Below are 268,656 nucleotides of genomic sequence, written 5' to 3'. Positions count from 1 at the left end.
TAGCTTTCCAGGATATAAACCAATGGCTCTGGGATGACAGGTGGAAATCGTCCACTGAAGAGAGAGTCCCTGTTGTTTGGTTCTAGCATGCCTAAGAAACAACGTGTGTGGCCACCAGCTCATTCCATTGCATTTCCAGCGGAGGCCGAAGGCAGCAAAGGTGCAAGAGGCTGCTGGGGCTGGCGTTAGCTGAAGCAGGCGTGTAGATGCGAAGTGGCAAAGCACTTGTAGAATGCCACAGGTACAGAGCAGGACATTTGCCAACCAGTGAATTTACTTTCTGCAAAGTGCTTCATGGGAAATGCTAATGAGGAAGCTCCCTGGTACACCATATCCTGTGTGTCAGAGAAATATGGTCAAGATGGTGATGGAGGGGGAACAGAGATCAATGCTTGGTTAGTATTTGAACTGTGTATTCTCCAAGCATCTCTCTCTCTCTCTCTCTCTCTCACACACACACACCACACACACACACACACACACACACACACACACACTGAAAGCACATAACTGAAGCCACATTCCACCTCTTTTGCCCACGCCTCCATCCGGTGGTTGCTTTTGAGTCAAGTATTGCCAGGAGCTTTTCCGAGTTAATGGGCTCTATTGCTGAAAGCCAGAAGCAGCAGCACAGAGTCAGGGCCTCAAATCATTCGGGATATCCAAGTGCTCGCAGCAGACCTCGGTCTCAAATTGATCAGTCGGGATGCTGTTCCTGGCGAGCGTTTTCACATTATCTTTGTAAAAACCACAACGCTAGGCCATTTGCTTAAATCATCGGTAGGAAGAATGTCGAGTGCCCAGATGGGATTTCTAGTTTCTGTGCAAATGAAATCGCATTAGTCCAGATTTTATTCATTCAAAACTACTAGGGAAGCACTAGGATTTGGTTTAAAGACTGCCAACAAAAGCAGGGATTCACTTCAGTTTTAATTCGGAAGCAATCCTATTGTTAATGTTGTAGCTGGGCTCGGGCAGCATGGGGGGCGGGGGCCCTGCTGTGCTGGCTGAGGGACCCCGGACTTCTCCCAGTTCCGGCTCACTCTCACTGGAGGTAGACCCGTTGTTGATGGCGTAGATGCTCTCTGCAACGCCTCGAGCTGCCGCACAGCCATCTGGCTCGCTCTTCTCCCTGGGACTGGACAGGCCTGGGAGGACGGCCATCTTCCCAGTCTGCATGTTTGGCAGCAAGGACACAGCATAGTCTGCAATGATCGCACCCACGTCTAAGTTGCAAGCCTGGTCGAAGGCGAGGAAACCGACGTTGGCGTTTGCCTCACACACCACAAAGGAGCCATCGTCCATGATGAGGAGATCAATGCCACAGAAGTCCATGCCCAGGATATTGGACACCTGAATAGCCAATTGCTTGCCTTGCTCTGTCAGTGGGCACATGACACCCACACCACCTGTAGGGAAAACACAGCGCATGTAACGTTGACATCAGACACTGACTAGCAATTCAAATGACCCTTCGAGGAGGAGGAGGGGGAGTGCTGAGGAAGGGCAGTGAGCAGGGCATTTTCATAACTCACAAAAGGTCTAGAAGGAAACCAGGAAAACAATGTGGTCATTTCTTATCTAAAGTCTTAAAAATGCATATACCCTCGGACTCAGTCATTCCACTACTTAGAAAATAGTCTTACGTAACAGAGAAAAGGCTTGATGCAGACAGAAGTTGATGTCAGAGTTATTTAAAAATATTGAAAAATCATTGTGCGTGGAACATTGTGGGTACTCAATAATTAATGTTTGTTGATGAATAAATGAAAAATTATAATCTAAGTAGCTCACAATAGAGGAAAACAACATATTTTATAATCATTAATAATAAGCTCATAAAAAATAATAAGCTGATAGACAGTTTGTGATCCCATTGAAAAATATGTAGGATTAAAGACTGAGCAGTATAACCATGCAAAATGATATTATTAAGAAAAATAGAAATTATACCCAAACTAGGTAGCAGTGAGGTCATTAGGCCTCTGGCCTGGCCCCAGACTGGAGGCTAACAACCTCACACACACGCCGCCCCCCCCCTTATCCCCCCCCTCCCGCCACCCACCCACCCACCGGCTGCCAGCCTTGCTGTGATAGGAACCTATGGGCTGCGGGTCCCCATGCACTTCCTGGTGACCGGTTGTTTAAGTCGTGTAGATGTTAACATTGGTTGTCTCTCTAGGGGTGTCGAACTCAATCAGAGAAGGGGCCAAAATCTAAAATCCAGCCTAAATCGCGGGCCGAATGGTTTACTGAACAGTCATAAACTGTCATTGTGATGGAAACGCAGCGGAGTGCAGTGATGACAGCGCAGTGCGGGCCACATTGCAAGGCCTGGCGGGACGGATTTGGCCCGCGGGCCTTGTGTTTGACACATGTGCTCTAGACGGTGAGACTAATGATAAATATCTTTTCATTTGATTTTGCTATATTTTCCAGGTTTTCTATATTGAGAATGTACTCCTTGTATAATTAGAATTAATTTATTATTTTTTTTAAGTAGAGAGAGATGAAGAGGCTTGTGAGACAAAATCCTATACCAAGGAAAGAAAGACTCTGATTGCTCTTATTTGTTAAAAAGCTAAAACTTCGAATTTAATTGTCTCCCTTAGTTTCCTTAGAAAGACTTATGACTTGAATTCTCAGGTCCAATAACTAATATCTTTACCTTACCACTGTCCTTTCCCCACTGTATAAGAAAAGGCTGTAAACACAGCTCAGCAGGAAAAGTAATGTGGGTAAATTAAAAAGCCATACAATTCCTTGTTAGAAACTAAAAAAGACAAAACAGCCCTGGCCAGTGTGGCTCAGTTGGTTGAGCATCATACCATGCACCAAGAGGTGGCTGATATGATTCCCAGTCATGGCACACGCCCATGCAGTGGAAGTGCAAGAGGCAGCTGATCGATCTTCCTCTCCCTCTCTCTACCTTTCTCTCTAAAACCAATAAAAAACATATTTTAAAAAAAGAAAATAACACATAAGTTTCAATACTGTTGCACTGCACTTATTAGCATGAAAATTAAATGAGATAATATGTTAGGTACTTAGTACTTTGTTCTCAACCTGAGCCTAGATTTCGCTGCTATTACATCGCTTTATCACATTATCTTACAATGATCTCTTTATGTGTCTTCTCTTTTACTGGACCATAAGCCTTGGGGAAGGAAAGGATTCTTCTCATTAATCGATACATTCTCAATATCTACCAAAGTCCGCTCATGGAAACTGCTCCGCCAGTATCAATGAAGGAAAGACAAAATCAATGTCTCAGTCTCTTTCTTAGTCATTAGACTTGGGACACTCATCTGGTGATTTAGGAAACAATAACTATAATACTTTTTCATATTACCAACATGAAAATTCATTTAATGAGATGGACAATAGCTTTCTGTGTTGGGGACAAGAATTGACAGCCTTCTGGGTCATCTTCATTCACCACTCCAGAGAACAAGCTTTATCAAACAGGTTCATGGGCTGGGGTTCTGCATTTGACCCAAATATAAACTCTAGCTTTTTAATAACATCATACATATAAGAAAAACACAACTTCCAATTGTAACATAAAAGCAGAAATTTGCTATCACGTCATTGCCTTCGTTTAGACCTCACTATTTATTGCCTGAGCTGTTACAGTAGCTTCCACATTCCTCCTTGCCTCCTGTCTTATGCCTTCAATCCATCCTCTACCCAGATGTCAGTTTCTCAAACACGGAGCCTCGTGTCACTCCTTTGTGTAGACCTGACCGCTAAGTCCCAAGACCTATAGGATAGGGTTCAAACCTCAGTGTCCTGACACCCCTGGCCTGACCTCTGTCATCGCACTTACACCATCTGTCCCCCTGCTGGGCTGCTGGCTGCTAAAGGCAAGGGCTTGTTTCTAATTCTTAGCTGTTGACCCTGGCACCAAGCCAGGATCTGACTAGCGAGGAGGGACAGGTACGCATTTACTGAATGGGTCTGTGCCTCTTAATGGAAACTCCTGGGGGCCTCCTATAACCAACACACAGACTCCGAGTCCTTGCCCCTTACCGAGGGAGCAGTTGCTCTGCATCCGTCCGTCTGTGGAGCAGCGAAGCATAGAGCCTATCACCTGGCCCCCGACCACCACCACCCGGATGTCTTTTCCATGGGACTCCTTCACGTACTTCTGGAACAGGTAGGGCACGTCATGGCGGATGAGGTGGCAGATGTCTGAGAGGTGATGTTTATCTCTTGCAAGGAAAACAGCCTTCCCTTTAAGAAGAAAGACAACAAGAGGAGTCAGAGCAGCCTCTGCACCCTGTCCTGGCCATTCTGTCGCCCGCCCGTCTGATACAGTCACCAGTGCTTCCTGAACTTGCCTCACTTTGGTCTCTTCTACTTCTGAATAGACTTTTGCTTCTTATCAAATGGCTATTGAACTTTATTTTCTCTTGATTTTGCTCAGATCTTAACAATGCTGACTGTCTCTCTATACCACCACTCCTATAAAAATGAAATAATAATGTATTTCGGAAATATAGAGGAGTCAAAATGAAATTCTAAGGATCAAGTCAACTCGGTTCCAAAACAGTTATTACCTTCTCTTATCACCCTGAGGATGTGGATTAGGCAGGGTCCATGTCTAATTCATTGTTTAAAAATCGCCCTAACTTCATACTGAACTTGATGCACAAAGCAGAACGTAATTGATTGAACATACTTTAGAAGAGTTCTAAAATGATGGAGAGAGATCCAAAAAAGGTAAGTATAGCACTGCATGATTTCACACTGAGGTCTATGAAAAACACTAAAATGTTCAAAAAGTGAGTCGCTGACAGACATTCTACTTCTTTTTAAATATAATAAACTTATTATTTGGCAACACCTATTAATTCTAAAAGGAATGATCGATACTGCTGTTTCTCTTGGGAAAGCATTTCTTTTTGACTCCAAATTCTTTATTTTCTGCTTGACTGACCAATGCTTTTACAGTTATCTGGCATCTGCTTTTCATTTGCATATCAGCTAATACATCTGATAGGTTTGCTCTGCAGATCTGACATGAGCACACCCAATCTGAGCATTCTTGTTAGCAAATACGGGATGGTTTGCCTAAGATTTGTGTCTTAAAAGAAAGGAGATCTTTCTGAAGTCTTCAGAAAAAGAGTGCTGGGCATCAGCCTCTCGCCGTGTAAAAGGTTGGAAATATGTCTCCAAAACACTGGACATTTGGCACCAGGAGATCTGAGGACTTGGACTGAGCTGTGGGCACTGGGGGTTCTCTGGACCTTAGCTAGGATTTTTAGCAGAGATGGAGCTAGAGACAGAGACTTGTTCCTTGGCTTCTGGTGCTAAGTTTCTAACATGGGTTTAGTCTTCGGTTAATAAAACAGTTACAGATTTAAGGCAAGGAGGAAAAACGAGAGGCGAGGGAAGGGCACAAAGATGAGTTAATAACCTATGATGTGCCAAATTCTTTTTTTATTGTTTCATTTATCCTTCATACTAGCCTTGTGAAGCCATGAGGACAAAGATAGCTATTTTTGCTTTATACATGAAGAAAATGAGGATCCATAAGATTAGTCACCTTCTCAAAGGCACAGGATACACTGGTCCACTGCCTTCTTTAAATTTATTTCCATATTCTAATCTAGAGTCTAAAAATTGCTGTGACTTTGTTTATTCCCTATTCATTTTCCATAAGATAATATGTGTTACACTAGCATTGAGCAATCTGAAAATCAAATTAAGAACACAATTCTATTTACAATAGTATTGAAAGGGATAACACATTCAGGAATATATTTCACAAAATAAGTATAATACTTATACCCTGGAAACTATAAAACATTCCCAAAGACATCCCACTTTTTCAGTGATTTAAATACTTAAAAAAAAATACATTTTTATTGGTTTCAGAGAGGAAGGGAAAGGGTGAGAAACAGAAACACCAATGACGAGAGAGAATCATTGATCAGTTGCCTCCTGCACATCCCCTACTGGGGATCGAGCCTGAAACTCAGGCATGTGCCCTTGTCCGGAATCGAACCTGGGACCTTTCGGTCTGCAGGTTGACGCTCTATCCACTGAGCAAACCAGCCAGAGCTGAAAGACTTAATATTGAGACAGCAACACACTTCAGGTTGATTGACAGATTCAATGCATTTCCTACCAAAATGACAATTTCCTTTTCTGTAGAAATTGACAAGTGATCCTTAAATTCATACGCAAGGGACCCCAATTGCTAACACAATATTGAAAAAGAAGGACAAAGTTGGAGGATTCACATTTCCCAATTTCAAATCTTATTATAAGGTTACAGTAACCAAGAGGCGTGGCCTGTTATAAACATAGACATATAGGTCAATGTAAAAGAATTGAGAGCTCAGAATAAACCCTCACACAGATGGTCAACTGACTTTTGACAAGAGTTTCATGAACATGCAATGGGAAAAGAATGGTTCATTCAACAAATGATACTGGAAAAAATGGCCATCCACACACAACAGAATGAAGTTGAACTTCTACATTACACCATATACAAAACTGATCTCAAAATGGGTTAAAAAAAAAAAATACCAAAAAACAACTAAGTGTAAGGGTTAAAACATTTAAAAGGACACATAGGTATACATTTGTGTGACTTTAGATTAAGCAAGTACAAAATGATATCAAAAGCACAAGTAACCAAAGGAAAAAAATAGACTGAATTTCATCAAAATCAAAAATTTTTGTGGATCAATGCCGGGACCGGTTTGGCTCAATGGATAGAGCGTCGGCTTGGGGACTGAAAGGTCCCGGGTTCGATTCCGGTCAAGGGCATGTACCTTGGTTGCGGGCATATCCCCAGTAGGGGGTGTGCAAGAGGCAGCTGATCGATGACTCTCTATCATCGATGTTTCTAGCTCTCTATCTCTCTCCCTTCCTCTCTGTACAAAATCAATAAAATATATTTAAAAAAAAAAAAGAAACTCATTAAAAAATTTTTGTGGATCAAAGGGCATTATCAAGAAAATGAAAAGACAACATAAAAAGTAGAAAAAATGTTTAAATTATATGTCTGATAAGGGTATAATAACCAGAGTACATAAATAAATCCTAAAAATTCAACAATAAAAAGGCAAATAATACAATTGAAAAATGGGCAAAGGATGTGAACAGACATTTCTCCAAAGAAGGTATACAGTCTGGCCAGTGTGGTTCAGTGGTTGAGTGTTGACCTATGAACCAAGAGGTCACTGGTTCGATTCCCCATCAGGGTACATGCCAGGATTGTAGGCTGGATCCCCAGTAGGGGTTGTGCAGGAGGTAAATGATCAACGATTCTCATCATTGATGTTTCTATCTCTCCCTCTCCCTTCCAGTCTCTGAAAAAAAAAAAAAAATACACACACACACACACACACACACACACACACATATATAAAGAAGACATACAAATGGCCAATAAGCACATAAAAAGATGTTCAATATCATTAGGGAAACATAAATAAAAACCACAATATGGTTCAATTGATTGGGCATTGTCCTATGCTCCGAAAGGTTGCCGATTCAATTTCCAGTCAGGGCACATGCCCAGGTTGCAAGGCTCAATCCCTGTTCACTCTCACATCACACTCTCACCAACTAAGCTACCTGGCCAGGATTCTTCTATTGATATTTAACTTGTCACTGTCTGTCATACCTTTCTACAATGTGAGCTCGCTGAGGGCAGGAATTTTTGTTTTGTTCCTTTCTGTATCTAGAATGAAATGCCTGGCACTTTGTAAGCACTCAATAAACAGTTGAATTTTAATATATATATATCTACAATTAAAAACAACAACTAGTTGATGTTATTCTTATTATGTTCATGCAAACAATTAGTCCAAATCATAACTATACAAAATACAGTAAATAAATTGGTCTTAAGTTGGCTCTTTAATAAAAATGAGGGTGATTTTAGGGAGAGGGGGAAAAAAATTGTGTTCAATAGGGAATTATCAAAACTGAAATGTTTTTCCTTCTACTAGTGTATTCTTGCTGTTCTAACTTTTGCCCAATACTAAATTTTATGACACAGTTTGTCTCCACCAGGTTACAAGCCCTACTCGGACTCAGGGAATACCACCTCTAGACACCATTGCCACCTCCTTCTGTGACCTGTGACCAGGCTGCATCAGCCCTCTGACAGAGAGCAAGGATCTCTTGGCTCTGAAGGAAAAACTTCATCCCTCCTCAGCATGAAGCAGTTACAGAAGACACCCTGCGCCCCCTTTCCTGTGACAGAATTCAGAGCCAAGACGCCAAGACCCTTGGGGGATGTGATAGGTACTAGGGGTGTCGAACTCAATCAGAGAAGGGGCCAAAATCTAAAATCCAGCCTAAATCGCGGGCCGAATGGTTTACTGAACAGTCATAAACTGTCATTGTGATGGAAACGCAGCGGAGTGCAGTGATGACAGCGCGGTGCGGGCCACATTGCAAGGCCTGGTGGGACGGATTTGGCCCGAGGGCCTTGTGTTTGACACATGTGTATTAGACAAACGTGAGCAGAGCAAGGACGATGGGCCAATTGGAGGAGAAATGGACGGGACCATGAGATGCACTTCCCACCACTCCGACTGCCCTGAAGCTGGCAATGGAGGAACCGGTGTAGAGCTGACCTTTTACATTTGCTGAGGAGTTGGGACACCTATTTCTAATTTATGGAATTACTCCATCCATTTTGGGAAGTCACATACAGGGATCTTTGTATGTTGGGACCCACTGTCAGGGAAAAGGATGCAGTGATGTTTCCTGTAAAGATGACTGCAGTAGTTCCCTGTGGAAAATGTCTGACCGTTACTGAGTGTTCTAGTTATTATCTTTCAGTAGCTAATAACTATACGAGTTATTTTGATAATTTTGCTATAGTAATGGACATACTAGGCTGCTGGCTGGTTGGTTTCTGATATGTGGGGCAACTATTTATCCCTGCTAACAGCACCGGGAACCCTGTTCCTTAGGATGGCAGGCTGTCTTTATGCCTCAGATCCATCACAGGGTCTGAACCAGAGACTTTCTCAAGGCCGTGGCCCCAGACGGCAATGACGCTCTCCACCTGCGGAGTCCTGTTGACTGTATTGCTTTGACCACTTTTGTTCTGCTGGTAATGGCAGGCTCCCTTAATGTAGATGTGACCCTGTTGGCTTGTAGCACCTCCAGGGCTATGCAGGGGATAAATCAAGAGCTGAGCCAGGTCAGGGAGGCAGTTCTAGAAAATCGGGCAGTAATAGGTTATTTGCTGCTGCAGCATCACCACGGTTGTAAAGAATTTAAAGGAATGTGCTGTTTTAATCTTTCTGACAATTCTCAGTTGATAGAAAACATATCCCAGATCCTGCATTTGGTGTACTCCATCTCTGGGAACTGCTTTCAAGGCAGAAGCAGATGCAGTCCAGCAGGATGAGACTTTTCACCAAAAAAGAATCTCATAGATATGAGATGATAGAAACAGCAGTGGGGAACTGTTAGGGCAAGAATAGAATACTGGGGACTAGCTATGATTATGGGAAATATTAATCATGCTCTGTTAACCATGATTGCCTTGTGTTGGTTAAATTTAGACCTGGCTGGGAGTCAATCTCGGACTTGGGAGTCAACCCTGGACCTGGGAGTCAACCTTGGAATGCAGTCCATTCACTTGGAAAGATTAACCACCTTGTCGCCCAAACAATGGTGTTCCACCCCAGCCTACTTCCTTATGCCTGTAATCCCTACTTCCCCACACCTATAATCCATACTTCCCATAATCTTTGTCTTGCCCTATATAAGCAGCTGCTTTATGGGGGCTGCAGAGCAGCTTTTTTTGTGGATGACCTGATGCTTTCCCATACTGTTGGCAGTGTTAGAATAAATAATTCAAATATGACTCATATTTGAATCATATATGATTCAAAAGCAACAACTAGCTGAGAGACATTGCATGTTAGCCGTGTACCATATCTGAATAGTGGTAGGAGCCCCACCTTGCCACCCACACTCACTGTTCCTGCTCCTCAACAGGCCCCCTCTAGACTCACAGGTTGCTTTGCTCACACCTGCTGCTCTTTGTTTGCTCAACTCACTTCCTCCCGTTCACATTCCACTTGTCACCTTAAGTCTCCTTTTATTTAAATGACGCTTTCACTGCCTCACCGCAGAGCTGGCCCTCCCTCTGTTCGGCACAAGCTCCTCAACAGGCGCCTGGTTATGCATGCTGCAGCAGCATACCCTGCATCATAACTGTCTCTCCTCTCTTCACACCGAGATCCTTGAAAGGTGACTGTCTACTGCAGGGTCCCTGCATCACAGGAATTGCTCAATGCATATCTGTTGAGAATACCTCCTCTCACTCCAGATGCCCTGGGCATTTATGTATGCCATCTGGGTACCCACTCACATCCTGCAGGGCGATTGGTTTCTGCTGCATCCACCCTCTTCAACATTTGCTGACTCCTACTGTGTACTGAGCACATAGTAGGTCTTACAGAGACAGAGAATCACAGGACCTGAGCAACTCACAATGGAAAAGGGGGAAAAGGCATATACCCTGTAACTGTCATCCAGTGTAGATCAGAGCTAGAATCATGGACAAAGTGCTATGGAAACACAAAGGGAAGGGCAATTAATTTTTGGAAGGGCGGGAGAGAGGCCAGCGATGTGGAGGGAAAGACAAGGACAGGTGGAGCTGTCCTTAAAGGATGAGCGGAAGTTCACCAGATTTCGGAGGAAGAAGCATTCCCAGCAGAGGTTTCCGAGAGGAAACCACATGGCGTGGGTGAAAGAGGAGTAGTCGGAATGGATGTGGGAGGGTCCCGTGGCCAGAGAAGCTGCAAAGGAAGGTGAGGGTCTTTGTCCAGGGCCTTCCGTGCCATGAGCAGGAATACGGACTTTGTCTAACAGGCAGCACAGGCTGTTGAGAGGGTTTTTCAACAGAGAATGATAAGAATAACCTGTCTCTTGCCGAAACCGGTTTGGCTCAGTGGATAGAGCGTCGGCCTGTGGACTGAAAGGTCCCAGGTTCGATTCCGGTCAAGGGCACGTACCTTGGTGGCAGGCACATCCCCAGTAGGGGGTGTGCAAGAGGCAGCTGGTCGATGATTCTCATCGATGTTTCTAACTCTCTATCCCTCTCTCTTCCCCTCTGTAAAAAAATCAATAAAATATATTTTTTTAAAAAGAAGAAAAAAAAAAGAATAACCTGTCTCAGAGAGTGACTCTCCAAAAAGAATGGAGGATGAACTTCAGTGGAGTTAGGGAAACCAGAGTCAACTCAAGGGCCTGTCACCATCATCGGGGAAGGGTTGGGGCAGAGAGGAGGAGACAGAGGTAAGGACTACACGGCAAACTCCTCCAGGGGGAGCTCAGTGCTCCCGGCGGTGCTCCCACTCCACCAAAGGAGGGTCTTGCGTGGCAGCGCTTTGGCCCAAAGGAAGTGCGGAGCAGCACTGACCCTGGTGTCCTCGTGTGCTCTTCACCACCACCGGGTAGCCCAGGGGCTCGGCTTCATCGATCATTTTTGAAAAGTCTTCATGCCCACCTGCCGAGAAAAGGTGAGAGTCAGTGAAGGGAAGGCTGATGGCCGGGGAGCGGTCAGCACAGCACAGCACCCTCTGAGGAATGCTTCCAAGGCCTCCTGCCTCTCCACCACGCAGGCACGGCGCACCTGTAGTGTAAGAGGAGGGCGCAGGGGTATTTATCGAAGACTTCCATGCGGCAAAGGCTTCCCAGGCTCTTGTGTGTGTAACCCCCATGGGATGGGCCCTCCCTCTGTTCGGCACAAGCTCCTCAACAGGCGCCTGGATATGCATGCTGCAGCAGCATACCCTGCAACACAACTGTCTCTCCTCTCTTCACACCAAGATCCTTGAAAGGTGACTGTCTACTGCAGGTTTGGCTCAGTGGATAGAGCGTCGGCCTGCAGACTGAAAGGTCCCAGGTTCGATTTTTCCCTTAAGAACGGCTGCCTGAGGTAGACTCTAAGATGGCTCTGAAGATTCCTACCTGCTGGTGGACGCGCCTTGTCAATCCCCTCCCTGGAGTGTGGGAGGGGCCAGCAAATATGATGGGGTATCATTCCTGTGATTAGGTCTACTACTTTGAGTTAACCAAGATGGGACGATTCGTGGTGGGCCTGGCCTAATCAGGCGAACCCTTCAGAAGAATGTGAGGTGTCGGAGAGACTTTCCTGCTGGCCTCGAAGGAGCAAACTGCCATGTGGTAGAGCAGAAGGCCATGCAGTGGTGACAGTGGGCAATTCTGGGAGCTGAAGATGGCCCCCAGTTGGTAGCCAGCAAGAAAGTGGAGTCCGCCAAAACGGGTTTGGCTCAGTGGATAGAGCGTCGGCCTGCAGACTGAAAGGTCCCAGGTTCGATTCCGTCAAGGGCATGTACCTTGGTTGTGGGCTCATCCCCAGTGGGAAGTGTGCAAGAGGCAGCTGATTGATGATTCTCTCTCATTGATGTTTCTAACTCTATCCCTTTCTCTTCCTCTCTATAAAAAATCAATAAAATATATTTAAAAAAAAAAAAAAAAGTGGGGACATCAGTCCCTACAACTACAAGGAAATAAATGCCAACAAACCAGTGAGATTGGAAGACTCCAGGCCTCGGGTGAAATCACAACCAGCTACCCCTTGATTTCAGCCTGGTAAGACCAGAGCAAAGACCCCAGCTATGCTGTGGCTGGACTTCTGACTTTCAGAAACTGTGAGGAAATAAATGGGTGTTATTTTAAGCTGCTAAGTTTTTAGTAGCTTGTTATATAGCAATAGAAAATCAATAACCAAAGAAACTAAGCCTGGGGATTTGTCTCATCCAAGGTTAAGGCATGACTTGGAAGCCTAAATTGGCTCTACTATATTCCTTTAATTCTTAATTTAAAAAACATGAATAATATGTGTATTAAAATCTTTCTAAGATGTGTTTACAAACTTGATTGATTTCCTACATATTTACATTTTTTTTAAAAAAGTATGTTTTTATTGATTTTAGAGAGATAGGAAGGGAGAGGGAGAGCGAGAAACATTGATCTGAGAGAGAGAGACATTGATTGGCTGCCTCCTGCATGCACCCTACTGGGGATCAAGCCCACACCTGGGCATGGGTTGGGGCTCAATTCCACATTTGCATTTTTGTGGGATCTCTATTCTGCCTATTGCAGGTGGTATTGCAGTTCAGCAATTTTTGCAAATTGGAGAACTACTACCTGTTTTGTTCACAAAAGTGCTAATAATTTTTTTACATGAAGAGGCACTGCAGATAATTTGGGATGTCTTCAGAAGAGGATGTTTTTTAAGAAGGTAACTCACAACTTCCTGAGATCTGCTGATAAATTCAACTCCTCTCTAGCTATCCTCTTTTCTCCCTTCTAATACAGTGAAAGAGGAATCCTTCTCTCAGGCCATCCCTGCACCTGTGCTTTTTGAAAAAAAATAATTTTATTGATTTCAGAGAGGAAGAGAGATAGAAACATCAATGAGAGAGAATCATCGACCAGCTGCCTCCTGCATGCCTCCTACTGGGGATTGAGCCTGCAACCCAGGCATGTGCCCTAACTGGGAATTGAACCATGACCTCCTGTTACATAGGTTGATGCTCAACCACTGAGCCACGCCAGCCAGGCTGCACCTGTGCTTTGGACCCCTTTCCTTCTCACCTTCTCAGGGACCTTGCACAACGAAGTGTCTCCTCTCTACTGTATCTTCAACTTCCCAGTTCTTAATCCCATCACCATTTTATTTTATTTATTTATTTATTTATTTATTTGTTTGTTTATTTATTTATTTTAAAATATATTTTATTGATTTTTTACAGAGAGGAGGAGAGAGGGATAGAGAGCTAGAAACGTCGATGTGAGAGAAACATCGACTAGCTGCCTCTTGCACACCCCCTACTGGGGATGTGCCCGCAACCAAGGTACATGCCCTTGACCGGAATCGAACCTGGGACCTTTCAGTCCGCAGACCAATGCTCTACCACTGAGCCAAACTGGTTTTGGCTCCCATTACCATTTTGAACATACTCAGTTCTCTCCCATCTTAAACAAATAACCCCCATGTCCTTTGACCCTGCCTCATTCCTTACCTGTGACTTCATATCCTTACAATTAAGTATTTGAGAGGGTTTCCATTGCCTCACTTCCCATTCATATCCTCGTCCTTGACAATTTGGCTTCTCTCTCCATCATTGAACTGAAGCTGTATTCATTAAACTCCCTGTTGCTAAATCCAACACATACCTCAGTGCTTACGTTACCTGTCCTTTCAGACTGATCAATCAACACTTTTCATTATGCCAGCCTTCCTGGACTGCTCTTCCCACTGGCTTCTGTCATCTTTCTTTCTCGTCTCACCTTTCCAGCTGCTCCTGCTTAGTCTCTTGTACAGGTTCCTTTTCCTTTACCCATTCCCTAAAGGAGTTCCCCTTGAGCCCTCTCTTTTATTACATTTTATGTTTTTATTGTGGTAAAATATACATAACATAAAAGTTATCTTTTTAACCATTTTATTATATTATTTTTTAAAAATATAGTTTTATTGATTTCAGAGAGGAAGGAAGGGAGAGAAACATTAATGATGAGAGAGAATCATTGATTGGCTGCCTCCTGCATACCCCATACTGGGGACCGAGCTTGCAACCTGGCCATGTGCCCTAACTGGGAATTGAACCGTGACATCCTGGTTCATAGGTCAATGCTCAACCACTGAGCTATGCTGGCAGGGCTTTTTTTTTTTTTTTTTTTTTTTTTTTTTTTTTTTTTAGCCATTTTAGGTGTACAGTTCAGCTCTCTTAGTTCTACAAATTCCCCTGAGTAAGCCCATCCAATCTTGTAACTTCACTTAATATAGTAAAGCTTCCAATTCCACTTCCCCAATCTATACCTCTCTTAGAAGCTCCAGATCCATTTTCTCTGCTTATTGAATATTTTTACTTGCATATACTAGACAGCTCAAACAGAACATGTTTCAAACTGAAATCATCTCTCCCTCCAACCGCTCTCCTCCTACCTACCAATCTGCGTCTTCTCTTCTATGTTTCTAGTCTCAGTGTTTGCTATCACATCTGGTTGCCCAAACCAGAAACCAGTCACTCTTGACTCCTCTCCATACCCCTCTTACCCAACCAATCACTATGTCCCATTATTTCTTTCTCCTTCATAATTCCCGAATCTGTTGACTTATCTTCCTTCTTACTATGGCCACTTTTGTTTAGACCATCATTGCTCTTTTGAATGGTTTAAAAAAGTCTGCTACTACATATCTTGTCTCCACTTTTCTTTGCCTAATTCCTTCTTCCTAGAGTAGCCAAAGCGATATTCTGAACTCTGATCAGGCTACTTTCTTGCTTAAAGCCCATTAACTTTTGGTTAGTCTTAAGATTAGATCTAATCTCCTTCACATACTGTATATGGCTACTTATCTTTCTAGCCTTATATCTCAACTGAGTCTCCCTTACATCCTACAAGCTACTCAAAATACCACCAATTGGTCATGCTCTCTCTTGCCTCTAGGTCTTTCTATATTCTTATCTCAGCTTAGAGTACTTCCCTGCCCCCACTGCACCTTGGTTTACCTGGAAACTTCAGTTTAGTTTAAATCCTATTTCTTTTGGGAAACCTTCCTCCGTATCTTCTAAACTCATTAGGAGTTCTCCTATGTATTCCCTCACCACCTTGCACTAACTCTTATCATGGCACTTACTACTCTGCGCGACACTTGCTTGTTTACTTGCCGTCTCTGCCTCTGAAGACCTGGCAATGCCTTGAGGGTAGGATTTTTCCTTGCTGCTACAGTCCAGCGCTAGTATGGTGGTTGGCACATAGTGTATGCCAGATACATATTTAAAGTGTGAATTACAGACAGAAAGAAGCAAAGGCATTTCAGCCAGGGGGGATGACCATGATAGACTCAAGCTGTGGAATCCTCTAAGATGAACAGCTCCATATTGAAAACCAGTAAGCCACTCGAGGGCTACTGGGGAGAGGAAACACACAGATGTGACTGGAAAAGATAAACTTCAACCCTATTTCAAGGACACTCACCATAGGAGAAGGTGTCTGGCATGGGGACCCCGTGTCCAGCCAGCTCCTGGAAGGTCCAGAACTTGTTGATGCAGTTTAGAATGCTCTGGGGGCGGTTGACGAGGCGGCAGCCCAGCTTCTCCAGGTGCCGCAGGACGGTGATGTCGCTGTCCGACTGCAGCGAGGGGGTGTTCACCCGGACAAGCACCACATCCGGGAAGGTGGTGAGTGCCTTCCGGTTCAGCTGTAGGCCTGCAATTGGAGGAGAAGAGTGAGCCGTGTGCTTACCGCCGTCTAGAACTGGCTCCAACAGGCTCCTCAAGACTGAACCCAGCAGGAAGACAGCCTTGGAAATGGCACTTGAGTATCCTGTTGTAACAAGAAAGCTACAGTCAAGTCAATACTCCAGACACATGGGCAGAGCATGATGAGGAGGAAACACAAAGGAACGAACGGAAAAAAAAGGCAGCATATGAAGAATAATTCGCATTTGAAGAACCCACAAGGAGACAAGATAGCCCAGCACCTTCCTTCCATATAGTACTGGCAGTCCTCAAAGATAGTGGCTTAGGAGACTGGGGACTTGAGGAAAAGGAAGCATGCTAGCTCACATAAGGGATCCCTACTACTGCTTTATGACTTAACCATTGAACATCTATCTGAAATAGGCAAGCATTTAAATAATTATTATGAATATAGTAATGAATGCAAAAATGTCAATGGTAAGTAAAGAAAACAGAACAAAATTATAAACACTAGTTAGTAAAAAGCTAAAAGAAAATATATGTGATTTCCTATTTAAACTTATCTATTTTCTAAAATGTCTCCAAGTGCATATTACCTTTATAACAACAACAAAAAAAAAAAAACCTTAAAAAAAATCAATCTATTAAAAATCAATTCAATATTCAGCCCTGGCCAGTTTGGCTCAGTGGATAGAGGATCGGTCTGTGGACCAATCAAGGGCACATACCCTGGTTGCAGGCTCCTCCCCGGTCCGGGCCCTGGTCACAGCTCATGTAGGAGGCAACCAATCGATGTGTTTCTCTCACATTGATGTTTCTCTCTGTCTTTCCCTCTCTTTTCCACTCTCTCTAAAAATCAATGAAAAAATATCCTCAGCTGAGGATTAACAAAACAAACAAACAAAAATATTCAAACTAGCTCCAACCAGTTTGGCTCAATGGATAGATAGAGCATCGGCCTGCAGACTGAAAGGTCCCAGGTTCGATTCCGGTCGAGGGCATGTATCTTGGTTGCGGGCACATCCCCAGTGGGGTGTGTGCAGGAGATAGCTGATTGATGTTTCTCTCTCATCGATGTTTCTAACTCTCTATTCCTCTCCCTTTCTCTCTGTAAAAAATCAATAAAATATATATTTTTAAATATTCAAACTAGAAGCCATCCAAGGACAATTGATCCACATGACAAAAGAATTTGAACTGTATTACACTGGATAGACTGGGAATATTAGCTTCAAGTGAGGACTCGGAGGAACAGGAGTGTAGTCTTCAAGTATCTGTAGGGTGTCCATGGATAAGAACTATTTGGCTTGTCTTCTATGACCTCAAGCGATAGAGCTATCTGTGAGTTATCCACGTCTCTTCTGTATCTGCAGCCCCTAGAACAGTGCCAGGTACATGATAGGCACTGTATGTCTTTTGAATTGTACAAAAGGGAGGTAGATTTGGGATCAACAAAAGGGACACTTTTCCAGTGTCTTAGGATGGAATGGGCTGAGGCTCACTGGTCACTTGAGGATGACATGGAGGGAATGCAAAGATCAGATAAGCTTATAGCAACCTGCTCAGTCTCTTTCAACCTCGCTGTCCCATGGTTTGTATTACTGCAAGTAGTAATCTATGCATCTGTGGTGCACCCAGCATCTGGGGATGGAATGATGGAGCCAGGAAATGGGATGTGAGAGTAATGAGAACTGAGTTCAGGGAACAACTTGGTCTGCCTTAGTGAACCTTAAAGGAGCCTCCAGAATGCTCTAAGAAAGCCTTAGAGACACAGTTCCAGAACCATCTAACAAGCTTTAACCTAAAGCACCTTCTATTTCAAAAGTGATATTCTGTACAACCATATAAGTCCAAGAAAATAAAAGATGCTAATAAAATTCCTATTTCTCCACTGGGGCATGAATAATATTAGCACAAAAACAATAAGCAAAACAAAATAAAAACAAAGCAAGCAAACAAAAAACACAGTATGGATCTAACTTGCACAGTTTCCCCCATTTCTCGGAGATATTTTGCCAATTTAGAAAAAGGGAGTAGGTATAATCATGAAGAGAAACTGTCTTTAGTACTTCTACTCATAGTATATTCCCAAGGGACATAATTCTCACGATGACTTAAAGAGCATTTAGGTTATCCTCACTTTACCATCAGAAAATAGTACCATTTAGATATGCTTTTTTCTTTACCAGTTATAGGCCCCATAGGAAATAAATTGAAAGGGGCGGAGGGAGCAAGCCCTGTATAGCGGAGTCAAAATTGACAGGAGAAAAAAGAAAAGCGCTCAAGTTGGCACAAATGGTGAGGAAATACACTCAGGGGAAAAGCAACAGCCCAGGACAACATTACATAATGAGATATTTAACAATGCTTTGAAACTATGCAATGCTATACATAGTCTGCAAGGCGCTGGCATTAGCATTGCACAGACTTTCTGCTAAGCAAGGTAAGACAATGGACGGAGATGGGCGCCACCTGATGAGAAAAACAGCTTTGCAACAGAAAAGCGACCTGGAGAAATGAGAAGCAGCAGAAACGTTTGGCTTTTCAATCCCAACACGAGACCACAGATGGACAGTTACACTTCCAAATGCGAAGAAAGGAATTCGGTCGTTTCTGGAAATATCAACCACAAGTGGACAGAGACAGCTCAGCCTTGACAAGCAGGTTCACACAGACCTAGGAAGTCTTACCAGGACTTCATCTCTCTTCTCCAAAGGTAAATCTTTGGGCCTGGCTCATTCCAACTGAAGCCTTTAATAAATGAAGAATGGAATGGGTTAAAGTGAAGCTGAAAAGGCTCTACCAAACAGTTAGACAGGTCAGGGCTCTCACGGTGCTGGCCGTGCAGCTCCATGCAGAGGGACACGGCAGGTTGAGGGATACAGCGCTCACACAACCAGCTACTTCTCTGCCCGCCGGCTCAGCTCCAGCGTTGTTGCTATGGGCCACACCACTTGCCTCCTGTTCATTCCTGCCCTCTGCTGTCTACCCTAGTTTATATAATATCACCATGTCTGAAAGTAGTAGACAAGAGGCTGCCACTCACGGTGGCTTCAATGGGGACAGCAGCTCCACCCAGACATGGCCAAGAACAATATGGGTTAAGTCTGGCCTTGGCAAATCTGTCAGTGAATTCTGAGACGGTCAACCACTTACGTAATCACTCTGCCTCTCTTCATTCACCTCTCTCCTCAGGAAAGGTACACTTAATACAGGATGGACCTTAACGTGTCACCCTTCCCAAGATCCACTGTAATCTACAGGCTTCAAGCCAAGGGAATGAAGAGCTGATGCAAGATGTTGGGGAGGGCAGGGCTCTGCTTGGCTGCAGTGAAGGGAAGGGAAGCCCCCAACAGGGAGAGGCTCATGCCCCCACATCACAGGGATCTCAGGAGCTGCAGTGCCCTCGTGCTCTGGGGCTTCACCCTGACCTCGGCAGCAGGGCAGGGAAAAGGGAGCTGAGTTGCTTCTGGGATATTTGGGGTCTCCCAGACTCAGGTTGGGCTTGAGATGTATTATTTAACATTTTCTCCATATGAATTCTAAAAAGAATAATCTACTTTCAAGGGTAATTACATTCTGATTTCCTTTTGAACTCTCCATCGTTTATCTTTGGAAATATTTTAATTATTAAACACAAGATAGGCTTAGAAACCAGTTTGGTTCAGTGGACAGAGCGTCAGCCTTCAGACTCAGAGGTCCCAGATTCAATTCCTGTCAAGGGCATGTACCTTGACGGTGGGCACATCCCCAGTAGGGGGCGTGCAGGAGGCAGCTGATCAATGTTTCTCCCTCATCAATATTTCTGACTATCTCTCTCCCTTCCTCTCTGTAAAAAAAAATAAAATAAAATATATTTTTAAAAAGAAACAAGATAGAAAAAATGTGTAACTTTCCCCAAACAATTGAGTCCATTTCCTAATTTACATATTGAGTTAAATTAAGTTCACCCTACAAAACTAGACTTCTGCATCTGTATGTACTACAGCAAAGAAATACACTTTATAATACAGAGAAATAGCTTTAGAAATAAGCAAATCATTATTGGAACGAAGAGCTCTAAAAATTAAAAACCACTCTCATCATTCCTACCAACAGAGGGAAGCAGCAGCAGGGATGAATAAAAGGTGCAGTCATTCAGATCTGAATTTGGCTCGCATTGTTATTGAGCATCTGTTGTGCTTTATGTACTTTGCTAAGAACTTCCACGTATATTATCTCATTTAAATTAGAGATGTCTTGTAGCCTGGACCCCTGCAATAGATCTGATTGTAAAAGGCTTTGCCTTTACATGGAACTGATACATAATGGGTCCAACCTGTGCACATACAGCACTAATTTGTCCTAAACACACACACACACACACACACACACACACACATCCTTAGCTTCAAAAACGAAACTGGTTTCTAGTATGCCAGAAAAAAACCCCTCATCTACAAAACCACACAGCAAAAATCAGAAACTAGGACACTGCATGAGAGCAAGCAGGGACCTCAGTTATGGCGGCTTTTAGAAGCACTCTATGTCAGCAGGATCAGGTAACAACAGTGGCTGGTAGCGAAGCTCTGAAAGTTGTCAGAAAGGAATCAATAATATAAATAAAGTAAGTGGATAACCCACTAAGGGCTTCACATTATGTTGTGTTATGAGGAGATGTGTCACCTGAAACGTAACCTGGCTCATCGCACACTCCGGGTTCTCCCTCGGTTCTTTCTACTCTGCCCTCGGCATTTTCTCATAAGGAAAAGTTATTTTTATTATTAACAAGTACTAGTAGATGCCATTGTCCCAGCGCTTGGAAACCTCCCCTTTCGGGTCCCTCCCTCCTGCCCATTTAAAGTTCTTTGTTACAATGCCCAAAGAAATCTCACCTCCACCTCATTAAAACCTGGTGATTATGGGGCCACTTTCTCCCTCTACCAACTGATGTTTGATGAGGTCATTTAATTCAAAGCAACCTTTACTGAACTGTTGGAATGAGTCAGCACCTATGAAGCAAGCAAAGATGAACCAGGTGGTCTCTGCCTACCAGGAGCATATAGACTCCTTATGGAGAAAGAATTGGACACAAACTAGAGGCCCAGTGCACAAAATTTGTGCATGGAGAAGGGCGACTCTTAGCCCGGCCTGCACCCTCTCCAATCCAGGACCCTTCAGGGGATGTCTGACTGCCTCTCGCAATCTGGGACTGTTGGCTCCTAACCACTTGCTTGCCTGCCTGTCTGATTGCCCCTAACCACCTCTGCCTGCCTTGATTGCCCCTAACTGCTCCCTGCTGGCCCCTAAGGAACATCCCTAACTGCCTGGGACCCAGGATTCCCTCCTCAAGCCAGTCACAGGCATCTGAGACTCGGGCTTCCTTCCCTCTGGCTGGCCACAAGCACCCAGAACCTCGAGTCAGGTGGCTTGTCCCTCTCCTGAGCCACAGCCTGGCTGGTCCCCAGTCCTCTCTCACAAGCTCTTTTGTGCCTGGCTGGTCCCCATTCCTCTCTCACAAGCTCTTTTGTGCCTGGCTGGTCCCCATTCCTCTCTCCCCACTGCTGAGTGTCTGAGCCCTTAGGCGTGAAGGTATGAGGTCATGAAGACCATTTGCATATTAGCTCTTTATTATGTAGAATATTCATCCACCCATTCACTCAATACACATTTATTGCTTCATGCATTCATTTAGCCAATATTTACTTAGCACCTACTTTGGGCCAAGCCCAGTGTTAGTTTGGGTTTCCCCAGAGAGGAAGAGTTAAGTGGATGAGGTTTATTATGACGGTGATTAATGTCAGGAAACACTTCGTGAGTAGAGAAGAGAATGAGGCAATAAGGGTGTGTTATCAACTGAGTGACCACCTTGGCCACTGGGGCTTAATCCTGCTGTGCAAAAATAAGAAACGGTTCAATGCACCCACCTCAGTTATCCCACTCAAGAGGCAAGGGAGCTGGCGAGATAAAATTTTTAATACACCAACTCAGTCTTTGGTGGAGAGCTGCTCCAGGGGCATGGTATTAAATCCCTGGCCCTTCTGGCTTGCCATGCCTGTGTGGGCTAAATGGCCACACTCCTGTGACAGGAGAAAGCTCTCAGACAGACCCCCCAGCTGCTGATGGTGAGAAGTGGGGCCCTATCAAATGGGGAGGGGGCACTGACAGCTAAGGAACAGGCACCATCTTAAGGGCTGGGAGTGGGGGGTGAGATGTGTGAATGAAACAAGCACTACTCCCCGGAAATTAAGAAAGACAGCACACAGCTGTAATTAATGCCATGGATGCCCTCCTCAGAGCACCGGGGTGTTAAGAAAAATGACCAGTCTGGTTTGGACAGGGGTGGGGCGAGGGGGCAACCTTCTATAGCACAGTGTGAGAAGTGCTGGAGGGAGCAGGTAGGTGGCCGCCTCTGAGGGAGCATCAAGGAGGCTTTCAGAAGGGAGATGTTGACTCATGGTGCCTCTGGGCTCAGAAGAAACGTGCAAAACTAATAAATGTATAATGCCTACCTCTCCGAAACAGATCGATAGGAACAGCACGGCTTCTCACAAGCACTGAGTTCGGGATATCTGATATCTCAGGGCTAACCTATTTTTAAAGCACTTCAAGAAGTGGAGCAACACGAGATGAAAGACAATTATGGCAGAGTGGCCTCCACGTCAGAGGCTTGATGTAACTCCGTGCTCTCATTTAATGGTTTGGCAAGACATAAACATCTCTGGGTCTGTTTTCTCTTCTGCAAAATGGAAGGGTCCCAGAGCTTGGAAACCTCCCCCTTTAGGGTCCCTCCCTCATCCCTTCCCCACCTTGCCATTTGGATCTTTCTTGCAGCCATGAGACAAATTTCATCCCTTCCATGTCAGGCACCCAAGACTCCTGTCTCCAAGGCTATGTCATTTTCCTGAACTCTAAGCTCCACCTGCTCTGATTTGCCTTTTCTACCCCCACCTCCCACTCCGTCCTATCTCCACTGTGCCCCTCAAAGGGCAGCGAATCCCTTACCTTCAAACTTTTCAGTGTGTGTTCCCTTCACCTTCTTTTTCTGGGTCTCACTGAACCCCGGCTCTCCCTAGTAACACTGCTTACCCAGCAGTTCCACCAAGTTGTGGCTGTTTTCTCTCTCGCACACCTGGGATTACTGGGGCAAGAGGCAGGACAGGTGTGCTCCTTGCTCCTCATTGTGGCTTCCAGTGCATTCTCTTCTCTCTCCTCAAACACCCAGCCTGACTCTCATAGACTGCACAGTATCCAACTTGTGCAAGTTCGCTAAGGACCCCGGTTACTCCTCTGTCCTGGAAGCTTTAGCTTCTGACTCACTGGTTCTCCCATACGTTCATAAATATTGGCAATTTCAGTGTCCATATGGAGAATTCTTCCAATGCCCAGGCCTGGACTCAACATGACCTCCTTTTCTCCAAGAGTCTTGTCCACTACCTCACCTCAGCCACCCCTGCCAGCTACAGCCTAAACTTTATGCATTCGTCATAATTCCGATTTCCAACCACTGTCTCCTATCTTTCCAGCTTCTCCCAACTCCAGCCACACTTAGATCCCATCAGGAACTATTATGCCTGGATCCCTCATCTTTTCACTGTCCCTCACCCCCTTCCTACCCTCTTTCTTTTTTACTCTATATTTAAATTCAATAGACAAGAATTATAACTTAAACCCTCAAGTCCTTGTACTTGTTTCTTGTTTGGCTAAATCGCAACCCTGGTTAGACTGCTCCAACTCTCTGCCTACTCTGTTCCGTCCTGTGCAATGAAACCAATCTCGTTTAGAAACGCCCAAACCTGCTGACTGGTCTCAAGGGCATCCTTATGGCTGTGCAATAAGTATTATAGTCCTGAGTCCATTCACTCTCCAACAACCCTACACAACTATCTCACCATTTCTTTTCCTGCCTCAAACCTTCACCACTTCCTCCCTCCTTCTCCTTCTCACTCTTTCTATTTTGATGAGAAAACCCAAGGCAATCAGAAAAGAACTTCTCTAAAATCTCCCATAATCACATCTACTTGCACACCTGTACCTATGTCTCAGAGGTTCCCTTCTCTCTTATTTTGATGGCTGAAGTATCCTTGCTCCTAGCTTAGACCAATTCCTTGAAACATACAATGTCCCAGCCTCCCTTGCCCAGTTAAGGCACTTTTCTGGCAATTCACCTCTCTCCTATTTGCCGGTTTCTCCCTCTATTGGATTACTCACACCAGCATATAGCATGCTGTTATCGTCTCTTACCTAAATACTTCCCAAGTGATGTCTCTACTTCCGCCCTTGTTGCCATCAGTCTATTCTCAACACCATGCCTGGAATGACCCTGTGCACATCCGTTAGGTCATGTCACTTCTCTGCTCAAAACCCTTGAGTGATTCCCAACTCATCCAGAGTAAAAGTTGAAGTCCTTCCGTGACCCACAGGCCTACGTATCTGCTCTCTCTACATTCCCACCCCTCCAACTTCCTCTCCTTAATGCCTGCCCCTGGCCTGCTTGGCTCCAGCTATTCCCTCTGAATTACTCCCAGGTACCAAAATGGCTCGCTTCCTCACCTCCTTCAGTTCTGTACGTGAACAGCATCTTCTGGGTGAGAACCACCCAGCCAACCTGTCTAAAATTGCAACCCCCGCCAAAACCAGTTTGGGTCAGTGGATAGAGCCTCGGCCTGCGGACTGAAGGGTCCCGGGTTCGATTCCGGTCAAGGGCATGTACCTTGGTTGCGGGCACATCCCCAGTAGGGGGTGTCCAAGAGGCAGCTGGTCGATGTTTCTCTCTCATTAATGTTTCTAACTCTCTATCCCTCTCTCTTTCTCTCTGTAAAAAATCAATAAAATATATTTAATAAATAAGTAAATAAAATAAAATTGTAACCCCCTTCCCCACGTTTTTCCTCCTTAGCTCTTTTAACCAACAGACTATGTATTTTACTTAACTTGATTGTATTCTATCTCCCCCATCTAGAATGTAATCTCCTTGAAAGGGAAGGATTTCTGCCTTATTCTGGTGCCCAGAACAATATCCTACATATAGTAGGCAGCCAACAGATATTTGTTGACCAAATGAATGACTGAAATCATAATGAGGGTGGAGACTGTGTCCATAACTCTCCACCATACCTCCAGTTCCTAGCACAGTGCCTGGCATACAGTAAGCACTCAGTTAATATTTGTTTAATAAAATAAATAAATGAATAGTTTTATTGTGAAGATTAAGGCACAAAAAAGATATTAAAGTATTAATAGAGTTACAGGAAGAAAGAACCATTATTCCTGTTAGATCCTCAATGCAACGTAACTTAAATTTAACACTTTTTTTCATAGTGGAGTCCTTGAATTACTTTTTAGTAGTGAAGGATCACATAGAAAGAGATTCAGAATTTCAGATGTGTGATAGACTCTTGTTGAAACAATATAAAACGCTCCTAAGGTGACACATCTGAGGGAAGTGAGTCAGGTGGCCGGGGAGAGTCTGAAGTGGATGGCCCTGGATGTCAGTGGACTCTCTGCTGGAAAGGGGAGGGACAAGGGCATGTGGACAGGTGGGGATGACATGGACCTCGCTGATGATGGCTATCACCCCGACCACCAGGAAATCCTAAAAAAATTTGGTGGAAGTGTTATGGTAGCAACAACAGGTGGTCCAAAAATCTATAAGCAGGGCTTTGAGATCCACTAAGGATCCCAATCGGTGTTCATGAAGTTCATAAAGTGTCTGTAAGAACTGTTAGAAACATAAACATAAAATACACATCCAACCCCCCTTCAGTCCTCGAGGTCAGCCCACAGACATAAACGTGGACCCATGGGGTAAAGCATATCCATTCAGTGCTCACGTCAGTTTGGAAACATATGGTAGGTGCTTCCACCCACTGCCTGCCCTTCCCACTAGAGCTGTTCTGAAGTTTATTCCCATTACGGGGGTCAGGCACAAGCCTTCGGCAAGGACCGAGGTCACGCTCACCTCTGTGCACAAAGGTGAGCATGGTACCCTTTACTGCTAGTGCCTTCCTGTGCAATGATGGGAGGCCATCATTTCTCTGTGAGGCCTCTGTTGTCTTTTGGAAGGCTGCAATAAGACCATTTCCTCATCTACATTTAGTTAGGATTCCCCCTGACCCAAACCTTTTAAATCTTATTTACCTGATTAAAACAAAGAACCAAGTACAAGTATCTCAGAGCACCGTAACTTAAAGAACCTGACCTAGAAACTGCCAGATGGCCTTTTTTTTGGCTCTCAAAGTAAGGGAAGGAATGCTGAATCATTCTGCTCCTAAGAGACAAATTATAACACACCCTGATTTCAGGTCAAGCTTATTTTTTTCTGTCTTGGTATCTGTCTCTGAGTTTGTGGCTATACTTGTTTTTTCGGGACAGTTAATCGTAAAAAAACCTGTGGGTGGTCAAAGACCTTAATTTGCACTAATGACCCTGACCTCATATAATGGGTCATCATAAAAACACTTACAAAAATTTACACATCCACTCATGATCTCCCCAACACAAAAACTAATTACAGTAAAAGTCTCTTATTTTAGATTAGCCTTTAAAAGGCACCTCACTCATGCCCTAACCCAGTGGTCGGCAAACTGCAGCTCTGTTGACCGATGAGTTTGCTGACCACTGGGGGCAATCCCAAGGGACAACAGCCTGAAATTATTGGAATCGAGCGTCTAGGTCAGTGGTTGGCAAACTCATTTATGTTGGCATAGTCAACAGAGCGGCAAACCGAGGCCTGTGAGCCACATGTGGCTCGCAAGCCGCAGTTTGCCGACCACTGCCCTAACCGGTTTGGCTCTGTGGATAGATCGTCAGCCTGTGGACTGAAGGGTCCCAGGTTCAATTCCAGTCAAGGGTATGTACCTTGGTTGCCAACACATTCCCCGTAGAGGGTGTGCAGGAGGCAGCTGATCAATGTTTCTAACTCTCTAGCCCTCTCCCTTCCTCTGTAAAAATCAATAAAATGTATTTTAAAATAAAAATAAAAATAAAAAATAAAAGGCACCTCACCCAGTCATCCAACAAACAAGGCCTACTGTGGACCATTATAGAGCATACATATGAGGAATCCCCATTCATTTAGTGGGAAAAGGAACATAAACTTTATAAATAGATGTTATAATAAAATATGACGAATGCTATTTTAAAAGGTATGTACAATGTGATTTGGCAGCAGATGGAAGAGAAAAACTGCTTGGGCCAGGGTAGGAAGTTCCAGAAAGACTTTATAGAGATGAGTGGCTTGAGCTGGATATGAAGGAAGAATAAAAGTTTACCATGTGGGAGGGACCTGGCCTAGATGGGCATTGCAGGCACAGCAAATTTCAGTGCAAGGGGTGAGATGAAGTCAGTGCGGGCTGATGGGGGCAAGTGGGGGGGGGGTCAACTGTGGAATGGATGAGAGGAAACAGAAATTCTGGTTCTGCTGAGATCAGAATTACTGAGTATCAGTTCTTACTGCCAACCTGGATGCCCTTATTGATGTTTATAAAAGTTAATATGTAAAAAGAACTTACAGCTGTGCCTGGCACACAATTAAACACGATGTATATTATGCTTTGGCTATTGCTATGCGCATTTTGGTGCCACATTCACCACCATCTCATTCCCAGGGGTGAGGATAATTAATAAATATTAGTTGAATGAATGAAGAACTTGAGGTTTCTAGGAAGGAAATGAAGGTGGATGTGATTCTCATAATGCTTTAGCCAGCAGAAAGGTGAAGGGCAGGTGTTTTCTATGGGACTGTTTCAGTCACCTGAAGGTCATTCCACTTTTTCCAGTCATCTCCCCACCCAAATCTGTGCTGGGGCGTGTAGATGACTGGGTTAAAAATAAATATTCATAAAATCTTGCATTGGCATAGCATTTTCAGTTTACTTGTGTTAGCTTAAAAATAACTATAGTCTTTAAACCCAAAACTTTTCATCTCTTGTCTGAATCCTATTTGCAGATACAACCTGAAATTCTTTATTAAAAAAATATATCTATATCTATATCTATATATAGATATAGATATAGATATAGATATATATTAAATATATATTTTATTGATTTTTCACAGAGGAAGAGGGAGAGTTAGAAACATCGATGAGAGAGAATCATCAGTCAGCTGCCTCTTGCACACCCCCTACTGGGAATGTGCTCGCAACCAAGGTACATGCCCTTGACTGGAATCGAACCCAGGACCTTTCAGTCTGCAGGCCAACTCTATCCACTGAGCCAAACCAGTTTCGGCACAACCTGAAATTCTTTCTCTCAATTTGAGCCTCCACCTACGGAAGCTCAGGAGAGGATTTGAGCAACTGCCGGAGGCACTGACTCCATCCACTCCTTGATCTTGGGGAAATGTTCTCAAGAAGAAATAGAGAAGATGAAGGTATGAAGACTTTGTAAAGGTGGCACCTTCACTTCCTCAACTATGAAAGTGCTTTGCAAAGTCACTATCCGGCCTCCATTTAATTCAATTTGGTTCATGGCCACATCTACCAAGAAAAGTACTCTAGGCTGCAGATGTCACTAAGCATTGTTACCCCACATCACAGGGCTTGGAATGAGAACATCAAGTTTTTAACTGTGGGTTTGCTGCTAACTAGCGAGATGACACTGAGCAACTCACGTCGTCTCTTTGAGCATCCGGTTCTCGATTTGTAAACTGAAGGGGTGGAACCGAAGGGAGGATCGCCAAGTCCTTACGAGCTCTCACATTCTGTAATTCTCAATCATTATGAACATCTGTTTCTATGTTTCAGAGACAGTATATTCTGGAGTATTTTTTCAGAAGGATATTTTGGCTTAGCAAATTGCCAAGAGTTTTCTATAGTTTAAATACAGAAGAAACTGGGAAATAGAGCCGATAATCTTTAGTTATTCAAAATGTTTGAGTGCCTATTGTGTATAAGGCACTATTCTAGTCACTTATTACAGCACTGAACAAAACAAATGAGATCTCTCTTCTCAGGGAACTCACTTTCTTATGCTTTAATTAACCCACCCCACAAATAAATCTTTTGATGTTTTAGATGGCAGAAACAGTGATCTAGTAAGTTTGCTTTATGTGTTGTGATATGTGTGTGGCTATCTGAACTAGCAAAAAAAATTTTTAAATGCATCAAAAATACCTGTTTTCGATTTCTCCATTGACCAGGCAAATAACCATATAGATTTTGTTGTACTTTAAAAAGTAATAACTCCTGGTTCATTAATTGATTGAGAGACACAGGACTTCAGTGAAATTTTGTTTAGTAAACAAAAGGGTTGAAATGCCTTCTGCAGCTCTAGAATTTAATTTTCTCTTTTGTTAGGGCTGCTTCTTTAAAATGGGGGTTTAGATATAAAACAGAGAACATTCCCCCACTCTTTCACAGCATGTTTGATGGGGTCTATCACAGGAACATGTGGGATTCTGGCTACCGTATCTAAAAAGGCATCATTACAAGTTGTAAATAAATAAACTGAAGAGCAAACGAAGCAACCCTGGGTCTAGGTGAGTGAAAATAACAGATTATCCCACCTAAGTATGGCACTGACACAGAATCTCAGAGCTGGGGGAATCTTAGGCCTTCATTTTATAACTAGAAGCCTGAGATTCAAACCCATAACGTGTCTTGGTCAAGGCAAAGCCAGGATACTTGTTAGCAGCAAAACTGTAATAAGAATCCAGGTCTGCAGATTCCCTGTAATTTAGTTCTACATTAACTGGGAGCTTTATTTAGCAAGCCAAGGAGAGAGAGAGAGATGGTACTCTTTATGGTTGACAGACACTGTTTTAGACTGAATGTGAGACATCTTACGTTTGTAGTATATTTCTCCAATAGGCTATATAGTCTGATACTACTTATCAAGGATTTAGACATGGTTTTGGATGAAACATCTAGAACAGATACCTTCCACTAAGAAACGGGTCATATTCAAAATATCACTTGTAAGCAGCCAGTTCAGAATTTGGAATCCCTTTCCCCCACCAAAGAGAAGTAACAAATTATGAGCTTATTAAAGCAAGTGTGGTTGAAATAATATGCAAGGTATCCCAGGAAGCACCCTCAAGTAGGGTCCAAATCCGTTTGAGTCCTACACCCCCCTGAAGTGGCTGTAACCCAGGGCGCAAGTTCCTAATCCATAGATTCCTACGTCAGACTGCTTGCATTAAGAATAATTAAAAATACCTAAAAACATGATTGACCTTTTGTGGTCAGGGTTACAGATGATAACCATGTCTCTCCAGAGAAATCTCTTGGACACAGCCGTGGAGAAACCAGTGAGACCAGAATGGTCTGTACCTGGAATCTTGGCTTTTCTGGAATCAGAATTCGACATTTTCCTTTTTTTTAGGAGAGTTGATGAATTTAAAGACAACCCATCAAAGACCTACTCTCCCACTTTACATTCAAGAGGTGTTTCTCCCCTATGTAGGTTCCTGCTTTGGGAATGATATTCCCATGTAGTGCGTGATGCTTACGCGCTCTCGGAAAACTTTTAAAACACTCGTGTTAATGGCAATTTTGTACATTTCACGTGGGTTTCCATAAATCTCCCCCGGCAGAAAATCGATGCGAGCAGAATTTGGGACTGGCAGCTTGCTTTCCTTCCAAAAGGCTTCAGGTAAATTCGAGTTTCTCCTACAACAAAGTACCCTGAGTCAATTCATGCCCGCTCCCAAATCCTGGCCTGGGGCCGATGGTGGTGGTCCAAAGAAGCTTTCAAGGTTAGGAGCTGGAAGATCCAACCCCAAGAGGTCTGGCTGGGGACGGTGGCCGGTTCCGGGGACCCGGAGGAGACTTGCCTGGGGGAGGCCCAGGGTGCGCGCCCTCTGGCCGGCTCTCCGGACCCCCTGCGCGCCTGCCTGCCTCCCCGCTCCCCCGGGGCCGCCGCACTCACCGAGGTGGCCGCCAACGACGGTGACCGCGATCTGGTCCATGAACACCGCGCGGAAGCGCACGCCCTGCTCCGCGCAGCGCTGCTGGAGGGCGCGCAGGATCTGCACCTGCGGGTAGTCCTCGCAGATGCGCCGGTCCGTCAGGAACCAGAGCTGCGGGCACATGGCGGCCGGCACGGCAGCCCCGGCGCGGCACGGACCCCGGGCTCCCCGCGCGCTCGCTCGGGCTGGCGGGCGATCGCGCGCGCCCGGCCCCGCACCCGCCGGTGCGCCAGGCGCCTCTGCAGCCCTGACCCAGCGAATCTGCCGGCCGCGGGGCGCCGCGCCGGCCCCTGGAAGCCAATCAGCGCGCGGCGGCGGGCCCTGACAGCCAATCAGCGCGCGGCGGCGGGCTCGAGCAGCCAATCAGCGCGGGGCGGCGGGCGCGGGCCGGCCGCGCGGCCAGCTGCAGAGGCGGCCTGCGGCTGCCGGGGAGGGGGAGCGGGGCCGGCGGCCTGCGGCCTGCGGCGGCCGGAGGATGGGATGCTGGCGGGGTTCGGGGCCCCGGGAGCCGGGGAGCCGTGGGCGGGAGACCGTGAAGCTGAGAGAGGGCATCCTGCCCTGGACCCCAGTGGGCGTGGCGCTGCCGGTCGGGGTGGGGCGGTTGGAGCGGGAGGGGCCGGGGCGGCGGCCGGGTGGCTGGGAGGGGGCGGCCCAGCTGATGGACTGTTGTAAGGATGCGCAGAGGGGATGTGTCCCAAAGGCGATCGATGGCGAGCTTGGTGGTGATGGTGAGGGGAATGGGAGAAAGAGGGGGGAAGAAAGGGTTGCGGTGACCGGTGGCCTCTTACAGAGCCAGGGCAGGGCCTCAGGAGCCTGGCGAAGGTCACCTGGCTAGGCCCCCAGTTGGACCCTGGCCTTGGAATTCTCTGCCCAAATACTGGCCTGGAGCTGGAGGTAGGGGGTTGATGGGGAGTTGGGTTTTAGCCGTCTCCCGTTTAGGTAGTTTGAAGGCACATTTCTCAAGGTCTCAGATGTTCTTACACTGGACACCCCCCACCCCCCACCCCCCACCCCCGTCCTAGTTTGCAGTTCTGGGGCTGTAGAACCTCAACGTGATGAAAAAGGATCTGTGACTCCTTTTTTAGTGAGATAGACTTCTGGATGGTCTTTCTTGCCCCTCAGTTCATGCAACTGAGTCATCCTTAAACACCATCCTTGGTCCCAGCCAATTGCAAACAGCGATGGTGGAAGCCAGATTTTCCTTTCTAAATAACGGCTAGACTGAAGCTAGCCATTTTTGGAGACTGCATTGGCTCTTCCAGCTTATTAAAATATATGTTGTTGTTTTGTTTTGGCTTATGGAAGCAAGAGTAATTTCAAGGCAGGCCCAGCAATGACAGCTTAGAAATGGGGAAATATGTCTCAAGTAAGATACAGGCTTCACTATAAAGTAAATATTATGGAGGTGCATTCATTTAACCTCTATATGTGCCTTTGGAAAAGTTCTGTCTAAACAAATTTAATTATTTTTCAAGCAAGTTTAAGTAAACTCTTTTATGTTACAAAATTCACCCCCACACCTATGTATGGTTTTTTTGTTTGTTTGTTTTGTTTTGTTTTTAAGTAACAGTAACCTAGTGCCCTATAGATTAGCAACTTTCAAAACTCTCTTCTAACCCACAGATAATCTTGGACACTAGATGTCCCATTGATACAGGTGCTTCCCACTGAGCTTCTGCAGGGTCATACATATGAGAACCATCTCATGATGACTCTAACCATTGCCACACCCAAGCAACCCGTGTTCACATTTACTCACACCGTTGGATTCTGATGGCTCTCAGATGTGTCAAAACAGTTCTTTTAGTGTTACAGGCAGCCTTCACCTGCCCCCCTCCCTCCTCGCTAGAACGTGTGCAAGGCACCAATGGGGAGTAACTAGATTTGGACCAGTTTAGGTAGTAGCCACCATGCTGGTCCCAGAACTGCCATGCCAATCAGCACTCCATCCCTGAGGCTGGGCGTGGCTGGCCATACTACGCACTTTCCTTTCTGATGAGTGTTCCCATAGGAATCTAGAATCCTGCCTGCAATTTGCCTCGGCTGACCCTCCCTTTGCCTACGCTCCCTCAGCTCCTCAAACATACCAGTATATAAATAGTGGATATGATTTGAGTTTTGTTTTTTTCTAGAAGGTTCCTCAACAGTCAGGCAAAGCAGAGAGTGCAGGAGAAGACTGGAAGCGTGTCATCTCACTGTACCCCAGTAACATCCAAATCCCGGTTTCATCCCATGAGGACTCCCTTCAATAGGAATAGCAGAGAACGTGGCCCCTGTTGCCACCAGGTATGACCTCTAGTGGGGTGACTCAGTGAAATCAAAGGTGGTCAAACACATATGCACATTTCTCAATCTGTGTCTCTTATACTGCTGCCCTCTAACTACTTTTTATTTATTTAGCAGAAGGGTATGACATTGAAGAATAGGATGCTAGGGGGGGAAAAGAATAGGATGCTATATAATCTGGCACACGGCAACATTTTCTTGTTCTCCTTTTGTGTTATCTTCAATAAAAGTATATTGGGCCAAAACCGGTTTGGCTCAGTGGATAGAGTGTCTGTCTGTGGATTGAAAGGTCCCCTGTTCAATTCTGGTCAAGGGCATGTATATTGGTTGCGGGCACATCCCCTGTGGGGGTATGCAAGAGGCAGCTGGTCGATGTTTCTCTCTCATCGATGTTTCTAGCTCTCTATCCTTCTCCCTTCTTCTCTGTAAAAAATCAATAAAATTATATATATATATATATATATATATATATATATATATATTTTTTTTTTTTTTTTTTAAGCATATTGGATAGGGTTCTAGGCAAGGATAAGAGGGAGGGACATGTCCCAAAGTGGTTACTAAATACATGAAAGAGGATTAGTAGAATCTAATCTAGAGATAGTGAGAATAGTGAAGTAGATGACCTTAACCATTTGAGCTTAGATCTGTCTGCTCAGATTAAAGGACATAGAAAATTGTAAAGAAAAGATAACTTCAACCATAGGAGTGAAACAACTTTGAGTAACTGACTTTCAAAGTGATCTGCCAACAGTCTTTCATCTACCAAAACTAAATCCTGGTGAAAAGCAAAAGTTACATGAGTCACACCTGTTACTTGGAAAAATTAGTAATTGGCTTTGTCCCTTCTTGCCTGGGAAGCTGACAACATACTGTCAGTATTTGGTATTTAGTTGGTCATGTCTTGCTGAAGCCTTCAGATGTTATTTATTTTTTCAATCCTGAAGCCAGCTAAAGGTTCCTAGGAACCGTTGTTATTTGACAACATCAGATAATGTAGTCATGTTCAGTAGAAGAGAGTGCATTGAATACAGCAGGCACTAGGTAGAATATATAAGAAGTAGTATAGGTAGTAAAACACACACACAAATAAACACTGAACTAGAAGATTCAAGTTCTTGTCCTGCTAACTAGACAGAAAGGTGACATTAAGAAACTCATTTAAACCTCACTAGCCTTATTCATAACTTGAGATTCATAATTTGGTAACCTATTAAATACTAAATAAATAAAATAGCCTCTAAGGAATCTCTGAAATACTTTAATCCTATAGTCTCATTGTAAGTGTCACTAGATATTCAAGAAACTCATAGACAAACACCTGGAGCCAAGAGCAAATTAGCTGAACTGAGCCAACTACCAAGAGGAAGCAAGCCCGAACTGGTCAGACCAGAGGTGCGGCTGCAAAGCCTGCGCTTATTTCCCAGGAAGGTGTGTGGAGGCCACGCACATGGGCAATGACAGGTAGTACTGGGGAAAGAATGTCGTCATGGGTTCACTGAATGTTCCTTTCAATCTATTATAGGTGTGAGATTTGAAATACATCTAAATGTTCTCCATGATTTACTTTGGAGGGGGTATTCTATCACTATATCTCTAGGGAAATATATCCAAAAAGAGCTACTTACACAATATTGTTCTTCAAGAACCTTAAAGAGCAGTGGATCTCAACCTTTCTAATGCCGAGACCCTTTAATACAGTTCCTCATGTTGTGGTGACCCCCAACTATAAAAGTATTTTCGTTGCTACTTCATAACTATAATTTTGCTACTGTTATGAATTGCAATGTAAATATCTGTGTTTTCCGCAGAAACCGGTTTGGCTCAGTGGCTAGAGCATCGGCCTGCAGAATGAAGGGTCCCAGGATTCTGGTCCAGGGCATGTACCTTGGTTGCGGGCACATCCCCAGTAGGGGGTGTGCAAGAGACAGCTGATCAATGTTTCTCTCTCACTGATGTTTCTAACTCTCTATCCCTCTCTCTTCCTCTCTGTAAAAAAATCAATAAAATATATTTTAAAAAAATAAATAAATAAATAAATAAATAAATATCTGTGTTTTCTGATGGTCTTAGGCAACCCTGCTAGCGGTTCTCAACCTGTTGTAGAGCCTAAGATAATTGGAAAACACAGATATTTACATTACCATTCATAATTCAGTAGTAAAATTACAGTTATGAAATAGCAACAAAAATAATTTTATGGTTGGGGTCATCACAACATGAGCAACTGTATTAAAGGGTAGCGGCATTAGAAAGGTTGAGAACCACTGCTACAGATGCTGTGAGCAACATAATAAACCAATGGTAATACTAACATAAAGAATTATGTTGTTGTAATCATTCTGGATATACTAAATATGGGCCCAACAATTACTGGCTATCTCTTGATCTATGATATTGTTTATGTTCATAAGATATTTGACAGACAACTCTTCGGTTATCTACAAGAATAGGAGAGAGGATCCTGGCTTATAGGAGATAAGGCTTAGTCTAGGTCTAGGCAATACCTCCCAACCCCGGAGATTGCAGACAAGACATATGAGACACTTAGAAAGTTTTCTGAACACCACCATTTCCAAGAGATAGTCCCAGCCTATGTACCAAGTCTTATTCCCAATACACAATTCCTGGAGTCAAGGCATCATTTGCAATTATTTGCTTTTAGTTGAGCTCAGTACACCAGGGTGCTGGCTTCCCTGGGGAGTATTACACCAAAGCTTAGGCCTTTTGGGGATGATGGAGGCCACTTTCTCTTTTCTATCAAAGTTCTGAATCACATAATAAGACAAGAACTGGTAGAGGGAGGCCAAAATACAGTAACCTGCTTATTTCCTTGGAGAATGTGGCTTAGATGTGAGAATCAAGCTGTTTTCTTAAAAAAAAATTATATATATACAATAATTGATTTTTTTACAGAGAGGAAGAGAGAGGGATAAAGTGTTAGAAACATCTATGAGAGAGAATCATCGATCAGCTGCCTCCTGCACACTCCCTACTGGGGATGTACCCGCAACCAAGGTACATGCCCTTGACCGGAATTGAACCTGGGACCTTTGATTCCAATGCTCCATCCACTGAGCCAAACTGGTTTCGGCATCAAGCTGTTTTTTTAATGCTGAACCTGGGAGTTAAATGAATTTGCTACCTAGTCAGAGAAATCACTGACTTTCTGGAAGGCTCTTCTATAAGGAAGGACATTTATAAAACACAAAACATGAAGGAACAGGGCAGAGACCCTGCTACCTGTCCAGATCTATGACATCCCAAAGGAAGGAGATGGGAAGGTGGGTCTGCTGTACATGCTCAGCTTCTCCTTCCGAACTAATTAATCAGATAAATTACTCTCCCCCCCCCCCCCCCCCCCCCCCGGCATTATGCTAATAACACTGTTCCTGCCAAATAGAAGGGACTTTGGAAATTGAGAGGAAGCGTTGTTCCACCCAGCCATTCTTTCCCATTAACAAAGACCTTTCCCTAGGCTCACAGGGAGGCCTAAGCTTCTGCATTGAAATAGTACATTTCCCCTCTTTCTAACCCACCCCTCGGGACAAAACAAATCCATAACGCCAGACAGAAAACGGTTCTTTAGGGGTGTTGAGGACAAAGATGGGAAATAGTGTGTTCACTTGCTTTCTTACAACACTGCATTCCTCCTTTGGGATAACCATGGGCATGGTGACGGTAACTCTTAATGAATTCTTTCTTGGAAGCTGCTGAATTCTTGTCCAGGGTCTCTGCGGGGTTTGGAGAAACCAAAGAATAGAGTGGCTTGTTAGGACACCCTTCAAGGCCAACTGATACAAAATTAAGGACTTGCTTATCACTAGTCCATTCTCCCCATGGCTACTACATTAGACACCAGGATTTATTCTTTTGTAAATAAGCTTCATAATTTAGAACAGTGTTAGACTTTACAGAAAATTTTATATTTTGCAGGGAGTTTCCATATACCCCACACTCAACTTTACTATTGTAGTAACTTCACACATATGTATGGTACTTTCATTGTAATTAAAGAAATATTGTAATATTCATACATTATTATGGTTATTAACTGAAGCCTACACCTTATTCAAACTTGTTTAGTTTTTGACAAATGCTCTTTTTCTGTTCCAGGATTCCACATTACATATACTTGTCACGTTTCCTTACGCTCCTGTTGGCTGTGACAGTTGCTCAGACTTACCTTGTTTTGGTGACTTAAGGAGTTTTGAGGAAATTGGTCAGGTATTTGTGGTACAGCCCTCAACTGGACTTGTCTGGTGTTTCCTCATGGTTGGATAGGGGTTATGAGTTATGGACTTTTGGGAGGAAGACCAGAGAGGTAACACACCACTTTTTCATCATGTCATATCAAAGGTCCATACTATGAATATGACTTATTCCTGCTGGTGTTGACATTGATCACCTGGCTGAAGTAGTGTTTCAGGATTCTCCACATAGCGCCTCCCTCCCTGCTTTCTATACTGAACTCTCTGGCGAGAAGTCACTCACTACGTGCAGCTCACAGTCAAAGGGTGAGGAGTTACACTTCACCTCCTGCGGGCAGAGCATCTACAGAAACGATTTGGAATTTTTTTGCACAGATTTGTTTCTTCACCCTGCTTACTTACTTATCTAATCTTTCATTTATCTCACCCGCTGACTTCTGCTTGCATGTGGCTCTTCATTAGAAGGCGAGGATCACACTGCGTTCTCATGGGATTTATTTTATGCCATGGTTTATAGCCCAATGCTGATTATTTTCTTGCTTAAAATGATTCCACTTTTGGCCATTAGGAGCCTTTCCGTTGGTTCCGGTGTTCCTTCGACATATCCCCATCCTTGTCTTACTGTGTTTGTTTCATTTGTTTTAGGTTGTTTTTTCCCCCTCTTTCTGGCACAACAGATGCTTCGGGCTTATTGTGTATGTTTCCCATCTCAATCCTAGAATCACCTATTTCAACAAAAAGCCATATTTGCCTCTAAAACAAACTCTAAAAACTGGTGAGGAAGGTTGGGAGTAGAATGGGTGGAACTCCACTTGCTACTGAATCAACTATTTTACCTTGCTTAATCCCCCAAAAGTTTGAAACCTATATTTGTTTCTTGTTGTTGTGGGTAACATTCACAATTTCTTATTGCTGCTCTAGCAAATAGCCATAAACTTGGTGGTTTAAAAAATTTTTTATCTTGTAGCTCTCAAGGTCTGACATGGCTCTTTGGGGCTAAAATCAAGTGTTGGCAGGGCTGTGTTTCTTCTGGAGGCTCCAGGGAGAATCAGATCCTTGCCTGCTTCAACTTCTAATGGCTACCCACATTTTTTTGGCTCATGGCCGGCCCCTTTCAGCAATGGCTTCACACCAACCTCGGATTTCACAGTCCTCTCTCTCACTCTCTTTTTCTCTCCACCCTCTTCCATCTTTTTTTATTTTATTTAATATATAAACATTCTCTTTTTTTAAAGTAATTTACATATATATATATATTTTTTTTTAATTGAGTTTTTACAGAGAGGAAGAGAGAGGGATAGAGAGTTAGAAACATCTATGAGAGAGAATTATCCATCAGCTGTCTCTTGCACACCTCCTACTGGGGATGTGCCCACAACCAAGGTACATGCCCTTGACAGGAATCAAACCTGGAACCTTTCAGTCCATTGGCCGATGCTCTATCCACTGAGCCAAAGCGGTCTCAGCCCTCTTCCATCTTTTAAGGCCTCTTGTTATTATTTTGGGCTCCCCTGGATTATCCAGAATAATAGCACTGTTTCAAAGCCTTTCACTTAACCTCATCTGCAAAGTCTGTCTTGCCATGAAAGATAACATAGTCACACTTTCTGGGGATTAGACAATGGACATCTTTGGGGGGTTATTATTCTCTCTACCACAAATGCCTAAAACCAAAAACTGCCATTTGCTGGTAAATTGCAGATTTAGCCATTTCCTTTATACCATAGAGGATGTTCTAAATCTAAACATTTTCAACAGCTTCAGATAATTGTTTCTCCTTTGCTTTAAAAAAACACACACTTTTTATTGATTTCAGAGAGGAAGGGAGAGGGAGTGAGAGACAGAAACTGTCTCTCTCATCAATGGTGAGAGAGAATCATTGATTGGCTGCCTCCTGCACTCACCCCACTGGGGACTAAGCCTGCAATCCAGGCATGTGCCCTTGACCAGAATTGAACCTGAGACTCTTCAGTCCATAGGCTGATGCTCTATCCACCGAGCCAAATCTGCAAGAGCTGTTTCTCCTTTTCTAAAAAGGAGATCATAATAAGAATATTATGTAATAGACCTTCTAAGCAACTATGCCATTTTTTGGTGTTTTGCCCAAAAATAGTAGCACAATTTTCCTCACTTGTTCTAGTGATATTTTCTCCAGTAACAATTTAGAATAGGTGGATTAATAGTCCATGTGGTTGATTTACTTCTCCAGCCAAATGATCTCTAAACATGAAAGGCTAAGTCTTTACCCAGGTTCAGAGGCCATGATGGCTCAAAGCCTATTCCTTGTCTCCTATGTCTTTTCCATCCTGATAGTATAAGGCCCCATTAGTCAATCATGTAGGTCAAAGAATCTTCAACTATGTGTCTCATAGGGTGGAGCTAATGTATTAGACTTAAAATGAAGTAATAGTGAGTTTTTTCCCAAATGGGAAAGAATTTACAGTAATGAATAGAATGTTATAATTTTCAAAAATATTCTCCATTAATTTTCCTTAGCACTGGTACATTCTACTGCTTGTCTCTCAGCACATGCTAGCTGACAACAAAAGAAATAAACAAGACACCAATTAATATTAATAGAAAAAAGTTAGAGATAAGAATAAAAAAGTCATGCCTACTTCAATAGCTCATGGTGCTTTAAAAAATAATATATATATATATATATATATATATATTATTGATTTTAGAAAGGAAGGGAGAGGGAGAGAGAGATAGAAACATCAATGATGAGAGAAAGTCACTGATTGGCCACCTCCTGCACGCCCCCTACTGGGGATGGAGCCTACACCCAGGCATGTGCCCTTGACTGGAATTGAACCCAGGACTCTTCAGTCCACAGGCCAACACTATCCACTGAGCTAAACCAGCTAGGGCTCATGGTGCTTTTCTATAAAAATTTTATGTTGCCTCCATCTATTAGATAAATATTTTGCTAGCAAACATGCTTTATCACATAAAGAACTCTGGATGTAAAGGATAAATACCTTCCCTTAAATATGGTGGAGCCAATTACAATTTCTTGATTGTTTTAGAGTTTTCACAAAATGATAACATTTCTACCTTGGAAAAGACAAATTTAATCCTGGAGGGGCAAGAAAATGTATGGGCTTTGGAGCTAGGTAGATCTGAGTACGAACACCTTACTAGCTGCATGATTTCAAATACATCGCTTCATTGAATAATTTTAATTACTTAGGAATTACATTTGGTTGTTTATACAAGGTCATGATTAATTATGAAAGCGGCTTATTTCTCCCTCAAAGTAATGACGTGTGGAGTTAGGAAGGTCAGGGTTGGTGTGGTGGCACATCGGTCATTACATTTCTGGGTTCTTCCTTTCCACATGCCCCACCATCTTTAGCACAAGGCTTCCATATTCTAGGTCACTCATGTCTGAGATGGCTTTTGAAGTTCTAGCCATCTAATCTGTTTTCCAAGCAGCAAGAAAGATGAAGAGAACAGGGCAGGTAAAGCTTTGCAGGAAGCCCCACCCAGAGACTATGCTCATATCTGAGTGGCTTTTATCTGCAAGGGAAACAGGAAGTATAGTTTGGGACACACTATTCAAAAATCTGGAAGGAGAGAATCACACGGGATTCTGTGGCTGAGATGCCTAAATGGTCTCCATCTGATCTATAATTTCCTTCTTCTTTTAGCAATAGATTCACCATCATACCTGTCCACCACTAGTTTTGACCTTATCAGCTGGCTACTAAGTAGAGGTTACTTTATCCTCCTGCAGGAAGCTGCAGAAATGTGACTATGATCTTTCTGGACAATGGGGTGTGAGTTAAAGTGTTTGTGTATGATTTTCTTTCCTTCACCCTCTCTCTTCCTCCTTCCCCACAGGCTGGGACATGCATGTGAAGTGGCGAGTCAGCTTTTACCCAACAGATGATAACAAGACCTTGATGGTGGACTAACAAGATAGAAGGAGCTGGGTCCCTCCATGGCTGATGAAGTAGAGCCATCTGTCACCCTGGGCTTTCCAGCTGCCTCTGTTTTGTTTTGTGAGAGAAAAAATAAACCTCTACCTTGTTCAAGCTACTGTATTTTGGTATCTTTTTGTTACTGAAACCTAGCTTGTATCCTAATTAGTCTGTGCTTCCATTTACGTTTCTGTGACATGGCAGCAGAATTATGTACTCCACTAGGTTGTTGCAAGAATTAGAAACAGCCCTAAACAACTTAGTGGATATAGCGTTGGCCTGCTGACTGAAGGGTCCTAGGTTCTATTCTGGTCAAGGGCACATGCCCAGGTTTCCAGTTCAATTCCCAGTGGGGGGCGTACAGGAGCAGCTGATCAATGATTCTCTCTCATCATTGATGTTTCTATCTCTGTCTCCCTCTCCCTTCCTCTCTGAAATCAATTAAAAAAATTATATGGGGGAAAAAGAATTAGAAATAATATAAATATAAGGCACCTGGGTCATAACTATTATATGTCATAGTTATAAGCATAGGTTTCATCAGAGTCTCCTGAGAAGCTGATTCAAAAACTTGGAGGAAATAGGCAGCATACTCCCCCACCAGTATAATGGAGAGCTATTATGTGTGATTGGATCCTTGATTTAGCCACAAAAGCATTAGAACAATAAAATCTTGGATTTAAATGTAAGGAAGCTAGTTAAAATGTTTAGAAAATACCCCCTGATGCATTTCCCCTTCTTAATAATATGGATTAGTTCCTTGCCTGAAGTTGGCATGAAGCAAGCACAGACCGCAGCAATGATAAATCTCAGTAGTAGTCATCAGAATGATACTGCAAAAGACAAAGTGGAACCAGCATTCCCTCAGGGGCTAAAACAGTGGGATCAGGGAAGACAGCAAGACAGCATGGGGTACCACCCCTGCTGTTATGAGGGGGAAACAATGCCAGCAGGGAGTCTGAATTCTGAACTGACTAAATTCAATTTAAACTCAGAGGCATAAACATGAATAGAATTTCCCCATACTATTAGCATGAATAGAGGCTTGAGTCTAAGATAGGATTAATTGTAGAAAATAACGAACATTATAACCTTTTGCACATCTGAGTCATAGGATGCAAATTTCTGTCCTGCTACATGACACTTACAAGGTCAGTTTAAAAAAAAAAAAAAGCACAAGTATAGGTCTATTTCATTTATAGAACATAGATTCCATACTCTTCAATAAAACATTAGCAAATTTAATCCATTAGGATAGTAAAAGAATAATGCCTTACATCCAAATAGTGTTTAGCCTGCAAAGGCAAGTGTGATAGGATTTTAAATTGGAAGTTTCAGCCAGAAACTCTAAGGCAGAATATATTATATGGCAACGTTGTCAGCAGACCATCTTGTAGGAGTTTTCAAGGAGATAGGAAAAAACTGGTTTCACAATTCTCAACTCTCTCGCCCTCAGGGTCATAAAGATAGTTGGTGTAGGACTTTGTGGTGAATGTTCTACAGGGAGCTGTGCTGTGGGGTTGGGGCGGGGGGAGGGGGGGGCAGGTACTTTATCATTCTCTTCAAGTCAAGAGGGAGCCATTTCAGTAGGACCACTTGGGGAGATTGATATGTAGTCCTCCATGTCGTGGGCCCGTGTCTGACTCATGCCTGGAACATATAAAGGCAGAGATGGGCTGGACTAGCTCCTCCAGCTATAGTGGTGAAGGTGAAATGATTATGTCAAGTGGCCCACACTCCAAGAGTCAGTGTGGATGATTTATTTGGAAAGAGAACTGGTTTAAACCTTTTTAAATCCTGCCCCAAAGAATGGCTTGGTAGAGCCATCAGAAACACCCAGTATTGAGGGAACCAACAAAAAACAAAAGCTAAGATGGGAACAGCCAAAGGGCATCGCCTGCATTGTGGCAGGTGTGACAGGCTATGCCCACTGGGGGCTTCTGCCCACAAGTATACCTCAAGAGAAAAGTAGTCAGCTTTCAATAGCTGCCAGTCCCAGGGGGCTTAAAACTATTTAACAAGAATATTTTTCTCTTGCCAAAACCAGTTTGGCTCAGTGGATAGAACGTCAGCCTGTGGACTGAAAGGTCCCAGGTTTGATTCCAGTCAAGGGCATGTACCTTGGTTGCAGGCACATCCCCAGAGGGAGTGTGCAAGAGGAAGCTGATCGATGATTCTCTCTCATCGATGTTTCTAGCTCTCTATCCTTCTCTCTTCCTCTCTCTAAAAAATCAATAAAAATATACTTTTAAAAAAAGAATATTTTTCTCTTAAACCTGAGAGTCAGCTGTAAAAGAAGGAGATGTCCTAGGTGGGGAAATATTTTAATAATGGCCCTACCTCCCCTCCCTTCCTACTATAAAGGTTCATGAGCATGGTTTAAGTTAGAAGAGAAGAGTTTTCACTTTAAGTCAAGTTGATATTTTTATTTTTGTGTAGAATTGGGCATTATGATGCTTGAATTGAGACTGTGGGACTCTTTATCTAAGAGACTGTGGGACTCTTTATTTATCTAAGAGTAATGTGAATTGCTGAGATTCATCAAAAACAGAGGGTCAACCTTCTCCAATGAATAAAATTTAAAGGAACATTGTGAAAAAAATAAAATAAAAGAACATTGTATGTAAGAACCAAAAAGCACGAAATTTCAAAAAATTGGTAAATTGAAGTTCACCAGGTTCACAAATTTGGGAATCTATCTACATAGTGGAACTACATAGTGGCCTGGCATGGAAAATCATGCACTGGAGGGGGAGGGTCCCTCAGCCTTGCCTTCCCCCTCTCACACTCTGGTAGCTTTCAGGGGTGGGAGGTGACCTGGTGATCAGGAGAAGGTGATGCTCCATCACATCTCTGCTGCTGCCACTGCTGGCAGTGCAAGCCTCGGTTGGCCCTGGTTACCTGAGCCTTAGGTGGCTCTGGGCAGCTGGGCAGCCACCATGCAAGGCTTGCCTGCACCTCGGGCTGGCTCTGGGCAGCTGGGGGGCTGAGAGGACTGGGGGACTCTGGAGGTAGGTACGCAGAGCAGCTGGGCCCACCTGCCACCCTGACAGGGCTGATGGGACTGGGCATCACCATCTTGTGGCTGTGAGTGCTGCCATCTTTAAGGGCATGGCAGTCAATTAGCATATCCCCTTCTTATTGGCTGTGGATGCTGCCATCTTTGAGAGCGGGGCAGTCAGTTAGTATATTCTCTCCTTATTGGTTGTGGGCACCGCCATCTTTGCGATGGCATGAGGGTCAATTAGCATATTCCTTCTTTATTAGATAGGATGTTATTCAACCAGAAAGAGATGTAAACTACTAATATATACAATAACATGGATGAATTGCAAATACAATATGCTCAGTGAAAAGAAAACAGACACAAAAGAATACATAGTGTATGATTTCACATATATGAAATCCTAGAAAAGCCACAAGAACCAGATCATGATTTCCTGGGGCCACAATGCTCACTGCAGCATTATTCATAATTGTCTCCAATGGAAACAACCCAATGTCCATCAGCTGGCACATGGATAAATAAAATGTGCTTACTGATAAAAAGGAATGAAATACTGTAGGTGCTACAACAGGTATAATCCTTAAAACATCATGCAACTGAAAGAAGCTGTCACAAAGAACCACATGTTCTATGATTTCACTTATTTGAAACTAGAGGACTGAAGCACGGAATCCTTGGCTGGCCCCCGTAGCCCCTTGCAGCCCCTCACAGCTTCAGCTGACCCTTGCAGCCCCAGCTTCATCCCGAAGGTCATCAGGATGGTTGTCTGGAAGGATGTCTGAATAGTTGTTTCTGCTGTTCTGTCTAATTAGCATATTAGCTCTTTATTATATGGGACAGTGGTAGGCAAACTCATTAGTCAACAGAGCGGCAAACCGCATTGGCTCTCGAGCCATGGTTTGCTGACCACTGATATAGGATGTCCAGAATAGGCGAATCTACAGAGACAGAAAGTAGATTAATGGTTATCTAGGGCTGGGGTGAAATGGTATGAGTTTTTTTTTTATTTTGGAGGGCTGGGTTGATAAAAATGTTCCAAAATTTATTGTGGTGATGATTGTACTACTCTGTAAATATACTAAAAACTATTGAGTTGCACATTTTAAATGGGTGGATTGTATGGCATGTGAATTATCTCTCAAGAAAACTGATTTGCAAATAATGATGTTGAAGATGATTGGAAATCTTTGGAAAAAGAATAAAATTGTATTCTTAGCAGTACCATTAAAAATACACATCTGATGAATTAAAAACCTAAATATAAAAATTGAGAATACTAGAAAAAACTACTGAAAAATGCTTATGACTTCAGGAGCAAGGAAAATCTTATTGAAGGAGATTCAAATTTTAACAAACTTAAAAGAAAAGTGATATGCTTGACTGTATCAGTATTAAAAACTTCTGTAAAACAGTAGGTAACAAAGAAAGCTAAAGATAGGTTACACACTGAGAGAAAATATTTGCAGTATGTGTATCAGAGAATTATGATTCATAATGTATAAAGAACTCAAATAATTAATTACAAAAAGGAAAGGAAATAGAATACCAATAGATAATATACAAATGGGACAACACAAATTACCAATATACATATTAAAATCAATTTTAACCAACTCTCTTGGGATTCAGGAAAATTTAACTTAAAATACAAAGTTTTACTCTTTAGACAGTTAAGAATTTAAAAGATTATTAATATTAAGTGTTAGAAAAGATATGAAAAAATTTTACAAAGTTAAGATGGGTGATTTCCACAAAGACTGCTAGTAGGAATATAAATTGGCACAGGCACTTTGGAGGGCGAATTAGCAGCATTGACTGAAATGTAAAATATGTGTATATCATGACCTAGGAACTCCCCCTCTACACATTTATCATAGTGAACCATTTATCCATGTGCACAAGACGCTTGTACAAAGATGTTTTGTTCATTGCAGCGTTGCTTATCATAGAACAAATTAGGAATAATTTAAAGGTCTAAGGTCTATCAGAAGTAAATTGATTATGTAAAATTTAAAAGAAAAGGTTGATTTCTATGTACAGAGAATGACCTCCAGGATTTATTACTGGGTGACAAAACAAAGTTGTAGAACAATGTTTGATGTACCATTTAGTTAAAACAGCCTCACACAAAAAATCGTTATTGCCAGGTGTGCAACTATTTAAAATATAAGAGTCAGTCTGCGGGCTGAAGGGTCCTGGGTTCGATTCCGATCAAGAGCATGTACCTTGGTTGCGGGCACATCCTCAGTAGGGGGCGTGCAAGAGGCAGCTGATTAATGACTCTCTCATTGATGTTTCTAAGTATCTCTCTCCCTTCCTCTCTATAAAAGATCAATAAAATAGCCGAAACCGGGTTGGCTCAGTGGATAGAGCGTCGGCCTGCAGACTAAAAGGTCCCGGGTTCGATTCTGGTCAAGGGCAGGTACCTAGGTTGCGGGCACATCCCCAGTAGGGAGTGTGCAAGAGGCAGCTGATTGATGATTCTCTTTCATCAATGTTTCTAACTCTCTATCCCTCTCTCTTCCTCTCTGTGAAAAATCAATAAAATATATATTTAAAAAAAGATTAAAAAATAAAATATAAGAGGAGGGGAGAGTCTAAGATACTACCAAACAAACAAAAAAATCTAATAATAGCACTTAACATAATACTGTTTTCTATTAAGATAAATTGCTCTAAGCTCTTTGTGAGATTGAACTCATTCAATCTTTACAACAACCCTGTAAGATGTGTGCTATTATTAGCTTCGTAATGATGAACTGAAACTGAGAGAAGTTAAAAGACTTGTCCAAAGTCATAAGTAAGTTGCATAATCAAGACTTGAACTTGGACAATCTAGCTCCAGAGCTATCAGTCTTAAGTTTGGTTATATAGGGGAAGAGATGGATGAGATTGGGGTAGTATTCAAAGAAAATTATGGCCTACTTTGTATTGTCTTTATTTTTTAAACTAGAGGTCTGGTGCATGAAAATCCATGCACTGGAGGTGGGGGGTTCCTCAGCCCGGCCTGCCCCCTCTCACAGTCCAGGAGTCCTCAGGGGTGGGAGGCAACCTGATGATCAGGGGAAGGCAATGCCCCATCACACCTCTGCTGCTGCCACTGCTGGCAGTGTAAGACTTGGCCGGCCCTGGTTACTTGAGTCTTAGGTGGCCCTGGGTGGCTGGGCAGCTGCCTTCCGAGGCTTGCCTGCAACTCAGATTGGCCCAGGGTGGCTGAGGGACTGAGGAGACTAGAGGAGTCCGGAGGCAGACTTAAGGAGAGGCTGGGCCCACATGCCGCCCTGGTGGGGCTGAGGGGACTGGGTGCCACCATCCTGTGGCTGTGGGTGCCACCATCCTTGAGGGCATGGCAGTCAATTAACATATTCCCTCCTTGTTGGCCGTGGGTGCCACCATTTTGAGGGTGGGGCAGTCAATTAGCATATTCCCTCCGGATTGGCTATAGGTGCCACCGTCTTTGCGATGGCATGAGGGTCAATTAACATATTTCCTCTTTATTAGGATGTGTGTAAATTTTTTGTGCCAGTAAAAATTTATTTTAAAAAAATGACAATTTGCCAATTATTTAAAAGGTTGAAGAGATAACTTTGATCTCACTTTGTTATCCTTAGAAATGACATAAGCACAAGCTTCTTCAGAATGCTTTGGAATTGCAGATGACTACTTTCTGGCATGACAATTTAAAATATGAGCCCAAACCAGCTTGACTCAGTGGATAGAGTGTCGGCCTAAGGACTGAAGGGTTCCAGGTTTGATTCCGGTCAAGGGCGTGTACAGGAGGTAGCTGATCAATGTTTCTCTCTCATTGATGTTTCTGATTCTCTTTCCCTCTCTCTTCCTCTCTGTAAAAAAAAAAAAAAAAAAAAAAATCAATAAAATATATTTACCGTAAATAAAATATGAGTAGCTTGGCTGGTGTTGCTCAGTGGTTGGACAATGACCTATGAACCAGGACATCAGAGCATATGCCTGGGTTTCAGGCTTGATCCCTAGTGTGCGGGGTGCAGGAGTCAGCCAATCAATGATTCTCTCATCACTGATGTTTCTATCTCTCTTTCCCTCTCCTCTCCTCTCCAAAATCAATAAAAATATATTAAAAAAATAAAATATGAGTAAACTGCTTTCAATCTGAAAACTACAGTATGTTAAAATTGAGATTAAGATAATATTCAAGTACCGTACCTCTTTCTTCAGTTTTACTATAACCTATCTTCCAAACTTATCTCTTCCTTCCTCCTACACCAAGCATGTCAAACTTGTGGCCTGCAGGCTGCATGCAGCCCACAACGAATATTTTTGCACCCCAGCCAACATAATGGTATGTAAGGAATGGTTAATAAAAATTTTGTAACTTAATTTTTACAATATCCTGTTATACATAATTACTAATAATGAACTACAATGTTCGCTAATGACTGATTACTACAATCGTGTTACATTCATTTCCCTTACATGCCTTACATACAGGCACACCATTTCTCTCCACTAATACTACCAGCAAATATTTTAGCAGTGGATTGCTACGTCATTAGTCTTGGACTGACTTGTTTAGTGTGTGCAACAGGAAATATTTTGCTTTTGGAGAACAAGAAAAATGGGTTTATTTGAGTTACACTTAATTCATTTGTGCTGTTATTCGGTGTCTGGTAAGTTAAGGTTCAAGAAAAAAAATTTAATTTTTATTAAAATGTTCTATTATTTTATGTTAACAATTATTCATTTATTTCAGCCCTTTGTGTTCAGCATGTCTCTATCAAAATAAATCTACGTTTCTATGAAAATTGAAGCTTTTGGTTTTTTGTGGCCCACATACACTTAAACCTGGTTTATTTGGCCCGTGTTAGCCTTTGAGTTTGACATGCTTTGTCCTACACCTTCCAGAAGACATCTGTACTCCATTTCCTGTCCACATCTTACTAAATTTGCTCTCATTTACTGCCCAGGGATCTTACACCCAACCTCTTTGTTTCACTCAGTCAGGGAACCGTGGCCTCTAGTTCAAGGCACAGCAGGAGACCTTTAACATGTGATAGTAGATCCTGGAATGACTACAGTAGAAAACTTTTCCATAGTTACTATATTTTTTCTCATGTTGTTGGGCATCCTCTCCATTATTATTCTGAACTCTATACCTGACAAATTTCTTATCTCCATTTAATTTAGTTCTTTTTCTGGAGAATTCTCTTGTTCTTTCATATGGGTCTTGCTTTTTGTCTCCTCATTTTTAAAATTTATATTTTATTGATTTTTCTTACAGAGAGGAAGGGAGAGGGATAGAGAGCTAGAAACATCAATGAGAGAGAAACATCGACCAGCTGCCTCCTGAACACCTCCCACCTGGGATATGCCTGCAACCATTGTACATGCCCTTGTCCGGAATCGAACCTGGGACCCTTCAGTCCACAGACCAATGCTCTATCCACTGAGCAAACCAGTTTCGGCTTGTCTCCTCATTTTGGCTGCCTGCTTGTGTTTGTGTCTATGTATTAGGTAGATCCCAATCTCTAGTGCTTCACAATGTCAGACGGTTTTCAGTTGGCCTCTCAGAATGTTTTTTTTTTTTTGTATTTTAGTAATAATTGCCGTTTGGGCTTGGGAGAGTGTCAGTGTAGCTTCTATTGATACTTATTCTGCTGACACTCTACCCACTGAGTCAAACCTGTTTCGGCTGCTTCTGAGTTTTTTAAAAAGGAGTAAACATCACAGGTGAATTGAAACCTGTGCACACTCCGTGCTGATTTCATTTCTATCCCATTTTCCCCATTTATAACAACTATCCTGAATTCAGTGTTTAGCTTTCCCATATGTATCTTTTAAAAAATATATATTTTATTGATTTTTTACAGAACGGAAGAGAGAGAGATAAGAGTTAGAAACATCGATGAGAGAGAATCATCGATCAGCTGCCTCTTGCACACCCTCTACTTTGGATGTGCCCACAACCAAGGTACATGCCCTTGACCAGAATCGAACCCGGGACCTTTTAGTTCATAGGCTGACGCTCTATCCACTGAGCAAAACTGGTTTCGGCCCCATATGTATCTTTATATGTATTCCATATGTGTGCCATAAATATATGGCTGTGTTTTGTTTGTCATGTTTTGTATTATGTAAATGGTATCATACTGTATGTATTATTCTTCAACTTGCTTTTTTTTCTTCATCATGTATGAGATGTATCCTTGTTGATATATGTAACTCTAGTTTATTATTTAAGCTGCTGCATAGTAGGCCCTGGCTGGGTAGCTCAGTTGGTTAGTGTTCTCCCAATACCACCAAGATTGTGGGTTCAATCCCCGGTCAGGGAACATACAAGAATCAACCAATGAATGCATAAATAAGTGAAACAAACAAACAAACAAACAAACAAAAAATCAATGTTTCTCTCTCTCTCTCTCTCAAAATTAAATAAAAAATAAACTTCTGTATAGTACTCTGTTTTTTAAAATACTTCAAAACTTATTTATATTTTCTCTTGTTGAATATTTGAGTTATTTTCTTTTTTTCTATTACAAACAACACTTCAGTGATCATTCCTTCATAGGTGTGTGTGTGTGTGTGTGTGTGTGTGTGTATAATGGAGAGAGAATTTCTCTAGTCTAGCAAACATAACAAGAAATGGAATTTTGGGGTCAAAGGGCATGCACATCTTTATAAATATCTTGTCAAATTATTTTCTAATATGGTTGTAACAATTTAGCTCTCACTAGCCGTGTGTGAGAGTTTATTGTTCCACACCCAACATTCATGTTATTATTCCTTTCCATTTTTCCCCAATTAGATGATTGTGAAATGGTATCTGAAGTGGTTTGATTTTGACTTGCCTGACCAATAATGAGGTTCTTTATCTTTTCATGTTTATTGGCCATTCAGAAGTCCTCTTCTAGGAACAGCTTGTTTCTGTCCTTTGCTCTTGTCTCTGTTGTTTACCTTTTGTTTTTGATTTGTAAGAGTTTTGTTAAATTCTGAATACCTATGCTTGTCAATTAAATGAATTGCAAATATCTTTCTCAGCTTGCAGCTTGTATTTTATCTTTCTTCACATCATCTTCTGTTGAATAAATGTTTTTAAATTATAGGTATTCTCATGACTTATGCTTTTGGGTTTGAAAAAAATACTTGTTTCTTCTTCTGACAGGTTCTCCTAACATTCTCTTCAAAATGTTTTATACAATGTTTTATTTTTCAAATTAGATCTTTATTCCACTTAGATATGGTTTTGGTATGGTGTAGGTGTAGGCACATAGTTTTTTTTTGTTTTTTTTTTGTGTTTTTTTTTTGTATATACAACTGTCTCTCACCCCAGGTTTGTTTTGTTTTGTTTTGTTTTAATAATATATTTTATTGATTTTTTACAGAGAGGAGGAGAGAGGGATAGAGAGCTAGAAATGTCAATGAGAGAGAAACATTGACCAGCTGCCTCTTGCACACCCCCCACTGGGGATGTGCCCGCAACCAATGTACGTGCCCTTGACCGGAATCGAACCCGGGACCCTTCAGTCCGTAGACCGACGCTCTACGACTGAGCCAAACCGGTTTCGGCTCACCCCAGGTTTTTTGAAAAACAGAGCCTTAGGCACCACTTACATGCGAAGACATTGAGAGGAAAGATCCCAGGGCAGCAAGAGTCAGGAAAAAGGGAAGTGAGACATAGAAGAAAAGAAAGCAGATGCGCCGAAACCGGCTTGGGGACTGAAGGGTCCCTGGTTTGATTCCTGTCAAGGGCATGTACCTTGGTTGCGGCCACATCCCCAGTAGGTGTGCAAGAGGCAGCTGATCGATGATTCTCTCTCATCGATGTTTCTAACTATCTCTCTCTGTTCCTTTCTGTAAAAAATCAATAAAATATATATTTAAAAAAAGAAAGAAAGAAAGAAAGCAAATGCAAGTCGATATGTTACAAAGCAGGACACAGCTTCCCAAGGGAATCTAGCCTTGGTCATCGGGGACATCTTCCAGTCAGGTTCTGGGCAAGTATGACACCTCAGAAGGGTCCTCAGAGGAGGAAGAGTGAACAATTTGCCGGCCCCTCTTTTCTTCTCCCTGTTCTGGGCTGAAGTTAGTTCTACTGGAAGCTAATTCACTTGTGGGTTGAGTTACACACTTTCTCTGTGTAGCAAATGGGCAAGCCAGTCTCTGGTGCTGTTTGTTATATACTGCTGATGCTTTAGCTGAGCCTCAAAGTGATGGAAGAGCCATATCCTCCATGAGTTTGGCAGAGTGTTATCAAAGCACCAGAGCCACGTGTCTTCTGTATTAGGAGCAACGGAAGCCACGCCAAAGCCAGGCTCTCCCTCTAAGTCTTAGAGTCTAAGAGGAGACTGAGACAGCTGGAAGTGATAGGAGGTGAAGAAATAGCAGTATGATGAGTATGATTAGGGTTCCTGGCAATCAGGTGGGTCCAGATGTATCATTTGAATCATTTATAACCAATTTTCTCATTTACTAAATACTTAATTCATTCCCCCCACATTTGTAACGCCACCTTTGAATATATGAAGTTTTCATATATTTATGGACTTCTTTCTGAGGTCTCTTTTCTGTTCTAGTCACCATTTGTCTCCTCCCTGAGCCAATGTCATGCCATCTTAAATCTTATAACTTTAAACTAAGTTGATATCTGGAGGGATAACCTTTTTATTTTGTTTTATATCTTCAACAGTATATTGTCCTTTTCATCTTTTATATGAATTTTAAGATCAGTCTGTTTTGTTTCACAAATAGTCATATTAATATTTTATTTAGAGTTATAATGAATTTAAGGACTAACTTGGGAAGAATTTACATTTTATGATATTGCCTCTTTCAATTCATGAACCTGATAGATCTCTATTTGTTCAAGTCTCTCTGTGTGTGTATGTATGTGTACATGAGGACAGTGGTCTTCTAAACCCAGTTTTAAAGATTTTTTAAAAAATCACGAAAGAGTGTTAAACTTTGTTGATACCTTTTTTACATTTATTGGAATAATCATTTTTTTCTATCTTAATCTGTTTAAGTGGTACATTTGCATTTACAGGATATTCAACTTAGTATTTATGGAAAAAATACTCATGCTTTTGACATTTATGTTAAATTGCTTTATATAATTTAAAATTAAATTATATGGTTATAATAACAAGTATACGTGGCATCAATAGGTTATGAAATAAAATACAAATGACCCTGGATGAGCATAAAACTCAACTGCACAGTAGCCATTATCTATAAGGATCACACTGTTGGTTCTTTTAAGACAGAATGGAGCATATCAGTTAAATGGAACTCAATTAAGAAAGCATTCACAGCCTGGCTGGAGTGGTTCAGCAGTTGAGCATCAACTTATGAACCAGAAGGTCATGTTTTTATTCCTGATCAGGGCACATGCTGGGGGCTCTATCCTCAGTGGGGGGAGATGCCTAAACCCTAATCCTTGGAGTCTGTGAATATGTTATGTTACATAAGGGAGAATTAAGATTGAAGATGGAAATAAAGTTGCTAATCCGTTGACCTCAAAATGAAAAGACTATCCCGATGCGTCCGGTGTAATCACAATGGTCCTTAGAAGGTAAGGGCAGAGGGTAGGGCGGGAACCGGGTGGAAGGGAGCTATGGGGGGGAAAAGGAGAAACAATTGTAATAATCTGAGCAATAAAGATTTATTTAAGAAGAAGAAGAAGAAGAAGAAGAAGAAGAAGAAGAAGAAGAAGAAGAAGAAGAAGAAGGAGAAGAGGGAGAGGAAGAAGAAGGAGAAGAAGGAGAGGAAGAAGGAGGAAAGAAAGAGGGAAGCAGGAGTCAGTACCAGTGTGATACAGCATGAGGAAGACTGGACCAGTCACTGCTGGCTCTGAAAATAAAAAAGGGATCACAAGCCAAAGAATGCTGGCGGCCTCTAGAAGCTGGAAAAGGCGAAGAAATGGATTCTCTCCTAAGAGCCTCCAGAGGAACGCAGCCCTGCGATACTTAGATTTTAGCTCAGAGAACCCATTTCAGACTTCTGACCTGCGGGACTGGAAGCTAATAAATGTGTGTTGTTTTAAGCCACCAAATTTATATTAATTTGCAGCAATAAGAAAGTAATACAAAAGGCTAGTAAAGCTGATCAAAAGGAAGAACAGATTTTGAAGGAGAGCTCATGGCTTTGCCGAGTCGAGGAACCTGTGGTTATCTGTGCAGAGGCCAGAAAAGAGGTTGGGATTTAGGATCCTGGAATCATTTCAAAGAGGAGATACTTGCCACTGAAAGCAAGGGTGAGATGGCCGTAGGGAGGGAGTTCAGAGCAGTGCTGTCCAGTAGAAACATAGCACAAACCATGAATGTGGTTTACAATTCAAAATTTTCAGTAACCACATCAAAAGGAAACAGAAGAAATTAAATTTTAACAATGTATTTTATTATACTCAACATACCCAAATTACTATCATTGTAGCATGCAATCACTGTAAACACTATTAATGAGGTTTTTACACTTGGGCTGGGGGTATGAAATCTTTGAAATCTGGTGCACATTTCATACTTACAGCACAGCTCAGTTCAGCAGATCTATAATTACTTTCAGGGGCTCTATAGCCATCGCATGGCTGGTGGCTATTGTGTTGGCCAGTGCCGTTTTGAGAGAGAACAGACACAAAGGGTGGGGTCTTGAGAGATATGTGCAGTTCAGAGACAGAAGAACTAATGTAGAGACACAAGAGCCAATAAAGGCATAGACAGAAATAGGAGGAGAATCCAGATAGTGCAATGTTTCAAAATCCAAAGGAATTATACTTATGGAAACATGGGTGTGCGTGTGTGGCTGGAAAGCATTACACTCTCTCTTTCTTCAATGACCTGGCTCATTCATCTCTTACATTTTAGAGGCTTTCTCCCTGTCTGTAGTGAAGCTCTACACTATAAAGTCACTTTCCTTTGCTCTGGCTTCCATAGCCTCATATACATATCTAGCCTTAAGTCCAGGGACTCACACAAGGTGGCTGAAGACAACAGGGTGACTAGGGGGAAGCAGAAAGGAGCACCCAGGTGGCATGGGGTTGTCGGAGGATGTGATGATTTGGAACAGGTGCCTGGTGGGAGTAAGATGGAAATGATGTTACCATGACAACTGATTATTGCGTTGGTCCAATGACCAGTTGCCATGGTGATGAGATTTTTGTGGCGATGTGACATGGATCCCAAGGGAGAAGATGCTTGTGCAAAGGACCCTTTGCTCATTGGTCATGCTTTTATAGTTGCAATAATTTCTTCATTGCTTGATGAAGCCTCCCCCAGGAACTTCAACCAACGTTGATGTGCCCACTCCTCCTTGTTCATTTATAGCAATCACCACTTGGAAAACGCACACATTTTCTTTTTTCTTTCTACCTTCTTTTTTTTTTTTTTTTTTTTTTTTTTTTTTGATTGTCCCAAATTGTTTATTAGGTAAGAATTTTACAAACATTACTTATATTAGTGGTAACGGTGGAGCTGGAGAGCATTGCACCTTCTCCAAGCTGCAGGGCGAGGACCACCAACAGTATGGTGGAACTTGTGGCCCTTCCCAGGCCTCAGCTCTTGCGGCCACAGATGTCAGCCCCCTCGCATTTCCCTGTGCTTGTGGACTGGTTTGGTGATCCATTGGGTGTCGGGATTTCTTTTGAGAGCCTTATGGAATGGAGCACTGAGGATAACCTCAAAGGATTTGTATGTGGAATCTTTGCCAACCCAGTAAGAGTCCAGGACTCTCAGAGCCCCACAGTGGCACCCAGCTCATTCCTCTGCAACAGACTGAAGACTTGTAACAAATTTTAGCCGGTTAACACCGTGATGGACAGGTTTGCCATAGGTCGCACCCTGAGGAGCAGAGTGTTTGGGCCACACAGCACACACGAATCTGAGATATAATATAACCTTGCTTGGCCTTGCAGCTCCGCCTGCATGCTTTGTCGGGCCAGGTGGGGCAGAGAGCTAGCTGGCTGTGCTGCCAGCAGCGCACCCTGAGAGGAAGCGCATTACATCGGACTGCTTCTTCCTCCACATCTCCTGGATGTACTTGTAAGCCCCCATCTTGGTTTACCTGATGGCTGTGGCCAGGCGGAAAGCTGCACACATTTTCATTGTTCATGTTCTATATAGGTTGTTTTTTTATTTGATAGTCTTTAATTCTTTTAATTTTTCTCTTTTTTCCTACACAGATGTAATCCTGTTGAAGGCAGAGATAATTCCTACAATTCAGTTGTATTTTCAATAGACTTGGGGTTAGTGGGGAAAAAAAACAAACATCTTTCTTTAAAAAAAAAAAAGTATTTTATTGATTTTTAAAAAAAATTTTTTTTTTTTTTTTACAAAGAGGAAGGGAGAGGGATAGAAAGCCAGGAACATTGATGAGAGAGAAACATCGATCAGTTGCCTCCTGTACACGCCCCACTGGGGACGTGCCTGCAACCAAGGTATATCCCCTTGACCAGAATCAAACCTGGGACCCTTCTGTTTCCAGGCTGATGCTCTATCCACCAAGCCAAACCAGTTAGGGCTAGATCTTTCTTTATATGCCATCTCTGCTGCTGCCATTTGCCAACTGTTTGGCCTTAGAAAAGTCATTTTACCTCCTTGATTTCTTTCTCTTCTATAAAATGGTAGGATAAAACTTGCACCTTGGAGTTGCTTATTATGATTACATATAAGCTAAATAAAGTAGGTGGCCTAGAGTATGGACTGAATCAATGATCCTGATTGTTATAACATGGTGCCCAGACCAGTCCCAGATGCCATGGTTAGCCCTTAGGAATACTTGATGAATAGTAAGTTAATAATGGCAGATGACAGGATAACAGTTGGACTCAATTTAATCTTCAGGGTCCTTAAAGATTAGTTGCCCAACATATATCAGCTGCAATTCTTTTTTCTCCTCTTTTTATTTTATTTTATTGGGGTGACACTGGTTAATAAAATTATATAGGTTTCAGCTGTACAATTCTATAACACACAATCTGTATATTGCATTGTGTGTCTACCACCCCAAGTTAAGTCTCCTTTGCAAATCTTAACCTGCAATCCACATTATGCTAATTAAGAGACTAGATAACCAGATATATATTTTTTTAATTTCTTTATTGTATTAAGGTATTACATATGTGTCCTTATCCCCCCTTTGTCCCCCCACTCCCACCTCCTCCACTCATATCCTCACCCTCCTGGTGTCTGTGTCCATTGGTTAGGTTTATATGCATGCATACAAGTCCTTTGGTTGATCTCTCCCCCTCACCCCCACCCTCCCCTAACTTCCCTCTGAGGTTTGATGGTCTGATCAATGCTTCTCTGTCTCTGGATCTGTTTTTGTTCATCAGTTTATGTTGTTCATTATATTCCATAAATGAGCAAGATCATGTGATACTTATCTTTCTCTGACGGGCTTATTTCAGTTAGCATAATGGTCTTCAGTTCCATCCATGCTGTTGCAAATGGTAAGAGTTCCTTCTTTGTTACTGCAGCGTAGTATTCCATTGTGCAGATGTACCACAGTTTTTTAATCCACTCATCTGCTGATGGGCATTTAGGCTGCTTCCAAATCTTAGCTATGGTGAATTGTGCCGCTATGAACATTGGATAACCAGATATTTTGTGCCCCCTTTATGGAAGAACATACTACCAATGAAGTAGTTGTGCCCCCAAAAAACTCACACATGAATCTGATTCAGCTTCCAGACCCAACTTCTGATTTACAGAAACACAGAGGGCAGAACACGTTAAAAACCACCACAGGGAAGCACTTAGCAAGATCAATTTTGTGGGAAATACTTTAGGAAAGATAATGTAGCTTCTTCAGCAAATGCATTGCAAGAAAAAAAGAGTGGAGCAGAAATTTAGAAATTAAAAAATTCAAGAGACTTATTCAATTTCTGTCTGTGAATGTTATTGGAGCCTTAGCTAGTACTTGAAGCTGGATGGTGGATATATGTGAGTTCATTGCATCATTTGTCTATTTGCATATCTGTTTGAAGTTTTTCATAGCAAAAAAAAAAGTTTGAAAAAGATTAAGAAATAATATTTAAAACTTTAAGTGCATTTAACCAAGACTGCTCACACAGTAAAGATGTTTAGATGGAAGGAAAAACAGCACACCCCTTAGTACAGGTTGGACGAATGCATTATGATGGTTTAATGAATAAATTAATGCTTATTTCCCTAACTAGTCCTCCATGCTGAGGTTTCTATATTGTATACATAAATATATTTTCTATTTCAAATTACAAGTAGTATTATTCCCAATGTCATGGGTTAGACTCCTTGAACAAACAGATTCCAAGATGGAGTTTATGAGCAAGAAGTTTCCTGGGGAGTTGGAGAGGTGTGCTTTTATGATTAGTCCTACAGGGGGAGTGAAGTGAAGAGGAATGGGCAGAGGGAGGAGTTGAAGTGTGATACAGTTGCCAAACAGATCTCATCTGATTCAGCGTACTCCGCCCCCAACATCTAGGGAGGGAGCTCCGGAGATGGAAGAGCTCTCCAAGTATGTCCCACCTTGAACAACGGGGCCCGGTCCTCACACTTTGATTTACCCTCCTGCCTACCTTGCCCCAATAAATCTGAACTCCATTCAGGCTGAGCTCACAGGTTTCTGTTTTTGTGCACTCTTCCTTGAAACCTCCCTCCTCAGTCAGATCCTCCATTCTCCTTTCTCTATGAACCATTCAGGAGAATTGGAAGTGCTCACATTTATAACACTTCTTATGTGCTAAGCCTGTGTTAAGCTTTCTACATGTGCCTTGTTCAAGTTAACGCACAACATACTTATGCAGTAAGTACTATTATTATCCCCATTTACGGATGAGAAAATTGAGGCTCAGAGAGATTAAGCAACTTGCCCAACTAAAGTCATTGAGTCAGTGAGTGGAAGAGCTGGGATTTAACCTCAGGCAAGGGGGCCCACACTCAACCACTTATCACTATCCTTCACTTGTTATATCGCTAGCACCTACTCTCTTAATCACTTTCACCTGTGCTGCCCCCAGCTACTATTTTTATCTTTATTACAAGCCCTGAGCACAGTAGCCAGCCTAGAGTTAGCATTTGACAAAGGTTTACTGAATGAATGGGTAGCCATCTCATCAGCATTTCTAGCAAATTTCATTTCAGAAACACTGTATAAGCACAAGGTGGCATGGTTCATGGTAGCAAAGAGTAAGAAACCCCACTTTGAGAGTTAAATTTAGATATACTTAACAGAGAAGAAAAAGAGATTAGGTAAGGAAAGAGTGCATTAACAGCTAAAAGGTTAAAAAGGCTCAGCCGGGGTTGCTCAGTGGTTGAACATCGACCTAAGAACCTATGAACCAGGAGTTCACAGTTCGATTCCCGGTTAGGGCACATGCCTGGGTTGTGGGCTTGATCCCTGGTATGAGGCATGTAGGAAGCAGCCGATCAATGACCCTCTATCTCTGTCGCTCTCCCTTCCTCTCTGAAATCAATAAAAATATACTTTAAAAAATTAAAGGTTAAAAAGGAAAAACTGTACTTCGGTACTTAAACATAAGCTCTGTGTTTGTGTGTGCGTGCACACATACCCACAGGCCTCTTGCTTTCAGAGTCATTGTAAAATGAAGCATTCCACATTCATTCTACTAAGCTGAATAGTGGGAGCAAGCCGTAGGTGGATCATGAATTCAGAGTAAATGAAATTATAACAACTTCCTGCATCAGGAAGTATTCAAAATAGTTGCTCAAAAGTGGAAAGGTAGAAGATATATAGGGATTGCACATAAGTTTCCATTTAATAGAAAAACAACTCTTCTGATTAAAGTATCAGAATCTGAGAAAACATATTTAGACAATCAGTTAGGGTTTTGAAGTTATATGATTGAGGCTTAAAGCTTTACTAGCAATGTGACCTCAGTTTTCTTTACTTGTAAAATGGGGACAATGATCTCCCACTTTTAGATTGTTTTTCATTCCTTGTTCCTGAGAGAAGTCTTTGTTTCCTCCTCTGAACTTCTATGGACACCAACATTTTCCAGGATTGTTTCATAGATCTCCCACACATTATTTTTCCTGGAATATTTTAAAGCAAATCCTATATATAATGTCAGTTCATCTTCAATATTTCAGTTGCCAGGATTTCTGTTATTCTTTATATTAAAAAAAAACATTAAAAATTCTTGACTGATTGCTTTTAGAGAGAGAGGAAGGGAGAGAGAAACATTGATTTGTTGTTCCACTTATTTATGTATTCATTGATTCTTGTGTGTGCCCTGACCAGGGATTGAAACTAGCAACTGTGGTTTATCAGAAACGATGCAAAGTACCTACTTGGGCAGGGTGGATTTCTGGTATTATTATTTAAAAAAGAAAAAAAAAGAAAAAAGAAATTCCAATGTTATCTCCTGGAGGGAGGGGGAGAGTAATCTTTTTGCACATGCTATTCAGTTTGATTAACCAGGTGGTAGGCAAACTGTGGCTCGAGAGCCACATGCGGCTCTTTGGCCCCTTGAGTTTTTAGCAAAGGCAAGCTTAGGAGTACCCTAATTAAGTTAATAACAATGTACCTACCTATATAGTTTAAGTTTTACAAAATTGGCTCTCAAAAGAAATTTCAATCATTGTACTGTTGATATTTGGCTCTGCTGACTAACGAGTTTGCCAACCACTGGGTTAGGTTAACCCTAGTAGGTTTACTAAATAACTCTTCATTTCTCCGCTCTGTGTTAGCCTTTACGGTATTCTAATAATGCCCAACACTATTATACTTCAGAATTAGCTGCATGTTGCCTTTGCAGTATTTTAACTTTGTAAGTGAATAGTAGTAATAACAGGTTGAATGTCTTTCTGGTTTTGAAGGACTGGCGATGTCCAGCAAGTGCTCAGCATTAGACTCTTGCAACTTTGTCTGAGTTTAACCTTCACTTGCATCTTCTCTGTGATGGCGCTGAGAGGTATTCCTCCTCCACTTCCTCCGCTGTGGGTTTGGGCTGGGGTAGACCAGCAGCTGCAGAGGTGGAGACTCAGAAGTAGCGCTCCCAGCAGCTGGTGTACCAGGTGACAACACTTTGCTGGGAGAAGTGCTTGGACAAGCCTGAGCCAAAGTTGGACAGTCGGGTCAGCCTGTTTAATAAACTGTGTTGAGTGTATTACTGACACGAGCCAATTCATCTTGAATCGACTGGAACAGATCAGAAATCCAAGTCAGTCTTCTCAGAAGGCCATCCTGACTGATGTTAGCATTACCTTTTTGGAAAAGGAAAGTAGTTCAAGAAATGAAGAGTGAAATGGTAGGAGAAAAGGCTATTGGGGGGTTGGCTCCCACATTTGTCACTCTTGGGACATCCTGTCACCTGAGAATGACTTTTTTTTTTTTTTTTTTTTTTTTTTTTAATTGTTTGGGGTCTGAGAATCATATGTGTAGTAGATTGTGTTGTTGTCTTTTATTGTGTGGTTTTTTTTGTTGTTGTTAATCCTCACCTGAGGATATTTTCCCATTAGTTTTTAGGGAGAGTGGAAGAGAGAGGGAAAGACAGAGAAATATCGATGTGAGAGAAACATATCAATTGTTTGCCCTTGACCAGGGCCCCGACCCAGGAGGAGCCTGCAACCGAGGTACATGGCCTTGACCGGAATCGAACCCAGGACCCTTTGGTCCACAGGCTTACGCTCTATCCATTGAGCCAAATCACCTAGGGCAGTTGTATTTTTTAATGTTAATTTTTGTGAAAACAATGAACAAATGAAAACTTTACTAGCAGCATATTACTGTATGTGGGACTATGTTTTTCTCAAAGACCCATTATCTGCTCCCTATGATTGGATAGTGGGACCACATGGGTAAAATCTGTCATTTGCATGGATTCATTTCGGATCTCTGGGAACTTTGATACACACATCTTTGTATCTCTCAGAAAGGGCAGCAGCAGGGGGAGAGTAATTTGGCACTTAACTGTAAGCCTCCTTAGTGTTTTGAGCATCGAGCACTAGAAAAAAATCTATGGACTGTTCATATAATACAGTTCAGCTTTCTAAATTATCTCCCTTCTTTGTACTACGACTTACTTACATATCTAAATAAAGTATGGTCTTGAGGTACAGGCAGCCTGAATATCTAGAGCCCTTTAATTATAAAGGAATCTAGCCGTTGAACGTAATTCTCATTACTTAACAAAGAAGAAGTTAACTTACTCTGTATATCAGGATCCAAGAAATTCAAAGATGTGCCTAAAAACGTTGTAAACATTCAGACCTGTCAAAAACAGGAGTTTCAGAGGTACATGCCTGTTAATCAGTATGAATGCCATGTACTGCATTCTTTCGATCACAAAAATAAAAGCTTCTACAAGGCTAAAAAGATGAATGAGGCCGCAACCAGTTTGGCTCAGTGGATAGAGCGTCGGCCTGCGAACTGAAAGGTCCCAGGTTCAATTCCGGTCAAGGGCATGTACCTTGGTTGCGGGCACATCCCCAGTGGGGGATATGCAAGAGGCAGCTGATTCTCTCAATGATGTTTCTAACGCACTATCTCTTTCCCTTCCTCTCTGTAAAAAAAATCAATAAAATATATATAAAAAATAAAAATAAAAAGATGAATGAGGATGGCCTTTGTCTCAAGAACAGAGACTATATTTTAACCTTCTTTGAAACTTATAACTTTCAGGTTCCTTTGGGACATGACATGGTCTATGGTACCTGTCCTACAATGGCTTGCCTGAGCCCCCAGGTCAGGACTGAGTTTCAAATTCACTGTGAAAGCCTTTTTACCACATTGCACCAAGCATCCCATTTTCTACATCTTCTCAGACTTCCCAAGCAACCTGTTTACCTAGGGATGACACCGGAAGTCTGGATCACCAGCAGATACAAATTCAGAAAGGGTCTGCATTAGTCAGGATAGGCTCTGTTACACTATGGTAGCAATTTCCATTTCAGAGTGTCCCAGTCAGCAAGAGGGGTTTCTTTCACTTGTGCTGTGCGTCCCTCCCAGGTCAGCCGCGGCTTTGTTGCACATTGTCTTCACTCCGAGACCGAAGCAGATCGATTAGTTTCTATCTTGAATGTTGCAGGTCATCAGGGCAGCAGGAAAGGTAAACATGGTGACGTGCACAGATTAAAGTGGCTCCGACAGCTGCTCAAAGTTCATTTGTAAGGCACATAACCAAGCCTGCTGCTGATGGAGTAGGGAAGTACAATCTGCCCCTGAGAGGCACAGTCAATGTTTGGAAACAATAATATGGTCTACCACAGGGTCTCCCCCTCCCCTTTTTTATTGTAAAACAAAGAGATTTTCTGCCACCTGCCCCATAATGCAGCAAAGACTATTTGGACTGCTTGTGACTGTAGAAAAAAAACAAAGAGAATTCTTTGGGATTTTGTGTGTGTGTATGTTCAAACCCCAGCTGGGTGTCTGATAAGGTTTGAAAGGTTTCCTGAAGTGGTACCAGGATGTAAATACACCCACTTGCAGTGACTAGCACCCAGTAAGCTACAATTCTGATGTCACTGTAAACAGATGGGTTACTAGTTCTTTGAAGATAAGCTTAGAGCCAGATAGCTCTGGGTTCAAATCCTCACCCTACTACTCTCAAACTACTGAACCTCTGTTTCCTCTTCTTTAAAATGGGGAAGGGCACCTCATAGTTTCACTCTAATGATTAAATGAAAATGCATGTAAAGGGTCTATATTATGGTTCCAATCCCATAAGCCCTTGTGTGTGGCTCTTCCACAAAATACCACGTGCTGGGCGCACAGTTCAGTGAGATTGAAACTTCGTGGCCCATGCGAGGAAGTCGGTTTTCGGCCTGGGCGAGTCTATTTTGAAGGTTAGAACACTCAAGGGGCCAAAGAGCTGCATGTGGCTCAAGAGCTGCGGTTTGCCAACCACTGCCATAAGGAGCACTCAATAAATTTTGAGTCATTCCTCACCATCCTCCCTGCAGCATTGGAGAGTCTTGATCATTTTTATTCAGCTCATTAGAAATGAAGTACTAGGTCAATAGCTTCAGAACCTTAAATTAATCAAGTTTCTTTTTTTTTCTTCTTCTTTTTAAAAAAAAATATATTTTATTGATTTTGTACAGAGAGGAAGGGAGAGAGATAGAGAGTTAGAAACATCGATGAGAAAGAGTCATCGATCAGCTGCCTTTTGCACACCCCCTACCGGGGATATGCCCGCAACCAAGGTACATGCCCTTGACCAGAATCGAACCCGGGACCTTTCAGTCCCCAAGCCAACGGGCTATCCATTGAGCCAAACCGGTTTCGGCAAATTAATCAAGTTTCTTAACTACTATGTTTGTACCCAGAGTTTCAGGCTCCTTTGGGCTGCAAACCTTGGTTACTCTTTCCTGGTTTCTTTCGTTCTATCATTCCAGAAAATACCAACTGGGAGACAGATTTCCTCTGATGCCATTCTATATGAATATCCTTTGACTCATTCTTCCTAGTACCACCCAAGTTTCATCTACACCATCGCTTGCACATAATGTAAATACTTTATTTAATCTACTTATTTGTTAATGTTTGTTCAGCTGTCTTGGTGCCCTTGTGCCTTTCATTATGCTTTTAATTAGCTCAATTGATTCTGAGAGTGGAGATAAGCCAACATTTTGAGCCAGGTGGTTACAGGGAAGATGGATGGGGTGGGGATGGGAGTGGGGATGGGATGGGGAAGGTATCTATCTATCTATCTATCTATCTATCTATCTATAAAAGGCTAATATGCTAAGTGTTCAATTGTCTGGGTAATGACATCAGGTAGCAATGCCGGGCTTCTGCTCCCTAGCAACTAGCCTCCTTGCATTTTTTTCAGCCCAGGAACATGACTTGCTTTATACCCAGGTGGAAACATTTCACACTTTAACCAAGTGTTTGTGAAGCATTTCCCCATGCCTCATCTCATTTGATCTTCACAGAAGTCCTGGAGACTTGGTGGAGTTCTAGTTTCTTTTCATTAGCCAGAAAATGGAGATTTAGAAAGCTTAGAAACTTGACCTGATTGAAAAGAACTAAGAAATGGTAGACCTTGAAAATGACTTCAGGTTTTCTCACTATTCAGAATATAGTCAAACACTGCTGCAGTTAAATATTTTACCCTTTGTTCTCTGCATGATCTAAAATAATAATCGACTTCCTGTTGGTATTTACTGCTGTGTTGCTGACAATTACCTGAAAGAGAAGTTGGGGTGCTTCACTGAGCTGGAAAAAGTTTAGCTAAATCAGAAAGCAGGTCTAATTAAGCAAGTTCATTCTATATCTATAAAAGGCTGAGTTGACTTGTGCATATGTGATACAAATAAAGCTCTCACTGGCACCACTCGCATGCATGTGTTCCTATCTGTCATTGTTGGTTGTGAATTTGGTTGACACTTCTATTATAGAGAAGGACGAATAGCAATATTAAGATATTTCTTCTAATTAATTTTATTTCAATGTGCACAAATTCGTGCACCGACTTGATTCTTGCAATCTTCCATTCTGTTTTTAGGACTCTGTATAATATTTTTTATTTCAGACAATGTATTTTTTATTTCTTGTTGATCCCTTATCATTTCTTGTTGATTCTTTATTAATTCTAGTTGATCCCTTTTCATATCCTCATAGGTCTTATCAATCTTTTCTAGGAAATTCTTGAAAAACCTTATAAGCGTAGATTTGAACTCTATATCCAGTCGCTTTTTGTCCTCCATTTCTTTCGTTTGTGATCTATTTCGTCTGGGCATTTTTGCAGCTTCCCTGATGGGGCGGAGGGGGGTAGTGTTTCAGGGTGGAGCTTACAGCACTGGCTTCCGTCAGCCCCACCCTATGCGGTTCCTGAGTCTCAGTAATCCCCAGGGTCCTTCAGAACTCGTTGCAAGCACCTCTGAGAGAAAGGTGCCCTCGATTTTAGCCTGCTACCAAACAGTCTAGGCTTTCCCCCAATGAGCCCGGTATTGGGATTCAGTTCAGTTGGAAGTGGAATTGGAGGTGGCATTCAGAGCAGTCCGGAGCCTCTGTCTCCTTCCTGCCAGGGCAATCCCCCGGCACAGCTGTCCCTTCTCTGTGCGCAATGTACGCGCCTCCGGGACCTCCTTTTGCCGCTGCCCTGGGGTTCCACCTTACAGCCCAGCTCCCTCTGTTTGAGCCTGGGTCCCTGCGGTCTGGCCTAGAACTGGGGTTCAGAGCAGTTGGAACTGGGGCCCAGCACAGTCGGAGCTTTTATCTCCTTCCTGCTAGGGAATGCCAGCCAGGCACTCAGCCGCCCTCCTCTCTGGCTCCGTCCTCTCTGCGCGTGCCGTGTGTCTCCGTACCTTAGGCTTTTACAGCTCCTCTGCTTTTCCTTCGGGTTTTCTCCTTGCTTCTTGTTGTAGAATTTCCAGTCAGTCGACTTTCCTGTAGTTCTAGGTAATGTCCATTTTATTTTTTAGTTGTATTTTATTGAAATTGTTGTGTGTGGCTGCGGCTAGATGTTTACCTGTGCAGCCATCTTGGATTCTTTCCAGACCACTAGTGTGGTATAAGTGCACTAGGGCAAATTCATTGCCAGAACTAGGAGAAAAATTTAGGCTATTGACTTCCCTGGAAAGAAATATTCTAAGCTACTCCTTTCTACTCACAATGATGAAGCAACATAGTATTTGGGAAGAATCACACTTTGCCTTAATGATAAAATCTGAATTTAACACCAAGCTCCTAGAGAGCAGGACCTAAATTTATGGATGGTATATAGAGAACGATATGTTCTAGCTTCATGAGTTATTCTCACCAGCCACTAGTTATTAAGGATCACTTATTAAGACTGTAATTTCCATGACCTCCACACTTTTTTTTGTATCTACTTAACCACTGTCACTTTGCATAAACTGTTCTCCTCTATCCCAGATTTTCTTTCTCTGCCTCCAGCCTCCTTCTGTCTTTACATGACAAACATCTACTCATTTATTCAGACTTAACCTTAACCTTACCTTTAAGTGTGAAACTTTCTTTGGTACCCCATCCCTATTCAATCTGATAGAGTTTTTAGCTTTGCCTTTTCTCTATTCTCAGGGCACAAATATAAATCTCTAACAATTGCATTGAGACTGTTTACATGTCTGCCTCTTTAGATGCCTGGGAGCCCATTGAAGGTAGAGAATTTATTTCCTTTTAACTCCCTAGGATTAAGCCCAAAGCCTGGTATAGAGTAGCTGTCTGATAGAGCAGTGTTTTTCAACCTTTTTTGGGCAAAGGCACACTTGTTTCATGAAAAAAATCACGAGGCACACCACCATTAGAAAATGTTAAAAAATTGAACTCTGTGCCTATATTGACTATATATAAAGTAATTCTCTTGAATAGGAATCAAATAAACACAAAGAAAGTATTTTATAATTACTTTATTATGAAATATTAAGTAAACAAAATAGTGAAAAATTATAAAATTCTTGTCTTGTCTGCACCTACGGCACACCAGGCAACATCTCGCGGCACACTAGTGTGCCGCGGAACAGCGGTTGAAAAATGCTGTGATAGAGGATTATTGAATGCTGTTTAAGTATGCAAAGTGACCAACACCCAAGTGTTTTTATTAAGTAGCAATTAATGGTTCTGAAAGCATCCCATGGCCTCTGGCTAGCTGCCCCCCCTCCCCCATCCCCGTCCCCTTCTAATGCATGAAATATAAAGTATATAAAGATATCCAGGGACTCTGGAAGGCTCCTCCAGGGCTGGGAATAATAGGAGGTGCCTTCTCATATTCTCTTTCCCTCTTGCAGGTCTTGGCTCATTTAAAAATTCATTTCTAATTTCCTGCTTTCCTCTTCCAATAAAGGATCAGGCAAGGCCTCCTTTGTCTAAAGGGCTGTGGGTCACGTGAAGCATTGAATACCCTGCTGCTGATGCACTGGTAGCGCCCAATCAAGATTTTTGTGGGGCTGTCGCAGCCCAGCTCGGGGCAGTGCTTTCAGGGAATTTATAATGCAGGTGAGGTTGGTAAAAGATTGCAAACAACACAATACAATAAAACCTCTATCTCATTGCTTTGAGCAAGTTATTTCTCTTAAGAATCTGTCCCCTGAGTTAGATACCATCTTCTTTTTGAAGGCTCTCCTGCCCCACACCCTCCTTCCAGCCTACTTCCATCTCCTAAGACTATAAATTACTCTCCTACCCTTAACCTTGTGAAAAATAATAACTGCCTTTGAGGACCTTTATTTTATGACAGCTTGTATATCATCTCTTTTGCCAGTAGCTATGAGTATCATTCCCAGGTAATAGGCAAGAAAACAGAGACTAAGAGAAACTACATCAATAGGCACACAAGAAGCTATGGAGCATCAGTTTGAACTCAGGTCTACCTTGCCAATCTGGGCTTTAAGCTTTTCCTCCCACCATGTCCCAGAATCCCCTTGTGCTGCTATTGCCATACAACTATTTTTGGGGGTGATAAGAGTGGTGCTCCTCCACTCTGGGACTCATGCTTCTTTCCTTCCCAAAGGCTCCTGATCCCCAGCCCCATTCTGGCAGCTATCCAGCCCTGTTCTCCTCCAGATGGGAACAGGCACTTTAGAAAAGCACCTCAGAATCCCAAACAGGTGGGAGGTGAGGAGCTCCCCAAGATTTATAGAAGGTGATGATGAATGGGAACCCAAAGTCTCCAGATGTGGAATGAAGTCCAAATGTGAGTCTTTCTATTCTTACGCCTTCATCTGGCCGAATCTTCTCAAGTGACTCAGAGAGATGACTGGTTTGGACTTTCTGACCTTGATCCCAGTCTGAGGTTAGAGCCTGGTGACTACCAGCCTCAGTTTCTTCCTCTGATAAATATGGATAACCTCAGCTTTGCCCATCTCCTTATATACATGAAACAGTTTTTTAAGTACCGTTCTGCCTAAAGCCCAATTCAGATGAAAACTGCAGGGCTGGGAAGAGAACGAGTGTTATCTGTGTTATCAAGAATCCACCCAAATGCCCAACAAAAACCCAGCAACTTCCAATTCCCTTGGCAACTTGGTAGAAGAGGGAGCTTCTACCCTCTCTCAAGAAAGCTGGCAAGGAGAGCCTCTTCTTCGGGACACTATTTTCCTTATCACACTATAATTATCTAATCTACATGCTTCCCATTAGACTGTGAATTCTTAAAGTGTAGAGACTATCTTTTTATCCAACTCACTGCTACTAGCTTGGGGCAAGCCATCATCCTGCACTTAATTAATGGTTTAGAATTAACCATTTAAATACTGGAGTCTTTGGCTTCCACCATTGTCTCTTCATTGTCTACTCTTGGCACAGTAGCCAGAATGATATTTTTGAAAGCATGAATCAGATATTACCCCTCTGTTGCAAGTCTTGTAGTAGCTCCATTTTAGCCAACATCCTTAAAATGGCCCACTCTCTGACCTCTGACCTCTCCCATTCCTCTCTCATTTACTCACTCTGCTCTAGATGCCCCGCCCTTCCCATTGTTTCTAATACTTCCAGGAATGCATTGCCTCAGGGTCTTTCTACTGCTGCTCCTTCTGCCTAGGCCCTAGGACACTCTCCCAGAAAATTGCATGGCTCACTCCCTCAGCTCTTTCAAGTTTTTCATTAAAACCACCTCATGAAGTGGGCTATCCTTGATGGCTCTAAACTTCATCCTGTAAAGCTGGAATTAGAGTAAGCTATTATGAACCTACCTGCATTTCTTTTCCATGAATTTTCTCTGTTACCTCTATCACTTTGCTCCACAGACTCCCCTCTCCACTACTTTCCTTTCTCCCACCCTTTCACACCAGTGCAGGCCTAAGGCTATTCATGAATCGATACATGAATTTATTTGAAAAAGGTGAGGCGTTAATGAAACTAAAATACGAAATCTCAGCTGAGATGAAGCTGGAAAGAGAGATGGACTCGGAAGACATTGTGTTTGAATCCTGGCTCAGAATTTCAACTCTTCTGAGCCTCAATTTCATCAGCTGCAAAGATGAGCATGAGTTCTGTCTCTGGGACTTGGTGAAGGCACTGAATGAGGAGACAGGTGAAAACACATGGCCTGTGGTCTCCCCTAACTGGGGAGTCTACCAGGTCAGAATTTTGGCACCTAACACATGGTCCGGGCTGAAGTATTTGCTGAACAAGTACTGTACATTTATTATTGATACATAAATGGTAGATGTTAAAAGAAGTATCCACACCCTCTCTAGTTTTCTTCATACCCCTTACCCTGCCAGGTCTATTTTTTTTTTTTCCATAGCACTGAACACAGTCTATGTTACCAAGTAACTTTCTTGCTATCTTTATTATCCTTCTCTCCATACTAAATAATAGCTCTAAGAGGTAAAGGTATTCCCCTACCTCTCTCTGTTCACTGACACACCCCAAGCACTAAAGGAGTGCTTTACTAGTGATTGGCAAATGTTTGTTGGATGACTGAGTGAATGGATTATTTTTATCTTCAGAATTTTGCTAGTCTTGTATAGAAAGGAATAGGGCAGAACTTTGAATACCCAGGGCCTAGAAGTGCTTGGTGCATAGCAGGTATCCAGTGTTTGCTAAAGCAATTGGTTTAGTCAGCTCTTTAACTACCGGAGACGACGTCAAAGTTTCCAGGGCTAATTCACGCAGGCTTTTCTTTTCCTATCACCCAATCAACCTATAGTATTCAATTAACAAAATTTGAGTATCCATATATGGAGCACCTACTGGGAGTTCAACAGTATGACTAACGCGAATATAAAGCAACAGCAAATACGTCTGAATGTAATCAAGTGTGAAATTACAGGTGCTAATAGCTTCAGAATCAATGAAGACTGACGTATAAGCAAATTCCAAAGTTCACAAGTCGCCGCGCTGTTGTCCTTCTAAACACTCCACCTGTGGATAGCAAGGACCCTAGCCTGGGCGGCTACGTTAGAATCAGAAGGGCCTGCAGAGTTCCATCTGCTTTGGGGGGAAGGAAGCTGAGGCCAGGCGTGGGAAAAGCCTCGGCAGATGGGCCTGGAACCTCCCCGCCTTGTTAGGTTCGGAAGGGAAGGGTGTCCTGAAGCTCCAAGGTGCCTTTGGAATCCGCGGAGTGCCAAGTGGCACAAGGGGCCCGGCTTCCCGGAGAGGCTAAGGTGCCTGACTTTATCACGACGAAGTGGCGAAATGGGGGGTAGGCGCGTGGGGGCGGGTCACGAGGCGCCATTCCCTGAGATCATGGGGCCCTTGGAATCCCTGGGCAGGGTCCAAGGCCGCAGGTCCTTGCTGACCTCCACAACAGAGCGCCACTCCCCAATGGCTGCTCCGAGGTGCAAGGCCACCCCGGAGTCGCTCCGAGACGCGGGCCGCTCCCCCACCCCCGCGGTTCAGAGGCAGAGCTCCGGGAGTCTCGGGGCACTACTTGTCCCAGCGGAGGGATCCCGCGCGTCCCCGCCGCCACCACGGCCGCGGAGGAGCCGTGACGCCGCCGACGCCGGGTCCGTGGCGCAGCGACGTCGCGGGAGGCGGAGGCGGGGCGGGCGGGAGGGAGGGGGAAGAACGGGTCGGGAAGTAGTTCCGGGTGCGCGGCCCCGGATGTTGGCTGCTCTCGCTGCCGCCACCGCTCTGGGCGCTGCTTGGGGCCTCGGCCGCTCGCACCAGGCGCCGTTGGGACCTTTCCCGGCGGGCGAAGACGCACGCAGCGGCCGGGGGCTCGGCCGGGCCGTCCCGGCCTGCGCAGCCTGAGGTGAGTGCCCGGCGCCGAGGCGGCCGAGCCGGGGCGGCGGGCGAGGAGGCGGGGCCGGGGCATCTCCCGGGACGGAGGCTGGGGCTGCCCTCCGCGAGACGCCCTCTCCCTTCTCTCCGCCGCGGACGCGCCGCGGGGTGGGCGGCGGGCGGAGCAGGGGGCGCCCCCCCTCCCGAGTCGGAGCTGGGGCCTTGGCGGTCGGCGAGGGCCGGTCCCTCCCTCCCCCGCGGCGCTTCTCAGCTGCTGCTGCCCCTCAGCCGGGAAGCGGCGGCTCTGCGCCTCCGCGCCTCCCGCCCCTCCCCCAGGCGGGGCTCGGGGGAGCCTCCCGGGGTTCCCGGGGGCGCCGAGACCGGGGACCGGGTGGTCTCCGTCTCTCCCCGGACCTGCCTCCGGCCTGGGCTAGCTCCCTGCCCCGGCACGATGCAGCCTCTTCCCCTCCAGCGTGCGGGCGCTTTTCAGGGGGCGAGGCGGGCAGGACCCCCTGCCTCGGGGTTGCCCTTTGGGGTGAGGAGGCCCGTGCGAGGGGCCTGCGTTCCCACCCATCCTGTGGCCGCGTCCTCTGCCGGCATTAGGACGGAGGCAGCAGCAGTTCCATGCGGACGTGTTGCTGTCCTGTGTGTGTTGCATCCTGCCCACGTGGTAGGGTGTTCCCTCCACCGCCCCCTATTCCCCCTCCCCCCCTCCATTTTTGCAGCTGGTGAGGGGGGAGGTTAACGGGGTAGTTTTCCCTCTGTGATTTCCTCCTGGTGGCATGGAAGGTGTTAGGGTCAGTTTTCTTTGCCGAGGCCTACTGTTGTTAGTTAGGTGGAAGGAGCGGGAGTTGTACTCGAAATTGGGACCAGCAGGGGACAACGGGGCTTAGTTTCATTGACATCTTTCCTCTCTTTAGTTGCTCTTGCTAACTGCTTAATCTTAGAGAGAGAATAAGCTCCAGCTGCTTAATGCATGGAGGTGCACTTGGCCGTTCTACTTTTTTTGTGTGTGTGGTCGGCGAAGGATTTTCTTTTCTGTGTTGTGCAATCTAGGTCTCTTGTTCCTGGTTGGATTCCTGAATGAGCTGTGCTGGGCTGGCCATGGAGTTAGTGGTCATCAGTTTTGTCGTTTCCTGACATTTATTTAAATTCTTCCTCCCCTCCCCCTTCTACTTTGTTTCCCATTGACACAAGCATGTGTGTCAGTCATGGAAGCTGTGTGCATAGTTCTTCACTTGCAAGGCAGCGCTAAATAGTTGCACTGAATCACTCATTTATTGGGAACTCTTTTATTGAACGTCTCCCCTGGCTGTTATTGAGTATCAGTGAGCTGTGTTTTTGGAAACTGGTTTTGAATAGCTTCTTTCCTTAATGTCTCTTCTAGGCTAAGGTTTCCATCTTTCTGTATTTATCGCTTTTGTGACCACAGATTGCCCTCTTAATAGGGGACAGGCCACAGTAGCAGTGAAATGAACCTTTTATTCCACCCAAGCCTGAGCAGATATTTATAGGAAAGTTGTAACTCCTCTCCATTTTTACGTTTGGGTGGCATATAGATATGCGATCGCATTTTTAATTTTTTTAAATAAACCTGAGACTTACAGTTTTATTTTGTGTCTCGGAATCTTCTTGGTTTTATGCTGCTGAAGATACTAGGATTTTGTAATGCTTTTATTAAGTATTTTTTGGATGGGGTCAGGACATGTTTATTTTAACTCCTTTTGGTTCAATAGTTCAGAAGTCTTAATATTTTGAAGACATTTTTTAGATTCCAAAATGGCCAGCATTCTTTTTTTGCTTTGTGCATTATATTAGGTCTAGTAATAATTAATATCGTTTTCTAATACTTTTTTAAATCGAATTTATTTAAACAATACAAAAAATTTAATCAACAATATAGTTGCCGTTGTTTTCTACTACTTGTGCCCAATGCTCAGGAAGCATTTTAATCCCTCTGTTGTAAAATTCTTGTGATTTTGATGCAAAAAATTCGGTCAATGCATTTTTGAGGCATTCTTCATTATTAAATTTTTTTCCAAGAAGAAAGTTTTGCAAAGAACGAAACAAATGGTAATCGGAAGGGGCAATATCAGGAGAATATGCAGGTTGAGGGAGAACTTCCCATTCCAACTGGCGCAGTTTTTCAGCAGTGATTCTTGCAGTATGCGGTCGTGCGTTATCGTGGTGAACAATTACGCCCTTCCGATTAATCAGCGCGGGTTCTTTTTCTCTTAAAGCTTGGGCTAACCTTTCCAATTGGGCACTATACACTGCACTTGGAATGGTTTGGTTAGATGGTAAAAGTTCATAATGAAGAATTCCTTTAAAATTCCACCAAACACACAACATCACTTTTTTCGCATGCAAGTCAGGTTTTGGCGTGGGCTGCGGAGCCCAACCAATTTTGTCCAACCATTGAGGCCACCTTTTCAAATTAACATACAGCACCCATTCTTCATCTCCGGTAACAATTTGCTCTAAAAACGGCAAACGGTTTTGACGAGAGGAGCGAACTGCAAATTGTGACTCTTTGATTACAGTTGTTGTCGGTCAACTCATGAGGAACCCATTTTCCAAACTTTTGGACTTTGCCAAGTGCACGCAATTGATTGGAAATTGTTTTCTGTGAACAATTTAAAGTTGTCGCAAGCTCTTGTTGGGTAATTCGAGGATTTTGCACCAAAAGAGCTTGAAGAGCTTCTTGATCAAAATTGGACACACGGCCTCGACCACTCTTGTCATCTAACGAAAAATTTCCCTCGCGAAATTTCTCAAACCAACGCTGGCATTTTCTGGCGCTAACTGCATCTTGACCAAGAGCACTACAGATGTTTTTTGCAGCCTCACTTGCTTTTCTTCCTAATTGGAACTCGTAAAGCATGCAGTGCCGAATATGCTCTTTATCCGCCATCTTCTTAGCCCTAGTTTTGCAACAAAAACCAAACCAAACACAAACTTTTTCAAGCAAAACTTGTTAATTGCACTTCACACGTTCTGTAGATACCACGTGTTTGAAGGTTATGTCAATACAAGTCAACGCCAAGCAAGATTTTAAACGAATGTTTAAAAACGACATTATTACTAGACCCAATATTTGAGTATATGTTCTTTTCTTTTTATCTGGTATATTCTCCTTTGTAAAATAAAAATATTTATTTATTTATTTATTTTTTAAAGAGAGAATCTTTTTTTAAATATATTTTTTATTGATTTTATACAGAGAGGAAGGGAGAGATAGAGTTAGAAACATCGATGAGAGAGAGTCCTCGATCAGCAGCCTCTTGCACACCCCCTACTGGGGATATGCCCGCAACCAAGGTACATGCCTTTGACCAGAATCGAACCCTGGACCCTTCAGTCCCCAAGCCGACGCTCTATCCATTGAGCCAAACCGGTCCCGGCAGTAAAATAAAAATATTTAAATGCAGATTCCATCTGCTTTCATCATGCTAAATATGGGTGGGACAGTGGAAAATAGAGAATGTTGTGATACATTCTGAGGCATTTTCTATTTTTTTAATTTTATTTATTTATTTTTTAAACAGTGTATGAAACCTCTTTTATTTACTTAAGGAAGCCTAGAACTTTATTTATTATTTTTTATCTATTATCACTTTATTATTATTATTTTTTTAATTTTTTAAAAATATATTTTATTGATTTTTTTTGCCCCCCCTCCCTCCCATACATACCCTCCCTCCCCAGAGCATTTTTTATTTTTATTTTTTATTTTTTAATATATATTTTATTGATTTTTCACAGAGAGGAAGAGAGAGGGATAGAGAGTTAGAAACATCGATGAGAGTATCATCGATCAGCTGCCTCTTGCACACCCCCTAGGTACATGCCCGGAACCAAGGTACATGCCCTTACCTGGAATCGAACCTGGGACCTTTCAGTCCACAGGCCGACGCTCTATCCACTGAGCCAAACCGGTCCCGGCATGAGGCATTTTTTTTTTAAAAGTAAGTCAGTCAGCATTTGTGTTCTGCAAAATCTTGTACTGTGTGTGAAGTAGCCTGTATGAAGGAGACACTAGAGATAAAATATGTAGTCTCTTCAAACGCTTCAACTTCTATTGAGGAAACAACGCTAATAATGTCCATTATTCGTAATTACCAAGTAACATCAAACTTTTGGAATAACAGTGCAACCAAAGTCAAAGATATAAGTGATATTTGAAAAACAGAAATTTCTAGGAGAGTGATGGTATTTGCAGCCAAGAAGTGGCAACATACAAAGATACCAAGCAGTTTGGTATGGAGAATGTGTATTGGTGAATAATAATAATTGAGTTTAGGATTGTTATTGGTGAAGAATGTGTCAATGATACAAGGTTTGGTTTGATGGGGTGTTGTAGTGGGTTCTAAAGAATGGGAGTAAGACGATGCATATTTCTGAGAGCGGTTTTTGTCTTAGCTGAGTAGTGTTCTGGGGTAGGAGAAGGGCGACTGCCTAGAATGCTCTTGGAGAATTTTAGGAATGAGATGACAAGGATCTGACGTAAGATAGTGATTATGGGTATAAAATAATAGATAACATTTATTGAGTACTTACAGTATGCTGGGCATTGTTGTAAGTTTTTTACATGCATTTACTTCATTAAATCTTCATAATAAGGTCTTCTTATTCCTATGGAGAAACTGGGTTACAGAGAGATTGACTTGTCCGAACTCCAACAGAGGAAGCAGTAGAGCCTACTAGGATTTGAACCCAGGCAATCTGGCTTTTGAACTTACGCATTTAATTATAATTTATACTATTGAGCTTATATGTTTAATTATAAATTAAACTGTCCTGCCCTAACCAGTTTGGCTCAGTGGATAGAATGTGGGCCTTTGGACTGAAGGCTCCCAGCCAGGTTTGATTCTGGTCAAGGGCATGTTCTTGGTTGTAGGCACATCCCCAGTAGTGAGTGTGCACGAGGCAGCTGATCGATGTTTCTCTCTCATTGATGTTTTTTAACTCTATTCCTCTCCCTTCCTCTCTGTAAAAACCAATAAAATGTTAGAAAAAAATAAACTGTCCTAAGAAAGTATAGAATATATAAAAAGGCATTTGTGTGAGTAAAAATTAATTTGAACTCATGATAATTGAATGTGGACAAAGATAAGAGAGCAAATAATACATTAAAGTAGAGCCTAGAGTCCTGGGAGGATGGCTGATAATAGTGAAGAAAATTGGAAAGTATCACTGTTCAGGAAAATGAGCTAAAGTTGTTCTGGGCAACACTTGATTGTGTTCAGTCAGTTTTTTCATTAGCACGCTATTCTCCTGCCACTCCTGATAGCCTTCTCTCCTTACTGGTTTGGTTCTGGAAATGCACATTTAGTTTAGTATTAATCTAAGCAAAACAATTAGAAAAACATCTGTTCAGAATAAAAAAGTGTATGTCACATTGCAAAGTCATAGAAATAGCATAGGAATTAGTTATTTTGGTTGAGCCACACCACTGCTTTCCAGGTTTAATGAAGATAATCAAGAACTGATTAGAGTAGAAGTATCTATTACATTCCTATAGAGGTGCAGTGTAGGTTGTGTACTGACCAAGCCTAAGGGTACTAATAAAAAACATTCGAGTAGATGAGGGTTGGGAGGGCAGTAGTTTGATGGTGAAAGCGCTTTGAGGTTTGGAACTTGGGGAGACATTATAGGCTAATAGGTAAAGCATTCTGAGAAGAGCCAAGAGGTACATCTGCCACAGAAGCCAAGGATAGGGACACTAGTGTGGTTGACAGTATCAGGGGTACTTCAAGTTCAGAAACAATGATCATGATGAAAAGATTACCGAACTACTAGTAAGACTAAGACCAGGAGGTAATTTGTAACCTTAGAATTTTGAAAGGAAGGATAAGAATAGATGCCAGATTTGTTTCCCATAAAAGGATTTGTAGTGACATTATGGTCTAGTGTAATTTGTAGCATTTTCTCCTGTTTCCTTCAGTCTTCATTCTTGTCCACATGTCAGAGCTAATCAGATATCAGGAAACTCACCTTTTTATTCATTTAAAAAGTCAAACTTGCGGCCCTAACCTGTTTGGCTCGGTGGATAAAGGGTCCTGTGTTCGATTCTAATCAAGGGCACATGGGGTGGGTTCAATCCCCAGTAGGGGGTGTGCAGGAGGCAGATGATCAATGATTCTCTCATTGATGTTTCTCTCTCCCTCTCCTTCTCAAATCAGTAAAAATATATTTTAAAAAAACCCCACAAAAACTTTGTTCTAAAGTCAGCGATTTTTATACTTTCATGGTTCTCTGAAACATAGATTTTTAGAAGTAGTATTGAGATATTATTCACATATTACATAATTGATCCATTTAAAGTATACTATTCAGTGGTTTTTAGTGTATGTATTTACTGAGTTATATAGCCATCACCAAATCTTTAGATATTTCATTATTCCAAATAACATTTGTACCTGATAGGTCACCCTGCCTCCCAGTGCCTCCCCGCCCCCCCCCCCCCCAAAAAAAAAAAAAAAAAAAAAGGCAACCACTAATGTACTTACCATCGTTATAGTTTTGCCTATTCTGGACATTTCAAATAAATGGGTCATACAATATATAGTCTTGTGTCTAGCTTCTTTCCCCAAAGCATAATGTTTCAAAGGTATCCACTTGTAGTTTATATTAGTATCTCATTTTTGTTTGTAAGTAATAGTCGTGTATGGCTGGCACACCTTTTATCTATTTAGTAGAGACCTGGTGCACGAAATTTGTGCACTCGGGGTAGGGGTTCCTCAGCCCAGCTTTGCCCTCTTGCAGTCTGGGAGCCCTCAGGGGATGTCTGATGGCTCCCTGTGGGGAGTGGGTCTAAGCTGTCAGTCGGACATCCTTAGAGTTACTGCGGAGGCAGGAGAGGCTTCTGCCACCACCACTACACTCACCAGCTGTGAGCCTGGCTTCTGGCTGCATGGTGCTTCCACTGTGGGAGTGCATTGATCATCAGGGGGCAGCACATTGAGTGTCTGCCCCTTGGTGGCCAGTATGCATCATAGCAACCAGTAGTTCCACCATGGTCGATTTGCATACTAGCCTTTTATTATATAGGATTCATCCATCCTTTTTTTTTTAAAAAAATATATTTTATTGCTTTTTTTACAGAGTAGGGAGAGAGATAGAGAGCTAGAAACATCGATGAGAGAGAAACATTGACCAGCTGCCTCTTGCACACCCCCCACCGGGGATGTGCCCACAACCAAAGTACATGCCCTTGACTGGAATTGAACCTGGGACTCTTCAGTCCGCAGACTGATGCTCTACCGCTGAGCCAAACCGGTTTCGACTTTTTTTTTTTTTTTTTTTAATATATATTTTATTGATATTTTACAGAGAGGAAGGGAGAGAGATAAGAGAGCTAGAAACGTCAATGAGAGAGAAACATCTACCAGCTGCCTCTTGCACACTCCCTACCGGGGATGTGCCCGCAACCAAGGTACATGCCCTTGACCGGAATCGAACCTGGGACCTTTCAGTCCGCAGGCTGACGCTCTATCCACTGAGCCAAACCGGTTTTGGCGGATTCATCCATCCCTTGATGGGCATTTGGGTTTTTTACTTTTTTTTTTTTTTAAAAAAAAAACAACCCTTCCCTACCTTTATTTTAATCCTCATCCTGCCAATTCTACTCTTCCCATGGCTTTTCTCTTAGAACATAACCTCCGCTCTGTATTCTACTAGGTATTAGAGATACAAAGATGAGTAAGATATGGCCCTTGAGCATATATATAGTGTTATGGTTTACAAGTTTTGTTTTCATACATTATCTCATTTGATTCAACAATAACCCTGACAGACAACATTTTTTAAGATGAAAAATTTGAAGTTTAGATTCCGTGACTTGCCGAAGTTTGCACACTTGTGGTTCAGTGGTTGAGCATTGATCTATGAAGCAAAGCAGGAGGTCACGGTTCAAATCCCAGTTGAGGGCATGCAGGAGGCAGCCAATGAATGACTCTCACCATTGATGTTTCTGTCTCTGTCTCCTTTTCCAATCCTCTCTGAAATCAATAAATATAAAAAAAGATTGCACACTTGTCAGTGATGGAACAATTTCAGGCGTCTTCAAACTACGGCCCGCGGGCCACATGCGGCCCGCAGAGGAGTCTGATCCGGCCCGCCAGGTTTTTTGGGCAGTGAGTGCAGCCGAGGTGTTACAGTAGGAATTAGTAGTTCATATAGTCCGGCCCTCCAGCTCTCTGAGGGACCGTGATCTGGCCCCCACTTTAAAAAGTTTGAGGACCCCTGAATTAGATAATCTTAGTCCATGCCCATTGCTATTTCTACTACTGTATGCTGCTATTTTAACATAAGGATCCCATATGAATTCTTAGAGAATTAGAGGGACTGGAAAGTCCCCTTACCTTGGGAGTCAGTAAGTTTTAATGTTTAATCTTCAGGACTTAAAATGATGCGATTTAATAAAACCAGATTCTGTCCTTGTTGCTCTGTGATTTAGATGTCATTAAATGTTTTGGTCCCCCCCCCCCCCCCCCCGAAATCTAGTGGACATTAATGTGATGATGATAAGTGTAGGGATAATAATAGCTAATATTTTTTGAGGCCTTACTATGGGCCCAAAAATGTTCTAAGTACCTTACATTTATTACTCATATAATCATAACTCTAAAAGGTAGATTTAAAAAAATCTTTATATTAATAGTTGAAAATGTTACATATGTCTCCTTTTTTCCTCCATTGACCCCTTGTAGCTCGCCCCCATGGTAGATTTTATTAAAATTTTATAGAAGAGTGCCACGATTGGCATAGCTAGGGTTCAGGATCTGAAGAAGGGGCTGACGCACAAATGAAAGCACTAGAGAAGAAATATGAATTATTAAGGGGTGGGGGGACCAAGTGGAGACCACTTTCTTGGAGAGGCACACTGAAACCTGGCCTTATCTGCTTTTTATTCAGTTTTAGATACACATCTTGCCCTCAATATGGCAAACAGGTAGCAGACAGACCGTCTCTAAGGTCAGTAAAGATCAGTAAGGTTCAGTAAACATTTATTTTGAGGCTATTAGGCCAGGAAATTGCTTCAAGCCACTGGTATCTCAAAATGAACAATGGTACACGACCTTCCGCGTTCCTTGGTACACTCTCATGATAGTATCTGCTGTGAGTGGCTTCCCGCAGGAGAGGAAATAGGCACAGAGTGGTTAAGGGAATATAGCTAGGACTGGAAAGTGCCGAAGTTTGAACCACTGCAGTTTGTTTTCAGAACTTAATGGCTATTTACTGTTTACTGTGTTGTGAATTAATAGAGGGTGATATTTCAAATTAAGGCATGACTGGAATATGAAGATTGGATTTTGAATATAGTTGGGGAAGCCAATAACAAAATTAAGTTGACATTGCATCCACATTTCTTTTAAATAGGAACATAATACTAAAGTGTACATGTTGTTTATGCATTCAGGTACATTTTTTGTTGTCCCTCCTAATAGCTTCTCAACTCAGAAATTGCATTATTTTCAGTGTTCTTCACTGCCGGCTTTGTTAGTCACTTAGCTTTCCACATAGCTACTATTCAGAAACCTTGGCTTGAGACAGCTAAAACTTGCTTTACTAAACTCTCAGCCTTTCTTTAACTGTGAATTTTTGTTTTCCACTTTGAACAGTCAGCCTTTCAGTTCTAGATGGAGGTGCTCTTTAACTTCCTCTGCCTCCAAACTCAGAAAACACCACAGTGATCTTTTTTAACAACTGTCAAAAAATTTGACCATCTTAATTGGCATAATTGGGTTTTAGTGCCCAAATAGCAAGAACCAAAGCACAGTGTTTTGGTTAAAGAGATTGACTTATACTGAAATTGGAAAAGACATCTGCTATACAGGGTTTTGGATTTAATAGAATTTGTTATAACCAGATCAGCAAAGCATTACTATGGGCCATCTGTTGGGATATGGAAATAGTTTGTTATATGTAACCAGATGTTGTATTTATATTTATAACAGTGGTATTGTACTTATTTTAAGTAACCTTTTGTAGATAGGTACTTTTGGCATCATCAGTTGATAACCTGAAAATGCAATGTCTTTTAAAGTGGTTATTACTTTCCTATAGTAAATTGAGACAAAGCATGAAACAGTACACGAGACTCACAATGTATTGTAACAACAAAACATAGGATAATCCTATCTAATAAAAGAGTAATGTGCAAATTGACCATGACTCCAACACACAAGATGGCTGCCCCCATGTGAACACAAGAAGGCCAACACAAGATGGCCAGGAGGAGAGGGCAGTTGGGATGGACCAGGCCTGCAAGGGAGGCAGTTGGGGGCGATCAAGTCTCATGGAGAGGGCAGTTAGGGGTGACCAGGCCTGCAGGAGAGGGCAATTAGGGGCAAACAGGTTGGCAGGGGAGTGATTAGGAGGTGATCAGGCTGGCAGCCAGAAGTGGTTAGGAGCAGCAATCAGGAAGGCAGGCAGGTGAGCAGTTGGGAGCCAGCAGTCCTGGATTGTGAGAGGGCAGTCAGACATCCCTTGAGGGGTCGCAGATTGGAGAGGATGCAGGCTGTGCTGAGGGACACCCCCTCCCTGTATACTAATTTTGTGCACTGGGCCTCTAGTTATGAATATAAGATAATTAGGACCATATTCAATAAGAACTCTTACTTTGATACCATTAACAGGTCTAGTTTCTGATAATTTTCAAACCACTCTGGTTTTTCTAAGAATTTTACCAGAAATCTAAAGTGATTTAATTTGGCATATTCAGACCTAAATTAATTACACTGTGCCATTTGGCTTATTTCTCATCATCAGCAGGTGAAGCAGTCTGTAATGGACTCAAACTTATGTGATACAAGAAGTGGAACTGTTGTTAGAACAGTCTTGGAAGACTCTTTTTCAAGTTGAATGCTAACAGTTTGGGGATGAGGAAAGCCCCTGAGTGGGAGTTTTTAGACAGAGTCTCTAGAAATTCAGCACATTGGCTGTCTTAGTTCTTTTGTGCTGCTGAACAAAATACCACAGACTGGATAGCTTATAAATAACAGGAATTTCTTGTTCATAGTTTTGGAGACTGGAAAGTCAAAGAAAAGGTGCCAGCATGATATTTTGGGTAGCGCCCTCTTTTTGGTTCATAGCTGGCACTTTCTTTCTGTGCCTTCACATTGTAGAAGGGACAAGGGATCCTTCTGGAGCCTCTTTTTGTAAGACACTAATTGCATTCATGAAGGCTCTACCCTGATAACCTAACCCCTTCCCAAAGACCTTACCTCCTAATATTATGTTTGGGGGTTAGAATTTTAATGCATGAACTTGGGTAGGGGATATAAACATTGAAATCATAGTATTGACTATTTTTTTCACTGTCTTCAAATCATATGTAGGGAGGGTCATGGATTCCATTGACGAGTTGACTGATTATATTGCAATATGATCCTGTGTTCGAAGAATACTTTACCTAGTGAAGTAACTTTTAATTAAGATTTCACCTGGAATACAAAACTGAAAGCTGTGACTAAAATTTACCTAGACAGAGTACTGTCTAGTGATATCAACAAAATAAGTTGTTCTCCTGATTGATTGCTAGGGTATGGTACTGATGTGCCCTTATTAAAGATTTTGGAAGTTAGAATCAACTTTTTCCTAAAGTTAAGACCTCGTCTTACTGTGTGTTAAAACAGATTTGTGAGAGGAATTGATGGGAAGACTTCCAGAACTTAATAATTTCAGTTTATGTTTGCTTACAGAAAGATGAGATTGGGAAGTGAGTACTGTGGTAGAAATATGTTATTAGATCCTAGATTTTGGCTGGTGGTTACATGGGTGCTTATTAAAGTATTAAATTTAACTAACAAGTTTCTGTGGCTTGGCCTATAGAACTTGGGGAAATTTATTACTGACTCAACAGCTAAATATTTTGTAGTCAGGAGCAGATTTACTCTTCTGAACGAAGATAAAGCAGACTGTCATGACAGGAGATAAACAATATATGGCATCAGTTTTTGCTACCGAGGATGGGTCTGTGTGTCTATGACAGGTTTTACCTGTCTACTTTGTTTAAGGAGGTATTAATGGTATTATTGCACCATGTGTATATATAGTAATCATCAGAAATGGCCTATTTGCCTATCAGGGAAGCCATATATACTTACAAATGGGTAATATACTAATTAGACTGGGAGACCTTCTAGAAGACCTTCCAGACGTTCTTCTGGACAAAGCCATGGTGGCGGGGCCGAGGTAGAGGCGGTAAGAGGCCAAGAGGTGAGGGCAGTTGTGGGTGATGAGGCCAGGATGGGACTGCAGTTGGGGGTGATCAGGTTGGTGTGGGGGGTAGTTAGGGGTGAGCAGACCAGCAGGGGAGACAGTTGGGTGTGAGCAGGCCATCAGTGGGGGTCAGTTGGGGGTGATCAAGATAGCGAGAGAGGGGCAGTTTGGAGTGAATGAACAGGCCAGCAGGGCAGCAATTGGGAGGAAGCAGGCCAGTGGGAGGAAGTGTGGAGGTGAGCAGGCCAGCAGAGGGGGCAGTTGGAGGCCTGCATACTGGCATGGGGGAGGGCAGTTGGGAGTGATCAGGCTGGCAGGGAGGCAGTTGGGGGCAAGCAGGCCAGTAAGCAGAGTGGTTAAGGGCAATCTGACAGGCAAGCAGGTGAGTGGTTAGGAGCCAGCAGTCCTGGATTGCAAGAGGGATGTCTGACTGCCGGTTTAGGCCCAATCCCTGTAAACCACCAGTAGGACATCCTTCGAGGGGTCCCAGATTGGAGAGGGTGCAGGCTGGGCTGAGGAACACCTCCCCCATGCCCACTCCTTACCCCTGTGCATGAATTTTGTGCACAGGGCCTCTAGTCCTATATAATAAAAGCCTACTATGCAAATCGACCAAAGGGTAGAATGACCAGCGGAACTGACCACCAGGGGGCAGATGCTCAATACAGGAGCTGCCCCAAGCCCGCAGGCCCCAGGCCAGCCAAGACAGGTGTGAGCAGGCTCCTCCCACCCCCACCCCCTGCCCCCGAATCGCCCTACAGTCTAGCCCTGATTGCCAGCCAGGCCTAGGGACCTTACCAGTGTATAAATTTCGTGTACAGGCCTCTAGAATTTTCTATTGTTATTACAGAGCATGCATGTTTTGGAAATATTTCCACCTTACATTTGAATAATAATTTTTGAAAAAACATTTTTTTCTGATCATATATATTTTGGAGACTCACAACAGCCTGTATTGTAGGTAGGGCAAGTAATATTCCTATTGACAAATGGCAAAGATACAAGCTAAGACTTAGTGTCTCACAGTCAATTTAGTAGTAGAGCAGAGAAAGGAACCCAGATCCTGCATTCTGTTTCTAGTCTTGTAACACTTTAGTAGGAAACTGACAAAGTTCTTATTTTGAATTTTTGAGTATAAATGAAAGATTATGGCCCCCAAAGGACTTGGGCTCCTTGTAACAACTCTTTTCTGTGGTAATATCAGCCTTGGGAATATAAAACTATTAGGAGCAACTTCTTCCCTTATTACTTTTTGGTCAATTTTCAGACATTGGATGCATTTTTACTTGGGCCTGCATTCTTTTTAGAATCTTAGAGGTAAGGAGGAATTGAAATCAGAAGGGAAGAATTACTAAATAGCAGGTTTGGCCTATTTTTATGGAAGTGTATGCCTATGGGGGTGCCTGGGTTAATGCCATAGGGCAGTGTTTCCCAAATTTCTCTCATGATGAGAATTGTGTGCAATTTTACCTATATGTTCCCAAAAATTCTAGTTTAGCACATCTTAGTTGGGATTCAGGAATCTGTAGTTTTAACAACTCCACCAGGTGATTCTCATCATGAGAGAAGTTTGGGAAACTGCCATAGGGTATTGTCTCTTGCTTGGTAGGTAGGAAGAATGACAGTATATAAAGAAATGATAACTTCATAGAAAAAAAGACTAGGAAAGAAAACATCACAATGGATAGTCTTTATTGCCTCCCTTGAACTTATTTATATATTCTAAGATATTTACAATGAGCATGTGTCTTTTAAAAAATGAGTTTTTTGACAGAAAGTGAGAGCGATAGACAGAAACATCGATGAGAGAGAAACATCCATCAGCTGCCTCGTGCACACCCCCTACCGGTGATGTGCTGCAACCAAGGTACATGCCCTTGACCGGAATCGAACCCGGGACCTTTCAGTCCACAGGCTGATGCTCTATCCACTGAGCCAAACGGTTTCGGATTCTTTTTTATAGTAAAAAAAAAAAGATAAACGTATAATTTTTGTGGTTCAAATGAGATTTTGGAAAAGTATAAGTGATAGCACATTTGAAGAGCAGTCTCACACTTGGTGCTATCAAAGTATTTTGTTTTCTAGGCAGTTATGTGAATAAGTAAGTTTGATAAATTAATTGCTTATGATCTTATGGATTGAGTTGTGGGTGTATTAAGTGCTTTGGATTTTTTTTTTGTATTATATTTTAGTTCAGCTGATTCAAGAAATTAATTTTAGTCCCCCAGAAGCAACCAAGACCTTAAGTTTACACACAGTAGTTACCTACCAGTAAATAACCTAAAAATAGCATACTGCTTTATAATGAAAACTAGGTTTGGGATCTATTCATGCTTCCATTTCATTATCAGGTTTCTAATAAAAAAACCACATTGTTAGTACTTCTTTAAGGTACTATTTTCACCCAGTGACATAGGACTCGTTAATTTCTCTCACTCATTTGTTCATTTATTCATCACCGGCTATGTCCTGGGCACTGTAATAGATGCTAAGGATACAAGTAAAAAGACAGTCCCTGCCAGAAAAAAACACTTATTTTTTAATTTGGGAGAGACATCTCAGAGAGATATTTGGCATATGGAGATATTCTGTAATATCTTGCTTTCTAGTTTTTAACTAGAAAGGCAGAATGACAGCTTGCTTGTTTGAAGAACAATGCATTTAGTGGTGTGAATAGATGGCCTTAAGAGGAGCTAATGGCTTCATAGTTATTTCTCTGACTGCAAAATATTGAAAAATCCTTGGTCTAAAGAATTTCCTTATGTAAGGAGCATTTCTTATTGAGGCAGATAATCTATGAATTCAAATTTATATCAGAGTTGTTTTGGGAGTGTTATTAAGAAACCTCTGTTGACTCTTCTAGGATGGAGACTAGTGTCTTTTTTGTGTCCTATCCACTGTACATGACATAATAGTTAATGAAAGAATTTGATGTTTAAGCTTAATTTTAAGAACTTTCATATTGATATAAATGTACCCAAAGTTACTTTATGTCTAATAGTTCCTAGATTGTTAAGAGGTAATCCTTTACTCAAGCCAGTGAGATAAACAACTTAAATATTTGACCTAGAGTCAGTCATTTGGCTACTTTTAGAACGACTGTAGTCACTGACAACTGTAAATAGTCTGCTTGTGGAGATGAAATTTGCTTCAAACTTCATCTTTCCCCCCCAATCCTTCTCTATAGAGATTAGTAGAGACCCAGTTTGCCTTTTTAAACAAAATAATCCTTCAAATATTTGAATGTTATTATTCATTTAGCAAACATTTCTTGCACCTAACATGCAAGATACCCTCCTGGGCATTGTGAAAAATCCAAAGCTAATCAGTTCCCAAAGAACTGATACAGAGAAAAAGCATGGTTTGTTGAAAAGAGAGTGCACGATATTTCCTTACGATAATCAAGAAAGAGTCATGGAAGAATAATGTTTGAATTAAGATTAGTGATGGGGCATTCTAGACTGAGCATAATAAAAAATCTAGAGAATGAAGAAACCCAGTAATGTAAGTTAGAGGAGTAGCCAAGAGGTCCAGGTTGGCTGTTTCACAAACTACGTTTCAGGATATTAAAAATGTTGTATCCATAACACCAGGAGGAGTGTATGGCAAATCATTGGGGCTCAATAAATATTGGTTGAATGAATAATGAATAAATGATCACATTTGGGAAATACTGAATTTCCTCTTTTTGAAGAATCACAAAGCACTTTAGGACATTGAACACTGATAAGTCCTTTAGAGGATGAAATACTGGCTTATCTCAAACTTATTTGACTATGGAATGCCTGTTAATTTTTGAAATCCTCCGGAAAATATTATTGGATTCTCTATGATAGAGATGGCATGGGAGGCTGGGAAGTGGTTTCTTCTCCAAACTAAACACACTCAGTTTCTTTAGCCATGTAACACTTGGCATTTGGGTTCTAAACTTACTAGTCTGATATCCCTCCCTGCAATCATTCTAGCTTGTAAGTGTTCTTTAAAATGAGGTGCTCCAAATAGAACACAATACTCCATCTGTGAATTAAGCAGTGAAGAGGACATGGGACTGTATATCTTCTTTGGATCTGGATAATATTCTTCTAATGAATTCTGAGATTGTATTTTGTTTCTTATTAGCAGCTGAGTCACTTTCTTGGCTCATAATAATTTCTCATATTAATTTACAAGAAGTTCTTTGAGTAGATTCAGAGAGATTTCCTATTAGTAGAGCTAATAAATGAATGCCTGTTTTCTTCTGATTGAGTCCAGGCTGTTTTCTCAGAAGTACCAGTCATTCTTAAGCTTCCTGAAATCTGAGAAAGAAAAGGAAAAGAGTTAATTGTACAATGCTGGATTTGACCAAGTAAAGTAATATCAAAAGTCCTACTGCATTGCTGAGTATATTCAAAAGTAGGTAAAATACAGTGATTTGCTATATCCCTCAGAGTCAACTATTATTAAGATATTTACCAATGTGTCTCAACTATTTTTTGCTTAAGTATTCTATTTTTTAAAACATACATTTTTTACAACATACACATTTTTTATTGATTCCAGAGAGGAAGGGAAAGGAAGAGAGAGAAACATCAATGATGAGAGATAATCATGGATTGGCTGCCTCCTAAAGGTCCCTTATTGGATCAAGCCCACAACCCAGGCATGTGCCCTTGACTGGAATAGAATCTGGGACCCTTCAGTCCACAGGCTGATGCTCTGTTCACTGAGCCAAACCAGCTAGGGCTGCTTAAGTATTTTATTTTATTTATTTTTAAAATTTTAATAAATCTTTATTGTTCAGATTAATACAATTGTTTATCTCCCCCCCCCCATAGTACCCCTCCACCCATTCCCACCCCACACTCTGCCCTTACCTCCCCCCCATTGTCCTCAGCCATATGTGTATGATTTTAGTTCAGTCTCTTCCTGTACCCCCCACACCCATTTCCCCCTGATAATTATCAATCCACTCCGTTTCTTTGCCCCTGATTCTATTATATTCATCAGTTTATTCTGTTCCTCAGATTTTTAATTCACTTGATTTTCATGTTCACTTGTTGATAGATATGTATTTGTTGTTCATAATTTTTATCTTTACCTTTTTCTTCTTCTTAAAGAATACCTTTCAGCATTTCATATAATACTGGTCTGGTGGTGATGAACTCCTTTGGTTTTTTTTTTTTTTTTTTTTTTTTTTAAATCTGTGAAGCTCTTTATCTGACCTTCGATTCTGAGTGATAACTTTGCTGGGTAGAGTAATCTTGGTTGTAGGTTCTTGCTATTCATCACTTTGAATATTTCTTGCCACTCCCATCTGGCCTGCATAGTTTCTGTTGAGAAATCAGCTGACAATCATATGGGTGCTCTCTTGTAGGTAATTGACTGTTTTTCTCTTGCTGCTTTTTAATATTTTCTCTTTGTCTTTTGCTCTTGGCATTTTAATTATGATGTGTCTTGGTGTGGTCCTCTTTGGATTCCGTTTGTTTGGTGTTCTGTGTGCTTCCTGTACTTGTAAGTCTATTTCTTTCACCAGGTGGGGGAAGTTTTTTGTTCAAATAGGTTTTCTTCAAATAGGTTTTCAGTATGTTGCTCTCTCTCTTTTTCTGGCACCCCCATAATTCTGATGTTGGTACACTGGAAGTTGTTCCAAAGGCTTCTTACACTATCTTCAAATTTTTGGGTTCTTTTTGCTTTATTTCCCGAGTGTCCTTTGCTTCTTTGTATTTCAAATCTTTGACTTGATTCTTGCATTTCTCTAGTCTGTTGTTGGGTCTCTGTATAATATTTTTTATTTCAGCCAGTGTATGTTTAATTTCTAGTTGGCCCTTTTTCATGTCCTTGAGGGTCTTGTTAAATTTATCGGCCTTTTCTAGGAAATCGTTGAAAAACCTATTTGATTTTGAATTCTATATCCAGTTGTTTGTTCTCCTCCATTTCTTTTATTTGTGGTCTGTTTCTTTGACTTGGCATTTTTGTTGCTTCCCTGAGTTGGTAGGGTAGCTTTGTATGCTAGGTTTCCTATATGGCCCGGTGGGTCAGCCTCCCCAGTTACCTGAGGTGGACATTCTTGGTGCTCTCCTTTGTGGACTGTGTGCACAGCCTTCCTATAGTTGTCTTTTTTTTTTTTTTTTAAACATATTTTTATTGATTTTTCAGAGAGAGGAAGAGAGAGGGATAGAGAGTTAGAAACATGGACGAGAGAGAATCATCGATCAGCTGCCTCTTGCACACCCCCTACCGGGGATGTGCCCGTAACCCAGGTACATGCCCTTGCCTGGAATCGAACCCGGGACCTTTCAGTCCACAGGCCGACACTCCATCCACTGAGCCAAACCGGTCCCGGCAGTTGTCTTAATTGTTGTTGGTATCAATGGGAGGACTGACCTCCAGGCCAATTGGCTGTATCAGCTGTGTCTACACCAGGAGACCTTCTGTATTGTAGACAGCCTTATAGGACCAGAGTTGCAAAATTGCAAAAGCCTCTGGGCTCAGCTTGGATGAGGCGGAGTCTCAGGGCTGAGCTGGCTTGGTTTCCTGTCAGCCCTGCCCTTGGTCATGTGCCTCCAGGCCTCTGCATTCCATGGATCCACTGAGTTTCCGCCTGACAGTCCAGATTCCCCCTGTAAGCGTGGGTCCTCCAGAGGCTTGCAGGGAACTGGGTTTCAGTACAGTTGGAACTGGGATTCAGTGCAGTCAGGAGCTTCTGACTCCTTCCGCTTTGGAAAGCCTGCGGCAACTTCCTCAGTCAGACCTCTCTGCGCTCACTCACCTGCACACACCTGCAGTCCCCTCCCCCCGAGTCTCCGAGTCTTTGAGTCTCTGTGTGCCTTTCTCTACAGTCCAGACTCCACCTGTATGAACCTGGGTCCAAGAGTTGTCAGCTGGAGCTAGGGTTCAGCGCAGTCAGACCTGGGGTTCAGTGCAGCTGGGGGTTTCCATTCCCCTTCTGCCAGCCAGGCACTCTGCTGCCCTTCCTCTCTGTGAGCGCGTCTCTGAACCTCAGTGACTTTGCAGCTCTTCTGATCCATGAGCTTTTCTCTTTCCTTCTATCGGGTCTAGTAATAATTAATGTCGTTTTTAAACATTCGTTTAAAATCTTGCTTGGCGTTGACTTGTATTGACATAACCTTCAAACACGTGGTATCTACAGAACGTGTGAAGTGCAATTAACAAGTTTTGCTTGAAAAAGTTTGTGTTTGGTTTGGTTTTTGTTGCAAAACTAGGGCTAAGAAGATGGCGGATAAAGAGCATATTCGGCACTGCATGCTTTACGAGTTCCAATTAGGAAGAAAAGCAAGTGAGGCTGCAAAAAACATCTGTAGTGCTCTTGGTCAAGATGCAGTTAGCGCCAGAAAATGCCAGCGTTGGTTTGAGAAATTTCGCAAGGGAAATTTTTCGTTAGATGACAAGAGTGGTCGAGGCCTTGTGTCCAATTTTGATCAAGAAGCTCTTCAAGCTCTTTTGGTGCAAAATCCTCGAATTACCCAACAAGAGCTTGCGACAACTTTAAATTGTTCACAGAAAACAATTTCCAATCAATTGCGTGCACTTGGCAAAGTCCAAAAGTTTGGAAAATGGGTTCCTCATGAGTTGACCGACAACAACCGTAATCAAAGAGTCACAATTTGCAGTTCGCTCCTCTCGTCAAAACCGTTTGCCGTTTTTAGAGCAAATTGTTACCGGAGATGAAGAATGGGTGCTGTATGTTAATTTGAAAAGGCGGCCTCAATGGTTGGACAAAAATGAGGCTCCGCAGCCCACGCCAAAACCTGACTTGCATGCGAAAAAAGTGATGTTGTGTGTTTGGTGGAATTTTAAAGGAATTCTTCATTATGAACTTTTACCATCTAACCAAACCATTCCAAGTGCAGTGTATAGTGCCCAATTGGAAAGGTTAGCCCAAGCTTTAAGAGAAAAAGAACCCGCGCTGATTAATCGGAAGGGCGTAATTGTTCACCACAATAACGCACGACCGCATAATGCAAGAATCACTGCTGAAAAACTGCGCCAGTTGGAATGGGAAGTTCTCCCTCAACCTGCATATTCTCCTGATATTGCCCCTTCCGATTACCATTTGTTTCGTTCTTTGCAAAACTTTCTTCTTGGAAAAAAATTTAATGAAGAATGCCTCAAAAATGCATTGATCGAATTTTTTGCATCAAAATCACAAGAATTTTACAACAGAGGGATTAAAATGCTTCCTGAGCATTGGGCACAAGTAGTAGAAAACAACGGCAACTATATTGTTGATTAAATTTTGTTGTATTGTTTAAATAAATTCAATTTAAAAAAGTATTAGAAAACGACATTAATTATAACTAGACCTAATAGTTGTAGAATTCCCACTCATCCAGCTTCCTGTGGTTTTGGATGATGTCTGTTCTGTCTTTTAGTTGTTTTGAAATTGTTGTGCACGACAACAGGTTAGGTGCTTACCTAGGCTGCCGTCTTTGTTTTCTTCTGCTTAAATATTTCCATCTCATAGTCTTTTCACCCTTACAAACTTCAGCATGCATCTACAAAAAATAGACATATTTCTATATAACCACATGCCATCATTGTACCTAATAAAATTGACAATATTTCCTAGGTGTCATCTAATATGATTTCATAATAAAATGTTCACAGTTTTAACGTGCATATTTATAACCTTTTTTTTTTCTTTTTGAATTTTGATTTCAGAGAGGAAGTGAAGGAGAGATAGAAACATCAGTGATGAGATAGCATCATCGATGGGCTGCCTCCTGCATGCCCCCTACTGGGAAGCAGGCTGAAACCCTGGCTTGTAACTGGAATCGAACCTTGACCTTCTGGTTCATAGGTCGATGGGCAGGCAAACATTTTGAAATATTTATTATGCACAAAATGTGTTAGGTGTTGTGGGACATAGAAAGGTTAATTTGACACGTACCTGGAACAATGGTAGAGATAGAAAGAACATGAAGCAGATTATTTACTTTCTGGTCAGGCTTTATTATATAGTCACGCCCCTTCTCACCTCCCCAAAGCTGCCAGTTGCAAATTCTTTATGCATTACTTTAATCATGTCCTGATCAGGGATTGTTTTGAATCAATTCAAACTAAACTGTTTTTGGCCTGTTACTCATTGGTTCTGTTAGCTCCCCTTTTAGTTAAAGTGGAACTCTTCAAGGCACAAACATCCTTTTTTTCTTTTACCAAGTTTATTGTGTAGAATTTTCATTTTTCAAGATAATGGACATTTTGGGAGCAGAAAGCTTATCTTATTTTTCTGTATAGTACTGGAAAGCATAATAATTACTCCTGGTACATAGGCCAGTGGGCTCTTAATGTCTACTACCCTCCCAGTGTCAGCAGAGCTTCTGCCAGTTAAGGGTGAGTAATCTAGGTCTGGGTCTCTTCTCTTACCTAAAAACCTCCTTTAACAAAGCCAATTTATTGTAGTAGTCTAAAACAGATGACAGATACATGGTTCACATGTTGCCACTTCCCCATCACCGTGTGCAAACTACTAATTGCTGGTTGTATTTAGACATGACCTTATCAGTGTAGCACTTCAGACAGCCACTACTATGGAGCATAATTGGCAAAATGATATGAATCTTTTTTGCTATCCTTATTTTAAACCAATAGCTTTCAAAGAAGTTGTGCATAAGAAACACCTGAGATACTTTTTTTAAAAAAAGTATTTTTTATTGATTTTTTTTACAGAGAGGAAGGGAGAGGGATAGAGAGTTAGAAACATCAGTGAGAGAGAGACATCCATCAGCTGCCTCCTGCACACCACCCACTGGGAATGTGCCCGCAACCAAGCTACATGCCCTTGACCGGAATCAAACCTGGGACCTTTCAGTCTGAAGGCTGACGCTCTATCCACTGAGCCAAACCGGTTTTGGCCTGAGATACTTTTAATTAATAGATTTCCTAGGTTTTACCCTAGACTCTTGAATCAGGATTTCTAGGAATAGGATAGAAAAGATTCTTTTTTTTTTTTTAAATTTTTAAAAAATTTTCTTTAAATGTAATAAATCTTTTTTGCTCAGATTAGTACAATTGTTTCTCCTTTTCTCCCCCATAGCTTCCTTCCTCCCGGTTCCGACCCCTCCCTCTACTTTTACCCCCCCACCCATTGTCCTCATCCATAGGTGTATGATTTTAGTTCAGTCTCTTTCTGCACCCCTCATACCTCTTTCCACCTGATAATTATCAATACACTCCTTTTTTTTTGCCCTGATTCACCAGTTTATTCTGTTTCTCAGATTTTTAATTTATTTGATTTTTAGATTCACTTGTTGTTATATATGTATTTGTTGATCATAATTTTTATCTTTACTTTTTTCTTCTTCCTCTTCTTTTTTTTAAATAAGTTTTTATTGTTCATATTATTACAAATGTTCCTTTTTTCCCCCCCACCATTGCTCTCCTCCACCAGGTTCCCACCCCACCCTCTGCCCTTTCCCCACTCCCCATTGTCCTCATCCATAGGTGCACAGTTTATGTTCAGTCTCTTCCTACGCACCCCTCTCCCCTTTTCCCCAAGAATCTTCAGTTCACTCCCCTTCCATATCTCTGATTCTATTATATTCAACAGTTACTATTGTTCATCAGATTTTTTTTAATTTCCTTGATTTTTAGATTCACTTGTTGATAGTTACGTATTTGTTGTTCATAATTTTTATCTTTGTTTACTTTCTCTTCTGAAAGAACCCCCTTCAGCAATTCATATAATTCTGGTTTGGTGTTGATGAACTCCTTTAGCTTTTTTTTATTAGTGAAGCTCTTTATCTGACCTTCGATTCTGAGTGATAGCTTTGCTGGATAGATTATCTTTGGCTGTAAGTTCTTACTATTCATCACCTTGAATATTTCTTGCCATTCCCTTCTGGCCTGCATGGTTTCTGTTGAGAAGTCAGCTGACATTCGTATAGGTGTTCCTTTATAGGTAACTACCTTCTTTTCTCTTGCTGCTTTTAATATTCTCTCTTTGTCTTTTGCTCTTGGGATTTTAATTATGATTTGTCTTGGAGTGGTCCTCTTTGGATTCCTTTTGTTTGGAGTTCTGTGTGCTTCCTGGATTTGTAAGTCTATTTCTTTCGCCAGGTGGGGGAAGTTTTCTGTCACTATTTCTTTCAGTATGTTTTCCATATCTTGCTCTCTCTCATCTTCTGGGACCCCCATAATTCTGATGTTGGTTTGCTTGAAGTTGTCCCAGAGGTTTCTTACATTATCTTCAATTTTCTGGATTCTCTTGCCTTCTTGCTTCTGTGGAGGAGTGTCTTCTGGCTCTTTATGTTCCAAATCTTTGACTTGATTCTTGCGATCTTCGCTACTGTTTTTAGGACTCTGTAAAATATTTTTTATTTCAGACAATGTATTCTTTATTTCTTGTTGATCCCTTATCATTTCTTGATGACTCCTTATTAATTCTAGTTGATCTCTTTTCATATCCTCATAGGTCTTATCCATCTTTTCTAGGAAATTCTTGAAAAACCTTATAAGCGTAGATTTGAACTCTATATCCAGACGCTTTTTGTCCTCCATTTCTTTCGTTTGTGATCTATTTTGTTGTCTCATTTTGCAGTTACAGATGGGACGGGGTTTCAGGGTGGAGCCTGCAGCTTTGGCTTCCGTCAGCCCCGGGTCCTTCAGTGCTCGCTGCCAGCACCTCTTGGGTTTTTCCAGCTCCTCCGCACCTCCTTCTGGTTTTCTCCTTGCTTCTCGCTGTAGAATTTCCAGTCAGTCAACCTTCCTGTAGTTCTGGGCAATGTCCGTTTTATATTTTAGTTGTATTTTATTGAAATTGTTGTGTGCGGCTGCAGCTAGGTGTTCACCTGGGCGCAGCCATCTTGGATCCTCCCTAGAAAAGATTCTTATAAAGTTGCTTTGGGGACCAGACATGTACTTTTATTTTGTTAAATAGCACTAGCAGTGGAGAGGATAGCCTCCCATCTTTTCAGTTGCAATATAGCATGTTATTTCTCTGATGATCAGTGTGTTCTCTTATGTTCAATTTACTTTTCAGGGATGTAGTAGGATCTCTTACTTTGAATTATACCAGGCAAAGCATATGAATCAAATGCCCAAGATAAAGATACAGGATATTGAGAGGTGGCTTTCTAAATATAACTGAGCTTAAAATTAAAGCTTTCAGCCATCTGAAAGCTTATTCTCCTTGTAAATATTTTTAAAAGTTTAAAATGGAAGAGCTCAACATTTTTGTATGGCATATTTTTTGAAAATTTTATATATATTTAATAAAGGTCTTTTAAACATGTAATGTGTCTTCATTTCATATACCTTTGTCAGATTTTCCATAAAAATAAATGTAAAAATTGGAAAAAAATTTTTATTAGTCCACATGGTGTGATTTGGGGACTGGAAATTGTGGTTAAGTTATTGAACAAAGTGCAGAGACTGAAGCTTAAGGATTATCCAGTGAGTTAATGACAGAGCCAGAAATAGAATCCAGTGTTATTTGCTTGGGTTATGATTTGGTTTGAAGAGGGTGGCCTGTGATCTGTTTACATAAATTGCAGGAAGTAAGGTTTGGGGTTTGGAAGAAGTTACAGCTCTGTCATGTTTGGCCAAGAATCTCCCCTCTCCCACATTAACCACCTATTTTATTGACACCAGTCCTAAATTGTAAGGGTAAAGAGGCATGGGCACACCGGCTGGGCACACTTAAAAAAAAAAAAAAAAAAGAACCATAAATGTATCTTCATTGGGCGTCTCTAAGTAGTACGCAATATGGTTTGGAAATAATGGATTCCACCAGAAAACAAACTTTCCTGATCCACTATTGGTTCATGTGGTATTAGATTTGAAAACAGTTGCTATAGTAGAGTTGCTTACTGGTGAAATTATTTTTACTCTTTTCCCTTTCTGTTCCAGTTTAGAAGATATTTCTATCTCTCCCTCTCCTTTTTTTAAATTAATAAAAATGATAAAAAATACCTATACTAATAAAAGCATAATATGCAAATTGACCCAATGGCTGAACAGTGGAACAACCATCTGGACGACCATCTGGATGACCTTCTGGACGAAACTGGGGCTGTGAGGGCCAAAGCAGCTGGGACTGTGAAGGCCTACTCTTGCATTATTTTACATTTTCACTAACTGTGTTTGAGAGTTTCAGTTTCTCCACATCTTTGCAACTCTTGTTATTGTCTGTCCTTTTGATTATTGCCTTCCTAGTGGATGTAAAGTGGTATCTCATTGTGTTTATTTGTATTTGCCTAATGACTAATTAGGTAAGAACATCTTTTCACGTACTTAATGGACATTTGCATATCTTTTTGGAGAAATGTCTGTTCAAATCTTTGCCCATTTTTTTTTCAGCCACATGCTCTACCCTTGAGCTATATCTTCTAATCTTTACCTACTTTTTTTTTTTTTTTTTTTTCAATGGGATTGTCTTTTAATATTGTAATATAAGAGTTCTTTATATAGTCTGGATACCTAACTTGCCTTGTAACTGCTAATTGGTCCTTCATTATTTGCTTAGAGGCAGAGAGAAGTAATAGATACAAAGACTATTAAAAAGACCTGGTGAGTTTTCAGTGAGACCTTAGTTTTTCTTATTTTTAACTTACTCTCTTTTCCCACTCTTGAGAAACCTAGTTAGTTCGTTCATTGAACAAATAGACTGCTGACTATTGCCAGGTTTGGGGGACATAACAGAGAACAAAAGTTCCTGCTTGTGTGGAGCTTGCATTATAGCTGGGGAGAAACAGTTAACAGAAGTCATATCAAATGGTGAAAAAAAGCAATGAAGAATAAAACAGGATACAGTGTGATAAAGATTCTAACATATTCTTCACCTTTCCTGATTACTTAAACCCGTGGTCGGCAAACTGTGGCTCTCGAGCCACGTGCGGCTCATGAGCTCCTTGAGTGTGGCTCTTCCACAAAATACCACTGCCTGGGTGAGTCTAGTTTGAAGAAGTGGTGTTAGAAGAAGTTTAAGTTTAAAACATTTGGCTCTCAAAAGAAATTTCAATAATTGTACTGTTGATATTTGGCTCTGTTGACTGAGTGAATTTGCCGACCATGGTTTTAAGTTATATTACTCTCTTTGCTCTGTTGGACCTTATTGTCCTTTCCATTTATTTTCATCCTATACATCTGAGCTAAACTTTAATTTCCCTCTGGCTCCTAATTCTCAATCCCCCTGAAGTCTAACTTTGGATCTCACTAGTCCACAAAACTACCTTTTATTATTAATAATCTTCTATTAAAGGCCATTATTATCATCTCAGTTTATAATCTATTGTATGTGTAACACTGTTACCTTTCTTCCCATTAAATCTCTTGTTCTTTCCAGTATGATAATTTTATCAAGTTCTTTTTAAACTAGTTCCCTTTCTCTTAATTATCTCTTAAGTTTGGCCTCTCTTCTTTTAATATTCCTGTGGTGAATTTTGATCATTCTCACATGATTTTATTTGCTTTCTGAGAACATATGTCTATGAGATCTCACTTAGCTCATGCTGCACCACTGCTTTCAAATTTAGCTAGTGGAGCTGAGATGAACAGCTGATGCTACTCATGGAGCAGGATTCTTTTCCCTTTACTCCTTCCTTGGGCGATTTCTCCTGTTCAGGCTGATTAAGACAGGTTATTTCCATGACTGCTTTAATATTTACCTGTGACTGTTAACAATTCACAATCCTCAGTCAAGTAATCTGAGTCAGAAGGTTTATTCCTTCATTGATGCTAGTGCATTTTATTTATTTATTTATTTAATTGATTTTTTTTTAAAAAAATATATTTTTTATTGATTTTTTTACAGAGAGGAAGGAAGAGAGATAGAGAGCCAGAAACGTCGATGAGAGAGAAACATTGACCAGCTGCCTCTTGCACACCCCCTACCAGGGATGTGCCAGCAACCAAGGTACATGCCCTTGACTGGAATCAAACCCGGGACCTTTCAGTCCGCACACCGACGCTTTACCACTGAGCCAAACAGGTTTTGGCACATTTTATATTTTTAAGTCTTTTGAAATGTAGGGCTGAGTTCAGAACTTAAAAAAAAAAAAAAAAAAGGAACAGTCTTTAGATTTCCAGTGCTATAGCATTTACTTTAAACCAACTTTTAATTCTTTCTTTTGTCTGGTATTAGGCTGGTGTTTTCATTCAAGCTACTGTCACAGTGAAGCATGAATTTTTCCTTTTATATAGAGGAGGAAATTAAGCCTTATATAAATTAACAATATACTCATGGTCACAATGGGGATTCTAATCTAGGTAGGTCTTGACTCAAGTAATAATGCTTTAAGTTCTTTGTAGACTATAAAGCATTGTGTATCTGTTGGTGGGAGAGGGAAGAGCTCATAAGAATTACTTGGGAGCTTTTTCAAAATACTTGGCCCCATTTCCTCCTGCTCCCAAATAATGCATTTTTATACAACTTAGTCTGTTAAATACCTGCTTCCTAAATGTGATAGTGTGTGACTCAGTTTAATATACACTCGAAGACTGCTTATATTAAAAGAAATTTCATATTCTGTTGTTGCTGGGATTTAATACATTAAATTCTATTAGAGCAAACCCATCAATGAATGACTGGTTTTACTATTCATCCTGGTTGTGTCACTCATCAACATAAACTTCCTTGCATGTTCACATTCAAAGGATTTAGAGAAAAAGCTACTAGGTGTTGTTGGTACCGGCTTAAACTGTATAAATTATGGATGTAATTGAATGAGTTAATGTAATTGTTTAACTGTAGTTTGCTCCAGAGATGTAAGCTTGTAATTTGGAGGACACTATGACTTTTCTGACTTCATTGTGAACCTTAGCCTTTTCTTGTGAGATTTCCATGTTGCTAGTCATTTGCCTGGGCAGGGAGAGAAGATTGGCATTATGTTTGTTCTTTTAGTTAACCAGCCTGGGGTTTAGGACACCATTTAGCAGCAGCAATGTAGATTAAAATGAAAATAGAAAAACTAAGACATTGAGATTAGGACACATTAGAAAAATAGTTAGGAACTAGAGTTGGTAGCGAATGGTAACTAATTGGGTGTCCTAAAGATGTTGATGTGGGGGATTCAATATATAAGAAAGATCCTTTTCTCCTTGGCTGGTTTGGCTCAGTGGATTGAGTGTCGGCCTGTGGACTGGGGGGTGGGGTTCCTGGTTCGATTCTGGTCGGGGGCATGTACCTTAGTTGCAGGCACATCCCCAGTGGGGGGTGTGCAGGAGGTGGCTGGTCGATGTTTCTCTCTCACTGATGTTTCTAACTCTTTCCCTTCATCTCTGTAAAAGATCAATAAAAAAAAAATTTTTTTTAAAAGAAAGATCCTTTTCTATTGCCTGAATTCTGAGTTGACTGAGTAATATCAATAAAACAAGAACCAATAGATGATAAATGAAATATTACTGTTTGTACAGTTGATTTTTTATTGAGATAAAAATTCACATACTATAAACTTCACCATTTTAAAGTGTATCATTTGGTAGTTTTATGTTAAATGTTTTTATTTGCAAGGTTGTACAGCTATCACCACTATCAAATTTCAGAACATTTTCATCACGTCCAAAGGAAACCTATTAGTAGTCACTCTTTCCCGCACCATCCCACATACCCCTTTCCTCATCTCCTGGCAACCACTAATCTATTTTCCATCTCTAGGATTTGCCTATTCTGAATATTTTAAATAAATGGAATATGTGGCCTTTTGCGTATGACTTTTTTTCATTTAGCATAAAGCTCTCAAGGTTTATCAGTGTTAAAGTGGGCTTCATTTAAAAAAATACATATTTTTTATTGGTGTCAGAGAAGAAGGAAGAGGGAGCGAGAGATAGAAACATCAATGATGAGAGAGAATCATTGACTGTCTCCTGCACACCCCACACTGGGGATCGAGCTTGCAGCTGGGGCATGTGCTCTGACTGGGAATTGAACCATGACCTCCTGGTTCATAGGTTGATGCTCAACCACTGAGCCACACCTGCGGGGCTGGGCTTCATTCCTTTATGGCTGAATAGTATTCTATTTTATATTATGGATATTGTATAGATATGCCACAGTTTATTCATTTATCAAATGATGAATATTTGATTAATTTCTACTTTTGGTTGTTATGGATAATGGTGTTATAAATACTGTGCAGATTTTTGTAAACTTTTAAATTATTTTGGGGAAACAACCCCCCCCCCCACACACATATGTATCCCTTAGAGCAGTGGTTCTCAACCTTTCTAATGCCTTGACCTTTTAATATAGTTCCTCATGTTGTTGATGACCCCCAAACATAAATTTATTTTTATTGCTACTTCATAACTAATTTTGCTGCTGTTAATGAATCGTAATGTAAATATCTGTGTTTTCCGATGGTCTTAGGCTCTACAGCAGCGGTTCTCAACCTGTGGGTCCCAACCCATAGGTTGAGAACAGCTTAGCAGGGCCAACTAAGACCATCAGAAAACATGGTAATAAGGGTGATATCCTATCTAATAAAGAGGGAATATGCTAATTGACTGCCTCGCCTTTAAAGATGGCTGGACCCACAGCCACAAGTTGGTGGCACACAGTCCCCACACCCCTGCCAGGGCAGCAGGTACGTGGCCCAGCCGCTCCCCATGCCTGCCTCCAGAGTCCCCCAGTCCCCTAGCCGCCCAGGGCTGGCCTGAGGCTCAGCTTACCAGTGCCTGCCGAGGTTTACGCTGCTTGCGCTGCCGGCAGTGACAGCAGCAGAGGTTCGTGATGGGGCATTGCCTTCCCCTGATTGTTGGGTTGCTTCCCTCCCCTTGAAGGCTCCTGGACTGTGAGAGGGGACAGGCTGGGCTGACGGAACCCCCCCCTCCAGTGCATGAATTTTCATGTACCAGGCCTCTAGTCATAGAAAGTTGTAGAATATGGCTTAGTTTTAAAAGCCAAATAGTCTAACTTACCATATTCTCTCATTCACACACAAGAGAACCTATTATAGACCATGGTACAGTCACCTGACGTCTGTCTAGATTGTTAGACTCAGCAGAGCATGCACACCCATATTGCTGCCTTACAGAGTCCTGTAAGTTACTTATCTCTTTGAGTGGTTTAAGAGCTCAGGAGTATTTAGAGATGTCAGTCATTCTTAATAGAAATCAAAATTTGAAAAGAAGTATGCTACTCTAACAAAAAAAATGAAAGCCATTTTGTCACGTTAGAAAATATATCATAGAAAGACAATAAATTCTGTTTGGGACATGATAAATTTGGGATTTTTAGTTGGGCATGTCAGATATTTATGTTTGGAGATCAGGAGATATATAACTGCTGGAGATACAGATTTGAGGTTCATCTGCATGCAGGCAATTGAAACACAGGAGTGAATAAATCACCCATAATTAAAACGGTAGAGAAAAGAATAGTAATTCCCATATCTAAGTCTTGAGGTGTTGGTTTTTCCAACTGAGTAACTCATTTCTGAGTTTTGAGATTTTTGATTTTGAATTTGTAACTTTCCGAACCTTATTTGTGGGAATTCTTCCAGGCTGAGATCAAAGCAGATTCCTCAGAGGATTGGCATTTGCTTCTATCAAGATTGGGTGGGGGACACTACCAATCTAGAACTACCCTAAACAGAATTCTAAATACAAAGCTTTTTAAACCATAATTAGGTGAGAGTCAGTTTATTGTTGTGAATATCAGGGGAAATTCTGTTGAATGCTATCTAGGCCCCTCATTCCTTCCCCAGCACTCAATGCCAAGAGTAAGAAGCAGTTTTCCTTGCACTTCTCTTGGGTAACACCTGGACTTTGCCTTTTGCCTCTGTACCTTGGGCCCCAATAGGTTTTGGAATTGCAAGCTGATATTCATTGGGTTTGGCAAAATGCCCTGAAGGTGAATGAAAGCCAGTTTCTTTTCTCTGAATACTTTTCTGATTTTCCTTTCTTAGTCTTTGGCCTTGATCATGCTTTATTTTATCCATTGTTTGTTATTTTAAAGTTTTAAAAATATTTTATCTAGTGTTTGTTATTTTCAGTGGCATGTTGATCAAGCTATCTATTCTGTCCTTCTGGCAGAAATAGAAATGTTTTGTCTGTCTTCAGGGCATGCAGGGACAGTTGGATGCAGGGAATTCAGTAAGCCTCTAAATCAAAGGTTATAAACTTGGGACAAAATCCAATGTTTGTTTGGTCCACATAGCATTAAGAAAATAAAAATCAGGAGATTTAAATAAAAATTTTGATAACTTCTCTTGAAAAAATTAGGAGACCTTACAATATTGGGCTTGCAATCCTGTTTAGTAACAGTTTTCTAGAACTAGGAATAGCAGCTGATTTCTTCAGAGTGAACATGTTTTCTTTAGTTGCTCATAATCTTCACCAGTTGTGTAACGTATGCATATGTATACACATACTTATTCCAATTTCTCTCATTCATGTTATCTGTAGACATTTGTGAATCATCCTTGTGCCCAGTAGTAGTGCTTATAGACAATTTCACATTTGTTCATTGATTTACTTAATTCTTACATCAAACCTGCAATTTACTCCTGATGAATAAATAAAGATATATGGGTGGTATTACTGTCAAGTTACAGATGAAAAACTGAGGTTCAGTGAGGTTTTATATAAATTCTTTAAGGTCTCAGTGTCACAGTTAGAATTTGACCCTAAAACTGTCTTATTCAATACTTTGTTTCAGTGCTGTTCTTAACTTTTTTTTTTTTTAAAGCAATGGAATTATTTCAGTGAATCTTAGTGAAGTCCGGATATAAAGCCAAAAAGGATAGCACTACTTAAATTGAAGAGTAGATGGGTGGGGGACAATTATGTAGAAATGAGAGTCTGCATGTTCAACTCTTTGGTAGCCTTTAGGCATTTTTAGGAACCCCTGGGATTCTGCTAAACAGTTTGGACACTCTGTATAACATAAGCATAACAATTTGTTAAATTTTTATGAGCTTTCAGAATATTTTAATTAGAATTGTAACATGGTTTATAGTTTCATTTACTTTGGAGCATCTGATAAATAATTCTTCTCTATTTTTCAGATTCTCTTTGTGGCCAGATGGGTTTGTATGGACAGGTTTGTCCATCTGTAACTTCATTAAGGTGAGTGCTCCTCTTTTTCTTTACTGGAGCATGTAACATTTTATTTGGGAGATATTTTTATTTACAGAAATATTTGTGGTAATGTGATTTGGATCTTAAGTTCTACTTGAGGAATTTACGTATGTTCTTATACATGAAATAATATAATTTTATACTTTGTTATTTCTTTTTTTAAAATCTAATCCCTTGTTTGAATTAGAAAATACAAAGTAAATATTGGTTGCCTTTGTAGCAGATTATTAAATGAAATTAGATGCTACTTTTAATTTTAACCTCTTTCTAAAGGAGAATGTAAATATGTTACCTAGGTAAACATGTTACCTAATGTAAAATAGAACTTAGGAACTAAGTTATATACAACACAGTAGTTTTAGATTTTTTGAAGTTGCCAAATCCTTTACAAATTAAATTCTATGTGAAATCCAGTGAATAAAACAGATAAATGTGGGACTTTTCTGCTTGCTTAGGTTACCATTTTTAATCCTCACATTTATCCCTGAGGGATTGCTGCAGTTCCCAGAGTACAGATTGATAAAATAACCTAAATCTACTCTATTGAAATCTTTCAGACTAGCATATGAAGTGTTTTTGGCAACACCTACCAGTTGTGTGTAGTATTGCAGGTAGTAGTACCATTTATTCATTCAGCATGTTGAGCACATAATATGTACTCAGGCACTATTCTAAATGTTGGGCTACAGAAGTGAACATAGAAGATAAAAATTCTATAATTATGGAATTCACATTCTGGTGAAGGGACAATGAGCAAGATAAATAAGAAGTATATGTTAGTGACTAAGGGTTAAGGTGAAAATAAAATAAAGAGGAATAGGAAATACATTTTTCTTTGTTGTTGTTTTTTCTTTTGTACTTTAAGATAGAGTAGCTATGGAAAGCTTTACTGAAAAGGTGACATTTGAATGAAGACCTGAAAGAGAGATGGAATGAATCTTATTTTGGATAGTATATGGAAGATGTGCATTCCAGGTAGAGGGAATTCAGGAAGGCCAAGGCAGGAGACTTACTTGTCTTGTGTGTGGGAGGTCAGTGTGGCTGTAACAGAGTGGTGAAGAGAGCTAAAATTGCCTAGCTTTGGAGGGCAGAGGAGAGAAAGAAGGGATACAAAATGGTTAAAGCCATGAATGTGAAGCCAAGGAATCCTTAGGCTGGAAAGAAATTCTGGTTGTCTAGAAAAGTGAAATTGCCTGTTTAGTGTTTACACACTTGACCAAAGCTGGCTATTCTTTTTCCTTAGTAAGAAACTTTACTCCATGCTATAATATCTTTCCCTGAGAATGCATCTTCCAGCCTATAATGGAAACAGATGGAGGGTTGCCCCCTGGTCAAACTCTTGGTTGAACTCCTGGTTAAGGGGACAATTTGCACATTAGCCTTTTATTATATAGGATGTGAAATTATATTAAAATTTATATAAGATTCACAAGTATGTCTTTTAATTTGAATCTACTACATTCATATGCAGAGTTTGAATAATGTCTTGATAGCAAATACTGGATAATCTATATCTATTCATTTCATGAGTTTTGGAGAGCAAGAGTGAGAGTTCAGATAATGATAGATACAGTTTCTATCAAACAGTAGAATCTTAAAATAATTGAGCAGAATCTGTTTGGTTCCTGAGTTTGCATAAGATAGGTTTGAATCCTGAGGTGTACCTGTATTTTTATTTCAAAGTAAGATTCAGTAAGAGCAAAAGCTTACTAAAAAACACACAAAAGTTTTCCTTGAACATTTGCTTTATTCAGGCAAGTGTATACATATCTATAATGATAAAAGTGTAATATGCTAATTAGACTGGATATCCTTCTGGATGAAGCCGAGGCTGCAAGGGAAGCCTGGGTCCTGGGTGTCAGAGGGCAGCCAGTGGTGACAGCTGGGGGAAGGAAGGCCTACTCTTGTATGAATTTTGTACATCAGGCCTCTAGTATGTATGTAACATCTTTCACATGTTGTAGCAATAGACTATTTTTCATAATTTGGTTTGATGAAAGCAAAATAAAATCTGATGATTTTGGGGGACTTGTTAAAATGGGCCTTTTCTGCATTTGTAAATTGGCTAACATTTACTAGAGGATTTATTTTATGGTTTATATGTGTGTGTAGCCTGGGATACTGGCTTATCAGCACTTTAGTTTCTGGTGACATATACCCCTTCTACATGAGGTTTCTTCCTCTTGTTATCTTTTTCTATTTTCACCCCCCCCTTTTTTTTATACTCATTTTTTTTCTTTTTTGTTATGTTTCTTTAAAGATGCCTTTTATTATTAACCCAGTGTATCAGTTTAGAATATGATAGGGAACACGGATATTTTAGCACCAGAGAAGCTCATGTGTTATGTCATCTGTTTCCTCCTGTTGATATTGATGACTCTGCAATTTAGAACAACCAGAAGAGGTTAGATTTGTTTTAAGGCTTCTTGCCTTATTTCTAGTAGCAGGGTTTGGAATTAATACGGCAGCTCTGATAATATATCGTATCTTAGAATCAGATAGATACAGGTTCATATCTCTGCCACTTGTTACTCATATGATCTTGGACAAGTTACTCCACTTTTACTAATTTTGCTGTTACAGGATTGTTAATGCTTACTCACTGGTCTGTTAGGATTCATGTGATTAAGTATGTACATAAGGCATCTAGCATCTTTTTTCTCTTCCATTTTTCAATAGTAGAAAGCAAAAATCATCTTTTTTTTAGAATAAAAGAGGACAAATTTTGTATTCTTTGCTTCAACTCAAGAACATGTGAGAAGAGGATTTCTTTCCCCCTTTTTTCCTATTTTTCCTAAATTCTTAGATTCTTGAGTATCAGGTTTGTAACTGGCCTTCAGGCTAAGGATGTTGCTGACATTTAATATTATAAGTTTATTTTTATAATTTTATGCTCTTAGGTCTGCCCCACACAGAGACAGAAATAGCTTTTGCATTGTCATTGCCATATTTTATCATCATCTTTATCAAACTTTTTTGGAATTGCTAAAATATATTCTCATGTTCAGTTTTTAGCATATTTCAGTTAAATGAAGGCCAATGAGAAACCCTCTTAATTTTGACCACTATAGAAACTTTTTCTAAAATGTACTTTGAACTTTTCTGGCTTATCTTCTAAAGCTTTACTGTCTAATACAGTAGCTCCTAGCCTAGTGCATCTATTTAAATTTAAATTAATTAAAAGTAAGTACAATTTTAAATCAGTTCCTCAATCACACTAGCCACATTTTAGGTGCTTAGTAGCCACATATGCTAGTGACTATCTTATTGAATAGCACACAAGCATTTCTGTAATTGCAGAAAGTTCTGTTGGATAGTGCTGGTCTAGCTCACTCTAAATGTAATTTAATTTTTGATCTAATGCATTAGGGCTTCCATTTTTGAACATCAGGTATTAAAGAGTACCATTGATTGAAAGACATTATAAAAGTTACTTTTGTGACTAAATATTGGCCTTGATAATAGCTAGCATTTAAGGTGCTCTTACTTCTAGACCAGGCATTATTTAAGCATTTTAAAGTATAATAACTAAATTCCACCAACAACTCTATATAAGGTCAGCACAATTATTCTTGTTTTATAAACTAGAAAACTGAGATAAAGTTAAGCAACCCAAAGACATGCATTATATTAAGGGACAGAGTTGAGATTTATACATAGATCTTATTTTAGTACCCATGCTTCTAATCACTAAATTTTGTCTCTTGGTTATCAGTATTTGTTATAATTTGAGGCTTTTTCTTAAATGAGGGATATCATAAAATATTCTACTTAATTGATGATACTATAAAAAAATAAGTACAAAAGGAAAGATCAGTGCAGGTGACTGGAATAAATGATATAAAACTAGTGATTTAATTTTGAAATACATATGTAAGATGAAAAACTATTGTTATGAAAGGTAGTTTTATTATGGGGATGTGGTAGAGAAAGTAGAGCTGTCATGAATTCATATATGTAGGGAAAAATACTATCACATAATAGGGAATAAAAATTGTCATTGGATATACTGGCAGAGTAAACTAAGAATCAAATACAAAATCTCTGCCTATCAACGATACACATACTATCTAATAAAAGAGTAATATGCAAATTAACCACCACTCCACACCACAAGCCACGCCCACTACCCAATCAGGAGTGAGTATGCAAATTAACCCAACCAAAATGGCTGCAGTCACGGAGAGAGCAGGAGGCTTGGGTTTCCCCAGCAATGGAGAAAGCCAAGCTTTTTGCACATCCTGGCTGCTCCAGGCTTCCACTCAAGGCTACAAAGTCTTAATTATAGGAGATAAATAAGTCCTAACAAAAATGGCAGCAGCCATGGAGCTGGAGGGAGCAGTAGGCTTGAGTTGCTTCCAGCGATGGAGGAAGCCAAGCTCCAGTTTCCCTGGCTTGTCTTGGCCTCCACTCAAGGCTACAAAGTCTCAATTATAGAAGATAAATAAATCCCAACAAAAATGGCCTCAGCCACAGAGCAAGCAGGAGGCGTGACTCCGCTCAAGGATACAAAGTTTCAGTTATAGAAGATAAATAAAAATTCCAGATACTAGGGCCTCTTCTTGGGTCACTAGGGGGTGTGGCTGGCTGCAAACCACCACAGACCTCTTGCCCAGGCCGTCCCATGCCCCAAAGGAATCCCCACCCTGATCCGGGACACCCTTCACACACAAGATGGTTGCCCCATGTGGACACAAGATGGCCAGCAGGGGAGGACAGTTGGGAGGAGCCACGCCTGCAAGGGAGGGCAGTTAGGAGGGGACCAGGTCTGTAGGGGAGGGCAGTTAGGGGTGACCAGGCCTGTAGGGGAGGGCAGGTAGGGGCAAACAGGTTGGCAGGGGAGCAGTTAGGCATCATTCAGGCCTGCAGGGGAGTGTTTAGGGGGTGGTCAGGCTGGTAGGCAGAAGCAGGTAGGGGCAATCAGGAAAGCAGGCAGGCGAGCAGTTGGGAGCTAGCAGTCCTCAATTGTGAGTGGGATGTTCAATTGCTTATTTAGGCCCCATCCCAGTAGGATTGGTCAGACAGTCAGACATCTTTTGAGGGGTCCCAGATTGGAGAGGGTGCAGAGTGGGCTGAGGGACACCTCCCTCTCTGTGCACGACTTTTGTGCACTGGGCCTCTAGTAGTATAAAATATGAAAAAAAAGTTACATGATTTGATTTAGAAGTTTATTTTAGTCAATCTTTGTTTGTTTGCAAGTAAAGGAAATCAGCACTAAATATATCAAATGAAAAAGAAAAACAAAAAATTTGGAGAATATTGGGGTATTTTACAGAACTCAGGGATAGCTAGATCTCTTGAGGGAACAGAACTTAGGTTCTTAGGAACCTAGGAGGTATACTTTCATCTCTGTTGCTTCTCACTGAATGTAACTTATTTCTTCATTTTTATAAACTAAGGTTTTTTTGTTTGTTTGTTAATCCCCACCTGGGTATTTTTTTCCATTAATTTTTACAGAGAGTGAAAGAGAGGAAGGGAGGAAGGGGGGGTGGGGAGAGACAGAGACAGAGAGATAGAGAAACATTGATGTAATAGAGACACATTGGGTGGGCCTCTGCATGCCCAGGTATGTGCTCTTAACTGGGAATCGAACATGTGATTCTCCGGTCGGGGGTGGGGCACTTGCACACTAACCATTTAGCATACCAGCCAGGGCTCTACAGACCAACTTTCTTTGCCTTTCTGCCACATGGCCATCTACTACCTCTCAAGTTCATAGTTTCTTCGTTCAGAAGATCAGCCCAAATAGTTCAGTCCTAATTATAAATTCCTGATGGAGAAAATTTAGCTGAACAACTTAAATCAACCCTGGTTTAAATCCCTTAATTTGTTGTAGTAATGGTGCAGGCGTGGTATAGATACAACTTTCAGGACCTGAATAGGAATTGAACCATAACCTTTTGGTTCATAGGTCAGTGCTCAGCCACTGAGCCCACCAGCTGGAACTGGATACAAATTCTTAAGCTCTATGCTTTGCAAACATTTTGTTGTTGTTGTTTTTTTCTCCCTTAGTCTATGGCCTTTGCTTTCCTAATAGTGCCCCTCGAAGAACAGTATTTAATTTTGAAAAAGTCCAACTTATCAGTTGTTTTCTTTTATGAATTGTGATTTTACGTCACATTTTATAAATATTTGCCTAACCAAATGTTACAAAGATTTTTCTTCTGTAATTTCTTTTAGAAGTTTTATAATTTTAGCTTTTACATTTATTCTGTAATTCATTTTTCAAGTTTTTTGTGTATGATGTCATGTGTAAGGGTCATTGTTAACTTTTTTCTTGTATAAATAATGAGTTGTTTCAGCATGAATTTTGGAAAAGTCTTCTCACTAACTTGTCACCTTTATTTGAGACCGACGAGCTGCCTACTGCGCTAAGGAGGCGGTTTGTCACCTTTATTGAAAACCAATTGACCATATATGTGTAAATTTATTTATTTATTAAATATATTTTTTTATTGATTTCAGAAAGGAAGGGAGAGGGAGAGACAGACAGAAATATTAATGAGAGAGAATCATTGCACAACTCCTACTGGGGATGGAGCCTGAAACCTGGGTATGTGCCTTTGACCAGAATGGGACCTGGGACTCTTGAGTCCGCAGGCCGACACTTTATCCACTGAGCCAAACTGGCTAGGAAAAGTCTATTTTTAATTCTGTTCTTGTGGTTTATATATCTATCCTTTTACCACTGCCACTTGTCTTTATTAATGTAGACTTATACTAAGTCTTGAAATCTGGTAGTCTTAAGTACTCCTTGCTTTTAAAATTGAGAAAAGAATCTGATGATCTCATATTACAAAAACTGAAGTCTATTGTGAAATACTCAATTCAGTTTAATTTTTTTTAACTTAGCCATACTTAAATCTTAACAAGGAATCTAAAAATAGCTATAAGTATGAATCTATGATACTCTGAAAATAACTCCAACTCAAGTAATCTATATATATTATAGCTACTAGAAGCCTGGTGCATGAAAATTCATGCACTGGAGGGGGGGTCCCTCAGCCTGGCCTGCCCTCTCTCATAGCTTGGGAGCCCTTGGGGCGGGAGGCGACCTGGCAATCACAGGAAGGCGATGCCTCCATCATACCTCTGCTGCTGCCACTGCCAGCAGTGCAAGTCTTGGCCAACCCTGGTTACCTGAGTCTCAGGTGGCCAAGGGCGACTGGACAGCTGCCATTCAAGGCCTGCCCTGGGCGGCTGGGCAGCTGTTGTCTGAGGCTTGCCTGTGCCTCGGGCTGGCCCTAGGCAGCTGGGCAGCCAACATAGGAGGCTTTTCTGTGCCTTGGGCGTCAGCTGGGCAGTTGGTGGGTTGAGGGGACTCTGGAGGCAGACGTGCGGAGTGGCCAGACCTGCCTGGGGGCGGGCCTGGCCATGCCATGTGCTTGCTGCCCTGGCGGGGCTGAGGGGACTGGGTGCTGCCATCTTGTGGCTGTGGGCACCACTATCTTTGAGGGTGCGGGAGTCAATTAGCATATTCCCTCTTTATTGGCTTTGGGTGCTGCCATTTTTGTGAGGGCGTGATGGTGAATTAATATATTCCCTCTTTATTAGATAGGATTGTATATTGTTACACAGCTTTATGTCAGATTGGCTAAGGAGAATTACAAACAAGTTAGAGATTGCTTTTTGGACTTTTTAGGTTCTCCATCTTGTGAAAAGCCCAATGTTATCTGCTTGTTGTGAGCAGGAACAATTGTTATGAGAAATATTTTTTAAAATTCACAATGTAGAACTGGATTCAGCTATATTTGTTGTGTGCAATATACTATGGAGACTTCATTGACAATGGAGAAAACAAGCGAGTATGTTTATTTTTTAAAGGGTTTTTGATAGTTGTCAATTGTTAAATGCTCACAGTGTGTCAAGCATTAACTATGTACTAGGCTGTTCCATATAAACTGAGTGGCCAGATTGTTATGCTTTCAGAGATCATAATAATCTGGCCACTCAGTGTATATATTTTGTCATTTACTCCCTAGCAGTTCTGTGAGAGTTGGAGGTTTGATTTGTCCAAGGGTGCAGTTAATAAGTGGAAGAGTAAGAATTAAAGCTTTTTTGAGTGACTTCAAAGTCCTTCTCTTTCCATTACATTATACTGTATTAGAAAGAGTCATATTCAGTCTTGGAAATGATGACTTCTTAAAACATGGTTCTTAAACTTTATGGTCTCTCAAAATTATTTAGTATTCAAAGAGCTTTTGTTTTTGTGAGTTATATCAATACAAATTTATTGTATTAGAAATTAAAACTAAAGAAAAAATTAAGATATTAACATGTTTTATGAAAAATAACTTTTCCAAAAAAATTTAGTGAGAAGATTGGTATTGTTTACATTTTTGCAAAATTTAAAAAAATGGCATCTGAAAAGCTCTACTGTACACTTATGAGAGGATGAGAGTTAAAAAGGCAAATGACATCTTATTATGAAAATTGTTTGGAGCCTTCAAATCCCCTGAAAGGGTCTCTGGATCACATACTTTGAGGACTGCTGCACTGTGGACATCATCTGTAGCAGCTTAAGCTGTTTCTTTAGCATTTTTTGTATGCATCATACTTAACACGAAAAGATAAGATGGGATCATTTTCTAAATGGTTAGTCCTTTGCCAGCATTGATGTCATACTACTGGTATAATGCTATGGATGCAGGATATGTAGAGATATATGATATTCAGTAAACATTGTATGGTGAGTTGAAGCACTATGGTTGCAGAGGTCAGGATAAATACTTGAGTGGGATAGAATGAACCAGTAGACACATGTTACTCAGAGGAATATATATATATATACACACACGCACACACACACACACTTAATATATATATTTAAACCAAGTATAAGAACTATTAATAGTAGATTCCATCTAGGTTTTTAAGTAACAGCTACGAAAATGGCTTTGAGTGTTCTTGTGTCAAAGGGGGACTGACATTCATCAGTCTTTCTAGCTACTTGGAAACAAAGATTTCAGTAGGTAGAGTGAGGTTTATATGTAAAATATAGTGTTTATTTAATGATAGGATGTAGTTTAGTGATTAATGCCCCCAAATATTTATTTCCCCTCCCTAAATTGTTGAGTAAAATATTTTAAAGCTGAGAATTACACATATAGTATAAAAATATCTTTTGATTATATGATCCCTAATTTTGTATCCTGAATGGAGTTCTAGCTATGAGTATGGCTTGTATGAATTTAGAACACAGTTTTATGAATCTAAAATTACATATTTGTGGAATAATTTGGAGAGAATCTAGAGAAGAGCAATAGGTATATTATGATTCTTGAATCATATCTGGTTGAAGAAGTTCTAGTTGAGTAGAAAGAGCCCAAATGATGTTAATACTATAAAACGTATGAAGCATCATTATGAAGAGAACTCTGACCAGCTCTCATTTTCTAAGATAGAATTTAAAGAAAGTTTCTTCTCTATAGCAAGGGAGGTTTAGATTAGCCTGCTGAAACTTTTATTTAAAAGAACAACAACAGCCGAAACCGGTTTAGCTCAATGGATAGAGCGTCAGCTTGGGGACTGAAGGGACCTGGGTTCGATTCCGGTCAAGGGCATGTACCTTGGTTGCGGGCATATCCCCAGTAGGGGGTGTGCAAGAGGCAGCTGATTGATGACTCTCATCGATGTTTCTAGCTCTCTATCTCTCTCCCTTCCTCTCAGTACAAAATCAATAATATATATATATATATATTTTTATAAAAGAACAACAACAGTGAATTACAAATCTTATAACAGATTTAGATAAGTTGAATAAATTGTAAACTTTTTTCCCCTTGAGGATCTTAAAGAATATTATTAGTCTCCAAAATAAGTAATAACAAGGATTCAAAAAATGAAGTTCTTTATCTCTGATTTTATGGTAAATAGTTCTGAAATCACAATTATGTTTACAAATGAAGTTTTCTCACTAAAGGTATCCCTCACCCCCCTCTATTTTGAATAAGCTGTGATTATTTATTGGACAAAAGGAAAGTTTTGAAAGTTGAGTTTTGAAGAATGACCTTCTACTATTTGGATATTGGAGTCCTTATTTTAAATTGTGATTTTCGTTTATTTTCTTTTTAAAAAATATATATTTTATTGAGTTTTATAGAGAGGAAGAGAGAAGGACAAAGAGTTAGAAACATCGATGAGAGAGAGACGTCAATCAGCTGCCTCTTGCACACCCCTCACTGAGGATGTGCCCGCAATCAAGGCACATGCCCTTGACTGGAATCGAACCCAGAACCTTTCAGCCCTCAGGCTGATGCTCTATCCACTGAGCCAAACCAGTTTCGGCTAAATTGTGATTTTCTTTCCCATCTGTATTTTTACTGCATTGAGGAATTTTTTCAGCTTATCTTTTTTTTTTTTTTTTTTAATATATTTTATTGATTTTGTACAGAGAGGAAGGGAGAGAGATAGTTAGAAACATCGATGAGTGTCATCGATCAGCTGCCTCTTGCACACCCCCTACTGGGGATATGCCCGCAACCAAGGTATATGCCCTTGACCGGAATCGAACCCGGGACTTTTCAGTCCCCAAGCGGACGCTCTATCCATTGAGCCAAACTGGTTTCGGCTCAGCTTATCTTTTAAAAAGGTTATTACTCATAGGAAGTTTAAAGGCTTAGTCAGTTACTCATACCTTAGTAGATTATTTTTTCTATATTGATTAAGGTATTACATATGTGTCCTTCCCCACACCCCACCCTCTCTGCTCATGCCCTCACCCTCCTGGTGTCTGTGTCCATTGGTTATACTTATATGCATGCATACAAGACCTTTGGTTTATCTCTGCCCCTTCTCTCCACCCTCCACCACCTTTCCTTTGAGGTTTGATGGTCTGATCAATGCTTCTCTGTCTCTGGATCTGTTTTTGTTCATCAGTTTATGTTCACTATATTCCACATATGAGTGAGATCATGTGATATTTACCTTTCTCTGACTGGCTTATTTTGCTTAGCATAATGCTCTCCAGGTCCATCCATGCTGTTGCAAATGGTAGGAGTTCCTTCCTTTTTAAGCAGCGTAGTATTCTATTGTGTAGATGTACCACAGTTTTTTAATCCACTCATCTACAGATGGGCACTTAGGCTGTTTCCAAATCTTAGCTATTGTAAATTGTGCTGCTATGAACATAGGGGTGCATGTATCCTCTTTGATTGCTGTTTCTAGTTTCTTGGGATATATTCCTAGAAGTGGGATCACTGGGTCAAATGGGAGTTCCATTTTTAATTTTTTGAGGAAACTCCATACTGTTTTCATAGTGGCTGAACCAGTCCGTATTCCCACTGGTAACTAATTTTGAAAAAGTAACACCAACTACTTTTTCTTAAAATAGCTTAAACTATTATTACTTTATTTATACATTTTAAAAATTGTTTTTTATATCACATGGTTATAAAATGTAAAGTCAATCTGTAACAGGTTTTTTTCATTTCTTTTTAGATGTTCATATCTGTCTGCCTCTTTGGATGCCCAAATATCCACATGTACTCTTATATATAGAACTCACTTGCCTTTTTTCCCAGAAGAGATAACACAGAGTTTCATCCAATTATTATATCTAGCTGAAAAGTCAGGCTCTCTGGATGCATACCCTTTCATTAGATTCCAGAGTGGCTGCTTGTTCAAAGACCTGCAAACCGAGTCAGCACTTTACATATTTAGTATATAATGGTGGAGAAGGAATAGGATAACAGTAGTAAATGTAGAAAAGGTAGTAATGAGAAACACTTAGTAAGTCACTTGTCCAGATCGATTATAAAATCCTACTGGATAGGAGTGTCAGAGACTTCCTGACAGTGTAAAAAATTCCTTGATTCTGCTTTTTGTTGTGGCCTCCATTGTTCCCTGTGTCTTCTAAAAGGTCTTACCTTAATGCAGTATCCTCCAGGGCCACATCTGAGATAGGTATTGATGAAAATGCCTTTTCTGGGAAATGTATATCTTTTATAGCCCAGTTCTTGTTTATGAGCTTGTTGATGGGTATTATTTTATAAACTTAAGAGGCTTTTGCAGTCTAGTTTTTTGTCTTTCCCACCCTCCATGTAGTTATCTTTAAAAACTTAATGTCTAGACTTTTTGCTTTCTTTGAGCCAAAGGACCTGCCCATACATAATGTGAAGACCCTTCGCTTTGTGTTCTGCTTATTCTAGGGATTTCTAACCCTGTTTTGGTACCTCTTCAACAGTCTGGTGAAACCTGTGGACTCTAATCAGAATGATGTCTCAAAAGTCATAAAACAATACTTAAGATTACAAAGAAAAATAATTCATAAAACAATACTTAAGATTACAAAAGAAAATGAAATATGGCTAGCAAAAATATTAACTTTGTAAAAGAAATAGATATTTAAAATTTTTTTTTTTTTTTTTTTTTAAGAGATTGAAGAAGGGAGAGGGATAGAGAGATAGAAACACTAATAAGAAACATTGATTGGCTGCCTCCTGTACACTCCCTATTGAGGATTGTACCTGCAACCTGGGCATCTGCCCTGACCGGGAATTGAACCACTAAGCCATAACAGCTGGGCTAGATGTGTCTTTAGCAGTGGGGAACCTTTTTTTCTGCCAAGGGCCATTTGGATATTTATAACAACATTCTTGGATCATACAAAATTATCAACTTAAAAATTAGCCTGCTATATTTGTTCAGACATTTAAGTAGCTCACCTAATGTCTTGGTAGGGCCAGACCAAATGGTTTCATAGGCCTTATACGGCCCATGCATGGGTGTTCCCCACCTCTGCTTTAAAGTAAGACATGAAATAAAAAAGATCTACAGCAAGTCTAATGCACTCATAATTCTGAAATAGTTGATGGAGTTAAATAAAAATTTGTGCTTCCATGACATTTGTCATTTAATAAAATTTTTTTTGTGATTTTTATTGATGGCAAAATCATAGGTACTGTTAATGATTTGGTGTATACTTTCATAATTAAAGGACATGCTAAATTTCAGCTATAAGTTAGTGGGGGATAAAGAATTTATTTTCTCCATCCAATTCATTGACCTCTTTCCTGAGGGATTGATGGCTCTGTGAGGTTATTTGAAATAATAGTTTTGGGTAGAAAGAAAACACCCTTACAACATTGCTTCTGTGTGGCAAAGTACCAGTCTTCTCTACAGTTTTGCAGTACTCAGTTACTTCAGTTTGCTACTTGAGAAGTTGATGATTTTTCAACCATGCAAGGCTTTAAATAATAGGACTCTTAGCTTAAATTGCAGACAATAGGCAGGGATTACCCCACTTGGCATTTTCTCCATCTCTGCTTGCAACTCTAAATGAAGTTTATTTCTCTCTTAGGACTTTAAGTGGCAAGGAGGAGCTAACACATGCCAACATTCTAAAATTTCCCTACATTTCTCTCCTTTCTCTAGTCTTGGTTGGCATATGGTTTGCTTGCCAGCCTCTCTACATGACAGTTTGCTCAAATTCTTCATCACAGTTTAATAAGTGTCTCCAGCTTTCCAGCCTGTGCTATCAGAATTCTTTTTTTTTTTTTTTTTTGCTTTTTACTCTTTTTTTAATTAAGTTATTATATATGATTATATATGTACATATCTATTGTTCTCCCCCCTCCCCACGCTCATACACAGCCCCCCCTCCCCCCGAGTTTTTCGTCCATTGGTTTTGCTTATATGCATGCATACACGTCCTTGGGTTGATCTCTTATCTCCCCCATACCTCCCTATCCACCATGCTGTAATTTGAGTCTGTTTGTTGCTTTACTGTCTCTGTATCTATTTTAAAAAATATATATTTTATTGATTTTTTTACAGAGAGGAAGGGAGAGAGATAGAGAGCTAGAAACGTCGATGAGAGAAACATCGACCAGCTGCCTCTTGCACACCCCCCCCCCCCACGGGGATGTGCCCGCAACCAAAGTACATGCCCTTGACCGGAATCGAACCTGGACCCTTCAGTCCACAGACTGACGCTCTATCCACTGTGCCAAACCGGTTTCGGCTGTATCTATCTTTTTGTTCATCAGTTTATAATGTTCTTTATTATCCATAAATGAGTGAGTCATGTGTTGTTTTTCTTTCATTGACTGGCTTATTTCACTCAGCATGATGTTCTCCAATTCCATCCAGGTTGCTGCAAATGATGAGAATTCTTTCTTTTTTATGGCAGCATAGTATTTCATTGTGTAGATGTACCATAGTTTTTGGATCCAATCATTTGCTGACGGGCACCTACGCTGTTTCCAAATCCTAGCTATTGTAAACTGTGCTGCTATGAACATAGGGGTGCATATTTCCTTTCTGATTGGTGTTTCTAGTTTCTTAGGATATATTCCTAGGAGTGGAATTACTGAGTCGAATGGGAGTTCCATTTTCAGTTATTTGAGGAAACTCCATACTGTTCTTCACAGTGGTTGCACCAGTCTGCATTTCCACCAGCAGTGCACAAGGGTTCCTTTTTCTCCTCAACCTCGCCAACACTTGTTGTTTGTTGATTTGTTGATGTGGCCATTCTGACAGGTGTGAGATGGTACCGCATTGTTGTTTTGATTTGCATATCTCGGATAATTAGTGACTTTGAGTAAGTTTTCATGTGCCTCTTGGCCTTCCTTCTGTCTTCTTTTGAGAATATTCTACCGTGTTTCCACGAAAATAAGACATCCTCCGAAAATAAGACCTACTTACAGGTTTCCTTCTGAGTGAAATATAAGGCATCCCCCGAAAATAAGGCCCCCCCTAGGCTCTGTCTCAGAATGCTATTGCTAAACATAAGAGATTTGGTACACTGATTTGAAAGAAATGGAGTCACAAGAAATTCACCAGGAAATTCAGGAATTGGATTGTTATGATGTTCCAGAAGATGATGATATGATTGTCATTGAATAAATGAGTAAATTCTTGATATTGTAGGATTCACAGTTTGTCTGGTTTGTGTTGACAACTACCGTACTACCGTACTGTATACAGGTAATAAATTTCCTTTATTTTCATTTAACAATAAATGTGTACCGTATTCTTCTTCATGGAAAAATAAGACATCCCATGAAAATAAGACCTAGCGCATCTTGGGGAGCAAAAAATTAATATAAGACACTGTCTTATTTTCGGGGAAACAGGGTATTTAGGTCTATTGCTCATTTTTTAATTGGGTCATTTATCTTTCTTTTATTTAATTGTATAAGTTGTCTGTAGATGTTGGAGATCAAACCTTTATCAGTGATAACATTTGCAAATATGTTTTCTCATACAGTGGGCTTTCTTGTTTTGTTGATGGTTTCTTTTGCTGTAAAAAAGTTTTTTATTTTGATGTAGTCCCACTTATTTTCTTTTTGCTCTAGGGGCAGTATCAGTGAAGAAGTTCTTTTGGCATATGTCTGAGATTTTGCTACCTGTGGATGCCTCTAGTATTTTTATGGTGTCCCGTCTTATGTTTAAGTCCTGTATCCATTTTGAGTTTATTTTTGTGTATGGTGTAAGTTGGTGATCTAGTTTCATTTTTTTGCAAGTGTCTGTCCAATTTTCCCAACACCATTTATTGAAGAGACTGTCTTGACTCCATTGTATGTTCATGCCTCCTTTATCAAATATTAATTGAGTATAGAGGTTTGGGTCGATATCCAGGTTCTCTATTCCATTGATCTATATGTCTGTTCTTGTGCCAATACCAGGCTGTTTTGAGAACAGTGGCTTTGTAATACAGCTTGAAATCTAGTATTGAGATCCCTTGTTATCAGAATTCTTAATGTTTGCCTTATCAACTCTTTTTTTTTAAGTGAATATTGCATATGAGGTTCTATTACTTTTATCACCCCACTTGCATTTCCCAAATTTCATGTTTGTTAGGAATTGCATTCATCCAGTGGTAGAGATTTATAGTACCTCAACATATAAAAAGTCTAGATGATAGGCAGTTTAGGGTTAGGATGAACAGCTTCATAATTGCTTCACACAAAAATCAGGGATCAAGATTCCTTCTCTCTGTTTCTATGGCTTCCATATCCTCAGTTTGTGGCTTCCATTCTCAAAGGCCACCTTATAATCCAAGGTAACTGCTGGAGCAACAACTTTTGTGTCCACATTTCGAAGAGCAGAAGGGCAAAAGGCTCAATGCCATCTGTAATAAAATGGAAGTTGTATTTCTAAGGAAGAGGTAAAAACAGATATTAAGTGTTTTTAAAACAGATAGGCGATTAGTAGTCTGCCACATACCTTGCTTCTAGTTGTCTTGAGTGCTGAGATGCTGTAATAAAAGTTATATATTATATAAAGTATGTATATATTCAAAATATGTATATATCTCCTGAAATGCATGTGACCAGAATTCCTGCTGTGTTAATTAAAAGGATTTCTTTTGAGTTCTCAATTGTTCAATTTCTCATGTGTTGCCAAGTCTTAAGATGTCTGGAATTGAGTGGGAGGATTCAGGAATATCTAGGTCAACAACTTCATTACCCTTATTATTCTTATATCTTATATCTCGATGCTCTTTACCTTTTCATTTTATGCAGAAAAAATTTCTCATGGAACTTATTTTAAGCAACAGATATCATCATAGATTTAAGAACTTCAAACCTAAGGTCTTCATGTTTGCTTTCTCCCACAACTAATGTTATTTTTTTTTTAATCTTTGTCTCTATCTTTTCATTTTTCTCTGCTATTTAAGCAGAACTGTCTGTGTTCCTGTATAATGCTTGCTATTTGTTGATCTGTATCCTGAGTCATACTCCCCCACCCCCCCAAAAAAAAAGCTCATAAAGGATTTTGATCCTGTGATTATCCTGACTTCATGCTGTTGAGTCCCTTTTCTTTCACTTCTTTCTTTTAGCTTTTAAATATGCAAGGTCTCCCTTGTTTGGAGAGGAGCACACCCCACATTCAGTGGATAGTCACTGTTTTAATTATTTAACCATCATTTATTGATCCTTTACCTACTATGTTACTAGGCATTGAGGAGGCAGAAAAGAACAAGAACGTATCTTCCAAGGAGTTTATGGTCTCATGGGAGAAAGATAGGTAAAGATAATTATAATTCTTGATAAGCCCTGTAATAGAGGTATTTATATTCTATGGGAGGAGGCTCTAGGTCAATTTAGGAGGTAAAGGATGGGAAGAGTGAATTGACCAGGTTTTCTGGAAGGGGAGTGTTTGGGGCTGAGTCTTGAAGGAAAAATAAAAGCCAGCTAGGCAGAATAAGAGGAAAATAGCATTTTAGAAAGGAATACTTTTATTCCATGTCTAAATATTTTTCAGAGCTCGGCTGGTGTGGGTCAGTGGTTGGGCATTGACCTATGAACCAGGAGGTCATGGTTCAATTCCCAGGCAGGGCGTATGTCGAGATTGCAGGCTTTATCCCCAGTAGGGGTGGGGGGCAGGAGATGGCTGATCAATGATTTTCTCTCGGTATTGATGTTTCTTTTCCATATACCTCATCCTTTCTGTCTGAAATCAATAAAAGTATATTCAAAAAATAAAAACTTTTTAGATAACATGTACCTACAATGGTGTTAAATAGCATATGAATACTAGTGTATGGTTACTATCTTTAATGGGGAGGGTGCGGGAAGAGGGAGTGAGGGTAGAAAGCTTAAACCTATGATGCAATCCTCCTCTAATAAAAGTCTAATATGCAAATTGGCTGAATGGCAGAACGACCTGTGGAACGACTGGTTGCTATGATGCGCACTGACCACCAGGGGGCAGATGCTCAATGCAGGAGCTGCTCCAGCCCGCAGGCCCCAGGCCAGCTAAGGCAGGTGCGCCGCCCCCTCATCACCCTGCTGGTCGCCCCAACAAAGGGAGGCAACCAACAGTGCCAGTGGTGGGGGGCAGGGCTGGTTGGTGAGTGGGCTGGCGTTGCATCCCCTTTCTCCCCCCCACCCCTTTGGCCCTGCTGGGGTGACCAGCGGCAGCAGCAGGGGACAGGGCCAGTGAGCAGGTGGCGCCAGGCTGGCCAAGGCAGGTGCAGTGGGGCCCCCCCCAATGACCCTGCTGATTGCCCTACAGATTGGCCCTGATTGCCGGCCACGCCTAGGGACCCTACCCATGCATGAATTTCGTGCATTGGGCTTCTAGTTATACATATAAAACAGCTTGATAGTTGAAAATGAAGAGTTTGGTTCCTTACTCTCTCCCCCCCTCAACACCCCCCAATTTAGCATGTATAATAGGAGAAAGAGAACCATTGAAAGTTTTTTTTGGCACAATTACATGAAAAATAATACTGACAGATTTCTCTTGGAGTACGTATATGCATGGACTTTGGAGATAACTAGCAGGGAGGAGTGGTGAGAAATCATTATCTAGGAGGCCAGCTAGGAAGCTTTTGGAATGAGGAGGTAATGAGAGCCTGACATTTCTTAACCAGATTTTCATAACCAGATTTCTCAGAATCTTTCATGCTCTTTTAAAATTTACTACCATCTGTTCTTTTATACAAGTGGGCTTCTGTTATCCCTGTTTCACTAAGAGGTTTCCTTCTAAAGTTACTGATCTGGCCATATATAATGATAATTTTTTGTGTCCTCAACACTTATTGGAGAACCACTTCAGGGACTAGCCTAAGCACCAACAATGGAGGCACTTTTTTACTTCCCTGCCGAAAATATATGAAATTTAATGAACTACAAACAAAACAGAAGCCCAAGTTTTTCAGTCTGAATTTAAAGGAGATTTTGTAGTGAACTTCAGATCTACGCTAGCAGAACTGATGAAAATAAGCACAACAATGGAATAATTCTTTCTCATAATGTCTTTGATAATTAGGGATCATCTTTCCAGCCTGTGTAGATCTTAACTTCAAGTTTTAGCTGAACTTTTTCTTTATCTCTACCGCTTAAGGCTTCAGTCATTGTTGTCCCCTCTCTTTTCTGAACCATTGCAGCACAAAGAGCTCAGCTTTGTACTTTTTTAAAAACTGTTTTAGTCCTAGCTGGTTTGGCTCAGTGGATAAGGCCTCGGCCTGTGGACTGAAGAAGGGTCCTGTATTCAGTTCCAGTCAAGGGCACATGTCTGGGTTGTGGGCTCGGTCCCCAGTGTGTGGCATGCAGGAGGCAGCCAGCTGATCAATGACTCTCTCTCATCAATGATGTTTCTCTCTCCCTCTCCCTTCCTCTCTGAAATGAATAAAAATATATTTAAAAAAATTTTTTTTTAGTTTTTTTTTTAAATCTTTTTTTTTTTATCTTCCTGATTGGCCTATATGTTCTCAGAGGGTAGGAATTTTATACTTTGCGTGTGTGTGTGCGTGCGCGTGCGTGCGCGCATAAAATCTTACTGTAGCATAGCCCTGTACATATCCTATATAATAAAAACCTAATATGCTAAGTTTTCGGTCGTCCAGTTGTCTGTTCAATCAAAGCGTAATATGCTGATAATATTCTAAGGATGCTCAACTGCTCTCTGTGATGCGCAAACAGTTGACTGGTCAACCAATTGCTATGATATGCACTGACCACCAGGGAGCAGTCGATTGGTTGACCAGTTGCTGTGACATGCACTGATCACCAGGGGCAGACACTTTAACTGATAGGTTAGCTTGCTGCTGGAGTCTGGCTGATTGGGACTGAGTGAGACGGGCCAGATACGCCCTGGAGCCATCTTGTGGTCCCTACCTAGTTGGCCAACCTCTTGCATCCCGCCTTGGCCCCAAATCATTCACTGCGCCCTCTGCAAATCTGAGACTCCTTTTAAGAGGATGTCAGAGAGCTGATTTTGGCCTGATCCTGCAGGCCAGGTCGAGGGACCCCACTGGTGCACGAATTTGTGCACCAGGCCTCCAGTGTAATTATAAATTCTTGTTAAATGTTATAACACAGATTAAGTATCTACTTACTGTATGTCTTTTTATATTACTTGGACTCATAAAGTCTCAATTAGTGATACTGTTGGAAGGAAAGAAGTTAAAGATGGTTCTCAATAGAGAACATCTGCAATATCAATTATATTCCAATTTGTAATGTACTTTTATATTAACTTTGAAAATATATGTGACTGATGCTTTGGGAATTTGAACAAGATAAAGCTACTCAGTGGAGATTTAATTGAGACAAATAGGGTGACAGTGTGTATAATAATAGTCAATGTTTATAGAATGAAATGTGAAGAATAATAGCAGTAACTACTATCATCAACATCACCAGTAGCTAACATTTATTGAATACTTACTTTTTGCCAGTGACTGTTTTGAGTACTTTATATCAATAAAGTTGTTATTCTTAGTTTACAAATGAGACATCGTAGAAAAACTACAGGATTAGTCATTAGAGGATCTGGGCTCTGGTTTTAATTCTGTTAACTACCATGTGAAGTTGGATAAGTCTTTTAACTTCAGCAGACCTTGGTTTTTCATTTTTAGATTGAAGGAATTAGTCTCTTAATTTCTAGGGTACTTTGCTACTCTCTTGACATTCTGTGATCTTTAAATTTTCTTGTCCCTTTGTTCCACAAGTTCTTTTATTATATGTGAGGAGCAAGCATTTCTCGCTGAGATTAGAGAGCAGGTTGGTAAGTGTTTTTTTTTTTTTTTTTTTTTTTTTTTAAGCTGAAGGTGCTGTATAGAGGAATTTAAAGTTCAGGTTCCAGAGACACGCATATAATATAAATAAAGGCAACTTGAGAAAATGAGAAAGGTAAAACTGTGGATCTAAATATTTGAAAAACAATCCTATATAATAAAAGGCTAATATGCAAATAGACTGGACATTGGAACGACCAGTTGCTATGTTGCACACTGACCACCAGGGGGCAGATGCTTAATGCATGAGTTGTCCCCAGCTGGCAGGCCCAATCGCCTGATTCGGGCCTGCTGGCCAACCTCTTGATCTCCTGCCCCCAACCTCCCTTCTGGATAGCAGCCTCCAATTGCCTGATGGGGAATGGGGAATGGGGAACTGGGGTGGGTGGCAGGGGATGCTGGTGGTGCCAGGCCAAGGTGGGTGCAAGCAGGCCTGGATTGCCCCGTCGGTTGCCCCACACATTTTGGTGGCAGGGGTGGGGCTGACTGCTGGCAACTGGGGAAGATTAGCCCTGATCACAGGCCATGCCTAGGGACCCTACCTGTGCATGAATTCTGTGTGCAGGGCTTCTAGTATCTAATGGGACTCCACTGGCAATACAGTTATACTCCTCATGGTTTTCTATTTATAATAGCTAGTACTTAATCCTGGTTACTTTATAGGGTATTATTACCCTCTCAAGATACTCCAGTAATAACTAACACTTACTGAATATTTCTTCTGTGCATATGTTACCATGTTTTATTCTCAAAATAATATTTTAACTGTAGGTATTATTTTTTCATTTTATAGATGAGAAAGTTGGAGTTTAGGAATATTAACGTGTTCATGACCCCACAGCAAGTAACTGGTAGAATCAGTACTTGAACTCTAGTCTGCCTGGTTCAAGAGCCTGTATTCTTTATCAGTTCTGCATGCTTCCCAGAAGTTCAGATCCTAAGTGATTACCCTGTTGCTTTTTATCTGCAGTCATTTGGGATGGACTTAGCCACACATTTTTCTTTTCAATGAGATACTTTAAGTTTCTTATTTTGTTCTCTTTTCCCCAATATTTTGATATAATTTAGAAGCTTTTCATTCTTCTTTACTTTATTGTCAGGGTCGCTATTGCTTTTTTGATCCCAGGATAGAAAGGTTGGTACTTCTGCTGAAAATTAGCAATTCCATTGTGAAGTGTCATGCTTCTCCCCCCCCCCCCCCCCCTACTTTTAATTTTAAGAAGAGCTTCATCCTTCAGAATGTGCTAACCTGTCAGATTTTGTTTTTCCTTTTTTCTTTCTTTGGGTTATAGTGATCTAAAATTTTCAGCTTTGGAGTGAAATACATTACAGAATCCAGATCACTGGATGTTTAGATTGTCCTTGAGCTTTTAATGCTTCTTTTCTTGCTGTCCATTTATGTGATTTAATGTCTTATATCCAATGCTCCCAGATCTTCAAACTTGTTCCTTGATATGTTCACTTTAAAAGATAGTGCCCAGTCCTGTCTATACTCTTTTCCTGTTCATCAATATCCTTGAGTTTGCATTCTTCCTTACTTTCAATGCCCCCAGCTAATCTGTCTCTTTGATATTCCTGTCTACCCTCCTTTACGCTTCTTACCCTTTACCCGCTCAGCTCTACCGTATTTTCTCTGTGCAAATTTCTGTGCCTATTTCTTAGGTACTTTTCTGACCTCTTGCCACTACTTTGTATGTATTACTTTCTTAAAATTTGTGTAAAAGAAATACCAGATGTACAGTCTTAAGTTTTTAAAAGGCCCTTATTGTTAGTGAGTAATCAGAATCACTTTGTGTTTATGTATTGTGCTGTATCTTAAACATTTTAAAACCAAATTTGTTGTGTTTTGGAGAGGATAAAAAATAATAAAAAAGATTGGAAATGTTGATCTCTTAAATATTTGGTTTGGTTATTAACATATTCAATCTTTTCCCTCCAGATTTAACTCAGGCTTTCCCTCACTTTGGAACTCCTAGATTTGTGAATATTGGATATTTTGAGAAGCAGGGGTTCTTTCCTTGATACTGACTAAGGAGTCTATTTACCTTCAGGATGACATCTGAATTGGAGAGCAGCCTAACATCTATGGACTGGTTACCCCAGCTCACCATGAGAGCAGCCATTCAAAAATCTGATGCTACACAAAATGCACATGGAACAGGAATTTCCAAGAAGAATGCACTCCTGGACCCCAATACAACTCTGGACCAGGAAGAAGTCCAACAGCACAAAGATGGGAAACCGCCATACAGTTACGCCAGCCTCATTACATTTGCAATTAATAGTTCACCCAAAAAGAAAATGACACTAAGTGAGATTTACCAGTGGATTTGTGATAACTTCCCATATTATAGAGAGGCTGGCAGTGGTTGGAAGGTAAGGATTTAAAAAAAATTTATATTTTTATGCTGTAAGCAATAACAGTATTGGATTCTCTTGAAGATAAAGCTCTGTGTAGGTGAAGATAAAATTCTAATTACTAGTAATTTTTAGGGTATCAAAGGAAATTAAGTGTTTTTAGTTAGTGAATAACTTTTTGGTAGAATATTGGTTTATTAGAGCTCTATTATATTATATGACTGACTTAGCATAAAATAAGAACAGAGATAATGTAGCATTCACTAGACAACAACACAGTTCAGGTAAGTTGACAGTCTAAGGTAAAATAAAAAAAATGTAGTATTGCAATTAGTACTGTTTTTATCATCCAAGATTTTTTAAAATCTTTATTTTGAAAGAATTTTAGATTTATGGAAGAGTTACATAATTATTGCAAAGGGTTTCCAGGTGTCCTTCACTCTCTATATTGACATCTTTTATAACCATAGTACAATGATCAAAACTAAGAAATTAATATTGGTACAATACTTTTGATTAAAGCAGTACTGTTAACTACTTAGTAAACAGTTTATTCACATTTCATTAGTTTTTCCACTAATGTCCTTTCATGTTCCAGAATCCCACATTGATGTAGTTGTTATGTCTCCTTAATTTCCTCCAATTTGTAACAGTTTCTCAATTTTTTCTTGTTTTTATGACCTTTGACATTTTTTGAAGAGTACTTATCAGGTACTTTGGACAATAATTCTCAGTTTGGAATTGTCTGATGTTTTCTCATACTGTAATTAGAGTGAGATAATGTATTTTGTGGCAGAATAATGCAAAGTTGATATATCCTTGTTTGTATATCATATTAAGAGTACTTGATGTCACCGTATCTTATTGCTGGTATTGTTAACCTTGGTTCTTTGGTTAATGTGGTATGTGCCAGGTTTCTCATCTATAAAGTTATTATACTATTTCTTACTTTATAAATTATAAGATGTTTTGGAGAAATATTTTGAGGGCATTCAAGTAGCCTTTTTTTTCTTCTTAGACCTTGCTCATTAATTGTAGCATTTATTGGTGGATCATATCTACAGCAGTTTTTGTTTTCTAGTGGTGACTTTTTTTTCTTCTTTATTCCTTATACACTTATTAATTGGGATTCTTCTGTAAGGAAGAGCTGCCTCTTCTTTCCTTTTTATTTACTTAGTCACTCATTTTTTTTTTTTAAAGGTCCAGATTACAAGGACAGAGATTTCCCATCTTTTTTAAATTTTTTTTTATTTTAATATATTTTATTGATTTTTCACAGAGAGGAAGAGAGAGGGATAGAGAGTTAGAAACATCGATGAGAGAGAATCATCGATCAGCTAGCTGCCTCTTGCACACCCCTAGGGGATGTGCCTGCAACCAAGGCACATGCCCTTGACCGGAATCGAACCCGGGACCTTTCAGTCCGCAGGCCGACGCTCTATCCACTGAGCCAAACCGGTCCCGGCATACTTAGTCACTCATTTGTAATATTATGCACTGATGGATATTTTATTTGTATCATCATTGCTCAAACTGTTACAGCTTTGGCCATTCGTAGTTCTTACAGGTTGGCATGACCCCCCTTTTATTGTTGGTTTAGCACTTTTTAACTTTCTGGCATCACAGGATGTTTTAGGCTCATACCTTCCCTGCTGCAGCCCTAGAATCAACGTTTTCTTTTTGAGAATCCCTATTTTCTTATCTAGGCTTTTTACGTCACATCAAATTAGTCACCTAATTTATATTTTACAAAAAAATAATTAAACTTTTGTATCTGTACATGCTATGTTTATATTCGTATATAGGAATTGCCCAGTTGTGTGCTTTGTGAGGCATGTGTATGCATGTGTGTGTGTGTATGTGGCAGAAGAGGTTTATAGAACTTTAAGTCTGCCATTAGATGGTAGTCTTGTTTCTCTTAAGCCTTCCTGTGTCAGCAGCTGTGTCTTTTTGTTTGACTATATTTGTTAAAGACATTAAAGATGTATTGTGCACCAGTGATGTACTCCACACCAGGTCAGAAAATCAGTTGCTTTAAGGGAAAGTATTTTAAAATATCTCCTATTTAATTTTATGCCCTCGTACAGTGCTTCCATTTAGTAAGCCTCAACACATGAGGTTTGAATGAATGCCTGAATTCTGGCCACAGACTTTTCCCCAGTCTTTATTTGCTGGTTCCCTCTTAATATATTCTTTCCCCCCTGCCTGTTATAGTTTTCTAGCTGTCCCTGGAAATAAACACTTCGATTTCTTTCTTTTGTTCTCTTACTTGTCTGTGGACTTTCTCTCTTTTGCCCCCTTTCCCGTTGGCATTGTTCTGTTTATTCTTTCAGCTCAGATGTTACCTCTCTTCTGCTATAGAATTATCTCTTGTATTTCAGCATGCTTTATTAATACCCTGTTTCCCCAAAAATAAGACAGTGTCTTAATTTTTTCTCCCAAAGTTGCACTAGGTCTTATTTTCAGAGGATGTCTTATTTTCGGGGAAACACGGTAATACTATTGTAGAACTTACAAATTTTGTTCAGAGATCTTGTTTAATTAGTTTTTGTTTCTGTACATATTCAATAATAGCTGCTTTTGTTACTTTTTGTGTGCCAGGTGCTGTATACTAAATTACCTTGTATCATTGCAGTAACTATTGTTATTGTCCAGATTTTAAAGGCTTAGAGAAGTAACTTTCCAGAGTTTCTTAGCTAGAAAATGGTGAGCCAAGATTTGATACCAGACTTGGTAGATTTGGAATTTCAAGTTAGCTAACCTTTTCCTCCCTCCCTTTCTTCCTCCCTCCCTCCCTAGTTGACACACAATATTATATTAGTTTAATGTGTACACATAATGGTTAGACATTCGTATACCTTATGAAGTGATAACACTGATAAAGTCTAGTACCTATCTGACATCATACATAGTTGTTGCAGTATTACTAACTTTATTTCTTATGTCAAAGCTCATGTCTTAACCATTACATAGGGCCTATAATTTTTCAAATAGTGCAGAAATACTTATTATTAATTTGATTTGCCAAACTTTTTTTTTTTTTAAAGGAAATATATTTTATTGATTTTTTTTTACAGAAGGAAGGGAGAGAGATAGAGAGCTTGAAACGTCGATGAGAGAGAAACATCGACCAGCTGCCTCTTGCACACCCCCTACCGGGGATGTGCCTGCAACCAAGGTACATGCCCTTGACCTTAATCGAACCCGGGACCTTTCAGTCCACAGACCGATGCTCTACCACTGAGCCAAACCGGTTTCGGTGATATTGCCAAACTCTTAATTGACTAACTCATTAAGTTTGTTAGCAATATACTTTGAATAAGTCCATTCTAACAGTATTTCAGTGGAGGAAATATATAATACAATTTGACCCATGAGTCAAAAAACATCATTCTAAGCAAGTAATAGTGATCTGTCTTAGCTGTCATTTTGGCTTTCCCACTAGGCACTAATGTTCAGTTACTTCTTTTGTCAAGATTTGGGATGAGGGAAGACTAAGAGATTTCTTTTTATTGTTTAAAGTATTACATATGTCTTCCTTTTTCCCAATTGACACCCCCCCCCCCCCCAGTCTTGCCCCCCCAGGACAAGCCCCACCACCACATTGGCTGTGTTGCTATGCATGCATATATGTCTTTTGGTTGTCCTCTTACCCCACCCCTCCTTCCCTGCCTTCTCTCTGAGGTTGGAAGGTCTGTTCAGTGTTTCTTTGTCTCTGGATCTATTTTTGTTCATCAGTTTTTGTTGTTCACTATATTCCACATATGAGTGAGATTATGTGATATTTACCTTTCTCTGACTGGCTTATTTCACTTAGCACAATGCTCTCCAGGTCCATCCATGCTGTTGCAAATGGTAGGAGTTCCTTTTTTATAGCAGCATAGTATTCCATTGTGTAGATGTACCACAGTTTTTTAATCCACTCATCTGCAGATGGGCACTTAGGCTGTATTATAAATCTTAGGTATTATAAATTGTGCTGCTATGAACATAGGGGTGCATGTATCCTTTTTGATTGGTGTTTTTAGTTTCTTGGGATATATTCCTAGAAGTGGGATCACTGGGTCAAGTGGGAATTCCTTTTTTAGTTTTAATGTAAGTAAAGTGTCAGTTTGAATTTAAATTTTCTGAGGTTTTATTGTTTTTCCCTCAATAATGCTGCCAAGATAAGAAAAAGGTAATGTCCTTTGAACTTTTTCGGGTGCTCAGCATAATCCAGCACAATGCAGGGAGTCCTGCAAATCTATATAGCTATTATTTAGATGCATTTCATTTTTATGAGCTAAGAGAATGTCATCCATATAATGAATAATATAAGCCTTGGGATATTTTTTCCTTATTGGATGTATGGCTGCAGCCACAAAATCCTGACAGTCTCTGCCAGCCTTTGCAGCTTCAGCTGGCTCTCGAAGCCCCTTGTAGCCTTGGCGGGCCCTCGCAGCTCCGGCTTCATCTGGATGGTTGTCCAGACAGTTGTTTTGCTATTTGGTCTAATCAGCATATTAGCTCTTTATTATATAGGATAATTTTAAATCCTCTGACCCATCCTTTGTGCTCCAGCATCATCCATTTTATTCTTAGATTTTGAAAACCCCATAATAAATTATGTTAATAGTTACCTTTTTAAGAAATACATAAATTTTATTGATTTTTGTTACAGAGAGGAAGGGTGAGAGAGAGAGAGAGAAACATCAGTGAGAAAAAAAAAACATCTATCAGCTGTCTCTTGCACTCCCCCCCATCCCCCCTTTTATTGGGAATGTGTACATACATGCCCTTGATCAGAATCGAACCTGTGACCTTGAGGTCCTCCATCAAGCTCCACCAGGTGGAGAACATGATCTGAAGTTCCCGTCAAGCCCCAATAGGCAGGGGTGGGGGAGCAAGCCTCAGGTGCCCCGTCAAGCCCCACTGGACAGGGGCGCAGCCTGAGTTCCCCTGACCCAGCACTGGGAGTGCACCTTGAGGTCCTCTGTCAAACCCATAGGAGCTCAGCCTCAGGTCCCCTGGCCCGGTGCTAGGGCATTGGGCACAGTCTGAGGTCTCCTCTCAAGTCCTGCTGAACAGGGGGTGCGGTCTGAGGTCCCCCAGCCTTCTACTGGGGTGGGGGGCTCAGCCTGAAGTTCCCTGTGAAGCCCCACCTGGTATGGGCGCGGCCTGAGGCCCCCTAGCCCAGCATCAGGATGGGAAATGTACCTTGATGTCCCCTGTCAAGCCCTGCCAGGTGGGGGGTGTGGCCTCCGGTTCCCTGGCCTGACACTGGGGTGAAGGGTGCGGCCTGAGGTCCCCTGTCAAGCCCCCTGGGGGCGGGTGAGGGCGTAGCCTCAGGTCCCTGCTGATTGCTCATTAAGGCTCCTTATGGAAATTTGGCCTCCGCTGTGGGTGCAGCCATCTTTATGATGGAGTGATGATCAATTAGCATATTCCCTCTTTATTAGATAGGATACTATTTATAAATGGACAAGCATCTTTTGTCCCAGATCATTTTTGTGGGGAGTTGAATCAATCAATACTTGCATTGGATATGGCTTTTGTCTATATCTTTGTCCTCAGTGTACTGCAGACTTTACATTTCTCTAGCAGTAGTCTCCTATTACCTTGGACTGGGAATGGAGGGCTTAGATGCTTGTAGGCTTTTCTTAGTTTCCTGCTTTTCTTTTTAGATTTCAGTTGTCTCTGAAATCTTGCTACAGGTGGGGATGAGAGACATGCTTCTACCTCTTCTCTATCAGATTGTTTCTGCTTATTACTCACTGGCAGGGCCGGGGGTTTTATCTGTTGTTTTAATTCAACTTAGTCTTACTTAGGCCCTTGACCTTGGGACTGTGGCTCTTTTCGTGTTTCTTTTCTTCAGCCAGACTAGCCTTGCATCTGTTATTGGTTTTGGGATAATTCCCTGTCCATTCTCAGCTAAGGTAATTCTGTCCCACTGTCCCAGAGGTAAAAGGAATTTGCATCTAGTCTTCTCCCATCAGCAGTAAATCTTTGCCTATGTCCTGGGAAGGGGTTTCCTGTCCCTCCCTACAGGCAGAAGTTTTTTTTCTTTCCCCCCCCATTCTTCCTTAGAAGCAGTCTTTGCCAGAGTCCTATGAGTGAGAGATTTTGCTGCCCCTACCTTAAGTTTTTGCTTTGTAATATCTATAGAAGGTCGTGCGGTTTTGTCTCCTGCTTTGTGCTTGTCAGTTTCCTCTTTGCTGCTTATGCAATAAAGGAGACTTTCTTTGGTCTCTTCCTAACCACCCCCCACTCTGCAGTCTTTCTTGTGAGCAGGGCTCATGGAGAAGAGCTTGAAAGTGATTGGGAACTTCTCTTGTGTCTGGGAACATTATTGCTCCAAACCAGGGGTGAGGAACCTCTAGCCTGCAGGTCTTATATTAGGCCTTCGAAGTCATTTGGTCTAGTCCTGCCGAGGCAACCAGAGGCAGGACTCAAAATTCAGTAAGACTGGAAGTTTTTTTTCATAGCAACATAAATTTATACTAAATAAATTTATTAAGTGAGTGATGCTATAAATATTCAAATGGCCCTTGGCAGAAAAAAGGTTCCCCAGCCCTGCTCTAAACTGACAGATTAGCCCATGCTTGGCCTTTCAAATTTTAGCTAATTTCTTGGATGGTGGTCACTTCTTTCCCCCAGGCTCTGCCAAAAGGTGCGACAGTTTGTCCCCTTTCTCACTGAATGGGCTTACCTTTCCAGGAATTTCATTTTTGGGGCTGCTTTGCAACCTCAGCTCTCTAAGGCTGTTCAAATATGTGTGATTTGGGGAGGGAGTGGGCTAACCCATTGTATTCTCACTGTTTGGGAGAGATCATCATTCTTGGTAGCTAGCTACTTCCCAAGCAGAAGGGGACTCCCATTCAAAGTTTTAAATTGATGTTTTGGTAATAAGATAGGCTTGATTTATATTCATCTTTTAAAATCTTCATTAATATCAATATAGTTACATGAGAGGGAACTTTTAATATAGGCATTATTGTTAGAGTTTTGAATTTTGTATTAAATAATAAAATAAACATTATGCCAAAACGACCTCCCAAAATTCTAAGTCATGGTTAAGTGTAGTTGGACCCCTTCTCCACCTGGCCATTTTGGAATAAACAATTATGAATGGATCTTGGAGAATTTCATTAAGAAGAAATGTGCTTTAGATGTTTTCTTTAAAAATTGTCATAATCCTACTTATTAGTGAAAGATTTCTTCTTTCAGATTTTTTTCCAGTTGCATTTTCCTGCCATCTAAGGTGGTTATTTTTTGTTTGTTTTTGTGTTGATTTCAGAGAGGAAGCGAGAGGGAGAGAGAGATAGAAAACACCAGTGATGAGATAGAATCATCCATTGGCTGCCTCCTGCACCAACCCCACTGGGGGGGGTCAAGCCCGCAACCCGGGCATGTGCCCTTGACTAGAATCGAGCCTGGGACCTTTTAGTCCTCAGGCTCAATGCCTATACATTGAGAAACCTAGATATTCTTGCTAGCCCTTTGTAGTCAGCATCTTCTTTCTGTTTTTCTTTCTTAGAGATTGCAGTGAGAACTTGATTGGTGCCTATATGCTCTTGTAATGGAGCAGTGGAATTATTTGTTTCAAATTTTTAACATTAAAAAGTGATAGATAATACATGTGCTTTATAGATCATTTTAACTGCCGAAAAGATGAAAATAATCATTACATATAATTCTGTGTAAAAAAGCTACTCATAATTTGCATTTTGACTTGTTTCCAAGAATGAATTAATCACAAAGTCATAATACATATATAATTTTATATTTAGCATTTAATATTTAATATTAATCATAGGCATCTCTCTGCATCATTAAAATTTCTTAATAAACATTTAAAATGGGACATATAGTCCATTATTTAGAATTTTGTAACATTCACCAGAAACTTTCAATAACTGCTTTCCTTTGTAGAATTCATAATTTGAAAATCAAAAAGGTTTAAACTTGAAGCTCATTTAAAAAGTTTACTCTCTTTGGAATTGTATTTCAGTGCATAGAAATATTTAGATTTCTGATTCTTTTTTTAAAGGGGATTTCACTTTTTGGATTCCAGTGACTGTATGGTTTTTCTTCTTTAATTTTAGAATTCCATACGACATAATCTGTCGCTGAACAAGTGTTTCCTTAAAGTGCCTCGATCCAAGGATGACCCTGGAAAGGTAGGATTTGTTTTCTTAAAATAATTGGATTCTTTATTTTATCTATTGTCATGTGTATACCTAAGATATATCTGTTATATAAAGAAAAATAATTGGGATGAAAGCATTCAGTTCATTGATCAGAACTATTTGTTAAAATAGCAAGTCCTCCTTTAGCCCACTCCAACTTACCCTCCCTTACCCTGCCCCACCTTATCCCCATTTTAATTGGTATGCTTTAAGGACCAGCCAGGTGGGGAGAGCTTTCTTTTTAAACAGTGGAAAACTAGCTAGTATAGAACTGGTTCTCTGTTATAGTTTGCTATTTCTAATCTAGTTTTTGTTTTTTATTTTCTTAAGTGTATGTATTAAATTTTGTTTTTGACTTGTTATGAACCACACTTTATTACATACAAGAGGTGGATTTGTGTGTAATTGACAACTGGAAGTAATTTTTACCCTGAAATAAAATTGTTTTTCTGTTATTTCCTTTTTTTTCTTAGTTGCTGTTTTCCCCCCCTCTTTATTCCATTTATCTCCTACCACCATTATTACATTTTTAGTATTTTATCTACACAGACTTGTTTGTTTCAATAGCCATGTCAACTGCATTGCTGTTTGAACTTGTTACTAGTTGCTTGATTTCTAAGCTCAGAGTATTTGCTTGGACCATATTTGGTTGTCAGGATAAATTATTAAATTAGGACAGTGTATCTGTTAGCAAGCATGAATTCTTGTTTGAATCTTTGCACTTCTTGTCTTCCTTAGGCTAAGTGTCTCTGAAAAAAAATTTCTGAAATGAAAACCTGGTCATATTTTCACTCTGCTTAAAAGTACTCCTCAGTGTTCTGTAGATGTTTCTTTTATAAAACATCCTTTACTATGTTTTTCTTGATCAGCCTTTCTAGCTATGCTTCACCCCGTACAAGACCCATTGTAAGGGATTACTTGGTTTCCCAAACATGGTTTTCAAATGGTCTTCTCTCTCTCTCTCTCTCTCTCTCTCTCTCGATATATTTTTTATTGATTTCAGAGAGGAAGGGAGAAGGAGATATAGATAGAAACATCAGTGATGCGAGAGAATCATTGATCGGTTTCCTCCTGCATGCCCCTTACTGGAGATCGAGCCCAAACCCGAGCATGTGCCCTTGACTGGAATCAAATTTGGGATTCTCCAGTCCATAGGCCAATGCTCTATCCACTGTGCCAAACTATCTAGGGCCATCCAGTGGTCTTCTCTTAATGCGCAAGTCCCCTTTGTCTACTTTTCAGGCTTCTTGTCTTTTAAGATTGAATTTCAGCATTACTTCTCTGAGGCTAACCTCCCCCCACAACTCCCCCCCCCATACAAGCGCGCCCCCCAAATGAGTTTATTGTTTCCTCTTTTGAGTTCCTGTTACTTTGTCATCATTGTAGCAATTCCTAACTGGTCTTTCTATCCATGGACTTACTTATTTCTGATTTATAGCAACTTTCACATAGTAGCCAGCGATCTTTATGGAAAAAAGTTAACATAATCTTGTGTACTCTTTGTTTAAAATCTTAATTGGTCATCTATTGTCCTTAGGTTAAAGTCTAAATTATGAGGGTAGGGATCATCTCTCTCTCTCTCTCTCTATATATATATATATATATACACACACACACACACACACACACACACACACACACACGTGTGTGTGTGTGTGTGTGTGTGTGTGTGTGTGTGTGTGTGTGTATGCCTAATCGCTATGACGTGCACTGATCACCAGGGGGCATACGCTCCAACCTGTAGGTTAGCTAACGCTGGGGTCCGGCTGATCAGGACTGGGCGAGATGGGCCAGATACGCCCTGGAGCCTTCCTTGGCCTGGCCCGTGCCCTCTCGCACTCTGGGACCCCTCAGGGGATGTTGAAGAGCTGTCCCATAGGACAGGCTGAGGAACCCCACCAGTTCACAAATCCGTGCACCAGGCCTCTCAAGTATGTATATATAATAGTTTACTTGTTAGCCCCAGTTACTTGTGCAGTGGCTGGTGGCACTGAAGAGACACTCTTGTTGAATGAATGAATATATTGTATCCTTTGCTAGATGGCTAATTTCTTAAGGTTAGAGATGGAGAGTTATTAATTTTTATTGTAAAGCAGGCATTCTTAAAAAACTAATTTTTTATAGTACCTACTATGATTTGCTTATTAAGTTGGTTCTTAATAAGATTGAATAGGTTATTATAATAGTTTTCTTATTTGACCTAATTATTTGCCTGTGTTCATACCTCTCTAGGGTTGAGTCTAGGAATTTCCTTTAAAGCAGGCTTATCATAAAAAAGGAATTACAAATTTTATGTTTACTTCATTGCAGTTTTCTATGGGCAGTGAGTATATATGACTCTGACTGAAAGGGTTCTTAAGAGTTTAGGAATTAATCTATTTTATTAGAGTTCTATAAAGCAACTAATTAGATTCTGTAACCATGTGGCTTAGACTTAATTTTTAAATGAGGTTTAAGTCATTTAAAAAACCCACACATGAAAACTATATTATGTGCTAAATATATTTAAAAAATATTTATTATTATTATTATTTTTTTTTTTGAGAGGAAGGGAGGGTGAGAAAGAAACATCAATGTGAGCAAAACATCAATGGGCTGCCTCCTGCACACCCCCTACTGGAGATTGAGCCGGCAACTTAGGCATGTGCCCTGATTGGTAGTTGAACCTGCAACTTTTGGTGTATGGGACAATGCCCGAAAAACTGAGCCACTCCAGCCAGGGCTATTTATTGTTAACAGTATTACAGATAGATGTTCTCCATTTCCTGCTTTTTTATCCTCTTCCACCAGCTTCTGCTCCACCCCAGGCCTTCTCCACACTATTATCTGTGTCCGTGGGTTATGCATATATGCATGTATGTACTTTGGTTAACTCTGTCTCCTCCATTATGTACTAAATTTCAGTCAATTGGAGATTTGTTTAAAAAAACAAACAAACCTGCTGTCAGGTTCTCTTTTGTGCAGAACTTAAAGCTTTTCTCCACCTTAGTCAACTAATATCTCATGGGGTTAAGGGAGATGTAGAAAGACATATATTACTCTATACAACTATTCTTTTTGAATCAAGATCATCTTACTGATGTGCAACCAAAATAAAATAAAGAAGTAAATTGAATCCTGAGAAGTAAATAAAAGGTTTCAATTTTTATCATTATTCTCTAGTATTAAACTTTAAAAAAAAATATTTTATTGATTTTTTACAGAGAGGAAAGGAGAGGGATAGAGAGTTAGAAACATCGATGAGAGAGAATCTTGCACACCTCCTACTGGGGATATGCCTTCAACCCAGGTACATGCCCTTGACTGGAATCGAACTTGGGATCTTTCAGTCCGCAGGCTGACGCCCTATCCACTGAGCCAAAAACGGTTTCGGCTAAACTTGTTTTTATCAAAAAACATTTTTCTTATTGGTTTTGGTCATAATTGTAAATATAGTATATTTGATCTTATAAAGTACATTTTAACTAAAAGTAATTTTTATTTTCACTCTCAAGGTGAGATTTAAATACCATTGTCCTATTTGATTTTGATCAGAAATAAATGTTATAATCTGATCTTATACATTAATTTAAAAACATTTTAATTTTTGATATAAAAATAAAATTTTATTAAAAAACACTTCCATTGCTTATAAAAAGTTTTGAAAAACCTCAGATCTGGCCCATTTTAAATAAAGCAAATAAATTAGGAATAACCCAGGTTCAGTGTAGAAATAGAACACAAGTGTATTGGCCAGACTTACTTGCAAGTCACAGAAGCCCATTACAGACCAACTTAAGGGAGAAAATACCTACAGTAAGAACTGGAGCCTGGTTCTTAAATTTTCTCACCAGGCATGTCTCTTCACATTCCTTAGCTTTACTGATACCTGCATTTCAGCCCATTTAGTAGCAGAGATGACCATCAGCAGCTTCTGGCTTATATTCTGCACCTGGAGTAATCAAATGTCTTAGAATGAATGCTGAACAAGCAGAATACATTTGGTTTCTTGGTTCCTAGACTAGTGCTTTTTCCACTGTGCCAATCTTCCTTGAGAGGGAGGCCAAAATGTTAGTTAAGTTTGGGTACTTATGAATTGTTTTTTCTTTTTGTATTACAGTGTTTCCTGGCATTTGAGGAGCTTTTCCAAAACCACCCTCACCACAGTGGGAGAAAACCATTGAGCCAAGGTGGGGTGGGAGTAGTTTTGATTTTTGGGTATGGGGTGGACTTTTACCCCTTAGGCTTTTGCTAGCTGCTACTATGACCCAGATGGGTCCAAGAGAGAGAGGCAGAAGTAGCTTATACAGCATCTTCTTTCTCATCTTTATTATGGTATAGCTTTCTGTTTCAAGTATTACCAGAGAGGTATGAAGGCCAGCCTAAGTTTGAAGAATATTGTTGAATTACACATATTTTTATATGGCCATTCATTTTGGACTCAATCCTTCATTTCCTAGAAGCTGTTGTCATAAAAGCTTTGAAATCCATTTTCCTCTGTTCCCTGAAACTAATTACAAACAGCCACATTATTTTCTTTAAAAAGAAACACAAACAAAATGAAATTATATTTTGCATTTATAATTGCTGCTTTTTGGCAGACAGATTTCTATTTTCTCTTTCCTTGAGTCCAACCTTATTTCTTCATACTGTAGTCTGTCCATTTCCTTATTCCTGTCTTTTCTCTCCTCTTTTCTCATTAGTTTTACTTTCTGTATTTTTGTCTTTTTTAACATAGTATGCTTTTTATGCAATTCACATAACCTTAAAGAAAGGTAAATATTTAACCTTAAAGAAAGGTAACCTTAAAGAAAGGTAAATATTTTGCTCAGTTTATGGAAAAACAAATACTATCAGCTAAATTTAGTTTAAAAATATAGAGTTCTCTTTCTTTTCTTTCCACTGAATCTTTTCTTAATCTTGTCCTCTCTTACCTCATAAAAATGATACTCTGACTTTAAGGAAATAAAGGGTTGTAGGAAATGGTTTCAATAATTAATTAGCAACAATGGTCTGTAATAAAATTGGTAACTAAGAAGCTTAAGACACTGAAGGCAACCTGCTTGTCCTGGGAGAGATAACTACAGTGAATTCATAGTAAAAAGCTTTTCCTCCCTTTTTTTAGGGAGTGGAGTGGATAAAATTTATTGCCTGGGGTTGGGAAGGTTGTGTAAAACTCAGTGGCTGTGAAGGTTGTGGTCTCTTGGTTTGTGAGGAATCAACAAAGTCACTGCTAGATAGTGAATTAACTATTGGAAGTTCTGAGATTGTGATATATATATATATATATATATATTTTTTTTTTTAATTTTTTTTAATTTATTTTTTCTATTTCTGTCCTGTCTCATAGTATAAGGGGCCATAATTGACTGATCTCTTTTTCAAAGTGTATTTTTTTTTGTTAAGTTAGTACTGTGTTGTATTTATTAGTATTGCAAATTGACTATTATTTGTTGGTATCCTGTTTTGGTAACTTTATTTGTGAAAAGGTGTAAAAAATTGGAGATGTTTGAGGGAACATAATATGTAACATTAAGTGATGAGCGGTTTTGCAGGATCAAAGGTATGTACCCTGAAGAAGGAAAAGTGTAATTTTGATACTAGTCAAATTAAGAGCATAGTTTTTGTGAGGAAGAAGTTGGCCTCTTATCTGTGACTGTATAAAACCAAACATTAAATAGAATTTAAAGATAAGCAAGAGTTTCGTTGGACAGAAATAAGGACGTCATATTTATCGGAGTGAAGAAAAACATTGGTGGGGATCCCAAGGGAGGCTTTACTTTGCTATTTCTGAAGCACTTCAGGGATAGTTGAAATTAATAACATATAAGAACCCCAATTGAAGTCTGGGAAGAGGACATAATCAAGTTTAGCTGAGGGACCAGTGAGAACAAAGTTGAGATAGAATCAGGAATAGAGGGAATTGAGGTAAATACTAACATGAGATCCAAGAGTGAAGAAAGGATTGGTGCTAGTGAATGCATATTAAGGCAAAGGTTGATTATGAATGAGAGACAGTCCACTAGACAAACCAAGGTTAGAAAGCCCAGAATAAGAAGCAGCATTCAGAGAGGGTCTGAAAGATTGTGTTAGAAAGAGAAGAGGGTCTGATTCAAAGAGAACATTGCAGAAACAGAAGTGCCAACCTAGAACCCTGACAGTATACACTGTTCGGCAAACCATTTTAGTTACAGCTGCCTTTTATTCCCACGTGCAGATTCTCTTTTCTCTTCCTAATGAGGGAGATAACATTCTGTGATTGACTATCTTTTTTTCTTTTCCAGATCTAAACTTTTAAAAATTGTTTTGCCCCAAAGTTAATTTTTAAAAAGTATATATGGTAACATTCATTCTTTGGTGTATAATTCTAGTAGTTTTAACAATCCATGCAATGTAATCAACCATGATCAGAATATAGAACAGTCTTGTCCCTTGGTAGATAGCTCCTTTCCTCACCCTCAGGCCCTGACAACTATAATTTTGCCTTTTCTAGAGTTTATATAAATGGGACTCAGACAATGGATGGCCTTTTGAGTCTGGCTTCTTTTACTTAGCATAATGCATTTGAGATTCAGCCATATTTTGAGTATCAGTAAGCTATTATATTTCATATAATTCATTACTAGTATATGGGTGTACCATAGTAATGACCATTTGAAGAACATGTGGGTTGTTGTCAGTCATAAGTTCATTTGACTATCAAGTCCTTTTCTTCTAAGCTTAGACTCAGTAATTAATTTGACATATAGTGAGATACAAGACAATGTTGAATTAGCCTAAACTAATAACATAATGGTCATACTAAATTGCTTTGTGAGTTATACTAAATATAAGTGAACTCTTGGAAATTAATTGTGATATAATAAAACATTATTTCCAACTTAAAAATAATTTCAGAAAGGATCCTGTTAAGGCACTGATGATTTAAAAACAAGATAAATGCTTGGCCACTGTGGCTCGGTGGTCGACCCATGAACCAAGAGATCAGTATATTGATTCCGTCAGGGCACATGCTTGGCCACTGTGGCTCAGTGGTCCACCCATGAACCAAGAGATCAGTAGATTGATTCTGTCAGGGCACATGCTTGGGTTGTGGGCTCAATCCCCAATAGAGGGCGTGCAGGAGGCAGCTGATTGATGTTTCTCTCTATCCCTTCCTCTCTGAAATCAATAAAAATATATTTTAAAAAACAAAAACAAGATATGGCCAACTATTAATTGCTTATTAGAACATATTTTTAGCATTTAGAGGAACCATTTACTGTACTATAATTAATATGTTAATTTACATGTTTTTAATTCATTGATTAAGAGTAAATTCCCTAATGATCTCTCCTGAGCACACTTAGCTTAATTTGATAATCAATATATATATAGAAGTAATAAAAACCAAGAATGTTCTGGGGACCTGAACTGGCCTTGGAATAGCTTTTGTCCACACATTCATTGTGCTAGCAGCCAAACTGCTTGGCTTTTAAGTACTTTATATTTTACTGTTCATAGACTTATTTTTGTGGTCTGAATAGAGTGACTATTTAACCTTCTGTTTAAACTAGAAACTTCTGGGAAGAAAAAGGGTTATTATGCTTAATTATGCTTAGGCAACAGTTATAAACTAAGACTGAAACTGGATATATATTCGCTCTTATCTATGGTACATGCACATGCTATGCCTTGGACCTATGGGCATTTACCAGGAGCAGCATCCTAAGATGGTAGAGGGTAAAAAACAAACAAACCAAAACTTAAAACTGGATTGCCAAACCTAATCTGGAAAGTAAAAACAACAATAACATTGAGACATGATATGAAACCAAAGAAGTCAGGACAAAAGGGACCAAATGCTATGCTTGAGGCTTCTGAAGTGGTGAGCATTGAGAGCTGAGGAAGAGCGGAGAATAGTCTGTGATCACTTTACCACTGATCAGTAGGATTAGTTAAAACTTAAAATTTACAGATTTAGCCATTTGGAATGGTAGGCTATTTATGATAGAGACTGCTTTCCACAGCAATATGAAGTTAGTATTAGCTTCTTGGGTTTACTTGTATTTAATCAGAAAATAGCATTTTTACTAGGCTATTTTTAATCTAGGGGCTGTTAAAAGTCACATTAGTGTGTGATAGAGCAGAATATTTTGTGTTGATAAAACTATCAGAAATAAATTATTGGAATAATTAAAATGTACTTTATTTGAAGTGATACTTTGTAATTTAAGATTGCTGCCTAGTTTTTAATTGGGTGCCACTTTTTTCTCTAGAATTAATCTTTCATTATGATATCTTGAAGTTGGCAGTTGATTCATTTTTTGAATATGTGTTCAAAGCTGTACAATTCTAGTTGTGATTTTTCTTAGGATTTTACAAATCAAAACATTGTAGTCTATTTCTTTAGGAAGACATTAGCTTGTTGAACCAGGATTCTTGATATGAATTAATAATAATGTTTACATTTACATAATTGCTTCATAGATTAGATATTTTACATGCATTGTTTCAATCCTTTAAGCAATTATATAGATAGGCCCCAGCTTTAGATAGTGATATTTATTTAAATTCTTAGGTTTATCCATAGTAGATTAGTACACATAAACCTCACATTATTGAACTCTTCACCTAAGTGGGAATCATTTGGTATATGCTCTATGTCTGCCATGTTTCACTCAGTATAATGTCTGTGATGCTATTAGATATATTAGTTTGTTTCTTCTTAAGTAGTGTCCCATTGCATGAATATACCACAGTCTTTTTTTAAAAATAAGTTTTTATTGACTTTTATCACAGAGAGAGAAATATCAATCAGCTGCCTTTTCCATACCTCCTACAGGGGTTTGAGTCCGTACCCAGGCATGTACCCTGACTGGGAATCGAACTTTGACCTCTTGGTTCATGGGTCGACATTCAACCACTGAGCCACGCTGGCCAGGCTATAGCACAATCTTTTTAATCTGTTTATCTGTTGGTTGACATTTTTAGTTTGAGGCTATTATGAACAAGTTACGAGGAAATTTTTGTACACATTTTCTATGGGCATATGTTTGCATTTCTCTTGAATAATAGAATAGTTGCTTTTGTAGATGGAATATTATAAGTAATTGCCAAACTTTTCCCCAATGTGGCTTTGTATCTTACATTCCCAGAAGTAATGTGTGAGAGTTCCAGTTGCTCCACATCCTGGCCAACAGTTGGTATTACCTATCTTTTTCAGTTAAGTCATTTTAGTGGGTATGAAGTGGTATTTTGTTGCAGTTTTATTATGAATTTTCCTGATGACCATTGATGTTGAGCATTTTTCTTGGGCTTATTGGTCATTTGTATTTCTTCTCTTCTAAAGGTTCTTTTAAAGTCTTTGCTATTTTTAAAATTTGGTTGTTATCAGTACTGAATTCTAAGAGGTTTTTAAAAATCTGGATATGTCTTTTCTTGGATTTATATTATGTAAATATTTTTCAGACTTTTTTGTTTTTATAATAGTGTCTTAAAAAGAGTAGACATTTTGAATTTTTAAAATATTAATTTAGTGATTAGTGACATTTGTGTCCTGTCTGGGAAATCAACCAAAGTCATAAAGATTTTTTCCTTTGTTCTCTTCTGTAGGTTTTTATAGTTTTACTTTACATTTTAGGCCTGTGATCCATTTCAAATTAATATTAATGGTAGGATGTTTAACCTTCCTGTTGAACTGTACTTTAATCTTTATAAAATATTCTTTTTTTAAAATATATATATATATATATTATTGATTTTTTATAGAGAGGAAGGGAGAAGGATAGAGAGCTAGAAACATCGATGAGAGAGAAACATCGACCAGCTGCCTCCTGCACACCCTCCACCGGGGATGTGCCCACAACCAACGAACATGCCCTTATACGGAATCGAACCTGGGACCTGTCAGTCCGCAGACTGACGCTCTAACCACCAAGCCAAACCGGTTACGGCTAAAATATTCTTAATTACTTAAAATACTCTTTGTCTTGGAGCTTTCTTTGTCTGATATTAATATAGCCATTATACCTTTCTTAGCAACTTCATGATACTTTTTTTTTCTAGTATTTTTCTTTTAGACTATAAATGTCTTTGTATTTAACAGTGTGTCTCTTATAAACAGCATGTTGCCACTGGCTCTTGCTTTTTAAATGCAGTCTAACAATCTTTGCAATCTAATAGGAGTGCTTAGTCTGTATTTGTTATTATTATTGCTATGATTGATATTTTTCTTTTTTGTTCCTGTGTGGCTTCATTTTTGCATCTTTGGGGATTAATTAAATAGTATATAGTCTTCTATTTTATTTCATCTAGTGACTTCTTTGCTATATTCCTTTTATTAATTTTTAAAAAAATATATTTTATTGATTTTTACAGAGAGGAAGGGAGAGAGACAGAGAGCCGTCGATGAGAGAGAGACATCAACCAGCTGCCTCCTGCACACCCCCCACTGAGGATGTGCCCGCAACCAATGTACATGCCCTCGACCGGAATCGAACCCGGGACCCTTCAGTCCGCAGACCGACGCTCTACCACTGAGCCAAACTGGCCTCGGCTCCTTTTATTAATTTTTAAGTAATCATTGTAGAGCTTAACAACACTACTAACAAGTTAGTATTGTAACTACTAATTTATCAAAATCTATTCAGATGTAATAGTATACTACCTTTCATTTCATACCACTTACTACTTTCTTCTTCCCATCTATTTTCATGCAATATCCTTAGAACAGTATAATTCCATTTGTCTACCCATCCCTGTTGTCATATCTTGTACTTTTACTTACACATAAATCCCACCTTAAGATTTATTTTATTTACTTTAAACAGTTCATAGTGTTTTAAGGAAATTATGATGAAGAAAATATTTTCCTAATTATTTACCTTTCCTAATGTTCTTTTCTGTAAATCCAGGTTTCACTCTGATATCTTTCCCCTTTAGCGTTACTGTATTCTTTGGCATTTCTTGTAGTACTGGTCTTGAGGCAACATACTTTGTAGACTTTTGTTTACCTGGAAAGGTCATTATTTTATCCTAACAATACTTTTTTTGGATATGGACTCTTAAGAGTTTGCAGGTTTTTTCCCCACCTCTCAGAACTTTGAAGATTTTTTCCTTGGCCTCCACTATTTCTGGTAAAAAATCACCTGTCATATTTTTATTCCCCTGTATGCAGTGTACCGTCTCCAGACCCCATCCCTTCTTTGGCAACTATAAAGAATTTTCTCTTTAAATTTAGATTTGAACAGTTTGACGTACCTCTATTTTTTTTTGTATATTTTCTGTTTGGAACTTCTTTTAAAATCAGTAACAAGAGTTTCCTCCAGATTTGGAATATTTTTGGTCATTATTATTTTTTAAGAACTATGCTCCCATTTTTTCTTCTTTCCTTTTAGTATCCAATTAAAATATGATAGACTCTTTAACATTGTTTCACAGGTCATTGAGGCTTTCTTTACTAATTTTACCCCTTTTTCTTCTTTTCCTGAAATGGAATAATTTTTACTAATCTATCTTTAAGGTCTCTGGCTCTTTGTCCTACTTGTTGTTAAGTACATTGGTTGAGTTTTTTTTCCATCATTGGATGATTTAAGTCTAGAATTTCCATTTCATCTTTTTGGTGTATGTTTAGAGATAATTGGTGAGATGTGTACGTACAACCAATTGCTTTGATGCTGGAACACTGGGGTGTCTGTTATTCCCAGCTAGCTCCTGGATAGATGATACGAAACAGTGAGCCACTGATAGATGATACAAAACAGTGATTCACTGTGGGTTTTTATAATAAGAAGATACAGTCCTGATCTATTATCATTTGATGTTTTGGGATCCTGACTTTTTATATGAAAACAAAGTAATTATAAGAGATGAGTTTAAAAAAAATATTTAATGATAAATATTGATAACTTGGATTACTTAGTCACCTCTAACTGGTCTCCTTTCTTTAATTTCTGCTTTGCTCCATTTTCTACATTGTTGCCTGGTACACAGGTAAAAACACCGTTTTCAATTTCAGCTCTCAACTTCTTGCCTCTAAACTTGATATTCAAGCTATATTGCACTATTTATCTTGCATTTATGATGCAGTTTTATATTTTTATATTTTTGCCCATACTCTTCATTGTATCTAAAATTCCATCTTACTCATCCTTTAATACCCACCCAGCTCAAAGGTCAGCATTACTCTGAAAGGAGGTAGCCTTCCTTTTTTGTCGCCTCTCATTTTTTCTCCCTTATTTTTACCTCTTTTCTTTTTATTTCCATAGCTCATTGAGCATAACTCTCTTAATGCTCCTGAATGATATACTACCTGTATTTTTATTTTTATCTTTTAAAATATATTTTTAATTAATTTTAGAGAGAGGAAGGGAGAGGGAGAGAAAAACATCGATGAGAGAGAAACAGCAATTTGTTGCCTCTTGCATGCCCCCTGCTGGGGATTGAGTCCTGATCTGAAATCCAACCATTGACTTCTTGGTTCATGGGTTTGATGCTCCACCACTGAGCCACAACAGCCAGGTTATAGCACAATCTTTTTTATATTTATCTGTAGGTGGACATTTGTATTATTTTTGGTTTTGGGCTATTATGAGCAAGCTACTAGAAAATTCTTATACAACCATTGAGCCACACCAGCTGGGGTGTACTACCTTTATTTTGATCTATTCCATTCATTCCTGAATTTTTCTTGACAAGGATTGGGTCTTTGACATGTTCATAATATCCCATATAAGTAGTAGATGCTTAATGTTTATCACAAGAATTATGTTTCCTAATTAAGAAGTAGTTATTCTGTCCTTAAAGAAACATTTTTAATTGTACATTAATCCTCTTGCTGTTTTAAATTAAGATTGGTCTTAGGTGTTCTAGAAAATGTCATTTTGCTTTTTTATTCAGATCCTTTCTTTTGATCAGGAAGGCAGGGATCAAGAATTTATTTAGCATTAACTAACATTTTGAATCTGAGAATATCTTTGGAATTCTTATTCACAAGTAGTAGGTGCATTACTTGACTTTTTGTGACATAATGACTATTGAGAACTTTTTTTAAAATTATTTATTTATTTATTTATTTGCATTTTTATTATTTTTTTTAAATAAATTTTTATTGTTCATATTATTACAAATGTCCCCCCCCCCCCCCCGTTCTCACCCCACCCTTTGCCCTTTCCCCACCCCCATTGTCCTCATCCATAGGTGCACAGTTTATGTTCAGTCTCTTCCCACATCCCCTTCTCCCCAAGAATAAACAGTTCACTCCCCTTCCATACCTCTGATTCTATTATATTCAACAGTTAATATTGTTCCTCAGATTTTTTTTTTTTAGTTTCCTTGGTTTTTAGATTCACTTGTTGATAGTTACGTATTTGTTGTTCATAATTTTTATCTTTATTTACTTTCTCTTCTGAAAGAACTCCCTTCAGCAATTCATATAATTCTGGTTTGGTGGTGATGAACTCCTTTAGCTTTTTTTTATTAGTGAAGCTCTATCTGACCTTCGAATCTGAGTGATAGCTTTGCTGGATAGATTATCTTTGGCTGTAGGTTCTTGCTATTCATCACCTTGAATATTTCTTGCCATTCTTGTCTGGCCTGCATGGTTTCTGTTGAGAAATCAGCTGACAATCATATAGGTGCTCCTTTATAGGTAACTACCTTCTTTGCTCTTGCTTCTTTTAATATTCTCTCTTTGTCTTTTGCTCTTGGAATCTTAATTATGATTTGTCTTGGTGTGGTCCTCTTTGGATTCCTTTTGTTTGGAGTTCTGTGCACTTCCTGGACTTGTAAGTCTAATTCTTTCACCAGGTGGGGAAAGTTTTCTGTCACTATTTCTTTCAGTATGTTTTCAATATCTTGCTCTCTCTCATCTTCTGGGACCCCCATAATTCTGATGTTGGTTCGCTTGAAGTTGTCCCAGAGGTTTCTTACATTATCTTCAACTTTCTGGATTCTCTGGCCTTCTTGCGTCTTCGGAGGAGTGTCTTCTGGCTCTTTATGTTCCAAATCTTTGACTTGATTCTTGCGATCTTCCATTCTGTTTTTAGGACTCCATAAAATATTTTTTATTTCAGACAATGTATTCTTTATTTCTTGTTGATCCCTTATTATTTCTAGTTGATCCCTTTTCATATCCTCATAGGTCTTGTTTATTTTATCGGCCTTTTCTAGGAGATTCTTGAACAACCTTATAAGTGTGGTTTTGAACTCTATATCCAGTCGCTTTTTGTCCTCCATTTCTTTCGTTTGTGATCTATTTGGTTTAGGCATTTTCGCAGGCAGCTTTCCTGATGGGGCGGGGTTTCAGGGTGGAGCCTACAGCCTTGGCTTCCGTCAGCCCCGCCCTATGCGACTCCTGAGACTCAGGGTCCTTCAGTACTTGTTGCGAGCGCCTCTGAGAGAAAGGTGCCCTCGATTTTCGCCTGCTGCCAAACTGTCTATGCTCTCCCCCAATGAGTCCGGTATTGGGGTTCAGTTCAGTTGGTAGTGGGATTGGAGGTGGCGTTCAGAGCAGTCTGGAGCCCCTGTCTCCTTCCCATCAGGGCAATCCCGCGGCACAGCCGGCCGGCCCTTCTCTGCGCGCAGTGTGTGCGCCTCCGGGACCTCCTTTTGCAGCTTCCCTGGAGTCCCGCCTTACAGCCCGGCTCCCTATGGATGAGCCTGGGTCCCCGGGGTCTGGCCTAGAATTGGGGTTCAGAGCAGTTGGAGCTGGGCCCAGCACAGTCGGAGCTTTTCTCTCCTTCCCGCTTGGGACCGCCAGCCAGGCACTCGGCCTCCCTCCTCTCTGGCTCCGTCCTCTCCGCGCGCGCCGCGTGTCTCCGTACCTTGGGCTTTTACAGCTCCTCCGCGCTTCCTTCTGGTTTTCTCCTTGCTTCTTGCTGTATAATTTCCAGTCAGTCGACTTTCCTGTAGTTCTGATTAATGTCCATTTTATATTTTAGTTGTATTTTGTTGAAATTGTTGTGTGCGGCTGCGGCTAGTTGCCTACCCGAGCAGCCATCTTGGATTCTCTCACTATTGAGAACTTTTATAAAAAACTAATATGATCCAAAGTAAAGCCAGGAAATAACCAGAAATCAAGAGACCTGAGTTCTTTCTGGACAATACCACTGATTTTGCTTTGTGACAGGTGACTTTTGACTGTATTGGGCCTACCACTGCATTAGGTTAGAGCTTCTTGATTCATGTTTTTTTCTTAATAGAGTATTTTTATTGAGAAAATTTACATACCATAACATTTACCATTTAAAAATATGTAATTCAGTGGTTTCTAGTATATTTTCAGAGTTGTGCAATTATAAACAGTATCTAATTTCAGGACATTTTCACTTTATTACTCCAGAAAGAACTCTATTTAACAGTCACCCTCCACCCCTCAAGCTTCTGGCAACTACTAATTTACTTTATTTATTTAATTTTAATTTTTTTAATTAAGGTATTATCTGTGTACCTATCTTACCATTGCTACTAATTTACTTTCCATCTCTATGGACTTGCCTATTTTGGATATTTTATATAAATGAAATCATTATGGTCTTTTGTGTCTGGCTGCTTTGATTTAGTATAAGGTTTTCAGAGTCATCTGTGTTATAGCATGTAGGAGTACGACTGAATGAAATGGCCATTGTATGAATATATCACAATTATATCTGTTCATCAGTTAATGGGCCATTTGTGTTGTTTTCAGTTTGGGCTATTATAAAAAAATGCTATTATGATCATTTATGTATATAAGTTTTGTGGACATAATTTTTCTTGGATATGATTTCATTTCTCTAAGAGTGGAATTGCTGGGCCATATGTTTAATCTTTTAAGGAACTGCCAAACTTTTGTAAAGTGGCAGCACCATTTTACATTCTCACAATTACAAGGCTTCCAGGAATAAAATGAGGGGTTTATATAAAAAAAAAAGTAGAGCTATAGTATCTATAGGCCCCGTAGCTGTGGCGATACAAGGATAAATGAGATATCACTGACATTAAAATTTCTGGTTTAGTGAGGAAGTCTATTCATAAACAAATTTTCATATGATATACTAGGTTCAGAGATCAAGATTCTTAAAAGTTTTTAGCCCACTCTTCATTATGTAAAGCTTGTACCTAAAAATGATTATAAATAGTGTATTAGCACAACTTCTTTCACTGCTGCCTAGTTGTGATAGTTTGTAAAGAAGTTAAAAAAAATAAGGGCTATAAAGGCTCTTAAGATTTGAAATTTGGATTGTTTGGTATATATATATATATATATATATATATATATATATATATATATATATATGTATATGAGAGCAAGGGAGAGGGATAGAGAGTCAAACATTGATGAGAGAGAAACATCAATCAGCTGCCTCCTGCACACCCCCTACTGGGGAAGTGCCCGCAACCAAGGTACATGCCCTTGGCTGTAATCGAACCTGGGAGCTTTCAGTCCAGAGGCCAATGCTCCATCAACTGAGCCAAACCAGCCAGAGCCAATAATATATTTTTAATGAATTTTCAGGATTTATAAGTTAATTACAAGAAAACTTAGAATCAGTATGCCACCTAATTGAAGGAAATAAATAATATTCAAGTAAAGAAAAAAGAAAAAACAGGAATTTTTAAATTCTTTTTAGGTCCTTTTTTCTTTTTAACCTCTCCAGATAGTTTTTCTTTCTCATATGTCTATGACTTTAACACCAAAATCTTTACACTTGTTTATGCCATGACTCTATTTGTCACTTCTGTTGAAGCTTGTGAAACTCCTTCTTAGAATAATATTATTTTTAAAGGTGTAAACCAGAGTATACATGATTAAAAAGAGAAGCAGTTACATTAAAATCATTATGAAAACACTATTAACAAGTTTGTAATACAGTAATCTATGCTTCCTCGGTAACAATAATTTACAAAATTGAACAAAATTTAATATGGTAACATTAGATAAAAGTAGAAGTAAGTAATGAGTAGTAGAGTGACATTTTGAGATAAAATGTGATAGGAAACAAACTGTTTTTTAGGTATTGCTAAACTGTGGTTTGCTCTTACATTCATAATGGAAAGAAATGCATTTTCTTATCCAAGTTAATGGAGCACCTGAATCCTGTCCACGTACTTCCTGGGAGTCCATGAATATTAACCAGTTAACTGCCACACATCCAAAACAGAAACTATTCCCACATGCCATGATATTTTGAACTTAATTTAAAAATCAATTTGCAATGAATATTATAAAAATAAATATATTACTCACAATTCGGGTGTTCTTGAATATTTTCCATTGGAAATTCTCACAAAAGATGATTTTAAAGTTGGTCTATAGATGTTTATGCAGGCAAATGCTTATTGAATACGAGCTATTTTCTCCTGCCTAAAATTGTTTTTATTCTTCTCTGTTTTCTATCATATCTGAGCATGATCATCCTTAAAGATTCAGCTCACTTATTTTAGCACTTTATGGTGATAACTTACTTTCCTATTATGTGTTAGTCATTATTCTAGACATTTGGAACGCATCAGCAAACAGAACAGGAAAAAATGCATGCCTTCAAAGACTTACAGCCTTATGGGAGGATGACAGTAGACAAAATAAATACATAAATTATGTAGAATGTGAGACAGTTATAAACACTATATAAAAGTTAGGGTAGATAAAGTAGATTGAGGTGTGGATTGCAATCTTCAAAAGAATAAGTACGGTACATCCTTTGAGAAAGTAAATTTTGAGCAAAGGGAGGAAAATGGTGATCCTTAACCATGCAGATATCTTTTCTTTGTCTTTCAGTACACTTCAGATTGAGCATTGTGACTAGCACATACATGAACTGTCATTAAGAGATACTTTTTTCGTATATGCCCACAGTTTGAGAAGTTCATCCAGTTTGGATGTTTAAGCATGTATCATTTCAAACCCAGTTGTTGGGAGATGATTAAATGATGTTCCGATATAGCTTGTTTTTACATTTTATTTTTGATAATAAGCTTTTCTAAATTTTTTTTTTAGCTATTGTTATTTTTATTTGCCTTTGCTTGTGCAGAGTAGAAATTTAGCAAATATTAAATGAAAGAATAAAACTTAGAATTACCCAAATTATTTATCTTTTGTAGATGTAGCTCTCTTCAATAATTAAATAAAAGTTGTTATATTTAAAAATTTCAGATTTGCCAAATATTTGTATGCTTGCTCTTTGATAGAATTTGGAGGATGTGAGAAAGAATAAGATTAATACAAAACAATATGTGACAAACTTTGGAGGGAATATTTCATATGTATTATATTTAATCCGCAGTGTATCAGCAGGTCCAGTTAGTTTTTGAGTATCAATTTTGAGCAGTTCTTATTTGTAAAGATGATTATTTTATGATTTACATTTTTTCTTAGATTTCTTTCCAAAGACAAATAGAAAATTTAATATTAAAAAAAAACTAGAACAAAACTTATTCCATCTTGCAATTACCATATGTGATTTATTTATAAATATAATATGAAGTAGTATTTTAGTGATCTTATTTGTCATAAATCTTAAAATGATTTCATTATCTTAAGAATTATTTCATGAATACCCATCAGTTTTTCCCCATCATGCCCCAAAACTAAAAGAACAAGAATACAAAAGAATGATTGAATAATGTAGTAATGAAATTACTACTATTGTTCTTCAGTTTTCTTATTGTGTTGTCCAAAGTATGACATCTTAAGTCTTTTTTCTTCTTCTTTTAGCTTTCATCGGGCATAGTTGAGATTTTTTCCCCCTGCACAAAATGATAAATGAAAATTGATACCTGGCCAATGTGGCTCTGTAGTGTTGCAGGTTCGATTACTGGTCAAGGGCATGTTACATGGGTTGCAGGTTCCATCCATGGCCCCAGTCAAGGATGCAACTGGTCATGCCTTTCTCACATCGATGAAAAATCGGTGGGAAAAATAATCCTTGGGTAGGATTTAGAAAGAAAATTAACAGGAAAATGGTTTACTATTTTCAGTAGAATCTGAAGGAGAACATAGAGACAGCAACACTCTAGACTGTAATAATGATGGTTGAGTTGATGATATCCTGGATTAATTTTTCCAAACCAAAGAGTTTATGATATATTTCTTTTTTTTAGAATTATGGATAGTTTTTATTTTTATTTTTTAAAATTTATTAAATCTTTATTGTTCAGATTATGACAATTGTTTCTAATTTCCCCCCCATAGCTCCCCTCCACCTGGTTCCCATCCTACTCTCTGCCTTCACCCCCCCCCCCACTGCTTTCCCCCACTGCTTTCCTCATCCATAGTTGTGTGATTTTTGTCCAGTCTCTTCCCATACCCCCCACACAGACACCCCTTTCCCCCTGAAAATATCAGTCCACTCCCATTCTATGCCCCTGATTCTATTATATTCACCAATTTATTCTGTTTCTCAGATTTTTAATTCAATTGACTTTTAGATTCACTAGTTGATAGATATGTATATGTTGTTCTTAATTTTTATCTTTTTCCTCTTTTTAAAGACTACTTTTCAGCATTTTATATAATACTGGTTTGGTGATGATGAACTCCTTTAGCTATTTCTTATCCGTGAAGCTCTTTATCTGCCCTTCCATTCTGAATGATAACTTTGCTGGGTTGAGTAATCTTGGTTGTAGCTTCTTGCTATTCATCACTTTGAAGATTTCTTGCCACTCCCATCTGGCCTGCATAGTTCCCTTGTAGGTAACTAACTGTTTTTCTCTTGCTCCTTGTAAGATTTTCTTTTTGTCTTTTGCCCTTGGCATTTTAATTATGATGTGTGTTGGTGTGGTCCTCTTTGGATTCTGTTTGTTTGTGGTTCTGTGTGCTTCCTGGACTTGTAAGTCTGTTTTTTTTCACCAGGTGGGGGAAGTTTTCTGTCATTATTTCTTCAAATAGGTTTTCAGTTTCTTGCTGTCTCTCTTCTTCTGGCACCCCCATAATTCTGATGTTGGTACGCTTGAAGTTGTCCCAGAGGCTTCTTACACTATCTTCAACTTTCTGGATTCTCGTCTCTCCTTGCTTCTCTGGAGGATTGTCCTTTGCCTCTTCGTATTCCAAATCTTGCGTTCCTCTAGTCTGCTGTTGGGTCTCTGTATAATATTTTTTATTTTAGTCAGTGTATGTTTAATTTCTAGTTGGTCCTTTTTCATATCCTTGGTCTCGTTAAATTTATCGGCCTTTTCTAGGAAATTCTTGAAAAACCTTATAACAGTAGTTTTGAACTCTATGTCCAGTTGTTTGTTCTCCTCCATTTCTTTCGTTTGATGTTTTCTTGTCTCCTCATTTTCCCTTCTTCCCTGAGTTGGTAGGGTAACTTTGTATGTTAGGTATCCTATATGGTTCATTGGGTCAGTCTCCCAGTTACCTGAGGTGGACACTCTTGTTGCACTCCTTTGTGGACTGTGTGTACAGCCTTGTTGTAGTTAAGTCTTGATTGTTGTTGGTGGCACTGGGAGGAATTAATCTCCAGGCCAATTGGCTGTGAAGACCTGCTGTGTCTATAACGGGAGAATTGCAGTGCTGGAGATACGTTTATGGGGCAAGACTTGTTCCAGTGGGGCTTTGGTGCTCACTGAGTCTGCTTCTTTAATGTGTCCCTTATGAGAGTAGTTGAAATCTGGTGTCGACTCACACAGATCACTAGATACACTAGTTTCTGGATCTCCAGTGGGGTGCAGGTCAGCTACTGTTTGAGGCCACCCAGCAGGAGCTACAGCAAGAACTACAGTTTTCTCCTCTTTATTTGGGATTTGGCGGTTTTGGAGCAGTCTGACTGGAGCTGCAGTTTATTTGGTTAAGCTGCCACAGGGTAGGCCATTTATATCCAAAAGCCTGGGCAGGTTTGTAGAATGTGTGGGTCAGGGTCTCAGGTCACCAGTAGGCTAGGGTGCAGCAAACAGCAATGGCTGCCAGCCAGCCTTCTCTACCTTTCCGTGTTTCCAAGTTCCACGCTACAGCGCAGTAAACAATGATTGCTGGGCACATCTCTGCAAAAAAGTCACCCTCACTTTTCTGACCCGATGGCCCACAGCCCAGCTTCTCCCCGTACGCATCTTGGTCCCCCGAGTGTCCCCAGAAACTGGATTTCAGAGTGATGGGGAGCTTGTCTCTCTTTGGGTTGAAAAAAAAAGCTGCATGCCCAGTCACCTGTCACCAGCCCGATTCGCGTGCCTCTGTACCTCAGCTTTTCAGCGTTTGTGCTTTTTTCTCTTTCCTTCTAGTTGTAAAACTTCCACTCGGCTAGCTTTCCCGTGGTTCTGGATGATATACATTCTGTCTTTAAGTGTTATTCTCATCCATTTTAGTCATTCAGCAAGGTTTTCATCATGCAGTATTATAGAATCATGAAGTCCCATGAAAGTATCTTAATACATAAAATTCTACCCTGTTTCCCCGAAAATAAGACAGTGTCTTATATTAATTTTTGCTCCCCAAGATGCGCTAGGTCTTATTTTCATGGGATGTCTTATTTTTCCATGAAGAAGAATACGGTACACATTTATTGTTAAATGAAAATAAAGGAAATTTATTACCCGTATATGGTACGGTAGTACGGTAGTTGTCAACACAAACCAGACAAACTGTGAATCCTACAGTATCAAGAATTTACTCATTTATTCAATGACAATCATGTCATCATCTTCTGGAACATCATCCTAACAATCCAATTCCTGAATTTCCTGGTGAATTTCTTGTGACTCCATTTCTTTCATAATCAGTGGACCAAATCTCTCATGTTTAGCAATAGCACTGTCTTTAAATGAGTACTTCTTGTCAAGGTAGCCTGCTCGCAGTGCATTTGCAATGCAACTCAGTGATTTTCTCCCATGAATTCTTCACCCAAGTCACAACTTCTTGCAGTTTAGGTTTCACAAAGTTTCCACACTGATTTCTCTCCATTCTATTTTCAATGTAGTCATTAATTTCCATGCGCAAATTGTCTTTGAATGGCTTGTTTATTGCAATATTTTAGGGGGCCTTATTTTCGGGGGAATGCCTTATATTTCACTCAGAAGGAAACCTGTAAGTAGGTCTTATTTTCGGAGGATGTTTTATTTTCGGGGAAACACGGTATTAGACTTGAATGTCATATGCTGTTGTAATTATCATGTTTCAATTAAGAATTAGCATATAGCCCTAGCCGATTTGACTCCATGATGGAGCTTTGGCCTGCAGACTGAAGGGTCCAAGGTTTGATTCTGGTTAAGGGCATATACCTGGATTGTGGGCTCAATCCCCAGTGTGGGGCATGCACGAGGCAGCCAATCAATGATTCTCTCTCATCATTAATATTTCTCTCCCTCTCCCTCTCCCTCTCCCTCTCCCCCTCCCTCCCTCCCTCCCTCCCTCCCTTCCTTATACTCTGAAGTAAATTTTTAAACAGATTTAGCATTAAATATTTTTAAATGGGTTCATTTTATTATCTCTTTTTACTTGGCTATGGCATAAGTTCTTGAACTTGGCTTCTTCAGATCTGTGATTTTTTTCCCCCTTCTTTAATAACTTAGTTATAAATGAACTTTTTTCCCATATGAACTTGACTTTTCTCAGTTCCAAATTAGTGTTTCTCTTATGCTACTTAAAATATATATATTGATTTCAGAGAGAAAGGGGGAGGGAGAGAGAGAGAAAAGAAACATCAATGATAAGAGACAATCATTGATCAGCTGCCTTCTGCATGCCTCACACTAGGGATCAGGATTGAGCCCGCCCAGGCATGTGCCCTGACCAGGAATTGAACTGTGACCTCCCGGTTCATAGGTTGATTCTCAACCACTGAGCCATGTTGGCTGGGTTCTCATGTTACTTTTGTTGTATTTGCAAAATGTTTGTTTTTGGGGCATAGGATTGTAACAATCCATTTTAATGTTATAGAGTTGTTGGAATATATTGTTAATATAATTTATTTCTTTATCTTTAGGGATCTTATTGGGCAATAGACACCAATCCGAAGGAAGATGCGCTGCCTACTCGGCCAAAGAAGAGAGCACGATCTGTAGAACGGGTAAAAAAGCTCTTTATTTAGTTTGTGTCATTATGTCAGAAATATAGATTTTAATGGTTCATTCAATACAGCAAGTATGACTGTAATGGAGATAATATTTAATCTTATAACATTTTCTATATTTTCAAATTCATTATTTTATTTGATCTTAACTCAGGTGAGATGGGCAGTTTAGGAATTAAGTAAAAGGTGTGTTGGTTGTTTTGTAATTAGGAAACAACTATTGTCATTTGCAAATCCAGGTTTCTTAAGTTTTAATTTTAGACTCCTGGCATGTGCAACATTTAGGGTTGGTTTTAGTTAACAAAACTATTCTTTTTTACTGCATACAGTCTAATTAAATTGAGTTTTCCTGATTATCTTTCAAATGCTTTTTCCTCCTTCCAACTATGTAATAATTATTTTATACACAAAATCTATTAAGTGTACGTGTTATTTTTAAGATAATTCTTACTTGTAATTCATTCTTAAAAATTAATTTGCAAGATGAAAGAGAAAAAGGAGCTCTAATTGGTATCCTCAGTTGTTTATTGTAACATTAGAGGCCCAGTGCTGGAAAATTAGTGCACTTGGAGGTTCCTTAGCTCAGCCTGCCTCCTCTCACAGTCTGTGAGCCCTCAGGAGATGTCCTACTGATGGCTGCCCTCCATCTGTGGAAGGTGACAGGACTAATCAGGGGAAAGTGCCATCTCTATTACCCCACTGCTGCTGCCACTGCTGGCTCTCTGAGCCCATGGCTGCCTGAGCCCTGGGCCTCATAGCTACTGTGTCTTTGTCTGCTCTAATTAGCATATTACCCATTTATTAATATAGATATTTTTAGTAAACACTTAGACTGTCACCAGACATTAAATTTACCTTTCAGCTTTCTCTCTGTATATTTTCCAGCATTTCAGCATGTGCGCGCACGCGTTCTTTCCCTCCCTCCCTCCCTCCCTCCCTCCCTCCCTCCCTCCCCTCTCTTTTCTCTTACACACACACACACACACACACACACACACACACACACACACGTTTTACCCTATTGTTCCTCAAGACCAACAGAGGAAATATATATCTTCAGTGTTAATGATTTTTACAGCTCATATCAGGTCAAAGGAAATATGATAAAATGAAAGAAACAGTAAACATTTGGTCAAATAAATTTGTTCTAAGCTCCTTGTAATAAAAGACAGAGTTAAGTAGGAGACAATTTAATTAGGCATATATAATACATATGGGAGCACCACAAAAGTATGAGACTCAAAAGCAGCCAGGCAATTGAGGCTAAGGAGAGAGATTGGGATAGGGGTCTTCAATAGGGAGAAAAACAATTCACAGGAAGGTGGGAAAAGCAAATGTTTGGTAAATCACATCTATTTGCTGTGCCATGCAGATAAGCCTCTTAGATATAAAGTTATCTTTGGTAATAATTCTCTTATTGGTACATGCCACCTTTCTAATTTCCTTTAGGCAGTTAGGAGGATGTGAAGAGCTTTTGCTGACTGCTGGGTCTTGATTGCCTTCAGCTCAAAATAATTCACAAACAATTGGCACATTCTACAGTGGCCTGTTCTAAACCCCCTCAACACTGAGTAGATGGAGTTGCCGTAGTCTAGTTGGTAAAATGGTAATGGCCTGGGCTAGGGATGTGGACATAAATGAGAAAGTTCTCTAGAAAATTAGCATGGTTTCAAAATTATCAGGTTTCAAAACATACCTGTAATTGTCTACAGTTTTACCAATTTGACTGATATTTGTTCTGTAGATACTGTGTCAGACATTATGCTTGGGTGCTGTAGGGTATAGTAAGAAAAATGAGATAGAGTAAGACAGTTTTAGCACAAAGTAAAGTATGTATGGAAAGTATTATAAGAAAGACATAAAATGCTGGGACAACGGCAATTAAGAAAACAGACATTCTCTGCTCCCATAATGTTTATTCTGATGAGGGGTGGGGTGAGTAATGAGATAAAAAGCCTTGGTAAAGATATGATACAGAGGTGGAAAAGTATCAAGATTGGGTAGTTCATTTTGTCTGTTTAAGTTTTCCCTTTTCCACATTAATTTGCATAAGTCATGCCATTCATTGAGAGGCTGAGTGAGAGTACACCTCTTACTTTGTAAGCATAGAGCTAAGTGTTAGGGAAATAGAGACAGACCCATACTCTCTCCTTATGAAGCTTTCACTTAAGCAGGAAAGATAAACTGATATGGTAGGGTGACAGTGTTCCTCAGTATTATTAACCTGTTAACCGAGCGGGACCTATAAATACGGCAAACGGACGGTATATATTTTTGTAATCTTTTTTTTATTTTTTTATTTTATTGATTTTTTTACAGAGAGGAAGGAAAGGGGAGGGATAGAGAGTTAGAAATATCGATGAGATGAGAGAGAAACATCGATCAGCTGCCTCTTGCACACCCCCCACTGGGGATGTGCCGGCAACCAAGGTATATGCCCTTGACCAGAATCGAACCCAGGACCTTTAGGTCCGAAGGCCGACGCTCTATCCAATGAGCCAAACCGGTTTCGGCTATTTTTTGTAACTTTATCATTGTTTGTAAAATTTATAATTTTTTAATTTGACGTGTCCATTTTTTTTTTGTCGGTATTCTTTTCTATTTTTTTTGTAATTTTGTATTTTCCTTTGTGCTTTACATATATATATAAATAAACGAAAAAAATATATGTATTTCATTTATTTTCATTAAGTATAAATAAAAAAAAATATGAAATTACATCCTCCGGGCGTGACGTACTGCCACGTCCTAGTGAAAGAGTATTCATTCTCAAAATAGCATTTAGATGATAAATAATGTGGTTACCGTAAAGATAAGGGTCTTGAGAACTATGGGACCATATAGCAGAGAAGTAAAATTTAGTCTTAGGAGACTCAGGAAAAGTTTCCTTGAAGAACTGATATCTCAGTGGGGGCCTGTTAAATGAACAGAAATGGCTGGTAATGAGGGTGATTTACAGTGTGAAAGAGTAAGGTGAACTTATGTGTGAAAAGCTAGTGGTTAAAAAGCGATCCAAAATTTAAAGGAAAAGACAGGTTAGTATGGCTGGAACATAGAGTTCAAGAAAGACAATAGATTTTTAAAATACATTAAAAAAAATCAATTTTAGAGAGCGGAAAGGAGAGAGATAGAAACATCAATGATGAGAGAGAATCATCGATTGGCAGCCTCCTGTATGCCCCCACAGGGGATTAAGCCCAAAGCTCAAACTGTGACCTCTTGGGGAGGGGACCTCTACAACCACATGTTAATGTGGGATCAGCCTGTTTCGTATCTCCACGCCTCCTAAAAGTCTTTTTTTTTTTTTTTTAATTTAAATTTTGTCATTTTAAAAAATTGATTTTAAAGAGAGGAATGGTAGGTCAGAGAGAGAATGAGAGAAAGAGAAACATTGATTTGATGTTACACTTATTTATGCATTCATTGGTTGAGCCTTGTATGCGCCCTTACTATGGTATTTATTGAACCCACAACATTGGCGTATGGGGACAATGCTCTAACCAACCGAGCTCTTCTGGCCAGGGCTTTTCCTGCCAGTCTTGATGTGGCTTCTTTATATCCTTAGTCATAAGACTTCTGTAGAGCTAGATTTCAGGCAGTTCTGAATGATGGCGGTTCTGTAGTTTTAATTGTTATTTAAATGTGGTTGTGAGAGGATGTGAGTATCACATTTATCTACTCTTCCACCTTGACTGAAAGCTCAAATTTCTGCATTTTGCTTTTTAATTTGGCCTTGTCAGTTCAGTTCAACCAGAAGATATTGATTATTTATTAATGAGTAAATGGTATTTATTATTTATTAATGAATAATAATAAATGTCATTATTATCTATAATAATAAAAGTGTAATATGCTAACATCCAGGATGAAGCTTGGGCTTCAAGGGAAGCCTGGGTGCTGGCTGGCGACTGGAGGGAAACATGGGTCCCGGGTGCTGGAGAGAAGCTGGGTGCCAGCAGCTGGGGTAGGAAGGCCTACTCTGGCATGAATTTCCTGCCTCGGGCTACTAGCGAATAATAATAAATATTCATAAATTAACAGAAATAAGAGATAATGGAGAGAGAAACCAAGATGGCGGCATAGGTAACCGCCTAACCGCAGCCTCACACAACAATTTCAAAAAATACAGCTAAAATATAAAGTGGACATTATCCAGACTACAGGAAAGTTGACTGACTGGAAATTCTACAACGAGAAGGAAAGAGAAAACTAGAAGGAAAATCAGAGGAGCTGTAATAAGGTACGGAGACACGTTGTGTGCGCGGAGAGGACGGAGTCAGAGAGGAGGGGCGGCTGAGTGCCTGGTTGGCATTCCCTAGCAGGAAGGAGATAAAAGCTCCGGACTGTGCTGAACCCAGTTCCGACAGCACTGAAACTCAGTTCTGAGCGAGACTCTGGGGACCCAGACACATACATAGGGAATCTGGGCTTTAAGGCGGACGCTCAGGGGCGAAAGGCAGAGCCCTGGAGTCGTGCACATTTCACGCAGAGGACAGACTGTTGATTGAGCCACTGGATTGCCCTAACGAGAAGGAGACATAAGTTCCGGACTGCTCTTAACCTCACTTCCAACTGCACTGAACCCCAGTTGCAGGTTCGTTGCGGGAGAGACTAGACTGACTGGTAGTGGGCGAAACTCTAGGGCACCTTTCTCTCAGAGGTGCTTGCAGCGAGTACCAAAGGACACTGAGAAACACTAAGACTTGGGAGCCTCATAGGGCAGGGCTGAGGGAAGCCAAGGCTGTAGGCTCCACCCTGAAACTCTGCCCCATCCAAGCTGAGCACAGAGGCTCTTGCAGTTTTCCAAGTCTAGTGGAATAAGGCTGTCTCTTGGCATAGATACAGCTGTTCCTCCCACCCTACCAACTCAGAGAAGCAGTGAAAATGCCGAGACAAGGAAACAGATCACAAATGAAAGAAATGGAGGACAAAAAGCGACTGGATATAGAGTTCAAAACCACGCTTATAAGGTTTTTCAAGAGTCTCCTAGAAAAGGTCTATAAAATAAACAAGACCTATGAAGATATGAAAAGGGATCAACTAGAAATAATAAAGGATCAACTAGAAATAATAAGGGATCAACAAGAAATAATAAGGGATCAACAAGAAATAAAGAATACATTCTCTGAAATAAAAAATATTATACAGAGTCCTAAAAACAGAATGGAAGATCACAAGAATCAAGTCATAGACTTAGAACATAAAGAGCCAGAGGACACTCCTCAGCAAAAGCAAGAAGACAAGAGAATCCAGAAAGTTGAAGACAGTGTAAGAAACCTCTGAGACAACTTCAAGTGAACCAACATCAGAATTATGGGCATACCAGAAGACGACAGAGAGCAAGATACCAAAAACATATTGAAAGAAATAGTGACAGAAAACTTCCCCCACCTGGGGAAAGAAATAGACTTACAAGTCCAGGAAGCGCACAGAACCCCAAACAAAAGGAATCCAAAGAGGACCACATCATAATTACAATTCCAAAAGCAAAAGACAGAGAGAATATTAAAAGCAGCAAGAACAAAGCAGGTAGTTACTTATAAAGGAGCACCCATATGATTGTCAGCTGATTTCTCAACAGAAACCTTGCAGGCCAGACGAGAATGACAAGAAATATTCAAGGTGATGAACAACAAGAGCCTACAGCCAAAAATACTCTATCTGCAAAGCTATCACTCAGAATCGAAGGCCAGAAAGAGCTTCACAAATAAAAAAAGCTAAAGGAGTTCATCACTGCCAAACCAGAATTATATGAATTGCTGAAAGGGGTTCTTCAGGAAGAGGAAGAAGATACAGATAAAAATTATGATCAACAAATACGTAACTATCAACAAGTGAATCTAAAAACCAAGGGAATTAGAAAACCTGATGAACAATATTAACAATAATGAATATAATAGAATCAGAGGTACGGAAAGGAAGTGGAATGACAATTCTCTGGGAAAAGAAGAGAGGGGGTGCGGGAAGAGATTGAACATAAACTGTGCATCTATGGATGAGGACAATGGAGGGTGGGGAAAGGGCAGAGGGTGGGGTAGGAACCTGGTGGAGGGGAAAAAAATGAACTTTTGTAATAATATGAACAATAAAGATTTATTTTAAAAAAAGAAATAACATAATGAGGGTGATTGACAGTGTGAAAAAGTAAGCTGAACTTACGTGTGGAAGACTAGACTAGTGGTTAAAAATGGCTTATCTACTGCTTAGGATAGTAAAAAAGAAAATTATCTTGATATTGTCTATGGGTGTTTTGTTTAAGATTGGCAAGCAATTATACTATATCAAGAGAATTGGTGTCAAGAATAGGAGAAATGCTTTGAGTGAATGAACACCACATTCGTGCAGTTTATCTCTTTTATTATGTTGATAATCACAAAAACATATTTTTTGTTCATTCTTTGACTGCCCCTCCCCCCTTTTAAAACTTAATCATGGTTCTTGGCTATTGTGCAATGTTATTCATTGCCTACAGGAACCTGCTATGCTAAAGTAGTGGTTCTCAGTGTGTGAGGCCCTTTTAGGGGGTCCACAAGGTCAAAACTATGTTCACATTAATACTAAGTTATTCCTTGCCTTTTTTACTCATTAATTTTTCCAGAGATTACATGACCTATGATTTTGTTACAGATTGAATGCTGAGGTAGATATGAGAATCTAATGGTTTTCCAATAAGCCAATTATTAAAGCAATTTTTTAAATATTAAAAAATATATATATTTTATTGATTTTCCACAGAGAGGAAGGGAGAGGGACAGAGAGCTAGAAACATCGATGAGAGAGAAACATCAACCAGCTGCCTCTTGCACACCCCCTAGTGAGGATGTGCCCGGAACCAATGTTCATGCCCTTGACTGGAATCGAACCTGGGACCTTTCAGTCCGCAGACCAACGCTCTATCCATTGAGCCAAACCGGTTTCGGCTAAAGCAATTTTTTAAAAACGGTTTTTGTTTTAGAGACTATATTTTTATACAAAACAATATGTTAACATGCAATGCATTTATTATGCATTTTAAATGAATAATTTTTTAATCAGTTTTAATTTCTAATAGGTAAATATCAATAGGTATAACTCACATAAACAAAAGCTCTTTGGGATCCTCAATAATTTTTTACTAGCTTAAAGAGGTCCTGTGACCAAAAAGTTTGAAAGTATTCTGTTAAAGGAAGATTTCATGCTTAGCCCAGGAGACATTTCTTTTGAGAAAAAAGAAGATAACTCATGATTTGAGTTCCCCCAGAGATAGATAAGGATTGATCGCAGGTAGTTTGATGGTTGATCCTAGGAAAGTGGGCAATTATCAAGTCAGTTACTATTGTGAGCACTTGGAGCTCAGTCCCTCTGGAAACTCTGGGAGGCAGTTTTGAACTGTGGGGCAGTGAGCTGGTATATTTATTTATCATCTCTTCTCCCTCATTGAGTGAGCGATGCTACTAGGGACATTAGCTTTTTTACACTTCTGGCCTGTCCTGCACAGAGCCAAAGCATGCTCCCCAACTGGAAAAAAGCTATTAGGCAGAGAGTTACAGATGTTCTTCAGAGTGTAGAAAGGAAACTAGAGGGGAGATGGTTGTGTTCTGACAGTGTTTGCGATATGCCTTCTTTTTTCTGTTGGTGGAGTGTGTGTGTTATCAGATCTCTGTGTATCCTTGTTTTTTTTTAAATTATTTTTCACAGCCTTCTACATTTTTTATAGCCTTCGATTTGTTGTTAAATTGGATCCCACCCCCACCCCAAACATAGGAAATCCTTTAAAAAACAAATATTTTTTTGTCTTTTTAAGGTGTGTATGGGCATATCTGTTCTTCAATTAGATGGTATATCTTTTGGAGTACGTAATTTCCTATATTACAAAGACTTTTCTTCCTGGTCATTGCTTAGTGTTTGACTAAAAGTGCCTCATTCAAATTTTAAAATAACTAAGTGGACAAGTTTATTACAGTTAAAGAAATAGTTAAAAGACTTTGCTAAGAATACTGTTTCTGTTGTTTGCTTAGCACAGGTAAAGTGCCTTGAAAGAATTATAAATAGGAAATAATGCTCCTGCTAGAAATGTAAAATTTCTGATTAGTGGTTAGGATGGGGTAAAGCTGGTGGTAGAAAAAGGAAATTATTTTAAAAACCCTTTATATTTTACTAGAGGCCCGGTGCACAAAATTTGTGCATGGTGTCGGGGGGAGGGGGGAGTGTCCCCCAGCCTAGCCTGCTCCCTCTCCAATCTGAGACCCTTCAAGGGATGTTAAATTGCCTGTTAAAGGGCAGTCGGACCTCTGTCTCACAATCCAGGACTGCTGGCTCCCAACTGCTTTCCTGCATGCCTTCCTGATTGCCCCTAACCGCTTCTGCCTGCCAGCCTGATCACCCGCTAACCATTCCCTGCCAGCCTGATTGATGTCTAACTGCTCCCCTGCCAGCCTGTTTGCTCCCAACTTCCCTCCTCTGCTGGCCTGGTCACCCTTAACTGCCTCCCCTAAAGAGTTGATCGCCTCCAACTGCTCTCCTTTGCAGACCTGGTCCCTCTTGGCTGCTGCTCCCCCCCCCCCCCCCCCCGGCCTGGTGCCTCCCTGCTGGCATTCTTGTGGTGTCATTCTTGTGTCCACATAGGGACAGGATCTTTGACCACATGGGGGCAGTCATCTTGTGTGCTGGAGTGATGGTCAATCTGCATATTATTCTTTTATGAAATAGGATAGAGGCCTGATGCATGGGTGGGGGCCAGCTGGTTTGCCCTGAAGGGTGTCCTGTATCAGGGTGGGGGTTCCCTTGGTGTGTGGAGCAGCCTGGGCGAGGGGCCTGTGGTGGTTTACAGGCTGACCATGCCCCTCGGGCAACCCAAGCAGAGGCCCTGGTATCTGGAATTGATTTATCTTCTACAATTGAAACTGGAGCAGAGCCAAACCCCCTGCTCACACGGGCTGCTGCCATTTCTGTTTGGTTTTATGTATCTTCTATAATTGAAATTTTGTATCCTTGAGTGGAGGCCTAGGCCAGCCAGGGCAGGTGGAAAGCTTTGCTTCCTCCATTGCCAGGGGAAACCCTAGCCTACTCTTTCCAGCTCCATGGCTGCCGCCTTTTTTCTTGGGATTTATTTTCTATAATTGAAACTTTGTGTCCTTGAGTAGAGACCTTGGCTGGCCAGGGTATGTGGAAAGCTTGGCTTCCTCTATTGAAACCCAAGCCTCTCAACTGCTCTCTGTGGCTGCAGCCATCTTGGTTGTGGTTAATTTGCATACTCGCTCTGATTGGCTGGTGGGCGTGGCTTGAGCGGAGTGATGGTTATTTTGCATATTACTCTTTTATTAGGTAGTATCAGCATTTAATGATCTGAAATTCCTCTGTTAAAGAACACAGTAAAATTATGAGCAAAACCAAGTCATGTTACAAAGTGTTGAGATATCACTTTTACTTTAAGTACATGATTGAGGGGAAATACTTAACAGCCTGTAAGTTAGGAGACCTAGTTTTAAAGTTATTTGTTATAACGTAGATGTTTAATTTTTCTGGTCATAGTTTTATAAATATATGGCCTTAGTTTATATGTAAATATGAGTGGATTGCTAGCTATATAGGTCTGGGAATCTCTCTTCTGAAATCCCACACGTGCAAAAACTCTGGGGTAGAAACATACTTGGCATGATGACAAGAGGCCACTGTGAATAGTCTAGTATGTGTGAGGAGGGAAGAGGAATAGGACTTGACATCAGAGAAGTAAACAGTAAGAGCAGAAGTCAGATTGTGTAGGGCCTTTTATGCCATTGTAAAATTAAGGGAGGTGGAAAGGCATTGGAGGGACATAAAGTATTACATAATGTGATTTACATTTAAACAAGATTACTTTAGCTGCTGTGTGGGGTAGAAGCAGGGAGAGCAAGAGGAAATTGCCCTAGTCAGTTTTGCTTAAATCTTCTAATCATCGTATAGGCTTTATTTGAGGAGGTAAAGGCCAGATAGCTATATAAACTTACTATTGTAAACATATTGACCCTGCAAAGAACACATAATCTCCAGTTTTCCAGCTTTTATTGGAACAAAGATGGGAGAATACATATTTTTTCTTTTAGTGTTTGTTATAGTTCAAAGATGATTACAAATTTAATCAGGAAGATAATGGGAGGATGGATGGATAAATAGAAAAGAGAATATTCTTCTAGGCAGGATACTCTGCATCTTGCTGTGTATGTTTGACACTATTGTCTTTGTGCTATTTGTGTCTCAGTTTTTTCCCCATTATTATTCAGAGTGTTTTTTGTGGATTAAATGATGCCCCACTGTATGTCTTTCTTCTCTGAGGCTAAGACAGTGAGTGTTAAAGGTATAAGTGAGCAAAGGAAAGGAATGTAATCTACATTTCACTCTTGGAAATCACAGTGTGGAAAAAGCATTTATTTCAGTTTGGCAAACATGTACTGGGTATACGTTATGTGGGAGACACTACATGTTGCCTCCAAGACTAGAGGCCCGATGCATGAAGATTTGTGCAAGAATGGGCCTTCCTTCCTTTGGCTGCCAGCACAGCCTTCGATCAGGCCCAAGCTGCCTTTCTGCCTTCCCATGATGCCCAGAGGCTGGCGCTGCTGGGGTGGTGCAGAATGCCTGCGAGTGTCCCACCCCCATAATTTGCATATGCTTGGCACCTGCATATGCAAAATTAACTTACCGTGTTTCTCGGAAAATAAGACATCCCCTGAAAATAAGACCTAGCTCAACTTTGGGAGAAAAAAATTAATATAAGACACTGTCTTATTTTCGGGGAAACAGGGTACCATCTTTGTTGGGTTAATTTGCATACTCACTCCTGATTGCCTGGTGGGAGTCATGAAGGTATGGTCATTTTTGCATGTTTCTCTTTTATTAGTGTAGATAGAATTTTCTGGGAGGTTTTTTTTTTTTAAGCTTTTTATTTATTTTTATTTTTTTATTTTTTATTTTTAAAAAAATATATTTTATTGATTTTTTACAGAGAGGAAGGGAGAGAGATAGTTAGAAACATCGATGAGAGAGAGTCATCGATCAGCTGCCTCTTGCACACCCCCTACTGGGGATATGCCCGCAACCAAGGTACATGCCCTTGACCGGAATCGAACCCGGGACCCTTAAGTCCCCAAGCCGACGCTCTATCCATTGAGCCAAACCGGTCCCGGCTAAGCTTTTTATTTTTATTTTATTTATTTATTTAAAAAAATCTTTATTGTTCATATTATTACAAATGTTCCTTCCCCCCTCCCCCCTGTTGTTCTCCTTCATCAGGTTCCCACCCCACCCCCCTTTCCCCACCCCCATTGTCTTCATCCATAGGTGCACAGTTTATGTTCAGTCTCTTCCCACACCCCCCTCTCCCCAAGAATCGTCAATTCACTCCCCTTCCATACCTCTGATTCTGTTATATTCAACAATTAATATTGTTCATCAGATTTTTTTTTTAATTTTCTTGGTTTTTAGATTCACTTGTTGATAGTTACGTATTTGTTGTTCATAATTTTTATATTTTTTACTTTCTCTTCTGAAAGAACTCCCTTGAGCAATTCATATAATTCTGGTTTGGTGGTGATTAACTCCTTTAGCTTTTTTTTTTTATTATTGGTGAAGCTCTTTATCTGGCCTTCGATTCTGAGTAATAGCATTGCTGGATAGATTATCTTTGGCTGTAGGTTCTTACTATTCATCACCTTGAATATTTCTTGCCATTCTTGTCTGGCCTGCATGGTTTCTGTTGAGAAATCAGCTAATAATCGTATAGGTGCTCCTTTATAGGTAACTACCTGCTTTGCTCTTGCTGCTTTTAATATTTTCTCTTTGTCTTTTGCTCTTGGAATTTTAATTATGATGTGTCTTGGTGTGGTCCTCTTTGGATTCCTTTTGTTTGGAGTTCTGTGCGCTTCCTGGACTTGTAAGTCTAATTCTTTCACCAGGTGGGGAAAGTTTTCTGTCACTATTTCTTTCAGTATGTTTTCGATATCTTTCTCTCTCTCATCTTCTGGGATGCCCATAATTCTGATGTTGGTTCGCTTGAAGTTGTCCCAGAGGTTTCTTATATTATCTTCAACTTTCTGGATTCTCTTGCTTTCTTGCTTCTGCGGAGGAGTGTCTTCTGGCTCTTTATGTTTCAAATCTTTGACTTGATTCTTGCGATCTTCCATTCTGTTTTTAGGACTCTGTAAAATATTTTTTTATTTCAGACAATGTATTCTTTATTTCTCGTTGATCCCTTATTATTTCTAGTTGATCCCTTTTCATATCCTCATAGGTCTCGTTTATTTTATCGGTTTTTTCTACCTTATAAGTATGGTTTTGAACTCTATATCCAGTCGCTTTTTGTCCTCCATTTCTTTCGTTTGTGATCTTTGTCCTTGTCTCTGCATTTTCGCAGCTTCCCTGAGTTGGTAGCCTTAAAAGTCTCTGTGTTCTGTTTGGATGTAGTTTCAGGGTGGAGCCTATAGCTTTGGCTTCCGTCAGCCACGCCCTATGCAGCTCCTGAGTCTCAGTATTCCTTAGGGTCCTTCAGTACTCGTTGTAACCACCTCTGAGGGAAAGGTGTCCTCGATTTTCGCCTGCTATCAAACAGTCTAGGCTCTCCCCCAATGAGCCCAGAACTGGGGTTCAGTTCAGTTGGAAGTGGAGTTGGAGGTGGCGTTCAGAGCAGACTGGGGCTTTTGTCTCCTTCCCGCCAGGGCAATCCCGAGAGGCACAGCCAACCGTCCCTTCTCTGCGCACAATGCGCATCTCTGGGACGTCCTTTCTCTAGGTCTAGCCTAGAACTGGGGTTCAGAGCAGTTGGAACTGGGGCTCAGCACAGTCCGGAGCTTCTGTCTCCTTCCCGCTAGGGCAATCTAGTAGCAGAGTCAACAGTCCATCCTCTGCGCGCAATGTGCATGCCTCCAGGGGTTCTGCCTTTTGCATCTCCCCTGGGATTTCGCCTCACAGCCCCGGCTCCCTCTGTACGAGCCTGGGTCCCCAGGGTCTGGCCTACAACTGGGGTTCAGTACAGTCCGGAGCTTTTATCTCCTTCCCACTAGGGAACGCCAGCCAGGCACTCAGCCTCCCCCTCCTTTCCGGCTCCGTCCTCTTGGCGCGCGCCGCGTGTCTCCGTACCTTATAGCTCCTCCGCTCTTCCTTCTGGTTTTCTCCTTGCTTCTCGTTGTAGAATTTCCAGTCAGTCGACTTTGCTGTAGTTCTGGGTAATGTCCATTTTATATTTTAGTTGTATTTTATTGAAATTGTTGTGTGCGGCTGCGGTTAGGTGTTTACCTGTGCAGCCATCTTGGATTCTCTCTTTCTGGGAGTTTTAAAGTTAAGAAAAATCTTTTTAAATTAGAGATGTAGACCAGGAAGTTTTCCATGAGAGGTCATTTTTATTTTTATGAATGGGTAGAATTTAGTGTTTTGTTTTGTTTTTTCAAAAACAATACTTACAAATAATTTATGTACAGTTAATTGAATATTTAAGGCTTAAAATTTGACGAGTTTTGATATGTAAAATAATCACCATTGTGAAATGAACATTTCCATCATTCCCCAACTTTTCTCATGTTCTTTAGTAATTTATGCCTTCTTATCCCAGGCAATCTTGATTTGGGGAGAATTGATATCTTAACAGTATTGATTATTCCAAGCTATGAAAACATACTATCTTTCCATTCATGAGGTTTATAATTCCTCTGGGGAATGTTTTTAGTTTTCAGTATAGAGAACTTGGATGTTTCCATTAGACTTAATCCTGAATATTTTGTTTTTGGATGCCATATACTTTTTTAAAAATTCATTTTCCAATTGCCTGCTGCTAGTATATGAAAATGTAATTGATTTTTTTTATAGTAACCTTGTATCCTATAATCTCGTTAGTTCTAGTAGTTGTTTTGAAGATGCCTTGGGAGTTTCTATATAAACAGTTGTCACCTGCAAATAGACAGTTTTCTTGTCCCTCTGTGTCTTCCCACAATGTGTCTTCCCACAATGTCTTCCCTGTGTCTTTCCCTGTGTCTTCCCACAATGACTAAAATTTCCAGTAGGGTATTGAATAGGAGTGGTGAAGTCACTCATTTTTTTTTTCATTTGTAAGGGAAAAAGTGTTTAGTCTTTCACCCCTAAATATAACATAAGCTGTAGGGCTTCCGTAGATGCTATTTTTCAGATCCAGCACAGTAAACCTAGTTGGAGGTATACCTAAAAACCAATAGATAAGTTAGAATACTAAAATATATCTAAATCTGAAAGGGTGGAGGAAAGGAACTAAAAACATAGAGGTGAAACAGAAAACAATTTAGATCCAAATCTAACAATACCAACAGTTACATAAATGTTAACGGTCTAAACATGCCAGTAAAAAAGGCAGAGATTATCAGAGATGCTAAAAAAGCAGACTCGGCTAAATGTGGCCTACAAGGGTCATGACTTCAGATACAGATGAGTTGAGAGTAATGCTTGGAAAAATATATGCCATACAAACAGTAAGCATAAGGGTGCAATGACTATATTAACCAGTTAACTACTACACGTCCAAAATGGAAACCATCCCCACACAGCATGATGTTTTGAATTTGATTTAAAAAATCCATTTGATAGTGGATCAAATGGATAACCAGCTCTGTTCCACAAGGTCATTCGGATGTCCATGTTTATTCTACTCTGGTCTTCCCATTGTTCCGTAGTTGTTTAAGTTCATTTTCAGAAACAAAGTACAAAACTGAATGTTGGAGAATTTGATGACATACCTTCAAATTGTATTAAAGTTGCTGGATATATGAGCTAATAATTATTTATTTTGTTCTTGTATTTTAGGCCTCAACTCCATATAGCATAGATTCAGATTCTTTGGGAATGGAGTGTATTATTTCGGGAAGTGCCTCTCCAACTCTGGCAATCAACACTGTGACTAACAAAGTAATTACATTTTTAAAAACACTTTTAAAATGTCATTGAGTAATACATTTAATTTGCCTTTATAATAACAATAGAATTTTATATGGTTGAATTTAAAGATATAAATTTGTCAGCTTGAAAGCGGAATCTACAGTGTTCTACAAGTTAGAAGAAAATATTTCTCTATTTCCAATAGAGAAATTGGAAGGTGCTTTTTGGGAAGTTCTATAAGAAATTCTTGATACTGCCAGTTCTCATTGATAGAATTTTTGAGTCAACATTTTATTGTATTAATTTGTTTCAAAATCATTGACTACCCATCTAAATATATTTTAAAAAGGTTGTCGAATTCCCAGAGAGTCAACAGAATCAAAATAAATAATTTAGACAAACTCATAAAGTTCTTTGGAGTGGTGATCAACCTGTTTTAAGATGTTTGAGTTTTCTGACATACCCAGAAAATAGTATGTGGTAGTTTGCTGCATTTTTTTTTTTAAACAAGAGTAAAAACTTTGTGCTAACATAGCTACATAGTGGAATACAGATGTCTCTTCTTTACAAGGTATTTATTAAATCTTATATCTTAAAACCGTAAAAAGGCCCTGGAGGTTCATGAAGTAACTCAGTCCTATGTGTGCATGTTTTCTCCATTATTAGACCATAAGCACCTTGAAGCCATACATTGCTCACACTCGTGCTCACATTCTTTTAGTCTTGCTATTACCATCTCCTCTCTGGTGCTTCACTTGTTCTTGCTTTATCTCCATCTTTCACTCTTCCACTCACTCATAACATGCATAAACACATATACATGTACACATTTGCACTAATTTGTATACATAGGAATTTTTATTTGTAGAAAGATAATAAACAGAAGACATTATATAATAAGAATGACTAATTAGATTTTGAACTTAGAAAGGAAACTAGCAGCTGAGATGTAAAGTAATGGTTTTTCCCCAAATATAAATCGATGGAATGATTTTCATCAGGATCACTTAGGATAGGTGTGTTTGTGTGTGTGTATGTGTGTTTATGTGTGTGTGTATATAAGGGGGAAGGATTCCTAGATTCCATTATAGGCCTATCAAAAAAGTTACTTTCCTTGTGAATAGGGTGCAGGAAACTATACTTTCAAATCATCCCTAATGATGCCCAGCTAGCCTTGAGAATTTCTGGTAAAGCAGATGGGTTAGAATCAGAAATATCCAATACCGGTCTTTGCAGTAGTCCAAGTAGGAGATAGTGAGGTCTAAACATAGATAGTTGTGGCTACTAGGAAACAATTAGGAAATAGTAGTGCTAGGTCTTTATGACTAAATAATATGGGACTCAAAGGAGCTGCAATTTTTGGACTTTTGCTTCCTGATAACAATGGAATAGCTAGAATCAGTTTAACCCTTCTGCCTGTCTATATAAAATACCACCCCCACCACCAATAAAAAAGAGGGAGGAGGCATTGGAGAACAAAACAACAAAGACTTCATTATTCAGTATTTCCCTTGAGACATTTCCCAATTCTCAGTGTATGACATAGAGTAGGGGTGTCGAACTCAATCAGAGAAGGGGCCAAAATCTAAAATCCAGCCTAAATTGCGGGCGGAATGGTTTACTGAACAGTCATAAACTGTCATTGTGATGGAAACGCAGCGGAGTGCAGTGATGACAGCGCGGTGCGGGCCACATTGCAAGGCCTGGCGGGACGGATTTGGCCCGTGGGCCTTGTGTTTTACACATGTGACATAGAGGCTAAATAAAAAGCAGCCTAGAGCAGTCATTGAGTTAGGGAGAGGAAAATGAGTTTGGGGCTACCAAACAGAGTTGAGGACTACGGTCCGGAGAAATCTCAGAAGTAAGCTAAAGTTTTTGCAAGCAACATCCACTTAAGGCATTTGATAACTCCTAACCTGCATGTGCTTGGGCTCAGACACAGACAGACCAAAAAGGTTTTTTCACTGGCCAGAATTCAGCAGTCTCACAGAGAAGGGGAAGACAAAGGGGGGGGGGAGGGGGGACGGGGGGGGGGGGGATAACAATGTAAACATCCACAAGTGATCTAGATAATGATTTTTAAATAACTGACTAATATGTCCAAGATTATAGATGAATTATAGAAAATTCATTAGAGAATTGTAATCAGTATTGAACCTTGAAGAGAAAACTATAGAGCTAAAATGAAATAATAACTGAGCCCGGCTGGCATGGTTCAGTGGTTGAGCTTCGACCTAAGAACCGGGAGGTCATGGTTCAATTCCTAGACAGAGCACATGTCCAGGTCCCCAATACGGGTCATGTGGGAGGCAGCCGATCAATGATTCTCTTCTTTCATTGATGTTTCTCTCTCTCTCTTCTTTCTTCTCTGAAATCAATAAGAATATACTTTTAGAAAATCAGAGGAAAAAACCAGGCAACTTCAAGGGAACACAAATCAAGACAGTTCCTTTTAACTACTGGGTATTCTTCACTGCCACACACTGGGTTTTTATTAAAAACTACGGGCTCAGTGCATGAATTCGTGCACCTTGAAAGGAACTGTGGGCCACGAGGCTGTGGTGGGCATGGGCAGTCTGGCCTCGCCTGCCACAGCCCTGCTCCCGCCGCTCACACCCTCGCTGATGGTGCAGAGTGATTGGGGCTGGTACCAGCAGCAGGTGTGAGCAGGGCCATTGCCGTCAGTGGGTGCAAGCTGGGGCTATTGCTCCATCACCCCTTAGGAACAGAAGGAGGTGGAGAAGCCCTCAGGGGCAATTGGGGCTGCAGCTGCCACTTACACCCACTAATGGTGCCTATTGATTGGGACTAATGCTGGATGCTGGCAGTGGGTGCAAGCGGTGGCTGCGGGTGTGAGCGGGCCGGCTGATCACCCCTCAGGAGCAAGAGAAGGTGGATAAATCCTGAGGGGTGACCGGGACCAGCTTCGGCAGCAGATGTGAGCACCAGGCAGGACTGGAGCAAAGCATTTTCAGTAACTACCAGAGGCTCGCTCCAGTGACAGTGACTGGCGCCCTGCCTTGGTCTGACACCCCCACTCACGTGTTCCACCATCACACCACAGCCGATGCCAGCCATGTTCTGAACGTGTTCCCTGGTAGTCAATGCATGTCATAGCTACCGGTTGTTCAGTTGTTCCTCCATTCGATCTATTTGCATAGTAGCCTTTTATTATATAGTATACTGGAATAGTTATATAAATGTGATCTCTTCTCTCACAATGTCTTACTGTACTGTATGCACCATGCGGATATGTTGGACAAAGGGATGATTCACCTCCCAGATGGGACAGAGCAGGACAGCTCGAGGTTTCATCATGCTACTCACAATAGTACGCAATTTAAAACTCATGAATTGTTTATTTTTGGAATTCTCCATTTAATATTTTTGGGCTGTGGTTGACTGTGGGTAACTGAAACTGTTTAAGGGGGTACTACTTCTTCCCTATAAGTTCCTATCGATAGATACATAATTGTTCCCTGCTGATATGTATTTGAATATGGTACAGTCTTGCTTTGCCTTATGTGGAGGAGGATATATGCCTAGTTTTCAACATACCTAGCCAGCCTCTTCTGGCAAATATTTGTGAGCATTGAGCATGACTGCTTTTTGCACAGAGAGAAAAATAGTATAGCCCAAATAGGTATTAAATTCAGCAAATATTTATTATATACTGAGCAGAAAGCATTGTACTATGTATATTTACTTATTGGTGACTCAAGGAGCTAACAGTTTAGTAATAGATAAAAAAGCTCGTGTATTAATTTTTTCCACAGAAGTGAGACCATAGAAGAAAAGTTAGTAGTGGCATCTGAATAGAACCTTGAGGGAAGAATAGTTAGGCTACTTTTAAAAACTTTTTTGTTTATTTCTAATAAAAAATTATGCTTATTATTAACAAACTTGAGCGTTGTAAAAATACATACTGTCTGTGATAAAAGTCTTCAGGAATACCCAGCTCCTGCTAGTTAACCATTGTTAACATTGTGATATATAGCCCTTCATGTCTAATGCTTATATACAGGGTGGGGAAAAGTAGGTTTACAGTTATGAGTATATAAAACAGTTTATTCTTATATTATTATTAATTATTGTATTTTCCATATGAACAGCTATAAACCTACTTTTGCCCACCATATATTAGCATATTATTATTATTTATTATTACTTTAAAAAACTAGATCATATATCTGATTTTGCAAATGTGTTAGAAAGAGTGTCCAATTTCCAGTATTAAAAACATTGATATCTGATTTTTTTAAATTCTATTTTTTGTGTTCTTTGTTTGATGCCTAAGATTATGATAGTGAACAGGAGTTTTGCTAAAGCTTGAGTAAAAATAAATTTATGCTTTGTAGAAATATTTAAAGTCTACTGTAATTCACTTACCAAAAGTTGATGAACTAATTATAACTTGATAGTAAATTGAATTTATGTATCTCTGGATAGGATATATCCTATCGTTTGAGAGTAAATTATTTCATAGTGAATATGGAGTTAGCAGTGATGGGCATGGAATTGGAGTAGGTAGGCACCAAAGAAAAGACCACTAACTTTTTATTCCATATTCAGCAGCTAGTTGTACTTTTGTAGAGTTGCTTAAAAAAGTACTCTTTATAGTAAGAATTACTTATTCAAATGTTGCTTTTCTTTTCAATCTAGGTAACATTGTACAACACTGAGCAGGATGGTAGTGATAGTCCACGCAGTAGCCTTAACAACAGTCTCTCAGACCAGAGTTTGGCATCTGTTAATTTGAATAGTGTTGGAAGTGTGCATAGTTATACACCGGTAAGTCTTGATGAAGTTAACTTCTTTGTTGAGTACTCATTTAATGCTTAACACCAAACCAAACGTAATTGAAATGCTAATAAAAAATGAAGATGTATATTTTTAACTGATCAATTCATTAGCTTAGATAACTCGAACTTATTTCTACCTTCATAGTGTTTTAATTGGATACTTGTATTTTACCAAGTTAGATACAAATATATGCTTGTGTACTATGTTATATATTTCGGTTTTCTAGATGTGTTTTGTGTCCAAGTGATGAGCAGTTGGAATAGAAGAAGATTATTCCTCAGTCTAGCATAGCTATATTTTAGTCCTTGGTAAAAGAGCCTAGAGGATGTATGTGTATATCACCTTATTTCCAGCTGTAGATTTGAGAAGAGGATTCTATAAATCTCAAGGTTAGAATGAACCTGCTACCAAGTTGTTAACCAGTCTTGTATTTAAATTTTTGTCTGGAAAACAAAGGGACCTGTGTGAGTGTTTTTGCTCCTGTGCTGATTTGATTATCTATTATATGAGTACATGGCCCTTGAGATATTTGATACTTCTTTTCTAATCATCTGATAACTATCCTCACCAGTAGACAGAATGAGTCTTAAGAGCCATCCACCCCACTTTCTTGGTATAAATTTGATGGTAGCAGATCACTCACCAGGATGAGTAAATACGTAAAAACTTATACAGGACAAATATGTAAAATGGGGATGGAGGTGGGGACTGAAATAAGAAAATAACACAAGGAAAACAACTCAGAGCAGAATTAAAATTCAATGTAGGTAAAAAGAAACGTGATTCTGTAAAACTGTTATCAATGCTCTGGGGAAAAGGGGAATTAAAATAGTATTCTCTCATAATGAAGAAGAAACAAATAAAAAAAGAATCTATAATAATAAAAAGCGTAATATGCTAATTAGACCAGACGTCCTTCCAGGTGACATTCTGGACGAAGCCACGGTGATGGTGGCTGAGGCAGAGGTGGCCACTGTGATGGCGGGGGTTGAGCCCCTTGTACAAATTTCATGCATTGGGCCTCTAGTAGTTATGTAAAAGAAGAGAATAGATATGGAGAACTGAGAATTATAAGTATCCCTGAAGAAGAAATTAAGAATAGTTGGCACAGAAGCAATCTTTAGAAGAAACAGAGATTAAAAGGGCTTCTGAGTTCTTGAAAAAGTTAATGGAGAAAGAAACGTATACCTAAACACATCAAGACAGATTTTAAAATTTTAGAAGTAATCATTCATATAAATACTCAGGGAGAACAAAAATGGGATACATTCAAAGAAATACAAACCATACTTCCTTTCCTAATACTAAATGCCAGGAGGTAATGGAAAACTTGATGTAGAATTTTAGTTAATAGATTTGAGATTATAAATATTGATGCCCAGCCAAATTCTCATTTATATGTGAAGCTAAAAGACATTATAGAGAGCTTACAAAACATTCTACCCTTGCTTTTTTATGCTCTTACTGGGGGAAAAAAGTCTTTTTTTTTTTTTTTTTTTTTAGCTGATTAAGAGGTGAATTAAAGCACTCAGTAATGAGAAAGTCGTGATATTAAAAGACTATTTGGAGTATTGAAGCAAGCTGTGCAAAGATTTAATGATTTTAAGTAGTTTTGAAAATACTGTATTTTTCAGACCATAAGATGCTCCGGACCATAAGACGCACCAGTTTTTAGAGAAGGGAAATGAAGAAAAAAAGATTCTGAAACAAATAGTGTCCTAAAATATTTTATGTGCATTAAAACCCAACATCACAGTCATAAACACATGTAATCAACCCTGTAAAGTAAACAGCAGCATTTAGAACCATTTTAGAGCCGGGCAAGCACACACAGACCACACAGAGCCGGGCAAGTAAAAAAACTTTTTTTTAAAAGTATATGTGTAGGCTATATTTGGACCATAAGACGCAGGGACTTTCCCCCCCCACTTCTGGGGGGAAAAAAGTGCGTCTTATGGTCCGAAAAATACGGTAATTTAAATATAGAAAATCTTGAAACCAAAAGAAATTAAAGGGCACAGAGTCCTTATATTATATCAAAAAATAATAAGGAAAAAACTTTAAAATTTATAGAACTAAGAGAGAAGTAAGAACAAAGATGTCTGTTATATCAGTATGCCTAAGAAGGTTTAACTCCTTGGTAAAAGAAAGACATTGTAGACAGCTTTTTTCATTTAACAAGATATCAAGCTGGTCATCGAGCACTCCTTAAGCCACAGTACATTGTCAGCTGCTGGCTGAGCTTATCACAGGTCCATTGATTGAGCTTATAAGGACACAGTAATCCCAGCTACATTGAGACAGTTTCATTCCTCATACAGACAGTATAAGCCACATCGGTATGGTGTCACATCCCATTGGACAACCCCTAATCACAGGAGCCAGATGACAGACTGCATAAGGGGTCACTATAAGTGGAAGAACAAATTCTAGACTGCAGCTAAGCAATTGTATAACTTGTAGCTGTACCCTACAGGAATAAAGTGGAAAGTCCCTTGTCTCACTGGAAACAGGGAGACAGATGAGAAACTGTCTCTGAGCAACTTGCTGCAAGATGGTGAGGTTGACAAGAAACTGCCCCATAGCTGCCTCCAGCAAGATAGGATGTTTGATGAGAATTTGCTCCTCATAAGACCAGTCATCATGCCCTGTTTTAGGATAATCACAGTGTTCACTAAATATTAGGTCTAGTAATAATTAATGTCGTTTTCTAATACTTTTTTAAATTGAATTTATTTAAACAATACAACAAAATTTAATCAACAATATAGTTACCGTTTTCTACTACTTGTGCCCAACGCTCAGGAAGCATTTTAATCCCTCTGTTGTAAAATTCTTGTGATTTTGATGCAAAAAATTCGGTCAATGCATTTTTGAGGCATTCTTCATTATTAAATTTTTTTCCAAGAAGAAAGTTTTGCAAAGAACGAAACAAATGGTAATCGGAAGGGGCAATATCAGGAGAATATGCAGGTTGAGGGAGAACTTCCCATTCCAACTGGTGCAGTTTTTCAGCAGTGATTCTTGCAGTATGCGGTCGTTCATTATCATGGTGAAGAATTACGCCCTTCCGATTAATCAGCGCGGGTTCTTTTTCTCTTAAAGCTTGGGCTAACCTTTCCAGTTGGGCACTATACACTGCACTTGGAATGGTTTGGTTAGATGGTAAAAGTTCATAATGAAGAATTCCTTTAAAATTCCACCAAACACACAACATCACTTTTTTCGCATGCAAGTCAGGTTTTGGCGTGGGCTGCGGAGCCTCATTTTTGTGCAACCATTGAGGCCGCCTTTTCAAATTAACATACAGCACCCATTCTTCATCTCTGGTAACAATTTGCTCTAAAAACGGCAAACGGTTTTGACAAGAGAGGAGCGAACTGCAAATTGTCACTCTTTGATTACAGTTGTTGTCGGTCAACTCATGAGGAACCCATTTTCCAAACTTTTGGACTTTGCCAAGTGCACGCAATTGATTGGAAATTGTTTTCTGTGAACAATTTAAAGTTGTCGCAAGCTCTTGTTGGGTAATTTGAGGATTTTGCACCAAAAGAGATTGAAGAGCTTCTTGATCAAAATTGGACACACGGCCTCGACCACTCTTGTCATCTAACGAAAAATTTCCCTCGCGAAATTTCTTCAACGCTGGCATTTTCTGGCGCTAACTGCATCTTGACCAAGAGCACTACAGATGTTTTTTGCAGCCTCACTTGCTTTTCTTCCTAATTGGAACTCGTAAAGCATGCAGTGCCGAATATGCTCTTCATCCGCCATCTTCTTAGCCCTAGTTTTGCAACAAAAACCAAACCAAACACAAACTTTTTCAAGCAAAACTTGTTAATTGCACTTCACATGTTCTGTAGATACCACGTGTTTGAAGGTTATGTCAATACAAGTCAACGCCAAGCAAGATTTTAAACGAATGTTTAAAAACGACATTAACGACATTAATTATTACTAGACCCGATAAATGGTGGCTTACCACTCCTTGATATAGCCTTTAAGAGACACTGCTGATCTTTTTTCTTTTCTAGTTGTGCTACCTTCAGAGATAATTTTTATTTTGTACATGTTTCTGGTGCTTTTCAACCTCTTGTATAGCTCAAGCTCTTGATCTATATATAGGTTGAGGCAAAAGTAGGTTTATAGTTGAGAATCCACAAAACAGTTTATTCTTGTATTATGTACGATGGGCCCAGTGCATGACTTCATGCACCTTGAAAGGAACTGTGGGCCACAAGGCTGTGGTGAGCACAGGGACAGGTCTCAGTCCATCCTCTATGCCCCCGTCTGACCCCTCCAGCGCCTGCTGGCAGCTCTGTCCCTCTGCTCATATCCACTAATGGCGCTGTTCCTGCTGACGTTGTTCAGTTACTGGGGCTGATGCCAGCAGGAGGTGCAAGCAGTGGTTGCTACCCTGATTGCCCCTTAGGAGCAGGGGGAGGTGGAGAAGCTCTGGGGGGCAATCTGGGCCAGCACCGGTGCCGGCAGTGGGTGTGAGCAGCAGCTCTGGTGTTGGCAGCGGGTGCAAGCACTGGGTGGGACGGTAGCATATTGGAGCAAAAAATTTTCAGTAACCACCAGAGTCCTGCCCCGATGACAGCATCCAGCCGTGGTCTGGCACCCCTGCTGTGGCGGATGCCCACCATGTTCCGTGCGCGCACACCCTGGTGGTCAGCGCATGTCAAAGCAACTGGTTGTTTGGTGGTTCCCCGGTTTGGTCTATTTGCATATTAGGGTTTTATAGAGAGAGACTAGACTACTGTATTATTTTTCATACAAACAATTGTAAGTCAAACTTAGCCACAACCTGTATTTTGTTTTTTCTCAGAAACTACTTTGTCTTTTATCCTTCATTTCTCATTTCCCCTCAGTTTTATTTCATTTAATAAAAAAACTTTTCCCTAGAAATGATGAGTTAGATGTATTAAAGTTCCTTGCTGTTTTGGGCAGTGCCACAAAAACTGATTATAGTACAGTATTTAAAATTTTAATGTTTAAAGATTAATTGAATAAATGAATAAGAAATGTTAGTACTGTGTTTCCCTGAAAATAAGACATCCTTCGAAAATAAGACCTAGCGCACGGAAAGATAAGACATCCCCTGAAAATAAGACCTAGCACAACTTTGGGAGAAAAAATTAATATAAGACACTGTCTTATTTTTGGGGAAACAGGGTAGTTTCATAATATAGTGGCATTTGAGATGAAATTGTTTCTATAGAAATCAAATGAAGATGCTACAGAAACTTTCCAGGCTTATTAGTTAATCACATACTTGTATTATCTTGAGAAAGTCATTTATCTTCTTTGAACTCTTTTCTCCTCTTCTGTGAAATAGGGAGGTTGGATTAAATTTCATTGTTCTTCAAGATCCAGGTTAACAATTTTGTGGTCTGTACCTTATGTACACCCCCAACTTAAACAGAGGATAGAAAAGTCACAGACTGGGAAGTAAATATTTCCTTTGAGTTCTAAAAGCTTTTAATATTTCCAGTGATATATTTTACATAACAAATCAGTTCTGATATAGAGCTACTAAATTAGTAGTATTCTCTTTTAATGTTAGGTGACAAATCATCCAGAACCAGTCTCTCAGTCATTAACTCCCCAGCAGCAGCCACAGTACAACCTTCCAGAACGAGACAAACAACTACTTTTCTCAGAATATAATTTTGAAGATCTCAGTGCCTCATTTCGGAGCCTTTATAAGTCAGTTTTTGAGCAGTCACTTAGTCAACAAGGTGAGTTGTTTTTGTTTTGTTTTTTAATACTTTCTGTAAAGTAAATTTTTATTGTAAAATGTTCTTTTAAGAATTGTTTTCACATAGCAGCTGTTATATTTCCTTGATCTTAGAACATTATCATCATGATCAGGATTGAATGCTCTTTGTGTCTTTACTATGCTCTGTGTATATTTATATTATAACACAAGAATAGCAGATAAATTTCATCTTTCCTGCCTACTTCACTTGGTCTACTGGTGTCCTAGAGTTGTGTTGAAGAATCTGGTACTGCATCTGTGCCATCTGGGAAAGACTACCATGGCTAATTAGTGCTGTCTACCATGTGAATCACTTTAGTAGTAAATGTTGTACCGCAGAATAGATGTGCCTTGCCTTTCTTTTCTGACTGGTATTAGCAAAGAGATAAGTATTAGCAACAAATTTGTACTTTCACGAATTGCATTTAATAGTGAACACATTGCTTAGTGTTATGTTCTGGATCCTTGTTTTATACAACATATTTAAATCAGATTTTAACGCCAAAAGTGATTTTGGTTGAGATGCAGTATTACATCAACTAAATGATAATTAAGCTGCTATTATGTTTTACTATGCCTTTAATTGCTGGCTTAATTTTAATCAATCATGTAATAGGATCAAGATTTTCTTTTCTCCAAAGAACACTAGTCACACATTGACACTAATCACGCATTGTTGGGAACTGTACTGCTGAAATATTTCCTAGTTTGTTTGACAGATTAACTATTTATAACTCAACTCAGAGAGTTTACCTATTTACAGCAGTGAACGAACTCTTTTAGACAAAAATCCTGATCTTTACAGAGTTTACATTTTAATACATGTGATTGTCAGATTATGGTGAAAAGTTAATGTTATATACAAATATTACATATATCAATGAATATCAATAGCTTGTATAGGAAATTTGTTTTTCTGGCCAAAGGAAGAATTATGTATTCTTTAAAATTTTGTTTTAAATTTTCTATCTATAAAAGTATAAAAAGAACTAATATAAGACTTTTCTAAGCAGACCCAACCTTGGTGGTCATAATAGAAAATTACTGTCTTTGAAATAACAATGGTGAAGATTTCTGAAGCCCATAATGCTATTTCAATCAAACAAAAAGAGCATTGATAGGAATTCTAGGGTCCAGTCCTGGTTTTACCATAAAAGTCAACTGAGTTAATTCCACTTCTCTAGAATTCCACATCCGTGTATGTAAAACAAATAAGAGTAGATTACATGATTGGTTTTTAAGTTGTTCTCTTTGGAGTCCTTGGCTTTTGTGAAGGTCTTGGAGGAGTAAATTATACAGATGAAGAGGGAGACCGAGCAGTGTTTCTTCCCTGACTTCAAAAAAAGAAAACTATCAGTTTTACATATTGGGCTTTTGAAAGATACTTTGTTTCATTTGATTTAAAAATAATTTGGGATTGAAAATGTTGGTATGGATCATATTTAGATTCTCACTTAAAATGCCAGGACTTTATTGGACATGTATAATGAAATCACTGCTTTCTTTCATTTTACTGTAATAACTATAGATTCCATATAAATGACAGTTTTCCAGGCCAAGGCAAGAACTTTAACTTTTGTACCTATAAAACCTTAACGTATTAAGTTTTAAGGTTATCTTACAATGTACTCTACTGCAGTTTTACTGTTAATATTATTGACTATTAAGTATGAGAATACTTTTATTTTGCTTAAAAAGTTGGATTCTTTTATTGACTGACACTATGTTGCAGTATTCTATTTTTCATTTACCGGTAACATTTTTTTGTGTGTTTGGTTCAGCAAGACATGGTATTAGCCATACTTGCAATAGATTTATTAAAATGAGTGTTCACTTGCAAACCAAACATACATTTTTTTAATATTTGGCACTTCTGGCATCATCATCATCATCATCATCATCATCATCATAAAAGCTGGCATTTACTGAGCTCATCCTGCAGCCTGCACTTGCATTATGGCATTTTATCCTCACAACTCTATGAAGTAGATACTATCACCATGCCATTTATAGTTAAGGTAATTGTGAGCTGAAATGGTTAATAACTTTCCAGAGTTTCCAAGTGCAGTGCAGAGACTTTACTTTCTGGTGCTGTAAAATCTTAACGCCTAAACTGTGTTTCAAGAATGTTCCATAAGAGTAATGAAAAAGAATAATGGAGATGGCTGCTTTGTTTTGCTTAGTCTTTGTCTTTTAAGACTCAGTTCAGATACTGCCTTTTCAGGGAAGACTTCTCTATATCTCCATCTCCTTCTTACCTGAATAGGCATGAAACAAAGTTCTTGTACCCCACTGATATTGTTGGACATAATCTCTTATTTTAAATAGTATGTTTTGGTTGATTTTAGAGAGAGGAAGGGAGGGGGGGAGAGAGAGAGAAACATTAGGGATGAGAGAAATTCATCAATTGCCTGCCTCCTACATGCCCCTACTGGCCAAAACCTGGCATGTTCCCTGACCTGGAATCGAACTGTGACCTCCTGGTTCATGGGTCAACACTCAGTCACCGAGCCACACAGACTGGGTATGGACATGATCTCTTTAAGTGTCTCACTTCTACTAGAGCATAAGCTACTCAAGGGCAAGGAATGATGTTTCTTACTATTCTCAGTTACCAAGCCCAGTGGGTGGTGGATGTTCTATCAACACATCTTTTTCTCCTGCCTAGGGGCTTTTATTGGCTTTCAAAGCCATCAGCACTTGTTAAACTGAAACAAAGTTGCCTTTGACAACTTTGCCTCTGCTCTCTAATGTTGCAAACCTTTGTTATGAAATATATAACTGCAATCTGACTGTAAGTGAGCTTGCTTTTTCTGACTTTTTAGGTTTGATGAACATCCCTTCGGAGTCTTCCCAGCAATCCCATACTTCGTGTTCCTATCAGCAATCTCCTAGCAGTACAGTGAGCTCTCACCCACACGGCAACCAAAGCAACCTGTCCAACAATCATGGCAGTGGCCTCAATGCCACAGGCAGTAATTCGGTTGCACAGGTCTCATTGTCTCACCCCCAGATACACACACAATCGTCTCCACATCCACCCCATCGACCACATGGTTTACCACAGCATCCGCAGCGTCCCCAGCATCCAGCATCGCACCCACAACAGCACAGCCAGCTCCAGTCCCCTCATCCCCAGCACCCCTCTCCACAACAACACAGCCAGCTCCAGTCTCCTCATTCCCAGCACCCCTCTCCACATCAACACATGCAGCATCATTCGAACCATCAGCATCAGACGTTAACACATCAGGCACCCCCACCCCCACAACAGGTATCCTGTAATTCTGGTAAGTTTTTGTCTCCTGACTCTGTTTGGCTAATTGTGACTTAGGATCTGTCCTTTGTTATCTGGAACTTACCCGTATTTACTACCAACTCTCTTCATCTGTCTCTTGTGTTTCTTGCTCTAATCCTGATTTTATAACTCATTTAGTCCATAGATTTAACTGGAGATTTTCTTGATTAAAATGTGTTATGGCAATATTGGCAAACTCAGCAACCTCTTGCAGATTTCAAGATTTTATGTTCTTTTGGGAAATAAGTGTTTTTGTGAGTATAATTGACCCTTGAACAGTGCAAGGGTTAGGAGCTCTAACCAGTTGAAAATCTGTGTATGACTTTTTTATAATATTAAATTCAACTTAATTTAAATTTAACAAATAACAAATTGAAGTGAAAATAAAGAATTCTGAAACTTCAAGAATATTTGGCTTTATAAGTTAGCACAAAAAAATTATTTCCTGAAGATACCTCTGAAGTAAATAAAAATTATGAAGAATCATATAAAATATTCTTCTTGCTCTTCTATTTTCTCTTTTACTTTTGACTTCCCATTCATCCCTCAGTCTCCATAGGGGTTAGTTCCAGGACCCCCTTTGGTTACCAAAATCCAAGGATGTTTGAGTCCCTTGCATAAAATGATGTAGAACAGTGTATATAGTTGGCTCTCCGTGCCTGCAGATTCCCAACTAGGGATTGAAAATACTATCAACTGTATGTTTATTGAAAATAATCAGCATGTGAGCAGACCCATACAGTTTAAACCTGTGTTGTTCAAGGGTCAGCTGTATTTTGAAGAAGAAAGGAATGCACAGTCTGTCTAAAATCTCTTAGGATTCAGTCATATAGAAGAGAGATTTGAATCCTCATTATGATTTACGACTTCAGGTGCATTCTCAACTTCTTTTAGTCTTGTTTTCTCATCTATAAAAATAAAGTACACTGCCATACATTGTTGTTATAAGCTTCATATTGAGAATACAAATATGAAATGCCTAGTCCAGTACCTTGTATTTAAGTATTCAGTGAATATCTCCATTTTTTCTTTCTTTGTTTAATTCCTGCCAGGTAGCTCATTTTGGAATGGTATATTGGCAAAGGAAGAAAGCATTTTTTAAACCCTGATGCTTTGAAAATCTGTTACTCTTCAGATAGGTCTTGATGATTTCTGGTGAGATGCTTAACTGGCATGACATTGCTTATAAACCAAGCAGTCTTTGCACTGCAGAACTCCCAAGGGGTGCCACAGATATAGACTGCAAGGTGAATGGGGCCCTGGGAGTTATGCAAAGTACAGATCCTTCTCTTGTCTTGCCTGGTTGAGATTTTATCCTGGAGGAAAACTTGCTAAGTGCTAGACAGTGTAGTTCTTATTCACCAATTAAAAATTGACCATTGTTTCAGGCAGTTAAACTATTGTCAGGGAAATGAGTTAGGTAGTGCATACTGTCTCTTATATTCTGATTTTGCTTTATATCTTAAATTTTTCTAAAACTGTCTTGTTATTTACAATATGGAAAAAATAATACGTTTTTTGGGGGGTGTTAAATGATTTAAGGTAAAAAGTGCTTGCCAGAGTATTTGGAATTTAGTGATTTTCCTTTAACAATTTATTTTGTTGTATATTACTAATTCTAAGTAGAATAAAATCTGGAATAAAATTGAAAATTAGGTATAGTTCCTGCTTTGATGACCTATCGTCTAAAACATCTTGAAGTTCTTTTTAGATCTCTGCCTAGAGGAAAAGATATATAAGATAGCCCCCTTTAGTCACTCTTGCCTACCTTTTAATATCTATACATTTTTCACAAATGTAAGCTTGTTTTAAATATGATATTGAGGATTTACTAATGATTGTAGAATCTGGGCATCAGTAGAAGGCTGTGATGCTCTGGTCATACTCCCCCCCCCCCCCCCTCTCTCTCAAATGTTTATTTCAGATGCCATTTTATACATGGCTTTATTTTTCTGCTCCCCCCCCCCCCCCCCCCCCCCCCCCCGCTTTTATTTTTAGGTCTAATGATTGCTGGGGAGAAAAAAAGTACAATTATGGCTGAAAAAGCAACCTATGATGTGCCCTTAATGGCCTGTTATCCCAGTGGTGTATGGTCAGAGGATGAAAATAGACTTCTACCTTGGGAGTTAGGAAAGACTGTGGCTGTGATAATAGTCCTTATAATGATAAATTTTTCATTTATAAGATGGGAATAATAAGTTGTCTTTTACAGGTAGGGAATGGAGAGAACTTAGTTGTTTGATCCTTGTGGGAACCCTTAACACGACCCGAGTGATTAGGGCCCACTCAGGGTCCGGTTTCTGGAGGAGGCCACACACTAAAATGAAGAGAGAGACTAGAAAAGAATTAATTTGGGACAAATGGGGGCCAGGCGGGAGTGGGAAGGCTCTCTAGGCTCTGGCCTTGCTATCCCTTTTATTGAGGCTGCTATGGGATACACCCATTACCCTTAAGCAGCTTTGGGAAACACCTAGTACCCTTAAGCAGCTTAAGCAGGTAATAAGCGGATTATCATATCAGTAAGGATTTACATGATTACAAGATGGGGAAGTTGCCTCAGTTACTATTGTCTCAATTAGATAGGTGTGGTTGGCTCCGACCTTTCAGAGCTTCAAGGTTGACCAGCCTCTTTCTATTAGTGAGACAATGATTGGTTTCCGGCAGATCCTGAAAACAGAGTAATTTGGGCAGCAGTCACAGAATTTGCTACCTTGACAGGAGAACTGTGTTGAGGCACTTCTCACTCTTAAGGTTGCTTTGTAAGAAACATCTCTTGCTATACAATCTAATTTACCTCCCTTAGTCAGTGCTTTTAAGTCAAACTGCACATTGCTTCTAAATGTGACCCTGCCTTTAAGTAATAAAGAACGTACTTCTGAAGATCACAACAAGACAGGAAAATGAACTTTATGTTGGGGGAAATACGGATTTGTAGGACTTGGCTTGCCTGGTCATCATTTGTACTATACAAACGTAAAGAGCAGTTACCAAGTTTGACAATTTTCAGGTGCCATCATGGGTTGCTTTCTAGAGCTTATAAGCCCTGGCTTGAAGTCTTCGATTTGTTTTAGTGATCTTGACCACTCTGGGTTTAGTTTTTTGTTTCTATTTGTAAAATGGAGAGAAATAATAGCCTTCCTACCTGTCTCACAGAGCAGTTGCCCCAATCAATACATGATGTAATTCGTTTGTAAAACTGGATAGGGATCTGCCAGTGTCAGGGATAAGGTCAATTCATTGTCTCCCTATACCATATACTTCAAACTTTCACTATCCAATATTCATAGTATTGTCAATATTATTTTTATAGGTGTTTCAAATGATTGGTATGCAACACTTGATATGCTAAAAGAAAGCTGTCGAATTGCTAGCAGTGTTAATTGGTCAGATGTAGACCTTTCACAGTTCCAAGGTGGGTATTAGTTCTTTTTGACATATAACCACATAAACATCCTGTTTTCTGTAGTAGATTATAAGTTTCTTTATAATTTAAATAAACATCTGGTTACATAGTGTTTTATTTATTTGCTGTTGTTAGTATGCTTACAAACAACACTGTAAAATTTATAATTAAATCTTTTGGCCAGTTTAAGCAGACAGAGGGTCACAAACAAGAGTTCTTTTTTTTTTTTAAATTATTTTTATTATTATTATTAATATTATTATTGTTGTTGATTTTGTACAGAGAGGAAGGGAGAGAGAGAGTTAGAAACATCGATGAGAGAGAGTCATTGATCAGCTGCCTCTTACACACCCCCCACCGGGGATATGCCCACAACCAAGGTACATGCCCTTCAGTCCCCAAGCCGACACTCTATCCATTGAGCCAAACCGGTTTTGGCTACAAACAAGAGTTCTGAAAACAATTTGGCCACATTTAAAGGAATCAGACTTTGAATAATTTTATGATGTCATTCTTCATTGCATGGGAAAGTCACCACCAGTGGAAATTTTGAGGGTTGAAAAAAAATTGTCTTGCTGTTTTCCTTGGAGTATTTACAGAACTGTACTAACTATATTTCCAATGTTTTTCTCATAGGTTTGATGGAGAGTATGAGACAGGCAGATCTCAAGAACTGGTCTTTAGATCAGGTTCAATTTGCTGATCTCTGTTCTTCTCTTAATCAATTCTTTACACAAACTGGCCTTATCCACTCACAGAGTAATGTTCAGCAAAATGTCTGTCATGGTGCCATGCATCCAACAAAACCCTCCCAACACATTGGAACAGGTACGGGTTTAGTTATCTTCTTGATTTTTCTCTTTATTTCTTTTTCAAACTTCATCTCTTTATTTTTAAAATTTAAATTCTTTATTGTTTAAAGTATTACATTTGTGTGTGTGTGTCGTCCCCCCCCCCCCCCCCCCATGACCTCTCTCAAGCTGCTCCCACTCCCCAGCACATGCCCATAATCCCCTACTGTCTATGTCCTTTGGTTATGCTTATATGGATACATACAAGTCCTTTGGTTTATCTCTTACCTTTCCCCCCTCCCACACTCTCCTGCCTTCCCTCTGAGGTTTGACAATCTGTTTGATGCTTCTAAGTCTCTGGATCTATGTTTGTTCATTATATTCCACAAATGAGTGAGATCATGTGATGTACATCTTTCTTTGGATTTTCTTCTTCTCATTCATATGAAATTTAGTGACTGAGGCAACATGGTACATTGTTAATGGTGACAGTGACCCATTTATATATTTTAATTTCTAAGAAGTGAATGAAATCAAATTATGTATTTAACGTATATCTTAGAAAAACTAGGATGAAGAATTTTTTTTTCTTCAAGATTTATATGATTATTGTTTACATTTGACATTCGTTTGCGATCTTTTAAGTTGTCAAACAAGAATTAAATGTCTTCAAGATAGCTACATTTTATAAGAACATAGTTATGAAGATAGATCAACTTAAATTTGTGTATACTTGCAATGAAAATCTTATTTTTATATATCTTCTAAGAATGTTTAAGAAAATTTGCTTTAAGAGTAGACATAATGGTATGTAGTGCCATTGATGTTTCACTCTGGACTCAAAATTTGTGCACTATATTAAATCACATAAAATGGAGACAAATCCCTGTTTTACCCTCATGTGGGGTAGTGGGATGCTTACATGAAGTGATGAAAATGGCTTTACACTGTAATGAGGTATATAACAACAATAATAAATATAACTTGTCTACAAGCTACAGAGAATTAGATGCAGTGCCAGAATTAGTACCAGTGGACTCACACCCAGCCCTGGCATTGTGATAAAAAAGCTAGCACCACCCTGGCAGGTTTAGCAACTGAATGGAGTAAGTTTTCCTTTCCTTTTCTTCCTCACCTTACCAGCTTAACTTAGTCTTAGGTAGCAGTTCTATCAATATTAACATTTTAATGCTTGGTTTGTTTTACTTATGGTAATATGTTTTTTTTTCTTTTTAAAAATCTGATTAGGAAATTTGTACTTAGACTCCAGGCAAAATCTTCCTCCTTCAGTGATGCCACCTCCTGGTTATCCTCATATCCCACAGGCACTCAGCACCCCAGGAACGACGATTACAGGTACTTTGATGTGTTGCAGTTAGTACTCAGAGCTTAATATTGAAAAGCTTGAGCTGTCCTAATAGTGAGGGAGGCTGCCTTTAGAGGGAATGAACTCTGTTAAAGCGGGCAGGGTGAGCAAATCTGTAGAGCTACTTGTCTCCAGTGCTGGTGAAAGGATTTAGGTGTCATTCAGTGTTTGGACCATATGACCTGAAGTCTCCTTTAGCCCATGATGCTGTCTATGGTTCTAATTATTGCCCTGTCTCTAAGAGGTTGGGGCATAAGGTGTGTCCTGGTGTCTTAAGTCTCTTTGAGGCTATTTGACTTGGATAGACTTCAGGTTTTAAGAACCTACTTTGATTAGCTCCTGTATATTCATGTGGATGAAGTTCCCCCAGCTGTAGTTTCCAGGGAAGTACCTTATAGAAGACATGAGTTTCAGGAGTTACTAGTCCCTAAAATTTCCCCCCTAGGTTCCTGAATGTAGGATGTTATGCTTAGTGGGGCAGTAGAGGCACATTTTTAGAGGGAGAGAGTGCCTTAAGGATTATCTAAGTGCGGAAATGGAGGCCCAGAAGGGGAAATAACTTGTCCATAGCCACCGTTTTAGCACATGGCCAACTAAGACTCAAGCTCTGATGTCTAGATTCAGAGTTCATGATTTTTCTTATATGCCACACCTCCCTTTACTTAGACTATTTGAGAAAAGATAAATGGTAATGCAAAGGAGTGGGTTTAAAACTCCCAAAGAACTGTGTGCCAGGCAACAGTGGAGGAGGAATTGGGACTAAGTGACATGTGTTCCCTGTCCTCAGTGCTCACCAGTAACTTGTAGGTGGCAAAACAGGGTAGTTAAGACTCTGGAGCTAGATCCCCAGGGTTTGAGTCCCTGGTGCTTTGACACTTGATAGCTGCCTAACTCTCCTCTCTCAGCGTCCCTATCTGTAAAAGGGGGCTAATAACACTACCTAACTTCTAGCCTTGTTAAGAGAATTAAATGAGGATTGTATGCAAATTGCTTACATTAGTGCCTGGCAGATAGTAAGAAATTTATACATTAAAAATAAGTAAGTACAAGGCATTTCTACAATCCTGTGATGTACTGAAAACCTTAGCATTTTATAAAATTGTACATAAAAGATAAAGGGTTTAAGAGAAAAATAAGATTAGCAGCAGATTTTTTGAAACTTTGTATTCAGAATACTAACAAAAACTATAATCAGTACAAATTCCGCAACCACCCTAGCTGATTTGGCTCAGTGTATAGAGCGTTGGCCTGGGGACTGAAATGGTTGTAGTCTCGATTCTCAGTAGAGGTGTGCAGGAGGCAGCCAATCAGTGATTCTCTCTCATCATTGATGTTTCTATCTCTCTCCCTCTCCCTTCTTCTCTGAAATCAATAAAAAAAAATATTTTTAAAAATTCTACCACAGTTAAAGGACATGTTTAATTCCTAGTAAAAGAATAAATTCTATAAATAAATAAAAATTATTTTTAAAGAAAGAATCTGGTTTGGAAGGCCATTTGTCAAAGCTGTGGAGATAAAGGCAGAATGCACCAAAATTGAGGAGCACAAATAGTGCATGGCCACACTGATCCAAGAAGGGGAGCATGGGGAGAGGAGGCAGATGTATCTGTGGTGTCCTCCGCCGGCTTACGGCACCCAGCGTGTGCATGTCCTCTGTGCTCACCACTGTTACTCGGTGGCACAGAAATGAACTTGCTGAGGAAGTACACTGACAGTGTGACCAGTGGTACACTAACATGATTCTCCTGTTTACCGTTCTCAAGCGAGCCAGCTCATGTATGAAACGTAACCAAAACAGAACAGACTGTGAGGGAAATGGCTGCCTCAGCACTCAGCACTCCACCACTCCTTTCAGGCCATTTTTTTTTTTTTTTTTTCCCCCCTGCAGCCTGGTGTAACGGAAGTGTGTTGGTTTTGGAGTCAAGTGAACTGAGTAAAAATCCTATTTCTTCTTCTTACTAGTTGTATGACTTTGAGTGACTTGCTCATTCTCTTCAACCCAGTCTCTTTTATCTATAAAATGAAAATATAAGAGACACCTCGTAGAAGGCTTCTGGGTGTCTTAGTGAGATAAAGTGTCTGAGTACCGGGCACATGGGAAGTGCTCGGTAGGTTTTTTTTTTGTTTTGTTTTTTTTAAATATATTTTATTGATATTTTTACAGAGAGGAATAGAGAGGGATGGAGAGTTAGAAACATCAATGGGAGAGAATCATTGATCAGCTGCCTCTTGCACACCTCCTACTGGGGATGTGCCTGCAACCCGGGTACATGCCCTTGACTGGAATCGAACCCGGGACCTTTCAGTCCGCAGGCTGACGCTCTATCCACTGAGCCAAACCGGTTTTGGCTCTCGGTAGGTTTTTGTTTATGTCTTCCTTTCCTCAGTACTGGTCACTCTTGACATCGCCTGCTTCCTTCCAGGCCACCACGGAGCCATGAACCAGCAGCACATGATGCCTTCCCCCGCCTTCCAGATGCGGCGCGCGCTGCCTCCCGATGACATCCAGGATGACTTTGATTGGGATTCAATTGTGTAGAGCTTGTTTCTGCGACCTCAGCCCCCAGCATCACCTTTCTGTGCAGTGAAGGGAAAGGTTTAAGAGAATCCAGTTGAGAAAACAAAGTTGCTAATCACTTTACCAATGTTATACAAATTTCTTTTGAAGACAATCAAAAAGATTTTAGCTGGATAACTTTGCTTTTATCTGACCCAAACAAGTACTACATGTTTGTCTCCTGCCAGCTCTTCTGTGTAGCTCCTAACTGTTGTGTGATTTAAACAGCTTTTGCATATTTGTGTCAATTTGATGTTGACCACAAGTGCCAGACTGATTTTTCAGACAGAGCCTGTTTTGCTGCAAGCAGTTTATAGATACAAATGTGTAAATATATGTACAAAATTTACTGAAAGACTTCAATTTTTTTCTAATTGGATTATTAGATCTTGAAAAGAAAGTTACTGTGAGTTTTTATTCCTTGTTAGGCTATTTTTTGCAGGATGCTTTTAACTGATGTGAACAACTGAAAGGAAATAGATTTTTTTAAAAAGCCCAGTTCTTTTTATTTAATCTTTTCAGAAATGTGGGTATTGAGGTCTACCCGGTAAGTGAAAAGCCCAGAATTTGATACTCTCTGATAGTCCAAAGGGGCACGTTGAGAACTGACCAAACTTGTTTTGATGCTTGGGGATTGTAGAATTTATGTTATACCTTGTCAGTGTCTGTTTTCTTAAGTCTGCATTATAATAGCTCTAAAATTTATTTGATTGATTAGAAGCTGGTCATTGTTTGGCTCTTTAAACAGATTGCTATCTCCACTTATTTATTATTCAAAAGTGTTATTTTAATATTTATTGCTACCTTCTGTGAATGCTCAGCTCTAATTGGATTTATTAAGGAGAAATGGAGTATCTGAAAGCACAGAAATATTTTTCTTGATAACAGTGTACAGATAAGACAATCAGAGAGATTGTGTTATTCTTATGACCATCACTCCTCATACCATGTGAGTATATTTCTCTATCTTAGCATTCCTGCTGACTGAAACATATTAGTTAAATAGGATTCTTTCTAGTATTTGAATCCATTCATTTGGGCAACAAATGGCAAGGGATTGTTTATAAAGCAAGTGTTCCCATTCGTTCTCTTTCCATTTAGGAAACAATGACAGGAGGATGGAGACACATGTATTGTTAGTGGCCTGCTGTGTCTGTTGTACTGTGTTTCTGAGGTTGCATGACATTTGGTTACTGTCTTTGAAATGCAACCTGCCTCTTAGAGGTTTTCCTTAGTTGTTCTTTCTTTATATGATTCATATCATATCACAGTTACTTTGCATGGAATGCCTTAGTTTTCTAAAAGAAATGAGGTTTTTAAAAATTAATATATTTTGATTGGTTCCTTAGACCAAAAAAAAAGCAGAATTTCTTTCAGTTCTAATGGGAAAATATGTTTCATCAGATCAAGGAGTAGTAACTGCTCACTGGTTGCTTTTTAGCATCTCTAATCTCTGTCAGCCATGCTTAAATCACTTTAATTAGCTTAGTGATTCTGTGGTTGAATAATCTCTACTTGAACTGAACATATATCTTTGTTTCTATACGTGTGTGTGTGTGTGTGTGTGTGTGTGTGTGAGAGAGAGAGAGAGAGAGAGAGAGAGAGAGAGAGAGAGAGAATTTGAACAAAGTGTGGGGTTTTGTTTTGTTTGTTTTTTAATGGAGTGTTTCCTTGAGTGAATCACTGGGAAGCCAGCCATGGTAAAGGCTGGTGAGGTTGGGGAGAAAGGAAGGGCTTTTTGTTCCTGTTTTTGGACCCTGCTTGGCATGAAAAAGGAAGCTCAGTTCCAGCCCCTGGATCGATGGAAATCAAAGGATTCTGGCAAGGCAGCCAACAGGCCCCTCTTAGACAGATCAGAAGCAAGATGAGATAGCAACCTCCAGAGTAAACGTGTGATAAAGGGGTGTGTGTGAGAGATTTTCAATAGTCTGTTCAAGTCACTGCTTTCTAGATACCAAAATGACTGTTTTTGAAACCTCTAATTGCTTGGGGAGCAAAATGCACTTTAAACAATTTGGGTATTATTGGAATGCAGTCTCTTATATTGAATGATTTGAGTAGAAACCATTGATGAAGATTTTTCAAATCGTGTGAAGCTAATTTCCTATTTGGCAATCTGATTTGCAGTGATCAGTATTTTTATAAGAATTTAAACTTACCGAGAATGGCACTGGAGGCAGAGCCCCCATCCACACCCATCCCCCTCTGTGATTCAGTGACCTGGGAGCCCGGGCAGGCCTCAGCAGGCTCTGCGCCTGGCCAGGCTCCTGGGTGAGGTGCAGAGCATCCCTCTAGTGGCCATTGCAGTTGGTAGTTATTAATTCAGAGTAAGTTCTGTCTTGGGCTTAAATTGACAAGACTTTTGGGGGAAAGAATAATAAATGCATATAATCAAATGGGAATACTCTGTCCAGGAGAATAATCCGACTGGCATTTGTGGTAGTTTTTGAAATGTAAATGTATTCATGTGTGTACTTGTAAATATGTGTCTCTCAGATGTCCTTTGAAGTGGGAGGGAATCAATCGGGATTATTTCAAATGGAATAGAGTATTTTGATATTGTTCATTCAGAGGGTGATGTGTACATATCTATATTGTATATATGTGATGAAAATGCATTGGCTTTTTGTGCAGACACAATCTGCTCTCTGTACTGCTGTTGGACAGTCAGTGTTTTAATGTTTCTACAGTTTTGCTATTGCACGATTTCATATTTTGCCCGTATGATGAACGGCACCCCATTCTTTGTACTGTTTAGTGCTGTAAAGAAATATCCCAAGTGTCATTAGAATTGTTGCTGCCAGAATTGATATGCATGAATGGCACTTAAAATAAATATATAATGTTAACTCTATAACACTGACTCTTCTATATAATTTTGTACAATTAAGGGGATAAAATTGGGACTAGTCCAGATGTGGAAACCCCTGTCCATAATTGGGGTCTCAGAGACTTTGTCCCATGTATTGCTGCCTCCAAACAGTCATTGCTGCCATTTATTGAACACCTCACTTGCTCTGTGAACTTAAGGAAGTTATTTAACTTCTCTGACCCTCACTGTCTTCATTTCCCTCATTTACAGTGCCTATAAATAAGGATAATGTCTCCTAGAGTTGAAGTGATATTAATTTAACGCATTTAAATATTTGGAGCAAACAGCCTGGTACTGGCACAAGAACAGACATATAGATCAATGGAATCGAATCGAGAACCCAGATATCAACCCAAATCACTATGCTCAATTAATATTTGACAAAGGAGGCACGAATATATCAATACAATGGAGTCAAGACAGTTTCTTCAATAAATGGTGTTGGGAAAATTGGACAGACACTTGCAAAAGAATGAAACTAGATCACCAACTTACACCATTCACAAAAATAAACTCAAAATGGATACAGGACTTAAACATCAGACGGGAAACCATAAAAATACTAGAAGCATCCACAGGCAGCAAAATTTCAGACGTATGCCAAAAGAACTTCTTCACTGATATTACCCCTAGGGCAATGGAAGCTAAAGAGAAAATAAACAAATGGGACTACATCAAAATAAAAAGCTTTTTTACATCAAAAGAAACCATCAACAAAACAACAAGAAAGCCCACTATCTGGGAGAACATATTTGCAAATGATACCACTGATAAAGGTTTAATCTCCAACATCTACAAACAGCTTATACAACTAAATAAAAGGAAGATGAATAATCCAATTAAAAAATGGGCAATGGACCTAAATAGAACATTTTCAAAAGAAGACAGATGGAAGGCCAAAAGGCACATGAAGCTCAAAGTCACTAATTGTCCGAGAGATGCAAATCAAAACAACAATGCGGTACCATCTCACACCTGTCAGGATGGCCAACATTAACAAGTCAACAAACGACAAGTGTTGGCGAGGTTGCGGAGAAAAAGGAACCCTCGTGCACTGCTGGTGGGAATGCAGACTGGTGCAACCATTGTGGAGAACAGTGTTGAAAAACTGAAAATGGAACTCCCATTTGACCCACTAATCCCACTTCTAGGAATATATCCCAAGAAACTAGAAACACCAATCAGAAAGGATATATGCACCCCTATGTTCATAGGAGCACAATCTACAATAGCCAGAATTTGGAAACAGCCTAGGTGCCCATCAGCAGATGATTGGATCAAAAAACTATGGTACATCTATACAATGGAATACTATGCTGCCATAAAAAAAGAAGGAATTCTCATCATTTGCAGCAACCTGGATGGAATTGGAGAACATCATGCTGAGTGAAATAAGCCAATCAATGAAAGAGAAACACCACATGACCTCACTCATTTGTGGATGATAAAGAACATTATAAACTGATGAACCAAAAGATAGATATAGAGACAGTATATCAACAAGTAGACTGTCAAATTACAGTGGGGAGGGGAGGAAGATCTGGGAGAGATAATAGATCAACCGAAGGACTTTTATACATGCATATAAGTACAACCAATGGACACAAAACTCTGGGGAGGGTGGGGATGTGTGGGAGGGAAGGAGGGGGACAAAAAAAAAAAATCAATAAAATATATTAAAAAAATATAAATAAATAAATAAATAAATATTTGGAGCAGCACCAGGGACATTAAAAAAAAAAAAAAAAGTACTAGTATATGCCAGGTGCTGTGCTAAGTAGGCATTGCTATCCTCATCCGGGGAAACTCAGTGGTCTAGTCGTTTACCCAGATTCTTTTTTGGAAAGTGGCCGAGTTGAGGTTCGAATCCAGGTCATTTGACTCCATTGTCTTGTCTTTTTTTTTACACCATCCTCTGTTACATCCGGGTAACTCCCCATCCCAGCCTTCCCCTTGTCCTCAGTCTTGCCCTCAGCACAGCCTTTCCAGAGAGTTATTTCCAAAGGTTGAAGTGGAGCACACACTATACCAGATCTTCCCACGAGAAATTCAGAGATGAGACCATTCTGTCTTTAGGGGATACAGATTTAACCCGTTCAGGTAGCAAATGCCAGCCCAGGGAAGGCTACTCTGGAGGTGCCCTGGCAAGGCTTTGGTGGTGAGGACTTAGGTCATGCAGGGCTGGGGCAGTGGTTTAGGAGAGCCTCAGTGTGAACATGGGCAATTTGAGTCGAGTCTTCAAAGGGTCCCAGACCCTATGAATCCCACTGCTGTGAGCCAGGCCTGGAAGCTAGATGAGCAGGGCGGGATTGAAGCGGGAGAAGTGATGGATTGCTCGTAAACAACCAAGCTCAGAAATCCTATGAGAAGTGGGATCCGAATCCCCTGACCGATGTGGAAATCAGCTAAGCAGTGGGGAGACTAACATGGTGGCTGTGGACTTAAAGCTGCCTGCAGTCTGTCTCACTCGGTGAGTGCTTCCCACCATTCCATGATCCTACCCAAGGCCTCGTGTTACTTTTAACAGAACCCATACAATGCTGCCAGGAAAGTTACCTACTTTTTTACAGATGGGGCCTCATTCCAAAGATCATTTCCTTTTACACTAATTCCCTCCAAAAAGGAATTTTCCCAACGCCGGGGAGCGTGCCTACCTGCCCAGTTTGTGTCTCTTGCAGGAGGGAGCTCTGAGTTCTCCCATCACAGGTGAAGGGTGGTCATCAGCAGTGCGTCTGAAGGACTGTGGTAGGGATGTAGGTAAGCGTGGTCACTATGGACTGACTCAGGCACAGTGAAGTACACCTCTGTGCTGATCTAATGGAAAAGGTAAATAAGATCATTAAGGTGCATGTTTCCTTCTCAAGGCTTCAGCGTGTTACAGTGTGCGGAGGGCTGCTATATTTAGGTGAATCCTCACCACTTGGATAAAGCAGCCCTGGAAAAACCATGTAAACCTCAGCATTTAGGTTGACTGCAATCTAAATGCCTTAGTATCGCAAAACTTGTCTTGAAAGTTGCAAGCTAGAAGGGTATTTGGAACTCGTCTAATAACAAACCCCACATTTTGCTGTTGAGAGTCCTGAGACCCAGAGAGGGAATGACTAGCTCAAAGTCATACAGTTAGGGGGAAACCGAGGGAAGAGGAGGAGTGGAGAACGTCATTTACCTGAAAAGCATTTTAAAAGTTCTCACACACATTGTCTTACTTGATGTACACAAGAACCTGACACTGTAGTACACAGTTATTACTCCATTTTACAGAAGAGGAGGTAAGTCTCAATGCAGCTGCCTCCTGAATGCATTCGCTTAACTCACACAACTTCAGTTCTATCCACTTGGCCAAACAGAGAGAGAATGGAAATCTTAAGTAATGTAGTGAGTATCCGCCTGTGGTGAACATGTGCCCCTCAGTGAGTGTGAGATGGAAGATTCGAACCTGAGATCCTAACAGGTACTGCTTCCATGTATCTTTCTTTTGAGCAACTCACCACTGAGTATGTGCAGTGAATACAGATGCATGTGGTCTGTGCACCACCTTTGCATGCAAGCCAGCTACTTGAAAGACGGACTATATAAAGAATTAGAAAAACTGGTCATGTCGGGCTTTGAAACATGGTAGGTTTATCCCCAACATGATGTCTTCCTAAAGGATTTTCAAGAGTGCTTTTTAACTTACCTCCCCGTGTCTCTCCTTCCATGTGGCATGTGAGTAGTCAACATGCAAAGCACAAACTCAGTAAGTGGCAGCACCAGGGCCAGGATTCAGTTCAACCCCAGATCAGAGCTGGTTTTTACTCCCAACTCAAGCAGTGCCCCTCGGCCGTGCTGACCTGAGGAGTACAGAATAGAACAGCTCAGGACCGTTAATTACTTGTTACTTAATTATCTTATTCCAAGCCCTTGATGTGGATGATCATCTTTACTCTTCAAAATAACGGTGTAGTAGATACTGTTATCAACCTCGTTTTGCAAATGAAGAGTAAGCTACAAAGAGAGGAAGTCATTTGCCCAGGGTCACCTGCCCATAAGTGGTAGAAATAATAGCAGCAGCAGAACGGGGATTTCAGAAGTTGGCCTTCCAGCATCAATGTCTACGCTATTTTCCATGCTATGTTGTCAGTTCCTTGGTGCTATTACCTCTGGTACTGGGCCAAAGTAGGGCCTTAGACCAGCGATTTTTCTGCCGCAAAAATTTTTAATGCATGCAATACCTGACTTGAGGGGCACTGACCTCTTTCCCCTTACATTGTCAAAAAAAAATAAATAAATAAATAAAAAATGACAACAGCCAACACAACAATAGCCATCCGGTATGAGTGAATCAAAATTATACCTACTTTTTGTCAGATATTCAAAACAATATATTTTTGGGGTGTGAATAGTTTATATGTGTCATGAGATGAAGGTTGAAAAGACTGCCTTGCCGAAACCGGTTTGGCTCTGGATAGAGCGTAGGCCTGTGGACTGAAAGGTCCCAGGTTCGATTCCGGTCAAGGTTACGGCTACATCCCCAGTGGGGGGTGTGCAGGAGGCAGCTGGTCGATGATTCTCTCTCATCGACGTTTCTAACTCTCCATCCCTCTTCCTTTCTTTCTGTAAAAAATCAATAAAATATATTTTAAAAAAAGAAAAAGAAAATACTGCCTTGACCAAAGGAATGAGGCTGCAGTGAGCAATGGAGGCCACCAGAGGGCGAAGAGCTACTGGGCCAGCTGTGTGCCCTTCCTGTTTCCTTTATCCTTGGGGCTATGCTCCCCTTTTCGGCAGGCAGCTGGGCCATTGGTGCTCCTAAAGACAAGACGGGTAGGGACCCCAGTGGCCAGCCCTCAGAATCGTCTTTCTGATCAGAGCTTGCTGGAGAGCTCCAAGGAGTCCCTCTGGATCTCAGCAATACATATATTGGTGGGACCCGCTTCAGAGCTATGACTGAGTCTGCTGCCCAGCCAGCCCCCCTGATGCCCACTGCCTCTCCTCCCCCCATCCTCCTCCACTGCTGCAAGATTAGGGTGGGGAAGGTCACCCCACCACCAACCCCAAACTCTGAGGCGCTGCTGCTCTGGAGCCAGTTGATCCTGAGACTGGCCTCGTTTACCCTTGCCCTCCCTGCCCTGCCTCAGCCTCAGCGGGCCTCACACACACACACACACACACACACACACACACACACACACCAACTCCTGCAGCCATCACCCACGTTGTGACTGTTGCCGCTATTGGCCAGGCCCTCTGCCCAGTCATTATCTCAGCACTCCTAACTGTCCTGTGAGATTGGTCTTATTATCTGCCTTTTACTGCTGGCCATTGCCATTTAAAGAGGTAATGTCATTTGCCCAAGGTAACAGCCTGTGAGAGGTTGCCAAGAGGGCAGGCACCCAGGTCTGCCTCCCTCCGGTCTGCTCTTCCCACGAGGCATACCGCTTCTTCCACAACACTCCCTGGTTGCCCTTGACCTCCCGTAGGGCTAGTTACCACAGCCCATCCCACCCCACCCTGCCCCAGCACGGGCCTGAGCTGACGTCACTGCGGGCGAATGGCACCCCTCACAACCCAGCCCCAGAGGCTGAAGAGGCAACTTCCTCTTCCAGACAATGGCAATAAAGACCCGGGCGGACACTTCCCACCCTTCCCTGCCCCAGTGACGCTCACAGGCAGAGGCCTCCTGGGAACAGCCCTCGGGTTCCGTGTGAGCCTGAGTGCATGAGCCGTGACTCTGGTGTGTGTTTGCAAGTCGGGGTCACTGCCTGTGGTTGTGTGACTGTCTGATTGTGCCCATGAGGCATAGGTGTACATACGTGAGTGAGTCCTTGCATGTGTGTGCTTGTGTGATCATGTGTCTGTGGCTGGGTGTGTGACTGTGTGCCTTGGTGTATCTGTGTGTTCATAAGCTGCAGACAGGAGACAAGTATGCTGCCCACGGGAGCAAGATGGCTCCTCACTTAAGCTCTGGCTTCCTCCCTAACCCCCTCTGCTCCTCATTCGTCATTCTGACCTCCCAAGGGCCCAGGTTCCCGAGACACTTGCTGGGATAGAGCTGGGTTTCTAGGCGCTGTCAGGGTTAGGCCCTGTGAGTGAGAACTGGACAGATGCATGCTCCTTTTCCATCACATCCCTGCCTTGCCTCTGTCCCTGCCACTGTAGCCCTTTGAGCTGGATCCTGGTCCATCTTCAACAGCTCCTAACCCCCAGGCAGCCCCTACTCTGTCCACCTAAAACTCCTCGGCCAGGCCAGCAGCTGGTCCACTGGGAGCTGCCGGCCTGTGGGTGAGCATGTGCCCTGCAGGCCCCAAAGGCCAGAATAACACACGAGGCAATGAAAGAACACAGACTGCAGTCAGAAGAACCTAGAATTTCATCTGGGCAAGACAATGCCCTCCCGGGCCTCCATTTCCTCATTTGTAAGTGGGAGGAGATACCTTATGTCAAAGTGCTGATGGGATCCAGGGGTCCTCAAACTTTTTAAAGTGGGGGCCAGATCACGGTCCCTCAGAGAGCTGGAGGGCCGGACTATATGAACTACTAATTCCTACTGTAACACCTCGGCTGCGCTCACTGCCCAAAAAACCTGGCGGGCCGGATCAGTTTGAAGACGCCTGATAGACCCTCCATGAGGGAGTCAGCAGCCAGCCAGACCGCAGCCAGGAGGGCCACACACTGCTTAGGCCCCAAGGACTGGTCTGGCTCTGTCTGCCTCCCTTCCTCTCTTTTCTCCCACATGCCACCTGCTGCTCTGTTGCTAAGACCAGCTGATTCTCTTGCACACCATCCTTCCCATCGCCCCCTCCCAGCGCACTGCCAGGGGCAGAGCACCCCTTCCCCTGGGCAGCAGCCTTACCCCCACAGTCGCTCTCCACACCACGTGGATGGTGCTCTTTCTAAATCACAGCCCTTCTCCCCATCTCCCTGCTCTGAAAGTCCCATGGCTTCCCGCTGCCCCCTGGCTAAGGGCAAACACCTTAGCCTGGCACTCAAAGCTCCTTCTCTGTCACTCGCCACAGCACCTCTCGCACACTCCCTTCTTCAGCCCGTCCAGCCTCCCTTCCTACTGTGCATCCTGCCGCCAGGCCTCTGCCCTACAGGCCCCATCTCTGTGGATCCGAATCTTCCCATCATCTGAGGCCCCATTCAAACGCTACCCCCACCTCATCCATCAAGCATTCTTGGAACCGGCTGCAGAGGGACCCTCTCTCGTGGCTCCCAGCAAACTCCCCATGGAGCCCCATGGACTCTGCCCATGGTGTCTACCCTCCTCCCTCTAGTCCTGTGGTTGCCAAGCTGCTGCTCGTGAGCCACACGCGGCTCTTTGGCCCCTTGAGAGTGGCTCTTCCACAAAATAGCACAGCCTGGGCGAGTCTATTTTGAAGAAGTGTCATTAGAAGAAGTTTAAGTTTAAAAAAATGTGGCTCTCAGAAGAAATTTCCATCATGGTACTGTTGATATTGGGCTCCGGGGACTAATGAGTTTGCCGACCGCTGCTCTAGCCTCGGGCTCTGGGGCACGTGGCGGGAGCTCAGGTGCGTCTCTTTCCTTCCCTGACAACCTCCAGGTGTGGGAGGGTGTCTCGTGGCCATGCCCACAGCAGGCTGGTGGGGGAGATGGGGAACAGATGGCGAATGGAGCTCCCCACAGCTCCATCCTGGCCAGGCCACGGGATGTGAGATGCACTGAGCAAACAACGGGACACACCCTCTGTCCACTCCCCAGCTGCCCCCGGGAGCATCAAGGGAAAGAGCCTGCTCACCCCAGGGCCCTGGGGGGAGGGGGCGGGGGGAGCCCTGCACCCCAGCCTGGCTCCAGCCAGAGGCCTCTGATGCTAACTCAGCTGCTTGGTCTCTGTGTGACCTTGGCACCCACTCAGAGGGCCTGGGCTCCCTCCTGTGCAGCGGGCATCATCGACCAGTGCCAATCCTTTCTTCTTCCCCCTCCCTAACGCTGGGGACGGGCCTGGAGCCGTGCAGGGGGTGTGGGCTGAGGGGAAGCTTTCCGTTGGCATGTGTGAGAACTCGCTTCTGTTCTGGAATTCCCAGCTTGAGACCGAAGTCGCCACCAAGCCCCCAGCAATGAGTCTGGAAGTTGTGCCTCCCCCTCGGCGAAGGCAGTCCCACGTTTGCCCTCCTGCTGGCGGGGTGCCCTGGTGCAGGGTTCCCCCAATATGACTGTGGAGGGCACCTCCGTGTGTGCCCTTGGAAAAGCCGTGGTTTCCCAGCCTTTCTCTGGGCCTCGGTTTCAGTTTATCCACCTATATATAGAGTGGGGCTCTAGGGCAAGGTGACCAGACGTCCCGCTTTTGGCGGGACAGTCCCGATTTTTAATTGTTGAAAAGTCGGGACTGTCCCGCCAAAAGCGGGACGTCTGGTCACCTTACTCGGGTTGTTTCTTAAGAGTTCTCAGAGCTGTTAGGAGATTTACAGACATTATAACGTCCCTCTCAGACAGGCAGCTCTGGGCTCTCAGAGGAACCAGGATGTTGGAAGCAGGATGGGGAGGCTGCAAAATGTGGGCCACACCCTCTTCAAGGTCACCCAGGTCAGCGTGGGCGCTCACCTCGTCTTTCCTGCTGGGCTCAGCAAAGGGGCCAGTCTGCAGGGAAGCAGAGCCAGGCCTGGGAGGTCCTCAGGGGGCCCTGGAGCCATGTTGTGATCACCCAAACCCAAGAGTTAGACAGCCTGTGGGCCCACAGGCAGAGCGTCTGCCTCCTCATCCAGATCAGAGGGCAGGCGGCCAGCAATGGGGAGCCCTGGGAACTGCTGGGAGTTGAGTGAGGGGCTGGGGCTGGTTCCCACACCTGTAAAGCACTCAGCCCAGAGCCAGTACTGGTCATGGCTCTTGTTAATGTTGTGATTATTACAAACTAGAGGCCCAGTGCACGAAATTTGTGCACAGGGGGAGGGGCAAGGGGAGGGGGGAGGGGGGGGGATGTGTGTCCCTCAGCCCAGCCTGCACCCTCTCTAATCTGGGACCCCTCTCAGAATCCAGGACTGCTGGCTACCAATCACCTGCCTGAATGCCTGCCTGATTGTCTCTAACCGCTTCTGCCTGTCAGCCTGATCACCCCCTAAACACTCCTCTGCCAGCCTGATCTATGCCTAACCACTCCCCTGCCTGCCCGATTGTCCCTAACTCCCTCCCCCTGCAGTCCTGGTCCCCCCCAACTGCCTGCCCCTGCAGGCCTGAGTCCCCCCCCAACTTCCTTCCTTGCCAGACATCTTGTGTCCACATGGGGGCAGCCATCTTTGACCACATGGGGGCGGCCATCTTGTGTATTGGAGTGTGATGGTCAATTTGCATAATATTATACATCTTTATTATATAAAATACCGCCATGCTCTTCTCCCCTGTGGGCTCAATGTCACGCCCTACATGCCAGCCTGTGCAAGTTCTGGGGCCACAACCGAGCAAGACAGCTCTGCTTTCAGGAGCCGGCAGGACGGCGGTCAAGACAGACAGTTGCCACGTTTTATAGGGGAGAGTGTAGGTGGCCAGCCGAGCCCAGGAGGGGGAGACGGTCCTCACCCAGGCTTGCTGGGCCGGGCATCAGTGAGGAAGGTTTTCTAGACAATCTGAAGTCCACACTGTGGGTGCTATTGCCTCCATTTTTCAGATGCAGAAACTGAAGCTTGGGAAGGTCACACGCTGTTCACTGGCGAAGCTGGACTCATACCCAGGGCTGCCTGACTCCACAGCACACACTCCCTCCCCTGGTCTCAGTCTTCTTCCTGGCTCCCTCCAAGGAGTCCTGGTTGAGGGTGAGCAGGGGCCTGATCATGAAGGGCCTTGGAGTCCAGGTTTCTTCTGAAGGTTCCGGCAGCAGGATGGGTTTTCAGATGCGGAGGCAGGTGGCAGGGGTGGCACGGCCAGAAGGCCATGGAGGAGTAAGAATTTGCCAGAAGAGGTGGCCTTGGATGGGGAAGCCCTAACTACCCAGACCCACCTGCCACCAATAAGGAGTGATGAAGGGTGGGGAGTGCTGGGGACCAATGCCTCAGAGTTCAGGTGTGTGTGTGTGTGGGAGGGGGGCGGGGAGACAGGAAGCCTGGGGTGCTGGGAGGACCCCAAGTTCAGTGCCCAGCAGCTTCATTGCAGTGGGGGAAGGAGAGGGCCAGAGTTCACACCCTGGACACAGGCCAGGCGGCGTTTAGGGGAGCCAGGGAAGGGTAGTTGTTCCCATTTCCCAGGGGGATGTCAGGGCCAGGGTTGGGTAGGGCGGGGCCCAAAGGGCAGAGCCCAGGTGCCACTTCCTCTTTCCCATGGTGTGGGTTCCTGTGGCGCCCGCTCCCTGCCTTGTGCCAGGTCAGCCCTGGGCAGGGCACTCGGGAAGAAGAGGCTTCAGGCACCAAAGCTCCTGCCTGGATCCCCAGCCTGCCGCCTCAGGAGAGGCAAGATGGACAGATCAAAGCCAGCCAGGAACGGGCTCCTTCAGCCCATCCTCCGTGCAAAACCAAGCCCTAGCTCTGCTGGAGCCTCACACTCAGTCCCAGATCCAACCCTCACCGCACACTCAGCCCAGCCACATGCCCACTCCATCCGCTCAGCCTCAGCCCCACCAAGGAGCCCAGCCTGTAACCTATGGCTGACCGAACCCAGCTTTCGCCTGCTCAACTCCACCCGCACCCCCAGCCCCAGCAGCACCCTTAGCTGCACTCCTGACCTGTGCCTGGTGCTGACCTCCCTCCCAATGGAAATAAGTGCTGCCAGTAGGGCATCTCTAGCCTCACCTTCAACTAAATTCCACCCATCACCCTAATGTTCTCCACCTCCCCCCGCCCCAGGGCTCACTCCCACCGGCTCTCAGCTAGCACCAGCCACCACGTGGGTGGACTGGATGTGTAGACCTCAGCGTAAACACACACACACACACACACACACACACACACACACACACTTATCAGCATTCACACATACAGTTTAATGTCCATACACACCTCAGTACATACACACACACTCATCAGCATGCACATATACAGTTTAGTGTGCATATGTGTACACTCTCAGTACACACACACACATACACACACACACACTCATCAGCATGCGAATATACAGTTCAGTGTCCATACACACACCTCAGTACACACACACATAGATACACACACACACACACACACACACACACACACACACACCCAGAAAGGGGAGGAAGGCCAGTCTTCCTCCAAGAGGGACCTGGGAAGGCAGCTAGAGCAGGTGTTCCTGCCCCTCCCTTGGGCCGGACCCTTTGTAGTTCCCTTCTGGTTGGGCTCTGCCCCTCTGATTCCTCCTTCAATATTGACTCTCCACACCCAGGGATTTCCGCACCCCCAGCCCGCTCAGGGCCCCTGCCTGGCTTCTGGCCAGGTTTGTTTGTAGATTATAACCATGGAGCTCCTGGGCCTCCCTTCCTCCCTGTCCTGGGGCCCTGCTCACAATAGAACACAATGAACGCACACTGTGCTAGGCCTCAGGGGGGTCAGAGTCTCAGGGGCAGACACACATAGCCAGGTCATCCCATTCAGCAAGATCCCCAGAGGGGACTGCACTGAGTCCTGTGGGGACGAAGAGAAGTGGTTTAGCTGAGGATGCAGTGGGGGTTATTTGACCAGGGCCTTGTAGTTTGAGTAGGAGTTCGCCTAGGGACAAGACAGAACAGCATGTTCAACAGTGAGGAAGCATGCTCAGGAAGGGCCAGGGTATGTGTGTGTGTGTGTGTGTGGGGGGAGTAGGCTGGGCTAGTGGGGGAGGGGAAGCAGAATGGGAGGGCACACATGGGGGCTGGTCAGCAGGTAGAAACAGCAGGACTGGGGAGGAGGTTGGGGAAACTGGGGGGAAGGGAATTGCGAGGGAGAGAGAAGGGGCTCATTTGAAGATAATCTGAGTCTGAGGGACAGGCATGACAGTGGAATCAGTGCAAATGAGGACAGGCTGTGGCTCTGGATGGGCAGGTCCCTAGAGAGGCCAGTGGGGACCAGAAGTGGATGCCGCTATTGACAAAAATAACCCCATGAGGCAGGTATTAGTATTAGTCCCCAAAGAGGGCACAAGGGACACCGAATGAGGCTCAGAGAGAGGAAACGATTTGCCCAAGTTCTCACGCATTGCAGCTGGGCAGTGGGTAAGGTTTGAACTGGGCCTGTGGATGGCAGAGCTGAGTCCTTCCTCCCAGTCACAGTGGCCACACCTAGTGCCTTGGCCCGCAGCCTCATCTCTCGGCACGTGAAGCCTCTCCAAACTCCCTCCGCACCCCCTCCCGGCTGCAGAACTCCATTTCCCTGAACAGTCCAGGCCTAGTTCACCTTGGCTGTCATAAATGCAGCATCTTCTGTAAGAAATGCCCACCCCTTCTCTAAGAAAATGCCCACCCATTCACCAGAACTGGGCAGTGGCATGCCCTTCTGTGGGAAACCTTCCTGAACTGCTCTACCCCTGGACTGGGGGAGGAGCCCCTCCATTCTCCACCCTGAGCCCCCTTCCCCTCCCCTGGTCACCCTGCATTGTGTGGGACCCCTCCCCAAGGACCATGCTGGGTCTACAGACCTGCCTCAGCATGGGACCTGGCCCAGAGCAGCGTCAGCGAGTGTATGTGGTTGGGAGTGACTTTGGGACCCAGCTGGCTGTGGGTCAAAAATGAGACCCAGGGAGGGGACTGATCTCTTATCTGCCAGGACTGTCTTGAGCCTTAATTGATTGGGCCCTAATTTACAGGTGAGCAGATGAGCCTGCCAAAAAGTTCCCGGGTTACTCAGTAACCTCGCTTTCTTTAAAAGCCCCAACTGTTTCCCGTTGGCACCCAGGACCAGCCACTCCTCTCTCGGGCACGGCTGCCATGAACACCTTCCCGCTCGCCGCTCTGTGCCTCCTGGGAGCCTGCGCTGCCCTGGCAGGGGCAGTCACTGTGCAGGTAAGTCCTGTCCCTTCCCTGCCTGGCCGGCTCTCTGACCCCAGGACACAGGGCCGGTGCCCTGAGAGAGCACCCCCTCTTTGGAGCTGGATTTGTCACTAGAAAGGGGACTAGGGTGGGAGCAGGTCTGCCTCAGGCCAGCCTGCAGTGCGTGGGTTCTTGTCTTTGTGCAGGGAAGATGTCATAACGCGAGACTAGGTGTTTTGAGAGGATGTTTATTAAAGCTGGGGACAGTGAAACAAGGAAGGGCCTAGGATAGAAGAAGCAAAAGGAGACTAGGCAGGTGGCTCTGGCTCTCTAGGAACCTTATAGGAAGGAAGTGAGCCAAGGTGGGGCTGCCGTTAGCTCCCTGGAGAGTCAGAGAAGAGGGGACCCTGGACGTAGGTTCAGGGGGTCAGACCAGGACGAGCTGCCGCTGCCCATTGCTCCCCTGGTTGCAAGTCTCCTGAGGACCCTTAAAGTTTAGGAGATGCATGCTGGGCGAGGGGTGGGAATGGAGGTGGGGAAGGGGGGAGGGAAAAGCTGGGACCTTTGTGTGGAGGGCTTTAAAGGCTGGGAGTTTGGAAGTCTTAGGGGAGGATCTCAATAGAATAGTCATCAGCTTTTCCAGGTGTATCCATTTAGGGTCTTGGTCTCTATTGATTGGACAGCACCAGGCAAGGGCTCATTAGTTATTGCAGCTAGTCCTGGAGTCACCAGCACTAGTGTTGCTGCTTTTCTGGGCCTAGAGCTGAAATACACCCAGGCCTAGATGTTATCTCTAGGGAGGAAAGGTCAGGGAAAGGTCAGGCATGATTGGTGATAAGCCAGGGGAAGGAAGAGCTCCCTGGGGGGCCAGGTCCGGTGCCAGTTTTGCCCATGGCTAGTGCACACCCCCGCCCCGGCTCCCCCCCCCCCCCCCCCCGCCCCCGTGACCGTCTGTATCTGGCTGTGAATTGCTCTACCAATTTGTTCAGTTCTATCAGTTCCCAATTCCACTTGCCAAGGAATTCGCCTAGCTTCTGACGATCCTGCCTCAGGTTCAATTCCAGACCTTCCTTCTTAGTCCTGTCCTCAGACTGAGTACGGGCCTGGATCTCAGGACTCATATGGTCTCCTTGAGTGTGGATGCACCCTGCAGGGGCCCCCCTCTATCTCAGCCAGGCTTGGGGGGGAGGGGGGGGCGGGCTTTTATTGCTTCTCAAACATCAGCCAGGCTGCAGGCAGGAGCTGGGAGCCAGGTGAGCAGCCCACGTGACTGTCAGTCAGGGGTGAAAAGAGCGTGGGCGTGGCCACGCGGAACCTGGTCCCAGCTCCGTACCTCTCCCCGAAAATCAGCACCATGGCTCCCACATATCGGACACCTGTTGTGTCCCAGACACATCACATCCATTTCCTCCATTCCTCCTAACATGCGGGAATGGGCACAGAGCAAAACCAGGGTCCAAGCCCACTGTCCGGCTCTGAGGCCCGAGCTCTTACTACCTCATGGTGCCCTGAGAGGAGGGTCTGGTTCCCATGAGCCACTAGCCCTGCTTGAGCCGCTGGGGCTGGAGAGGGGGCCAGTCCCGGAGGAAACAGTCAGGGAGCAGGCTGCAGCTTGGCCTCATGCTCTGGACATGTCTCCCGCAGGATGGACAGTTCTCCTTTTCTCTGGAGTCAGTGAAGAAGCTCAAGGGCCTGCGGGAGCTCCAGGAGCCCAGCGTTGGGAACGGAATTCAGTTTGACGGACCTGCGGTTCCCGCCCTCTGTAGCTCTGGTAAATTGCCTGCAGAGATCAAGCCTGTCTGCAAGGAGCCCGACGCCAATGAGATCCTCAGGAGGCTGGGTGAGTAGCCTCCTGTCTGATGGGTGGGGCATTCCCTGATTGGTGGCACTTGAAGAAGAGGAGTGCTCTGATTGGTGGGATTCAGAGGCGGGGCTCTGCTCGGAGGGGTGAGTCACGGGAAGCCCTCTGCTGTAATTAGTTCTTGGTTGTAATTGGCAAGGCTTCCTTTAGGAAGGTCTGGGCTCTGACTGATGCAAGTAGCACCGTGTCACGGTGTAGCTCTTTTCTGGGTGGAAACGCTGCTCTGATTGGCTGGGTTGAGCGGCACATGTCCTGGTTTGAGGCAGGAAGCCCAACTGGTCATAGAGGACAGGCCTGGGTTTCTCCCGGGAGCTGGGTGGCAGATGTCCTAGCTCTGGCTCAAAGGAGGGGGGAGGGGTTTGGGGAAGAGAAGCTAATGCTCATGGGGCCCCATCTCTCCTGTCCAGAGGCCATCGCTGAGGACCCGAGCACATGCGAGCTCTGTGCCTATGCTGCCTGTGCTGGATGCTAGGACAGCAGGGGCTTGCTGTCTTCTGTCCCTCCCCTGCAGAATGCTCCCACTCCTGGCATCTTAATCTACCCTGCCCCCCATGGAGGACCAAGGAGAGAGCAGCCTGGGAAGACCCAGCCCCTGAACCCACCGGAGCTGCCAGCTGCTGGCTGCTTCTCCAACCTGCCTCTAATAAACCAGATTCCAGAGTACTCCTGGCGTTGATTTCATTCATTCCTCACCTCTCAGTCTATGCATCACCCAGCTTCGTGAATGCCTACCTGCCCTCGCACATTCAGGGCCTTGAGTGTAAAGCACAAGGACCCCACTCTCCCTGCACCGGGGAACCTGACTCTCCAGACCAGCAGTGGAGGAGGTGGAACCTCTGCTCTTTCACTCGTCCTGGAGCCACCAAAGTCAGGAAGCCATATCTCTGCACAGGGTCACAGGGCCCAAAGCACTGGCCCTGAGCTCTAGAGTATTCCAGGTGCCTCAGGGTCTGGCTTGCTCTGATCACTTCAGTGTTGCTTCCTCCCCTCCCCCCCATACCCTCTTCCCCCCTTCCAAAGTCATAGCTCTCAGCATTTCCTCTCCCCGTCTCACTACTGCATACTCCTCTCCCCACACCCCTGCCCAGGTCCCACCAGGCCCCACCCTTCCACTCCCAGGGCCTCTCCTCAGGAGGCTTTCCCGCCCGCCCAGGAGGGGGCCTTCATGCTCCCACTCTGTCCTCGGGGCTCCCTAGGCACCTTGGCCACCCACACCCCTTGCACAGCTCTGGCCACTCTGAGGTGCAATGGCTTCTGTGCCTGGGAAAGTCTCTCTGCTCCCCAGAGCGGGTGAGGCCTGCCGCGTGGATGGTTGCATGAGAATGTCACAGAGCAGGGGAAAGCAAGAGCCACAGGGTTCGAGTCTCAGGTCTTCCACCTGCCGGGTGATGGCAGAAAAGGAGCGTTGCCTCTCTGTGCCTCAGTCTCCTCCTCTGGAAGACTGGGTAGCCACAGCACCTGCCTCCCAGGCCAGGGGCAGTGCCGCATGCAAAACGTGTGTGTATGATGTATGTAAAGTTCAGGCTATATGCAAACATACCAACGCCATAAACCGTAGAAACAAACAAACCAAAGAAAGGGGAGGCAGGGTCAAGCTGAGAATGGCTCAGGCAGGGGTGAGGCGGTGAGGGGTGGAGAGAGGTAGAGGGAAGGAGCAAAGAGGAGGCGACCTTCTTGGGTCCTTCTTGGGGAGAAGGGTGGAGGGGAACTGGTGACCCAAGTGGGGTACCCCCGGCTGCCGAATTCAGAGAACGATGTCCTGGGAGTCAGGGAAGGCTTGGTGAAGGGGAGGGGAGGCAGGCATTTGCTTAGCTCTTGGGATTTGCATTGGGATGGATGGAATTTCAAAGCCTGTGTGGAGATGGGGGCAGAGGGTATTCTAGAAGGTGCGGTTGGTACACACACACACACACACACACACACAGAAGCAGGAAGGGCCAAGGCACTGGAACGGCTCACCTGGGTGACACCAGGGGTCCTGATTCAGTGCAGGATTTCTGTTGACTATGTTGCCCCAGCACTCTTCCCAGCCTGCCCCGTAAGCCTGAGCCTTCCCTTCTAGTCATTAACCCCGGGGGCAGCCAGAAACAGCGGCACAGCCCTCACTAAGGGTCACAAGGCGTGGGCTCTGCTAAGCTAAAGGTACTATCTTGACCTAAGTTGTGTTCCAGCTCCTGCATCCTAAGGCGTTAGGCCTCCCTGGCTGCTTTCCCATAAAACTGGGCAGAGGGACGCCAGAGTGCTCCTCGGGGTGTGCCTGCACAGCCCTGGACCCGGAACCCACCGTGCCTTGCGATTTGCCCTCTATCATCTGTAACCTACCCGTCCACGGGGAGTTTGGGCTTCTGAGCATTAGCTTCCCATTCTCCGGGGCAGCACGTTCACCATAAAATAGCCAATGTTTATCCCCTGCGGCTGTTGGTGTTCAGTGTTCGGCTCTGCTGGCGCTGGGTGGGCGGACTCCCTCTCTGCAGTCAGGCGGCCAGGGCGCCCGGGAGGCACACGGGCTGAGTTGGAGCCTGAGCGTGTCCTTTACAAGCCGTGCTCCCGCTCTGAGACTCGGCTTCCTCAGCCACAAGTGGGGATGGCAGACCCTGCCTCCCAGGCGGCAGGGGCATCGGGGGAGCCCTGTGGTGGCGTAGGAGCACGTAATGCTCCTGCCCTGGAGCCCGCTCTCTGCTCTCCGCTCTCCGGGCGTGAGTCCTGGCGCCACCTGTTCGCAGCTGCCAGACTGTGGGCAGGCCCCTTGGGCCGTTTCCTCGGGCTCTTCACCTGTAAACGGGGGATGACAAGGCGGTGGGGAGAGAGGAGAGATTCCACCTTTAGAGCTTTCAGAAGTGAGTTGTTTGAAAGCCTTTCTTTTCACCCCTAAATAAAACGTGGGTGAGGGAAGAGTAAATGAGGTGATGCAGGAAAAGCTGTTAAGGCTCCCCCCGCGGGACCCACGGTGAGCACTTCGTTGATGCTCTCATTGTTGCTCTTCTTTCTGTGTGGATGGCTCAGCCTTGTGCCTGGCACAGGAAGGACACTTGGTCAGTGGCAGTTCCTTCACTGCCTCCTCCCCAGGCAGGTGGGAACCCAGAACGGCTGGAGGGACTGGTGGAGAGGAGGCCACGTGGCTCATGAGCTTGGCTGAGACTTGAGAGGTGCCAGGAACGCAGGGAGGGTAAGGTGGTGGGGATGGAAAGGGCAGGGAGGAAGCTCTGTCCTGGTCTGGGGTAGTGCGCTAAACGCCCACCTCGAGTGATGGTAGAGATGAGAGCGGCCCAGAGGGACGTGCTAGAAATTAGGTGAGCCCCCCAAGTCAGGGGTTCTGGTAGAATACAAAACACTCAGGAGCCAGGCAGCCAGACACACATATTAACTTCTACGTAGAAGGGTGCACACACATGGTCTGGAAGGCGTGCACACCGAGTAGTTGGGCTGCTTGGCTTTATAATCCCTGAGACACATGACCTGTCCTTTGTTCTTTAAAAAAATATATATAATATATTTTATTGATTTTTTTACAGAGAGGAAGGGAGAGAGACAGGGAGCTAGAAACATCGATGAGAAAAAAACATCAACCAGCTGTCTCCTGCACAGCCCCCACCGGGGATGTGCCTGCAACCAAGGTACATGCCCTTGACCGGAATTGAACCTGGGACCTTCCAGTCCTCAGGCCGAGGCTCCATCCACTGAGCCAAACCGGTTCCGGCTGTCCTTTGCTCTTGATTGGAGCTCAGGTGCACAGTCTTTCGCTATTGGCTAATTCAAAGGGCGGCCCCCAGTCTTTTGCTATTGGCTAATTCAAAGAGCTGCAAGCCATGCAGCCAACATGGCGGCTGCCAAGTCACCCGGTCCAAAATGGCGGCTGTCTAAACTGTTCTTTGACAGAAAAGATGACTTGTTTCCTCTCACAGATGCAGGAGGCATTGCAAGGGCCTGTGGGGTAGGAAGGGAAAGGGGCTGGAGCTTCGGGGATTTTTTGCGGCCTGGCGGGCTAGGAGATGGGGAGGGGGGGGGGACTCGTAGCAGAACTGGATGATCAGGAGGGGTGGAGTTCTGGGGGGATTCTTGCTGCTTTGGTCCAGAGCGGGGCTGCGGGGACTGAGTTCAGAGGCCCCAGCTCCTTTGTACCCAACTTTCCTCCTCTCTCACTGCCCCAGGCAGAAGCTGGGGAGGACCCCATGCTGTGGAAAGGCCCTACTCTGGGGAATTCCCAGCTCCGCTCTGGCCTTGAGTTATGGCACCAGAGGCCACTGCGAGGGAAGATGTGGAGGCGGGGAGCGGGGGGCCGGGGGCTGAGGGCCAGGAGCCGGGGCCGGTGTCACGGGGAGGCACAGCATGGCATTTCAGAGCACAGCTTCCGGCCCAGACTTTGCGGGAAGAATTCTGCTTTACCGCTTTGCTGTGCCAGGACTGGTCCTCTCAGAACCCGGTGTACTTCCTCGTGAAGTGGAGATGCCACTCAGAACAGTACCTGCTTGCTCAGGCTGCTGTGAGGCTTAGTGAGTTAACACGTGCCAAGGGTTTAGACTGGCGCCTAGGCCAGTGGTCGGCAAACTCATGAGTCAACAGAGCCAAACATCAACAGGACAGTGATTGAAATTTCTTTTGAGAGCCACATTTTTTAAACGTAAACTTCTTCTAACGCCACTTCTTCCAAATAGACCCGCCCAGGCCGTGGTATTTTGTGGAAGAGCCGCAGTTTGCCCACCACTGGCCTAGGCTAAAGCAAAAGCGCAATAACGAAGGCTATTGTTATTAATATTCTCCAGGGCCCAGGGAGGAAATACCTCCCATCTGGGGCCAGGGGACACCGAGGGTGAAAGCTAAGGGCCCATCTTCTCAGGCACCGTGAGCACGTGGTCAGTCAGCTTGGAGATGGGACTGGAGGGGGCATCACGTGATCCTTCCTCCACCCACCCTGTCCCAGTTAAGCAAGGGAGCTCCCCCCACCCCATCAGGAACTCAGAGCTCTGGCCCTGCAGCGAGGCCAGGCCTTGAGCTCAGCTTGGGGTAGGTGGGTCTGGGTGCTCTGTGGAGCATGGGTGCCTTGTTTCCTGCCCTGAGCTCACTCCCTTCTGTACCAAACAGGACTTAGTGAACAGGCTCCTTGGGTGCTGGAAACCTGGGGATTCCTAACTCTGGCCCACACTGTGTCCTCAGCCCACCCAACTCCCAAGAAGCTCCTCCCCTGGCTTCGGGGATAGACAGACGGACTCTGATTCACGTGTGGGTGGAGCATCTTTATTCAGCAGCAGGGCTTTCTAAGGGGCCAAACTCTCCTCCAACTGCGAGTCACGCTGCTCTGTGCCAGAACCAGCGGATTTGGTCCTGGGAGGGTGGCAATGACCGAGGTGGCCAGGGCACCGCCAGAGCTTGGGGGCGGGGGGGAGGCTGCAAAGGCAGTGGTTGGTGGGGGGAGACAAGGTGTCCAGGGCTGGCGCCGGATATCCAGGGCCATCTCAGAGGCAGCCGGTACAGGCAACGTTCACGCACAGCTCACAGTTGGTGTTGGCGATGGTCTCTGGGCAGGGGGAGAGAACCGGTCAGCTGAACGTGAACCTGAAACACCTGTGGTCCAGGGAGCTGCTGGCCAGGCGGCCAGAGAAGCCTGCCTAGAGGGCCCGCATCTTTTCTCACAGATGAAGAGCGTGACATTTTAGAAACGGAGTGAACATCTTGGGATTAAGTCCCAGGCCCTCTCCTTCCTCACAGAGCCTGGGCAAGTCACTTAAACTCTGCCTGCGTTTCCCGTCTCCTGAAGGGACAGTCACGGCCTGACGGACAGCGTGGTTGTGAGGAGAGAATGCAGGCACAGGGCTGACAAGGACCTGGCACTCAATGCTAGCTAGTCACTACCTTCTCCTGGCCAGCTCTGCTTCATCTCTTCCCTTTCAGCCTCGAAGTCACCTCTTGGGTAAGGTGACCAGACATCCCGTTTTTGGCGGGACAGTCCCGATTTTTAATAATTTGTCCCGCATCCCGCGGCGTTTTTAAAAAGTCCCGATTCTTTCCAAAAATCGGGACTTTTTTAAAACGCCACGGGACGTGGGACAAATTATTAAAAAATCGGGACTGTCCCGCCAAAAGCGGGACGTCTGGTCACCTTACTCTTGGAAGCCTTTCAGACTCATTATGCCACCCCTGACGTGAGTCACCCCTCCTCGTGTCCCGCTGTGCTCCCCATCGTCACTGCATCACAGTCAGTGCGCACGGCTCCATTTTCCGGGGCCCTTCCCTCCCATCCAGGAGGTCTTTGATGGAGGATGACCAGTTGGTTCCGGTTGTTGGGACCTGCACGGCTTTTGGTGCCCAAACTGGAGAAAGGGTGTTGTGTATCTTGGATCGCCCTGTCCCCAGCCGCTGGGTACTTAATAGAAATATGGTGAGGTGGAGGAACTGAACCTGGCCTGGGGTGCGGGGAGGAAGGGGACAAGGGCAGGGAGCTCCCAGGGGCGGGGACACTCACTCAAGGCCTTGAAGATGCTGGCGGCCTCCCTGGAGGTGCAGATGGGCTGGAGGTCCCGTGGCAGGGCCGGGTGGTAGCACGGGGTGGGCAGGAGGCTCTGGGCCTGCAGGCGGGGGCTGAGCACCGACTGCCTCTCGAGGTCTCTCAGTTTCTTCACGGAGTCCAGCTGGACCTGGAAGCCCTGGTACTGGGGAGGCGGGGAGAAATGGGAGGGCATTAAAACCTAGACTGAGCCAAAACCAGTTTGGCTCAGTGGATAGAGCGTCGGTCTTTGGACTGAAGGGTCCCGGGTTCGATTCCGATCAAGCGCATGTACCTCGGTTGCAGGCACATCCCCATTGGGGGGTGTGCAGGAGGCAGCTGATCGATGCTTCTCTCTCATCGATGTTTCTAGCTTTCTATCCTTCTCTCTTCCTCTCTGTAAAAACTCAATAAAATATATTAAAAACAAAAAACAAACAAACAACAATAAAAAAACCCTAGACTGAGACCAGGACTCCCCAGACCCCAGCCTTCCCTGTTCTCAGGGAAAGTACGAGATGGTGTCTGACACTTCACACCACAGCCACGGGCCCCTAGTCATTTCCAGGTGAGGCCACAGCAAGGCTGTGTGTGGAGCGCTGTGGTTTAAGACATGGGCTTTGGGGGCCAGTGGTCCCCAGTTCAAATCCCTCCTCTTCCCAACCAGGTGCCTGCCTCTTCCCCACTCTGCGCCTCACCTGACAAATGGAGGAAACCATGTCCCCTCCTCCCTGGTGCCTGGTACCCAGGGCACACTCCATAACTGGGTGACCTCCCCTGAACCGACAGGCCATAATGATGGCAACCCCAAGCTGGCCAGGCTGCCGGGGGAGGTGGAGGTGCTCCGGTACCCTCCACAGAACCCTTTGTTCTTCTCCTGGAGGCCCTGCCCAGCAGGAGCGGGAGCCACCAAGCGCTACAGACCTATGAAAGGAGACCTGGGCCCCATGCGGACTGCTCCCCATGCGGTGCCCTCTGACTGGGGAATTGGTGTCCTCCATGCCTTGCTACCTCCTGCTCATCCTGCAATGTCAGCTCATCCTGCAATGTTACCTGCCAGGGAGACATTTTCTGGTGCTTCTCCCTTGCACCCGTACACGCGTGAACATGGGGAGCTGCGGGAGCCTACAGGGGTCTCCCTCTCCCTTCAGGCTTCTCAAGGACAGGCTCCAAGCCTTGCTCCATCCTCTGCCCTCTGACCAGGATGGGCTTGTCTCTGAGAAGAGTCATGCTGAATAACAGCCATTTAGTATTACTGCCATTGTCACTATCACCATAGCCATAGGTGTACCGGCTGCCCACATCCCCAGCTGTCCTAGTCCCTGGGCAGTGAATGTGTGTTGAGCTGAATTCTAGGCCCTGTTCCCCCCTACCACCCCTGTATCCCATGAATTCCCATCACCCTCTCCCCATCCCAACCTCCCACCACGGGAACCTTGAGTTAAAGGCCATTCTGGCTGGAAGGACTCACCTGGATGTAGACTGACTGTGTGCTCTGCAGGAGCACCAGGAGGACCAGAACCACTCCAGTCAGAAGCCCTGACAGAGTCCTGCCACCCATCTTGCTCCCTCGGCACCCCGCCTCAGCCATCCACCCAGCTGCTACCTGCCTCTCCGGCTAGCAGCTTTTATAAGCCATGCACTCTGGTCACTCATTAACTGGGCAGCCGGGTGGGGTAGACACCTGCCAACTTTGTGACAAGCCTAGAGTCCATTCTTAGAAAAGGAGCGAAAGGAGGGGGGCCAGGGCACGTGTGCGGGCTCTGTGGGCGGGCCTCGGACCACACCACTTTCCTCGGCTCCTCCCCATGCTATCTGAGGAGTGACATGATAGGGAGACCATGTTACAAACAGGGAAAGTCACTCCAGAGTTAAAGTGACTTGCCCCAGGTCACTAGTCAATGGCCAAGTGAGGACTCACTATCTCTGACTCAGGCCAGCCCATGCTTCTCTGGGCATAAGATCTGCTGGCTCAGGAAAGGTGGGCAGATACGGAATTTTTTGTGTGTCCCTAGACCTACATTTCTTCCACTCCCTCTTCCCAGCTCTATTGAAGGATCATCCTTCTTCTGATCAGCCTGAGTGCAGGCCCTCAGCCTGCCTCTGCATGCATCTCTCACCAGGGCCTGGGTGTCCTCAGGCTGTGATGGACTCATCTCACCCGTCTGTGCCTTTCAGAAGCCAGTAACCTCCCCCAGCCAGAGCCCAGGCTTGGAGACAGATTGCCTGGGGTTCAAAGCCTGCAGCAGTGTGATCTTGGACAAGTCACAACAGCTTTGACGAAGCCTCAGTTTCCTCTTCCATCCAATGGGTGGAGTGATGGAACCCACCGCATGAGATTGCTGTGAACGATGGTGCCCACTTGAGCTCGCCCTCTTCTGGGTGGTACATACCACGGCAAGGCCCTTAAGCTCAAAGTTGCTTTCTAGGCAATGCACAACCCACGCCTCCATGTTTGAAGGTTGGGCCAGGGACAAGAGAGTGAAGTCCACAGGCGTTATCACCTCTGCCTGCTCAGGCAGCTGTAAACGGCGCCCCTGCCAGGCCTCAGTTCTGCTGGGCACCGAGCCTAGTATGTGGTAGGCACCCATGCATACCAGGGAAGGGTGCCTAGCATCTCATCCCGCTCCCTCAGGCCACCTCTACCGCACAGGCCTCATCTCATCGCATGCTTTCACTGATGCATTCCACCTGCCTGCAACTCATTTCCTGTCTTATCTTGGGGTGAAATGGGGAAAGCAGAGTTCGCTTGGTATGTCCTATGTCTTGCTTTGCATCCAGACTTCAGCCTTTACTCTTTGGACGCGGAAGGATGTAATGGTCTCTTCCATGTTTTCTCATCGGTGGACTGAAAATAGTCACCGATGATCAACAGCTCTCACTTCTCACTGTGTGTGAGGCGCAGTGCTATTTTATGGGCATGATTTTGTTCGGTCCTAGAGAATGGGTGTTATGGTTGTCTGCATTTCACAGATGAGTGACCCAAGGCCCACTGAGGTCAAGCACGGTATTTAATATCATGCTAACCTAAACATAAAAGCTCTTTCAAAGAAAGGCAACAAGCATTTATTTGAGGTAGAAACATAGTTATTTGGGAAGCATTAGTTCAGGCTGAAGCCCAGTTCATGTTCTGATTAGGAGACAAAGGCAAGGAGTGTGAAGAGAAAAGGAGGGTAATGATTATATCAATAGGAGGAAGGCATATCTATCAGTGCAGGTTACGTAAGATAGTGATGCGAGTTCTAAACAATGTTTTTAATTTTCTGTCGGGTAGCCATTGGTCTGATAGTCATAATTTCTGCCCTCTGGTTATCCTTGCAAACTGTTCTTTGGGGCACGAAGCTGCTTCAGGCCCAGCCTATAAGCTAGTTTGCCCCGTTTGAACATTCCCAAGGTTTGAGGCCTGAGACATGGCCGGCAACTCCTCTGGCATGGCAGCTCGGCTCCATTTTAAAGTGGCTCCATGTGTATTAGTATTTTAACAGTCACTCTGAGAGTAAGACGGATGAACAGGTTTTATACATGCAATTCTTGCCTCTGCTCAGCTCATGGTGTTATAGGAAAAGGGCTGATGTGGCTCAGTGGTTGAGCATTGACCTATGAAGCAGGAGGTCACAGTTTGATTCCCTATCAGGGCACATGCCCCATTTTGGGCTTGGTTCCCAGTGTGGAGCATGAAGGAGAGCTAGGGCTATGGTTAGGGAGCTGATCAATGATTCTCTCTCATCATTGTTGTTTCTAACTCTCTCTCCCTCTCCCTTCCACTCTGAAATAAATGAAGATATATTTTTTAAAAAAGAAAAAGAGACTTAAGCCTTGGAGGGAAGAAGATCTGGGTTTAAATGACTTATCAGCTGTGTGAACTTAGATACATTACTTAGCTTCTCTGAGCCTCTGCTTCTTTTAAATCTATTTTATTGACTTTTTGAAGAGAGGAAGAGAGAAGGATAGAGAGTTTGAAACATTGATGAGAGAGAAACATCAATCAGCTGCCTCCTGTACACCTCCTACTGGGGATGTGCAAGAAACCAAGGTACATGCCCTTGACCGGATTTAAAACTAGGACCCTTCAGTCTGCAGGCTGATGCTCTATCCACTGAGCCAAACCGGTTAGGGCTGAGCTTCTGTTTCTTTCTTCATCAATAAGTAGAAGAAATAATGAGCAGTCTCATAGTGGCTGGCTGTTGTGCAGACAAATGGGAAAACCCCATCCCAGCGGCATGACAGGTGACTAGCATGTGCCTGGCCTGTGGAAGCCATGAAGCGAGGGGTGCTTTTCCGACCTCTCATTCTCCATGGAATCCTCCCTGACAAACTGCATCTCTGACCCCACAGCTGGAACAGTTCTGGTCTTAGTCCTGCGCAGCCTAAACACCATGACGTGCCATCTGTCCAGAGCTGGATTTGGCCACCTGTGTGACCTTGGGCAAATGTATCACCTCTGTGATCTAAGGTCATCATCTGTAAAAACATGATATGCTCTAGTTTTTGAGTTTGTCATGAGGATGCTTGACTTCCAAATCCTTGCTCTTTCCACTAGAGCAAGCTCAGCCCCCTTGGCCCCACACCAAGGGGCAAGGAACACATTGTAAGGTTCGGAGGCCCCTGTGGCCACATGGTGTCTGTCCCTCCTCCGCCTTCCAGCCCCTCCAGCTGGGCCCATCTTGTGTCACTCTTTCCCTGGGAGGAGCTGTGACTTTCTTATCTACCTGACATGACTCAAATTCACATATCAATCCATATCCTCCTAATCACTTCATGAATGACCTTCCATCCATCAAAATCATAGATGCAAACCCATGCTGCTACGCCCATCGAGCCACTGTAAATTGGCATTTCTCAGGACACTTCCTTCTTTAGGGACGTGGGAAGTGACTCTGACTCTGGTTTCTGTGTAGATGCCTCAATGAGAGTGAGTGACAGTTGGCCTGTGTGTGCGTGTTTGGGTGGCTTCTTTCTTTACATTGGACTTCCTGTTACATGCCTGCCACCATGGTGCCCCAGAGCCCATGACTCTCCCTGACTCCAATTGATTGTTTTCCCAGGAGCGATGGTCACAGCTGACCACTGGAATAAAGCACTCTGCACTCAGTGTCTGAGATGCATACTCGCCAGTTTTCTGGCACTTTCACTGGCCCATCTTCTCAATTTTTTTGGTTGGCTTTTCTTTCTCTTTTTGATCTCCAGACCTTAGAATGCCCCAAGGGCTCCAGAGCTCAGTCCTCAGGTCACTTCCTTTTGTCTACAGTCACCAGGACTGGTGATCTTATCCAGTCTCAGGACTTTAATGCCATCAGTAGGTGCCCTGTCCACTCCCTCACCTGACTTCTTCTCTCTGCTGTGGACTTATTATTCTAGCTACTCAGTTTCTTCACCCAGTTGCTCAGGTAAAAAATATGGCTGTCATTCTTGACGTTTCTGTATCTTTCACTTGCCAAATTTAATTCATGGGCAAATCCAGTAGCTCTGCCTTCACAATATTTCTAGATCCTACCCATATCTCACCATCTCCACTGCTATTAAGTTCAAGCCATCATTATTGACCATTGCTCTAATGGATTATTGCAACAGCCTTTAATTAGTCAGAATTCTCCTAAGAAACAGAACCAATAGGGGAAAGAGATAAATATTCTATTCTATTCTATTCTATTCTATTCTATTCTATTCTATTCTATCAATTGATCGTTTGATCGATCTATCTAGATTTATTTTTTAAGGAATTAGCTTATTCAATAGTAGGCAAATCTGAAATCTGTAGGGCAGGTTGGCAGGCCACTACTTAGGTAAGAGTTGATGTTGCAGTTTTGAGTCTGAAACTGCAGGAGAAGCCAGCAGGCAGGGGTTCTGTGTTGCAGTCTTCAGGATAATTCCTTCTGCTTTAGGAAACCTCAGTCTTTGCTCTTAAGACCTTCAGTTTATTGGACGAAGCCTTCCCACCGTAATCACTTAAAGTCTACAGATTTAGACTGTTATCCACATTTAAAATAAGACCTTTACAGCAACGTCTAGACTAGTATTTGATCAAATAACTGAGCATCAAAACTTGGCCAAGAGTGATCTCCAAACAGATCTCTCTATGTCCACTCTTGCTCCTCTTCAGGCCTTTCTCCACACACCGGCCAGAAATCCAAGTCAGATCATTTCTCTGCTCTGCTCAAACATGCTAATAATGGCTTCTCATTTTCCTCAGGGTAAAATCCGAAGGCTTCCACTAGCCTCCAAGGTCACTGTGATGTCTCTCCATACCTATTACCTCAACTCCAAATCTCTGCCTTTCACTCTCTGGGTCTCAGCCATACTGGCTTCCTTGCTATTACCCAAATATGCCATATATTGTTTATCTTAGGGTCTTTGCTCTTTAAGAAAAATGTGTTTTTATTGATTTCAGAGAAGAAGGAAGAAGGAGAGAGAGATTGAAACATCAATGATGAGAATCATGGATTGACTTCCTCCTGCACACCCCCTACTGGGGACCAAGCCTGCAACCCAGGCATGTGACCTTGACTGGAATCGAACCTGAAACCCGTTAGTCCCCAGGCCAATGCTCTATCCACTGAGCCAAACCAGCCAGGGCAGCAGGGTCTTTGCTCTTTATTCACATATTTATATGGCTCATCTTCTCACTTTATTCAGGTCTCTGCTCAAATGTCATTTCCCCAAAGACATCTTTCCTGATCATCCTTGATCGAGAGCTTTCCCTATTGTCACTCATTTCTTTAATTTGCTTTCTTGTAGTACCTGTCATAATGTACGTTTCATTTCTCTCATTTCTTTCCTTACTAGAATTTAAGTTCTATTAGAGTAAGAAATTTGTCTGTTTTATTTATTTCCCAAACGATGTATGGCACATGACAAGTGCTCAACAAATATTTGATAAATTGAATAAATGACTATGATTCAAATATCTACTCCACCAATTACTAGATGTTGACCAATTTCCTACTTCTCTGAGCTTCATTCATCTCATCTAGCATCTTCCTGCCATATATAAGGAGCTTGGCACACAGTGTTTAAAAAAATGTTGGTTGTTCTTATTTTTATAGTTGTGAAATTATTTATTTATTGAGATACATACTCCTTTTTGTGTCTTATGTGCATAGCAAACTCTAGGGTATTCAATAATTTAATCAACAACGTTTTTACTATGGGATACACCAACCAAGAAAACAGACAGAGCCACTGCCCACAGAGCAGTGCCAATGGCTTGAATGAGAGGTCAGAATAGAGGCAGAAAGGAAGAGCTGGATTCTGTAGGTTAATTGAAGCCAGAGCCCACAGGATTTTCTGTTTCCTTGGATGGAAAGGGTCAAGGTCTAAGGTTGTTCCATCTAATGAGATAGGTGCTGCCATCTAATGAGATGGGAAATCAGTCTGGGGAAGGGATCAAAAGTTTGGAGGTATTCAGTTTATGATGCCTGTTTGACATGTGAGTAGAGATATGGGCCACAGGTACACATGTTGTGGTCATCAGGGTGTATCTGATACTTAAAAGTCTCGAAACTGGATTGAGGGAGTGACTGAAAGAAGAAGAAGAGAGATCCTAGGATTGAGCCATAACAGGGCACTGCAATATTTGAAGGTAAGACAGAGCAGGAGGACCCAGCAAAGCAGATGGAGACCAAAAAGAGACTCGTGTCTTTGAAACCAAGTGAAGAAAGGGTTCAGGAACAGGAGCATGCTCCCGGGTCAGCTCTGCCAAGAACAAGTCTGAGAACTGCCCCTGGATTTGGCAACAAGGAAGTTGCTAGTGACTTTGATGACATCAATTTCAGGAAAGTAGCAGATGAAAATCTGATTGGAGTGGGATGGAGAGGAGAGGGGAAGAGGAAGTGGATCCAGTGAGAATGTACATCTGGCTCTAGAGCCAGAGCTCTGAACTATCACTTTCAATTTAAGGGTAATATGGAGAGAAGACAAATTTAAATGAGGATCAGTACATTGGGCCCAACATGGGAGCAGAACCAATCTGGAAGATCCTATCTGAGGAGTTGTATGAACCAAGATGTGGTGGGTTTCCCAACAGCCTCCTAAATGCAGTTTTGGCCTTTCTCTGGAGAAGTGAGTGACCCAGTGAGTGTTCTATTCTTGCTATGATCAAATTGAAACCTAGAACCAAATTTGTGCCTCAATATTAGTATCTGAATCTCATTCAATCTATATCTTCTCTTTGGAAACTTTTCTCAGTCTACTCATATTGTACTGATCTGCACACACACACACACACACACACACACACACACACACACACCTTTTAGGTTTGTTTATTTTCTTGCCAACCTCTTTCTGGACTGAGGATTGGGTAGTGTTTAAACACAAATAAGTGAATCAGGACTGCCCCCTGGTGAAGGGCAGGGAACACTGCAGGCAGAGAGGCCAATTGCCCTTGTTCTTTAATAAATCCATATCCCCTGAGAGTTGTTGGTTGAGTAAACATTTATGCTGTCTGATTTGAGGGTGATGAAGAACCTCTCAGTTCCTAACTCTACGTCTGGGGGAGTCCTACCAATGTGGCCGTGACAGTCACCTAGTGATGTTTCTCGGAGGTGATAGGAGGGGTAATGCCTAAAGTCATTTTGGGAAAGACCCTCCTTGCTGGCAGGTATTATAGATACCAGAGTCTTTGGTCTCTAGGTAGTGGATGCTGAGGTGAGCAGTAAGGCTGAAATCGGAGGAGAGGAAGGAAAACGTTCAGGCCACAGGCGGGACCTGATAGTGAAATCTGGTCTTGGGGGTAGCATGAAGCAGAGGGAGAACAGAGCAAAGATGAGACCGGCAGGCCTCAAGAGATCTGCTTGAGTTGAACTGTTCTGTAGGGAGGTGGTGTGTGCCTCTGGCCCAGGCTCCTGCCAGCATTTCTGTCCTCCTCCCAGGTGGTCAAAGGCAGGTGCAGGAAGGATGTGTGTGTACTTGTATCTGTGTGCCCCACACGGCACCTGTCTGGATGCTGTGGCTTTGAAGTCAGGCAGAGCCAAGGTCCCACTATTGTGTGAACTAGAGTCAATCACGCACTCCTTTGAGTGGCAGTGCTGCCCGCTGTGAGCTGGGAAAACACACCTGGGCTGTGAAATGGGGATAACAAGGATGAAACGAGAGCTCAGGTTGCCAGGCAGCATTCTCCCAGAGCTGATGACGGGCCAGGCCTGACCCAGGGGCTCTCCAAGTCCAAACACACGAACTCCTCACACAGTGCTAGGCTGTAGAACACTCCCTTTACGGGGACCATCAGAGCACAGAGAGGTTTACTAACTTGCCATAAACACGACCCCACAGAGGTTCCTGGATTCTTGGCATCCAGATCTTTTGAAGAAACGACACAGATGATAGTTCCTGTAACTACACCCTTAGAACAGTAATAACAACAAGATACTGAAAGCATATATCAGGGTTAGGAGCAGTTCTTCATTTGGCCAACAATCATTACTGGGTACCAGGGCTCAGATATGGCTAAGATAGTCCCACTCTCAAAGGCCCCATGGCCCTGTAAGGACAGACGAGGGCAGTGCCATGTGTCAGGAACCCCGAGGAGGCACCGCCTCCAGAGAGGAAGTGGGGGACCCCTCTGGCTCTTCCAGCCCTTTGCTCACATCTTGTGCCCAGAATGCCTCCCCTGCCCTCTCCTATGTCCTGCTCAAGCCCCGTCTTCCAGGAAGCCAGCCGTGACCACGGTCCATCCTGCTCTCCTCTACTTGGGAACTCTGCACCCCTATGCTCTCTCTCATCATGGAACCGAGCACCTGCCACCTCTATCATTTTTGTTTTGGGTGCAAATGACCCATCTGTACAGTTAGCCTGCATCCCAGCCAGGTCATGACCTCCACCTTGCTCTCCTCCAGGGCCTCAGCGGGACACGCTCATCTTGACGATGCTCCGGTCTGGGGTTCTTTGTGTGCAGCACCCAGGCAGAACTGCCAAGGAAATCCTAGCTGCTGAGTCAGGGGCCCTGCTGTGCCGAGCAGGAGTGAGGTTCACGAAGTGGGGACGAAATACAAATTCCCCTGCAACGTGCGTGGGATTGAAGTCCAAGGCGCAGCTGCCATTTATGCTGTTAAATTTGCAGTTGGGGATCATTGTGAAACTTGATTGCTCTGTCTTGGGGACTTCTTGAAAGTCCAATTCCACAATAAAGCCAATCAGACTCAACCATCAAATGTCAAATAGGAGCTAATGAACCATTCACAGGCTGGGGAGAGAAATCAGGCAATCTCTTATTTCAGGATTATCCCTTCCAAATATTACATCTGAACTGTAAGCAGAATTTGCTCTAATTGCATCCCCCTCCTCGCCGCCTTGGGGCTCGTTGGTATTCACTTCCTGTCTTGGCTTTCTGGAGAGAGGCCTGGCAAGCCGACCCGCTGCTTTTCCGAGGCGCATGCTCCTGGGCCATCAGTCAGAGAGGGAGCAGGCAGAGAGCGCAGGGGTTCCTCCTGCCCTGGTGGCTGAGCCCTGGAGCTTGATGCTGGCTGGGTGTCCCCAGAGCTTGCGTGGCAGTCTCTTTGAGGGGGAGGGCAGTTGCAGCGAAGGAGGTGGGTCGCCTCACATAACCCCACTGTGGCTTCAGGAGTCTGGGGACAGTGTAATGTATCTAGTCTCAATCTCTCCACTGCTGCACTAGGTTTTGCAAAGACTAGCCCCACTGCAGCGCTGGTAGGTCAATGCCTGATGTGGATGTTGCTCTCTTGGCTCCTGTGGGAGATCTGGCTGGGTGATCTGGGCTATTAGAGAGGGATTGCCATCACTTCTACCCGGGCAGTGCTATGAGGCAGGGCGTTTTCACTCTCCTCATTCCCTTAGGAATTTAGGGTAGCACAGTGGTGAGCCACTTCCCATGGCAGAGATGGCTGGTGTCCATCAAAGTTCCCTCTCCCCTCCCATACCACGCAGACAGGACTGTAGAGCAGTGTCTGGCTGGGGACTTGCAGCAAGGCGTGGTCACATAACTGGCCTTCATCGCTGCAAGGTGGGAGGCAGTGGTGCAGGCCACATGCAGTTCAAGCTCTTCAGAGGCTGAATGCTGCCTCCATCCTTGCTTCCCCTTTTACTGATCCATTTCAGATGACAAAGCTTTGGGGGTTGGCTGCATCACAATATGGAAGGAGCCAAGGTCCCCAAATCAACAGGTTCAGGAGAGGGGCCATGATAGACTAGGTGGGTTAAATGGTTCCACTTCCTGTCTCTCCCTTCCTGCATCAGTGCCCATCATCATGGGAACTCAGGGTTCCTCCTTAAAGGTGAAGGACATACCCCATTGCTTTGGCCAAGAAGATGAGGCAGAAGTGAGGTTGTTGCCAGTTCCAAGCCAAAGTCTCAAGAAATCCTCCATGTTTCTGCTTACTTGTTTGCATCTCTGCTGTCTCCATATGAGCATTCCTGACTGCTCTCCTGGAGGAGAGGAGACACACACAGTGAACTAAGTCTCCCCATTGTGCAGCCGAGGCCCTGTCCCCCGAGGGCAGTCTTCAGCCAGTAGCCCAGGCCCTGTGGCAGAGCCTAGCAAGATCAGCAGAGCTGTCTAGATGGGCATGCTGGGCTGCACTCTGAACTCTTCCAGTTCGGCCTCAGTGACACTGAGAGTGTCTTCCTTTTTGAACAGTCCCATCCCCTGGATGCCTACAGTCTCACCTTCCTTGTGGACTTGTATGTAACAAATCCATGCATGGAACAATTCCATATTTCTTCAAAGGCCTAGAGCAGTGGTCAGCAAACTCATTAGTCAACAGAGCCAAATATCAACAGTACAAGGATTGAAATTTCTTTTGAGAGCCAAATTTTTTAAACTTAAACTTCTTCTAACACCACTTCGTCAAAAGAGACTTGCCCAGACCTTGGTATTTTGTGGAAGAGCCACACTCAGGGGGCCAAAGAGCCGCATGTGGCTCTTGAGCCAAAGTTAGCCGACCATGGGCCTAGAGCACACACAGCAGGATCCTTCCTCTTTTCCTTCGGGTTTGCCATTTTGGTGAATTACTAGAAGACAGTGGTCTGGCTGAAAGGCAGGCTATGCTTTTGGAATGAGTGAATCAGAAAAGTCATGGAAATAATATTGAAAAAAAAAAGATCAGAATAATATGTCAAAATAGCTACTCAACTTCAAAGGAGTGACATGTACCTCATATTCCAACGTTTCCATTGCTCAGTACAATAATTGAAGAAAGCTAGTTCTGTGGTGGTTCTTTTATACCGTATTGGATCCCAAAATGGTACCCCAGCTTAGGGTCCAACCTCCTCCCCTTGAAGACTCACCATCCTGGGGCTCCTGAAGAAGTGGCATAGGGATCTACAGTGGCTGAAAATTTGAACATCCACAGACAGTCGTTTAATGGGGAAGCATTTATGGATATTTGTTCTGACCAGTCTATTTAAAAATCATGGTGTTGCCGAAACCAGTTTGGCTCAGTGGTAGAGCGTTGGTCTGCAGACTGAAAGGTCCCGGGTTTGATTCCGGTCAGGGGCATGTACGTTGGTTGCAGGCACATCCCAAGTAGGGGGTGTGCAAGAGGCAGCTGGTTGATGTTTCTCTCTCATCGATGTTTCTAGCTCTCTATCTCTCTCCCTTCCTCTCTGCAAAAAATCAATAAAATATATATAAAAAATAAATAAAAATCATGGTGTTATTGATAAATACATCCCCCCAATTGTTCCAGTCCCCTCCTTTCACCATGATTTGGAAAAAGACTTGGAAGCCTGTCAGGATGTTGTGATCTTTCTGGAAACTGTCACCATCATATCAACTCTTAGCAGTGACTGAGCACTTATTCTGTGCAGGAAGTTGCCAATGTTTTACGTTCATTCATTCACTCAATCCCCACAATGCCTCTGTGAGGTGCAGATACAGAGTCTGAAGCTCTGAGAGGTAACATGTCCAAGGTGGCCCAGCAGGGAGCTGGTGAAGCCAAGATCCCTCACTCTGGAGCACAGTGTGGGACAGGTGTGGCACCTCCTGGCAGACCACAGGTGTCAGGCGGCAAACACTGCCCTAGGAAACCTCCACTGTGATACTCTTTATTAACACACACACACACACACACACACACACACACACACACACAACCCATTTGCTGTTGGTCTTCGTGGTCTCAGGAAGCTGTGTGGAGGCAGGGAGGATTCTAACAGTTGGAGATGGAGGGGCAGAAAGGCTGCTTGGCTCCCCCTCGGTGACGGGAGAGTTTTGTGTTAGCAAAAAGCTGAACTGGGTGGCCTGCAAGTTCCTCCTCATCCCTAAGAGCCTATGGGTCTATGAGTAATAATCCAAGTGCCCTTGAAGCTGTGTCATTTCTGCTTAGAGAGGAGCCATATCGGAACAGGGACAACCACCTGGGGGCAGGTTCCCTCATTTGAAACAAGGTCCCGTGGTGGGTCTGAGTCCCTCACCAGAATAACTGGACAGGCATGGCCAGAGGCAGAAGACCTGGATTTGAAGAATGACCTGTTATAGTTGTTGGCAAAGAGCCCTTTGGTTTATAGCACAGGTGCGGGGCCAGACAGAACTGAGTTTGAATCTACTAGTAGCTCAGCCGCTCCCTAACCACACAGGATCTCTGTGTCCACATAGGGTCTCCGTGTCCTCACAGGTACAATGGGGAGGATGATTGCACTTCATTCTTTGGGTTGTTTCGGTGAGTAAATGTGGTAAAGCATTTAGCCCAGGACTAGCACAGAGATAAATGTTGACAAAACAAATCAAAATAACCAGAATTGTCCAGGCACTTTGCCCCATAAGGTGGTGTCTAATACTAGGTAACACTTTGGTAGTGGTGAGGGCCAGACTGTTATAGGAGCTTAAGGTGTATGGACTAATTTAATTCTAAATATTAATTTTTTAAATATATTTTATTGATTTTTTTTTTTTTTCTTTTTTTTTTACAGAGAGGAGGAGAGAGGGATAGAGAGCTAGAGATGTCGATGAGAGAGAAACATCAACCAGCTGCCTCTTGCACACCCCCTACCGGGGATGTGCCCGCAACCAATGTACATGCTTTTGACCGGAATCGAACCTGGGACGTTTCAGTCTGCAGATTGACGCTCTACCACTGAGCCAAACCGGTTTCGGCTGGACTAATTTAATTCTACATCCATCTTACAAAGTGAGTATTATTAGTACTTCCATTTCCCTTCCTCCAGGTAAGGAAAGCAAGGCATAGGTAGGTATCCCCTGGGAATCTCTCAGGAGAAGCCATATGGCTGCAGGGGTGGAAGGCAGTTTGGTTTGGGGCGAGAGAACCTATTCTTTACATCTAGCAGAGCAGTTCTAATGGATCCCCAACATCTGTGAAACCTCCTTGCAATAAGGCGAGTATTTTTCAAATTCAAATGAAGAACTCTTCTTCAAAAGACACTGTTAAGAGAATAAAAAGATAAGTAACAGAGTGGGAGAGCATATTTGCAAGTCAACTATCAATAAAAGATTTGAACCTAGGTTATATAAACTCTCAAAAGGCAATAGTAAGAAAAATGACTCACTTTTAAAAACGAGTAGATTTGAACAAAGGAGATAAATGGATGGCAAATATGCACGTGTCAAAATGCTCAGCATCAATTGTCATGGTTTTAATGCAAATGAAAGCCACATTGAGATACCACCTTACACCCAGTAGAACAGCTAAAATTAAAAAGACTGACTACACCAAGCATTGACAAGGATGTGGAACAAACAGACATAAAAAGGAACAATCATTGTGTAAAAGTTTGGCAATTTCTTAAAAAGTTAAATTTATATCTACCTTATGATCCCAGCCATGAGTTGTAAATACTCCTAGCAAATTGTCCAAGAGAAATGAAAGTGCACATCCACGGGAAAACTTGTACATGAACGTTCACAGCAGCTTTATTTTAAACAGACTATCAAGTGAATGGATAAACAACTCTTAGTATAGCCATACAATGGAATACTACTCAACACTGAAATGGAACACACCTCTAGGCTGAGTGAAAGAGGCCAGGTAAAAAAATGAGTCAACCTCTTTGATCCTATTTATATAAAATTATAGGAATGCCAATAAATCCATAACAGCAGGAAGCAGATCAGTGGTTGCCTGGGGTGGGACAAGTGGGGGAAAATGCCAAAGAGGCATAAGGAAACTTTAGAAGAGATGGATATGTTCACCCTAGAGCACATGTGTCAAACACAAGGCCCGCGGGCCAAATCCGTCCCACCAGGCCTTGCAATGTGGCCCGCACCACGCTGTCATCACTGCACTCCACTGCGTTTCCATCACAATGACAGTTTATGACTGTTCAGTAAACCATTCGGCCAGCGATTTAGGCTGGATTTTAGATTTTGGCCCCTTCTCTGATTGAGTTCGACACCCCTACCCTAGAGGGTGGCAATGGCTTCACAGGTGTATACATTTGTCAAAATTTACCCAATTGTAGGCTTTAGATAGCTTCCGTTTTTGTGTGTCAGTTATCCTATATAATAAAGAGCTAATATGCAAATGGTCATCATGCCCTCATGCCGTCATGCCATAACAGCTCAGACATTCAACACTAGGGAGAGAGAAATGGGGCCAGCCAGGCACAAATGGGCTCAAGAGATAGTAAGGGGGACCAGCCAGGCTGTGGCATGGGAGAGGGACAAGCTGCCTGCCCCAGGGTCCCGGGTGCCAGTGGCTGGGACTGTGGCCTGGAAGAGGGATAAGCCTCCTGTCCTGCAGTCCTGGGCACCTGTGGCTGCAGCTGGCCCGGGTGAAGCTGGCCTGGGTCCTGGGTGCCAGCAGCTGGTCTAAGGGAAGGAAGACCAGGTCCCAGGTGCCTGCGACCAGCTGGAGGAGGGAAGCCTGAGTCCCGGGTATGGGACGAGGCAAGGCGGTAAGGGGCGATCAGGTCAGCAGGGGCAGCCGGCAGCAAGCAGACAGGCAGGCAAGCAGGCAGAGGTGGTTAGGGGCATCAGGCAGGCAGGCAGGCAGGCTAGCAGTTAGGAGCCAGTGGTCTTGGATTGTGAGAGGCAGTTGGACATCCCTCAAGGGGTCCCAGATTGGAGAGAGTGCAGGCTGGGCTGAGGGTCCCCCTGTGCACAAATTTCGTGCACCAGGCCTCTAGTACCTCAATAAAACAGTCAGAAACAAAATTCCTGTGTGAAGATTGAGGGCTTTGGGCACTCTTAGAGGTTCAACTCAGGCTCCTCTAGGTTGCTGCCTATTAAGGAATGACTTTAAAAGTAAGATCTCCAATAAAGGCCAGGCCCTGCACTAGGTACTTTCCCTTCGTTTCCTCAGCACCTGGGTAATCTGTGCAAGTGTCCCCCCCAGAGTGCATGGGGCCTGCTCAGCTGACATGTGGGGGAAGCTTGGAGAGATCCTATTAAATCTCAATCCGGTTTCCCCTGCTTTACAATGTGTTGTCCTGGCCCTTTTAGAAAGGGAGTTCTCTGGGGCTGTGTTCCTTAAGCCTCCTTCTCATATAATGGGAGTGTGGGAGGGGCTGAAGGACTGATGTGTTTCAGCTATACAGTCAGTGGGCAGCGCCAGCCTCCTGGGCTCAGAGCTAAGGAAAGGGAGGGGAACCTCGGAGGGCAGGGCGCTGGGTGTTTTCTCTGCCCCAGGCTGTGTGCTCATCACTGTCAAGCTCCCCGGGGACTTGGGGCTGCCTCATGCATATTCCAGCTTGTCTCCAGTGGAGGCAAACTCAGCAGGCAGGCGAGGCTAGGCTGAGACAATGCCTCTGTTCATAGTCTGGAGCTCTTGCTCTCTTCTCACAAACTCAAGTGAGAATTTTAAGGTTGCTAGGAAATGGTTTGCAGTGGAAACCACCATTGAGTCCCACCTTCCAGCCTCTTGGTATGCACGTGTGGGGCTGGGGAGGCCACAAACCCGAGCAAATGCCATTAGCTACCTTACCCCTCCCAGGAGGCAGATGTGGGCTTGTCCCCTCTACTGACTGACAGTCCATCGGGAAGGACCTGCTGGACTGATGGATAAAGCCAGGCTCAGCACGATCCTAGGTGGTGAGTCTCGAATTGGCCCAGCTGCCAGAGTAGACAACAGAAAGAACAAGCCCTGGAAGAAGGAGGGGCTGAGGAATGATTCTATGAGTGCATGCGAGGGTCATGGGTCAGAGGTTAGGGAGGGTTCACCTGAGGAAGTAATGCCAGGGGAGAAGGTTTGAGGAAGGAAGATGAGGAAAAGCAATTTGTGCAGGGGAAACAGCTAATGCCAAACATGGGACCTGAGACGGTCAGCAAGCCCAGGATGGGGTGAAGGGACCTGACCACATAGGGCTCTGTGCGTCTAAGAGGACTTAGAGGGCTCTGGAATGGGACTGCTGGGTCTGAATTACAGCTCTGCCTCTTACTAATCTGAAGTCTTTGAGCAAGTAACCTAAACTCTCACTGCCTTAGTTTCCACATCTGCATAGTGGGGATGATGATAATAGCATTTATTTCATAGGGTTGTTATGATGATCAAATAGGTTATTAAGTAAAGAACACATAAGACAGGCTGGACACATAGTAACTGCTCAATGTTTTCAACATCAGCTTGCCTTTCCTCACTCTGGGTGCACACACAAACACGTACGCTTCCCTTCCCGTTAGACTTCTTCCTGTCCCAGGAGGAAATCTCAGGCAGTTAGGATTCTTGCCTTCTCTTCTTGGAAGCCGGGGAACACAAAGGAAGGAGCTGAGAGGCAGCCAGAGAACCCAGAGAGAGCTCCACCGAAGTGCCTTGAGGCCAACTTCTCTCTCACAGCAGGATTCCTTGCAGTTTCTCCAACCTTGCTTCCTTTTAAAGCCAGGCTGAAAAAGAGGTGCTATCCCAGCAGAAAGGAGAAGAAAAATGAGCTTCCTTTGGCTTTTGCCCAGTAAGAGCGCCCCAGGCTGCCAGGCCAAGGCGGGGAGAAGGCACAGCTTGCACAACCTCATGTACATATTTGGAAAAGTCCTTCATTGTTGAGTTCTTTGACCACATTCCAAGGACCCAGCGGTGCCTCCTTGAAGGGTGACCCCGGAGAACCAAGATCGGTCTAGGATATGTTGCAAATTGCCCAGAGGTTTATAGCAACTCTGGCAGCACGATTTGTATACATAAGAGCTCAACATCTTGAAAATCCATCTGGGTACTGAGCTGGGTAAATAAAACCAAGTACTCCTGCAGCTCTGCATGTGAGCTCCACCAGAAATTTCAGTGCTTAGCCCTGAGCCTGCCTTGCCATCAGTGGACAACCACTGGCTTCAGGTGACGACCACTGAATTTGTCTCCTGGGAGGGTAGGTGCATGCACCAGGAGATTGGACGAGAGATTGGAAGGAGAGACAGGCTTCTGTCCGCCATGACCCAGGGAGATCAGGTCGTGTTCGTTCAATCTCCTGCTTCCTACACAATCAGGAGCTGAATTTGGTCCCCACTTTCTTAGATCACCCTAGGATCCTTCAGAGCTTCCAAGGGATTCTGGATCAACTTCCTTCTCTGAAGGTGTAGCCCGGGGCACTATGGGCCAGTGTGTTGCCATAGCTCCGGGCATCTCATTTTTATATGACAGTTTCCCAAGGAGAAAGAAAGGAGCTGCAGACAGACCGTTTCCTTAGTGCTATGGTGTAATGAGAAATATGCTTGTCTTTGTCTCTGGCTCCTGGCACAGCGCTCCTAAAGCCCTGAATTTTCTGAGTGATAAGGATGCTAGGAGCATCTCGTATTCTATTATTTGGTCTTGGACCCTGGCTCATAACTCAAGAACTTCTAATACTCTTGGAATCTCTGAGCAGTGAGTGTCTTTGGTATGCTAATGAGATGACTGGTGATAGCGATAACTTTAGGAGTCAATAGAAAGATCAAGCCATGATTAGAAGCTTGAAGCTTTCAGCCCCATATCCCATCCTCCCATACCTTGTTCTATGTACCTCTTCATCTGGCTGTTCATCTTTTTTTAAAAAAATATATATTTTATTGATTTTTTACAGAGAGAAAGGGAGAGGGATAGAGAGTTAGAAACATCGATCAGCTGCCTCCTGCACACCCCCTACTGGGGATGTGCCTGCAACCAAGGTACATGCCCTTGGCCAGAATCGAACCTGGGACCCTTGAGTTCGAAGGCCGATGCTCTATCCACTGAGCAAAACTAGCTAGAGCTCATCTGTATTCTTAATATCCTTCATAATCAACTATAGTGAAATAATAAATGTTTCTCTGAGTTCTGTGAGCAATTCTAGCAAATTATATAACCTGAGAATGGGCTGTGGGAACTCCTGATTCATAGCTGGTTGATCACAAGTACAGATGACTGTTATGCCCAGACTTCGTGACCAGGGAGCCGAGTCCGATGCAATAAACAAAAGAGCCTTCTCCATGCTAGCATGGGCTCCTCCCACTCACGCCGGCAGCATGGCGGAAGAGAGAGAGAATTTTGCCCAGTCCAGGGGTTTTACTCCGGTGGATGGTGATGTCACTGCCTCGGCTAACCCTGATTGGTTGGGTGAGGCTAGGGATAACTCCGCCCTGCAGGGCGGAGTCGGGAGCTCATCCTCACCCCGCCCTGCCCTCTCAATGACAACCTGGGACTTTGATTGAATCTGAAATGGGAGACAGTCTTGAGGGATTGAACCCTTACCCTGTGGGGTACCTGCCAACTCTGGGCCATTAGTACCAGAATTGAGTTAAATTGTAGAACACCCAATTAGTAAAATTGAGAACTGGAGAATTGTTTGGTGTGGAAAGACCCACACATGATGTCAGAAGTGTTCTGAGAGTAAAGTGTAGTTTTCTTTTACATTCTTTCTCTTATCAAAAAACTTCCCCCAAAGTCCCCAGCAGATCTCTTCTTGTGTCTTATTGGTCAGAACTGTGCCAGAGTCCACCCAGAGCAATAATTGGCCTAGGATTGCTGTGATTGGCTTAGGCCAGCCATGACCCATCATCCCCTGGGCCAGGCACATTGGGCTTCCTGGTGAGGAAGCAGTGGGGAATGGCCTATGTGTAGGAACTCCATTGTCCCGTGACGACTTTATCCTAAGAGCTGCCCATCTGTGTCCTTTGTTGGGCTGTAAGCAGGGGTGTGACATGATCAGATTTGTGTTGTATAAGATACTCTGGCAGGAGAGTGGCAAATGGGTTGAAGGAGGCAAGAACAAAAGTGGGGGAATTAGTTGTAAGCTGTCCAAGCTTTTATAACAGCACAAAAAGTCAGATAGGACTTCGTTCTATGTGCTGTATGTTGACGGAAAGAAATGTCCAAACTGGTAGAGAAAATTTTAGGAGTTTATTTGAGCCAAACTGATGACATATGCTGGGGAGCAAGATCTCAGATGTTCCAGTGAGTAACAGTTTTTCATCTTATTTTAGGCTATTTGGAATTAAGGAGGGAACTAAGGAAGATCGGAGAAAGCAAGGTGGGAGAAATCAAGGAGGAGATTGGATTACAGAGTAGTTTAGAATAGATATGTGCTCTCACGCTTTAGAAGGCCAGATCTGAAAGGGTATTAGGAGGAGGGACCTGAAAGAGGGCATTTCAAAGGTGTGTTAGCCTAGATGCACAGAAACAATGGGCAGGGCTTGCCTAAGGCAAAGACAAACATTTTACTAAAGAAGGTATGGGCCCTGGGGGCATTAAAAGTAGGAAAGCCAGATAAGTGACACCAAGGCTGACATCAGGACGAGCTTCATTGGATAATGACGCCCTGCTCTGGTGCCAGCCAATCCATCAGTGGAGACCTAGACCCTGAAAAGACACACCTGGAAAGCTGCTGAGCAGTCTATTGAGATCTTCCCTGGGATCGCCCCTAAGTTCTCCTCCCTTACAACCCGTAGGATGGAGGGCCCAGTGCACTCTCCCTCCCTGGAGCACGCCAACTTCTTTCCCTTTCTCTACGCTTTCCCTCTCCCCTCCTCCCTTCTGCCCCAGGCACATTAGCATTAGCTTTCTCATGCCCAAGCTGCGAGAGTCCTTCCTTTACCTCTGTAACTTGTTTCCTGAGCCCATTTCTTCTAGGAATTACTTTCTCTACCTCTGCGATTTACCAAATAAATGTTCTCTTATAGTGTGGGTGTTGGCTCTGAATTTTTTCCTAGCCAGAACTCAAATACCAAGGTTGCTGAGCCCAGGTGGGGTCTGACGGCATGGGTCTAACACCTGATACCGTTCCCGCTGTCTACAAGTCTGGAGCAGGATTCAACAAAGTAGGCATGCGGGGTGAATCTGGTGGCCATTTTAGTAAATGAAGTTTTATTGGAGCCAGCTGTGCTCATTTGCACACAAATTGTCCGAGGCTGCTTTGGTGCTCCCACAGTATTAACTGAGGAGCTGTGAGCGGGACCACGGGGCCCATGATGCCTACACTAGTTACCATCTAGCCCTTCATAAAAGCAAGTTTGTCAACCCTCGTCCTGAAAGGCAGACTTTGGAGAGGAGACATTTTCTTGGAACATCTGCAGATGAATGTTTACATGTTCAGCCGCAAAGCTTGGAAGACTTATAGGCTGAGAAGAACCACGGAAGTTTTGGCCACAGGAGACTGGAGACTCCAGTGCTGGGGCAGGTAAGGCAGTATTGGCTTTAGATGGGAATGTTCTGGCTTCCCCTTCAGAGTCAGAACCGCAGGTGCCGCTGGGTGTTCTGTGCGTGGGAGTCTTGCATCTTCACGGTGCAGCTCCGATGTGGGTCGGCGACAGCAGAGGACGGTGGCTGATGGAGACTCATTGCAGAGGGGTCGACGCACAGCCTCCCCTGCCCTGTGCGCCAGCCTCTGCTTCCACAACCTCGACACTTCAGGATTGCCTTGCCTGACCCCCACCCTCACTCCACAAAGTTAGCTGCCCCTTTATATAGTGTTTACCCCCCCGCCCCCAAAGTATAGTACATACTTTATAGCTGATAACTTACTTAATTTTCACTCCTTTTCAGGTTTAACTGATTTGAAATAATGGGTGAAACCGGACTAAATTTTGAACAAATAAAATTTATCCTAAAGTGCCATTAGACATTTTTTTATGGGGATACATAAAAGATAAAGTTTATGGTACAAAACCAGCAACAGTCGATGAATTGAGGGCACACAAATACTGAACAGAATGATCCTTAAAAGAAAAGAAAAGAAAAGAAAAAAAAATATATATATTGATTTCAGAGAGGAAGGGAGAAGGAGAGAGAGATGATGATGAAAGAGAATCATTGATTGGTTGCCTCTTGCACGCCCCCTACTGGGAATCAAGCCCATAACCCAGGCATGTGCCTTTGATTGGAGTCAAATCCGGGACCCTTTAATTCTTGGGCTGATGCTCTATCCACTAAGCCAAACCAGCTAAGGCTGATTTATTTGTTTTACAATATACAAAATAAATCTATTACCAGATTGTAGATACAAAATAATTAGCCATAAACATGCAATAAACATTAATATGTCAAGAAAAAAGTAGGTTTTAAATAATATTACCAAAACTGTACTAACATAGTATAATACAAAAGTTTTAGGAAATATTAAAAATCTGCAAATAACAGGATTACATCTATTCTAAAATATTTTTTTTTCTTTGGCTCTATTTTTGTTCATCAGTTTATGTTCATTATATTCCATAAATGAGTGAGATCATGTGATATTTATCTTTCTCTGACTGACTTATTGTGCTTAGCATAATGCTCTCCAGGTCCATCCATGCTGTTGCAAATGATAAGAGTTCTTTTTTACAGCAGTGTAGTATTCCATTGTGTAGATGAACCATAGTTTTCTAATCCACTCATCTCCTGATGGACACTCACGCTGTTTCCAAATCTTAGCTATAGTAAATTGTGCTGCTATGAACATAGGGGTGTTTCTAGTTTCTTGGGATATAGTCCTAGAAGTGGGATCACTGGGTCAAATGGAAGTTCCATTTTTAATTTTTTGAGGAAACTCCATTCTGTTTTCCAATGTGGCTGCACCACTCTGCATTCCCACCAGCAGTGCACGAGGGTTCCTTTTTCTCCACATCCTTGCCAGCACTTTGTTGATTTGTTGATGATAGCCATTCTGACAGGTGTGAGATGGTACCTCATTGTTGTTTTGATTTGCATCTCTCAGATGATTAGTGACTGTCCTCTTTTGAAAAATGTCTATTTGGGTCAATTGCCCATTTTTTGATTGGATTGTTTATCTTCCTTTTGTTAAGTTGTATGAGTTCCCTATAAATTTTGGAGAATAAACCATTATTGGATATAACATTGGCAAATGTGTTCTCCCATTCAGTGAGCTTTCTTGTTTTTTGATGGTTTTATTTGCTGTGCAGAAACTTGTTATTTTGATGTAGTTCCATTTGTTTATTTTCTCCTTAGTTTCCATTGTCCTAAGAGCTGTATTGGTAAAGATATTGCTACAACATTTGTTTGATATTTTGCTGTAGGGCTGATTTTTGATGTTTAAGATTCCATTGCTTCATATTAGGGGCAGTGCCTAGACCAGAAGGGTCATCAGTCTGAAAACAGGCATTGACAAAAAATATTAATTTCTGTAGATTCTAATAAACTTTGCAAACAAAATGTGTGTTGATAAACACTGACTTTATAATCATTCAAAGAGCATATACATTTTTTTGGGCTACCTCATATTTACAAAGAACTACAGACTTTCCCTTTTATAACACTCATTATACCTGTTAATTCTATTAATTCTACGAGGCAGGGACCATAACTTGTTTATGATTTCATCCTCATCTTGTAACTCAGTGATAACACTGTGTAAAGCAAATGTCCAACAAATGAATGAATGAATAAGTACATCAAAAGACCACTCCCTAGTTTATCTATTTGATATTTTACCCAAAATTTTTTATTTTTTTATTTTAGAGAGAGGAAGGAAGAGGAGAGTCAATAGAGAGAGAAAGAAAGAGAGAGAAAGAAACATGTACTTGTTCTACTTATTCATGTGTTCACTGGTTGATTCTTGTATGTGCCCTGACTGCAACGCTGGTGTATTGGGAAAACACTCTAACCAACTGAGCTGCCTGGCGAGGGCTATTGTCTAGTAGCTCTTGGCACCATCACTATGAAAGGCAGGATCCCATTTAAGAGAGGAGATGATAAAACCATTAACTTTGTGGCTGCATTTGCAGTCAGCACTCAGAAACCACAGAAGGCCCTAGTGCTAAGATGTGTCCTTGACCTCATGTCTACATTGACATATGCTCATGACCAGACTCTCCAGAAGGCTGTTGATGGTATTTCGAGGTTTCTAAGTAGGAGCAGTGCAGCCAACTGGCCTCCATTTAACTGACCAATTAGATGTGATCCATGCACTGATAGACAGGAACAGTATGTTGTGAGAGGGATGATCAGGAAGCAGGGCCTTGGACAAAATAGGGTGGAGCTCAAATATTCAAATAATTTTGTATTTTCATGTATTTATATAGGCTGTACTTCAATAACAAGTTAAAAAAACACAAAAGGAAAAGAAAGTAATCTTGACACATTATTATCCAAATTAATAATGACAATAAAAGATCACATTTGTGTCGAAACCGGTTTGGCTCAGTGGATAGAGCATCGGCCTGCAGACTGAAGGGTCTCAGGTTCGATTCCCATCAAGGGTATATCCTTGGTTGTTGTTACATCCCCATGGGGTGTGTGCAGGATGCAGCTGATCGATGTTTCTCTCTCATCAATGTTTCTAACTCTCTATCCCACTCTCTTCCTCTTTGTAAAAAAAAAAAAATCAATAAAATATATTAAAAAAAAGATCACATTTGTGTTCAACAAAGGCCCGATGCTCTGCTAATCTTACTTGTGTTTTCTTGTTTAGTCCTGAGAATAGTCCTGTGAGAGAGTTATGACTCACCATTCACCTAAAAACTATGCAGTGAGCACCTGTCTGTACCAGCCCTACCCAGGCCAAGTTTCAGAGAAAACAACAGAGACAAGTTGCTGCCCTCATGGAGCTTACACTGCAGGGGATGACCATTGTCAGCCCCAGCTGGTAATCGAAGACTTGGAGGTTCTGGCAAGTCTGGTAATTTGCCCAGTCCTGAGTCCAGGTATTGATCAGACCAGGATTTAGTTCTAGGTGCCCTGATTTCAAAACTCCAACCATCCTGCCACTCTGCTTCCTTCACCACTGCGTCTTCCAGGAGCTTGTGCAGACAGCCCTCTGTCCTGGCTCAGGGGTTTTCTTCAGTTCGTTGTAATGTAGATGGATTTCATTTATTTATTTGTAAAGCAGGAAAGGTTCATACAACAGAAAAGTGTGAGGGAGGATAGAGTGAGGCCCTCCCCCGTTGCTGCGGAGATGCAGTGTCGGCTTCCTTCTCCAGTGGGAACTCTCCATGGCAGCTCAGGCTTGTGTGGCCTTCACTTGCTTGCTGCTGGCCATCCCGAGACAGTCACTAACCTCTCTCCTGGGCTCCAGGAAACACTGGGGCAGTGCCCAGCTTGGGGCATGTGCCTTTCTCAGACCTGCTCACAAGCCCAAGGGTATGGGCATTCTATTTATAATTGTAGTTATTCTTTGAATATAATTGTAGTCACATGGCACAAAATTCAGGAAATTAAAAAACCCCCACACGTTTACAATAGGATGTTGTCCCTCCCTCCCTGCACCCAGGAACCTCACAACTCCTCCCAGAGCCCCTTGTTCCTTGTGTATGCCATGGGGACATTGTAAGACAAAGGGAGGGGAGAACCACTGGTGGCTCTGCTTTGTAATTAAGGAAGATGGAGGAGCATAACCCCAAGGCTCCTACGATTGTAGACCTTGTTGCTGAAGTGCGAGGGGTTCCTGAAATGTTTCCCTGGTTCAGGCGGAAGCCTCCATTACATGAGCCACCTTCTGTTTCATTCATTAATCCTGTATTCCAGAACCCCTGAGCACCTGAGGGGGCAGGGCTAGCTGAGGCTAACTCCTGACTCCATTTTGTACTGTGGGGCAGGGTGGAGCTATCCTCCATTTTGTAACTGGACCCTAGCCCTCACCCAACCAATCAGGGTCAGCCAAAGTAGTGACATCACCACCCCTATAAAACCTCTTGATGTGCTAAAGCTCGCTCTCATCAGCCATGCTGTCGGCGTGAGTGGGACAGAGCCCATGCTAGCATGGAATTCAGGTTTTCTGCAATTGCATCAGATTCGGCTCCCTGGTGGTCCTTGGGAATCACAAAGTCTGGACGTAACACACCCACAGGAAACAAGTCCACTGAAAGCCCCCTTTGGAGCCAATGCTCAGACAGGAGTGTCCGTCATGGAGGACCAGCCGCAGGAATGGAGTGACCACTCTAAAATCCATGTCCTCTCAGGCTGGTGAGCACTCAGCTCTCCTTTCTCCATGGCCTCTCCTGGTTCCTGTTTCTCTTTAATGTAGGGGTGTCGAACTCAATCAGAGAAGGGGCCAAAATCTAAAATCCAGCCTAAATCGCGGGCCGAATGGTTTACTGAACAGTCATAAACTGTCATTGTGATGGAAACGCAGCGGAGTGCAGTGATGACAGCGCGGTGTGGGCCACATTGCAAGGCCTGGCGGGACGGATTTGGCCCGCGGGCCTTGTGTTTGACACATGTGCTTTAATGAATGACTTTTCAAAACACCCCACTTCCTTCCTATCCAGTTCCTATGCAGGTAAGAGAAATTTGAAATATTGAGCTATTGGTTTTAAGAAAAGCCAGGGTAGTCAGTCTTCTGAATCTTAGGTGATAGAAAACACGGGCCGATTCTGGTCAGCAGCAGTAAGTCATCTCTCGGGAAAGGGGGCGGGAGCATCGTGTCTTTCACAGACTCGCTGATGCGGCTGACTTAGTGGTAGAGTCAGACCATTTGTCAGTACAAAGCAATGAATATTTTTAATGTCCACTGAACTTATCTCTCTCCTCACTTTCAATAACACTAAGAACATGTATGAGAAATGGATATCCTTAACCATCCTTTTGAGATCATATGTAGTACTTTAATGCCAGTATATAATGAAATATGAAATATTCAAGGTCAAGAAGTTGGCACACTGATTTGCTTCATCTTTTACTTACATGGATGTTTTCCTTTGCAACGAAGCTTTCTGTTGCCAAAGACCATTTGGCTCTCCTTCCATGCCCCCATCCGATTCTCCAGACTTCTGCTAACCCAGACCCTATTTAAATAAATCATAGGCACATAGGCATTCCATGGGGACTGGGTCACAACATAAGGTGCCCATTTTCTCCTTTCTCCAAACACTCTCTGCATATGGTTGCAAGCTATTGGCAAAAGAGCATGAGGGTTGGTAAATAGCAAGAGTGGCTAATAGGTCAAACAGTAACCTATTCCAACATACACCAGGCATGAAGCAATGTCTAAAATGATAACTACTCAGACGCTGCTTGGCAATCTGGGGCTCTTACAGGGTTGGTTGAAGGGTGTTGGCAGTGGATAGAGAAAGAAATTTAATGTGCAAGATTAATAACTGAGGAGCACAAAGATGACTGAGACACTGTCCCATTTTGACCATACGACAATGTAGGATGGCAGATGGACTTCAATTTGAGAAATATTTATTGCATATGTACTCTGTGCCGGGCAATAGGGAAAGAGAGAATAAGGTGGAGGGACCTGTTCACCTACAGCCCATAACCTGATGGGGAGACAGACATGTGAGCAGAGGGCTGTGATGCCAAGTGAGGAGCGAATGTCAGAGTGCTCCTGGGAGAATGTAGAAGGCCATCAAGGACCAGAAATGGCTTCATGGAGGAGGTGACAGAAGCCTTGGAAGGGGAATAGGAATTTGTTAGGCATAGAAGAGAGGAAGGGCAAAGGGGTGGAGGTGGCTGAGGAGAAATAGCACAAACAATAGGAAGTAGGAATGTTTGGGAATAATAGAATGATGGTAATACAAGTACACAGTATTGTGTAGCACCATGCTCAGGCACTGTTCTTAGATTTTAGACATGCTGGCTCACTGAGTCCTCGCAACAGCCTATGCAGAGGTGAGACTGGGTCACTTACTCATGACCACTGCTAATTAGTGACAGCTGGTAATCAAACCTTCACGGGTTTGTGTCCTTCACCCAAACACTTGGCCATCATGTGCCCTGAGCACATGACATAGGGGGAAGAAAGGCTGCTAGGGCTGAATGGTGGAGAGCATTGCCTGCCCTCTGCTGGAGCTGAGAGTTTACCTTGTAGCAGAAGAGTCTGCATAGGAAGCTTGCAAACAGACCCGTTCTTTGGAAAAATCACCTTTGTAGCTGTGATGATGAGCTAGAGCAGACTAATAGGGAGGTTGGCTTAAGGCTATTGCAAGTGTCCAGGTCAGATCTGTGACTCCTGAAGGGCAGAAGCCATGGGCTGGAAAGGAGGGGAGATATTTGAGTTACTTAAGGAATCAGATGACCAGGGTTGAGGGAACAATTGGATACAGAGGAGTGACAGGGGTTGTCACTGAGGCACCATTGGGCGCCATTCACAGCTGCCAGCTCTAAACTGCAGCTCTGGTCTTATGTGCCATGTGGGGACTAGTTCCTCACTGAGATGCTGCCCCAGTTGAGGACTAGCTCAGTACCGTAGACACCAAGCTGTAGAAAAGACACAGAAGCAGAGACTTGAATCAGAGCAGGGGATTAGCTGTGCTCCACAGGGTGTTGGAAGCTCTTCCTATGGCTGATTGTGCTAAACGCAGGACCTCTTTCCCCCAAGTCCTGGGTCCCCCACTCCCTTTACTCCCACCCACGAAAGCAAAAATTTCGGTTGCATCATTACAACTTCTGCACACCAGGCCATTTTACATTTTCTCTCAGTGTAGTTCACTGTCTCAACCTCCCCTTCCGAACTAATTTCTTGGCCTTACCTTTGCATACTTAAGAGGCTCATTAAAGCATTTTCCCAAACAAAAGATTCTCCCAAAGATGAATCTTGCTGCCACCCCTAGAATGTAGGAACAGCTGCAGGCATCTTTGAAAAATCGCAAAGTTTTCATTTCTCCCAAAGTATTAAATATTGCAAAAAGGCTAAGAATGAAGACCATTAGATTTATCCAGTGTCTCGTTGAACAAATATTTATTGAGGGAGAAATTTCACCTCTAGTAATAGAAGGTCAGTCCTCTTGCTAAAGACAATGAGAAAAGCTGGGCACATTAAAAATAGCCTGTTATATCCAAGAGCTCAACCAGCTCTGGCCCAGGCTGTAGCAGCCCGGCTTCCACTTCTCTTCCTGGCCCAGAAAAGTCTCAGTTCCTGCAACTGGATTTTTAGTGTTCCCCTTCCCAACCTCCCACACCCACTAACATTAAGCAAAAGCAAACATAAGTATCTAGTGGGAATTATCATCATCTGAGACCTCACGTTATGCCTATAAACAATTTTTTTTTTAATACAACCAACATCAAGTCAAAGTTAAACCAGGGATATGGGTAAACATGATAATATGATGGCTATCCATAAAAAATAGATAATAGATATACAGGAGCTCAGATATTAAAGTTATCAGGCACAGATTTAACATACCGTATTTTTTGGACCATAAGACGCACTTTTTCCCCCCCAGAAGTGGGGGGGAAAAGTCCCTGCATCTTATGGTCCAAATATAGCCTACACATATACTTTTAAAAAAAAGTTTTTTTACTTGCCCGGCTCTGTGTGGTCTGTGTGTGCTTGCCCGGCTCTAAAATGGTTCTAAATGCTGCTGTTTACTTTACAGGGTTGATTACATGTGTTTATGACTGTGATGTTGGGTTTTAATGCACATAAAATATTTTAGGACACTATTTGTTTCAGAATCTTTTTTTCTTCATTTCCCTTCTCTAAAAACTGGTGTGTCTTATGGTCAGGAGCGTCTTATGGTCCGAAAAATACTGTAGTTATTGAGTAACTATTATATGCCAGGCACTTGTGGTAGCTATTGAAGATAAAATAGTGAACAAACAAAACACAATTCCTGCCTTTCTAGTGCTTTATAGTCTCCTGGGAGAAATAGGTACTAATAAAATAAGTCACCCTGTAGTAGACTGCAAACATAGGCCCAGTTCCGAAGCTAAATTGGTACAGCTGCTGTGGTAACAGTATGGCGGTTCCTCAAAGAATTAAAAATAGAATTACCATATGACCCAGCAATTTTACTCCCAGGTATATAGACCCAAACTATTTGAAAGTGGAGTCTTAAAGAGACATTTGTACACACATGTATAGTAGCATTACTCACGATAGTCAAAAGTGGACGCAACTCCACTGTCTACCCACAAATGAATGAATAGCAAAACATGTTATATACATAAAATGGAATATTATTCAGCCTTAGAAAGGAAGGAAATTCTGACAGATGCTACAACATGGACTAAACTTGAACACATTAAACTAAGTGTAGTACACTAGTCACAAAAACACAAATACAAATGATATGAGGTACTTAGAGTAGTCTAAATCATAAAGACAGAAAGTGTAATTGCGGTTGTCAGGGACAGGGGAATGGAGGGGGATCATTGTTTAATAGGTGTAGTTTCAGTTTTACAAGCTAAAAATAGTTATGGGGATGAGTGGTGGTAATGGCTACAAAACATGGTGAATGTATTTAATACCATTGAACTGTACACTTAAAGTTGTTAAGATGGTAAAGTTTATGGTATAGGTCATTTAACACAACAAAAAAGACAAGCAAATGGGCCCAGTTTCCACCCTTCCCTTCCCATATCTATTCCCTTTGTAATTTAACTTTGCAGTTCTCCCTACAATAGGTAAAGCCTCTCTGATTAACCGTGTGTTTGCTGCAGCCAATAGAATGGGGCAAAAGTGCTGGTCTGCAAGTTCTGAGTCCAGATTTCCACAGGCCTTGTGTCTATCTACTTATCCTCTTGGGAAGCTGGCACTAAGAACAATTCTGGGTTACCTGTTAGAAAAAGACTATCCCAGCCAATGCTCCACACTTGAGAGAGCCCAACCAAGGTCAGCAAACCTGTCTACCTGACCTGCAGCTGACACATATGCATGAGTGAGTGCCACCAAGCCAAACTCACATCGGTTGAACTTCCCAAAAGGCCCACGGACATTTGAGAACAAATATTTGTTGTTGCATACTACTTTGGTGATGGTCATTATGCAGAATTATTGTGGCAAACATGACCGATACACATACCCGAGTTACTATGATCAGAGCAATGAAAAAGAAGGTGCAACCTGATCAAAGGTGGAGAGTGAGGGAAGGCTTCCCTGAGGAAGTGATGCTTGAAGTGAGAGCTGGATGATGAAGATGTTAAATGAGCAAAAAAGAGCACAGAGCATTCCGACTGCCAACGACTCATGCTTGAGCAGACAGTGAAGATATCTGAGGCACTGAAGGGAGTCAATAAAGTCAATGTGAGAGGGTTTAAGACTAGATTAAGAAGGTAGACAGGGAATAGATCATAGAGGGCCATGACTTTATTTCTTGTTCTATCAAATAGAGGCAATAACTTTTTTTAAAATTTATTTTTTTAATGATTTCAGAGAGGAAGGGAAGGGGAGAGAGATAGAAACATCAGTAGAGGGAATCATTGATTGTCTGCCTCCTACACGCCCCCACACTGGGGATTGAGTCCACAATCCGGGCATGTGCCCTGACCTGAAATGGAACAGTGACCTCTGGTCCATAGATCCATGTTCAACCATAGACCAGGCGATGCAGTATCTTTTGATTCTCTTCATTGCATTGATGAAAATATTAGTATCTGCATTCTTCCCTTTATTCCCTTTCTCTCTTCCACAACCCTGGTTCTGTCATTTATACACATTAACTTTTATATTGTCAAAGTCAATGATGCTTATGCTTTAGCTCCAGGTTAATTCTAGAAGTAAAAGATGAATAAAGTGGCTTATATTATAAAGACTTTCTATTATTATGATAAAGACCTTATTCCCTGTACTTTGATCTTAATTTTCTCACATCAATTTAAATGATAAAAATTGCTTTTCTTTGTCTTTTACTCTATTTTTCTAAACTATTTGCAATATCAGAACTTCTAGTGAGGAAAATGTTTCACTGGAGAATTTCCTCCTGGGACCTGAGCTCTCCCACTCCAATTTAGACTATTTGTTCTGATGTCCTCCTACAACTTCTCTTCCCTGTATTTATGGATTACATAGCTATTTCTAGAAACCAATGTTTCTTCTGCCGATCTCTAGAAGGAATAACCTGCTAAGAAGGGCTCCTTGTGACTAATTGGGCTCAAATTCATAAGTAGAGTCTAGCAGCCCTTGCTGGCAGAGGCCTCTCGTGCACACTGCGTTTCAGGGAAAAAGCCTCAGACTAAGCTGCCAGCCTCTTGGACTGTGCTCCTGCCATCTGAGCCAACCCTTATACGGGAGTTCCTAGAATGGTCTTTCAACCAATAGGCTGAGATCTGCTCTGTCCAATCAAAACTATATCCTCATTTGCATCTTTACTGACCAATCAGAGAAGCTCCATAAATGATCAATTAGAATACACAACTCTCACCAATCAGAGCAGTGCCATTGGAGCAATCAGACTGTGCAGATTTGAATTCCTCATTTGCATAAAAATGGACCCATCAGGGATGAGGTGGGAATTTTATAAAAGGGACGCTCGGTTTGTATCTTGGGAGTGCACTTTCATTTTCTACTGAAGGCTGCTTTGAAAATAGTTTATCTGAATAAAGTTTCTCCTTTTAGCACACTCTAGATTGGGGACTTCTATTGGCATTGGATTGGTGGCAGCCAACATTTGTGGACACTACTTTTATTATTTATTATTTTATCCTCACTGGAAGACATGTTTGATGAGAAAGAGAAAGAGAGAGGGGAGGAAGAGAGAGAGAGAGAGAGAGAGAGAGAGAGAGAGAGAGAGAGAGAAAGAGAGATATGGATATAAGAGAGAAACATTGATTGGTTGCCTCCCAATGTGACCAGGCCAGGGATTGAACCCAAAACTTAGGTTTGTGCCCTAACTGGGAACTGAACCCCAACCTCCTTTTGGTGTACCAGATGGTACTCAACCAACTGAGCTACCTGCCAGGGCTTGTTGGCACTTCTTTCTTGGTTTACTACTCATATCTTGCTAAGCATATCTTCCAGAAACTTCCTTATAAAGAGTTGTGAAAGCCGAGACTGGTTTGGCTCAATGGATAGAGCGTCGGCTTGGGGACCGAAAGGTCCCGGGTTCGATTCTGGTCAAGGGCATGTACCTTGGTTGCAGGCATATCCCCAGTAGGGGGTGTGCAAGAGGCAGCTGATTGATGACTCTCTCTCATCGATGTTTCTATCTCTCTATCTCTCTCCCTTCCTCTCTGTACAAAATCAATAAAAATGTATTAAAAAAAAAAAAGAGTTGTGAAAGGTAAATTGTTTTTTATTCATATATGTCTGAAAATGTTTTTATATAACTCATGCATTTGATAAATAACTTACCTGTAACAATGTAATAATCTATATTGAAAGTAAGGATCTTTAGGAATTTTGAAGGCAGTGTTTTATTATATTCCACCACCCAGACCTGCTAGTGGGAAGTCTATCATCTCTTTTTTATTTTATTTAACATAGTTTTTTTTTTAAAATGGGATATAATGCATGTGCAGAAAAGTATATATAGAACTCAGTAATTTATCACAGAGCAAACACTTGTGCAACTACTGGCCTCATCAAATCCCTAGCGACCTCTTTACCCCGAACCCCCTGTTGCCTCTCCCCCAGATTACTACTGCTTCCCTCCCCAGAACGGTAACTATTATCCTGATTTTAATGGTAATCATGTCTTTATTTTTCCTCATAGCTTTACCACTTAAGCTCATGTTCCTAAATCCTTTAGTTTATTTTTGCCTATTTTAAAAACTTAAATGTATTGAAGAAAAGAATGTTTTTCTTTCAACCATACTTCTTTCACTCAACATTATGTTTGAGAGATTTTTCCATTTTTATTTTTATTTTTTAAAAATATTTTATTGATTTTTTACAGAGAGGAAGGAAGAGAGATAGAGAGTCAGAAACATCAATGAGAGAGATACATCGACCAGCTGCCTCTTGCACACCCCCTACTGGGGATGTACCCACAACCAAGGTACATGCCCTTGACCAGAATTGAACCTGGGACCTCTCAGCCCACAGGCCAAACTGTTTCGGCGATTTTTCCATTTAAAAAATATATATATTTTATTGTTTTTTTTTACAGAGAGGAAGGGGGAGAGATAGAGAGTAAGAAACATCGATCAGTTGCCTCCTGCACACCCCCCCACTGGGGATGTGCCCGCAATCAAGGTACATGCCCTTGACCAGAATGGAACCCGGGACCCTTCAGTCCGCAGGCTGATGCTCCATCCACTGAGCCAAACCAGCTTCAGCAAGATTTTTCCATTTTTATGGTTAGTACTTTTTATGTCCTGTGAGTGAAGTTTTTCTTCATTCACCCTGATACTATGAAGATCTTTTCCTATATTATCTTCTAAAAGTGCTATTGTTTATTTGCATTTAGATTAATAATCTACCTGGAATTCATGTTGGTGTATGTTATTAGATAAGGATCAAGTTTGATTTTTTTTTTTTTCCTGCATGGATATCTAATTAACTGAGCATCATTTATTGAAAAAAAGGTTATTCTCCAGTTCTCTTTAATATCATTGTTTCTGCAGTTGTCATCAATTATTTGTGTGTGTGCTTGTGCGCATATTTCTGGGCTCTAATCATTGCCATTGGTTTATCTAATCTTGTACCAATAGCACATTCTCTTAATCAGTGTAGGGTTATAACCCTGATATCTCACTAAGTTCTCACACTTTGTTCCTTACAAATGACATGTTTTGGGTCCTTGACATTTTAAATTATTATTAGAATTAGCTTGCCACAAAATTAACCCGCTGGTATTTTTATTGGAGTTGTATTGACTCTATAGATCAGTTTGGTAATAATTGATGTCTTTAAAATATTTAGTCTTCAATCTATGCACACAGTATATCACTTCTACTAGTTACATATTTCTGTGTAACAAACTACCCTAAAATTTAGTGACTCGAAACAGTAATAATTTATTCTTGTTCATGATTCTGTGGGTTGGCTGGGCTGGAGGTCTGACAGTTGGCGAAGGCTGTCAGCTGAGATGCCTTCGTTCTCTCCCATGTGGCCTCTTACCCTCTAGTAGCACAGTCTGTTTGTTCTATTTTTTTAAAATATGTTTTTATTGGTTTCAGAGAGGGGAAAGGGAGAGAGAATCAATGATGAGAGAGAATCATTGATCAGCTGCCTCCTGCACACCCCCTACTGGGGATCAAGCCCAGAAGCCAAGCATGTGCCTTAACCAGGAATCAAACCATGACTTCCGGTTCTTAGATCATCCTTAGAACCACAAGCCACACCAGTTGGGCACTGTTTGTTCTGTTCTGTTTTGGATATGGCAGACCCAGGGGAGTGCTGCGAGAGGACAAAAGTGGCCCTTGAGGCCTGTGCTCTGGAACTCACACAGCATCTTTCCACCACAGCATTCCCATCATGTCTCTGTTGGTCAAAGAAAATCACAAGGGCACCCAGATTCAAGAAGTAGGGAAATAAAACCTACTTCCTAATGGGAGGAGCTATAAAGAATTTGAGAAATATTTAACATCTCACATTATTCTTTTATATAAGTAAAAACTTATTTTTTCTCCTTTATAGTTTTCAGTGTAGAGGAATGTATTTATTGGATATACAATATTTTAGGTATCCGATATATATTTTTTAATCCTCACCTGAGGGTATTTTTTATTGATTTTAGAGGGAGAAAGGAAGAAGGATAGAAGGAGGAGGAGAGGAAGATAGATAGAGATGGTAGATAGATAGATAGATAGATAGATAGACATAGATAAATAGAAACATTGATATGAGAGATAAGCCTCAATCAATTGTCTGATGTCTCTGACTGGGGATTGAACGCACAACCTAGGTAGGTGCCCTGAGCAGGAATGACACCTTTTGGCATATGGGACCACACTCCAACCAACTGAGCCACTCCATCCAGAGTGGTAGCTGATGTTTTGATACTGCTGTAAGAGTTTTTTTTTTTTTTTCTTTAAAAAACAAACAAACTTATTGTAGTATAAGATACATACAGTGAAACACACCCATTTTAAGTGTACAGTTTGGTGGGTTTTGCCAAACGTTTACATCCATGTAACCACTGCACAATTAAGGTGACCATTTCCGTCATCCACAAATACCCTTTACAATCAATCCCTTTCTACTTCTGGCTTCAGGCCATCATTAATTTGCTTTCTATTTTTATAGATTAGTTTTACCATTTGGGACTTCATATAAATGGAACAACACAGTATATACTCTTTTGTGTCTGTCTTCTTTTGCTCAATACATGTTTTTGAGATTCGTCTTACTGCATGTATCAGCAGTTCATCACTTTTAGTTATGTATTCACTTTTTATTTAAGAAAATTTATATCCTCACCCAAGGATATGTTTTTATCATAGGGAGAAAGGAAGGTAGAAAGAGAAATATTGATGTGAGAGAAACATCCACCGTTTGCCTCCTATACGTGACCCAACCAGTGATGGAACCCACAACCCAGGTATGTACCCTTGATCCTTACCTAATATTGCTTTATTAGGGTGACACTGCAAGTGAGATGTACAGGATGATGTTCCAATCAACTGAGCCACCTGGCCAGGGCTCATTGCTTTTTTTTAAACACATATTTTTTATTCACTTATTGTAATTTTATTCATATGGGATATAAGATAAAAACATAAAAACAAATGAATAAACAAGCAACCCCCCCCCCCCCCCCCCCCAGATACAAACATAAGAATGGTGGTTAACAGAGGGGAAGGGGGATGGTGGGAGGAAAACAAAGAGAATAAAGGGGATTAAATATACGCTGATGGAAGTTCATGTCATGTGATTGCTGAGTGCCTTGTAGGGCTATGCCACAGGTTGTTTTTACCCTGTCTCCAAGTGATGGGCATTTGAGTTGGATTGGGTTGTTTCCAGTTTATGGCTATAATGAATAGTGCTGTTAGAATGTTTGGCTAGAAATGCCATATATTTGCATTGTATTGAATAAATAATAAGGAGTCATTACTGGGTTCTATGGTAAGTATATGTTTAATTTTATAGTAAAATAACTGTTTTCCAAAGTTGTTGCATTATTTTACATGTCCCACCAACAATGTATGATAGCCCAGTTGCTCTGCCTCTTCACCAAGACTAGGTATTTTCAATTTCTTCATTCTTTCTTGAATCTTACTAGGATCACTTTCCACCTGCTTGAAGTAAACCTGTAGAATTTCCCTTGGTGTGGGTCTACTGGTGGCAAATTCTCTGTTTTTATTTGTTTGGAAATGTCTTTATTTTGCCTTAAATTTTGAAACACATTATCACTGGCTGCATAATCCTACTTCGGTCATTTCTTTTCAGGCTATTAATGATATGGTTTTATTGCCTTCTGGTTTTCATTGTTTGTGTTTAGAATTCAGCTCTATTGGGGATATTTTAAAGCAATAAGCCTTCCCCCCCACCCCCCCACCCCTGTTTGCTTTTAAGATTTTTTTCTTTGTCTTTGGTGTTTGGCAGTTTCCTTATGATGTGACTAATTGTGTATTTATTTTTATTTATCCTGCTTGAATTTTGTTCAGGTTCTTGAATATGTGGATTTGTATTACCAGTTCTGGAAAATCATCAACCATTACCTTTGGAAATATTTTTCTGACTCATTTTTCTTTTCCATCTCTTTCTAAGACAGAATCATTAAATACACAATAGACCATCTCACTTTAGACTCAATAGCTCAACCTATTTAATATATCTTCCACATTTTTGTTTTTGCATGTTTTAATGTGGATAATTTCTTCTGATTTATCACTTAATTCTCATTTTACTGTATCAAATCCTAATATGTTAGGATGTTAATTTTAGCTACGTTATAATTTTATTTTGCAAAAGTTCTATTTAGTGTTTCTTTTTTGGTATTCCTAAGCCAGTGAGTGGTCAGCAAACTCATTAGTCAACAGAGCCAAATATCAGCAGTACAAAGATTGAAATTTCTTTTGAGAGCCAAATTTTTGAAATAAAACTTCTAACACCACTTCTTCAAAATAGACTTGCACAGGCCGTGGTATTTTGTGGAAGAGCCACACTCAAGGGGCCAAAGAGCCGCATGTGGCTCGTGAGCCGCAGTTTGCCGACCATGGTCCTAAACCAATCTATATTTTTATTGCCGTTCTAAGTTACTGTATTTTCTTCTTTACTACCTATATCTTATAAACCTTGTATTTTATTAAAAATATATTAATTGTTATTTCTTGGAGTTTTCTAATACTTTGAATTCCAGAAGTATTTATGGGTCTTGTTTTGCTGTCTGTAGTGTCCACTGATTTCACTCACGACACATCGATTCCTTGTGCTCTTGTTTATCTATGATTATGTGCTGCTCAGCCTGCTAAGGTGAAGGCATGGACAGAGATTGGCAAACTTTCCTGTAAATGACTATATAATAACTAGAGGCCCAATGCACAAAATTTGTGCAAGGGGCTCTGCCTTGGCTCTTGCCCGCAGTGGTAGCTGCCTCGGCCCTCGCAGCCACGGCTTCGTCCGGAAGGATGTCCCGAAGGGCGTCCGGTCTAATTAGCATGTTATGCTTTTATTAGTATAGATAAATATTTTAGGCTTTGCTAGCCTCATATCGTCTCTATCACTCCTTGTCTGTCCCCCTCAGCCCCACACCTCCTTCTTCTAATAAGCCTTTAGACACATGCAAACTACTTTTATTTTGTGTATCTTAGAAAAACAGGCTGTGGTCTGGATTTGGCTTGTGAGCTATAGTTTGCCAACCTCTGGCCTAGGATGTCTTTCTCCAAAGAGTTTTATAGTTTGTTTCTCTCTCCCTCTCCTCCCCTACTCCCCCATTTAAAAAAAAATATATATTTTATTGATTTTTTACAGAGAGGAAGGGAGAGAGATAGAGAGCTAGAAACATCGATGAGAGAGAAACATCGACCAGCTGCCTCTTGCATACCCCCTACTGGGGATGTGCCCACAACCAACGTACATGCCCCTGACTGGAATCGAACCTGGGACCTTTCAGTTCGCAGACCGATGCTCTACCACTGAGCCAAACTGGTTTGGGCCCACTCCCCCATTTTTAAGAGTCTAGGGGCATTATCAGCCTGGGACTATTTTAGTTAAATGTTTGACTTATTTATTTTTTTTTTAATTGGACCACTTGGGTGATGCGAGTTAGGGCTTCAGTACATGAAGGCAGTTTACTTTTGGTTCACTCTTATCTTGAGAGTTTGCTGGGTGTGTGGAGGTCTCTGATTGGACACCCTGCCTTACATATGTTCGGCATCTGAGCTTTTGCCATTAGAGCTGTCAAAACCAAAGTCCAAATTTGCCAGGATTTGAAAATGCCTTTGGACAGCCATAGCCTCAGTGCTCCACTTACTACCCTGGATTTCTGCATTTCCTTTACTTTGGCCTGATAATTCCTTCCTTTCCTTGGTGGCTCTACAATGCTAAGACGTTTTTAGAAATATCTTATTCATTACTTTTGGTGTTTATAGCAAGAAGGATAGTCCAAATAAACTTAGCCTGCTATAATAAAAACAGAAATATTGGAGGAAAGAATTTTATTTTCTTCTAAAAATTATATCAAATAGCCTTTATGGGTGAAAATGACCTTCTGAGAGACTATTTAAAATTGTTTTTTTCAGTTATGTTAGTAAGTCTTAGTGGAAAATGAAACATCCTATTATTAGAAAAGTAGAGTATAGCAAATGAATGCTCAGCTGGAAAAAAAAATCAATGTGAATTTATGATCTTAATAAAATATATGTTTCAAGTTCTGTTAATATAGTGGTCCAACAACAAAAACACTTTACCATTAAGAAATATCAATCTAGCCGAAACCGGTTTGGTTCAGTGGTAGAGCGTTGGTCTGCGGTTCGATTCCGGTCAGGGGCATGTACGTTGGTTGCGGACACATCCCCGGTAGTAGGTGTGCAAGAGGCAGCTGGTCGATGTTTCTCTCTCATCAACGTTTTTAGCTCTCTATCTCTCTCCCTTCCTCTCTGTAAAAAAAGAAAAAAAAAATCAATAAAATATATTAAAAAAAGAAAAAAAAAAAAGAAGAAATATCAATCTAATACCCAGAATTGGGTCTCTAGTATCACTATTCATTTAAAAAACTTGGAAAAAAGCAGGATTCTGAAAAATTTTGTTGTTTTCCAGAAGCAAGGATGATTTCAAATGTGTTTGGGCTGAACAAATTGTCATTAAGTGGTGAAAATGTGAGCATAAAGAATACAAACAATTATGATTGTAATTATTTGCAATAAATTAAGTACACGAAAGTTTATAAGTTCATAATTATACTCAAAAGATAAAAGTTAATAGTAAATGTACAAAAAGTAGTTGTAATACAAAAGAAAGAATGGCTAATTTTTATGACTTTATATACACAGAAAGATCTTACATAGAGTGTGTGGTGCTTTTAAATATATTTTATTAATTTTTTTTAAAATAAATTTTTATTGTTCATATTATTACAAATGTTCCTTCCCCCCCTCCCCCCATTGCTGTCCTCCACCAGGTTACCACCCCACCCTCTGCCCTTTCCCCACCCCCTATTGTCCTCATACATAGGTGCACAATTTATGTTCAGTCTCTTCCCACATCCCCCTCTCCCCTTTTCCCCAAGAATAGTCAGTTTACTCCCCTTCCATACCTCTGATTCTATTATATTCAACAGTTAATATTGTTCATTAGATTTTTTTTTAAATTTCCTTGGTTTTTGGATTCACTTGTTGATAGTTACATATTTGTTGTTCATAATTTTTATCTTTATTTACTTTCTCTTCCGAAAGAACCCCCTTCAGCAATTCATATAATTCTGGTTTGGTGGTGATGAACTCCTTTAGCTTTTTTTTTTATTAGTGAAGCTCTTTATCTGGCCTTCGATTCTGAGTGATAGCTTTGCTGGGTAGATTATCTTTGGCTGTAGGTTCTTACTATTCATCACTTTGAATATTTCTTGCCATTCCCGTCTGGCCTGCATGGTTTCTGTTGAGAAATCAGCTGACAATCGCATAGGTGCTCCTTTATAGGTAACTACCTGCTTTACTCTTGCTGCTTTTAATATTCTCTCTTTGTCTTTTGCTCTTGGAATTGTAATTATGATTTGTCTTGGTGTGGTCCTCTTTGGATTCCTTTTGTTTGGAGTTCTGTGTGCTTCCTGGACTTGTAAGTCTAATTCTTTCACCAGTTGGGGGAAGTTTTCTGTCACTATTTCTTTCCGTATGTTTTTGATATCTTTCTCTCTCTCATCTTCTGGGACCCCCATAATTCTGATGTTGGTTCGCTTGAAGTTGTCCCAGAGGTTTCTTACATTATCTTCAATTTTCTGGATTCTTTTGTCTTCTTGCTTCTGCGGAGGAGTGTCTTCTGGCTCTTTCTGTTCCAAATCTTTGACTTGATTCTTGCAATCTTCCATTCTGTTTTTAGGACTCTGTATAATATTTTTTATTTCAGACAATGTATTCTTTATTTCTTGTTGATCCCTTATCATTTCTTATTGATTCCTTATTAATTCTAGTTGGTCCCTTTTCATATCCTCATAGGTCTTATCGACCTTTTCTAGGAAATTCTTGAAAAAACCTTATAAGAGTAGATTTGAACTCTATATCTAGTCGCTTTTTGTCCTCCATTTCTTTCGTTTGTGATCTATTTTGTTGTCTTGGCATTTTCGCAGCTTCCCTGATGGGGCGGGGTTTCAGGGTGGAGCCTACAGCTTCCATCAGCACCACCCTATCTGGTTCCTGAGTCTCAGTAATCCTCAGGGTCCTCCAGTACTTGTTGCAAGCACCTCTGAGAGAAAGGTGCTCTCGATTTTTGCCTGCTACCAAACAGTCTAGGCTCTCCCCCAATGAGCCCGGAACTGGGGTTCAGTTCAGTTGGAGGTGGCATTCAGAGCAGTCTGGAGTTTTTGTCTCCTTCCCGCCAGGGCAATCCTGCAGCACAGCCAACCGTCCCTTCTCTGCGCGAAATGTGCGCGCCTCCATGACCTCCTTTCACCACTCCCCAGGGGTTCCGCCTTACAGCCCACCTCCCTATGGATGAGCCTGGGTCCCTGGGGTCTGGCCTAGAACTGGGGTTCAGAGCAGTCGGAACTGGGGCCCAGCACAGTTGGAGCGTTTATCTCCTTCCCGCCAGGGAACGCCAGCCAGGCACTCAGCTGCCCTCCTCTCCGGCTCCGTCCTCTGTGTGCGTGCCGTGTGTCTCCGTACCTTAGGCTTTTACAGCTCCTCCGCTCTTCCTTCTGGTTTTCTCCTTGCTTCTCGTTGTAGAATTTCTAGTCAGTCAACTTTCCTGTAGTTCTGGGTAATGTCCATTTTATATTTTAGTTGTATTTTATTGAAATTGTTGTGTGTGGCTGCGGCTAGGTGTTTACCTGTGCAACCATCTTGGATTCTCTTATTTTATTGATTTTATAGAGGAAGGGAGATGGGGAGAGAGAAAGAGAAAAAAAACACACACCCATCAATGATGAAAGAGAATCATTGATTGTCTGTCTCCTGAACACCCTCTACTGGGGATCGAACCTGCAACCTGGACATGTGCCCTGACCTCCTAGTTTATGGATTGATGTTCAACCACTGAGACACACTGACCAGGTGAATGTTTGGTGCTTTAAAAACACATGGTGGGCTATTAAATACATTTAATGTTTTATTAATTTTTAATCCTCACCTGAGGACATGCTTATTGATTTTAGAGAGAGGGGTAAGGGCAGGGGAGGCGGAGAGAGTGAGAGCGAGAGCGAGAGCAAGAGAGAGCGAGAGAGCAAGAGTGAGAGCGAGAGAGCGAGAGAGCGAGAGGGAGAGCGAGAGAGAGAGCGAGAGCGAGAGCGAGAGCGAGAGCGAGAGAGAGAGAGAGAGAGAGAGAGAGAGAAGGAGAAACATTGATGTGAAAGAGGAACATGGATGGGTTGCTTTCCGTAAGCACCCTGATTGAGTCTGAACCTACAACGTAGGTATGCGTCCTGACTGGGAATTGAACCCACAATCTTTCAGTGTACTGGATAATGTTCCTATCAACTAAGTCACACCAATAGGGCTATATACATTTAGTGTTTTATTATAATCTTTGTAGGCAAGAAAGAACAGACATGAAAATGAGCCAAGAATCCTAGAAAAAATCAGAGGTACCAAAAATAAGATAGACTATTGGAAACTATGGGTCAATAAAAAGCACCAGGCTGATAAGGAGTCAAGAATTGTTCTGCATCGGTGGTCATCTACGACAGCAGGACCAAGGCCTTCCAAAGAGGAGGAGTGACCGCACAGACCCCAGCTCTCGTTCAGATGTTCTTGTGAATTACAATGAGATTCTGACAAGGCCCACTTAAAATTTCAATAATACTGGTAGAGTAGGGAAATAGATCACAATGATAATTCATTAGGTAATTCTGAGCTAGAATAATGTGCCATATCTAGGAAAAAGATGAAATGTCAAAAATATGAATTTTACATGAAATCAATCCTGATGTAATAAGTGAAATTTTCTTCTTAAAGAAGCTCAGGCTCAGGTTTGATTCTCCTTGGATGGTGCATCCAGGTCCTGTGTGTCAACCAAGTGCAAATAAGTTGAGTCCCAGATCTTGCAAGTTTTGCTTCTGTGAGGCAGCCATTGTTTCTTTTTTGAGTCTAAGAAGATGACTACAGAAGTTATAGACCAGCTTTACCCCAAAGAAACATCTACAGTAGTGGAAATACTCTATGTCTATTTTGTCCTTAGAGTAGCCCCCAGATATGTGTAGCTAATTAACTCTTTTAAAACATTTTTATTGATTTCAGAGAAGAAGAGAGAGGGAGAGAGAAATAGAAACATCAATGATGAGAGAGAATCATAAATTGGCTGCCTCCGGCATACCCCCCCACTGGGGATTGAGCCCACAACCAGGGCATGTGCCCTGTCTGGAAATCAAACCATGCTCTCCTGATTCACAGGTTGATGCTCAACCACTGAGCCCCACCGCCTGGGTTACTTGGATCTCTAAATGTGGCTAGTGGAGCTGAAACCGGTTTGGCTCAGTGGATAGAGCATCAACTTGGGGACTGAAGGGTCCCGGATTCGATTCCAGTCAAGGGCATGTACCTTGGTTGCGGGTATATCCCCAGTAGGGGGTGTGCAAGAGGCAGCTGATCGATGACTCTCTCTAATCGATGTCTCTCTCTCATCAATGTTTCTAACTCTCTATCTCTCTCCCTTCCTCTCTGTACAACATCAATAAAATATATTTTTTTAAAAATGTGGCTAATGGAAACTGAATTTTAAATTTAATGTAATTAACTTAAATTTTAAATTAAAATTAAACAACTTAACTTTAAATAGTCATATATGACTACTTGATACCTTATTGGACAAAGCAGGTGTAATAACCTATCTGGTAAAATTTCTACAATCTTAGGAATTAACTCAGAAAAGGGTAAAGTTATTTAAATTTAACTTAATGGTATTAGTATTTTTAAGTGTTTTAGTTTAATGTAACAATAACAATCAGATTTTAAGCATTATGATATTTTGGGGGTATTTAAAGAAATCTGATATGATCATAAAAGCTATGACCTTAAACACACAGAAGAATGATGAAATAAGTAATTAGTTTTTCATGTTTGTGGAAACCTATTTTGATAAATACATCAGGTGTGGTTTGTATTTTGTGAGTCATATGTAACTGAGAGAAATGCTCATGTTTTTTACATTTTAATTTTTAATTTATTTATTTTTATTTTTATTTTTTTATAATATGAACATCTGTTTTTTTAAAATATATTTTATTGATTTTTTACAGAGAGGAAGGGAGAAATATAGAGACCCAGAAACGTCAATGAGAGAGAAACACCGACCAGCCGTCTCCTGCACCCCCCCCACCGGGGGTGTGCCCGCAACCAATGTACACGCCCCTGACCGGAATCGAACCCGGGACCTTTCAGTCCACAGACCAATGCTCTACCACTGAGCCAAACCGGTTTTGGCTACATTTTAATTTTTTAAAGCAACCTGGTAATATTTATTTATTTTTGTGTGTAGTTGGTATATAATATTATATTGGTTATATTAGTTTCAGCTCTACAATATAGTGATTTAACATTATATATATATATATATTTTTTTTAATTTAAATTTATTAGAGTGACATTGTATAAGTTTCAAGTGTACAATTCTATAATACATTATTTGTATATTGCATTGTGTGCTCACCACCCAAAATCAAGTGTCCTTCTGTCACCATATATGTGACCCCTTTTATCTTCTTCATCCTCTTCCCACGCCCTTCCTCTCTGGTAACCATCATACTGTTGTCTCTGTCTATGAATTTCTTTGTTCATTTATTGCTTTATGTTTTGTATCCCACATATGAACGAAATCATATGGTTCTTGTCCTTTTCACTTGACTTATTTCGCTTAGCATGATATTCTCAAGATCCATCCAACTTGTCACAAATGGCAGTGTTGCTCCTTTCTTATGGCTGAGTAGTGGGATGTTAATGGTTTTGATGTTTTGAAAGATGCTAAATGCTTAGTAGAATTATAATAACCTCGATGATAAGCAAACTTCATGGAGTAGTGAGTGTTCCTCTCGAAGCCCCTGGATCCTTTGGCTTTCCCTACATTGACGCTTTACATTTTATATTTCTAAAGATAGATGTGCCTTCTTTCAGAAAACTCAGCATAGGGCTGTGTGCACTTACCTCCCTGAACAGTTCTATTCATAGATTATATATTCTTTCGGGAGTGTTTCTAAGCAGACAGTACCCTTTACTCTCTCCATTCAGTCTTCACAAGTGAGCCCGGTGGGTCCCCAGCTTTGTCCGCATATTGTTCATCTACCAGTAAGTTCTGCCGAATACTCGGTTGCTCTTGTACGTTTTCAGGGTTTTTGGTTTCAGTGAGACTTTTACCTGACCCCTATATTTAAAGTTAGAACTCTCACCTCATTTTCCTTTACTGCATTGTGTTTTTTGTTTTTTTTTTTATGTCCACTTCCCATCCCTGTTATAAAATAAGTTCAATGAGGAGCAAGGTTTTTAAAATCTCTGCATTTTAAAAAAATAATAATCTCTCACACCAAGGCACATAGTAGGCACTCAAAATAGAATATCACTGAATAAATGAATGAATAAATGAAGTTAATTTGGCTTGATTAGCTTGTGTGAAATGTAAGAATTCTTTGAAATATAATTATTTTCAATTAGTTTGCTAGAATTCAGTTTTCGAAGCTGTTCTTAGTGTTTGACATAATTAATGTTCCTTTTGACAAGATCTTGTGCCATGGGAAAGATCACCTATGTTTTGAGATAAAAAAAGCTAAAAAGAAACATTCTTTTCATTTTCAGTTGATGAAATAAGAATTATTGTTCTTTTCTCTAAGTCCTGTATTAGACTGCAAATTGTTTTAAGGGAAGAATCATGAATTTGATGTTTCATTTGAATTTCAGAAGCTGGACATAGTAGCAGAGGAAATTTTTGCAGCTTGAGTGCATTGTGTGAAGCCAAAGCTTTCTCATAGCAGGAGAAGGTGTGGCGGAGGTCATGCTTTCTTAAATTTTTATTTATTTATTTATTTATTTTTATTTCAGAGAGGAAGGAAGAGAGAGATAGAAACATCAATGATGAGACAGCATCATTGATTGGCTGCCTCATGCATGCCCCATGTTGGGGATTGAGCTCACAACTAGGGCATGTGCCAAGATTGGGAATCGAACCATGACTTCCTGGTTCATAGGTCAATGCTTAACCACTGAGCCATGAAAGCTAGGCTAAAGTCATGCTTTTATGCAAGACCACCCTAGAAGTCACTGAATCTCAGAGGTGGAAAAGCTCTAAAGATCACCAGGGGTGAGCAAACCAAGTTTGCATAAGCACCCACCTGCTCCAGGGTGGGCAAGGCCTCTGTTGGTCTTCATGACCACCATTGAGAAGGGTGAAGTGGACCTTTTTCACATATAAAACTGAGGTTCAAGGAAGGTCATTTCCAAAGTCATTCCTCCACCAAATAGGAGAATTGGGGTTTGAATGCAAATCTGAGCTTTCCCCAGGAGAATTATGATTGCCTCTAGTTTTTCACAGACAAACAACCTGAGCTCAGAAAGGAGGAAAGACTTATCCAGAGTAAAAGGGAAGAGTGAGCCCAGTGGCCTTGTTCTTGTGGTCACCTCCTCAGCAGCCTCTCAGCCATTTGTCAGAGCTCCATTTTCATCCCACTCCCAAAATGGCCTTAACTTTTTATTACTTCTCATGTCTTCAAATGAAATAATACATGTTCATTCAAATATTACAAAAATGCATTCCATAAAAGTGAAAGTTCCCCATAATTCCCATTCTAAAGAAAGCCACCACCAAGATCTAAAATAATCTCCATATTTTTATGTTCCAGACACACATGCACACAGGTTGTACTACATGTGTAAGTTTATAACTTGTTATCAGCACTTTGCAGTCTCTTTTGGGCATATTTTCATGAAAATAAATGGCACAACCTCCATTCTAAATGTTGCACAATATTTTATATATGAGTGTACGTGTACCATACTTTGACTAATTCCCTACCAATGGACATTTAGGCTGTTTCTTTAGGATACATTTCTATCAACTGCCCTCCAAATATGGTGCCCATATTGATTTTCACTAACACATTCCAGAGCCCATTTCCTCACACTCTCACCAGTAATGTGTATTGACATTTTTTCTTTCCAGTGAGAAGAGAGTCAGGGCCCTAGGATCAGCCTGGGGTCAGGAGAGTAAAGGGCTCGTGGGGCTCAGCAGGTGTGCGGGTACATGGTGGGCAGAGCATTTGAGAGACGGAGAGAGAGAGAGTGTGGGACAATGGATGTACTACCAACTTGACCCATCACCTAGCTCATTACGTGGCCTGAGAAGAAAGAACTCCAGTTCTAGATTCTTCTTACACAGCAACTCATGTCTCTCTCCTGCTTAAAACTATTATGTGGCCTGTTGCTTTATCTAAAGAGACATCCTTAGTAGGGTTTGTGAGGCTCTCTGATGTGGTCACTATCCTTCTATCCTCAATTTGCACCATACTCCAGCTACACGATTCACTTTTATGTTTCTCAAATGGGTGCCCGGGGGCAGGCTTACCACTTCCCAGTACCATTCCTATGTGGTTAAGAGCTCTGCCTTCCATACCTCTCCCAGCACGTATGGGTGTCAGCAGCACCACCCTATGTTTGAGAGTTAGAGTGTTTATTGACTAAAGGGAAGCTCCAATGACACTCAGCAAATCTTTGGGGTCTAGGAGAGTCACGTTTTTGGCTCATCATGGGTGACCTGCAGGCAACTGTCAATAAAAGGGCATCTCCAAAGAGTGATGATGGCACTGATTATTTGGCTCCTCAGCCAGGAAATTACCTCGGGCTCAAGGACAGGCTGTGAGCATTGGTTTGGCTTCTGCACTGCCTCCTGGTGCAGGAGAGAGGTGGCATTCCTTATCTCCTCCTCTCCTTGCTGTTCCCCTTGGTCAGGACCCACCAGATTTCTTCAGGGAGGATCACTCCTCATCCAACTCCCCTCCTCCCTCCGGTGCCCAGGGAAAGGTCCAATTGAGCTCTTCTGTTCTCTCTCAATGCTACAGCCAGGGCTTAAATTCCATAGCCTTTCCCTTTGGGGTCTCAGTGATACATTTCCCCCCTCACAATAAAACCTATTTCTTGCAAATTCAAAACTATCCATGATATAAGGTTCAACACAGACGCCTATTTAAGAAGTTGAAAAATGGAGCATTAAATATTTGTCTTTGACTTTCTGACATAAAATTCTTAATTATATCTGTAGCAACCAGATGCTTTTGACTGATTTTTGAAATCTTTACAGGAAGGAAATGTGGGAAAGAAAAGGTAATTATGTCTGGAGATTATCATGGGATAGGTAACTTCCTTTTTACCATAGGACCTTCGCACATGCTCTGGCCTCTGGCTTGATGACTTCTCTCCCTCCTCTGTGTGATGATGCCCCAAAGCTTCCTTCAGATCTCATCCCAGTGATCGCTTCCCAGATGAGTTGGCCCTGTCCATCCTGTTCCATGACCTCTTGGCACTATATACCGTATTTTTCCGGATATTAGAAACACCCATTTGTAAGATGCCCCCCACTTTTCCAACCCCAAATTAAGAAATCCATATTTTAAACATAAAACAGAACACATTTTTATTTTGTAATCACTGCAGGTAATGTTCACATGCCAGTACTATGATATTATGCAGCATATCACTTTATTCAGCCTCTGTTATATCATTGCTCTCTTCTTCATCACTATTAGTTGCAGACATAGCAATTTGTTCAACTTCTGTTGTACCACTCCTGTCTTCTGAGTCACTGTCTATACATATGAGATCATCCTCATAAACTGGTAGCATTTTCTGAGTTAACTTTGTTTGTGTTCTCATGGTCAACCCTTCTTCCCCATGAAATTGAAGCACCATTTTGCCTTTCCTGTAAAATCAACAATGTTCATTTCACTTGCAAACATTCTTGTCTGACATTGAATAGGCTTGGTTGACACACATAAGCCACTCTGGCACTGCTCCATAATCCAAGTCTTAAGCTTCTGCTCCAAGTTTGCCCATTTTGCTGGTTTTCCTCTTACGGCCTTATTCTTTTTTTGGTATCTTAAGG

The 268,656-nt window shown here is 41.8% G+C and overlaps 4 protein-coding genes and 1 pseudogene across 9 annotated transcripts; 2 read left to right on the top strand and 3 right to left on the bottom strand.

The window, feature by feature from the left end:
• Positions 1-837: 837 nt before the first annotated feature.
• On the bottom strand, positions 838-31,390 carry RIMKLA (ribosomal modification protein rimK like family member A). 2 transcript variants are annotated; one of them, XM_036446766.2, is made up of 5 exons: positions 31,086-31,390; positions 16,009-16,239; positions 11,420-11,506; positions 4,033-4,236; positions 838-1,409 (listed from the first exon to the last, which is right to left on the bottom strand). In XM_036446766.2, exons 1-5 carry the CDS (start codon positions 31,246-31,248, stop codon positions 919-921), a joined length of 1,176 nt encoding a protein of 391 aa, XP_036302659.1. In that variant the 5' UTR covers positions 31,249-31,390; the 3' UTR covers positions 838-918. The 2 variants fall into 2 exon arrangements, with proteins under 2 accessions (XP_036302659.1, XP_036302658.1); XM_036446765.2 differs by lacking the exon at positions 11,420-11,506 and having other exon boundaries at positions 31,086-31,376.
• A 24,543-nt stretch (positions 31,391-55,933) lies between these two features.
• LOC118723391 lies at positions 55,934-56,607 on the bottom strand (annotated as a pseudogene).
• Positions 56,608-71,934: 15,327 nt separating this feature from the next.
• On the top strand, positions 71,935-196,467 carry FOXJ3 (forkhead box J3). 5 transcript variants are annotated; one of them, XM_036444310.2, is made up of 13 exons: positions 71,955-72,132; positions 104,276-104,336; positions 126,873-127,197; positions 135,264-135,338; positions 158,201-158,284; positions 173,063-173,164; positions 177,797-177,925; positions 183,507-183,681; positions 186,527-186,991; positions 190,310-190,411; positions 191,039-191,230; positions 192,442-192,549; positions 194,983-196,467. In XM_036444310.2, exons 2-13 carry the CDS (start codon positions 104,293-104,295, stop codon positions 195,096-195,098), a joined length of 1,917 nt encoding a protein of 638 aa, XP_036300203.1. In that variant the 5' UTR covers positions 71,955-72,132; positions 104,276-104,292; the 3' UTR covers positions 195,099-196,467. The 5 variants fall into 5 exon arrangements, with proteins under 5 accessions (XP_045440644.1, XP_036300203.1, XP_036300205.1 ...); XM_036444312.2 differs by having other exon boundaries at positions 126,761-127,197; XM_036444309.2 differs by lacking the exon at positions 71,955-72,132 and adding an exon at positions 72,711-72,771.
• Positions 196,468-210,720: 14,253 nt separating this feature from the next.
• GUCA2A (guanylate cyclase activator 2A) lies at positions 210,721-213,350 on the top strand. Its single transcript, XM_036447471.2, has 3 exons — positions 210,721-210,859; positions 212,471-212,666; positions 213,095-213,350. The coding sequence occupies exons 1-3, from the start codon at positions 210,785-210,787 to the stop codon at positions 213,157-213,159; spliced, it is 336 nt and encodes a 111-aa protein (XP_036303364.1). The 5' UTR covers positions 210,721-210,784; the 3' UTR covers positions 213,160-213,350.
• A 4,547-nt stretch (positions 213,351-217,897) lies between these two features.
• On the bottom strand, positions 217,898-220,792 carry GUCA2B (guanylate cyclase activator 2B). Its single transcript, XM_036447640.2, has 3 exons — positions 220,637-220,792; positions 219,145-219,331; positions 217,898-218,199 (listed from the first exon to the last, which is right to left on the bottom strand). Exons 1-3 carry the CDS (start codon positions 220,754-220,756, stop codon positions 218,138-218,140), a joined length of 369 nt encoding a protein of 122 aa, XP_036303533.1. The 5' UTR covers positions 220,757-220,792; the 3' UTR covers positions 217,898-218,137.
• Positions 220,793-268,656: the final 47,864 nt, after the last annotated feature.

This window comes from Pipistrellus kuhlii, unplaced genomic scaffold (genome assembly GCF_014108245.1).
Source record: "Pipistrellus kuhlii isolate mPipKuh1 unplaced genomic scaffold, mPipKuh1.p scaffold_m20_p_2, whole genome shotgun sequence".
NCBI lineage: Eukaryota > Metazoa > Chordata > Mammalia > Chiroptera > Vespertilionidae > Pipistrellus > Pipistrellus kuhlii.
Note: the sequence above shows the minus strand (reverse complement) of the source record. Positions and strands in the feature narration are given on the sequence as shown.

Excerpts from the sequence above, each read along its gene's own strand:
- GUCA2B (XM_036447640.2), bottom strand. The coding sequence starts at position 220,756 with ATGGCTGAGGCGGGGTGCCGAGGGAGCAAGATGGGTGGCAGGACTCTG. Across the intron at positions 219,332-220,636 it reads CACAGTCAGTCTACATCCAG|TACCAGGGCTTCCAGGTCCA; the intron begins GTGAGTCCTTCC and ends CCGCCTCCCCAG. Across the intron at positions 218,200-219,144 it reads CAGCATCTTCAAGGCCTTGA|AGACCATCGCCAACACCAAC; the intron begins GTGAGTGTCCCC and ends CCCCCTGCCCAG.
- RIMKLA (XM_036446766.2), bottom strand. The coding sequence starts at position 31,248 with ATGTGCCCGCAGCTCTGGTTCCTGACGGACCGGCGCATCTGCGAGGAC. Across the intron at positions 11,507-16,008 it reads GCCAGACACCTTCTCCTATG|GTGGGCATGAAGACTTTTCA; the intron begins GTGAGTGTCCTT and ends TTTTCTCGGCAG. Across the intron at positions 4,237-11,419 it reads GAGCACACGAGGACACCAGG|GGAAGGCTGTTTTCCTTGCA; the intron begins GTCAGTGCTGCT and ends TTCTTCTTAAAG.
- GUCA2A (XM_036447471.2), top strand. The coding sequence starts at position 210,785 with ATGAACACCTTCCCGCTCGCCGCTCTGTGCCTCCTGGGAGCCTGCGCT. Across the intron at positions 210,860-212,470 it reads CAGGGGCAGTCACTGTGCAG|GATGGACAGTTCTCCTTTTC; the intron begins GTAAGTCCTGTC and ends TGTCTCCCGCAG. Across the intron at positions 212,667-213,094 it reads TGAGATCCTCAGGAGGCTGG|AGGCCATCGCTGAGGACCCG; the intron begins GTGAGTAGCCTC and ends TCTCCTGTCCAG.
- FOXJ3 (XM_036444309.2), top strand. The coding sequence starts at position 72,726 with ATGCGGACGTGTTGCTGTCCTGTGTGTGTTGCATCCTGCCCACGTG. Across the intron at positions 72,772-104,275 it reads TGTTGCATCCTGCCCACGTG|ATTCTCTTTGTGGCCAGATG; the intron begins GTAGGGTGTTCC and ends TCTATTTTTCAG. Across the intron at positions 190,412-191,038 it reads AGACCTTTCACAGTTCCAAG|GTTTGATGGAGAGTATGAGA; the intron begins GTGGGTATTAGT and ends TTTTTCTCATAG.